This window comes from Equus przewalskii, chromosome 1 (assembly GCF_037783145.1).
Source record: "Equus przewalskii isolate Varuska chromosome 1, EquPr2, whole genome shotgun sequence".
Classification (NCBI taxonomy): domain Eukaryota; kingdom Metazoa; phylum Chordata; class Mammalia; order Perissodactyla; family Equidae; genus Equus; species Equus przewalskii.
The window spans coordinates 144,844,576-145,083,028 of record NC_091831.1 but is presented as its reverse complement, the minus strand read 5'-3'; the positions used below and the strand labels follow the sequence as shown (position 1 = coordinate 145,083,028).

The following is a 238,453-nucleotide window of genomic DNA, read 5'->3' as shown; positions in this document are numbered from 1 at the left end:
TGTGGCATGCCACCTCAGCATGGCCTAATGAGCGGTGCCATGTCCCTGCCCAGGATCTGAACTGGCAAAACCCTCAGCCGCCCAAGCGGAGCACGCAAACTTAATCACTTGGCCACATGGCCAGCCCCTAGTAGCCACATTTAATAGGTGAAATTTTGACATTTAACTAATATACCCAAAATATTACCATTTTAACATGTAATCAATATAGAATACTGAGATATTTTTTATTCTTTTGTACTAAATCTGAAATCTACTGTATATTTTACATTTACAGCATCTCAATTTGGACACTAAATTGCCATTGTAAATATTTGATTGGTACTTAGAGCTGATAAAATTTATACTTGAATAAGTACATTCATACTCATGTTCCAAGCATACCTAAAAGTTTTCCAATAACTGAATCAGGTGTTAATTTTCTTCAATAGACTATTCTTTTTTATTTTTTTAAGATTTTATTGTTTTCCTTTTTCTCCCCAAAGCCCTCTGGTACATGATTGTATATTCTTCGTTGTGGGTCCTTCTAGTTGTGGCATGTGGGACACTGCCTCAGTGTGGCTTGATGAGCAGTGGCATGTCCGTGCCCAGGATTCAAACCAACGAAACACTGGTCCGCCTGCAGCAGAGCACGCGGACTTAACCACTTGGCCACAGGGCCAGCCCCTAGACTATTCTTTTTAGAGCAGTTTTAGGTTAACAGCCAAATTGTGTAGAAAGTACAGAGGGTCCTCACATACCCCATTCCTACACACACACACACACACACACACACACACACACGCTTCACCTACCTTGAACATCCTGCACCAGTGTAGAATTGTTACAATCAATAGACCAACATTGACACATCGTTATTAAGCAAAGTCCTTAGTTTACACTAGAATTCACACTTTATATTGTACATTCTATGGGTTTAGAGAAATGTATAATGACATGTATCCACCATTATAGTATCATGCAGAACAGTTTCATTCCCCTAAGAATCATTTGTGTCCAGAATGTCATATAAATGGAATCATACGGTGTATAGCCTTTTCAGGTTGACTTCTTTCACTTAGTAATATGCATTTAACATTCCCCCATGTCTTCAGGGCTTGATAGTTCATTTCCATTTAGCTGAATAATATTCCATTGTATGGATGTACCACAGTTTATTTATCCATTCAACTACTCAAGGACATCTTGGTTGCTCCACGTTTTGGCAATTATGAATAAAGCTGCTATAAACATTTGTGTGCAGGTTTTTCTGTGGACATAAGTTTTCAACTCCTTTTGGTAAATACCAAGGAGGACTTTTTTTTATTGCAGTAAAATACACAATACACAAAATTTACCATTATACATTTATTTACATTTAAAGTGTACAATTCAGTAGCATTAAGTACATTCACAATGTTGTGCAACCATAGTCACTATCTAGTTCCAGAACTTTTTTTATCACTCTAAATGGAGGACTTGTTAGCAGTCACTTGAATATTAATTTTAAAATTTAAGTTAAAAGTTCCTCAGTCATACTAGTGACATATCAAGTGCTCAGTAGCCACATGTGGCTAGTGGCTATTGAATAACACAGGTCTAGGGGAAGAGAATTAGAGACAGAGGAAACAACAGATACAAAGCCCTTGATGCAGAAATACTTTTTCAAAAAGCAGTTGACCTTGATGACTGGAGGACAAAGAGCAAGAAATAGGGAATGTAGTCAGTGAGGTAGCCAAGAGTCAGCTAATGAAGGGCTTTGCATGTCATAGTAAAGACTTTAGATTTTATTTTAAGGGTGATGAAAAATTTATAAAGAGGTTTAAAATGATCACTCTGGCTTCTGTGTTGGAAAGACTGAAGGAGGTTCAAGAATGAAGCAGGAAGACTTGAGAGGTGGTTGTAGTATTCCTGTTAAGAGACAATGGTTCTTGGGAGGTAGCTGAGAGGATGATAACTGTGGATTCATATATATTTTGAAGGGTTTAGTTTATTGCACTTACAGTGGGTTGGATGTTATGAGAAAGAAAAACTGCATTCCATAAGGTGGATAACACACAGAGAAGCAGGTTTGAGAGAAAATTAAGAGTTTAGTTTTGACCATGTTAAGCTTCAGATGGTCGTTGCCATCAAATGATTGCAATCCTGGAGCAAAATGACAGCTCTATTTCAATATTTATATGAATATTACTTCCTTAGTTGGAATAAGAGTGATAAAAAACACATAACTCATAGAGAGAGAATATTAATGTGGGGCCAGCCCCGTGGCTGAGTGGTTACGTTCGTGTGCTCTGCTTCGGTGGCCCAGGGTTTCACTGGTTCGAATTCTGGGCGTGGGCATGGCACTGCTCATCTGGCCATGCGGAGGCGGTGTCCCATGTACAACTAGAGAGACCCACAACTAAAATATATACAACTGTGTACTGGGGGGCTTTGGGGAGAAAAAAAGGAAAAATAAAATTAAAAAAAAGAATGTTAATGTAAGAATGGGTTGTGAAGTACATATGCCTTATATAGGAAGAAGTAAATATATTCCATATGCTCTGGAATAGGGATCCACTGAAAGACTTTGTTGAAGATGCAAGATACTTCTATTACATTACTTAGTGACCATCTTATTTCATTAATGTTTTCATATAGCAACAGTTTTGAATAGTTTAAAAAGCACGCATACCGCTAGTTCTTGCATTACATTTTTTTCTGTGGCTACTGCTTTGCGTCTAAATGTACCTCATGCTTTTTATGTTCATATTTTTAAATCTTTATTTTATTCTAAAATCTTGGACAGGGTTGTTACTGAAGCTTAATGACATTAACAACCATTAAAGGAGCAAGGAAAACATCTTACAGAGTGTTTTCCATAAATAATCTCATTTGATCTTCACAACAATCCACTTAAATATTGCAGAAAAGAGGCTGGTAGAGACTACTGGATGTAAATGCTAAGGTGAAAACAAAACACAGTTATCCTTTGTGAAAAATGGTTTTAAAAAAGTTACAAAAGCATTTAGGCTTACTACCAGCAACCTTTCTAAACTTAACATCTAACAATAATAACATTGCCATAGGAGATAGTAGGATGTGGTGTAATGAGCAGAAAGAGGGCTTGAGTATTTCTTACTAGGTGATTGCGATTGTCTTTGTATAAGGCATCTGTTTTTCCTTTTTTAGAAAACTCTCCCCCCCCTTTTTTTTTAAATTTCAGTGTCTTCCACTGGAGTGGGGGGGCTAATATCACCTATTTTACCTATCTCACAGGGTTGTTGGGAAACAAACAAATCAAAATGCATATAAAAGCGCTTTGTAAATCGCATATTTTACTTAAATTTTAGGAGAGTGAAGGTTTGAAATAAATACTAGGAACTTTTTTTCAGAAATATTTCCAATTTTTATCTAATTTAAAAATTATTTTAGTAATCAATTAGGGTAATTACTTAGCTTATATTCTATGGTTTTTCATGATACACACTGGATCAGTAATTATTTGTTGATTTCCAATTAGTTTTTTTGGAATCTCTTACTTTGTGGACTATTACCAGTTCTGCATGCTGTATACCACCGGCTCTCAATAAATGTCGCATTCGGAGCATTCTGGTACTAGGAAGATTTAGGTGCAAATAAACTCTGAGCCCTGACAGAATCTGTAGTGTATAAGTCTTTCAGAAGACAACCCACCAGCTCCACACTTTGAAAGAGGAACAGCCAGATTCACAAGGATTCTCTGCTTACCTCTTTCTCTCCCCGCTACCTTCCCTCCTAACTCCTCTGGTGCACAGAACTACTTCCTCACCTGCTCAACGCACTCTGAGGACTTTCCCATCTGTTGTTTTCTTTACTTAGACACTCTTCCTTTGTAACATCAACTCTTCCTTTATGTCTTAGATGTCATCTCATGAAAGGCTTCCCAGATCCCCTCCTAGCACCCCTCATGTCCTCTTATAATGCCTGTCAAGAACTCCTTCTTGTAGTCATTTTATCACATTGTATTTAAATTGTTCTCTGTCTTCTTCAATAGACTGTGAATTCTAGGAAGGCAGGGTCCATGTCTGCCTTGTTCACTTTTGCATCTTTCGCATCTAGTATGGTCCTAACGTATTGTGGTTTTTCAATAAATATTTCATGAATGAATAATGAGAGTGACCCGGAGTTTTAGTAAACAGGTAATGCTCTTTCAACCACTAGACTTGTTTTTATGATTACCACTAGGATTGGACGCTCCGGATTGATACACTTTCACCCTGTGAGGTTGACCATCCTTTCACCCACGCCTGCAGGTAGGAACACATTTGTCTGATTGATCTGACTTCTCAGCAGAACCACCGCCGACAGCGCTCGGAGCTGAAGGGCGTGGGTTTGTATGACAGATCCTCGAGCAACTGCTATGCCCTCTAGGCAGTGAGCTGGAAAGAGGACCTTCACGGGCCACTGGGATCCCAGGAAAGACGAAAGATTCATCTCATCCTGGCCTTGGGCAGCGATCTTCACACACTACCTTCTCCAGCGCGCCAAGCCGTTAGTCCCACCCCGTCCCACTCGGCTCCACCCACCTGGCGCGCCCGGGTTACTAAACCCTAGCCGCCAGGGCGCGCGACGCGCTCCTAAGCCCCGCCTCCGGGGCGAGGGCGCGCTCCCCCTCCCAGTTCTGCCTAAGCAGTTCCGTTAGCAGCGGGAGGAAAAACCGTCCTTCGGATCCCCGCCTCTCCACTCCCAACGCTTTACTCCCTACTCCCCCTGCGACCACTACACAGCCAGCTACGGAGGCCCCTAAAGTACAAATATCCCCCAGGCGCTGGCGTATCTTGATAGGTTTTGTGCTTGTTTCTCCATCCGGTGCTAAGGCCTTGCGTTCAATTTTTGTCAGGAATTCGGGCTCGCGAGTTTCTTCCGGCAGCAGGAACTCCAACGCTCTTCACGGAAGTAAAAGTTGTGTTTTTTTTTTTGCCGCTGTGGCCGTCCGCATTCCTTCCTTCCCACCTCGCGGAATTGTGGCGGGAGGGGGAGGAGGAAGCCAAAGCGCCTGCGCGGAGAGGCCGCTTTCCATCCGGGTCCCTGTCCGTGCGGTGCAGCAGGTCGGTAGGCGGGAAATGGCGACTGGCTGAAGGAGCTGGTTCTGTTGCTGCTGCTGGCTAAGCGGGAAAGACACCACACATTGCGCAGTCGAGACCATCGCCGGAGCCTGAGGACACTTCTCTGTCGTCACAGTTAGGTAATCCCCCTCGTCCAGACGCTGCCGCTGCTCCCAGCCTTAGTCCTCCTCCTCTTCCAGGGCCGTCTGCCGGGATCTCCTCCCCTTCTCAACCGGGTTCTCCAGCGGCTCCGGCGCCTTGGTAGGCATGCACTATTGGCGCCTCGTACGTCCGCTGTGTGGAGCTGCTTTTCTCTGGACTTTCCCCTGGGAACAGAAAAGGGAGCTCACTTCCCGCCAGCTTCGGCTCTCAGGCTGCGGCCTGTGTTGTGATTTCTGGGGTTAGATTTCACTTTGCTACCCACCCCCACCTCGGTCTCACGTTCTTAGTCCCAAACCCTGTGGTCCCTCCGGGTGATTGAGTTAGATCAGCTTTTCTTTTATAATATTCCATTCTACATGGTGTTTTTCTTGGTCCACCTGATGTTTTTGGTATTTCATTCTCTGTAGTAGGGTGCTTTTAGGGGGGCGTTGCTCTATCTCGGTTTTTATAAACACCTTTTGAGGATCTGGAAGAAGAGATTTCACTAAGTTCTGTTTATCTTCTGTACTGTTAAAATGTTGAGTTGACATTGTTACTTTTTCAAATCAAGAGTGGTAGTAAAGAACAGCCCATGTGGAAGGCCTCTGGTTTCTGTAGTGGTCAATTAAGGGTGAATGTTATCGTCTGTAGTATTCTACGTTTTCTTTGGGTATTAAATGCCTCTGTGGATGTTTAGTTTTGCTTTCTTGACTTGAATTCCGTGGTAAATAATTGCATAAGTAAATCGTGTTTATTTACTTATCACCCTAGTGGTGGCTGGATGTGTGAATGATGTTAAGCACTTTATAGTACCTTAGGGAAGCCTAAAGAGATACTGCTCGTAAACTGCCCTTAGATCCTGAAATGAAATGTACTTAGTAAATGTTCCTCCAAGGCAGGGATTTATCTTTCTGATGCTAATGAAGCAGTACGAAGATTGCTACCCAACATGGGTATACAAATTGCTGACTTGAAGTGATAGATTTATCTTCGCAATTTTCAGATTGTAGATTTCTTTATATACCTTCTCCCGATTCTTTGCCAAGTTTTAAATTGTTATTAGTTGTCCAGCTGTTAGCCTTATAAAAGCAAGGAAATGGCTAGTTGAAGCTAGTTTCATGCCTTTTTTTTTTTTTTTACACTGCAGACCAGTTGTCCATAAAGAGAAGTAGTAAGGAGGCTGTTGGTGTTTTTCAGAATTTGTTTTTGGATCTTGTTGAAGTTAGGGCCTTTGTAGTGTTTTTTTTTTTTTTTTTAAACTAATTAAATTAAGTCTTAATGTGGTTTGTAGTACGTATCATTTGATGTTTGTTACTCAAAGGCTTTCACCTCTCCAGAGGTCCAGTTTAGAAGGCATCACTATTGTTAGCATGATATTAGGATTAAATTTCAGTAATAAACAGGAGCACACAAACATCATTATAGTCGTCATTTGGTAGATTTCCCCCAAGGTCATAAAGACAGTCAAGGCAAAGTGTAGCTCTTATGTGAAGCAATCTTTTAGGATTGAGTTGAACTTCATACTTATCTTCTAGGACCAAAAGGATATGGGGTGAGAATTGAAGGTGAGGGCATGTTAGATACTTGCTGAGTCAATTTGTTTTAAAAATAAGACCAAATATGTGACTTAAAAGGGTGTAAAATAAATTATTGGTCTAGTGTAGGCTTTATCTGTATTTTAATGACCTCTTTGGGTAATTTATGAAGCATTAATATTTTTAATTTTCGTTTCCAGTTAGCTGAGTGAGCATTGTATGTAGACTTTGTCTTCAAGAATTCTCCCAAATTGTTTTAATTCTAATTTATTCAGTACCTGTGCTCTTTTAATTCTCCTCAGTGGGGGTTGAAAGGATGTAAAAGCTCTAAATGGTATAGTTCTTAACCTCTGTGGACTTGTAGCTGTATAGAAATTCCAAGTAGGATTGCATAGAAAAAACAAATAGGATTGGTATGTTTTATAATATTCCATTCTACATGGTGTCTCTCAGGCATTTCATTTGAGCTAGTAATTTTATTCTTTTTTCACTCTTAAAAAATTAAGAATTGGGGAAGTTTTATCTTTCCCAAATTCATTTAGTTGATCCCATGTTTGAGATTTCTGGCACAAGATTGTTATATAATAGAGTCCATCCAGTTCTGGTTAAAAAAAACTTGGACTTTTTGTTCAGAAGGGATATACTAGACTATAGGCTCATAACTATAGAATTAGTTGCAGATTGAATAAAATGGTATTAAATTATCTCAGTCCTAGGAGACTATGGTTTGGATTAATGTGATAGAGAAGAAAGTGGTTTGTCAGAATCCAAAATAAACAATATCTAATTATGTTTGTAATTTACCAAGTTGTTGTGAAATTGTAAAGTAGAAGAGACACTTTTAAGTCATAAATACATTAGTTCCCCCCTTGTCCACTGTTTGGCTTTACACGGTTTTAGTCACCACTGTCACCCTCTGTCTGAGAGTAACACTATGGTTGCAATGCCTACTTCATTCACCTCACTTCATCTCATCAGGGAGGCATTATATCATCTCACATCATCACAAGAAGGGTGAGTACAGTACAATGAGATACCTAGAGAGAGACCACATTCACATAACTTTTATTACAGTGTATTGTTATGGTTGTTCTATTTTATTATTAGCTATTGTTGTTAATCTCTTCCTGTGCCTAATTTATAAATTAAACTTTATAAGTATGTATGTATAGGAAAAAACAGTATATATAAGATTTGGTATTACCTGCAGTTTCAGGCATCCACTGGGGGTCTTGGGATGGATTTCCCACAGATGAGGGGGAACTACTGTATCAAAAGTGCTGAGAAGACCTCATGTATGGTGTGCTCTAAATAAGTCTTCTGGGTAGGTTAAAAAGTTCACTGACCAATTTAACTGGATTGGCCATAGAGGGGTCCTTTGCCCCACCTTGAAGATGAGAAGATTTCACAGATACAGGACTTAGATAAAACCAATTTTAGTTTCCACTAAGTTGACATTTGCCGTGAGGCATACATCTAAGACAGACATATATTCTCTACTGGTTGTATGACTACATTCATTTTTAATTTAAACTGTATTAAATTGTACTTGGATCTACAATACAAATAGATAGACTAGGTGGTTGACTATGTGGTATAATTTGAGAATTGCCGATGCCAAACTTTGTCTCTCTTCTGTGTTTTATGAAATTCTTTCTAAAATATTCTGTTTAAAGTCACAAATTCTCTTGAAGAGAAACTTTAAACTCTTGTATTTTATTGACAATGTTAGCGCAGGTTAGTTTATCAAATAAACTCACTGATACCACAAACAGCAGGTGAGGGTTCAGAGGCAGTGGAATATAGAGGAAAGCTTTTATGCGCTGACTGATGAGAAAAGGTTTGACATGTAGGAACATTGTCTAGGGGAGAAAGATATGGTTGGGGTAGAGTCATAGTGAGAAGCTTGGGCCTCTTGGAGTCCTTTGGGAATCTTGTGAATCTGTCAATAATGAGGGGTGAGACTAAGTGTGGTCTCAAGAAGAATCACGGGACCTTAAGGACAAATGTGATTTAATGGTTTGACCAGCCATTTTGTTTGTTTACCTCATCTGCAGGTCCCCCAGTTAGTATGGTATTTTTAGAAAAGAGTGAAAAGAAACACCAAAATACCATTAAAAAAAATAGTGTTATAAAGTATTTGCATAAAAAGTCTTTTAACTTTAATGTAGGGTCACAGTAGGTCAGTTGACTGTATTAGTGAACCCATATTTTATGGTATTTATAGGCTCTCCTGTATTAATTTAGAGAGATTGTAGAAAAGGAAGTATGTCTAGATTAAACGTGGATCATCAGCAGTGCTTTGACTTCAAGTTCTAGCAATCAGGTTTTCATAATAGCTTTAATAATTTAGGACAAGGAAGTATGTTTGCCACTTCGATTAAAGAAACATGAAACTGTCCTATTAGAAGGCACTTGAATTCTTAAGAAATAATTGGGATTTAGTAATAATGGCTTATGTAGTTTGGGAAGAAGTTTTTCTTTTCTTTGGACTGAATACTTCTATATTGAGAAATTGGAAACTAAAAAAGTAGAGATGTTACTAAAAATAAATAAGAAGGGGAGGAGTAAGACCCTGTAAGCAGCATAACCTGACATTTTAAGTTTTTCATGTTGACCAGTTAAGGTAATCTTTAAGTAGGAATTTAAAAGTACATTTTATTAAAAGAAGAGTATGTTATTTGTTAAAGAAAAATATCCAGAACACATAAGCATCTTTTTAGATGAGAAAAAACTATGATTTTAGTAATAATTGCTTTCTTCCTGATATTCCACAAGTATGTATGACTGTCCAGTTGAGTTGAAAATGATTAACCCCTCACTGGCCTTACAAATACCTGCTTTAGTGTATTTTGTTAAATGAGATAATTATACAATACTTTAATTTTCTGATGTGCCAATAAAGAGTATTTGGACAATATTCACAATCACATTTCAAACAATCAAGCATTTTTCCTTCATTGGGAATATACCTTTTTATTTAAATTTTTTTTAGTAGTAGCAAACAAAAGGGCACTTCTGTTAGAGAATTATGATTATACCTTATCTTTGGCAATTCAAATAAAAATTCTTTGTAACCTTGTTTTCAGTTTATCGCAATCATAATGATTAGTTTTTCCTTGGTAGATAGTGACAAGAATAGTGGGAAATTATTTCAGATACTTAATGCAAATTTATTTTGGGCAAAAATCTTGAGGTTTTACTTTGTAATTTTAAAGATTTTTAGTTAATAACTATTTTTCTTCTTTGTCAACATCTCATTGATTGTTTTCTTACTATCAAATTAATGTGTTCTGCGGGTTTCAGATTTCTACTGGCCAGATTTTCTGGAGAGTAAGTTTAATATAAAGTTAATTTTCTTTAAATGAAGTTTTTCTTGAAAGAGTATAAATAAGTAGTTATATCTTTCCTCTTGCCCAGTTTTGGTGAGAACTACTTAAATGAAAAACACTCTTAGGGAAATTCTGCCAAAATTAAGTTCCCTTTTTATCAGATTTTCTTTGTTGATGTATCCAATATGTACATTGTAATTTGTATGTATACAGATGACTCTAGTAAATTTAAAAAATAGTATGTTGGAATATATATATTCCATAGAAAGGACAGTAATATGGAAAATGATAGACTAGAGTGACAAGTTTCCTATGTACTTTTTGAGGGGAACAAAAGCTTCGCATAAGTATTGTGGTACTCAGTTCTTATTAATCATAACCAATATTTTTGCTACAATAACACATTGTGTTTCAAGTTTTATTGATATGAATTTCTTTCATACCGTGTAATAGATTTTTTTTTCAAGATGATTAAAGTTAAACAATCTCCAAATTATTGTTCTATTAAAGCTTAGGTTAAAGAAATACAGGTGTATCCTCAGGAGAAGGACATACAGTCTCATTCTGTTTATAACACATATTGATTTTGCCCTGATGGTATTTCTTCTGAGAACATACAGGATTTTAAGTTGGGGTGCTAATGGTAGTATTTTAAAACATATACCTGAATGACTGTACCTAAATATTTTTGGTGATCAACAAACTGAATAATGCCATCTTTAAAAAATCCTTCATATTTTCATGGAACATTTTAGTCATCAATATCTAATATCAATATCAATATCTAACCCACATATTTTGTTTCTCTAGAGAAAATTAATTGATCATGGTTTTAGAAAAAACAGTCTTCTTTTTTTGGTTGTTATTCATTGAAGAAAACTTTGAGGGGGAAAAACCCCGTAATTTTATCAACCTAACTCAGCAGCTCTTTTATTTTTTGTATATTTCCTATATTTTGACAAATATTTTTGGTTATAAGTTTATTATATTTAGTAGTTTCTGAAGAATCCTATAATATTAGCTAATAAAAAAGAGAATAATCATACGTCAAAGATAATGACCCAAAAAGACCGCCTATCTTTATCACACACTTGGTTGGGAAGAGTTTGCTGAAAAGAATCTCCCTGTTTTAGGGGCTGGCCCCGTGGCCGAGTGGTTAAGTTCGCGCGCTCCGCTGCTGGCGGCCCAGTGTTTCGTTAGTTCGAATCCTGGGCGCGGACATGGCACTGCTCATCAGACCACGCTGAGGCAGCGTCCCACATGCCACAACTAGAAGAACCCACAACGAAGAATACACAACTATGTACCGGGGGGCGTTGGGGAGAAAAAGGAAAAAATAAAATCTTAAAAAAAAAAAAAATCTCCCTGTTTTAGAGTCAATGCTTTATATAATACTTCTCTTTTTACTCCTTCTGCCCTAGTTGACTTTCATTAGGTGATAAGTGGGAGAGACAGAGAAATCTCTTCCTTCTCTGAAGTCATTTAATGAAAACTTAGGGAAGTGATGGAGAATAAAAGTGGACAGTTGCAATACTTGAAGCTGTCAATTTCAGATTAGTCAGGCTGGAAATATAGACAGTGAAAACAGATGGTGACACTTTTGAATATGTCATTTGGTATCAACTAAGGCAGTGATTTTCTGCTTTTTCTTTGACGAATATAAATGTTAATACAAATTTAGTAGTGATACCGTTTGTAATAGAGTATAAATTAACAAACCTGTAGAGATTTAGAGCTAGAGGAGACCGAAGGAGTCATCTAGTCCAGTAACGTCTTTGTTTTATTAATGATGAACCATTCTGAAGACTTTTTAGCATGTAGTAAATGTTTGTCTTAATTAGGATGCTGTTGGATGAGTTGTATGTGATAGAAGGATGAAAACAGCTCAGATTAATTAATGACTCATCTCAAATTTTGGCAGCTCTTTTTTTAGGTAAAATTTACATGTAGTGAAACACACAGATCTGATGTCCAATAACTTTTTTTTGCTGTTGAGGGAATGAAGTGCTAGAATGATTGCATGACTAATCAGTGTCTTATCACTATCATGGCTAAGTAACGATGGATTCAGGACTGGTACCACCTAGCCCAGGGTTGTTCCTCTAGGAGCTCCCTCAGAATCCTACTCTGGAACCTTACATGCATATATTCTTTACATAGCCAACTTATAATTTATATATACCTAAATTTTAGGGAAAACTTAGACTTTGTTGTCTATAAAATTTGATTTGTGATCTGTATACAATTTTTTTTAGTACTTTTTACCCACTTTTGTTTCCCTCTTCTCTCCTTCATTCGGCAAACCTTTGCTTGAAAGAATGAACATTAGGTTAGTCCTAGATAATTTGTTAAGAATCCTTCATATACAGTGTGCTGTTTTGTTGTATTGATAGAAATTTGTGTGCTCAAGACCTCAATAGCAAATTATCAACTATGTTTATACTTGTATCATTATTATAGTCTTGTTATTAACACAAGACAATTTGCAACCATAATTGTTTGCTTCAAATATTACTTGGTATCAGGGATTTTGTGAAGAGGAAGGAAACCTTATGAGGAAGGAACATTTTTAGTTTTATTTATAGGCCCCTTTTTGTGAGCAAGAAGTGATTACTGCAGTAAGGATTGTGTTTCAGTGAATAGTCTTTTCCCCATTCTCTAGTCTCTTTGAGGAAAATGAGAAAAATTATGGTTCAGTTCAGCAAAGATTGAATTATCTCATGTGCCAGGTTACTGGAGTTACAGATAAGATCTCTGCCTTCAAGACTCTTACAGTTTAGTGCAGTTTAAGATATAAGATTATTTCAATATGATTTATTAAGAGCTAAGGTGGAGATAATCACAGGTTTACACAGGCTTGGGGGAGTGGAGGTAGTTACTTATTGGGGTGCATGATGCTTGGGCTGAGCTTTAAATGATGACGATAAGAATTAGTTGAAAGGAAAGAATGTTTGAGGTAAACAGAAAGGCAGAGCAGTGTGGGCAGGAAACTTGTTACTGGAGTGCAAAGAGTGAGGCAGCAAATAGCAATGAAAGAAGACTTGGAGAAGTAGAAGTAGATCTTGTAGGTTTTGCATATAATGCCAGAGTTAGTCTTTATTTTGAAGGGAGTTGATGGAAGGAACAGGCACGTTTGCGGGGTGTGGAGGATAGATTTAAAGGGGACAAGACTTGAGAAATATTTGAGTTAAAATCGTCAGGATTTGGTGATTGACTGTAGGGGGAGCAAGGGAGAGGAAGAGTGACCAGGATGTTTAGGATGGTTTCTGGCTTGGTTGATTAGGTACATGATGGTAGCATTACTTGTGATCAAGAATATGGTAGGAAAAATACAGTAGGAAGAGCAGGTTTGGGTATGGATTGGGATGGGAAAAGTGAATTCACTTTTGGGTAAGTTGAAATTGAAGTGCCCGGTGAAAGTGTTGAGAAGGCTTTGGATGTGAATCTGAAATTTAGAGGTGATAGAGCAACTAGCAGAATTAATACTGCAGTTTATAATGAGCATTTGGAAGACGCTTGCTCCCCCCCACCCCAATTCTTTTAGCTGGGCTGCAGGTAAATAGAAAGCAAACTTCATTGCCCAGTTTTAGATTGCCGAGCAATCACCTATTTCTATTCCGTAAGTGAGATCCGGTTCATATGTTGAAAAAGTGGAAATGTTTTATATTGTATACTTTCCCCCCAGTGTCATTAGTTCTTAGGCTTAAAAATGTTATTGCTCCCCCCTTGCTGTGTTTGTTTTCTGATATAATCTACTTAGATTATATTATTTTCATTCATTAGATTTATTTCCCTAGTGTACTCATTTCCCAATCTTCACTTTTTTTATTCTATTATTACTGGTAAAACAAAAGAACTTATCTAGTAATAGAGCTCTAAAGAACCTAGAGGATGTGTTAAATGCTAACATAAATAGTAGGGTTACCAAGATGAGGCTGTGTATGTATGTTTAAAACTGTTTCCTTTATTTTTTAAGATTAGGTAATAAAATTAGGTTATTGCAGATGTTGTGTAGGCAGTTTCTGACTGGTACTTAGCCCAATTAATTTGTATTGTCTTTGTTTGGTTTTAGTATCAGGATGATGGTGACCTCATAAAATGAGTTGGGACAGGTTCCCTTCTCTTCTATTATCTAGAAGACTTTGTGTAGATTTTTTGTTTGTTTGTTTTGGGTTTTTTTTAGATGTTTGGTAGGATTCTCCAGTGAAGTCATCTGGGCCTGGAGTTTGCTATGTTGGAGGCTTTTCCTACAATTTCAGTTTTAAAAATAGATATAGGACTGGTCAGTTTATTTATTCTTGTGTGAGCTTTGGTGGTTCATATTTTTTGAGGAATTTGACCATTTCATCTAAATTATTGAATGTATGGGCATAAAATTGTAATGTTCCATTATTTTTCTTTTACTGTCTGTAGAATGTCTACTGATGTTCACTTTTCCATTCCCGATATTGGTAATTTGTGTCTTCTCCCTTTTTTTTCAGTCTTACTAGAGATTTATCAGTTTACTGATCTTTTTAAAAAAATCAGTCTTTGGTTTCATTGAATTTTCTGTTTTTAACCTTACTGATTTTTGGTTCTCTTGAATGCTTTGTCTCTTGACAGTGGGTTGTATATTCTTCCTTTTTTGTGTATATTGCAATTTTATTTAATGCTGCATATCATGAACAGAACGATAAAGACTGAGTAAATAGTATTCATACCAGGAAAATTGCATACCCGGACTTTTATTGTGGGGAGTTGGGTTAAGCTGAGTTTCAGTTTTGTTGTTGCAGAGGGTGGACCCTTGACTTCAAATTTCTCTCGTTACTTTGTGCTTAGGCTACAAGTTGAGGTCTGAGAAAGTGTTTCTCAGTTTTCCTGATCGATTCTCAGGTTATGGCTTTTCCTATGCACTTGTGCCTCTATGTGGAATCTAGTGCTTCTGACCTTCTCCCAGTGGTAGATCGCTGTTGTGTTAATTGGTGCTTTTTGACCTGGTGGTGGAGTCACAGAATGTTTTTGTTGTCTTGGTTCAGTTTCAACCTTGGATAGGCCCTGTGTGTCTGTCATTAGGGATGGGGCTCTCTCAGTGATCCTGCTCCTCTATGCCAGAGTAGGTCTTGTATCTTTTCAGATCTTGTTTGGAAGAGAGTTTCCTGAGCCTTCCTCCATGGTAGGAGATGTCTAATGGCGTTGGTATAAGATCTTGGGCCCAAGACTTTTTCCTGCCTCTCCCCTAGTGGTGAGGGATTTTTCTTTCACTCTACTCTCATCCTTAGTTATGTTTTCGCTTGTGCCCCTGGGCTGACTGGACTTGCTGCCCCTCCCTCAGCCTTAAAGTCTTTGTTCCTTAGGGGAGAATGATCTGATTTGGGCTTTGATTTTTCCCATAGTAGAGGATGTTCTCCTCTTCAGCCTTGCACCAAAGAAGACGACTCTTTCCAGTCTCCTGTTCTCATATTGTGAGCACCTGGTGGAGGTCTTTGGCAAAGATCCTGCAAATAAATTTGAAATCCCTTTGTGTCTAAGGCTCCCAAGAGTACTACATGCTTATGCTAGCCCACACTTTGCCTTTAGGAGTTTATTAACAACTTTCATTCAATTCTTTTTACCTCCTTTTATGGTACCACCATCTGTCTTTTCTTGCTGTGCTACAGGTGAGCCCGCACTTCCATCCTGTCTCTTCTAGAAAGGGCTTGTCTTTTCTTGGATCTTTATTTGGTTGCCCTCAGTCCTCAGCTCTCTGATGGGTTCCAGAAAAGTTTAACTTTTTAGTTTATCCAGTTGTTTTATTGTTCTTAGGCTGGTAGGGGCATTTTTTCCAGCTTTCTATTGTGTAGGCAGAACCTAATTAATGTATAAAAATGGATCTTTAGGCAAATTTCCAATTAGTTAGAAGAGCTCTCCTCTCTTTTTTGGAGCTATAGTTTGTAATTCCATGACTTCTTTGGCCTCAGTTTGCTTGGGATAAACTCCCTTACCTTCTTGGTTTAGACCAAAGGAAAGGGTTCAAACTGGTTAGATTGATGGTAAAGAAAGAGAATAATTCCCCAACTGGCCCTAGATTGCTTTTTCCTCTTCTCTAAACACTGTAGTTCCCCCAAAACTATCTTTCGTCAATACCTCCTCTACAATTTTTATCATCTTTTCCTGGAAGCCCTCTTTCTCCCCACCCTGCTTATCCTTCCATTCTATTTCCTGTTATGATAAGCTCAGAAAGATAAAGTATATACTGAACTTTGAAATTTAGAATTTAGATGAAATACTTCTGTAATTTTTATACCTGATCCACCATTTTTTTGTTTTTTGTTTTTTTTTTGGTCTACGGCTTGTTTTATGTCTTTTAAGAAGTAAATATTTAAAAGGCAAAATAGGAGGGCAAATTTTACTTGGTCCTCTTTCCTGTACTTACTTCTGTCTCTGTTCTGTTCTTCTCCTTTTCACTGTAGTTTATTAAAAAAGAGGTTTTGTTATCCCATTCCAGAATCCTTGTCTTTCTCCCTGTTGGGAACCTTTACCTTACTCTGTCATTAGTGGCTTGGAAAAAGGGATTAGATAAAGATATATAGCTTTGTTAAAAAATTGTGGTAAAATATATATGACATAAAATTTACTATTTTCAACCATTTTAAAATGTGCAGTTCAGTGATATTAAATACATTTATCTTGTGCAGCCATTATCACTATCCACCTCCAGAACTTTTTTGTCTTCCCAAACTGAAACTCCGTGTCTGTTAAACAATAGCCCTCTTTCCCCTCCTTTCCCTAGGCCCTGGCAACCACCATTTTTTCTGTCTTTATGAATTTGACTTCTCTAGGTACCTCGTGTAAATGAAATCATCTTAAATATTTCTCTTTTTGTAACTGACTTATTTTGCTTAGCATAAGTTCCTCAAAGTTCATCCATGTTGTAGCATATTGCCGAATTTCCTTCCTTTTTAAGGCTGAATAGTATGCCATTGTATGTATATACCACATTTTGTTTATCCATTCATCCATCGATAGACACTTTTGCCTTTAACTTTTGGCTCTTGTGAATAATGCTACTGTGAATATGGGGGTACCCATATCTATTTGAGTCCCATCTTTCAATTATGTTATTTTATTTTTCTTAAAGATTGGCACCTGAGCTAGAATCTGTTGCCAGTCTTCTCTTTTTTTTTTTCCTTCTTCTCCCCAAAGCCCTCCCAGTACATAGTTGTGTATTCTGGTTGTAGATCCTTCTGGTTGTGCTATGTGGGACGCTGCCTCAACATGGCTTGATGAGTGGTGCCATGTCTGGGCCCAGGATCCGAACCGGTGAAACCAAGGGTGCCAAAGTGGAGCGTGCGAACCCAACCACTCGGCCCCGGGGCTGGCCCTACCTTCTTTCCAGTTCTTTGGAGCATATACCTAGAAGTAGAATTGCTAGATCATATGGTAATTCTGTGTTTAAATATTTTTGAGGAACTACTATAGTATTTTTCACAATGGCTATACCTTTTTGGATTCCTCTCAGCAGTGCACAGGATTCCGATTTCTCCACATCCTCGCTGATACTTATTTTCTGTTTTTTGATAATAGCTCTTCTGGTGGGTGTGAAGTGGTATCTCATTGTGGTTTTGATTTGCATTTCCCTAATGATTAGTGATGTTGAGCATTTTTCATGTACTTACCATTTGTGTATCTTCTTTGGAGAAATGCCTGTTCTTTTGCCCATTTTTGAATTGGGTTATTTGGGGGTTTTTTGTTGAGTTCTAGGGGTTTTTAAAATATATTCTGGATATTAACCCTTCATGCGATATATGATGTGTACATATTTCTCCCATTCCATGGGCTGCCTTTTCACTCTGTTGATAGTGTCCTTAGATGTACAAAAGTTTTTAATTTTGATGTAGTCCAGTTTATCTTTTTTTTTCTTTTGTTGCCTGTGCTTTTGGTGTCATATCCAAGAAATCATTCCCAAATCGAATGTCATGAACTTTTCCCTTATGTTTTCTAATTAGAGTTTTATAGTTGTAGCTCTTAACTTAAGGCCTTGGATCCATTTTGAGTTAATTTTTGTATTTGGTGTAAGTTACTGTCCAACTTCATCTTTTTGCACTTGGATATCCAGTTTTCCCAGCACTAGAGCTCTATAATTTTAACATGGGTACAGATAGGCCTTATGTTGAGATATGGAATATAGTTTTTTATATTGTTTGTATAATGGTTTAGATTCTGTATTTTCTGTTCAGTTATTTTATGGGTAAAAATATCCCATGGGAGCTGCCCTGGAACTCTAACCCCCATTTGTAACAATGTTTCTATGAGAAGTTTGATTTTGAGTTCCTAACTGCCAATTTGTAAACATAGCTGTTTGCAGGTTGACCCTGTTTTAAGGCTTTGCGTAGCCGGGGATTCTGCAGGAAAATAAACCATTGTGAATGACTATTTAGAAAAAGAGCAGAAGTGAAAAAAAGACTTTAAAGGGTGATGGGAAATTGGAATTTTGGTAACTTTTTAGTTTTAAAATTTTTGTTGGTAATAAATATGCTATTTTTACATTACTGGTTATTTTCTTGAAATTATCCAGAAATTGTTACTTAAAACATTTCTCTCATTTTTCTCTCCTTCATTTTCCTCAGTCATAAAATGGAAATAATGGACACTATGTTGTTGAAAATATTAAGTGAAATAATATATTAGAAAGTGCTTAGGACAATGTCCTGCATGTAGGGGTTAATGAAGGACAGCTATTGATTATGTATCGCTGTAGCCTTTCCTGTATTCAGATAAATGTAGTTAAAAGAGGTACTTTTATTTTTGAGAAGAATAGGTCGAGGGTTGGTTTTTCTGAAGTAGACAGGGAACTTATTAGAAAATCATCGCAATGTTTTTTACACAGTGCTTTGGTGCTATACTTGGTTGGATTATGTTTCAGTGTTGAGGTAAGCATGGACATTTAAACCTTTTTTTAGGATTTTAGTAATTTGTAGGAAATCCCAAGAGATTAACAAATATTTATTAAGATCCTCGGAAATACAGATTTCATTGTGTTTTGTTTGTTTGTTTGTTTGCTGAGTAAGATCGGCCCTGAAGCTAACATCTGTTGACAGTCTTCCTCTTTTTGTATGTGAGCCACCACCACAGCATGGCCATTGAGGAGTGGTGTAGGTCTGTGCCCGGGAACCAAACTCGGGCTGCTGAAGCGGAGTGCACCAAATTTAACCACTAGGCCACTGGAACTGGCACTAGGTTATTTTTAAAGTATTAAATATAGTCTAGGGGCCAGCCCTGTGGCCAAGTGGTTAAGTTCGTGTGCTCTGCTTCTGTGGCCTGGGGTTCACAGGTTTGGATCCTGGGCGCGGACCTATGCACTGCTTATGAAGCCATGCTATTTAGAATAGTTTAATTTCCTTTCCGTTATAAAGTCACTCAGTGCAGGTCTAGATCAGGGGGTTTGAAAATTACTGACCACAGGCTGACTACCTGTCTTTCTAAACATAGTTTTAGTGTACAAAACCATGTCTATTCCTTTACATGTTACATATTGTTTTTGACTGCTTTTGCCATGCAGTGCCATGAACAGTATGGAAAACAATGAGCATAGCTGTGGACACTGATATTTGAATTTCATATAATTTTCACACTAGTGTCTGTAAGCCTAAAATATTTACTGTCTGGTTCTGTAAGAAAAAGTTTGCCTACATCTGGCCTAGATGCCCAAAGGATTTTTTTCCTGTTGTCATACAGTTCAGTAATTCTAAGTATGAATTACTTACAATATGTCTTGGTATTTGTTATTCTGGGTTGCTGTTCTCAGGTCTGTGTCTTTCAATACACGTTTCAAGCTTTTTCTATTCTGGAAAGTTTTCTTGTTATACTTTTGAATGTCTGATCTTTGACTATGTTCAATACCACTTTCTCTTGAATCTTCATCTTTTCTAATTTTAGAAATACTGCTTCTTTTGTGTCCATTTACTTCTTTATTTCTTCTTTTTTAGTTTTCATTGCTGAAAAGATTTTTTTCTTTTTAATTTTTTCTGAGTTCTGTCACTTGATTCCCCCCCCCCCCCCAAATTCTGGTTGAATTTGTTCTTGTATTTGCATCTTTAAGCTTGCTTGGAAATAGTATTTATAGTTGTGATTTGGTTTTGGGGGGGAGAGGGGTATACTGTTTTTGTTATTGAATTTGTAATAATTTACATCATTGTGAAATTTCAGTTGTACCTTATTTCTTATCTGTCACCACATAAATGCTCTCCTTTGCTTAGCATAGTACCCTCCAGGTCCATCCATGTTGATACAAATGGGATGATGTTGTCTTCTTTTATGGCTGAGTAGTATTCCATTGTATATATATACACCACATCTTCTTTATCCAATCATCGGTCATTGGGCACTTGGATTGTTCCCATGTCTTGGCTACTGTGAATAGTTCTGCAGTGAACATAGGGGCGCATATGTTACTTTGGATTCCTGATTTCGAGTTGTTTGGGTAGATACTCAGTAGTGGGATAGCTGGGTCATATGGTATTTCTGTTTTTAGTTTTTTATGGAATCTCCATACTGTTTTCCATAGTGGCTGCACCAGTTTGCATTGCCACCAGCAGTATATGAGGGTTCCCTTTTCTCCGTACCTTCTCTAACATTTGTTATTTTTAGTCTTAGTGATTATAACCATTTTAAGGGGTGTTAGGTGGTATCTTAGTGTAGTTTTGATTTGCATTTCCCTATGATTAGTGATGTTGAATGTCTTTTCATGTGTTTCTTGGCTATCTGTATATCTTCTTTGGAAAAATGTCTGTTCATATCCTCTGCCCATTTTTTGATCAGGCTGTTTGTTTTTTTGTTGTTCAGTTGTGTGAGCTCCTTATATATTATAGAGATAACCTCTTATCAGATATATAATTTGCAAATATTTTCTCCGAATTGGTGGGTTGTCTTTTTGTTTTGATCCTAGTTTCTTTTGCCTTGCACAAGCTCTTTAGTTTGATGAAGTCCCACTTGTTTACTTTTTCTTTTGTTTCCCTTGTCTGAGAAGGCATGGTATTTGAAAAGATCCTTTTAACTTCACTGTTAAGGAGTGCACTACCTATATTATCTTGCAAGAGTTTTATGGTTTCAGGACTTATCTTCAAGTCTTTGATCCATTCTGAGTTTACTTTTGTGTATGGCGTGAGATAATGGTCTACTTTCGTTCTTTTGCATGTGGCTGTCCAGTTTTCCCAACACTGTTTATCGAAGAGACTGTCTTTTCTCCATTGTATGTTCTTGGCACCTTTGTCAAAGATTAGCTGTTTGTAGATGTGCAGTTTTATTTCTGGGCTTTCAGTTCTGTTCCATTCATCTGTGTGCCTCTTTTTGTACCAGTACTATGCTGTTTTGATTACTATGGCTTGGTAGTACATTTTGAAGTTTGGGATTGTGATGCCTCCAGGTTTGTTCTTTTTTCTCAGGATTGCTTTAGCAATTGTGTCTTTGGTTGCCCCACTCATATTTTAGGATTCTTTGCTCTATTTCCATGAAGAATGTCATTAGTATTCTGGTTGGCGTTGCATTGAATCTGTAGATTGCTTTGGGTAGTATGGACATTTTAATTATATTTATTCTACTAGTTTATGTGCATGGAATCTCTTTCCGTCTCCTTTATTTCATCATATATTTCTTTCAATAATATCTTATAGTTTTCATTGTATAAGTCCTTCACCTCCTTGGTTAAATTTATTCCTACATATTTTATTCTTTCTGTTGCATTTGTAAATGGAATTGTTCTTGAGTTCTCTTTTTGTAAGTTCGTTACTAGAGTATAGAAATGCAACTGATCTTTGTAAGTTGATTTTGTACCCTGCATCTCTACTGTAGTTGTTAATTATTTCTAAGTTTTCTGATGGATTCTTCAGGGTTTTCCATATATAAGATCATGTTGTCTGCAAACAGCGAGAGTTTCACTTCTTCACCCCCTATTTGGAGTCCTTTTATTCCTTTCTCTTGCCTAATTGCTCTGGCCAAAACCTCCAATACTATGTTGAATAAGAGTGGTGCTAGTGAGCATCCTTGTCTTGTTCCTGTTCTCAGAGGGATGGCGTTCAGTTTTTCCCCATTGAGTATGATGTTGGCTATGGGTTTGTCATATATGGCCTTTATTATGTTGAGGTAATTTCCTTCTATCCCCATTTATTTGAGTTTTTATCATAAATGGCTGTTGGATCTTGTCAAATGCTTCCTCTGCATCTATTGAGATGATCATGTGGTTTTTGTTCCTCATTTTGTTAATGTGGTGTATCACATTGATTTGCAGATGTTGGACCATCCCTTTGTCCCTCTGTCCCTGGTATAAATCTCACTTGGTCAAGATGTATGATCTTTCTGATGTATTGCTGGATTCGGGTTGCCAGTATTTTGTTGAGGACTTTTGTGTGTTTGTTCATCAGCGATTTTGTACTGTAGTTTTCCTTTTTTGTGTTGTCTTTGTCAGTCTTTGGTATCAGAGTGATGTTGGCCCTGTAGAATGTGTTAGGAAGCATTCCATCTTCCCTGAGTTTTTGGAATAGCTTGAGAAGGATGGGTATTAGATCCTCTCTGAAAATTTGGTAGACTTCTCCCAGGAAGCTGTCTGGTCCTGGGAGTTTATTTTTTGGGATGCTTTTGCTTACTGTTTCAATCTCTTGTGATTGCTCTATTCAGATTATCTATTTCTTCTTGATTCAACTTTGGGAGGTTGAAGGAGTATAAGAATTTATCCATTTCCTCTAGATTGTCCATTTTTGTAGTACTCTCTTATAATCCTTTGCATTTCTACAGTATATGTTGAAATTTTTCCTCTTTGATTTCTATTTTATCAGGGCTTTCTCTCCTTTTTTCTTTGTAAGTCTGGCTAGGGGTTCGTCAATTTTGTTTATCTTCTCAAAGAACCAGCTCTTTCTTTCATTGATCCTTTCTTCTGCCTTTTTTGTTTCAATTGCATTTATTTCTGCTCTGATTTTTATTATTTCTTTCCTTCTGCTGACTTTGAGCTTTGTTTGTTCTTTTTCTAGTTCAGTTAGGTGTAGTTCGAGATTGCCTATTTGGGGTTTTTCTTCTTTGTTAAGGTGAGCCTTTATTGCGATGAATTTCCCTTAGAACCACTTTTGCCACATCCCATATGAATTGGTATGGTATGTTTTCATTTTCATTAGTCTCCAGATATTTTTTGATTTCTCATTTAATTTCTTTAGTGGTCCATTGGTTGTTCAATAGCATGTTGTTTGGTCACCACATCTTTGTCCCTTTCTCAGCTTTTTTTCTCATAATTAATTTCTAGCTTGATAGCATTGTGAGCTGAAAAATGCTTGTTATTATGTGAATCTTCTTAAATCTATTGAGGCTTGCCTTGTTTCCCAACGTTTGGTCTGTCTTTGAGAATGTTCCATGTGCACTTGAGAAAAATGTGTATACTGCTGTTTGGATGGAGTGTTCTATATATGTCTATTAAGTCCAACTGGTCCAGCTTTTCATTTAATTCCAGTGTTTCCTTGTTGATTTTCTGTCTGGATGATCTTTTCATTGATGTGAGTGCAGTGTTGAGGTCCCCTACTATTATTGTGTCATTATTACTGTCCTCTTTTAGGTTTGTTAATAGTTGCTTTATGTATTTTGGTGCTCCTGTGTTGGGTGCATAGATATTTATAAGTGTTATAGCTTATTGTTGGAGTGTCCCTTTGATCACTATGTACTGCCCCTCTTTGTCTCTCATTGACTGTCTTATCTTGAAGTCTATTTTAACATAAGTATTGCGACCTCTGCTTCCTTTTGTTTGCCATTAGCTTGGAGTGTCATCTTCCATCCCTTCACACTGAGCCTGTGTTTGTCGTTGGAGCTGAGATGTGTTTCCTGGAGGCAACATTTTGTTGGGTCTTTTTCTTTAATCCATCTCACCACTGTCTTTTCATTGGAGAATTCAAACCGTTTGTGTTTAGGGTGGTTATCGATATATGAAGACTTAATGCTGCCATTTTATCACTCGTTTTCTGGTTCTCCTGCATTTCCTTTGTTTCTTGTCCTGTGTATTTTGGCCTTCCAATTGAGTTATGTAGTTTCTTATGTTGTCTTTCTTTGTTTTCTCTTTATTTATTATTTGTATCTCTGTCTGCTTTTTTGTTTAGTGGTTACCATGAGATTTGTATTAAAAATCTCATAGATAAGATAGTCCATTTTCTGACAGCCTCTTATTTCCTTAGACTAAACTGAGTCAGTCCCTTTCCTCTTCTCCTAAATTTTTTTTCTCACATCTTATTCCATGTTGTGTTGTGAGTTTGTGGTTAAAATGACGAGATTATCTTTGTTTTTGGTGTTTTCTTTCCCTTTATCTTTAATGCTATACTTGAGTATTTCCTAACCTATTCTGATGTATAGCTACAATTTTCTGATTTTGTCTTCCTGTTTATCTCCTCACTCCGTGCTTTGTAACCCTTTCTCCCTTTTGCTGTTTTTTAAGCTATGAGGGGCTTCTTGAGGATTTCTAGTAGAGGGGGTCTCATGGCTATGGACTCCCTTAACTTTTGTTTATCTGGGAAAGTTTTTATTTCTCCATCATATCTGAAGGATGTTTTTGCTGGATAGAGTCTTCTTGTCTTTTGTCCTTCAGAGATTTTGTCCTCCAAAGATTTCAAGTTTTTGCCCTTCAAAGATTTGAATGTGTCATTCCAGTCTCTCCTAGCCTGTAAGGTTTCTGCAGAGAAATCTGCTGAAAGCCTGATAGGGTTTCCTTTGTAGGTTATTTTCTTCTGCCTTGCTGCCCGTAGTTTTTTCCCTATCATTCGCTTTTGCCAGTTTCACTATTATATGCCTTGCAGTAGGTCTTCTTACATTGACATATTTACGAGATGTGGTTGCCTCTTCCCCATGGATTTCCATCATCTTCCCTAGGCTTCGGAAGTTCTTGACTGTTATTTCTTTGAACAAGCTTTCTGCTTCATTCTCCTTCTCTTCTCCCTCTGGAATACCTATAATTCTTATGTTGCATTTCCTAATTGAGTTGGATATTTCTTGGAGACTTTCTTTATTTCTTTTTAGTCTTAGTTCTTTCACCTCCTCTATCTAAAGCATTTCAGTGCTCGATTGTGCTGATTTGATCCTTCATGATGTTCACTTGAGCGTTCAGGGAATCCATATTTTGTTTTTTCTCTTCCATTGTGTCTTTCCTCTCCAATATTTCAGATTGATTCTTCTTTATAATTTCAGTATCTTTTGTGAAGTAGCTCCTGAACTTGTTGAACTCTTTGTGTACATTCTCTTTTAATTCGTTGAGGTTTTCTTTTTTTCTTTTTTTTTAAAGATTTTATTTTTCCTTTTTCTGCCAAAGCCCCCTAGTACATAGTTGTGTATTTTTAGTTGTGGGTCCTTCTGGTTGTGGCATGTGGGACGCCACCTAAGCATGACCTGATGAGCAGTGACACGTCCACGCCCAGGATCCGAACCAGCAAAACCCTGGGCTGCCGAAGTGGAGCGTGCAAATTTAACCACTCAGCCACTGGGCCAGTCCCACGTTGAAGTTTTTGATGATAGCTATTTTGAATTCTCTGTCATTTAGATTATATGTTTCTGTGTCTTCAGGATTGATTTCTGGGTGTTTGTCATTTACTCTCTGGTCTGGAGATTTCATATAGTTTTTGATACTGCTTGAGGGCATTGTTCTGTTTTTGCACATTGTGGTATTATTTGGTTGCAGTTACTGCCTATTGCCACTGAGTGAGGGTCAAGAGCTGCGTATTTTGAGCCCTCTGTGTTCTGAGATTCTAGGCACTGGAGCCCCTGCTGGTCGGGTAGGGGGAGGGGCACTTCCTTCTGCCTCCTCTTGGGGTTTTCTTGCTTTGCTCTCATTGTCTGCTCTCCTGGAGTGTTGGCTTGTTGAGGTTTCCTGCTGTGTTGGCTTTCACCCTGGGAGTGGCTTTCCCCTAGGCTGTAAGCGCCCTCGGGACCTTTGACAGTCTCGTGAATGAATGTCCCTTCTCGACTTCTTCCCTCTTGGAGGCTGCCTGTGGTCCAGGATCACAGTCTTTTGGAGAGGCAGCAAAGTTTTCTCTTACCTTGTCCCACCTCCTTCCAGGGGCCTCCTGGAGGCCTCTCTCCCCTTCGTCATATGGCTGCGTGAGTTTCTCAGACGTCTTTTGTGCTGTGTTTGGATGTCCTCTGTTGGAGTATGAATGTCTTTTTCGTTGTATGGTGGAGGGGAGAGATTCCTGGGAGAACTCAGTCTGCCGTGATGCTGACGTCTGTGATTTGTTTTTATGGGCTTATCTTTTCTAATTTTATTGTGTGTAGGAAGTTAGGGATTTTATTTTGCTTTTTTTGTTTTTTCTTATGATAACTCTATGAGCTCTGATTTAATTTGTTACTTTTTAATGTGAAGTTTGTTTTCCTGAACTTTTAGAAGGATATTTCATTGAAGATAGTTTTTATCTTAAATGAAGTTTTCTGTTTTTTTCTTGTAACATTCAGAAATACGGAGGATTACTGTCAGAGACTGCTTAGTTTATGTTTTTCTTCCCCACTTTTTCTAGACGTTCTCTTTGCTTTTCTCATTTGATCTTGTCCTGCTGTATTTTGACTTTATTCATCTCTTGCTTCTGAGTCTTGAACCCTGTCAGTAGCTCTGGTAGTCAGGGCTTTTGTTTTTGTTATTTATTTATTTTTTTTGGTGAGGAAGATTCGCCCTGAGCTAACATCTGTTGCCATTCTTCCTCTTTTTTTTTTTTTTTAAGATTTTATTTTTTCCTCTTTCTCCCTAAAACCCCTGGTACATAGTTGCATATTCTTTGTCGTGGGTCCTTCTAGTTTTGGCATGTGGGACATCGCCTCAGCATGGTTTGATGATCAGTGCCATGTCTGTACCCAGGATTCGAACCAACGAAACACTGGGCCACCTGCAGCGGAGCACGTGAACTTAACCACTCGGCCACGGGGTCAGCCCCAACCATTCTTCCTCTTTTTGCTTGAAGAAGATTGTCCCTGAGCCAATATCTGTGCCAGTCTTCCTCTATTTTGTATGTGGGACGCCACCACATCGTCGCTGGGTGAGCATGTGTAGCTCTGCACCCAGGATCTGAACCTGTTCACCCCAGGCTGCTGAAGTGGATCATGTGAACCTTAGGCTGCCCAAATGGAGCGTGCAAACTTAACCACTATGCCACTGGGCTGGTCCTGTTGTTGTTATTTTTTAATGGAAAGTATCAAACATATGCAGAAACTAAACAGAATGATATTATGAATCCCCACATAACCATCATTCAGTTACAGTAGTTAGTAACATTTTGTCTTTTTTGTCACATCTGTACCTTCACAGACTCCCAACTTCCTCCTACCTGGTTGGTTAATGTTCATAAGAACTTTTTACAGGTGTTTATTTAGGTAAAATTTATATACTATGAAATACATAGATGTTAGCTGAAAGTTTTAACAAATAGATCCACATCCCTATCACAGCATAGGACATTACCTTTCCCCAAGGCAACTTCTATTGTGATTTTCTTCTCCTTAAGTTATTTTGCCTCTGATACACTTACTTCTAATAATGTCATCAAATATATGGTCTTTTATGTCTGCCATTACTTGGCGTAATGTCTGTGAGATCTTTTCATGTTGATGATATTAGTAATTGTTGCTTTCTGTTTCTGATTATTATTCCACTGTATAAAAACACCACAATATTCACCTTTTTGTTGTTGGGCGTTTTTCTTATATCCAGTTTGGGGCTATTGTAAATAAAGCATTAGGAATACTTTTGTAAAAGTATGTTGTAGACCTGTTTACGTTTCTCTTGGATAAAAACTTAGAAATGAAGTTACCGTATCAAAAGGCTAGGTGTCGTTTATTAGAAATTGCCCTACATTTACCAAAAACCTTATATTCCCACCAGTGGAATATGAGAGTTCTCATTGTTCCACATCTTTGCTACCATTTATTGTTGTCAGTCTTTTTAATTTTTACCGTTCAAGTAGATGTGGATTAGTATACTGTTGTGATTTTAACTTAAACTTTTGATGATGATTAATGTTGAATATCATTTCATATGCCCGTGGCCAATCTAACTTTTATGAAATATCTTCTCTAATCTTTTGCTCATTTTTCTATTGGCTTGTTTGTCTTTTTTTATCGTCTTTTGGGATTTCTTTATACATTGTGCATACAAGTAGTTTGTAAGATATATGTCTTGTGAGTATTCTCCCAGTTTATTGCTTGCCTTTTGATTTTCTTTTTTTTTTTTAAAGATTTTGTTTTTTTCCTTTTTCTCTGAAAGGCCTCCAGTACATAGTTCTGTACTTTTAGTTGTGGGTCCTTGTAGTTGTGGCATGTGGGACGCTGCCTGAGCATGGCTTAATGATTGGTGCCATGTCCACGCCCAGGATCCAAACCTGGTGAAACGCTTGGCCACCGAAGCAGTGCATGCGAACTTAACCACTCGGCCATGGGGCTGGCCCCATCCTTTTGATTTTCTTACTGGCGTCTTTTGGTGAACAGAAAATTTTTAATTTTTATGAGGTTTATTCAACTTTTGCTTTTATTATTATTTTATGGTTATTCTTTATACAAGATTATGTCATCTGTGAGGAAATGGTTTAATTTTTCCTTTCTAACGTGGATTTCTTTTATGTCTTTTTCTTGCCTAATTGCTGGCTAGAACCTCTGGTAAAATGTTGAATAGAAACAGCGAGAGGACACATCCTTCTCTTATTCTTGATCTTAGCAGGAAAGTATTTAGCTTTTCACTATGAAGTATAATGTGAGCTGTGGGTTTTTCATAGGTGCCTTTTATCAGGTTGAAGAAGTTTCCTTCTGTTCCTGGTTTGTTGAGTATTTTTGTTGTGAAAAGGTGTTGGGTTTGTTGAAATGCTTTTTCTGCATCAATTGAGATGATCATGTGGATTTTTTTCCCTTATTCCTTTAATATGGTGTATTATATTGATTGATTTTCATATGTTAAGCCACCCTGGTAGATCCCAGTTGTTCATGGTTTATAATCCTTTTATTAAGCTGCTGGATTCATTTTGCTGTTATTTTGTTGAGGATATTTGCATCTGTGTTCCCAAGGGATATTGGCTTGTAGTTTTCTTGTAGTGTCTTCGTTTGACTTCGGTATCAGGGTAATGCTGGCTTCATAGATTGAGTGGGGAGATGTTCTTCAATTTTTTGGAAGAGTTTCAGAAGGATTGGTATTCTTTAGTCATTTGATAAAATTCACTGGTGAAGCCCCTCTGGTCCTGGACTTTTCTATGGGAAGTTTTGTTTGATTGTTAAGTCAATCTCTTTACTTGTTATGAGTCTTTTAGATTTTCTGTTTTTTTTCCTTGAGTCCATTTTAGTTGTGTCTTTCCAGAAATTCATCCAGTTCATGTAGGTTATCTAATTTGTTGGTGTACAGTTGTTCATAGTATTCTCTTGTAATCCTTCTTATTTCTGTAAGGTTGGTATTAATGTCCCTTCTTTCATTCTTGATTTTAGTAGGTTGAGTCCTCTCTTGTTTTCTTCTTGGCTGGTGTAACTAAAGGCTTGTTAGTTTTGTTTATCTTTTCAAAGATCCAACTTTTGGCTTTGTTGACTCTTCTGTTTTTTGTTTTTTTAATTATCTATTTGATATATTTCTGCTCTATTCTTTATTATTTCCTTCCTTCTGCTTACTTTAGATTTAGTTTATTTTTCTCTTTCTAGTTTCTTAAGGTGGAAGGTTTGTTACTGAATTTAGGTCTTCTTCTTTTAATATAAGCATTTACAGCTATAAATTGCCCTCTGAGCACTGCTTTCAGGGCATCCTGTAAGTTTTGTTATGTTGTGTTTTTGTTCTCATTCATCTCGAATTATTTTCTGATTCCCCTTGTGGTTTCTTCTTTGACACAGTGGTTATTTAGGAGTTCGCTGTTTAATTTCTGCATATTTGTTAATTTCTCAAATTTCCTGCCTGTCATTTCTAATTTCATTCCACTGTGGCTTGAGACCATATACTTGTATGATTTCAATCCTTACAAATTTATTGGGACTTGTTTTGTGTCCTAACATGTAGTCTGTCTTGGAGAATGCTCCACGTGTAAGTTGAGAAGAATATATATTCTGCTCTTGGGTGGAGTGTTCTGTATATGTCTCTCAGGTCTAGAGAATTGTTCAGGTCTTCTATTTCATTGTTGGTCTTTTGCCTAGCTGTTCTATCTGTTATTGAAAGTTGGATATTGAAGTCTCCAACTATTATTGTTGAATTGCCTGGTTTTCACTTTTTACTCGATATATTTTGGGACTCTGTTATTAGGTGCATATGTGTTTATAATTTCCCTCTAAGCACTGCTTATTACATCCCAGAAATTTTGATGTGGCCTGTTTTTATTTTCCAGTTCAAAATATTTTGTATTTCTCTTGTGATTTCTTTTTTTACTCTTGATTTATTTATAAATATGTATTTTAATTTCTAAGTGTTTGGTCCTTTTTAGGGTTTTCTGTTTTTGATTTATAATTGTCAGATTACATACTTTGTAAGATTTTAGTCTTGAAGTTTATTGAGACTTGTTTTATGGCTCGGTGTATCATCTATCCTGGAGAGCATTCCATGTGAGATTGAAAAGTATGTGTTTTCCTCATCTGTTGTATGAGTGGTCAGTTTTGAAGTTTCATAAGTGCTTGACTGCTCCAGCCCTTTTGGACGTATTAAGTACACCTTTTACAACTCACTATTGGAGTGGACAAAAATCCTCTACATTTCAGCTTTGTTCTTTAAATGCTTTTTCTTTCCAGTGAGTACTCACTGGTTGCTTTTGAATTCTGAGGATCTTTCTCCTAAGTTTTTCCAGAACCTTCTTCACTCTCTGCTTGCAACGTGATCTAGCGTTTTGTATATACACTGTGAAAACTATTTATACTTACCTGCTAGACTTTTTGATTCTCATGGGCTGAGATTATTGTTTTCCTCCTTTCATTACCATTATGGTACCAAGTGACCAGTAAGTATTTAAGTTTTAATGAGCTGAACCTCATGAGACTGGATTACCTGTAAGTCTTTAGACTTTTAAGACATACTTTACTTTATGTCACTGTGTTATTTCATAAAATTTTATAATTCCAATTTAATGATTCAAAGTTTAAGATAGGTTCATCCTTAGGTATTTTTGAAAAGACTTAAAAAAAAATTTACAAGGGCTGGCCCCGTGGCCTAGTGGTTAAGTTCGGCGTGCTCTGTTTTGGCAGCCTGGGTTTGGTTCCTGGATGCAGACTACACCACTTGTTGGCAGCCATGCTGTGGCAGCAACCCACGTACAAAATAGAGGACTGTTGGCACAGATGTCAGGTCAGAGCCAATCTTTCTCAAGCAAAAAGAGGAAGATTGGCAATGGATGTTCATTCAGGGTGAATCTTCCTCAGCAAAAAATCCCCAAAACACAATTATAGAAATTGATTAAAAACGACTTTCTTTTTGAAGAATTCTCCCATGTATTTGCTATATGAGAATTTTCGTTTTCTAAGGAGTGCTATGCTGAAGCAAAAGAAATTAAGACAAAACTTATACACTGTTAATAGGATTATTAAGTCAGTAATACAGTCTTGAATGATAAATCCCTTTAGAAGTTAACATTGACTTCAGGAGAAAAGGCAATATTTATTTTATTTGGGGATGGCAAGTTAAAACTGAGCACCATTGGTGGTCGGAAAGAAAATGTTATTTGGAAAGATTTTGGGACTCCTCTGGTGAATCCTTTCAGTTTGGATTTTTGTTGTTCTTTTTTTTTTCTTTAAATATTGGTGCCTCAGCTACATCTGTTGCCAATCTTCCTTTCTTCTTCTTCTTCTGCTCCCCAAAGACCCCCAGTGCATAGTTATATATTCTAGTTGTAAGTCCTTCTGGTTGTGCTGTGTGGGTTGCCACGTCAGCATGGCTTGATGAGTGGTAGTAGGTCTGCACCCAGGATCCGAACAGGCAAAGCCATGGATCGCCGAGGCGGAGTGCACGCACTTAACCACTTGGCCATGGGGCCAGCTCCTGAGTTTGTATTTTTTTGTTGAAGTAGATTATATATATGTATATGTGTGTGTGTGTATATATTTTTTTTTTTTTAAAAAAAGGCTTCTAATGTTTTTTCTGTGACTGTTATGTTGAGTTAGTAAATAACTTCTTAAGCTTCCTAATTGGTCAGTGAAGACCCTATCCTTTGCCAGGAATTTCTGCACCTTTAGGAGTTTAGAGTGCTTAAATGGATTTAGACTTCTCTGTGAATGCATTCAGTGTTGTGAACGGCTATATTGTCCTCTACACTTTATAGGCTCTTCTAACTCCTTTTTCATTTTCAGCTTCAAGATGGTAAGATGAATGTATTCTTTATACAGGTGAAAAAAAACACAGTTAAGTGACTATAGCTTAGCTATTATTGAAGTAGGATTAGAATTCATATCTCTTAATTCTTAGTAGTTTTTGTATTCTGTTTCACAAATTCTAGTTCAGGGTATATGTTCTTAACTACTTCTAAGTCTTGGGACAGTTTTACCAGCCATTAATTTTCTCGTGCATAAAATGAGAGAGTTCAATTAGATTGCTTCATATTTTCTTTCTGATGTGAGCTTAGTTTTTTTTTTCTTTTTGGGCAAGATTAGCCCGCAGCTAACATCTGCTGCCAATCCTCTTTTTGCTGAGGAAGACTGGCCCTGAGCTAACATTCGTGCCCATCTTCCTTTACTTTATATGTGGGACGCCTACCACAGCATGGCTTACCAAGCGGTGCCATGTCTGCACCTGGGATCTGAACCAGTGAATCCTGGGCCGCCGAAGCAGAATGTGCGCACTTAACTGCTGCACCACCGGGCCAGCCCCTGAATTTAGTTTTTAAAGTATCATTATATATAGTAAGATTGATTCCCACAAAATGATCCAACTGCTCTTGTTACACTTGTATGATTGTTGATTATTAAAATCATGCTCATGGAATTAATCCATTCGTTGGCTGAGGGTTTTTTCCACTGTATTGTGAGCTCCAGAGGGCAAAAACCTTCCCTATCTTATATATATTATATCTTGTTTATTGTTTGCTAGGGGCTCACTTAGCCCAGTGCTGGCTCAAATGTGGTCAAATAAATATTTGCTGAATGAATGATTAAGTAAGTGATTAATGTCAGCATGAGTGGAGGCAGCATAGTGCTGTGGAAAGGGAATGAACACTCTTTGGTGTTACTCTTACTTTATTAGATCATAGGATATAGTATTTCAGAAGTTGTTAGGAAGGTTTCTTCGGATAATGTATATAAAGTTCAGAGCACAATGCCTTTCACTTAAAAATGTTAGTTTCCTATTTCAGTCTTGTGGAGACCTGGACTTTTTTTAAACCAAGAGATTTTTACTGTATAAGCTGGGCACGTATGGATACACTGGGCCTAGTTAATAACCCTTGTTATTTTTCTGTTATAGTTTTACATGTGGCACCCATAAAAGATGAGGCTGAGAACACGGAAAGCTTCTCAGCAATCAAATCAAATCCCAACACAACGCACTGCCAGAGCAAAGAGGAAATATTCAGAAGTTGATGATAGCCTGCCTTCAGGAGGGGAAAAACCACCGAAGAATGAAACTGGCCTGTTGTCTTCAATTAAAAAATTCATTAAAGGAAGCACAACCAAGGTAATAGTTTTAGTACCTTGTACTTATGTTATTAAAAGTGAAGTTTAGGTTGTTTTCTTTAAGCATATAAAGATGAGAAGTCTAATATTGTCAGAGCGTATTGAGAATGTCTATATTTTGATGTTATTTTAAGAGAATTAACTTGAAAAATATTTAGTGACCATTCACGAAAACCTTATTTATTCTACTTAATTGATACACACTTAGCCTTTTGTTTTTTCAGCATGGTATTATGGGAAAAAAGAAATTTTTCCTTATTCTTTTACTTGAATTGTTTCTTTTACTTCCTTTTCTTTCGTTTCACAGAAAAGTTAAAGTTTCTTGTCAATAATACATTGTCTAATTAGGGAGGTGATTTATCTGTCTGCATTTAACATTTGTACAGTGAAAATGTATTACTTCATTAAAGAGAAAAGAAAGTTATTAAAGAAATAGTGGATACGGACCAGGAGTTGTATCTTCCAGATTCGTACTCTGGACCAACTTGAGTGACCTTAGGAAAGTTATTTACCCCTCTAAGCCTCAGGAAAACAGTAAAATGGGACTAATACCAACTGCTTTGTCTACCTCAGAGTTGTTTTTAGATCAGATGGCAAACAAGTGGAAAAGCAGTTTGAGAAATTTTAATGCACTCTATACATGGATACTGTTATTCATTGTATGTAGATTTTATCACTTTACTAATCTTGTGTTCTTTCTTGGGATTATTATATATATAATAAAATTTTCATTATATAAGTTTCTTACTTAGATAAGTAGAAAAATAAATCACTGTGGTGACCTGTTGATAGTGGTAGATTTTGTCATCCTAGAACTAACAAAGTCTAGTTAATGGGAACCATTGGCCAAGATTTAGAAGTATTCTGTGTTTGTAGAGTTTTTCTTTTTGTTTGGTGATTTTATTTTGTTTTGTTTTCCTAATAATATAGGTAAAATTTCTTTTGTTAATTCTAAATAATTAGAATTTTTAAAAAGTTTCTTTGAGTTAATTTCTATAAACCTAGTAGTGTTCTAGTGTTACTGTATAGCAAAGATCTAATTCCTTCTAGAAACATGAATTCTTGAATCGTCATCAGCTGCTGTTGATGGGAATATTACAATGTGTTAGTTCATTCTCTGAAAAACTCTAAATATTGTAAAGTTCTTTGTCATCTTAAGGAAAATATATCTACCCTTTGCTTTCTCTCTCTCTCTTTTTTTTTTTTTTGCATATGCAAGTGCAAACCCTTCATTGCTGTGTAGCCTAAATATTTCTTGTTTTCATTATATGACAGTATATCCAGATCAGATATCCAGATCACCATCTTGGTCACCCTTTTCTGTTGTTCACAAAAGGTAACAACCAGAAGTGAAGACAGGTTTTTCCTATGTCCTCTGACTTCTGTTCATATTTACTTCCTTTGATTTGGACATTTTTCTATCAGTGTGGTGGTATATTATATCATCTATCATATTTTTTTTTTTTTTTTATCCTTTAGTAGTTAGATCCATCTTTGTTGGTCAGCAGTCTTTTTCCCATGTCAACTAAAACACTCAGGGTTTTTTATGAAATTGCTGTCAAGTTCCTTTCTTTTGAAAACCAAAATCTAGGATTTTTCATTAATTCTTACTTACTCAAAGATGTTAAATAGGATAGGGCCACTAGAAAGCTGTTTGCAGACTGTCTTATTCATTAATTAATATTTTGGGGCAAAATTTTGCCTGCAGCTACAAATTCATTTAATCATCTTGTTATTCATCCCAGATTTCTTTGTTATATTCTGTAAGATTATGAAAATTAGTATTCATTTGAATGTCTTACTGAAATCAAGGTACACTGTTGCTTTTCCTAGTGTACTAACTCTGTGTTAGGAGTAAATTAAAAGGTTAGTTTGTCATTTATTATTCCTAATGAGCTTATTTCTAATTGTTATTTCTTATCTACATTTGTCATTAAACCACATTCTTGATAATATATTCTAAAATTTTATTAAGTATCTATACAATGCTTGTTTATGTTTAGTATCTTAAATACAACATCATCATCTTTTTCAAAATTTGGGTAGGGGTTGGCACTTAATGTTTTTTAATGTCTGTTAGGTGCTTTATATCCAGTATCTCCTTAGTCATCTCCTTAACTATCTTTTGATATTTTATAGAAGAGAAAAAATGAGGTTTGGTGAATTTAGGTAACTTGTACAATGTCAATAACAGCAAGAATAATTATAAGAAATAGCTTGCCCCATAGAGAACAAGTACAACAATTACTAACAGTTACTGAGCAGTTACAGTGTGCTGTGCAGTGTTCTAGTGCTTTAAGTGTAATAAATCCTTTAAGCCTTACAAACCGTATGAAGTAGGTGCTGTCTTCTCTGTATTACAGATGAGGAAACAGAGGCACAGGGAGGTTAAGTAACTCATGTAGGGTTACTTAGCTTTAAGTAGCAACACTGATATTGGAACCTGGATAGCCTGATTTCAGAGCTTCCACTCCTCTGCACTACTCCATCTCCAATGAGCGACAGTGCTGGGATTTAAACCCAGGTACATTTGACTCTGATCCCTGTGCTTTTTCTCCTGTATCATTTGGTCTCAGAGTAGCTGGATATTGTCTTTATAGTATCATCTATCTTGTGTAAAGATTGAAATTTATTATTTTTTTTCCTCTCCCCAAAGCCCCAGTATGTAGTTATATGTCCTAGTTGTAGGTGATTCTAGTTCTTCTATGTAGGATGCCGCCACAGCATGGCTTGATGAACAGTGTGTGTAGGTCTGCACCCAGGATCTGAACCGGCAAACCCCAGGCTACCACAGTGGAGCATGCGAACTTAACCACTCAGCCATGAGGCCGGCCCTGAAAATTATTCTTGATGAAAGTAAATGAAAGTTGAGTCTTCCTATGCTACCTGCTTTGTCATTTATTTATATTCTATCATCAGCTCAAAGCTTGAAGCTTGTTCTTAACTGTAAGAAACTTTTTCCCCTAGTGTGTTTTACATATATCATTATCCTCTGTCTTGAGTCTTTCTGACTGGATGATAGGATGCTTCTCTTATTTCTACAAGTGTCCTTTTCAAAACCAAGTTAATTAGACAACTCCCTGTGCTGCCACTTTGGTTTCTTTGATACCTTTCCTTTTTCTTTTCTTTTGGACTTTTGAAGCTTTGTGGCTAGAATTGAACTTTTTAGTCTAGCTTTCTTTTTTTTTCTGTTGCCAATCTTCCTTTTTTTTTTTTTCTGCTTTATCTCCCAAAACCCCCCCGTACACAGTTGTATATCTTAGTTGCATGTCCTTCTGGTTGTGGGATGTGGGACACCGCCTCAACGTGGCCTGACGAGCAGTGCCATGTCCACGCCCAGGATCCGAACCCTGGGCCACCGCAGTGGAGCGTGCGAACTTAACCACTTGGCCACGGAGCCGGCCCCTAGCTTTCTTTTTTGAGCTATGGTCCCTTCTAAGGTATCTGACATTGCTTTCATGCCTGTCTCATGAGTCTGGACTTTTGAAACTTGCTCTCCTCATATCAGCCTACTCTTTTGCTCTTCTTTTACTTTTATGGTTTCTAGGACCAATGGCTACTGGTGTTCCTTGCCAGTTTATTATCACTGATCAATTTTTATATTTACTAACAAGTTTTAATCTGTATTCTAGTCCTAACTTTGCATAAATTAGCCATGAGACTGGGTAATCTAAACATAGGTTGTTCATTTATGAATATAAGCGTGTGTATTAGTTTTCTAGGTCTGCCATAACAAAATACCACAGACTGGGTGGCTTAAACAGCAGAAATTTATTTTCTCACAGTTCTGGAAGCTAGAAGTCCAAGATCAAGGTGTTGGCAGGTTGGTTTCTTCAGAGACCTCTCTCCTTGATTTACAGATGATTGCCTTCTTGCTGTGTCCTCACGTGGTTGCCCCTTGGTTTGTGTGTTGTCTGTGTCATAAACTCCTCTTCTTGTAAGGACACTAGTCCCTATTTGGATTAGGGCCCACCCTAATGACCCCATTTTAACTTAATTACCTCTTTAAAGGCCCTATTTCCAAATATAGTTACATTCTGAGGTTCTGGGGGTTAGGGCTTCAAAATATGAATTTTGGGGGACCAATTTTGCCCATACAGGGTGAATTAAGTCTCTAGTTTCTTTCAAATCCAGATTTTATGATTCAAAGACTTATCCCTTCTCTGATTTCAGAATTAGTAAATTTTCAGCAAGAGCACTCAGGAATTGCTCACATGCAGCCTTTCTGCTTTTACCATGGTGAGATTTCTGATGTATATTTGAAGTGAAGCCCTCACAACTAAAATATATTTGCTTTATACTAGGAGTCTCTGTACACCTTTCTAAATAGGTGGTTTCTAGAGTTTTCCCATAACAAAAATGATCTTTTCCTCTGTTCTTACCTAAATACTCTTATTCTTTCATAGTTAAGGGTCATCAATTTTGATATGGTTATAATTCTAATAGTGAAATCCTTTACCTGCTATATTAAATCACTGTTTTTAGATCGTTTAACTCTGAAAGAAGAAGTATAGCTTATACTACATTCATACATATGAAGCAAAACTCACCCTTAGTATATTTGATGTGCTCTGAATTTTTTCTATTCTCTTGTTTCTTATTCTCCTTTTAAAGGTGATCTTAATACTTGAAATTGATTTCGTGATCCACTGAGGGGTTGTGCCCCTTAGTTTGAAAACCTGGTTAGATGAAAACTTTGTTCTAACTCTTTAATCTTTGTATTACCAAGCTTCATAGGTTGTTTTTGGGAGTTTTCTTCCTTTCTACCAGAGTTAATCCCACTTGTTCATGTAAGCAAATCTCTCTAGATGTGTTCTTTAACAACTAGATTAGTGAAGTAATTTACTTTTTATTATGGAATGAAAAAAATTGGAAGCTCACACTGACTGGTTGAATTTAATGGAGGAAAAGATAATTTGTTTTAAGATTCATTCGTATTCATATTCTCTCTCTCTCTTTCTCCTTCCCTCCCTTTATATAAATGCACACACAAACCTACAAATATGCATCTGTTCATATATTTCTGTGCTCTGCTGAACATGGGCACTTAGCAACCAGACTTTCATTTCTAAATACTATCTTCCACTAAAAGGAACTAGGGCTCCTTGAAGAAATGTCTCATTCTAGGGCTTTGGTAGTAAAATTATATCCTCTGGAATGAAATAACTCATGAGACTATAATACACAGATAAATAAATAAATGAATGAAGGAAGGAAGGAGAAGTTTTTCCCTCTCTTCCCCACCCCTCATGGATCCAGTTAGTCAACATTTGTTAAAGAGACTTTACTTTCCACGTTAGATTAATTGGTATCTCGCTTGAAAGTCAGACTATATATGTGTGGATCTGTTTCTGGAATGTACAGGCATACCTCGTTTTATTGCACTTCACTTTTTTGCGCTTCGCAGATTTTGCGTTTTTTGCAAGACCCTCCGGCAACAAAAAGATGATGACTCACTGAAGGCTCAGATGATGCTTAGCATGTTTTAGCAATAAAGTATTTTTTAAGTAAGGTATGTACGTTATTTTTTAGACATAATGCTTTTGCACACTTAGTAGACCTACAGTATAGTGTAAACATGACTTTATGCATTGGGAAACCAAAAAATGTATGTGACTCGCTTTGTTCGATATTCACTTTATTGTGGTTGTCTGGAACCAAACCTGCAATATTTCCAAGGTATGCCTGTATTCTTTTCCATTGATAGGTATATCTATCTTTAGACCTGTACTATACTGTCTTTATTACTGTAACTTTTATAGTGAGTCTTGAGATGAGATAGTATAAGTCCTCCAACTTTGTTCTTTTTCAAGTTTATTATTTTAGATCCTTTATAGTTAGATGTAAATTTTCGGCTTAGCTTCTCTATTTCTCAAAAAAAGTCTACTGGAATTATAATAGAAATTGCAGGGAATATGTGGATCATTTAGTGAGAATGGACATCCTGACAATATTGAGCCTGCCAATTCATGATCATATCTCTCATTTATTTAGGTGTTCTGAATTTCTCCCAGTAATGAAGAGATTTTGCACAACTTTCATTAGTTTTATTCCTAGATAATTGGTGTTTTATGATGTGTTTTAGATGGTATGCATTTAAAAGTTTTACTTTCTAGTTGTTTGTTGCTGATATATGTAAATATAATTTGTTTTTCTATGTTGACCTGGTACTATGTGAAATTGCTAAATTCACTTAATAAATCTGGTCTTTTGTTAAGGTTTCATACAGTTTTACACATATATAATTATATCATATACCGGATAGTGACAGTTTTACTTACTTTCCTGATCTCTAGGCCTTTTATTTCTTTTTCTTCACTTACTGCATTGGTTAGAACCTCTAGTACAATGTTCAGTAGAAGTGGTGAGAGCAAACACCTTGTCTTGTTGCTGATGTTAGTGGAGAAGAGTTTGTTTACCATTAGGTATGAAGTTAGCTAAATGTTTTCCATGATTATCTTTTATCAGTTTGAGGAAGATCTCTTTCACTTCTGGTTTGCTAAAAGTTTTTATCATGTTGTGGAGTTTTGTCAAAGATTCTTGTGCATCTATTGAGATGGTCTTCAGATTTTCCTCTTTTGTTCTTTTAATATGGAGTAGTACATACATTTTTTTGAATGGAAAACAAAACTTGTATTGCTGAATTTAATTTGTTCGTTTGTCTTTGTTTGTTTTGTTTTTGTTTTTTAAGGATTTGTATGTCTATGTTCATGAGAGTTTTGGTCTTTAGTTGTCTTGATTTGTAATACTTTCAGATTTTGGGATCGGGATTATGCTGGTATCATAAAACAAGTCAAGAACTGTTTCCTCTGCTTCTCTTTTCTGAAAGAACTTGTGTTAGCTTAGTATTATTTCATTCTTAAATAATTAGTAGAATTCATTGGTGAATTCTAGAGTGGGATTTCTGGAATGTGACTGGAATTTTCTTTGTGGGGTAGCTTTTATTGTAAATTTGATTTCTTTAATATATTTGGGGTTGTTTAGCTTTCCTATTTCTTGTTTCAGTTTTGGTCATAAGTATTTTCAAGGAGTTTGCACATTCATCTAAGTTTTTGAATTATTTGGTGTGAAGTTTTTGCAATATTTCTGTATTAACTAATAATATTTGTAGGATCTATAATGATGTTCCTCTTTTCATTCCTGATGTGGATAATTTATGATTCATCTTTGTTTTGATCTTTCTTGCTAGAGCTTTATCACTTTCATTACTCTTTCAAAGAACCAACATCTGTCTTTGTTTTTCTCTTTCCTTCCTGTTTTCTATTTAATTGAATTCTACTTGTTATTTTTAATACTTTTTTTCTACTTTCTGTTTGATTTACTTTTCTAGCTTCTAGAAGTGGGAGCTCAGATCAGAGATCAGTAAACTTTTTCTGTAAATATTTCAGATAAGAAATATTTTAGGCTTTGCGAACTGTGTTGTCTCTATGGCAGGTACTATTTAACTCTTTTATTGTAGACAATATATAAGTGAATGAGCATGGCTTTGGACACTTCCGTTTGAATTTCATATAATTTTCACGTGTCATGAAATATTGTCGTTCCTTTGATTCCCCTCCCCCCCAGCCATTTAGAAAATATAAAAACTGTTTTCAGCTTGCTGGTCGTATGAAAACAGTGAGTGTGCTGGATTTGCCTTTTGGACTGTAGTTTGCCAGCCTGTTGCTTAGATCATAGATAATACACTTTGTTTTTTTTCCAATGCAAGTATTTAAGGCTGTGAATTTCAAAGTACTGCTTTCCCACACATTCTGATTATATTTTTATTACTTTATTTTCTTTGTGATTTGTTCTTTGACCCATGAATTATTTAGAAATGCGTTAATTTCCAGCTATTTGGGCATTTCTTAGATATCTTCTAATTGTTGGTTTCTAATTTAATATCATTGTGATCCAGAAATATACTCTGTATGATTTCATTTCTTTGGTGTTTTTTGATACGTTCTAGCATATAGTCTGTCTTGGTGAATGTCCCAAGTGTATTTGAAAAAAAATATGTATTTTGGAATTGTTTACTGCAGTATTCTATAAATATGAAATAGGTCAGGTTGATTGATAATATTCTAATCTTTTATATCCTTTTTTAATTGAGATGATAATAGTTTATAACATTGTGAAATTTCAGTTGTACATTATCTTTTGTTGGTCACCATATATATGTGCCCTTCACCCCTTGTGGCCCACCCACCAATCTGCTTCCCCTCTGGTAACCACTAAACTGTTCTCTTTGTCCATGTGTTAGTTTGTCTCCCACATATGAGTGAAGTCATACAGTGTTTGTCTTTCTCTGCCTGGCTAATTTCACTTAACATAATACCCTCCAGGTCCATCCATGTTGTTGTGAGTGGGACCATTTTCTCATGGCTGAATAGTATCCCATTGTATATATACAGCACATGTTTTTTATCCAAACAGCAGTCGATGGGCGCTTGGGTTGCTTACATATCTTGGCTATAATGAATAATGCTGCAATGAACATAGGGGTGTGTAAGTCTCTTTGAGTTGTTGATTTCAAGTTCTCTGGTTAAATGTGCAGTAGCAGGATAGCTGGGTCATAATGGTATTTCTATTTTTAAGTTTTGAGAAATCTCCATATTGTTTTCCATAGTGGCTGCATTAGTTTGCATTCCCTCCAGCAGTGTATGAGGGTTCCCTTTTCTCCACATCCTCTCCAACATTTGTTGTTTTTTGTCTTGGTGATTGGAGCCATTCTAACAAGTGTAAGGTGATATCTTAGTGTAGTTTTGATTTGCATTGCCCTGATGATTAATGATGTTGCCCATCTTTTCATGTGCGTATTGGCCATCTGTGTATCTTCTTTAGAAAAATGTCTGTTCATATCCTCTGCCCATTTTTCCATCAGGTTGTTTGTTTCTCTGTGGTTGAGTTGTGTGAATTCTTTATATATTTTGCAGATTAATCCCTTGTTGGATATATAATTTTCAAATGTTTTCTCCCAGTTGGTGGGTTGTCTTTTCATTTTGTTCCTGGTTTCCGTTGGCTTGCAGAAGCTCTTTAGTCTGATGAAGTCCCACTTGTTTATGTTTTCTTGTATTTCCCTTGCCTGAGTAGACATGGTACTTGAAAAGATCCTTTTAAGGCCAGCATCAAGGAATGTACTGCCTATGTTTTCTTTTAGGGATTTTATGGTTTCACATCTTACCTTCACGTCTTCAATCCATTTTGAGTTAATTTTTGTATATAGTGAAAGATAATGGTCTACTTTCATTGTCTTGTATGTGGCTGTCCAGTTTTCCCACCACCATTTATTAAAGAGACTTTTCTTTCTCCATTGTATGTTCTTAGCTCCTTTGTTGAAGGTTAGCTGTCTGTAAGTGTGTGGTTTTAGTTTTGGGTTTTCAGTTCTGTGTTGTGTGTATTGTGTGTGTTGAGAGTAAGGTGATATCTTAGTGTAGTTTTGATTTGCATTGCCCTGATGATTAATGATGTTGATGCATTGATTTATGTGCCTGTTTTTGTATCAGTACCATCCTATTTTGATTACTGTAGCTTCCTTGGTTTCCAGGAGGTTGAATATTTTCCCACATTTATTTACTAATTGTGATTTTTCTTTTGTGAATCATCTTTTACTCATTTTGACTATTGAGATTGGTTTTACTTCTAAAATTTAAATTTTTAATGTTCTCAGCTACAAAGCCAGCTTAAGTGGCATGGCCATCAGTGAAGATACTGTTAATAAAGTTACCAAAGGCCCAATATTCGCTATAGCTATCCACCCATCAGAAATTAGAACTTTGGTGACAGCTGGGGCCAAATCTGGGCAAGTTGGACTTTGGGATTTGGTAAGTTGTTATTAATTTTTTGAAGATATTAAAGTTTGACCGAAGCAAATAGCCTGCAAGAGAATACCCTAGAGCCATGTGTTTATAGACGTTACTTGAGATTTATAGTTTTGTGCTTTTGTGATTCCAAATATTAGAAATCTGGAAGAATTTAAATTTGCTTTCTAGAACTTTAACATTTTTAGCTTGAATATCATTAGTCATCTGGGCATAAACTAAGGCTAGGAAACTTTATTACAACTCTAAGTGTATATATGAAAAGGTCACACAAAGATCTTAGTTTCTTAATTATGTTTAAAATACAATTTCCAAGCTGAATCAAAATATCTTCTCAGGGATCTGCTTAAGATGATTCCAGTCATTTTTTCTGCATGTCTTGAGATGATCATGTGATTTTTATTCCTTATTTTGTTAATGTGGTGTATCACATTAATTGATTTGTGGATGTTGAACTATCCCTGCGTCCTTGGTATAAATCCCACTTGATCATGGTGTATGATCTTTTTAATGTATTGCTGTATTCGGTTTGCCATCTTGTTGAGGATTTTTGCATCTGTGTTCATCAGCGATATTGGCCTGTAACTTTCCTTCTTGAGGTTGTCCTTATCTAGCTTGGGGATCAGGGTGATGCTTGCCTTGTAAAATGTGTTGAGAAGTGTTCTGTCTTCTTTAACTTTTTGGAATAATTTCAGAAAGATAGATATTAAATCTTCTTTGAATGTTTGAGAGAATTCTCTAGAGAAGCCGTCTGGTTCTGGACATTTATTTTTTGGGAGGTTTTGGATTACTGTTTCAATCTCTTTGCTTGTGATTTGTCTATTCCATTTCTTTATTTATTCTTGGTTCAGTTTTGGGAGGTAGTATGAGTCTGAGAATTTATCCATTCCTCTAGATTGTCCAATTTGTGGGCATATAGTTTTTCATAGTATTTTCTTATAATCCTTTGCATTGCTGTGGTATCTGTTGAAATTTCTCCTCTTTAATTTTTAATTTTATTTATTCAAGCCTCCTCTCTTTTTTCTTCTTTTTTTAAATTAGTCTTTTTTTTTTTAAAGATTTTATCTTTTTCCTTTTTCTCCCCAAAGCCCCCCAGTACATAGTTGTATATTCTTCGTTGTAGGTCCTTCTAGTTGTGGCATGTGGGACGCTGCGTCAGCGTGGTTTGATGAGCAGTGCCATGTCCATGCCCAGGATTCGAACCAACGAAACACTGGGCTGTCTGCAGCAGAGCGCGTGAACTTAACCACTTGGCCACGGGGCCAGCCCCTATTCTGCTGTTTTTAGATGGAGTGTTCTGTATATGTCTATAAAGTCCATCTAGTCCGGCTTTTCGTTTAATTCCACTATCTGCTTGTTGACTTTCTGTCTGGATGATCTATCCATTGATGTAAGTGGTGTGTTAAGGTCCCCTGCTATTATTGTGTGGTTAGTATCTCCTTTGAGGTCTGTTAATAGTTATTTTATATACTTTGGTGCTCCTTTGTTGGGTACATATATATTTATCAGTGTTATGTCTTCTTGTTGGAATGTGCCTTTTATCACTATATGCTGCCCCTCTTTGTCTCTCACTGCCTGTTTTATCTAGAAGTCTACTTTGTCTGATAGAATTATGGCAACACCTGCTTTCTTTTGTTTTTGCCATTAACTTGGAGTATCATCTTCCATCCCTTCACTCTGAGCCTGTGTTTGTCTTTAGAGCTGACATGTGTTTCCTGGAGGCAGCATATTGTTGCGTCATGTTTTTTAATGTGTCCTGCCACTCTGTGTCTTTTGATTGAAGAATCCAATCCATTTCATTTAGAGTGATTATTGATATATAAGGGCTTACTGCTGCCATTTTATCACCCGTTTTCTGGTTGTTATGTATTTTCTTTGTTTCTCTTCCCATGTATTTCAGACTACCAGTTCAGTTTGGTAGTTCTCTATGATGGTTTTCTCTTTATTTATCATTTGTGTCTTTGTTCTGATTATTTGTTTAGTGGTTACCATGAGGTTTGTGTAAAAAAATCTCATAGATAAGATAGTCCATTTTCTGATAGCCTCTTATTTCCTTGATCTAAACTGACTCCATCCCTCTCCTCTTCCCCTTCTAAGTTATTGTTGTCGCAACTTATTTCATCTTGTTTTGTGATTTTTTGTGGTTAAAATGATGAGATTATATTTATTTCTGATGTTTTCCTTCCATTTATCTTTAATGTTATAGTTGTTTGCTACCCTGTTCTGATAGAGGGCTGCTATTTTCTGATGTTGTCTGTCTGTCTCCTTGCTCAAGGCTTTGTAAAACCTTGCCCTTTCTTTCTGGTATGGAGGTCTTCTTGATCATTTCTTTTAGTGGGGGGTGTGATGGCAATTAACTCACCTTTTGTTTGTCTGGCAGGTTTTTATTTCTGCATCATGTCTGATGTATTCATGGCTGAAAAAATTTTTTTTTAAACTTTTTATTGAGTTAATGATAGGTTACAATCTTGTGAAATTTCAGTTGTACATTATTGTCTGTCAGTTGTGTTGTAGGTGCACCCCTTCACCCTTTGTGCCCACCCCCATCTCCCCTTTCCCCTGGTAGCCACTAATCTGTTCTCTTTGTCCACATGCTTAAATTCCTCATATGAGTGGAGTCATACAGAGATTGTCCTTCTCCATCTGGCTTATTTCACTTAACATAATTCCCTCAAAGTTCCATCCATGTTGTTGCAAATGGGACGATTTTGTTCTTTTTTACGGCTGAGTAGTATTCCATTATATTTTTATACCACATCTTTTTTATCCAATCATCTGTTGATGGGCACTTAAGCTGCTTCTACGTCTTGGCTGTTGTAAATAGTGTTGCAGTAAACATTGGGGTGCATGGGAGTTTTGGAATTGCTGACTTCAAGCTCTTTGGATAGATACCCAGTAGTGGGATAGCTGGATCGTATGGTAGTTCTATTTTTAATTTTTTGAGGACTCTCCATACTGTTTTCCATAGTGGCTGCACCAGTTTGCATTCCCACCAGCAATGTATGAGGGTTCCTTTTTCTCCACAACCTCTCCAACGTTTGTTACTATTTGTTTTAGTTATTTTTTTCATTCTAATGGGTGTAAGGTGATATCTTAGTGTAGTTTTGATTTGAATTTCCCTGATGATTAGCGATGATGAGCATCTTTTCATGTGCCTATTGGCCATCAGTATATCTTCTTTGGAGAAATGTCTGTTCATGTCTCCTGCCCATTTTTTGATTGGGTTGTTTAATTTTTTGTTGTTGAGTTGTGTGAGTTCTTTATATATCATGGATATTAAGCCTTTGTCAGATGTATTACTTGCAAATATTTTTTCCCAGTTAGTGGGTTGTTTTTTTGTTTCAATCCTGTTTTCCCTTGCCTTGAAGAAGCTCTTTAGTCTGATGAAGTCCCATTTGTTTATTCTTTCTATTGTTTCCCTTCTCTGAGAAGACATGGTGTCCAAAAAGATCCTTTTAATACTGATGTCAAAGAGTGTACTGCCTACATTTTCTTCTAGAAGCCTTATGGTTTCAGGTCTCAGCTTTAGGTCTTTGATCCATTTTGAGTTTATTTTGGTGAATGGTGAAAAAGAATGGTCAATTTTCATTCTTTTTTGTTTGTTTGTTTTTTTAAAGATTTTATTTTTTTCCTTTTTCTCCCCAAAGCCCCCCAGTACGTAGTTGTATATTCTTCGTTGTGGGTCCTTCTAGTTGTGGCATGTGGGACGCTGCCTCAGCGTGGTTTGATGAGCAGTGCCATGTCCGCGCCCAGGATTCGAACCAACGAAACACTGGGCCGCCTGCAGCGGAGTGCGCGAACTTAACCGCTCGGCCACGGGGCCAGCCCATCAATTTTCATTCTTTTACATGTGGCTTTCCAGTTTTCCCAGCACCAGTTGTTGAAAAGACTTTCTTTTCTCCATTGTATGCCCTTGGCTCCTTTGTCGAAGATTGGGTGTCCACAGATGTGTGGTTTTATTTCTGGGCTTTCAATTCTGTTCCATTGATCTGTGCACCTGTTTTTGCACCAGTACCATGCTGTTTTGATTACTGTGGCTTTGTAGTATGTTTTGATGTTAGAGATTGTGATGCCTACAGCTGGGTTCTTTTTTCTCAGGTTTGCTTTAGCAATTCGGGGTCTTTTGTTGCTCCATATGAATTTTAGAATTCTTTGTTCTAATTCTGTAAAGAATGTCGTTGGGATTCTGATTGGGATTGCATTGAATCTGTAGATTGCTTTAGGTAGAACAGACATTTTAACTATGTTTATTTTTCTAATCCAAGTACATGGAATGTCTTTACATCTCATTATGTTGTCATCTATTTCTTTCAGAAAAGCCCTGTAATTTTCATTGTATAGATCTTTCACGTCCTTCGTTAAATTCACCCTGAGGTCTTTTATTCTTTTTGTTGCAATTGTGAATGGTATTGGGTTCTTGTGTTCTTTTTCTGTTAGTTCATTATTAGAGTATAGAAATGATATTGCTTTACGTAAATTGATTTTATACCCTGCAACTTTCCTGTAGTTGTTGATTACTTCTAAAAGTTTTCCAATGGATTCTTTGGGGTTTTCTATATATAAGATCATGTTGTCTGCAAACAGTGAGAGTTTCACTTCTTCCCTCCCTATTTGGAGTCCTTTTATTCTTTTTTCTTGCCTGATTGCTCTGGCCAGGACCTCCAGTACTATGTTAAATAAGAGTGGTGATAGAGGGAATCCTTGTCTTGTTCCTCTTCTCAGGGGATGGTGCTCAGTTTTTGCCCATTGAGTATGATGTTGGCTATGGGTTTGTCATATATGGCCTTTATTATGTTGAGGTAGTTCCCTTCTATCCCCATTTTGTTCAGAGTTTTTATCATAAATGGCTGTTGGATCTTGTCCAATGCTTTCTCTGCATCTGTTGAGATGATCATGTGGTTTTTATTCCTCAGTTTGTTTATGTGGTGTATCACGTTGATTGATTTGCAGATGTTGAACCATCCGTGTGTCCCTGGTATGAATCCCACCTGATCATGATGTATGATCCTTTTGATGAATTGCTGTCTTCGGGTTGCCAAAATTTTGTTTAGAATTTTTGCATCTATGTTCATCAGTGATATTGGCCTGTAGTTCTCCTTTTTCGTGCTGTCCTTGTCAGGCTTTGGTATCAGCGTGATGTTGACATCGTAGAATGTGTTATGAAGTGTTCCATCCTCCCTCATTTTTTGGAATAGCTTGAAAAGGATAGGTATTAAATCTTCTGTGAAAGTTTGGTAGAATTCCCCAGGAAGGCCATCTGGTCCTGTGGTGTTATTCTTTGGGATGCTTTTGATTGCTGTTTCAATCTCTTTCCTTGTGGTTGGTCTGTTCAAATTGTCTGCTTCTTCTTGAGTGAGCTTTGGTAGATTGTAGGAGTCCAAGAATTTATCCATTTCCTCTAGGTTATGAATTTTGCTGGCATATAGTTTTTCGTAGTACTCTCTTGTAATCCGTTGTATTTCTGCAGTGTCTGCTGTTGTTACGCCTTTTTCATTTCTGATTTTGTTTATTCGAGCTTTCTCTCTTTTTTTCTTTGTACGTCTGGCTAGGGGTTTGTCAATTTTGTTTATCTTCTCAAAGAACCAGTTCTTTCTTTCATTGATCCTTTCTACTTCCTTTTTTGTTTCAATAGCATTTATTTCTGCTCTGATTTTTATTATTTCTCTCCTTCTGCTTACTTTGAGCTTTGGTGGTTGTTCTTTCTCTAATTCTGTTAGGTGTAGTTTAAGATTGCTGATTTGGGTTTTTTTTTGTTTGTTAAGATGTACCTGAATTGTGATGAATTTTCCTCTTAATACATCTTTTGCTGCATCCCATATGACTTGGTATGGCATGTTATCATTTTCGTTTGTCTCCAGGTATTTTTTGATTTCTTCTTTAATTTCTTCAATGATCCATTGCTTGTTCAATAGCATATTGTTTAGTCTCCACATCCTTCTGCCTTTCTCAGGTTTTTTCTTATAATTAATTTCTAGCTTTATAGCATTATGATTGGAGAAGATGCTCGTTATTATTTCAATTCTTTTAAATTTGTAGGGGCTTGAATGGCTACAGACAGTGGAAGAAAGAGAACTAAGAATTTAAAAAACTGAAGAAAACCTCAGAGAAATAGCTGACTCATTGAGAAAATGCAACTTAAGAATGATCGGAATTCTTGAGGGCGTGGAAAAGGAAAATCGAGCAGAAAGTGTGCTCAATGAAATAGTAGATGAGAACTTTCCAAACCTAGGGTTTGAGAGAGAAATGTGTGTGGAGGAAGCTTTCAGATCTACTAGATTTCTCAATGTAAAAAGACCTACTGCAAGGCGTATAGTTGTAAAAATGGCAAAAATGAATGACAAAGAAAGAATACTCAGGGCAGCAAGGCAGAAGAAAATAACCTACAAAGGAACCACCATCAGACTTTCAGCGATTTCTCTACAGAAACCTTACAGGTTAGGAGAGATTGGAGTGACATATTCAAAACTTTAATGGTTAAAAATCTTCAGCCATGAATACTCTATCCAGCAAAAATATCCTTCAGATATGAGGGAGAAATTAAACTTTTCCCAGACAAACAAAAGCTAAGGGACTTTGTAACCAAAAGTCCTCCACTACAAGAAATCCTTACGAAGTGTCTCATACCTGAAAAAAGAAAAAAAGGGAGTAAGGGGTCACAAAACACGCAGTAGGGAGACAAATAGATGGAATGTTAATAGGATAGCAAATATTCAACTATAGCATTAGGATGAAGGGAAGGAAATCACCAAAGCAAAGACAATCTTATCACTCTAACCACAAACTCACAACACAAGTTGGAATAAGAGATGAAAATGATAATTTAGGAGGGGAGGAGGAAAGGGACTGAATCAGTGTAGGCTAAGAAAGCAAGAGACCACCAGAAAATGGACTATGTTATACATGAGACTCTGAATACAAACTTCAGGGTAGCCACTAAACTGAAAAACAGAACAGAGACATACAACATAAATAAGGAAAAATCTAAGAAACCCAGCATAAGAAATTGCAGAAGTCAGTGTGTACGCTAAAACACACAGGACGAGAAACAAAGGAAACACAGGAAAACGGGAAAAGGAGCAACTGAATGACAGCATTAAGCCCTCATGCATCAGTACTCACCCTCAATGTAAATGGATTGAACACTCCAATAACAAGACACAGAGTGGCAAAATGGGTTAAAGAACAAGATCCAAAAATCTGTTGCCTCCGGGAAACACACCTTAGCTCCAAGGACAAACACAGGGTCAGAGTAAAGGGGTGGAAGACAATACTCCAAGCTAATAGCAAACAAAAGAAAACAGGTATCGCAATACTTTATATTAGACAAAACAGACTTCAAGATAAGGCAGGTAAAGAGAGACATAGAGGTCCAATATTATAATGATCGAAGGGACACTTTATCAAGACAAAATAACGCTTATAAATATTTATGCACCCAACACAGGAGCACCAAAGTTCATAAAGCAACTAGTAACACACCTATAAGAAGATATCAAAAATAACACAATAGTAGGGGACCTCAACACCCCACTCACATCAATGGACTGATCATCCAGACAGAAAATCAACAAAGAAACAGTGGAGCTAAATGAAAAGCTAAAACAGTTGGCCTTAATAGACATATGTAGAACACTCCATCCAGAAACAACAGAATACACAGTCTTTTCAAGTGCGCATGGAACATTCTCAAAGATAGACCATATGAAAATTTTTGTTTTTCAGAATTTTGAATATATCATTCCACTCTCTCCTAGACTGTTAGGTTTCTGCTGAGAAATCCACTGAAAGCCTGATAGGGCTTCCTGTGTAAGTTATTTTCTTCTGCCTTGCTGCTCTTAATATTTTTTCTTTGTCATTGACTTTTGTCAGTTTCACTTCTATAGCCTTGAAGAAAGTCTTTTTACATTGAATAATTAGGAGTTCTGTTAGCTTCTTTTACTTGTATTTCCAGCTCCTTCCTGAGGTTTGGGAATGTCTCAGCTATTATTTATTTAAAACGCTTTCTGCTCCGCTCTCCCTCTCTTCTCTCTCTGGAATACCTGTAATCCTTATGTTGCATTTCCTAAGTGAGTCAGATATTTCTCAGAGAATTTCTTCATTTCTTTTTGGTCTTAGTTCTCTCTCCTCCTCCATCTGAAGCGTTTCTTTATTTCTGTCCTCCAGACTGCTAATTCTGCCCTTGATAATATCAGCTCTCTTATTCTGGGTCTCTAGATCTTTCTTTATCTCATCCATTGTGTTTTTCATCTTCAGCATTTCTGATTGGTTTTTCTTTGTTGTTTCAGTCTCTTTTGTGAAGAATTTCCTCTGTTCATTAATTTTGTTTCAGGCTTCATTGAACTATCTGTATTTTCTTATAACTCTGAGTTTTTTTATGATAGCTATTTTGAATTCTCAGTTATTTAGGTTGTAAATTTCTGTGCCTTCAGGGTTGATTTTTGGGTGCTTCTCACTTTCCTTCGGGTCTGGAGTGTTAATATATTTATTCACACTATACGATGGCATGGATTTTTGCCTTCACATAGTGACAGTATCTGGTTTCAGCTTCCACCTGCTAACACTTGGGGGATCAAGAGCTGTGTATTCTAAGCCCGCCGTGATCCCTGACGTCTGTGCCTGTCCTTAGAATCTGTGCTGACAGGGCCCTTCTGTGATTTCCAGCTAGCTTGCTCACAGCTACTGCTTTTCTGACGTATGCACATGTGCTTTGGCCTGTTGGCTGAGGTGGAGCACTGGGTGGCGGGAGGGGCACTTTTTTGTGTGTGCACAATTCTGGGGGTGTTATTGCTCTGCCCTCACTATCTGCTCTCCTGGGGTAGTGGCTTGATGAAGCTACCCCCTCAATTTCTTAGCTGCCTCTGTGTGGGGCTTTCCCCTGGGCTGTAAGAGAATTTGGAAATGGAAGGTGTTCCTGTGGAGACCTGGCTCTCCTCTTTTCTCAGAGCTGTGAGTGCTCCCACCCTCTGGGTTCCTGCTGCTGGGGTGGGAGAGGATATCCCCTTACCTCTTTCTCCTTCCTGCAGGGTGTCCAGCACCTCCATCTTCAGATGTATAACTACATGGGTTCCTCAGAAGTCTTTTGTGTTGTGTGTATGTCCTTGGGTGGTATGTGAACATCTTTTACTTTGTATCTTAGGGGTGAGAGTCTAAGGGAAGAGCTCACTCCACCATGATGCTGACATCCTTTTATAGCTTAGTTTTAAACTTCTTTTTCAATTACTAAGAGAAGGGTGTTGTGAATTGGTCTACGTTGCGTTTCAGTTCCATCAACTTTTACTTCATGTATTTTGAAGCTCTGTTGTTAGATGCATATATGTTTATGATTGTTGGATATAAATTGTTGTTGTTACCACTGTGAAATTTCTCTTATTATTTCAAGTAGTACTATTTTCCTTGAGGTTTACTTTTCCTAATATTAATGTAGCCACACAGCTTTCTTGCTTAGTATTTGCATGATATACTTTTTTCCGCTCTGTGTATAAATACCCACTGTGTATTTCTATTCAGATTGTCATCTTTGGTCTATATACATTTAATGTCATTATTAATATGATTGAATTTAAATTCTCCCATTTTATTATTTATTCTGTATTTACCCCATTTGTTATTTGTTTCTCTCTTGTTCTAATCCTGCCTTCTTTTTGATGAACTAATTATCTTTCAGAATTCTCTTTTATCTCCTATATTGGCTTTTTAAAAATTACCTTTGTTGATGTATAACTAAGCAGAATAAAACACATCCATGTAAAGTGTATGTTTTCATCTTTTTTAACAGATTTATACACCCATGACCAAAAGTACCCTTACAGTCTTTGCAGACAGTCTCTCTGCATCAGCCTAGACAACCATTGATTTATTCTGTAACACCTCCTTCACCCAGTAGTATTCTATTCTATCAGTACATCACATATCATAATTTGTTTCTCCAGGTGGATTGTTTCCCTTATTTGGCTATCATTAATAAAGTTGCTATGAGTTTTTATATTTGAGACCGTGTGTGAGCATATATTTAATTTAAACTTGGGTGAATAATTAAGATTGATATTGCTGGGTCATGATAGATGTATGGTTATCTTTTTGGTGGTAGATTTATTGAGATATAATTCCAAGTTTTAGTTTTAATGAAGTCAAAGTTTTTTATTTTTTCTTTTGTTGCTTGTATTTTTGGTGTTATATCCAAGAAACCTTTGCCAAATTCAAGGTGATGAAGATTCAGCCTTAGTTTTCTTGTAAGAGTTTTATAGTTTTAGCTCTTACATTTAGCTCTTTCATTTATTTTGAATTAATTTTGTAGATGTAAGGTAAGGGTCCAACTTTATTCTTTTGCATCTTCATATCCAGTGGTCCCAGCACCATTTTTTGAAAGTGTGTTTAACTTTTAAGAAACTGCCCAGCTGCTTTCCAGAGTATTTGTACTATTTCACATTCTATCTAGTAATGTCTGATAGTCCTAGTTGCCCACATCCTCACCAGTATTTGATATTGTCAGTCTTTTTAACTTTAACCTCTCTACAGGGGTGGGGTGGTATCTCATTTTGTTTTTATTTTTCATTTCCGTGATGATTAGTGATGTTGAGTATCTTTGTGTACTTGTAGGTCATGTGTGGATCTCTTGTGAACTGGCACTTCAAATTTTTTCCTATTTGTGGGGGTTACTTTTTAACTTTTCTCTTGTGATTTCAGTAGTAGTTCCTCTCAAGCAAGTGGTTCTTAAACTTTCTGATCTCAGGATTCTTGATCTTCCTACAAATTATTGACAACCGTAAAAAACATTTGCTTATGTAGTTTATATGTATCAGTATATCTTATTAGATATTAAAACTGAGGAGTCTTGAAAATATCTATTCATTTATAATTACAATTATAAACCCACTACATGTTAATACAAATAACATTTTAACTATTTTCTCAAAATGAAAAGGAAATTAGTGGGAGGCATGACATCATTTACAATTTTGCACATCTCTTTAACAGTGGCTTCATAGAAGGTGATTTGAGTTATCATTGAAGCGTATCTAGGAAATCAAACATATATTTAGTAAAGAGAGCAGCATTTTAATATCCCTTTTTAGATAATTGTGGATACTCTGTGGATACTGTACCAAAACTTGACAAATCTTGGTCTAGTTCCTTAGGCTCTTATTCCAAGATTGAATTTGAAAGCACTGCAATGATGTTTTCATTGGTCTGTGTTGCACTTGGAGGATCTTTTACCTGTGTGTGACTTTGTAGCATTGTTTACCTATGTATGACTTTGTAACATCATGCACTGCTTATTTTGAAAGTATTGGTTCACTGAATTATGCAGTTCTTCCACATATGTGTCCACATGGACATATTTTGTCATTCAATATTAAAAAACATCACATTTGTCAGCATCCTCACTGATCTCAGCAGAGTCTTTAAGTATTGGGGAGCTGTCAAGCTCATGTTGCTGGCTCCAGGTTTTCTAATATTCCAATTTTTGCTTGAAAGCTCACAATAAAATTTTATTGTTGGCATCAAAAATTGTCAGTTTTTCTTGAAGTGACAGGCTTGCTTTGTTCACTTTTCAGAAAATATGTACTTGAAGTAAAAATAGTTTTCTTTTGGAAAAAGTAGTCTAATTCAGTCTACAAGTCAAACAATCACTCAAATGCTTTTTCTCAAGACAGTTGTGGAAGCACACAGGTTTGCAGCAGAAGTGCTTTATGAATACTTCCCATCTCATATAGAATGTTAACACATATTTAACGGTTGAGATTTAATTATTTTTACACCTTCAAGAAGGACGTTCTTAAGTAGAGCTTGCATTATCCTCCACCCCGCGTGCAAGTATGTGGCAGTGAAGAATACAGTGACTAATGGGTGTCAGTGCCTTAGTTTGGGCTAAAGTGGCAGTAGTTATATCCTCTATTGCTTTTGCACAGTCATTGCAAATGTCAACACGAAGTATTCCAGGATAAACTGAGATGCTAAAAAATTATTCGCCACTTGTGTTTGTTACCCTGTGTTCATGGGTAAAGAAGCTCTTTGATGATTAGTTGATGCTAGTACCAGATAAATAGAGTCAAACAGAAAGTCTGGCCACATCCGTAAGGGAAGAGTCTAATTTCTGTAGACCAGATATTAACTCATTTTCTGTACCTGCAGATAAGTCTTTATTTCAGTGAGTTTCTTTATCATTGAAAGTAGAAGTACCTGTTTCTCCCCCCTGTCCCAGTAATTTTATTGAGATCATAATGGTTCATAACATTGTGTAATTTTGGGTGTATATTATTATTTATAAATTTCTGAATAGACTTCACCGTGCTCACCACCAGTAGTCTAATTTTTGTCCGTCACTGTACATATGTGCCCCTATACCCCTTTCACCCAACCTCCAACCCCCTTCCCCTCTGGTAACCACTAATCTGTTCTCTTTATCCATGTATTTTGTTATCTTCCACGTAAAAGTAAAATCCTGCAGTATTAGTCTTTCTCTGTTTGGCTCATTTCGCTTAACATCATACCCTCAAGGTTCATCCAAGTTGTTGGAAATGGGATGCTTTTGTCTTTTAGTGACTGAGTAGTAGTCCATTGTGTATATGTATGTATACACCACATCTTCTTTATCCATTCATCTGTAGAAGGGCACTTGGGGTGCTTCCACTTCCTGGCTATTGTAAATAATGCTGCAGTGAACATAGGGGTGTATAAATCTCTTTGGATCATTGATTTCAAGTTCACTGGATAAATACCCAGTAGTGGGATAGCTGGCTTGTATGGTATTTCTTTTTTTTTTTCTTTTTTTTCGTTTTAAGGTTTTATTTTTCCTTTTTCTCCCCAAAGCCGCCTGGTACATAGTTGTATATATTTTTAGTTGTGGGTCCTTCTGTTTGTGGCATGTGGGATGCCACCTCAGTATGGCTTGACCAGCGATGCCATGTCTGCACCCAGGATTCAAACCAGTGAAACCCTGGGCTGCATGGTTCATCAGGAAAGTAAAAAAATTTCAGTTCAGCTGTTATGGGGGCAAAAGCTCTCTCCTATGTCTGCCCCACCCCCTTCCATGAACCTTCCCCCCACCAGTTTTTAAGTAAAAGTCATGACCTCATCTAGGAGGGACTCTTCTGTGGCAGTTTGCATTTTCTTTTGTATCTGTCTTGGCAACCCTGTTGGCTTAAAGCTTCTCTTCTCAGTTCCCATAAGCCCTTGTTTCCGCTTCTCTGTTTTTAATACCTTTTATTAAGCCCTGAGGTAGCGTTTCAGCTGCCCTTAGCTGCCTGACTGGGGCGTCCCAAGGTATCTCTGGAGAGCCCAATCTTTGTTTTTGTTTAGTGCTCTGGTTACAGAGTTACAGGGGTATTGACTAATCTGCACCAACATATCTCTCTCTACCCTCCTGGACCCATTTTTTTCTGTAACCCTTGTTGTTTTTAGTGTTGCAGAATACGAAGTTTTCAGGGATGTATGTATTTATGTTATAGTAGATGCACTAAGAGATTTCTTCAAGAAGATGCCAGAGCTTAGTGTAATTGGCTTTGCGGCATTATTTCTCTTCTTGAAGGACTTTATAAAGAGAACCTCTTTATTTTCTAGTTATGGAAATCCCATGTTTGGGATATGAGACTTCCTGTTCATCATTTTAAAATGCAGGGGAATGATAAACAGTAAAATTTTGAGGAATTTTGTTGTGGGTCACTGAAGCATTATTTTGTGCTATAATGACCTATTGTTTTGATGGAGCTACATAAAATTATAGAAACTGCTGAATAAAAGTAAAGTTCTATATTGAATGATGTTTATAGTATTATCTTTTTTCTATTTTGATCCAAATAGGGAATTGTAATTTTGGCTATTTACAATACCAAGGTTTGTTTCAGAAATAATAAAACAATATTCAACCTTTCGAAAATGCATAGTTGTGTATTATATTATTTGCTGTGGTGTAAAAGCATTGAATACAAAAAATTAGAGCTTATTCCTATTGAATAAGAATGTTGGTTATATGTATAAATTATAATATGGATTTAAAAATCTAATTCTTATCAAAAGATTTCAGGTAATCTCATTAAAGCAGCAAGGAATTATAGGCCAATATCACACTGTGTAAGAAAATCGCTCACGTGGTAGGTGACTCTAGAAAAATTTTACAAATGAGAATAGATGAATAAATGGAGAAAAACAGATCAGGCTATTCTTGGAATATACTACTTTAGTCAGTAATACTGTAGAAATAGTGTAAACTGATCATGTGGATTTACTCCATATAAGGAAATGAATAGAAACCTTTGTTAAGGAGTAGACTCCTGACTGTTAATTTGGGCATTTAAAGAATTGAAGTTGGCATTGGGGATGTGGCAGTGGCAGTCTATTATTTTTGTGTCATTTTTGGTAATATGTCATGTGCTAGCAAATTCCATTGGGGTTCTCTCTGTTACCCTGAATGCTCAAGGAAATGACCTCTGTTCTTTTGGGTAATTCTAAGAATAAGGAAAAATTGCTGAAAATTCAGAATTTCTACAGTATGGAAAAATTTTAATGGACCCTGGGGAAGGGATCCGAATTGTGACGATGCTATAATTACATTTGTATATTGTAATTGCATTAATAAATATTCTTACAACACTGTCAAATTTTCTGTTGAGTATTAATTCTGTTTTATTTCTCCTGGATGTGAAAAAAAGGGGAAATTATATTACACCATATTTTATCTTCTTTTAAAATAGAAGTGTAATTGATATACAGCATTATATTACTTTCAGGTGTACAACATAGTGATTCAATATTTGTATACGTTGTGAAATGAATGCCATAGTAAGTCAACACCTGTCACTATATGTAGTGACAGAATGTTTGTTTTCTTGTGATGAGAACTTTTAAGATTTACTCTGTCAGCAACTTTCAAGTATGCGACACAGTGTTATTAACTGTGGTTGCCATGCTGTACATTACATTCCCATGGTTTACTTAATTTATAATGGAATTTTGTACTTTTTGGCTCCCTTCACCCATTTCACCCACTTTCCACCCCTCTGCCTCTGGCAACCACCAATCTGTTCTCTGTATCTATGAGTTTGGAGATTTGTTTTGTTTTGTTTTTACGATTCCACATGTAAGTGAGATCACATGGTGTTTGTCTTTCTCTGTCTGACTTATTTCACTTAGCATAATGCCCTCAAGGTTCATGCATGTTGTTGCAAATGGCATGATTTCAGTTTTTTTATGGCTAAATAATATTCCATTGTATATATACACCACATTTCATTTGTCCATTCATCCGTTGATACACCACATTTCATTTGTCCATTCATCTGTTGATGAATCCGTTGTTTCCATATCTTGGCTATTGTAAATAATGCTTCAATGAATGGGGGGAGTGCATATCATATTTTATCATTTTAAAAGTGTTACCTATAAGGCAGAGTGACTGTGCTCAATGCATGTTTTTTTTTTCTTATATCTTAAGGAAGAGAGAGAAAATCCTTCGAAACGGAGTAGAATTGAACGTGATATAGATAATAATTTGATTACATCAACACCAAGAGCAGGAGAAAAGCCTAACAAACAGATATCTCGAGTAAGACGGAAAAGTCAAGTAAATGGAGGTTTGTTAATATTTAGATACTGTTTTATTAGGTGTAAGTAGAGATCTCACCTGACATGTTTCTTTTCTGTTTTTTTGAGCAGTTTCTGCCTTATTTTTTAATCTTCTTTGTATTAAATATTAGTAGCACAAATTGAAATAAAAATTTGCCTTCCTAATGTAAATCTACTTTGAATTAAAATGACCAATGAAGGCAGAGCAACTAGCTTTATACTATTTAGCATGAAAATGTATATGGAGCAATATTTTTGACCTCTAATAAACTCATTCCTTAAAGCAATAATAATTTTGACCTACTTTATTTGAGATATATACAAAGAATTTGTTTCTGGATCCAGGAATTTCAGAGTTCAGGGGGGGCTTGGATCACTTAAGGCTAGTGATTCTCAACTAGGGGTAGTTTTGTTCCCAGTGGACAACTGTCAATGTCTGGAGGGCTTTTTGGTTGTCACAACCTGTGGAGGGGTTGCTACCGGCATCTAGCAGGTAGAGGTCAGGAACGCTGCTAAACGTTCTACAATGTACAGGATTGTACACAACAAAGAATTACCCAACCCAGAAGTCAATAGTGCCACTGTTGATAAACCCTGTTCTAGGTCGATACTTTACTGTATCACGGAGAAGCTCCTCAAAGTCAAAAAGGAGAAAACCAAGGACAAGCAGAGAAAGCTATAAAGAACAACAATTTAGAGCATGGAGGGCTGCTTTTTAACTAACGCTCTTTTATGCACAACAGCAATAATAATTCCTTACCTCTTTCCCCTCAATGTAGTATTTCTATTGTTAGAATTGACCTTTAGAGAGAAAAGGGATAAAGAAACAAGTTAAAAGAGCTATATGGCAAAGAAGGAAAGAAATGTGATAGATACCAGGTAAAGCTGTGGAGGGTTGACGATGATAAATCAGAACATTTGTTTGAGTTTTATTTTATGTTTTCTGAAAACCCGTGAAAGTTTTTTATTCATAAGAAACTTAAAAAAAAAACTGGTTATTCTTCCTAACTGCTCTGAATTGGTGCCTCGATATCCGTAAGTAATTTGACACTGCTATATGTAGTCTTCTGCTTCAATAGACTGTGTTGCCTCTAATTACTTAGCTGTTACTCATTAGAAGTAGATTGGAGGAGGGGTTTTATGAAGTAGGCAGCATCTCAAATTGTAAATAAACAAAGACAAAATCTTGCATTTGTGTTTTTGATAGTGTAATTTGTTTACTTAAAAAATTTATTTCATTTTCTGTTATACTGTGTTGAAGTCTTTCATTTTATACAATTCTAGATGTAAATCTGCTTTGAAAAAACTCAGTAAATTTAGCATTTATAATGGATTATAAATAAATTTGTTATAAAGATCATTTGATTTACAAGTGATTTACCTCAGGATTTCTTTAAATAATAATTTTTCCTAACACTAATGTTAATCAGTTTTCGTGAACTATTTTGAAGGAAAAAAGTTATTTTTGTAATGAATGGATTAGAACAAATTTCTGAAAGTCCTGTTACCTGGATTGCAACTTTTTTCTTCTGTTTCTTTCTTAGAAGCTGGTAGTTATGAAATGACAAATCAACATGTAAAACAAAATGGGAAATTAGAAGATAATCCTTCCTCTGGCAGTCCTCCAAGGACTACCTTATTGGGGACCATATTTTCTCCTGTCTTCAACTTTTTTTCACCAGCAAATAAAAATGGTAAGTATAAACCATAACCATAGTTTAGGTTAAAAAAATTAATAGTTTTCCTCGCTTTTTAGAAGATCTGTTTGATTTCACTGGCATGTTTTGTCAGTGTCTTATGTTTGTTTTCAGCCTCATTAAAAATACACAGCTCCTGGGCCGGCCCTTGTGGCCAAGTGGTTTAAGTTCCACATGCTCTGCTTTGGCAGCCTGGGCTCGTGGGTTTGGATCCTGGGCACAGACCTACTCCACTCATCAGCTATCCTGTGGAGGCATCCCACATACAAAAAATAGTGGAGGATTAGCCAAGATGTTAGCTCAGGGCTAATCCTCCTCAAGCAAAAAGTAAAAGATAAAAAAACCCCACAGCTCCTAAAAGGTATTATTTTTAGTGACTGAAATAAATATGTTATGTTTAATTCTATTGAAGTGAATGAACTCTTCTTTTACTCTCTGAAAAGCTAGATGATAAACTTTGTGCTGGAGGGAAAGTTTTATTTTTTCTGTGTTGAGATGAATTCTGTTATCCTTAGTGTGTCCAGGAAAGAATCCAAAAGCATTTTCAATATTCTAGATCATTAAATGGAATTCATTGAATATTTTAAGTGAGCTGAAACTAGGTCATTTTTTGTAATAGTTTATTTGTATTTATTTGTATTATCATTTGCTTGATTTTTTTTCTCCTTAGGGATCTTCAATTTAGACAAATAGTAAAACTACCCTAATTCAAATGAATTGAAGGTTTTCATTATTTAGCGCCTTTGCAAAAGAATCAAATTTACTTCTTTCTTAACATATTTTTAAAAAAGATTTAGCTAGTGCCCTGTCTTTTCTGATGATTAATACTTAATTTCATACATCATAATTTAGTCTCTAGGTTATTTGAGGGCAAGAGATCATGTCTTTATTTTTGTGTCTGTCATGTTTTTTGGTACAGTATTGGGCTCATGGAAAATTGCTATTAAGTGCATGTTGCCAGGTTATTTAAACTCTAATTTAAATTATGTTTCTGAGTGATAATGCAATTTTTAAAAGGCAAAATGGTGCACTGTAAACTCAAAATGCCCTGGGGGCGAAAATAATGCGTATTAACACATTTAAGGACTGTGTCATCCTATAGTAGAAACAAAACAAAAAACTACCTTTAACTTTGTTTAACCTGATATTTCTTAGAGATATTTGACCAAGAACTCTTTTCTGTGGAGCGTCTGTTAACATCTTGTAGAAATGGTACCTCAAATAGAACATTTTTGGAACTGTTGGTGTAGTGGAAAAAGAATGGGCTTGGGAATTAAACTTTTTAAAAATTCCGCTCTGCCGCTGTTTAACCATGTTACCTTGGACCAGTTCTTTAAATTCTTTAGCCTCTTAATTTGTGAGAGAGGATAATTATACTTAAATAGGAGGGATGATCTGAAGATTTTGGTTCATTCAGCAAATACTGAGCATCTGCTGTGTTCCAGCTGTTGTGTTAGTCACTGGAGATTTGAAGATGATTAACACATGGTCCTTGTCCTCAAGGAGCCTGCTTTTTACAAGATGGGGAGATATATGTAAATAACTATAATAAATTTTTATAGGGACATTGATAGAATTATGGGGTAGTAGGGTATTCAGAGAGTGGAGTCGTCCTGTATTCTGGGTGGCAGCTCACAAAAGGCTTCATAGACAAGCTGAATCTTGAAAGGAGGTAAAGGGCATTCCATGTAGAGGGAGCAGCATGAGCAAAGGCATAGTGTATTTGAGAAACTGAAATTAGTTTGTCGTAGATGGAGCATTATATTTGAGGAGTCAGGGATAAGATAGGAGAGCTAGGGCCGGCCCAGTGGTGCAGCAGTTAAGTGCGCACATTCCGCTCGGCGGCCCGGGATTCCCCGGTTTGGGTCCCAGGTGCGGACATGGCACGGCTTGGCAAGCCATGCTGTGGTAGGCGTCCCACATATAAAGTAGAGGAAGATGGGCACAGATGTTAGCTAAGGGCCAGTCGTCCTCAGCAAAAAGAGGAGGATTGGTAGCGGATGTTAGTTCAGGGCTAATCTTCCTCAAAAAACAAAAAGAGCTATACAGAAGTCAGATTATAGAGCTAACATGGTAAGATATTTGAACTTTATCCTTAATCAATGGGAGATGTTTGAAAGGTTTTAAACTGGTGAGTAATATGAACAGATTTGTGTCTTCTAAAGATCTCTTTGGCAGTAGTGTGTAGGCTAGATTCTAAAGAGGCTGGATGCAGGGAGAACAATTAGTAGACTTGTAATGCATGTGAGACTTCATGTGAGCTTCATTGTGGTGGTAGAGAAAAGAAGGATCAGAGATACGGAACGGATAAATTTGGGGCACAGATTGGAGGTGAAAGAGAAGAGAGATTAAGAGACACAAGGTTAGATTTTCAAGAGAGAGAAGTAAGATCCTGGGAGATAGCTAATTGAATTTAATTTGGGCCATGCTGAATTTGAGATGCTATGAAACAACCAAATAAAAATGTCTAGTAGCAATTTGTCATTCTGATGTGGAGCTTAGAAATCTGGGTTTAAACAGTAGACCATGCTAAGATTATCAGTTTACAGGTTTTAATTGAAACCAGTGGAGTAAATGATCTATTTGGTTCAACAAACTAAGACTAGAATCTTGGAAAACCTTTAAGGACTGGACAAAGTAAAAGAAGCCAACAAAGGAAACATGGAGGAAGCTAGAAGGGAAATTGTGTCATAGAAGCCAAAGGAAGAGAGAATATCAAAACCCAGGATCAAATAATTGTAAAGATAGAAGCAAAGGAAATGAGCGTTGAAAAGATACTATTGAACCTTGCAATTAAAAGGTCATTGGTTTCTTTTGCCAGAACAGTTTCAGAGGGATGGTTGGAGTTGGAAGCCTGACATCCTTGGGGAAAAAGAGTAAAATGGAGGTTAAGACAGGAAGCAGCCAGTGTAGATTACTGTAATGGGGAACTTGCATATGAAAGAAATTAGATCACAAGGCCTCAAGGGATGATCTGTATTTTTGTGAGAGACAAGCATGTTTTTAAGCCTCAGGGAAGAGTCTAATAGGAAGAGGTTGAAAATAGAAGAAAAAGGATAACTAATAAAGATTCCATGCTGCCAGGGAACAGGTGGAAGAATTAGAATTGAAACTGGGAGAAGAGACATTTTTCTCCGATGCTGGAGGAAAGAAGCTGGGAAGGTGTGTGCAAAAGTAGTTGTTCGGGCAGAAGAAGTTGAAGTTACAATTTTTTCTTTGAAGGAGGAGATGGTGTCCTGGGGGCAGTGATTGGAGGGGATAGTGAAGGTTTCAAATGTTTGCTGTTGGGGCTGGCCAGGTGGCGCAGAGGTTAGGTTCGCACGTTCCACTTCTCAGTGGCCCAGTGTTCGCTGGTTCAGATCCCGGGTGCGGACATGGCACCGCTTGGCAAAAGCCATGCTATGGTAGGCGTCCCACGTATACAGTAGAGGAAGACGGGTATGGATGTTAGCTCAGGGCCAGTCTTCCTCAGCAAAAAGAGGAGGATTGGCAGTAGTTAGCTCAGGGCTAATCTTCCTCAAAAAAAAAAAAATTAAATTAAAGTATTCTGTTAAAAAAAAAATGTTTGCTGTTGAGTGTAAGTAAAGAAGCTGATTGACCCATGGGCAAGTACTGAACAGCATGCTATAGGCCTAGCTAAGATTAATAAAATCCTCCAGGATTTTATTTGGAGTATGACCACTCTTTATAATTGTTCTCTTCAGTAGCCTGAGAGTAGTGCTTGAGAAGTGTGTTAGATTGATTCAAAAGTAATTTCTATGATAGATGACAGTGTAAAGACAAGGGAACAAGGACACTGAGGTTGCTGGCTTGAAAGTGATTTAAGTGCTACATCATGAAGTCTAACTAGATGAGGAGGGTGGGGAAGAAGCCGTTGAGGGATGTGTTTGGAATAAAAGAGACAGGTCTTTATCAAAGATGAAGACTGCACTTAATAAGAGCATCAGAGAGATAATTAGAAGATTAAGAGGTTGTGTAGAGGACTAATATATTTGAATTTTAGGTTTCAGAGGTGAACAGTTTCTTAGTGTTGATGTCCAGATTACGGCCATGGTAATAATTGCTAAAGAGTATTATGAATGAAAATGGAGCTAAAGAGTGCAAGACCTTTGAGGATTAGTCATTGGATGAATCATTGACATCATCTCTAATAACAACTAGACAGGGGTTTAATGGAGCAGTAAACTGGTAGCTAGGTGTTAAATTCCTCTGTGATTAAGAGAGGATGTTGGCGATAGATGGTAGATGACAGGAGTGGGGGTAAGTGAAGAATTATATAGCCAGGTGACATCAGTCTCCTGGAGCAGGCATTTTTGCACATTAATAGAAAACCAAGAGTGGTAGCGGCAATGGAGATAAGTGAATTCTGATTCAGTTAGTACATTGAGTATGGGAGAATAAAGAGCTTTGAGGGAAGGGTATCAGGAAAAGAGATGTTTTTTGGAAAGAGGTTAAATCTAAAGCAGTGAGGGAGAAGGAATATTCTGTGAGGAAGGTGAGAGTATTGGAGGTTGATTTTGTTGTTGAAAATGACATTTGGAGGGTTCTGTAAAGAAATGGAAAGAGTTGAGGTCATTCCATAGTGGCAGAACGATTGGGCAGCAGAGTCATCTAGGTAATGGCTATGTATAATGAGGAAACTAACCTCAGTCTCTGTTACTGAGATGAATCTTGTTGAGAAATTTTTCTTGTGTCTCTGAGTAAAAAGGGTCTCGAGGTTAGGGTAACAGTTAGCTCATTCATGGATAACTGCCTCTGGTTTAAAAATTACAGCTGCCTACAATGGCTTAGGATGCTTAGTACAGGAAGGATCAGGAGCTGTTAGAGGATAATGGATATGTATAATGCCTACCACATAGTAGGCACATAATAAATGATCTTTGCCTTAATGAAAAGTAGTTCTGTAGTCAACAATACTGTATTATATACTTCAAAGTTGCTTGGAGACTAGATCTTAAATGTTCTCAACACAAAAAAGAAATGATAATTAGGTGGTGGGATATAGGTGTTAGCTAAATGCTGGTTTGGTGATCATATTGCAGTATATAAATGTATTAAATCAACATGTACACAATGTTATCTCAGGTATATCTTAGTAAAATTAAAAAAACTTCTAAATTATGACTTGTTTCACTATAAATGGGTGTTTCCAAACTATTTGAACACTTAAGAAAAACTTTGTTCACAAATACTGCTCAAGCTTATAATATTCTTTAATCCTCGTTGTTTGTACTGTCTAGAAAAGACTTACTAAACAATGGTATCCTCAGATTTGTGTTCATCACATTTAGTTTTTCTAAATATTTGTTTTTATTTTTTAAATTTTAATTTAATTTTTATTGAAATATATTTGACTTATAATGTTTAAAGTGTTGATTTGATTTAGTTATGTATTGTAATGTGGTTGCCATTGTAATGATAATTAGTACCTCTGTCACATTACATAATTATCCTTTTTAGTGGTTCTAATCTCTTAGCAAGTTTGGTGATTATAATACAATATTGTTGTCTGTATTCACTACACTGTGCATTAGATCTCTAGGGCTTATTTACTACTCATTGTAAATTTGTACCCTTAAACAACGGCTCTTCTGTCTGCGCCCCCCACCCCCCAACCTTTGAGTTTTTAAATGATTGTGAGTACACTGACTCATGATTTCAGGAACATCAGGATCCGATTCCCCAGGACAGGCTGTGGAAGCTGAAGAGATAGTAAAACAACTTGATATGGAACAGGTGGATGAGATCTCTACCAGTACTACTACGTCAACTAATGGAGCAGCTTACTCAAATCAAGCAGTTCAAGTGAGGCCATCGATAAATAATGGTTTGGAAGAAGCAGAAGAAACAGTTAATCGTGATATCCCACCCCTTACAGGTGAAGAAAATTCCTTTTATTATGCATCTTCACAAATAGTTTATAAAAATACAGTATTTCATATTTTTTCTTAAGTAGGGAGATTAAATGAGTAAGGTTGTCTCCCTTGAAATTAAGAAAATTAAAATTAGAAATAAAACTTTCTCCCAAAAATCCAGTCATTTTGGGAGACATTTTGAAATTGAATTTTTTTTAAAGGTTGTTTTGACTGAGTATTAGTCATTTTAAAGTTTATTTGTATCAATCTTATTACTCGGAGACGTTTAACACAACTAGAAAAATATATGCTCATATTTATGAACATGCTTATTATAATTGCACCAGTCTTAGACCCTTAGGTCTGAAATCTCTACCTAGAGGCAGTCTCATTCCTTCAGATTTGTTTCATACATAGATGACATTCCCAAAAAAGAAGCTTCTGTTCCTGGATCCTTATGAAAGCCTACCACAATTGTTGGGTCCCTCAACCAGTTGTCATGGAAATGTAGAAATGTGTGAGATCAGAGGGTTGTGGTAGATAAAGACATATAAAGCTAAAAGATGAAATTATGTTCATCATGCTTAAAAGCAGAAATAAAACTGAAGGTGGCCATCTTTTCCCAGAGGGAGATCTTAGACTTTCATTTTAGGTTTGTTTTTTTATTCCTTATGGTGCCAGGTATTTGAGAGAGTTAGTACATGTATATTGGTGAAGAAATATAGTTTGGTATAAGGAAGTAGAATGATGTTCTTCTCTTGAATATAAAGGGGAGACTTTTAAAAAATCATTGAAACAGCAGAAAACATTTAAAGAAAAAATGCATATATTATGAAACATCTATACAGTGCAATCTAATAATATCAATATGAAGAGAAAAGCAACATAATGGAGGAAAGATTTAAGTTCATTACAGATTAATATCTATAATGTTAAACATAATATTTATAATATTAATATCTATAAAGTTAAATTATAATGTTATAACTTAGGAATGATACTGAATTTAACAAGCAAATCAACATGGATTATGCACATAGTTCATCCTTGGATGGATAAGATTTGCAAATGAACCTCTTGACCTATCATTTTATGCTGATTACCCAGTCTTACAGGCTAGTGAATGGTAACATACAGATCAAAGTCCAGGGCTCTTGGCTTCCTGTTTGATGTTTTTTAAATATTTTTGTGCTGCTGTATAAACCTTTTTATTTTTTCTGACAACTATGAAAATAGAGAAGGGATTTCTATAATCTTCGTGGTTTCTAGAGGAGAAAAGAAAAGACAACTCCAGTTGTCTCATTCATTCATTTATTCTGTTATTGAACAACTATTTTTCGTGGGGGGCACTGTTTATAAAGATGAATAAGATATGCTCCTTGACCCTGAAGAGTACGTGATCTAATTGATGAGCCAAGTATTTGCAAAAATTACTGTATAGTGTGGTGAGTGCTATTATAAATAAATGAGCAAAATGATGAGGCAGCACATTGCACTTATTCTGTTTGGGAGGATCATGAGAGGATAGAAGTAGAATTTTTCCTGATCTTAAAAGACGAGTACAAGTGACAAAAGTATTACTTTTCCTTAACTTCCAGAATGTAGCCAAAGAAAACAGGAAGGAAGGAGGCTGGCTCTACCACTTACTTAGCCGTGTGACTTTGGACGACTTATTTAAACTGAGACAGTTTTCTTAGCTTTAAAATGGTATAATAATTCAGGGTTTTGAAGGTTAAATGAGATGAAATATGAAAAATACGTAGCATGAAGGTCATGAAATATTACTTTTACCCTTTCTTTGAAGTTAACAGGAATTTGAAACAGTAAAGTGGTTGGAAGATAGATATTTTCCATTATCACCTTGTGCTGATGAACCATTATTGGCATACAGTTGTTACAAATGAACAAAAATTCTGCTTTACATCTGTTGTCATTCATTGAACGTACACTCTGTATTGGCTCTATCTCAGAAGGTACTAATACATGATAATAGCAAAAAAAAAAGGTTAATTTTTGTCCTGAAACACTGTTATCCACCAATATTCCATTCCTGTAGACAGATTACAGCAATTCTTATTGAGTTCCACTGTCTTAGTCCTTTCTGGCCACTTTAACAAACTACCATACATTTGATGCTATATAAATCTTGGGAAATCTGAGATCAAAGTGCCAGTGGGTTTGGTGTCTGGTGAGGGCCTGCCTTCTGGTTCATAGCCAGCTGTCTTCTTTTTTTTTTTCTTTTCCCCCTTCTCCCCAAAGCCCCCCAGTACATAGCTGTATGTTCTAGTTGTGAGTGCCTCTGGTTGTGCTATATGGGACACCACCTCAGCATGGCCTGATGAGCGGTGCCATGTCCATGCCCGGGATCTGAACCGGCAAAACCCCAGGCCGCTGAAGCAGAGTGTGAGACCTGAACCACTCAGCCACTGGGGTGGTCCGACAGCTGTCTTGCTGTGTTCTCACAGGCAGAAGCTATGTGAGCTCTGTGGAATCTCTTTTATAATGATAGTAATCCCATTCATGAGGGCTCTACCTTTATGACCCAGGGACCTCATGACCTCCCAAAGGCTCCACCTCCAAATACCATCACATCAGAGATTAGGTTTCAACATGAATTTGAGGGAGGGACACAAACATTCAGTCTTCAGTGTCCATCTTAAACTTTTATCTCTGAGACATTACCTGTTTAGCTTGTAAGTTATCTTTGTCCTCTACTTGAATTTAAGTTGTAATTATTGTCTTAGAAAATTCTCAACATAATTTCTAAAGCTCTATCAATTGATACAATTTTAGCTCAAACATAGAATGGACTGTGTGTCATGGAATATAGAATTGCTTCTTGATTATTTTTAAGTTGCTTATAAATTAGAAGTAAAATAATGGGTATTCTAAAGCAGTGATTTCTATAGAAAGCATTTCTTAACTTTTTAAGATCATAGACAGTCTTGAGATTCCTGGGAAAATGTAGATACAACAGTTTTTCATAAGTCTTCAAGAAGTTCATGAACCTCTTAAAGACTGTTATGGACCTCGGATTGAAAAGTACCTTTGGGGCTAGCCTCAGTGGCCTAGTGGTTAAGTTCAGTGTGCTCTACTTTGGTGGCCCGGGTTCCATTCCTGGGTGCAGACCTACATCACTCGTCAGTGGCCATGCTGTAGCAGCGGCTCACATACAAAAAGAGGAAGATTTGCAACAAATTGTTAGCTCAGAGTGAATCTTCTTCAGGGGGAAAAAAAAGTACCTTTGGGTCTATTGTCCACACACATATATTGACTAACTATGTATAGGGCACTTTGTGAAGTATTTCTGCCATAAGAGCACCATGAAATTTTTATGGTTATACATATAAACACCATCCAGGTAGATACTGAATTTTTGTGGAGTGTATTTGTCTAGTAATAAGTAGTAAATTTTCTATTAGCTTTTAGGGATTTTAATTCTGCTGGCCATGATCTAGCTTGACGTTTTGTCTATAATGGTAATGTTTTCCTTTGGCTCTGGAGTTAGATCCGTGTGTTAATAAATCTGCTTTTAAATACCGTTTACAAGTTATTTCTGTCTTATCTTTAACCTCATATACACAGAGCTTCAGGAGGATCTTATATAAAGGCAGTAAAAATGTATACTTCATGGAAGCATTAAGTGGGTAAAAGTAACATTTTGTTTCTCACTTTATTAAATAGCACCAGTAACTCCAGATAGTGGTTATTCATCAGCCCATGCAGAGGCCACCTATGAAGAAGACTGGGAAGTATTTGACCCGTGAGTATTTTTTTCTTTTCCCTCTTGGAGCAGAATGAAAGTACACGTGTGGAAGGGTGGCTGAGTGGTATATTGCAAAGAGCATGTGATCTGTAGGTATTAGTACTTTTATTGAGTTACTGAAATACTAATTTGTATATTTTCAGTTTTATTTACATGTTTTATAAGTTTGGTTTACTAGGTTAAATCAGCATTATTTAATTAAAGATTTAAAGATGAATTTAGTAATATGTTTTATATTAGAAATTTTAAATGTTGAAATTTTCTTAAAATTTGGTTTATAGCTATTATTTTATCAAACACGTTCCACCACTGACAGAAGAACAACTAAATAGGAAACCTGCTCTTCCATTGAAAACAAGAAGCACACCAGAATTCTCCCTAGTTTTAGACCTGGTGAGTATATTATCCGTAGAGGTGGGGAAAATAAAGGCGTTAAATTCCTTTTTTAAAACACTAGCCCAAAATACCTAAAGAATGCAAGTGATGAATAGCCTTACACATTACCTATAAACATCTCTTAGATGTTCTGAAATGTTTTTATTTTAAGCATAGTCTAATGTGAGGGTTCCCAGTTTGCTGGTATCAGGTACCTTTTGAAAATAAATTAGGCTTTTATTTTTTTATATATTTAAGAAATATAAGAATAATTATATATATATAATTTATATGTATATAAGAATAATTATATATATAAGAAATGTATAAATAAAATATATATTTATTTTGTGTATACATTAATTCTTACCCACATACTCCTGAGACCCTTGTGATTACTTTTTTCTTTTTAAATCTTCCAATAAATTCTAATTTTATTTCTTTCCTAGATTTCACCTTTTTTTGGGTCAGGATCATGTTTTCCTAAAGGACCAAATATAATCTGGGTCTCAATGAGTTAACCTTATCCAAGACCATACTCCTTTTCCTATTCTTCTTTTTGCATATTATGTAATAACAATAACTTTTTTCTCCCCTTCTTCTCCCCAAAGCCCCCCAGTATATAGTTGTATATTTTGGTTGTGGGTCCTTCTAGTTGTGGCATGTGGGATGCCACCTCAGCATTAATACCAATAACTTTTTATTAATAGATTCTCAGAAGCAAAATCTCTTAATGCTGACTAATAAAAACCTTTAATATGCTCTCTGGGTGTGATTTAAAAATTTATATTTTAGGGTACCAGAAAAGCTTTGACAACTGAATATCGCGTATCTTTTGCTAACCAAATTTAACATATGTTCACTGTATTTATCATGTGCCTGCAATTTCTTGATATTAGCAAAAAATATATATTATATAATATTGGAAAACATTTTATTTAGCCGTGGTTACTGGTACCCTGTATTGGAGATGTGGTTTGGTTCTCATAAAAAATTTATCTTGAGGAAAAGCATATTATTTAAATCTTAACTAGCATATATAGTTCTGTTTTGAGAGTTCAGCACCTTAGCCTTTGCCCAGCCAAAGAGATGTAACAGAGGTATCCAGAAGTCCTAAGTATTTAAGGTATTTATTACAGGATACGAAGGAAGAGAAAGAAAAATTTTGAAACTGATTATGAGAAGTGTCGATTTGATGTGCAAGTTAGTGGAGAAACTGAAAAAGAGATTTTGCTAGATTTTTATGTTAGGAATTGGTGTGGTCATGATAAGTTTGGCCATATAATTTTCAGTCCAATGTGAAGGTAAATAGAGAAGGAAAGAAGAATTGGCTGAGCATAAATGAGAAATTTTACGGAAGTGGATAAAGAATAATGATTAAAATTTAGGTAGGTGGGGCCTGCCCAGTGGTGCAGCGGTTAAGTGTGCACGTTCCGCTTCGGTGGCCCGGGGTTCGCCGGTTCGGGTCCCGGGTGCGGACATGGCACCGCTCATCAAGCCATGCTGTGGTAGGTGTTCCATGTGTAAAGTAGAGGAAGATGGGCATGGATGTTAGCTCAGGGCCAGTCTTCCTCAGCAAAAAGAGGAGGATTGGCAGATGTTAGCTCAGGGCTAATCTTCCTGGAAAAAAAAAAAAATTAGGTAGGTTGTAGATGAAGAAGTAGTAGAATTATTTATGATTCAATTGTAGGAAAGAGAATACCTTTTGAAGATGCTAAGAGAATACCTTGAAATGTGTAGTCTGATATGTTATTAAAAGAAAATGAGGCATATCTAGAGTATTTTTAGCTCTTTGCCTCCCCACAGTTTAGGTTAAAAGAAACACTCCAGCTAATAAGGTGTGGAATCACAAGGTATGAACATTTGTGTTTCATTTTAATTCATCCTAGACACGTTGAAAAACTTTGGGGGGTAGTTATTAGCAGCTTTATCTTTTTCTTAAAAAAGTGTCACTACAAATGGAAACCTTGTTTTTTTATCATTCAAAATTTGAGAAATATGAATATCTGCACATATGTTACATTAAATGATTCTCACCTTCTTATCCTCTTAATAGAGAGAAAAGGTTTGGTCATCAAAGATAAGTTGTCATGGACTGCTAATTTAGTTAAACAATGTTTATGTCTATGAAACATATTCAACAGATACTAAAACATCCATTTTCTAAGATAAAATTCTTTATAAAAGGTTTATGGATAAGGAGCTATATGAATAGAATATCTGTGTTTTTTAAATAATTAGACTCTAAACTTCCATTGGCTAATTGAAAAAAAAAAAGCAGAGGGGAGTATATCTGTGGTTTACTTAACAGAAAGTTGGCATCTGCAGAACTCAAAGTAGTGGTTTTTAAACTGGAACGTGCATCCAAATCACCTGAAGGGCTTATTTAAAATGTAGATTGCTAAGCTCCACCCCCTGCTGAGTTTCTGAATTATCAGAAGTGGAACTGGAGAATTTGCATTTCTAACTAGTTCCCAGATGGTGCTGATACTGTTTGCTGGTCCACCTGAAAACCAGTCACTTAGAAAATCCCCTCCCAAATTGCTGTGCCACACATGGTGATGTATGATAAATGTAAAATTCCACATATGAATGGGTGCTTTAATAAATGCTTTTGGTGATCATGAATACATAAAATTATCATTAGAAATTTAATATTTTGTTTCATTCAATATGTGCTTTTCATTTTAAGGATGAAACACTAGTACACTGTAGTCTAAATGAGCTAGAAGATGCAGCACTTACTTTTCCAGTCCTTTTCCAAGATGTCATTTATCAGGTAATTTAAAAAAATTTTTAACTTGATTTTTGGCTTGTTAGATAACATTCTGAACCAAGAAATCTTTCGTATGTTTGTGTATATATTTATTTATTTTTTGGTGAAGTTTAATGTTTTTTTTAATGGATTTCATCTATCTTTTAATGATTTATTAATGCAGAGTAGCATCCTGCTAAATATATACTTAAAACAGCATTAATTTGTTACAAAAAAAATGTGAACTTTTTTTACCCGGTGATCTCTGCTAGTTTCATAATCTGTTTGCCAGCAGGTGGAGGCAGGAGCACTGACATCATAGATCCCTAAGAAGAAATTGCCAGGTTAACACCTGGTGATTGTTTCCCCCCCCAAAATCCAATTAATATAAAGAAAACTCATTGCTTGTTGGTCATTTTTATTTCCTTTTGTAGTAATGTGGTCTGTAGATTGCAGTTTGGTAGATCTACTTTTTATTAATCACAGAATTCCAGGATACTCTTCTAGTTATTGCTTTACCTAGAAAAATTGGGTATAAGCATTTCTCCCTCATCTGTGTTGATGGACAGGTAACAGTGCAAAATAAAAATATCATTTACATTTCACTGTGAATTATGTGTGTTAGCCATAGTCTTTATGTTTGAGATTTTTCTGCCATAAAACTTGAATTAATTAATATATGTGAATACACTTTGAAAATTGCATAGTGCTTTTCTGTGGTGGTGGTTGTTATTTAATTAGCATTACCTTCCTACATACCATAGTTGTTGAAGGATTGAGAAAGGTCAAAATATCTGTTGTTTGTCAGGAGGAAGCCAACCCAAGGATTAACTAAATAAAGCCACAGAACATTTACCATGTGGTTGAGGAAAGGTGTTTATGGTTGTTTATGTGCTCTTAACAGGCAGTCAGAATGTGGGTATGGTTTTCTTGGCACACGATAGTTATCTCTTGGGAATCATAAAATTTCAGAGTTAAATAGAAGTTTGTGGTTCAGGGTCTGCTTTACCTTCTTTACCTTGTAGTGAGTTATAAGAGGGTTTATTTTAGCAGTTATTCTGAGTTTTAGTTTAACCTAGATAGGTATTGTAGGTATGGTAATATCTGAATACTGTGTTCATTTCTTTTTTATGTAAACTGACTTTAGTTCTGATATGTGATCAGAGGAGGAGCAAAATATACATGAAAGTAAAGGATTTTAAGATTTTTGTATTCCTTTTTAACTGGATATTATTTGGTTTATGGTAAATCTTTTTCTTTGTAAGACATTTTATGCCAAAGAGGTCGTTCTTGTTTAGTGTACTTCAAGAACAGGAGTCTTGTGGCAAATATAAGTAGTATAGCAATATCTTAGTTCTCTCTCTTTAGCTTGTTGACCTTGTTTTTAGTTCACAATTACGCTTAAAAACAATGGCTTTCAGGCTTTGAATTTGTAAAGGAAAGCTGTTATTTGAAAAATATAGATGAGATGACTTCTTAAGCTTCTAGATTTGACATTTATTTCTTGCAGATGGTTTTGGTCTGTTTATATAATTTTTAATAGCGAAAGAAACTTGGAAAGTAGATGAATTTGATTCTTTCCATTCATGAGCATTTCTTTTCAGTGTGACCGTAAAATTGAATTTTTTCTTACTGCTTTTACCATTTCTACTTTAATTCTCTTCCTTATAAAGTGCTTATTATTTTCATGTGGATCTGGATAGTTGTCTTATTTTGAATAAAAGGCTTCTAGCAGTGCATATGACTAATACTTATTAAAATTTTATATGTACTGCATCTACCTCTGGAATTCAAAGAACTTTTCCTATATATTCTGAATTACACTTTCTGAACCTGAAAAATAAATTATGTAGCCTAAATGAGGAGCAATGAGCAGGAAGTTTGGATCTTACAAGTTATAGAGATGATTGTATTTTAATATTATGATTTAGTTACTACATCGTGTGTAGAGTTTAGTTTCTCTTCAGTAAATTTTTGAGGATGTCCATAGTTAACACTGGGTACAGTCCCTTGGATTTCTTGTTTTGGCATAGCCATTCTGTCTGCTTTTTTAAAAATAACTTTGAAGAAACCTTGGGTTAGGGTTCCCCCAGTTTCAGACCAGCAAGCTCCCTTTAAACAGGGAATGATGTCTTTTAAACTTTCAGTGGTGTTGTCTCCATCTACTGGCAAAGAAGAAATATACACAAAGGTCTGAGATGATCTAAGAGATTTTGGAGAAACCACATTATTAGGTAAGATGTAACTTACATATTTAACCACTACAATATAATGTGGCCCACTTTAAAGGTAGAATCCTGTAAAATACTGTATATACTCTTTTAAACAATAGTTTATTGAGTTGAAACTCACAACATAAAATTAACCATTTTTAAGTGAACAATTCTATGCACTTGTCTATGTACTTTTGAACATGTCCGTTCCATGGCATTTATGTATATACTCTTAAAAATAAAATGGTAATCTTAAGATAGGATCAAATTCTTCATCTGAATCAAAGCCAGATAAAATACCCTCTTGGGACTTTTTTTACTTTTGCTTTCTTTTTGTGATAAGGTTTTTATGGTTGACCTATACCTACTTTTAATTCTACTTGTTATTTATCTTTCTTTCAAAACAATTTAAAGTGTAAATTGTTTTATATCTATATTAATAATCGTCTATATCAGGGGTTGGCAAACTTTTTCCTGTAAAAGGTCAGTTGTTAATATTTTAGGTTTTGCAGTCTCTGTTGCAAACTACTTTTCTGCCATTGTAGCATGAAAGCAGTCATAGTACATAATCGAATAAGTGTGGCTGTCTCTTGATAAAACTTTACTTACAAAAATAAGTGACGGTCTGAATTTGGCCCATAGGCCGTAGTTTGCTGACCCTTGGTCTAGTAATTGTGAGAGTATATACAGTAAATTTACATATTCAGATTCTAAGTGGAAGTAAGTAATCAATTGTTCATCAAAATTCTTGTTAATATATAGAGAAATTTTAAATTAGTCCACTGTAATCTGGTTGTGGGCTTTCTTAGTTTTTTTCAGATGAAAATTTGAGGGAAATTTAAGGTGGCCACCACTCACATTTAAAGATTGCCTGACTTCATGTATATATACTCTTCTTTTGATTGATAAGTAGGACTCAGCTTAGTTAATGCAAGCTTTAGAATTTATGAGCAGGTAGATTATTCAACCTTTAATATGGTACCTTGAGTGTATTTAAATTCCATTTTTCTAGGGGATAAAAAAACCTAAAAGATCCAACTCAAGTTAAAATTTAATGTACGTTACTACTGACACCATATGGAGAAAAAGTCATTTGAAAGAAGAACTGAGTTTTTAAATTGAGAGTATGGCACTCACAAAGGCAAAGTATATAGATTTTTATTTGAATGGGTCTTTTTTTTCCCCTTAAATTGGCAGTTTTTCCATAAATTGTTTTACACTTAGTTATTGGGAAATGCATTTATTCATAGAATGGTACAAATGCATTTGATATCTAGAAAAACAAGTGCATGATAAGTTCCAATGCACATGTTTAATCTTTATATTTAGCTTATATTGACACATTGTCAGGAAATCCATCTCGTGGTGTTACTCAGTTAAGAGGTCTCCACTGTATTTAGTTTCTGTTCCTGCAGATCCACCAATTCAAGACTCTAGGTCATCTCACTCCCTCTTCCATCCAGAAGATGACTGCTATCCACAAGCAGGACTGAATCAAAAGACAGATTTTTCACTTAGCTCTTGAGCTGAACCACCTCCTCAATGACCTTCCTCTATCTCCATCAAGAACTGGAGCTCAGTTTTTTGAAGATGTAATAGCGCTACTCAGCCCAAACGTGGCTAATTGAAGACAAAAAGAAGATGCCTCATATGTTTCACCACAGTGCAGCCAAACGTAACTGTGTTGTCCAACTCCTCATTCTGTAAAGTATGGCAGGGGCATCTGATTTTTGACTCTGTTCACCAATAAGACTTTAGCCAGTCAGTGGCTTTCTGAAGATAAGTAAAATCAACAAACTTTGGGTCAGCTGTCCTGAAATCAGATTGTGGTAAGCACTCAAGGAGAGATAGGATCCTATAGGGAGCTACTTGCTAAAGGATGCTTTTGTTTTATTAGTAAAGGTTGCTCTTACGGGAAAAGTTGGGGGGAGAAGGTGGGTGGGACACCCCATGATTAGCAAAGCTCAGCCTCTTCCCCAATATTATAGTTTGTTTGTTTTCTTGGGAACCTTACAGCCTAGGATAATTTTCATAAGGATTTCAAATATTTTATATCAGAGAACAAGAGAAGCAGAGAGTAAGCGGCTTCTTTCTCCTCTCTACAGTTTTTCCTAGAAAATTCAGCATTATTTTTGCTTCCTGAAGAAAAATATCAATCGTTTAAATGAGGAGTTTTCTAATAAATACCTAATCAAGCTTTTCCTTCTCTCAAGCTCTGACTTAAATTGATAGGAAACAAGAGGCAATTAGTTTTGACCTTCATAAAGCATAATTTTGTTGTACAAAAGTACAGTGTATTTTTGTGCCTTAAATACAACATTTGGGGTTGTGAACACTTAGTATTGAGGATAAAAGTAATATTTTAGCTGGTAGGGAACAATATTTCAATAATTAATTCTAAGTAAATTTTAAAAATAATTTTAAAGTAACTTTCCTATCCTTATTAGTAAGAATAGTCAGTCATTGGTACTGATTTTTTCATCATGATTATCCATTTTTAATTTTAGGTTAAAAAAAAGAAAGATAACTAAAACCTATAGTTGTCTACTTCTCAAAGATAAAATGTATTTCATGGGGAATTCTTTGTAAAAGTATCTTAGCAATTCATTAAGAAAATACATGGAAAGTTCTTGTTCACTAGCTAAAAATGTTCTGCAAATTTAGGAGAGGCAACAGTTAATTACTAAGCATATTAAATTGGAGGCTTCAAAGTTTAGAATTTGTTTTTAAAGGCAGCATTTTTGTTTTACTAAAATGGCCCCTTCTTTTGCTTTTAAAATGACTAAATTTTATTTTAATATAAACGTATCAATAGTTTATATATATACGCAAGTATATGTACATACACGTTTAAATAAAAAATATATATAATGGCCAGTTTTTACTTGAAAATTGTGCTTCATTACTAACTTTTAATATACCATCTGTATGAATGCCTTAAGCTTCCCTTTATCCCACTTGGACTCTCTAAGAAATTCCTTTTCAATTTTTTTTTAATTTAATACAGTATAAGGTTTTGCAGAGTTTTTAGTTTGGAGATTTTTGTTTGTTTTTATTGGTTCTGATGTTTTAGTATTTACCTATTCATCCTCAGATTGATCCACCTACCAGTACTTTATCCCTAGCAGCCATCTACCTCTTATTGGAACTGTGTGAAGCAAAAGATGACTGTAAAATCACCCTATGGGTTATGAAGTTGAGGCCTCCACAGGGCCTACTTGAGCAACCCTCTTTCTATGGAGAAGGTTTGGGTTTTGTCTCTATCCTCCGGTATTGGTGCTAAGAAAATGTTAACTAAGTTAAATAGCTAAGCTATCAACTGATGCAACTCATTATTATCTTCCCTCTTCTAAAAGTGTAGATTGTAGCCTTGGAGCTTTCTCTTTGAGTTGAGGTTGCCTATTTCTGTCCCATAGTCAGACTCGTTCCTGCTATTCTCCCTATGACTGATTACTTTTAAGTAGTAAGGTGGATAGTAATAACTATTGGCAGTCTCAGTGTGCCAGGCACTGTTCTAGGTGCTTTACCTGTATTAACTTGTTTAATCCTCACAACAACCCTATGAGGTAGGTACTGTTATTATACCCATTTTATAGGTGAGAAAACTGAAGTGTATAGAAGGGCTAAAAAAAAATTGGCAGAGCCACTTTGTACACCTGTGGTATCTACTAATGGTAAGATTCTTCAGTTATCTGTAGCATCTCAGTTTTCACATTCCCCAGTATTGTTAGTTTTCTACTGCTTTAAATCTTTACTGCTGACTAAATAAATAGCATTCACCAATCTTTTTATTTAAGGGTGCCAAATTCTTAAGTGGGTGAGTCCCATTGAACTTACTATTTTTTAACCTACAACAATGTAGCAATAAGTTCAAAGGATAGCATGGAAAAACTATTAAAGATGTTTCTTTTTGAATATGTTAGAGTCTTTTATCTGTGCTTAAAACCATTTAGAATAATTTTTCCTAAAAAGATTCACATGTAAGAACTTTTTTTTCTTAATCACTTGCCCACAAATTGAAACTGCTTATCTTTGGATGTTTTCTTTCCTCCTTTTTTTGGGTCATGCTGTTAAAGTTTTCTATATTAGATAAAGGTTTGGTAAACTAATAGAAATTACTCAGTGTATATAACTTGACATTGCATACTTAGACATGAATTTGAATTTAGACCAACCTTATCACAAAATATTTATAATCAATTTATAACTGGATATTTTAAGGACTACTTCTATCAAATCTAGTCCTGTTAAACCATTTATGGCCTATTCGGACTATCTATATACACAATTATAGGACATTCTCATTGTCTTAATACCAAAGAAAGTATAGGCTAACAGGTATTGTTCATATCAAGTAATGTTAATGTACTGTTAATGTAATGTTATTTTTCTGTTATTTATTCATTGCTTTTCTGTATAAAATTTAAATTTTGTTAAAATCCGTCCACAACAGATTATGAAAGATTAGTTCCATTATCACTGTTTTGCAGATATTATTCTAGTAGATTTTATTTTAAAAGTTTTACATAATGTACATATTCATAAATCCCTATCTTGGGGTAAGAATAGTCAATCTTATTTAAGACATGTCTTGGGGCAAGCCCAGTGACCTAGTGGTTAAGTTCACTGCTCCGCTTCAGAGGCCCAGGGTTTCGCCGGTTGGGATCCTGGGCACGGACATGGCACCGCTCATCAGGCCATGTTGAGGCTGAGTCCCACATGCCACAACTGGAAGGACCCACAACTAAAAAAAATACACAATTATATACTGGGGGGATTTGGGGAGAAAAAGCAGAAAAAAAAAAAGATTGGCAACAGTTGTTAGCTCAAGTGCCAAGCTTAAAAAAGAAAAAAGAGACATATCTTTGGGTATGATATTTTTATATAATAATTGTTTCTTATTACAACCTTATGCATTATTTTTCAGTTTTTTAATTTTTTCAAAATATATTTAGGTTAGTGATAGAAGATTAAAACTATTTGTAGCATAGATAGAAGAATTGCTATATATTCGGAGGAGTGTACGTATACCAGACTGAAATGAAAATTACATTTGTAAGACTACATGGTTTTGAAGAGTTGCATGTTTGCAGAAGGATGGTTGGTGAAATATTAAGTAGAGAAAGAATGCAGAAAATAGGAAGGAGGCAGCTCAGTACAAGAATCTTTATTATGAGAAAGAAGAAAAATGGAGTTAAGGGCATCTGTGGAATAGATTTGGAAGCATGCTTATGTGTGCATCTGTATGTTTGTGTATCTCTGTGACCTAACACAGTAAGTGATTATACTCTCAGTATATTAAGCATACAGTTGTTCTTTATTTGTTTCCTACTGGACAATACTTGGTGCTTCTTGACTTCTATATATTTTTGCTTTAATATATCCATCCAAATGACTTAGACCCTGCTGGCCTTATAGTTCTATTTTTGTTTCTGAGATTTTTCCTTTGCAGCACATGGCAGTCCCCTATGTGGTCGTAACCCCATCCCTGCTCACTGTTACTTTGTACCTTTCTACATTCTTTTTTTCACTAACCACCTCAGTTTCTGCCTGTGTCTCTTAATTTTGAAACACCTTCTTGTTCTAATGGTGAATCTGTTCTGAGGATAGGAACTTTTACAGTCAACATTTATTCTGTTCTGATGGTAAGGAAACACTCCAGCAATACATTCTCCCATCTTCAGTGCCACTTTTCATCCTCAGTAAACAAGTATATTTTGAAAGTAATGTCAGATTTTAAGATGTAAAAATTTAAATTTAGTCAAACTTGTAGACTGCATAATGAAGTTATAGTTTTGACATGATATGGCAGTCACTCTCTAAGAAGTTGGAAAATGTCACCTTTGTACAGTGTTCCACTTATTATACTTGGATAATATTGTTGAAATAGAAGTATTCCTCTACAATGGAAGTGTGTTGTGTTCAGAGGAAACAAATGCCAAATAACAGAGGTCCTGCTTATCTTAATTTACAATATGGAGCAAGAGGTAACAGGGATATTGAAAACAAATGAAAATATACATATGCAAAAGAGAAACAGTTTTAGTTATTAAAAGCATGTAAGTGATAAACCTTCTTAGCAACAAACAAAAGGCTCCTATTCATAGTTTATCATCCTCCTTAAGATGAGATAATTGAAAAAAAAGTATTGGCAGAATTGGTTGTTTTTTTCTTAACCATCACAAATCTATTTTGAAAAGACCCATAGTTAATAAAAAATGATTTTGCCAGTTAACATAGTAATATATCTAAAATCTATCAGTTACTTGGATTACTAAACAAATAAAGTGTGTGTGGTTTTTCAGCCAAGGCCACAAACTATACCAAATGTTTTAGAATGAAGATGTTAAAATTAATTAGAAGAGCAACTCTAGTTAAAACTTCTGTACCTCATCCTAAATGATAGTGATTGGATACTGAGGATTTGATTATTTTTATTTGCTAGGGGTAGGTAGGAGTATGTGGCTTACTTTATTTTTGATTAGTCAAGAAATCGAGATAAAATGCCTGACTAATAGGATTAAAAACAAGTTAAACTTTTATCATTCTAGCCTGGAGGTGGGGATAGAGTGATATTATTAGCATATTAATAGTTGTTCAAAATTTGTCTTCCACAAGTGATCACTTAAGGCAATTCAGTAGTTGCCCTTGTGTAGTCATGTAGGCTTGCCTTTCTTTATTTTGTCCATATTGCTTAACTTCAGGCAATTCTATTTCATTTACTCAACAGGTTTTTTTATCAAGTACATACTATCTATTTGGCACTGTCTTATGCCCTTTGGGCTTTGGAAATTATAGGTTGGTAATACATAGTCCCTACCTCCTAGAATCCTTTGCCTGATTTCCTTGTTCTACCATAAAACATTCCCAGAACAAAATTTTTATCATGAGGGCATTTTTGTGTAGATGTGTGTTGACGACAGAATTAAACTCCATGAAGCCTTGATTTTGAATTTGTTTTCACAAGTTTTTTAAAAAAATCTGAATCCAGTGGAATCTAGTACATAGGTGTTGTGTAAATATTTGTTTGAGGTTAATAATCACTTTTGAATTCATTCATTCACAAAATGAGTACAATTTAAAGGAGTCAAAATATTTTGTAAATGGGTGTTAGTAGCTGCTCATGGCTTATATTTCTGTGCTTTTTGAATATTGGAATATATTACAAGAGCCATATTAAAAGTAGGCAAGAAGCAGACACGGAAATAGGAAAATAATGTATATAAGGCAGTTCTTTGCGTATTGTAGTCTTTCCTGATATTGCCAGTAAGTTTTGATAACTGATATGTTTGACTATTATATTTTCAATCTCAAGTAGCCCAGTAGTGCTAATTTAGATGCCACATCTGAATCAGTAAATATAGAACAAGATTGATTTTTGAAAAATTCCACTTATTTAAACCCACCAATCCAGACATCTATTTCTTGAACACTATTTAATAGAAATTTAAAATAAAGGTATTCTTAGCAGGTGATTGTTGAGAAGAAATTCTAGTAATTATTGAGGAAGGTCATTGAGACAGGTCAGCTAGAGGTGGACACAGAGCCTGCCTAATAATTGGATGGATGCTGCCTGGCTGGAAGATGGAGCTGATTGGTGGATCAAAATCTCAGAGGGAAACCTTCCATTTTTAGTTTAAATGTTTACTAAAATTATATTCTACAAAGTACTGTTACATTGTATGCTTGCTATTTAACTATTAAAAAGTGAAATGATCACCAATGATTATTATTACCCTACTAGAAAATTGTTTTAAGTGATTTTTGGTATGTGAAATACATTTGGTTGAGTGGTACTTATTAGTAAACTTTTGTATTACTTTAAAATATGAACTTTTTAATTATAATATTTCCAAAGTTAGAACATAGTATAGCTTATAAATAAGTTGTCTCTATTTTATATTTTTATTTGCTGAGGGCTGTCTTTGTATTTCTTCAGGTTTATGTGAGATTAAGACCATTCTTCAGGGAATTCCTGGAACGAATGTCTCAGATGTATGAGGTAAACATGCTTAAACTACTTACATAAGTATTTTTATTTTATTCAATATAGTACCCATATTTAGATCATGTATAATGATTACTTCTTTTCCCCTGAATTTGTAGATCATTCTTTTTACTGCTTCTAAGAAGGTGTATGCAGACAAGTTACTGAACATACTAGACCCTAAAAAGCAACTGGTCAGGTAAATTTAATTAAGAAATAGTGAAAATGTCTGTCACACTGATCTATGAAATTACTATGATTCTATTTAATTTTGAGGGCCATTTTCAGTTGGCTGCATATATAGAGATTTGTTGTGTTGAATGGTGAAAATAAATGAATTTTTTAAGCCCCAGAACTCTTTAAGAGTTCCTAATGATATACCTCCAGACAGACGTTCTTTAAAGGATACAAGGATCAAATGTATTTATTCACTGTTACAGCTGTATCCTTACTTCTTTTGGGATTGGGGGGAGATTGGGGGGTATGTGGAATTTTTCACTGTGCATGATGTTTTCCTTATGTTTCTGAATTAATGCATGTTATGTCACCTTTTTAATGGCATAGAGAAATGAAAGTTTTAACAGAAAAGATCAAATTAAACTCTTTTGCTTTTTTCAAGAGCAAATTTATATTCCATGGAAAGAAAATATTACATGAATCTAATTGGAAATTGCAGTTTGTTTAGTCACTCAGGTTATCCTGATCTGGACTCAGTTCCTTGTGTGTGTCCTCAGCCAGCAGATGCAGTGTGTTCTTAGTTAGGTGGAAGTGCCTTGGGTAATTTTAAAACAGTTTGAAAATTAGTTCCATTATTTCTGTCAGTGGAAGTGAGATATTAAGACTGCAGTATCTTGCTGCATCCTCTAAGATCTGGGATTTAATCTTTGAGTCTTTGAACAAGAGCTAAGAGAGATGCCACAAAAGGCTCATACAAGCTTTAACAGCTGAATATTCATTTTCTTGAGTGCTTTCTCCCATATAATCTTAGTGAAAATCCTAAACTTAATTTCTACTATTAATAGTACTGTTATTATTGAGTGGTTGCAACTGTGCTGAAAGGCTTTTCCTAATGTCCATGTTTGGGAAATTTTTTTCCTTCTAAATTGAACTGTGATTTTTTGTTTTTTAATCTAAAGAATCAAAATTTCTCCTTTTAGTCAGCTTCCATTTTATCTTTCATATAAGCAAGCTTCAGATACACAAATGAAATGTTTTCTATTCTTAAAAGTATATTATAATTTATGCTCATTTTACCTAACTTTAACAAAAGTATACAAATTATTTTGCTTTTATAACTTCATTCATTCTGAAGATTTCTATTCAGCACCTCCAATATTCCAGGGAACAGTGGTGAGCAACATAACCCATTCCCTCTTGGAGTATAGTCATGTAATTATAATGTTACAAATTAACATCCCTTTTTTAAACTAGATTTATAAAATCTGCACATTTGGGAGTTCAAATTTGTTTTATCTAGTTGTGTTTTGAGAAACTTAAAGAAAACTTTTTGAACAGTATATTGAATTCATTATAGTGCTATAAGGAATTATCTGTTTTGGTGACAAAGTAGACTTAGAAATTCCTATGATTTCTGAATCTCATGAATCCAAATGCAAACATGACGACTGGCAAAAGTAGTTTCTTCCTGAAACTGCATATGCATGCGGTTGACCCTCAGATTCCTAAATAACTGGAAGGGGTTTAGTATAATTTAATTAAAGTAACCATTAGTATCCACATACATAATTCACTTATCTCCTGTCCTGGGTGAGTTTGCTGCTATTAGGGAAGAGGCAGCAATATGACTTGCATATACATGCTGTACCTGCCGCTCCAATTTCCTCATATCTAAATATTTATCCAAATAAAATATGGAATCTTATTTAGGACCAACCAGGTCTTAAATTCTTTTGTCCAGTCTTATTATTTCAAAGTAGGACTGTCTTTAAACCTTTCAGAGGTAGATGATCATTTAATTAAAATGTTCTTTATAATGAGCGGGGAAAGAACTGTTTCTACCACATTTTGTCTGGTTGTAAAATTCTTCCTCTTTGCCATCACCACTGGCACTGATAAGTTTAGGTGTTGTTGTTGTTAGAGCTATGACAGATTTTTTGGGTAGAAAATGCCCCTTTCTTGAAATTGCATAATTAGAAATGCAGGTATTAGTAGGCCCTAGCTCCTAAAAAATTGTTTAGTGGGATTAAGACACAAGGAAGCCAAACTACCAAATTATTCATGTATACAAATGGAGTATTTCAAGGTGGTCTGTACAATTATTAGTAATATTCAGAGACTAATAGTTTGAGTGCTAAATGGAGATTATATAATATTTATAGTATATAAGTATTATTATAAAACTTTTAATAGCTTTTTAAAATAATATAGCATTTTTCAATTTAGTATCATTGGTGAAACATCAGTTTACATTGGTAATATTTCAGTCTAAATTCATCATTTCATTCAATCCTTGTTTTTTCAAATGATCATATACACACTCACACTAAATTAAAAGAAAGATGGGTGTTTGAGAAATGTTGAAATGATGGAATGTTTTGGCCTTTGCACCTTTTCTCAAAAACTATGAGAAACTAAAAACATTTTTTAAAATGCCAACACGGAAACATTCCTTCTTACATTTTTTATTCTGGCATGTACAGGGATAGGGAGGCTGTGTGGTCTTCTGGTTAGAGCAAAGGACTGGGAGCCAGGAGGATCCTGGGTTCCATTGCGGGGCTAACCACTGACTTACTGTGTGACCTTGGGCAAGTCACTTGACCTCCTTGTGCCTCAGTCAACCATCTGGAAAATTGGTTAAAAAGCAGGACCTCGCTGACAACCAGATGCTGCATCTGAACTGAGCTTTCCTGGGTAAATAAATTATAAAAACAATTTACAGAGTTTTTAATCCCTCTTTATAATTTACTATAACGTTTTGGGATAAACCTAAGTTCTTTAAGGCATGGTAATATTTGGTTGTAAGATTTCAATAATGGCTAAGAACTTTTATAGTAAAACGATAGCCCCAAACTTAGGCCCACATTTATATTTGAATTTCCTCTGTGAGAGAAAATAAGGCTTAATGTGTGAAGCCTGTGGTGTGTGTATGTGAATATGTTTCAGTATGTGTTGTACTTTTTAGAGATTTTTATTTTTTTTAGTTAATTTGTTTTTATTTTTATGTTTAGGCACCGGCTTTTCCGTGAACATTGTGTTTGTGTACAAGGAAACTATATAAAGGACTTAAATATCCTTGGAAGAGATCTTTCAAAAACTATAATAATTGACAACTCACCACAAGCCTTTGCATATCAGGTAGGAAAATGGTTGCTAAAAAAACTCAGATTAGGAAAAAAAAATACAATGAGGACAAATGCTGCCAAACAGAATATGAGGGAGAACAGAATTTTCATTGATGGAATTCCCGTTTAGTGTCATCTTTTAGAATTAGAAATGCCAAGTTGGTATATTTGTGGAAAACTTCTCTTTTAAATGAAGTACAACATAAAGAAAAATCTGAGTAGTAAATCTGAATAAGAAAGGACGAAGATATACATCATTTAGTAGCATTCTTACCATTAAATAAATAATTGTAAATATGTTTGAAAATTATATATAGCTAAACCATGTTCTTCTGTTCTGTTTGACATTCTGAAATATTTTCTTAGACTATTTTGTCAATATGTATGTACCTTTTGTCGATGATTGTTTGAAACATAACTTCAACTAGAGATGAGCCATCCTTGCAAGATATATTTTACATTATGAATATGTTCATGTGCTATGATTTTTCTTCACAATAAATCAGTGCCGAATGGGGATGCTGGAAAGTGAGCTGGGTGTAGATGAAACAAGATTTGCCCTTCTGTGTTTCAAAATATCCATAATAAAAAGTTACAAAAAAAGAAAAGAGAAAAAACTGCATAAAGTGTTGAAGTATGTTCAAGTTAGGTCGCTACGTTTATTTGTTTGCATTTTGAGATAGGTTTTTAAGAATTTCTTCTTGGGCCCATATAAAATCATTTCAATTATTCACCGTCTCAAACATAGTGCTCTGTGCAAATGTTAGGATAAAGATATTTTATCCGAGAGATTATTTACTATAGAACAAATATGGTTTGCATTCTCGATTTTAGACTCCTCCTTCAATGGAATACCATTGAGTCAATTTGTTATGTTCCTATGTTTCAGGTTATCCTAATAGTTGTTGGGAATAAAACAATGAATGGCACATGGGCTCTGTGTAGAAGTATATGCTTTCTGATAGTTTTCTCTGTTTAGACTGGCAATACCCCTTCATTCACAATGCCTAGCATTGACTAATAGTAACTGTTTCTTGACTGAGTAAAGGAATGTTTTTAGTTATGTTAAGCAAAACTTCTTTTAATGGATCTTTCTTGTTGTTTAGTTTTATATAAACTAAGAAGAAATTATGCTGAAAAACCAATTAGTCTTCAATTTATTCCTTAACATCTCTCTCTTCCAATATTGAGTTGTCAAAGAATATATGACAAGCATAGATTCTGATGACATTCCTTTTCAAAAGAACTTATAGATCAATGTTTAGTTAAAAGTTACTTCTTTTTTAAGCTTTTCCAAAGTAGACAAATGTAAATAAAAAGAGGGTTTAGGGGCTGGCTGGTGGCTAAGTGGTTAAGTTCGCACACTCCGCTAGGGCGGCCCATTGTTTCACCGGTTCGAATCCTGGGCGTGGACATGGCACTGCTCATCAAGCCATGCTGAGGTGGTGTCCCACATGCCACAGCTAGAAGGACCCACAACTAAGAATATACAACTATGTACCGGGGGGCTTTGGGGAGAAAAAGGAAAAAAGTAAAATCATTAAAAAAAAAAAAGGTTTAATTACTTATTTATCCTTTTAGCTATCTAATGGAATCCCTATAGAAAGCTGGTTTATGGATAAAAATGACAATGAACTCCTAAAATTGATTCCATTTCTGGAGAAGCTTGTAGAACTGGTAAGTATATCTTATCATTTATCTTTTTGTGTTATGTTTTTGTTGCCCCAACTCTACTGAAGTAAATCTTTTAAATTGCTCAACTTAATGTGTACTGACTTTCTAAGTCAATGTGGTGGGAGATTAGGGCAGGTTGAAAAGGATTACAAGCATTTTCAAACCTTATACATTATATTAAAATTATGCTTATCAGTATTTAAAAATTTATAGGTTGAATGTTTTTTTTAATTGGGCTTCCTTTTACAAGTCACTAACTAGTTGTGTTAAATTGATTTCATTTTCTTTTCATAGTTGAGGTCTAGAATTAATGCTTGTGCTACTGAAACTTTATTCTGGGAGTTCTTTTTCCTATATCCATGGATTAATTTTAAAACTAATGTATAAATTAGAATTCGGGGCTTAACACTTTTACCTAACTTTTGGCTTGGCTTTCTATTGCATAATTGTTCTTAGAAAATTAAAACTTTAATGATAGTGCTTTTTAAAAATCTAAATTTAATTCTAAGTTAACTGCTTCTGTGTAGTATCTTTATATATAAGCAAACAAAATAATGTAAGTTGTAAAATAAGTAGTGATATATTTTCTCTGCAAAGTAAGAATGTTCATAATGTTATGAGGATCATATCTTTGAAATTATGTGGCTTTTAAAATGTCTTTTTTTTTTTTCACACAGAATGAAGATGTTCGACCTCACATCAGAGACAGATTTCGCTTGCATGATTTGCTGCCCCCAGATTAAGTACAAAGACTTGTCAAATCACTGAAGGGGGAGAGAATGCAGGACCCTTTTGGACTAAGACAAAAACATTGCCATTACTGTTGAAATTTTGCATTTTTGTACCCCGTCTTGCTTTTCTTATCTTTGGTGCCCAATAATAATCAAGGGTTACAGAAAGAGACTTTATCGCAGATTGAATACATACAGTAGGTAGGCTAAAACAGAAGAGTCTTTAGAACTAGTGCAACTCCAGTGAAATTTTTTTATGTACAGGACATCTGCAGTTTATAAAGAATTCTGTTTCTGCCACCAGCAGTTTGACCTGTAGTCACACAGGATTTTATGATAATAACAGAGATGAAAATGGACTTTTATTTTCTCTCTGTTTGGTGCTCTAAGTGGGTTTGTAGCCACTTTTCTGTTACTTTAAGATTCTCATTTCAACAGGAATGGCCAGTAAAAGTTGTTTTATTTTTCCTGTTAAGGTTTATAACCTTTTTACATTTTTGACCTGTATTAGATTAGAATTTCATTATGCATTCCTTTTAGTTGAGGCGCTTCATAGTTTTCTGGAAATAGTCAATTTTTAGTTTTTTATTATACATTTGAATGGCCGTTTTCCTGCTTTGTCTGCCTGCATATTGTATATTTGTTTAAAAATATTCTCTACTTTTAGTCCATGTAAGTTTCATTTAGAAAGACATGCATTTATATTTTGTTTCTGTAATATTCTACTGTAGGTGAAATCTTTTCAAAAATCAAGAGACTGGTTAGATAAGAATATATGAATGACTAATATTCAAAAGATTTAAACCATTGTGATGGCATGTGTTCCCAAATGGTAATATCTTGCAATGGCACACAGATTTAATGGATAAAGGTATACCTCAGACTTCACTGTGCTCACCAATCTTTGAGGAGAATGAGTTTGGTCACCTGCTGGGCTTGATTTGGTTACTGCTGCCTTTGGTTTTCTCCAGGAATGAAGTATTCAGCACAGTGACTCAGTATTTTTAGTTATTTTGCATGGGCTGGTAGTACCTCTGTTATGCTCTCGGTTACAATCAATTTAAAACTCTGTGTAACAGTCTTGGTACCTTACAGTAGCTATGCATAATCCTGTGGCACAGTAAACTCCCAAGCCACCAATGCAGTCAATATGCTCTCATAGTGGTTTTCTATGCTATATGAAAATAGTCTTCAAGCCTTGGTTCTCTAATGCAGCTACCACAAGAGGTTGATATTTTTATAGTGGCGTGTAATCTCCTTTTCCGGAGGCTTTTTATGGAAGGTAGAATTTGTAAAAGTTAGTATGCTTTGCCTCTCAACTGCATTAACATGCCACAGGCTCAGACTGTTTTTGTGTAAAGGATGTCAAAGAACGGCACTTTTTCTAAAGAGAAGTTTGATATTTTGTATGCTTGTTAAGAAAGTACAGTATTGGAAATTAAAGGTGGACAACTGATAATTGAGGAGTATGTCACTTAATTTTTTATGTATATTACCTGTTTACTTGTACAACTTATTGTACAAATTACATGCAGCTTCATTTTCAAATGAATCCTTAAAATAAGGAAATCTTTTTAGGAAAACATTTAATTTTTGTATTTTTGATTTTAAAGGCATGAGTTATGTCAATTTTCAGTGTATTAATGAAGATTTTAACTTTTCATCAGGTTGAGTGTTTTCTTACTATATTATCTGTTGTGTATGTAGTTAGCATATTGTGTCACTGAACTGTTTAAAAATCTAGCATGTAGAGCAAGCCTGTTTTGTGGAAGATCCTTATTCATTAAAAAATAATCATGGCAGATTTTCTGCAAAAAAAAGCAAAAGCATTTGCAATTCAGAATACTGGGGTTTTTTTGTTTGTTTTTGTTTTAATTTAAAGAAAGGTATTTTGCTTGCAGGAAAAAATACTACAGATTCATTTTAGTGAGAATCTTTGAAATGTATTTATCTTTAGGGCATCTGGGCATCTTTATGCTGTTTGTCTTCTGTCTTTCTTGAAATAAAATGTACATACGTTACCTTTACATATGCTCTTGCTCAAAATTGTGAACCTAGTTACATTTCTCCTTGTTCCCTTTTTATGCTCAAACAGCAAAACCCAAAACCTATACGAGATTTAAACTTTCAGCGTACATGATAATTGCTGAAAGCTTTTCTGATTAAGTAAATACAGTCTCAAAGGGCTTTCCCGTAACTTATAGGGAAATGTAAGCACCTATACTATTGTGCCTGTGGGCACTTTAAATAAACATCAACTTTTAATCATCTTTTATTAATGGTAAAGCTGTTTTCAGTCCCATGCTAGGAGAGTTATTTTAAGTTGACTGACAAATGAATCAAGCGTAACAAGATTTTGAAAAGAAAGAAACTAAGGGAAATTTAATATGACCTGGGAAAATTTCTTGAGGCCAATTTAATTTGTTGTTAATGTAGAATTTAAAATAATTTATAAAGAGACAATTATCCAGCTTCCTTCCACCTTAGTATGTTTTATCTCCTCATTATCCCTTCTTTTCTTTATCTGTTGGTAGATGTCATCTTAAACACTTCCATTTAGTAAAGCGGAAGTGTCTGTTTTATGAATTGAGATGTGCCCAGTCCCTTCAGTTCACACAGGAAACATGAACTCTTAAGAACTGAGTGTAGTAAATGCAGGAAGGAGGATACCTAAGACACAGCAAAAGGGACCTATATACACATTATAACTCTAAAGTACATATTACAATTGTGATTTTCCATAAATGTCTGACTTTTAAGACATTCTTTTAAATATTTGTATTATTGTTAGGATGTTTTAATCAGTTATGTTTTTTAATTCCATGTAATATATGTAGCCCTAATCAGATTTATATCACCATATTTCTCCTTGGGTCTTAAAAAGAGAGTGGATAACAATTTGAAAGCATAAATTGTTTTATATTAGCTAGTATGTATATTTATTTACCTGATGGCTTTATCTCATTTCCCAAAATTTTGGGGGGGTTTGTTGAAAGCATTGTAACTTCTATAAATTGCTATTTTCTTGTAATTGTCAGTGAAAATGGATGTGTACATTGTTTTTTTATACTACTCTGGTTTTTCTGGTTTGCTTTTGGGTTTTTTTTTTTTAGGGTTAATCATAGAATGGTTAAAAAAAAGTTACCTTTGGCCAATGACTTCTTCAGCTAGATATTACTTTCATTCGACCTTCTAAAGAAGTTTGTTTTTCATTGTTTTGTTCAACTTGCCTGAAAAACAGAGACTTCATCTCATCATTGAAGAAAGCATTTTATTATTCCTACAAATCTTTACAGCGAGCACAGAATTCTTCATAAGGACCAGATCTCTTCCACGTCTTGTGTCAATCACATAAAGCTGAAATGTAAAGGACACTGAAGCCTTCATTTAATTGTACTAACATGATGGTGTTATATACTACATCATTAGCTAGTTAAGGTTTTCTGACTTGACTTCTCTTTGTCTTCCTAGGTATTTATTTGTTATCTCTTATAATCTTGTGTATCTAAATTAACTTAGTTAATAGTTACCAACTGAATAACTATGCCAAGCAACTAGGAAAGAATGTTTATTTTATTTCCCCTTATAGGGGAAGAGTGGACTGGGAACAAAAATGTATGGGCCAAAAGGCCTTAGGTTGTCATTCATTCACTTTCTTATTCCTCTCATGAGCTATATTTGAGTATAGTATTTTTTCAGTGCTGATGTGCTTGATTATGTCATTACTTTTCATGTCTTCCCCTGAGTTGAGAGCCTGCTAGGAACCTGTATAAAATACATTTTAAATTTCAGAATAAGAACCACAAAACTCAGTATCTTATATTTAAATGCTACTTAAATTATTATTGGAATCCAAGTCTCACTCACTAGGATACATTTTTATAAAATGTTTCTGTGTATCTTGAATTGAAATTACTTGCCCAGAGGCAAGAGTTCTGGGGATATAATGTGTTTTGAGAAATTTTTAAAAGGGGAATAAAAGAACAAGTTTATACTTAGTTACTTTATGGTTTTGATATTAGTTAGTATTTTAAAATACATCAGGGGTTCCCAAACCTGACTGTTCATTAGAATTACTCTGAGGAGCTTTTGAAATACAGATTCCCGAGGCTTAGCCCCTGCAAAATTCTCTCACTGTGTCTGGAGTGGGGCCTGAGAGTTCTGTGTCTTTTAAAAGCTCTCCAAGTGATTCTAATAGCCAGGTTTGGGAAATCACTGTTTTAAATGATGTGACAGCGGTTTGAGAGTAGGCAACAAAATAAAAGTTTACCAGACATCTCTTTGTGGTAGAGTTTTCTTTTTCTTTTTTTAAACTGGGACCAGATTTCACAGAACTTATTCAAGATACATGGAGGAATAATAAAGAAGATTGAGGCTACTGCTCATTATCATTCTTAACTTTCATACTTTTTAAGAGATTGCATTTCTAGCACTTGGAATAGCTGATCATATACACAGCTGAAGGACATATCCCTGAATGAGACCATTATATATATTAACTGTAAAATATTTCACTATTTTTTTATTTTATAAATCTTTGTAGAAATAAGCAATGAAATACTACGTTCGTCTTTTGAAATGGGATTTTTCAAGGCAGTGTCCTTTTTGCATTAAGGTAGGGGGGAGTTAATATTCTCTCTGCCTTTTTCCACATGAATCAATATAAAGTCCTGGACATTTAAAAATCTCAATTTAGTTTCTACTTATTTACTATGCAGTATAGCCGTGAACAAGTAATGTAGATTTAGTTTTCTCATCTTCAAATGCCCTGATCACCCTACCTCACAGGGTTGTTGTGGGGATAAATAAAACTTTTATGGAAGAACTTTTCTTTGATGATATTTTATCAGCCATTAGAAACAATATAATATCAATAAGATTTTTATAGTGCTTTTTTTGTTTACAAGTATGTAGTTTTTTCACATTACTTTCCCTTTTGATGATCTTCAGGACATCTGTAAGGAACATCGAGTATATTACAGATAAGGAAACTGAGGCTCGGAGAGGGCTGTAGCCCAAGACCTCACAGCTCTTCTGGGAGACTTGAGTTCAGGTATCACTACAACATGCTATTTCCCAAGGCCTTGGCATTCTTGTCTAGTCATGTTTGCATGTAAATACAAAGCTTTCTCAAGTTTATAAATCAACTTAGCCAACAAAATTTTCTTAAAAAGGAATATAGAAACTTGATTCAAAAATTTGTGGTACATATTAGGCTCTAGAGTTCTTTTTTTTTTTAATTGAGTTAACGATAGGTTACAATCTTGTGAAATTTCAGTTGTACATTATTGTCTGTCAGTCGTGTTGTAGGTGCAACCCTTCACCCTTTGTGTCCACCCCGCATCCCTTTCCCCTGGTAGCCACTAATCTGTTCTCTTTGTCCACATGTTTAAATTCCTCATATGAGTGGAGTCATACAGAGATTGTCCTTCTGTATCTGGCTTATTCACTTAACATAATTCCCTGAAGGTCCATCCATGTTGTTGCAAGTGAGGTCCTAGAGTTTTAACGATCCAATTTTAAACTGGAAGAAAATACCAAATTCTAAGTGTACCCCTTTATTTTACAGATAAGGAAATGTATCTAGAAAAGTGTCTTCCCAAGATCACAGAGCTAGGATTAGAATCTAGGTCTCTTAATTACAATTACTGAATGACTTTAGGAGGAATAATAGTCTTAATTTCTGGAATTACTGTGTGCAGAAGTGAAATAAAACATTTGAATGATACCAGAAAAAAGGAGGGGTTAGTTTTGAAAAGTAGAGATAAAATAGCAAGAAAGAACCAGATTATGGTGAGCTAAATGAGGCATTTATACTTGATGTAACAGGCTAATAATAACTTGAACCAGTATAACTACAAAATAGCACTCTGGTCCCACCCAATCTCCGTGATGAGACTTTTTTCTCAAGCTTTATTGAGTCAAATTGATGTATAACATTGTGTAAGTTTAAGGTGTATGATGTGATATGATGTATATATTATGAAATGTTTAGCACAATAAGGTTAGTTAACACATCCTTCATCTCACATTCATTACCATTTTTGTTACAGTGAAAACATTTAAGATCTCATAACTTTCAAGTATAGGATACAGTATTCTTAATTATAATCACCATGCTGTACGTTAGATCCCTGGAACATTAGATCCTCATACAACTGGAAGTCTGTACCCTTTGAGTAACATCTCTTCATTCTCCCCCAGCCCCAGCCCCTGGCTGTGATGAAACTTTTGATTACTATTTTCCCTAAGTTCCAAAGGAGTTTAATGCCCAGACAGGTTTGAGAATCACTGCAGTAGGCCTTTAGAGAGAAATGACTGGATTTCAGGTGAACAGTTGACTTGGGAGAATGGTTAATGAAAGGAGCATAAAGTTCAGAGGCAAAAGACTGGAATTCAAGTCCTTGATAACTCATTCACTTACTAGACAAAGCAGTTCTCTGGGCCTCAGTTTGTTCATCTGTAAAATGAACCAAAGCTTTACCTTCCAGAATTATAAAGATGAAACATGTCAAAGCATGTTATAAACTATATACAGTACAAATAACTACAGGATGGAAATGTTCAAGCAGCTAATAGTTCTCTTGAGGGTATGTTGAGAGAGAGGGTTTGGGGAGAAGTCTGAAGCTAGAGGGCAGGAATTGACAGTAGAATCAGGGTATTGTAATATCACAGATGTCAGGGAGAGTCTTTAAGAAAGATGAGCAGTAAGGTGTATTCAAATGAAGACTGGAAAAGTGATAATGGAGAGATTACCTTTGACTAAGAACATATTTGATGAAAATATGCTGAGTGTTAAGGAAGAAATGGGTGATGAAGAGTGAGTGTTGAATAGCTTGAGATGTCTGGTAAGAAATTGGGGTAGCAGGCTCATATAAAGGATTTGCCAAGTAGAAGTCTTAGTATTGGATGAACCAAATAAGTGGAGCTGTTGGCTGCCATACGATGAGCTTTAATGTTGTTTGATATATAGCAATATTTGTTGAAGGTAGCTAAAAGTAGCCCTCTTGATGACATTGCCTTACTATGTGTTAGTATGTCACGCTCTGCAAATGGCAGAAGAAAGCAAAGCTGACACTGCCCTCAAGCTTACAGTCTAGTGGTAGAGACTGACGTTAATTACTCTTGGGAAAAGTGTCACAATGGAGAAGAATGGCTTTGAGCATGCAAATAACACAGTCTACTCTGGAAGTCAGACTTGAGTTGGCTGAAGAATTAAGTTGAGATCTGTAGAATATTTATGGAAAGAATATAAAGCCAGGCTCAGGTGAGGGGGTGGGGGGGGATGGTAAAAATCTAGCAAAGGAGTAAATGATTAAATTTATCTTAAAAAGATCACTTTGGATGCTGCATTGGGCATAGAGTTGGGGCAGCGGGAGACCAGTAAGAGAGTTATATGGAAGTTGACCTAATTCTCCACACATTGTATTCCCTTTCTCCAAGACAACAAACAGCTAATGCATTGAGCACTAGCATCATAATGGACAATCCGAGGTCAAGAGACTGGTAAAGTCCGAGGGAGTATAGCTTGTCCAGTCTACTGACAGGTGTAGAAAGGCACCTCAGGATTTTATGGCACCGTACAAAAGTAAGTATGGAAAAATGTATAGGAGTTGAGTGGAGACATGCCATTTCACATCTCGTAAGATTCTTGGGTAAGCTTTTTTTGGGGAGAGGGAGGTTAAAATGGGAAAAGTCGTTCAATTAGTTGTTTCTATATCAAATCATATAAATTAACTTTTTATATATGTAATGAATCAGTGATTTTGGTACTGTAAGTGAGGGTTTTTCTTTTTGTTTTTTTGGTGTGTGTGGTGAGGGAGATTGGCCCTGAGCTAATGTCTGTTGCCAATCTTCCCTTTTTGTTGCTTGAGGAAGATTGTTGCTGAGCTAAGATCTGTGCCAATCTTCCTCTGTTTTTGTATGTGGGTCTACCCACAGCATGGCTTGATGAGCAGTGTTAGGTCTAGGCCCAGGATCCAAACCCCCGGCCACCAAAGCAGAGCATGCAAACTTAACCACTATGCCACTGGGCCATACTGGTGTGGAAAGAGCATTGTAGACAGAAAGTACAGCAAGTACAAAGTCCAAAAATAGGAAAAGGCTTAGTAGGCCCTGTACAAGAGGGCTGGTAGCAGTGAAGTTAATGAAAGAGAATGGCATAAGGGGGTTGGTGGGAGGAGGCAGGAGTCAGACTATAGGGTCTTGTAGGCCATAGTAAGGAGTTGGATTTTACCCTAAAAATAACAAGCCGCTAAAGGGATTTCACCTGAGAGGAAGGGTGTCACGATCTGATTTACATTTTTAAATTAAAAAACTGCCTAGTGTGTAGTGAATGGATTGTGGAGAGGGAAGGGTGGAAGCAGGAAAACAAATTGGGAGGTAATAGTAGAAAAGTCTAGAGAAAACTTGGATTGAGGTGGTAGCAAGAGACATGACGTAATTAAATGAATTCAAGATTAATATTGGTAGTAAATCACAGAACTTGCTGAAGGATTGAATTTAGAGGGTGAGAGAGAGGAAGAAAGCAAGGAGAGCTCCCAGCTTTTTGACTTGAGCACCTATAGACGGCTGTCACCACCAGTCAATCTCCAAAGGCATTATCTTCTAGGTACTTCTCCCTTCCCTTCCTCCTCCATATCCAGTCAGTCACTGTAGTAGTCAGGATTATCCGGAGAAAAAGAACCAACAGGATGTGTATAGAGAGAAAGAGACTTATTTTAAGGATTTGGTTTGCAGGATTGTGGGATCTGGCAAGTCCAAAAGCTGCAGGGCAGGCCAGCAGGCTGGAGACCCAGGGAAGAGCTGATGCTGCAGAGTCCAAAGGCAGTCTGGAGGTAGAATTCCTTTTTCCTCAGTATGTTTTCTCAAGGCCTTCAACTGATTGGGTGAGACCCATCCACATTAGGGAGGGTAATCTGCTTCACTCAAAGTCTACTATTTAACTGTTAATTGCATACAACAAATACATTTGCAGCAACAACTAGACTAGTATTTGACCAAAAACTGGGTACCATGGCCTAGCCAAGTTGACACACAAAATTAACCAGCACAGTCACTAAATTCTGTAGATTTTGACCCTTAAATATTTCTCAGATTGGTTCATTCCTTTCTGTGGCCATTGCCTTACTTTTAGGCTTGTGTTCTTGTCATTTAATTAATTCATAAAATATTTACTTATGTATTAGATACTGTGCCAAATAGTGGAGATACAACTGTGAATAAAAGATAGATTGTGTGGGGCCAGCCCGGTGGTGCAGCAGTTAAGTTTGCATGTTCTGCTTCGGCGGCCTGGGGTTCGCTGGTTTGGATCCTGGGTGTGGACATGGCACCGCTTGGCAAGCCATGCTGCGGCAGGCGTCCCACATATAAAGTAGAGGAAGATGGGCACAGATGTTAGCTCAGAGCCAGTCTTCCTCAGCAAAAAGAGGAGGATTGGCAGCAGATATTAGCTGACGGCTAATCTTCCTCAAAAAAAAAAAAAAAAAAAGATTGTGACTGTGTCCTAAGGACCTTACATTCCAGTCTTTCCCTGCCCTCTGTCTTGCCTCGTTCCAATCCATCATTATAAATGGATGCCTGTATATCATTGCCTCTCACACTTTAATATGCAAAGTTTCATCTGAGGATCTTGTTAAAAGGCAGATTCTGATTCAGTAGGTCTGGGACGTGGCCTGAGATTCTGTATTTCTAACAAGCTCCCAAGGTGTTGCTGCTGATGGAGAACAAACTGAGTAACTGGGCTGTAGTCTCTCTCTTTTTTTTTTTTTTTGGTGAGGAAGATTGTCCCTGAGCTAACATATGTTGCCAATCTTCCTCTATTTTGTATGCGGGACTCTGCCACAGCATGGCTTGAGGAGTGGTGTGCGGGTGCGGGCCTGGATCAGAACCCCAAAGTGGGCCGCTGAAGCCGACGGCAGAACTTAACCACTATGCCATCAGCCCACCCCTAGAATATCTCTTGAAAGACCATCTTGATGAAATGTGTATTTGTAGACTCTCTGAAAAGATACACAAGAAATGGGGAACAATGGTTGCTGCTAGAAAGAACAGAATGGCTGATAATCGTCTATACCCTTTTATAACTTGAATGTTGTGCCGAGTACATATTCGTAAGTAAATTAAAATATCTGAAACTGCTCTCTTAAAACCCTGCAGCGCAGCCCAGTGGCCCAAAGGGCAGAGTGCAGCTTAGCCCATCGTAAGCCCTACATTATGGTCAGTTTACCTGCTCCGTTTATCTGGATTGGGCCACTCTCAGGTGAGGGACCATATGCGTTCTTTTCATGGGAAATGCACTAATTTCACTTGGTCATTCAAACTCCAATTTCTGCAGCGCTTACCTCAAGAAGCTTTTCATGCATCCTCCCGCTCCTCCCGCCGTTAATATTATCTTTTTACATTTAACCTCATAATGTTTCTTTTTGTTGCAGTCATCACACTGTGTCGAAACTTGTTTACACGTCTATCTTTGTTACCTGATTATGCGCTCCTTGAGGACAAGGCTAGAGTTTATGCCTAGAGCAGACTGAGTTTCGAAATTATTCTGCTAAATAATGAATCATGTCCTGGCCTCATGGGGCTCACAGCACAGGAAAATCCTCGAGCACTGGGGTTCTCTTCGATCCCTTCGTGACTAACTCGAGGCAAACGTGCCAGAAGCCGACTCCAAGCACCCTGGCTGGGAAGACTGCCGGGAAGGCGGCCCTCTCCGCTCGCTCCTTCCCGGGCGCCCCGCGCACGCCGGCTTCCCCAGGCATCTCTCCTCCCCCAGCGCGTGACTGCGCCCTCCGGGGGTCGGGGAGGCCGGTCCACCGCCCCCACAGACGGGCGTGGCGCTCAAAGCCAGCTTCTGAGCGTGGCGTGGAGAGCCTGGGGGTCTCCTTGGTATCCACAAGCGGCCACGGGCGGCGATCAAAGTGATCAGAGGAAGGGCGCACCCGAGCAGGCGGGGCTGGGGTTGGCAGGCGAGGGGTGGCGAGAACGGGCGAGGCCCAAGCGCTAGGCAAGGGACTGCGCGGCTAACTTCCCCGCACTCACGTTTCCTCCCCGGGGACCCAGGCTGGGGTGGCGATCTCCTGGCCGCTTCATCTCTCCCCGCCCCACCATCCTCCGGAACCGCTCCGCGCCGTGGGGTACTGGACGCTCGGGGTCGCCCCCCGCCCTCCCCACGCTCCGCTGGCCGTGTTCCACGCCCCCTTCCCGCCCGCGCGCGCGTCGCCGCCGCCACCCGAGGGGGCGGGGCTTGGGTCCCGGCGTAGTCAGCCACGGTCCCAGCCTGCCCCGCGCCGGCCAACGAGAGCAAATCCAGTGACTCACCTCCGCCGCGCTAACTCCGCTCGCGCTCCCCTCACACACGCTCACGCCCGGCTCGAGATGGCGGCGGCGGCGGCAGCGGCGGGGGACTCGGACTCCTGGGGTGAGGAGAAGTTCCGGGGGCAGGGCCCGGGCCGGCGCTGGCCTCACGCCGAGGCAGGCACTAACGCGGCTCGCTCTCTTCCGTAGACGCGGACACGTTCTCCGTGGAAGACCCGGTGCGGAAGGTGGGGGGCGGCGGCACCGCCGGCGGGGATCGCTGGGAAGGCGAGGACGAGGACGAGGACGTCAAGGTGGGTGCGGGCCGGGGCTCCGGGCAGCGCGGGAGCGGGCTGGCGCCGTCGCGGGCGGGATTCCCCGCCGACGGGCGGACGGGCGGACTCTGGGCCCAGCGGCGCCGCCCGGGCCTGCGGGCCGTGGGTCCAGGCGCCAGCGTAGGGCCCGGCGGTGCCCTCTTCCCCTCCGCTCGCCGGCCGTATAGGCCGGGGACGGGCAGCGTGGCCTCGGTCTTCCTTGGCGAGCGCGGCGGCCCGGGCCCTAGCCCTTCTTGGAGGGTCCGCGTCCCGGGCTGCATTCCACCCACCAGCTGGCGACAGGAGGTGACAGCAGCGGCCGGGCCGGTCCACGTGCAAACTTCGCTGTCCGGAGTCGCTCGCCGGGATGAGACGGGGAAGTTGGGGATTGAACCGCATGGCTCGTCCCATATGGAAAGTCTTGCAACCCACCTGCTTTTTCGAGCTGAGGTCTCCCCAGGGCCGGTAACTAATTTATGTCCCCGAAGGCCCAGTTGTAGTATTTGTTCGAGCAGTTAGGTGAGTGAAATGTTGTTTAATTTCAACCTGTTTTTCACATAAGACAAATAAAAACAGCAAAGCGACATAACTTTTAGCCTTCCTTCCCCGACCCTGGGGTAAAAGGATAAACTGAGTCCTGAGATAGCCAGGGGTCAGAAACCTGAAAAATGGGGAGTTGACAGGAGTGAGTTATTCATCTAAACACGAACGATGTCCAAGAAAATATGGAAGATTTGGTGGTTGGAGTAGACGAGGGAGGCCAGTGTTTATTTTTTCCTATGCCTTGTAGGTCTGAACCAGATACGCCTTAGTCGTTTGGTTTTGAGAACTCTTGGGGGCTCATCATATGGCTTCAGATGACATCAGGACTACTGCATTCCTCGTGGGGTTTTTTTTCTTCTTTTAAGTAGCTACGAAAGTCTCAAGCCCAGAATGTTAAGACCCTTACTAACAAAATTCTCAAAATCTTTTTATGCTATATTTGTGCAGATAAAGTTTTGTATGGATTGGAAATGGTTTTTTTGTGGTTTTGATTCATTTAGTGAATGTTTTACTCTCCTAACGTCTCCCTTTCAGCATATACTGAGAACCCTACAATTTTTCTGCTTGGGTTGAAAAAATTTCTGCTAGCTAATCACTATGGACTTAATACTGCTTTTGTTTGGATTTTACCCTTTTCTTCTGAGTCTGATGAGGTGGATGTTCAGTTTATCAAACAGCCAGGTTCAAGAATGAAGGGAGCTTTGCACACATTGGGTTTAATAAAAAGAGCAGTACTGTTGTGAAGATACTCAGATGGTTCATTAACGTGTTGTGTAGATGTGGGAATGGATTGTGTTGTCAGCCTCATTGCAAGATATTAGTTATCTTCCCATGTTGTAGCGAACTTTCTGTTTTGAGCCTTTAGTTCACATTGGTCCCTTCACTTTTTCTATGCATACTGGATGCAGCAGTTAAGACATCTGTTATGAAAGTTGGGAATAAGTTAGCAAATGAGAAGAAAAGATTAGAGAAATCAGGAAAGAAGTACCAGAAAATGAAGTTTGAATGGAGTAGTCGGGACTGATTGTGAAGTAGCCTGCCTGAGATTATTGAATCTAAATGGTATCAATCTTGATAAATATAATTCTGACCACTTGGAACTAGTTTTGGAGATTTACAAGTTGTAAGGGACCAGAAAGATCATCTTGTCCAGTCACTCTTTCAGTGCAGAGTCTCTTTCTTTTATACAAATAACTTATTTCTTTTATATAGCCTTTGATGTTGATCTTGGAGAAGAAAGCTGAACTTATCCATTTTATTTCCAAGTTGAAATGTTGGTTTATTTCTGTTGAGGTTCTCCAAGATTCCCAAGGTATGGTATCTATGGAGTAGTTTGATTCCTGGGCTTTGGAATTGGGCCGACCTGGGATTTTATTGTTGCCTTGACATTTCTATATTTGTAGTCATAAATAAGTTTTTTAATCTTTCTTTCTTAGTTTCTCAATCTGTAAATTGTCATTATAGGAGCTACCTAGGGGTTGTTTTGTATTTTAAGTGAGATACTAAGTCAAGCATTCAGCAGAGTTGCCTGGTACTTGGTAGGCACTCAGTAAGTGTTAATTCTCTCTCACTTCAAGATGTAGTCTTAATTTTTCTGGCTAATGGAAAATATGCTTAAGTTGTTTAGATCTAGTATCTGGGGCTTATTTTGTGCCACGTTTCGTGATTTCCTAAGCTCAGAAGGGGTAAGTTCTCTCCACAGTGGCTATTTACTGTGAATTTTGTGTTTTGAATGGAGTGACCATGATTCTCAAGCAAGTTTTTGCTTGCTCAGGGTTACCAATCTAGAGTTGAATTTTGTCAGCTTGGATGGTAGTGGATAATACCAAATTTCTGAATTCTAATGTTTTAGTACTTAATCCTTTTGTAAGGAAAAGCAAACAAGGCTTAGTTTCCGTAAGATTGAATAATCATAGTCCTTAAATATATGTGAATTTTTAAAAAGTCTTCAAACGTAAGATATGTAGAAACAGTAAGTCTTCAGTTTATGTCAGCATCTAGTGTTTAACTTTTAAGAATATACATTTAATGTTATTTGTAATGTCCTGAGAAATGAAAGAGAAAGTGAGGTCTTTGTTACAGTAATTTACTCCCGTAGTTTACTGTCTTTCGGTAGATATTATAGCATTTTGCTGCCCTTGACTTTTCAAAGAGCTTTCTGGCAGTGGCAGCAGTTGATTTAGGTGAAACTGTAGAATTGTTAATATTCATGGGAGGGAGCCTGTGCTGCTTCCCAGTTAAAAGGGTGAGAACTAGAGCATGCTTTCCTGTTGCACTGGCTTTCTTTTACCTTTCGTACTATCCTGATGTTTTGCGGAGGCAGTGGGAGGGAATTGTTCGCTTGACTTGTATCACTGGACGACTCCTCCACTGCTGGAATGATGTGTAGGCTGTGTTGACTAAGAAGGCAGTGAGTACCTACCCACTGCCAGCAGGGACAGTACAACTTTCACTCCATTTTACTCGGCTCCCAGCATTTTGGTAGAACAAATTAGAAGCTATATTTATTCAAAGGGTGTAGAGTTGTTTTGAGTTTAAAACTTCTCCTGGCTGTGTTCAAGCATCTCAGGCATTTGCTTCTATAATGTTGTTATAAAATTTGTTAAAAAGATCTTAGATAACTGACTTAGTGGAGAACTGCCTGCCTCATCTTAACCCATTCAGCCGTCTCCTAGGATCCTATCCTGGTTAATAGCTTAAATCTACCAAAGTAAAGACATTTTTCCAGCAGAAACAGCATCTATAAAGAAAGGGATCTATATTTCAGAAAAATGGGAGAGTATTGGGAAATAGTCAGAAGGTGGGCATTTTGCCAGAAAATGGGTATCTTGAAGTGTGTGTGTAATTTCTGTGAAAAATCCCAAACATACACAGAGGTGGAAAGAAAAGTTTAATAAACCTATAACCAATTTTGTTTCTTCTACATCTCCACTATTGCTTTCCTCCCTCGACCAGATTATTTTGAAGAAAATCCCAATTATATCATTTCAATACCCTGACACTTTTTAAACTCTGTTTTTAGTTAGGAAGCATGTTTGTTACTGAACAGTGTTTACCTAACATATTTGTCATGCTGGACCATTGAAAATAAGCCATTTATTTAGTGTTTAGTGTCTTGATCTTGATCTTGTTTAGCCAGGAATTTAAAGTAGAATTGATTGATAACAGTTCTGAATATGAGACAAGTAGGCGTTGAGATAGAATTCAACTGAGTGCTGAGCCATACTTGGTAGGGTGTTAAAAACTTAATGAATTGAATTAAATGAAATAGAATTTATTGAGGAAGGTACCTTGGCTTCCAGAGACTAGCGTAGTTCTGAGATGATGGAAGAACATTTAAAAGAACATCTTTTAAAAACTGAACTTTGCTGGGAAGTCCAGCCTTGCCAGGAGCTCCTTACAGAGTTCTGAGGCTTTCAGAGCAGATCAGTACAGCTTACTTTTATACCAGTAGAAGACTCTTTTCCTATAAGAGGTTATGCTTTATCTAAACCAAACTACTTAAAGAAAAAAGAGGAAGGAGCATGTGTCAGTTAATGGGCTATTGCTATGGGGCAGAAGAACTTTACTGCTCTTTTGAAGCTACTTCTATTTGATGATCTATAAATATATCTTGCTTAAGTTGGAAAGCATTTTCAGCCCTAAATGTGTTCTCTGATTGCACGTGACATTCTGCAGTTGTACGTTATAAAAATGACAGACCAGCCAACTACTGGCTACATTATTAGAAATAAAAAGAAAGCATGGCTTAAAATTTTTCTGTTTTGTTTTCAATTCTTAGTCATGTTTGATTGGGGAGCATTGTTTAAACTTGAAAGGCATCCATCTCTTTCAGAAAAATGGCTCAAATTATGTTGGATATGTATGTGTACAACAAGAATATAGATGAGCAAGTAGTTTATAAACAGCGTCTGTTCTTAGGAAGTTGGCTGTTTTAGGAGAGCGGTGTGGATGATTCTTTTGGAGATAAGTTGGATATTATAGTTGGAGGATTTATTGGCTATCAAAAATAATTGGGTAAGGAATTTAATTAGATATTGAAAGTCTCTTGAACAAAATAAGCATTTAAGGCTTACTAAATTACAGACCTACTTCCTATTTTAAGTGTTAATTTTATGTGTTTCTCTATGAACTCTTTGTGCGTTTTATCTGAATTTATTGTCAGCGTTTACAAAGCCCTAGTGTTTACAGAAAATTGAGCAGATTTGGACATTCTACCTTACATTTACTTTTTGAGCATCTGCAAATTTGTAACTAAGGAAACAAAAACTCTTTAAGTTCCTGGGGAAAGCTACCTGGTTGTTTGCTTTGGGGATTGCATTTGAAAGTATGACCATCTTTTTTTTGCTGACGTCACATGCTCCCTTCTTTAGGGACTTGTCCCTAGTATGGTAGTAACTTCAGGGCAGATTTGTTTCACGTACTGACGTGTAAGGGTTACAGGCAAGGCTTGCCTTTCATGGTCCTTTGATGAACTGAGGAGCAGATATCATGGCTGTTCTAGGACTTGTTGACAGGAACCACTGCTTTTGCTACTAAAATCCATTCTGTGGTGGAATTCTGTGGTAGCCTCATTATGTCTGCATTGATAGGACAGTTTAACCTGACTGTCTGGCATGAGGTTTATGCTTTGATGGGGAAAGCAGGACTGGGATAGGGGTCGGACAGAGAGTTGGTGTGAATGAGATCCTGAGGGAGCAGTGATATGGGAGGGGTCGGGGTGAGGTTTTACTGGGAGAGGGAACTGAGAGACATCAGCACTGAAAACAAATGCTCCTCTGTTGTGTCTTTTTCTCTATGTTGGATTTATTGAGATGGAGCTGCTTGTTTTCATCCATACCTCTCCCCTTTTGGTCTCCTAGTGCCAAAGACGGCTAGACTAGTTTCTTAAAGTTAGTAGAAAACCATCACAGGCAATTTGAGATGGGTAGCTGATAGGATAGCTGGGCATATCTTCTTAGTATGTGCCATAACCCTTCTCTTTGATGAGATTCCCTGTGATTCCAAGGGAGCTCATTCCAGAGCTAATTGAAAGAATGGCTTTTGGTGGGGAGGGACCTGGTTTCCAGATAATTATGTTATACTTCAGGACTCAGGTAAGAAGTCATGTTTACTATGACACTTTAAAGGAATTTTAGTCTGTTCAGAACAGGTTCCTTCGTTATTTTTCCCTGAGATTGTGGGATAGTTATCTCTGGACCTTAGTGTCCTTATCTGTAAAATGGAGATAAATTACGTTACTTAACAGGACTTTTTTTTTTTTTAAAGATTTTATTTTTTTTCCTTTTTCTCCCCAAAGCCCCCCAGTACATAGTTGTACATTCTTCGTTGTGGGTCCTTCTAGTTGTGCCATGTGGGACACTGCCTCAGCGTGGTTTGATGAGCAGTGCCATGTCCGCGCCCAGGATTCAAACCAACGAAACACTGGGCCGCCTGCAGCGGAGCGCGTGGACTTAACCACTTGGCCATGGGGCCAGCCCCTTAACAGGACTTTTTTGAGGGTTAACTGTGTTATTACATGGAATGCCCTTTGCACAGTACCTGGTACAAAGTAAGCACTCAGTAAATGCTATCTATTGTTACTATTAACATTACTATTATTAGTAGAGAGTTATAAATATGCACCCCCTGGAAGTAAGCAAATGGTCATTTAAGAGAGGCTATCTGAAGCACCACCTAAGCAGCATATCACTCACAGACTCAGCTTTCCTATGTTCTGTGAAGATTGAAACAACAGAAAACTCCTGCTAGTTAACTTTTATTTTTAGCGCTCTGGTTCCTTTTGTACTATGGTGTTTTGATACAAACACGTAAGCAAACCAGGTAATACAAACATTTGTTCTCTAATTTCTAACTCTGTGTCTTAGATGTCCAAACAATGATTTGCTTTCAATCAGTTAACTGTGAACTATGAGTTAAATTGCCAAGGTAAGGTGATTATAAAAATATTTTTACTTTTCTACAAAGTTCTTCCCACTCTGCTTGCATACCCCAGGATAGCCTTAATCAGGACATTTGATTTCTTTGGTGGACTTACAGATGTTTATTAAGAATCAAGGTTTGGTTGGTTTATATACCTGGAGTGATTCAGATTTATGATCTGTCTCCTTATAAAACCAGAAGCTTCGTGTCATAGTTAGGGTACATTAGTCAGCCTCTGCATCTTCCAGTAGCGTCAGAGCCTCCTGCTTTGCATCTGCCATCCTGTGGCTCAGCTTCAAATGCCGTGTCATAGTGTGCCTGGTGGTTGCTGAGACAACGGCCAGGCTACCTATAGATTAAAGCCCTACTTAAATACAGGGCTGTGTCTATCTCTGTTAAGCTTAAACCTTCTAAATTCTGTGGACCCTTTAGAAAATTGCTTAATACTTTGTTTCTTGACTCCTCTTAAATACTGGGCTTAAATATTCTGTAGGTTTAATTCATTAACCAAGGTTATGTTGTATGGAATATCACTTGAAATATCGATTCATTGCCTAGAATGTTGGATGCTTTTCCATATGGGTAAGTCAGAAGTATAAAGTTTTCTCAATTTTTTATTTAAAAAAAATTGTGCATTACTTTAAGAAAGGCTATTAGTTTTGGTTTGGTTGTCTTGTGTTTTGTTAATGGAGAAGCTTTCTTAGAGAATTAGACAAGTTGATATAAAAGTTCATGTGGAAAGACAAACGTGCAAGAATGGCCAGGAAAACACTAAAAATCCCTCAAAACCTACATGAGGGAACCAGCCCTAACCTATAGAAAAACATACCATAAAGCCGCTGTAATTAAAGCAGTATGGTACTGGTGCATGAAGAGAGAATAGACTAGTGGGATAGGCTAGAAAGCAGAAATAAACCAAATGTCCATGAGAATTTAGTATATGGTAAATTAAGGGCAAAGGTGGACTTTTTAATAAATAATGCTCTAACAACTGCATAACCATTTGGAAAAAATTAAAATTAGATTCATACTTAACACCATAAAAAGAAAAAACTCCAAATGGATCAGCAATGTAAATGATAAAACAATGAAAGCATACATGTTCTAGAAGAAAATTCATTACTGTAAGAAAAAACTATCTAACTGACTCAAAAATACACAGGGAATAAAAAAAAAGATTGGTAAATGTTACTGCGTAAATGTGGGGTGCATAGCCCTTCATGGGGAAATACAAGAGGCATTTCCATTAAGAGAAGAACAAGGCAATGATGCCTATTATCTCTGCCACTCTTCACATTATACTAGAAGTTTAGCCAGTGGTATAATTAGATAAGAGAAATTAATGGTGGAGATGTAAGAATTGGTAAAGAAGTAAAGTTATCTCATTTGTGGATGATGTGATAGTATACCCGGAAAACCCTAGAGAATCCATGATAAAACTAATTTGAGTGATAAATGAATTCTATAAAGTGTGTTGTTAGTGCTCTCAAGTTGATTCTGACTCCTAGCAACCCTGTGTACAGCAGAGTGGAACACTCTCCTCTCTTTATGCCATCCTCTCATCATCCGGAGCTATATCAGACAGTTCTCTGCTGCTATTCATAGGGTTTTCATGGCTACTTTTTTCGGAAGTGGGTGGCCAGGTCCTTCTTCCTAGACTGTCTTAGTTTGGAAGCTCCACTGAAACCTGTCCACCATGGGTGACCCTGCTGGTATTTGAAATACTGGTGGCATAGCTTTCAGCATCACAGCAACATGCAGCCTCCACAGTATGACAACCGACAGATGGGTGGTGTGGTTCCCTGACTGGAAAATGAATGTGGGCTGCAGGGGTGAGAGCACCGAATCTTAACTACTAGACCACCAGGGCACCATACAAAATTTAACGTACAAAAACAATAGCTTTTGTATACACAAATAATAACTGGTTAAAGGACATAAAAGGAAAAAAACTCAGTTTACAGTAGCAACAGAGAAGATGAAATACTTAGGAATAAACCTAAAGAGAAATGCGCAGACCTCTAAGAGAGAAACTCAGAAGTGGACTTGAACAAATGGGAAGATAGCCCTTTTTCTTGGCTAGGGCAGCTCAACGTTATAAAGACGTCTGTTCTCCCAACATTGATTTATAAATTTAATGCAATACCGAAAAAATATCAGCAGGTTTGTTTCTATGGAGTTAGACAACTTGATAATAAAGTTCACTTGGAAAATTAAACATGCAAAAATTATTAATGGTGGTCCTTTTCTTTAGGATAACTGGGATGATGATGATGACGAAAAAAAAGAGGAAGCAGAAGTAAAACCAGGTGAGCCACAGGAGTTCCTCCGTTTTTGGTTTTGTGTCTTCGTGAGCCTCTGGTGCTTATGTTAAGACAAATGACAGAATGCTCACAAAATTGAAAATTTTGTTACTTGGAAACCAAACATCTTTCCATTCTCACTTTATTCTCTTCTCCCTGCATTTCTTCTCTCCCCTCAAAATGTGATTGGATTAGATATCTGCCGTTTTTCTGTTTGAATGATATTGTTAGGAGAGAGTAGAGGGTGTGGCATCATAGTTGAGTGATCTAAGTCCTGCCTAAAGGACTGTGGGGAAATATCAAGGGAGATGTTTGGGTCTTAGGGGTCAGGTTGGAAAGGACAAAGGAAGACTCCCAGAACCTTCCCATTCTTGTTTGCCAGGAAATCACCATATGAAATTGGAGCTGGGAGAGGTTTGGTTTCGTGAAGTATACAAGTATCATGTCTGCCTCATCCGTAAACTGGAAAATATTCAACATAACTGTGATTAAAACATCTGTTTACTTCCAGAAGTAAAAATTTCAGAAAAGAAAAAAATAGCAGAGAAGATAAAAGAGAAAGAACGACAACAGAAGAAAAGGCAAGAAGAAATTAAAAAGAGGGTAGGTACTGTTCATTTTCTAAAATATAAAATTCTCACATCAGCAGTAGTACAGCGTCTTAACAGGCAGCAAGTATTATTACCTAGCTATTTGAAGGGCTTCGTAAAGACTGTAAATAGACAGTATCAGATAAGTGAGTCTCCAAACTGAATTTGTGGTTTTTGCAAAAACTAACCCTGGAAGCTTTATGTATTAGATTGCCTTCTAAGTTTTCACAAGCATTCGGGAACAGCGATGATTCTGTAGTGACCACAGTCAGTGATTTTTGCGAGTGCCTGCAGTTCTTTCTAGTTGTGATCAGTCTTTATTTGCAGTGTTCATATCGAGTGAAATAAAAATATTGTTTCTCTGCCATCTAAGTGTTTTATATAAGTGTTTTTGTTCTTGATTATTTGGAGCAAGATCAGGAATATTAATTGATTTGTTTTTTGAATAGGAAACACATTTACATGATTCAAAAATCAAAACAATATTAAGAAACACTCCCAACCCTTGACTCATTTATTCTTTTTCTCTCCCTTTATCTCTTAAGTAAATATTGATTTCTTACAGCTCCAAGTTGTCTTTATGTATTTGGATACAATTATATATTCTTACTCCTCTTTTAAGTTTGCACCTTATTTAATGTATCATGGAGATCTTTCCATATCAGATCATAGAGAACTTTCTTGTTTTTTTCTTGACTCTCTTCATTAAGAAAAATTTCAAACAAAAAAGTAGAGAAAATAATGTAGTGAATAATCATACACATCACCTAAATTTAATAGTTGTTAATATTTTGCCATATTTGCTTCATTGATTCTTTTTTTGCTAAAATATAATCAAGTAAATAACAGTGTGCATTTTACCTTTAAATACTTCAGTATGCATCTCTGAAAAAACAAGAATATTTCTCACATGATTATATACCTAATATAATGAATGATAATTTTTTTTTAACATTCCAGTAGTAACATTTAATGAGTACTCATTCTGTGCCAGGTGCTGTTCTAAGCCTTAGACATGTATTATCTCATTTAACATTCCCAATGATTCAGCAAGGTAGGGGTATTATTATCCCACTTTACAGATGAGGCACAGGGAGGTAAAGTAACTTACCTAAAGTCACACGCTAGAAAGTGACAGAGGCAGGCTTCAAACCCAGGCAGCCTGATTGTACTCTCATGGGTACCAGAAGCTCCTACATTTTGTAGACCTATAGTAAACTTTTTTGTTGATGATGAGAGTGATTGCATTATTTAGGAGTCCTTTGGTTACAGGGGACATAAAGCACATCAAGATGGCTCCAATAATGAATGATAATTTTTAACATCATCTCATATTCAGCTGATAGGTATTTTTCTAATTGTCCCAAAATGTCTCTTACATATCGTTTGTTCAGATGAAGACCTTGCATTGCACTTGGTTGTTAATATATCCTAAGTCTCCTAGATTGACTGTCTCTCTCTTTCTCTTTAAAATGACATTGACTTATTGAAGAGAGTGGCCAGTTGTCTTATGGAACATCCTACCTTCTAGATTTGTCTGATTGCTTCATTATAGTTGCAATTTCCTGTAACTTGGCAGTTAAGTCTAAAAGTTTGATTGGATTCAGAGTAAGCATTTTTTATTGGAATACTTTAGAAGTAATGCTGTGTGCTTCATACTGCATCACGTCACATCAGGAGTCATATAATGTCTGTCCTATTATTAGTGATGCTAAAATTGATCACTGGGTTACTGTGGTGACAGCCTGATTATAAAATTCTATGTTACAATGTTAACTCAGGGCCAGTCTTCCTCAGCAAAAAGAAGAGGATTGGAAGCAGATGTTAGCACAGGGCTAATCTTCCTCAAAAAAAAATAAAAATAAAAATAAAATTCTATGTTACAGGATTCTATTATAAAATTACATGTTTCTTCTTGCAAGTAATCCAGTTTTATGTCCAGTTCTCACCCAGTAGTTTTAGTATCATTCATGATCATTGACTAATTATTTCATTAGGGATTGCAAAATGGTGATTTTTCTTACTCTGTGACTTCTCTTCCATTTTTTATTGGCTGGCTTTTTTTTCTCAAACATCCATTCCTATCCTCTCCTCTCTATTCCCTATCACCTCCATAGGAAACCATTTTCATTGATTTCTGGTTTATTCTTCCTCATTCTTTTTTTTTTTTTTTTTACCTTTTTTTGTAGCTAGGTGATATTCCATTGCCTAGAGGTACCATAATTTATTCCATCAGTGTTCTATTGATGGACAGTTAGATTTTTTTTTCCCAGTCCTTTCCTTAATAAACAGCGCTTCTGGGAATAATCATATATGTGTGTCATTTCTAATTGGTGTAACCATATTTGTAGGATAAATTCCCAAATGTGAGATTGCCAGGTCGAAGGGCAAATCACATTTGTAGTCTTGATAAATGTTCCCAAATTGCCTTCCATATGGGGTTGCACCAGTTTACCAACAATGTGAGAGTGCCTTTTTCCCCCAGTCAGGAACATTTTAGATGTTTTTAAATAATTTGTATATCTAAAAATATCTACATATGTATTTCTGTGATCAGAACAAGCAATGGAATCTTTAAGTCGGATAAATTGTATTGATGCGTCTTTCTTAGTCATTAAAGTTAGAATTATACTTATTTTGTTGTATCTTGATATTAGTCTCCAACATAAAGAAAGCTTAGTTTGAGTGTACTCAGTTTATCTTAGGCCAAGTATTGAGTTAAGATATATTCAGTTTTGATGCAGGAAATACTTAATGATGTCCACGTCTGCTAAGACAGTTAAGTAGAGATATGTCCCTTTTTCATTCTAGAAAGTGTTCTGAGATTTCCTAACATGGCATAATGACCTTTCTCATTTCATCTGCTCCATGAGAAGTAAATTGTGATCTATTTCAGAAGTGGACTTCTGAATCAAAATCTTCAAACTACACAGGCATGGATAACCATGAATGGCACAAATTCCCTTCAGTTTTTTCCCACTTTAAAAAAGATAGTAAAAGTAATACGTATTTGTTGTAGAAAATTATCTCACAGTATGTAGAAATGATATATGCTAAACTGTTAACTGTCATCTCAGAGGAGTGGGATTAGGAAATAATGACAGCTCCTATTGTATGTTTTTGTTACAATGATAATGTGTTACTTTTATAGTAATACAATATAAGATAAAAAAATACAGGGAAAATGTTTTTCTGAGCCTTTGAAAAAAACATGTTTTTTAATGTCTACAAGTATTGTCATATGGATGTGCCATACTTTATTTAACCATTCTGTTGTTGAACATTTTAGGTTGTCTCTGAATTTATTTGAAATAATAAATAATGCTCCATTGGACATCCTTGTGGTTAAATATTTGTATGCATCTTTGGTTTCTTAAGATAAATACCTAGAAGTGGAATCATTTGATTAAAGTGTATAAAAATATGTTATGATTTGGTACATATTACCAAGTTTCCCTAGAAAGGTTATTTCACTATATAGTCTTAGCAGCAGTATACGAGAATGCCATTTTCACCTTGTCTCTAATCTCAATTTCTTATTTTTAAAGGGCCATAGAAATAAGCTCAGTTTTCTGGATTCAAATCTCAGCTCTGTCACATTACCAGCCACGTCAGCCTTCTGTTACCATAGGCAGGTTGCTTCAAACCTTTCTGTGCCTCAGGTTTTTTCCTGTAAAGTTAGGATAAGAATATCTAAAGTGTTTAGAAGAATGTGTGAAATACAGTAAGCACTTAGTGTTTATTGTTATTTATAATTGTATGTGCTTATAAAAAAAAATCATACAATACGGAAATGTACTGAGTCCAGCATAATCCCAGCCCTTTAAAATTTAATTTCTGTCTCATTTTAGTTAGAAGAACCTGAAGAACCTAAAGTGTTAACACCAGAAGAACAATTAGCAGATAAACTCCGGCTAAAGAAATTACAGGAAGAGTCAGACCTCGAATTAGCAAAAGAAACTTTTGGTAAGTGGGGGTGTGATTGCAGTGCAATATTGAAGTTCGAAGTGAATACTGTGGAAGTCTTACTAGTTATGAAAGTTCAGAAAATGCCTCCTTTTTGAAGAAACATGATACTGGCTCATTTAGCAGTTTTTTAATCTGTTTATATTTGAGATTTCATTACTTAGAGTGAGATACGTGTTCAGATTTTTGAATAATTATGTTTTGAGTATCAAATACAAGATTATTAAGATAAAAAGTCATTGGACCCAAGTAGGATATAATGCTGCTTTAAATGTATTTATCAGCTGGATGAAATGTGAGGTCTGTAGCTTTGGGATTTAACTATTGAACTGACTTGTAGGGCTGTGCTGTTGTCTTAAGTCTGGGTATGACTTAGACAGTAGCATGCTGGTCCTGATGGGGCATTCAGCTTCTGCTGTGCCTTCTTGTGCTAAGAGTCATTTCTTTTTGCAGCCGTTCTTGGCCCTCACCATGCCCTATCTGTAGAGGGCTTCCATTTTTGTGAGCCATGCCTGCACTGTCGTTAGTGCATGAGGTAACAAACATGTTCAGGATCCTGTAAAGAGAAAAGTTCGGAGTGTTTATGTGGCACAGAGGGTAGGGTAAGAAACATGACCAGAGAAATAGTTAGTATTTAAGAGCTCTCACTTCATTTAACCAAGTTTGTTGTTGTCATTACCCATTGAGTACTTTTCAGAGTAGAAGACTGTGTTGAAAAAGTTAAATAACTTTGAAATTGAGACTTAGAGCCAAGAATGATCTAGTTATCTTGATTTCCCCCCACCCTTCCTCTTCTTTAAGATGGATCAAGCAGGCTGACTGTAGTGATCATTCTCCTTTCCACGGAAGTGTGACCTTCTCTCTCAGTGGGTCTCTAGCAACCTGAAGAGTTGCTGTGCTGTGTGTTTGGCATGTTTGAGCTGTACTCATCTCATTACAGAGGGCACTCGGCCATTATCCTGTGTCTTCATTGGATAGTAAAAGCTTCTATGTGTTTATTACAGAGAAGGGTTTATGCAGTACCCGTAAATCCTAATATGGGACACCAGTTACAGATTAAAAGGCAAACACGTGCATTCATATAGTCATCGTTTGGATTTTAATGTTGTGTTTCTTATGCTAAAATACTGAATCAGTGATTTTGTCTCTTAGCCTAGAATCCTTTTCAGCCAGATTAATTGTTCTGTTGGAATTTAACATATGGTTTACCCCTGCTTAGCTTCTGGAGGTAGTTAGCTGGATATTTTCACAGGAACCATTTTGTTTTATTTGCTTTTTTCCTTTTCTCCCCACTTTACCCGTGGGCTGTTCTTGGACAAACACTTTAAGAGCATCCCTTTTATGCTGGAGATTCCTTTGGCAGTCAGCTGAAGTCTCTGGGCCTCTTAATATGTTTTTAAATGCATAAAATAAAAAACACAGGATTTTACTTATAAAGGAAATCTGTTATATTGAAATAAGTATCAAAATATTAAAATACTTCTGTGATACAGTGATTATGTGTTTCTTTATTAATGCATTAAGATTTATTGGCAGGTCTAATAAATAATGTAATTTGAAGATAATGATGACTGTGAATAATATTTCAAGATATCTGCAACAACTGTAAGGTGGTATGAAAATATCTGATCTCTATTGGTAATAGTCAAGGATTGCTGATACCACTGTGATTTGTTGCCTGTAATCAAAATGAAAGGAAATGCTAAATTAGAGGTTAGTAAAAATAAAGCTATTATTTTTATTTCTCGTCCAAATTTGCAGACCCCCTGAATTCTGTGCAAGGATTCCAGTGGACCCAGGTTAAGAATTTCTGCTTTAGAATGAAATAGCAGGGTTATCCAGATAGCTAATTGATTTATAAACTTTTAAAAATCTTTCTGATATTTTCAGTGCTCCCTTTCTCCTACAGGTGTTAATAATACAGTTTATGGAATAGATGCTATGAACCCATCTTCAAGAGATGACTTCACAGAGTTTGGAAAGTTGTTAAAAGATAAAATTACACAATATGAAAAGTCACTATATTATGCCAGTTTTTTGGAAGCCTTAGTTCGAGATGTGTGTATTTCATGTAAGTAATTCTAATCTCGAGCCCCTGTGGGCTGATTTTAGTTAATAGGGGCACATCATACTCAGGAAGATGGAGGTTAACTTTTCTTTGGATGCTATAATTTAGATTTCAGATTTGCTTTTTAGCAGTTACCTTGGGAATGTTGTTCTCAAATAACTAGTTGGGGTAGTTTTGTTTTTGCTTTTTGATGCTGCCTTCTTGATGTTTTTACAGTGGCTTCCCAAAGAAACACCTGGGCTTTGTTAATACAGCAGCTAATAAAACACTGGCTTATTTTGTTATCTAATTATATCTTGAAAGGGGCTACGAAGTTTCTTTTGGGGAAAATGGTCTCTGGGCATACAGGATTTTAGAGCTGAGTGAGACCACAGGGAGTTATCTGTTCATTTTCCAAATGTGGAAGCCTATGACCAGGTGCAAGTTGCTCAACAGATCTGGCACCCATTCTCTGGGTCCATGGGTGTGGTGCCATGACCTGAGAGGAGTCATACATTTCAGGGGCAGGGTGTGGGACCAACAGCCAGGGGTGGTGTAGCTCTAATGTAGAAGGGACTGGTTTTGCTAGTATTTTCTGTTTTTAAGATTGAGAAAAAGGAATTCTACACAATGAATTCTAAATTGGGTTTTCTTTGAGAAATTATGACTAAGCTGGGGTTCTGAATTTGACCAGTGAGTGATATATACCCATAGTTGGTATTTTATTCTGCATGTACAGTCATATGCCGCATGATGATGTTTTGGTCATATACAGTGCTGCATACACAGCAGTGGTCCCATAAGAGTACCGTATAGCCTATGTATGTAGTAGGCTATACCATCTAGGTTTGTGTATGTACACTCCGTGAATGTTCACACAATGGTGAAATCGCCTGATGCATTTCTCAGAATGTCTCTGTCATTAAGTGACATATGATTGTACTATTTTTCCTGTTTTTTTTTTTTTTTTTTTTTTTGAGGAAGATTAGCCCTGAGCTAACATCTGCTGCCAATCCTCCTCTTTTTGCTGAGGAAGACTGGCCCTGAGCTCACATCCATGCTCATCTTCCTCCAGTTTATATGTGGAACGCCCACCACATCATGGCTTGCCAAGCAGTGCCATGTTTGCACCTGGGATCCGAACCGGCGAACCCTGGGCTGCCGAAGCGGAACGTGTGAACTTAACCGCTGTGCCACTGGGCTGGCCCCTATTTTTTCTGTTTTTGAAAGTGCTCTCTAACCAAAACTGAACACTTTTTTGGTAGCTAAAAACTCGTGTCTGTTTCTAGCTTTATATTTTTATAACAATGGATGAATGTATTGTCCACTAAACAGGCTTGTCTCCTGGTAGGACGCTTGAGATTTGAGATATCTACTATTTTCATTTTAGTTCCTCTGCTAGAAAATGGAGACCCCAAGGGGTGGGGAGTTGTCATCTGTAGCTTTCAGAATTGTTCCATGTTCATTCAGCTTCTCCTCACTGAGCGTCAAGGATACGTTATGGAAGGACGTGGGTTGGGTTATCCTCTGTGTGTTGGAGACTGGGTAAGGAAGGATGGTAGGGAGCACTTGTGAGCTTTAATGATACTTCCAGTTTGTCTTTGATCAATGGTGTCGTGTTGATTACAGGTCATTATAAATTTTTGTTGTTGAGTTTCCCATTTTAAATAGTTCTAATTTGTAAGCCTAGTCATAGACTGAATGATTCTTTACCATGTTTTGTTAAACAGGGAGAAATTCCTGGCCTTTTCAAAGTTACTGAAGTTAATGATGGACAAATTAGATTTCTCATAACACTTGTGAAAGAGTGTATATTTTGCTTTTTCATATTCCTCAAAATGCTTAAAAATTAGTGGTATGCCTTTTCTTTTAGTGGAAATTGATGACTTGAAAAAGATTACCAATTCATTGACTGTGCTTTGCAGTGAAAAACAGAAGCAAGAAAAGGTAAGGAGCAAGGTGTATGGGGAGATATGTATCACATTAGGATGGGAGTGTAGGCATAATATTCTCAAGTGTAGTAGGAGCCTGACCTAATAAACTTAAAAGTCAGGCAATTCACCAGTACCATTTAAATTGGAATAGAACAGGAGTGTGAGTGCCATGACCATCCTTTTGTTTACAGACATGTTCACAGTCGTCTTTTTTGAATTAATAGAAATTTCCCTGGGTTAGGTCTGGGATCTCCCTTAAGAGAGGTAAAGTTTTTCTGGGACCAGAGGCTTTGGGTCTCTATGAGGGTTGCTATTACCAGATAAGATGCCCATAATAGATAAAATCTCATGAATTAACTCTCTCTTATCTTTAGCAAAGCAAAGCCAAAAAGAAGAAGAAAGGTGTGGTTCCTGGAGGGGGATTAAAGGCCACCATGAAAGATGATCTGGCAGATTATGGTGGTTATGATGGAGGATATGTACAAGACTATGAAGACTTCATGTGACATTTTATCTTCTCCTGGTGTCTTCTTTCTGTTGCCCACAATCCCTTCAACATGTAGCACAACTTCCTTTCCTTTCAGTTCTGCCAAATGCTACAATCAGAAGTGCAGTATCTTTTGTGCTGGTAATTTAACCCCTTGACAACTTAGGTGCTAATGTGCAAAAGAGGGAACTTGGATCTTGCTGCCAAGGGGTGAAAATTGGGAACCTCAGTTGCTACTAAATCATAGTTTAAAAAAACAAACCTAATAATGTTGTCATTGTTGCTATCTGATTCCATAGCAGCAGTCACTAAATTGGAAACAAAGGTTGCAGCACGACAAAAAATTGTGTAGTATTTACCAGCACCCTTCAGTAATACAGCCTTAACCATACCTCCTTGAACTACTTCATAACTTGTCAAGAAAAGCAGTTTGCAGCAAGGGCATGTGGTATGCACCTAGTATTATAATTGCTTTGTCTTAAAATTGAGCGTGAGGATATTAAAAATACATTGTGAAGAAGACTGCTTATCTCAGAGTGAAGATACAGCGGCTGAAAAGCACTAGTTTGATACTTAAAAATTAAATGACCAAAACCCTCCAACTTTGAAGCTGAAGAACGTAAACCTCTCCAATATTGCATTACAAGTTGTGGAATCTCTTGAATGCATAGACTGTCCAGTTTATATTTATCAGACTCTTCTACTGATGGAGTGCTTCACATGGGGGAGGGAAACTCTTTACCTGTTTTATTTGCCTGATTTAAGTGTCTGAGAAACAAATATCCTTTGTTTTCCTAGGCTGCGATGGAATAACTTTAACAGGGTTTTGGCATTTCCTTTCCTTTATAAAACATGCTCAGCAAACTGCACCAGTTAACTACAGTTTGGTAAATTGTTATGTTAACAATTATGACATCTGCAATGTTTTATAAAGCAACTAATTTAATAAAATCACTATTGTGAGGACTTAAATTTTGTGTTATCTCCCAAGAGAGATTTTTGGAAAGAATAGAACACAGCTCTTGGGACCAGAGTTCTATATATACTTAATAAAGCTTAATAAGTGCTTGACGAGTAGTTTTAGCTGTAAACAAAAATGATTTGCCAGGCCCTTAATAGTGTCACCCTAGAGCAACAAAGGTATAGGGCTGCCTTATTATTATTTATTGGGGAAATTATTTGGTTGTTTAGATCCTAAGGCCTAAGTATCTAGAAGAACTATTTATTTGGGGTAGTTGAGCTTATAACTCAGGTTATAGCTGTAAGCATAGATTAGCTGATCTTTATTATATATTTTCTTTTAAGCAATTTAACCAAATTTGTGGTTGGGGTCTTTTTGAAACTGTCACAGAATCAAAAGTAGGGACAGAACAAAAAACGTTTTTAACTTGTCTTACATAGGAAATAGCCTCCGTCAAGGCTCTGTAGATCACCAAGTGGAAGATGGCACCATCTACTGATCTGAGGAATTAACAGAAAGCAGCGACTACACAGCAATAATCACAGCAAATAAAGATTGTTTTAAGGCAGAGAAGGGCTAAGATTTCCTTAGCAGTAATAATGACATAACACTGAATTTAAATATATTTTATTACAGAGATCAGTTTCTAACAAATGGAAATGTATCATCTGTTCCTTAACTGTGTAAATAATATTAAATTCCTTTGAAACTGGAATCTGCAGGCATAGATATTCTTTAATCGATATTGTATCATCTCCTAAAGTAGAAGCCATCCTGAGGAAGATGGAGCTTTTGATTTTAATACGAACATCTATATAAAATGGTATAGATGAAAATTAGTCTTACATAGGAATTTCCTTGTGAAAATTCTCTTATTCTTTACCCACTATTCACAAAGGACTTGTATGATCGGTCCTGGGGTTTTGCAACTTGGACAACAAAGATCCCCAATGCATCACTCTGCTCTGATCACAGACAGCTGTCGATACCTCATTTCAGTACAGGAAAACAGGCACCCATGAAATCTTGGCAGTAGCCACCCTTGTGTCATCTGAGTCCATCTAACCTGCTAGCATGTCCTTTAAACAGCACCCTATCTGAGGGTCCTTCAGAAGCACATTTACAATATCACAAAATTTGTGTTCATAAGCTAGTTTGTAATACAAGTAGACATCTTCACAATACGTGAGTAACTTCTTCAGGTTTTTCACAACTGTGTCGGTAGGCTGATGTTGTTTATATCTAGATAAAGAAACATCAGAATGTACAGGTTAAGATACTGTATCTTGATTGAGGGCTGTCAGCTCTGACTCTTATCACTAGAGAGGAGAGGGTGCTGGAGTATGGGGAATTATCTAAGGCTAATATTAGCGGGTGCTTGATAAACATTGAAATTATTTCATTAAAAATGAGTATTTAATGCTCACTTTTATTAGAATAAGTTCAGTACTCTAAAGGGGACCTCTGATGTTAGAGATTTCGGCACCTGAGGCAGGCTGAGTAGCCATCCTCCCTTTTTATGTACAGAGCACCATAAGAAAAGTGTTTTCATTCATCTCTTTGCATAAATGTGTTAAAAGATCTCTTCCTTCTGGGGATTCTTGAGATCTCTGCCATCTCTAGCAGAGGGGTAGCTATATGCACTGTTAGACTTAGCCATGAAATTCTTACTCATGCCTTATCTCAAAGCAGAGGCATTTTAATACTTACTTTTTTGAAATCTCTTCAAATATATTGGATTTTAATAACCTTTGCTGCTTAAACTCTTCCAAGTAATTAAAGTCTCCTTTAAGAATCACTCGTTGGTATAGAATTTCAGCCCAATCAGGAACAAAGTCATAGGCCTCCGCCACAATAGAAGCCTTAAAAGGATGGAGGGGAAAAAGGACACCATTAGAGCCTACTTGACGTTAAATTGAAGGCAAATAGTTTTAGAAAACAGCTTAATACTGTATACTCATACAGTGAATGTGATCATTACCAATTATGTTAAAAGGCTGTATGTATCAGGGTTGGTGAAAAGTTTGGTGTTTGACACTTCTACTCCCTTAAACCCCCAAATACCTTCCTTCAGTCTTTTTAATCTTCCTCACCATGAATTAATAAAACTGCTGAGAAAGAATGTTTTTCCCCCTACTTCAACTGTATAAGGAACGGTGAAAGGGCTGATTCCTTGATTACCACCCCTCATTAAAGGGCTAGAACCAGCCTGCCAGAAGCCCAGACTCCCTATGTTGCCCCAGGTACACCTGCAGGGATGTTCCTCTGAACCTCAGCCGTCTAAGGGGCAAAGGTGTCTGCCTCTCTGCTGGCCTAACAGGGTGGGGGAAGGAGACGTTACTGTCTAACTATCCTCTAAGCTCTGCTCAAACAACATGCTAGCAAGAAATACTACCATGGAAAGGCAGTTTAATCTATCAGGTAGCTAAGTCAGGAGAATTGAACTGTCCTGATTCTGTCACTAGCTCTGAGACCTTAGGCAAGTAAGTCAACTTCTGGGTCCTTGAGAGGGACAGCAGGAGAGGATGCTGTCAGTGCTGGCCAGATTTTTCTTTCCTTGCTCACCTGGTAGAACCGAGGTAGGGTCATGATACAGTCCATCAGCCTGTGGCGGCTCAGGTTGATGAGCATTGTGTTCTGGCCAGTGTTCAGAAAGTGAATCTGCAGTGTTATCAACTTGGTGAGCCGATGACAGTGCAGGGCCTGTCGCACGCAAGAGTCCTGAGGGACAAGGGTGGAGGGAGGCACCGGTAGAGAAAGACTTGTCTTCATCTCTCCTGTTGAACCCTCCAGCAGCTGAATTCTCCCCTTCTACGTACCCCTAGTTGGCCCATGACTCCCTCCCCCTTCACTTGGAAGAGCCCAGGGACAAAATAATTCCTGCTGCAGACACCAAGCCCCAAAGGCAGTCTGGAATAAGACCTTCCATGGTTACCTTGGCATAACTCTCTGCTGCATCCAGCATCAGAGTCAGGGCCTTCAGCAGCAGCTGCTTCAGTTGGTGCCCATCTTTGAGGCTGTCCTCTGCAGGGGAGTAAAGGAAACTTGTTGAGTGTGTCTCACTCCCAAGGCTGGCTACTCTTACCCTACTCAGTGTTGGTGGGCTGGACTAGAAACATTCCAGCTCATATTCCCAGGGAGGCAGGTATGTCTTACTCAGGTAAAGGCCAGAAATGCACTCACTCTGGAGTAGGAGTCAGTGACCCATTTAGTTCATTTCTTTCTGAAACATCAAGGCATGCTTACACAGCATCTGTTCCTGATGGGTGACACAGGCTACACGAGGGGCAAATGCCTTCCAAGTCTCCTTCCATCTACTTTCTGCCCAGCTGGGGTCCCACTGAGTAGCTGTTAGAACCTGAGGGGGAGCAGTCAATCTCATGGGCTCTTGCCTTTCTTAGTCCTAAGAACCTCCCCTGGCTGGCAGCACTGTCCCCAGGGGTGCTGCTGTGACCTCTTCTCACCCCAGGGCTGAGACTCGATCAATTTCAGCTGGATGCAGGCAGCTGCCTCATGGTTCTCCCCAATCTCACGGCACATGCTGAAGCACAAGGCAATCATGTTGTGCTTCTCACTGTCCCCAGGGCGGCAGCGTTTGATGTAGTCGAGTAGGGCTGTCTTCAGGGTACCACTCTGCCCAGATAAAAAAGGAAATACCAAGGTCTCAACAGCTACTGCACGGTAGGCAGAATTGGCTAGGTCTCTTGGTTCTGAAAGTTCCTTAAAAACTCCCAAGAAAAAGGAAAAGATAGGCAAAAATAATTCCAAAGGTTATGCTATCCTGAGTATAAGAAAAGAGGCACCTCTCTGCTGGTGGGAGTGTGAACAGTAAAACCTGACAGAAGGGAGAAGCCTTAAAAATGTGCATACATGTTATTCTAACAATTCCACTTCTAGAAATCTATCTGTAAAGAAATAAGCATAGGAAAGTGCTAAGATGGATGTACCAAGGATATTTAATAGCAAACAATTAGAAATCATCTACATGTCCAAAATAAGGGCTAAGAAGATACCATGTAGCCATTAAAACTGACGTTGATTTGAGAAATATTCATGATATGCTATTGTTAAGTGAGAAAAGCAGGCTATTTCATATCTGCACAGCATGATACAAGTTTTGTTAAAAATATGTAAATATGTATGTATATATGTTTGTGGGTACATGTGCAAAGAAAAGGCCTCTATCAAATTGTTAGCAGTGGCTGTCTCCAGATGGTAGATAGGCACAGAGGGCTTTTTCCTGTGTTGTGTTTTCCGAGTGTCTTAACATTGAATATGCATTACTTTTGTAAACAGAAAAAGTTATTAAGAGAGTATTTAAATGTAGAAACAAAAATGCCTCAAAAACAATTTAAAAACCCTCCGGGGGATCAGAAAGGTCATCTACGTCCAGGACTTGCTCCTCTCTGGACTGGTCTGTCCTGAAACTAGCCCAGCATTGAGGAGAGCTTTTCTGCTTTGTCTCTTAATTCTGCTTGGCTGGGCCCACGTTCCCAGAAGCCAAAAGTGCGCCTCATTTTTTAAATCTTCAGGGGTGAAATGGGCTGAAACAATGAATCAGCCAAATGAATGACTTGGAAACAGGCTCTGTGAGTGACATGCCTGATGTCACATTGCATGCTGAGGCAGCCAAGCACTCAGAGCCCAAAGGCCTTGGTACATCAGGCCTTTGCTTCCAAGCCTCCTTCCTGTGCTGTGAGTCATCATAAATAGCTCCACAGCTTTCCAGGCCCAGGCCTTGGCATTCACTTTCTAATAGCTCTTAGTAACACACTTTTTCATGGTCCCCTGAAAACTCTCCACTCTAAAAGCCCCCAGATACAGCCTTCCAAGTGGGTCAGTCCATTTCCGCTCTCAGGAAGGGTGTTTGCCCCTGCCAGAGCAGGCATTCAGAAGCAGAGGCAGGTGACAGAGGCTGAGGTGGAGGTGCACAAACTCATTTTCTTCATTGCTTAGCATCTGTCAGGATAATGGCTATCTGATCTGAACTCTGTAACCTTAAGCTACCGGTTACAGTATATGTCCTAGGGCAGTCCTTAATTCCCTCCCTCCATATCCCAGGGGTCCACCCTAATTGGGATTATTCCTGAGGCAGTCTGAGACTCCTGAATATCAGTAGTACATGTCATCCTGGAGCCCACAATACACTTACCGGATCTAATTTCTTCCTCATCAGCACTTCAAAGTAGTGCTTTTTATGCAGCAAATCAAATATGTATGTCATCTCATTGTACCTTCCAATGCCAGTGAGGAGACGCACCTAAAAAGAGAGAATGCAGCTTGCATCAGCATCACTTGTTCTCTGAGCCAGACCACTACCCTCATCAGTTTGGTTCCTTTCAGATGCCGACTCCAGGGGAGAGAAGGGCTAATGCAGGTTGCCATGCTTAGCTCCCTCCCTTCCTCCCTGTCTCCCTCCCTGCCTTCCCTTTACCCCAGAGGAAGATTCAGAAAGCTAGTCATTGGGACACCACTGGCTGCTCTCTCCTCTGTTGTCCCTAAACATGACTATCAAGTGCTGACGTGCCATCCTCCTGGGCAGGCACTCTTCTCTTCCCGTCACTCCTTAGTTCAGTGCGCAATGGCTGGCGCAGCCACGTGGGTCAGTTTCAAGCCTAGAGAATTTGGCGAGGCACAGGAGGCTTGAGTGTTCAGCTCACTTCAATTCAGAGATAAGAGGTCTGAACCTTGTTTTGGGGGGGAAATACAGTTGTTTTAGCCCTCTAGAAAAGCTAACTGCCCCGGCAAAGGGGTATAACAGCCCTGAGCATGGTAGGGATCCTCTCAATTTCTGTGCCTTTGCTGATTCTGATAGAAATCATAACCTGGCGCAGAGGTTGAGCCGTCCAGCCAGCTACCAAGCATGCAGTGGGATCCAGATGGGCAAATTCCCTAAAACCACATCAGATCTGAACTGGTCCCCAGCCTCTCTGCTCTCTCAAAGGTCTCCTCAGGGTGAAAGGCGGCAGATGAGGGGATTACTTACCACCAGCCCGTACTCTTCATTGGGGGCCAAGTGGTTGTCTGTGAGCAGCCGGGCGGCCTGCAGGACTCGGATGATGCCCTCCATGTGGCATGTCAGCGTGAAGCAGTGATGGGCCAGGATCAGCAGCTCTGTGGCTGTGCAGGTGGGCACTGGTAAGACAGGATTATGAAGCCTGGCCACCCACTGTCTAGCTCTGTATCTGGCAGGAGGGTGAAGGGCCTGGTACACACGGGGCCTGTCTGGAGAAGGCTTTCCCACCAGTGCTCTTAGATCCCTGACCTCACCAGCTCTAGCTCTGAGATGGCCCCCTGACGATGTCTAAATTCTTCTCTCAGTCATAGTCCAGGGATTAACTCTCTCCTCAAAGACAGTCATGTAGTGACCGTATTTCTAAAATGCCCAACAAATGAGAATAAGGAACCCCTGCTTTCTGAAGATGGATAAACGTTCTGCGGAGTACCTGCCAACATGAATCCAAGGTAACTCTCTATCTCAGTGGAGAGTCTTAGGGCCTAATCAAGTGCCACTTGATGCTCTGCACTTGTACTATCTTTCCGGATTACTGAAAGATTTGACTTCATACAAATTTAAAACTATTGCACACAATCACTGTATGCACAATTAGAAGACAAATTGGGAAAAATATTTGCAATGTTGAAGACAGAGTTCCCAGCCTTAATCCATGCTGTGCCCTCTGGGCCTGTGTACCTGTGGGGCCCTCCCTAAATGTACTCACTACTGAGCGACCTTGACTACTAACCCTTCAGGCCTTGCTTCAGACATTTCTTCCAAAAACCTTTCTTGACCCCATCAGTCTGGCTCTTACTGTGAATTACACCCCAGCCTGTGAGCTCCAGGGACCAATGCTTCCCTTGTTCCCCACATCCCTGGTTTTTAGAGTACCTAGCACACAGCTGGTACTCAGTAAATATTGTTGAACTGGACTAAGAAGAGAGACAGAAGGCTATTTTTAAAAGAAAACTGTTCAACCTTTTAAAATCTCCCATTTGTTCACTAAACATCAGTAAAATGCCGTTTTTGGGTCTATCAAATTTGCAAAGTGGAATGGGTTCCAGGAAATGATACTCTCACACTCACACTCTGCATAAGTGGGAGTAAAAAGTGAATTTTTTTTTTTTCTGGTGTAAAAGTTGGCTATGTATATATAAAAAGCTTTAAAAATGGGCATACTCTTCAATCAGGAATTTATCATAGGGAAATAATCATGGATATGCACGTAGATTTGCCTATAAGGATATCTGTTGACAGTTTAAAAACGGCAGAAAATTGGAAGCAATCTAAAGGTCCCAAAATAGGGTATAAAATTTTTAATTACATGTAAGAGAAATACTGTGTAACCATTAAAAATGATATAGAAGAATATTCAATGTCATGGAAAGAGGTTAATGGAAGCATATCCATAAAGTAATTATAAACAGTAAGCACAATATAATGCCATTTTTGAAAAATAAAAACCTGTAGACTTGCATAGAAACAGATCAGAGGGACACGTACCACTGGACACTTGCACTGAGCTAGACATTGTGGAAGCGAGCAGCTTTGAAACCCCACAGACTGGGCTCACATAGCAGCTCTGCCACTTAACACTTAGAAATTAATCAACTTCTCTAAGCTTCGGTTTTCCTCCTTCTAAAATGGGGACAATAATAGCCACTTTGCAGGGTAATGTAAGAGTAAAATAAGATAAATATGCCAAATGTTAAAAGGTTACCTGTGTGATTTTTAAAATTTTAGGCTGCTTTTCCATATATATTTTCTAAATTTTCTTCAGTGAACTTATGGCTTTTACCAAGAATTTATAAACCATGCAGGAGAGGTGGGATCCAGAGCAGGGGCAAGGATCCAAATTGAGTTTTGGAAAGACTAACTCCAGAAGACTTCCTGAATCTCTGCTTGGGCCCAAAACATATAAGAAAATGGCCAAGAACTTACTGCAAGACAACTCCCCATGGGGAACGGAGGAAATCTTATCCAACAACTTCATGCCTACCAATGTGCGGTCTGGACACAAAGTGGTCAGTGGAAGAAAAGTCTGGCTTTCCTCTGCTGGGGTGAACATCTGCTTCTGTCCTGTACAGACAGAAGTGGAGAAAGGTGCTGGTGTGACCTCAAGAGAACTGTGAGAAGGATAAGAGCCAGGAGGCCCACTCTGCCGGGCCCGGGCACCAGGAGGTAATGCTACAGGAGCTCCCAGCGCAGCTCTCCTCTTGCCGAGCTCTAATACCTTGGCCTAGTGGTCATCTTACAGGACAGCAGTTCATGAGCTCAGAGAAAGGCACAGCTACTCTAAATAACAATCACAAAACAATAAGCAAACAAAAATCAACAACAACAAAATAAATGCAATGTGTTCTCCTCTTACAAGTGCAACCTGGCAACTTAAAAGGGCAGCATGCAGGATGCGTATGAGCATAACATCCAAATCCTTAATGCTGGGAACGTGCGAATGTGGTCTGAAAGGCTGGCGAGGCTGGAGGGCAGGGTACCTGCTCTTTCTGATGGGGTCAGCAGCTCTCTGGTCACCTCCTCGGCCACAAGTTCAGCCACCGTGTCTGGCTCGAGGCCCTGGGTGCTGATGAAGGCTTGGGCTCGCTTGCACCGGTCAGGCTGCTGAGAGGCCAAGATTGTCCGGAGCATGGCCTCACCATCCTGGGCAGCCACATCTGTGTAAGAACAACCCAACTCCTGAGAGGAGGGCAAAGCAGTCAAAGCTATGGTTAGGAGCCAGGAAAAAGCTAGCAAAAGACAGCCCTTTCTGAAATCTGATGTGGACAGACTCCATCATTTTCTGAGCTTAAAGATCCCTCACCCTGAGCAGGAACTTTAGAAGAAGGAAGCACTGTTTTCTAGCCCTTTCTATCGCTTTGCCAATGGGCTGAATCCAAGCAAGAGAAAGGCTTGTCTTCAGAACGCGTCAGGTGACTTATCTCTTGTTGAACACTGGGCTTTTCAAATGTTATGAAACATAAGAAAGTTGAATAAAAGGCAAGAGCCTCTTCTTTATCATTCCCACAGCAGCAGCAAAACCCTCAACTTCCAAAGAAGCCTCTGCGCCTTACCCAAGGCAAAGGGCTTTCCTGCTCGGCTCTGTTTCTCTCATGCTCACCCACTTCACCTAGAGTCTACTGCTTTTTGCCTTCAATCAGCACAAAGCTACAAACAATTCCTGGCTGTTCTGACTCCTGTCTTTATAATCATCATATTCCATTTTGTCTTATTTTAAAACTTATTTTGGGCTCTCCACCCCCCCATAGAAAGCTCCAAACAATCCTGAAGCAAAACCTAAGATTTAGGGCCAGAAGGGACCCTTGTGGTCAAATCATTTATAGATCAAGAACCAGGAGCCCAGAGAAGGGAAATCTCTTGCCCTAACTTCTGGCTGGCGGAGCTGCAGCCAAGACTCAAATGGCCCTGGCCCCTGGCATGGCGTCCTCCCCACTGCTCCCCAGGAATGGATTTATAGGCCAACATCCTGACAAGAGCTCTACTCCCAGGTCATGATTATCATCTGAAGGGCTGACTTGGCAATATCCAAAATCTACCTCCAACTTCCTGCTTCCCTTCCTCTCAGAGGGAGCTTCCCATGGAGGGCCCGCCCTTGGGCACATACCTTGGCAAGTTCATACAGACAGAGGACCTGCCGGCAGTAGTTTTTCCCATGGAGGCATTTGCCAGTCAGAGTTTTCAGATTAGTCACCACTTCATCACTTGAGGGCAGCATCACAAACGACTGACTATCCAAACTTGAAGCTGGGAGCAAAGACAGGTCTGAGGGGGGCTTTAAGTTGACAAGGTAAGGCCTGTCTCCAGCCCCCTATGACTCTACCTCTCTGCTCACAGCTTCCGGCATTGCACCCCCATGACTCCCTTTGGGTCTGGGACCACTTCTGACTGGGCTCACACCCACTTAAACTTCCTTCACTGCCTGCTTCCAGGAAATCCTAGCCCAGGATACCTGAAAGGCCTCACAGGCTAGAAAAGACTCAAAACCACCTAATGAACGCTAGAGATCATCACCAAAGATGCCTGCTAGACTCCCCTCCACACATACCCCTCTCAGTTTCCCCTCATATCAAACAAGTCGTCAGGTCTGGACTGATGCATCTCCAAAACACTTCTCCAATCACTGCCTTAGTTCCAGCCTTCACCACCCTGCATCGAAGAGGTGATTACCGTCTCCCGCTGCCAGCCTCTCATCTTCCCCAAGTCAATCTTTCACATAATCAGGTGTTATTCTGGGGAATTTGGTGGGGATGGTGTTGAATGGGCAAATGACTTTCACTTTCCTTTATGTACTTCTGTATTGTGTGATTTGTTACACTAAGCATGTAATACTTTTACATTTAAGATATTATGCATTAAAAAATATATTTTAAAGACAAAAAAGTAAAAAGCAATTCAGACCAGTTATTACCCTGCTTAAGATCCTCTGGGGTTCTAGTTCTAGGTCAGGTGGAGTCAGCTCACTTGACCCTGTCTCTTCTACTGAACTCAATATAAAACCCGGACACAGTGCATGCAGCACTCTGTGAGGACGCAAAAGTAAACAGTAGCAGGGGGGCTGAAGATGACCAGAATTACCATTTTTCCCCCTAGTAACCTCCAGCCTGAATGGAATGCTTCCTGAAACCCAGAACCAGGGACTAAGGTTCACAGAGAGAGAGTGCTCCAGATGAAGCCTTCCAGGACGGACTCAAGGAGGAAAGGAAACTCCTAATGCCCCTCCCTCTCTCATCCCAGCTCCTCCGCACCCCCTCGGCTGTGCTGGAAGACTGGCAAGAGCCAACACTCAGAGGGGAACATTCTTTTCAGATCAGAGGTGCTCTGGTCCCAAGAAGGTAAAGTGAACCTGTCCATTTTTGCATTATCCTCCTACCAGTTGGCCCTGGATGCCAGCATAGTCAGGGAAATGTGTGACAGAACGGGGTGACTAAACCTCCACCTTTTGGCCACAAGACTGAAAAGCGAAACCTCAGGGAACCAGAAAGTATTTGAGAGAGAGATTCAGGAAAGCAAGACAAAGTTGTTTACAAACACTAGGGCTCACCCCTGGCTTTGCATGTATGGATCTGATCCTAACCAGCACATCAAAGACTCTGAGAACTGAATTAACAGAGAGGCCACTACCCAGGTTGCAGACTGACCACAGGATGGCACACACAGGATAGATCTGCAGAGTACCACAAAGGATTTGAAAACTGATCTGATGTTAGAGCCAGAACCCCCAGAAAGTGGGCTGGAACTTGGAGCCTGAATCTAACCAGGTCAACTGCCTGCTAAAAACAATACTGACGTTCTTCACAGGATTTAAACAAGACCCAGAGTCTCATAACATATTTTTCAAAATGTTTAGGATGCAACCCAAAATTATTCAGCATACAAAAAATGCAGGAAAATCTCAACTCATATGAGAAAAGACAACAGATGACATCCAGCACTAAAATGACACAAATGTTGGAATTATCTGATAGACTTTAAAGCTATTATACAAATGTTCCAAGAAACAATTATGGATGTTCTTAAGATAAACAGAAAAACAGAAATTCTCAGCAAATAGAAGGTATAAAGAAGAAAAAAAAGAAAATTTTAGAACTGAAAAATAACTGAAATTTTGAAATCACAGAAATGAAAAAAACTCTCTAGCAGAATGGAAATGCCAGAGAAAAGAGTCAGTGAAATTGAAGATAGATTAACAGAAATTGTCCAATCTGAACAACAAAGAGAAAATATTAGGGAAAAAAATGAACAAAGTCTCAGGGACTTGTGAGACAATAACAATCTTCTAAAATTCATGTCATTGGAGTCCCAGAAGGAGAAGACTAAGTGTATGGTGCGGAAAAAATAATGTCTGACAACTACCTAAATTTGGTGAAACACATAAACTGACATGTTCAAGAAGCTTAGTGAACACCAAATACGGAAAACCCAAAGAAATACATGCCCAGTCACATTATAATCAAACTACTGAAGAATGAAGACAGAAAAAAACCTTGAAAGCAACCAGAGAAAAATGCATTATCCATAGAATAATGATTCAAATGACTGCAGATTATTCATCAGATACCATGGAGGTCAAAGGGCAGTGGTACAACATTTTTAAGTGGGGAAAGAAAATATAGGCGTACCACGTTCACAGCACTTTGCTTTGTGGCAACTCTAAGTTGAGCGAGTCTACTGGGTGACATTTTTCCAACAGCATTTGCTCACTTCATGTCTCTGTGTCACATTTTGGTAACCCTCACAATATTTCAAAGTTTTTCATTATTATTATATTTGTGATCAGTGATCTTTGAGGTCACTATTGTGATTGTTTTGGGGTGCCACAGACTATGCTATGTAAGGTGGTGAACTTAACTGAAAAATGTTGTGTGTGTTCTGACTGCTCTACAGACCAGCAGTTCCCCCGTCTCCCTCTCCTCAGGCCTCCCTATTCCCTGAGACACAACAAGACTGAAATTAAGCCAGTTAATAATTCTACAATGACCTCTAAGTGTTCAAGTGAAAGAAAGAGTCGCACATTTCTCACTTTACAAAGCTAGAGGGCCAGCCCCATGGCGGAGTGGTTAAGTTTGCATGCTCTGCTTTGGCGGCCTGGGGTTCACCAGTTTGGATCCTGGGTGTAGACCTACACCCTGTTCATCAAGCCATGCTGTGGCAGCATCCCACGTAGAATAACTAGAATGACTTACAACTAGGATATACAACTGTGTGCTGGGGCCTTGGGGAGAGGGGAAAAAAAAAAAAGAGGAAGATTGGCAACAGGTGTTAGCTTAGGGCCTATCTTCTTCACTAAAAAAAAAAGCATAAAAAATAGAGATTACTTTGGGGGTAAAAAAGCTAGAAAGCATGTCAAATGCTGAGACAGGCCAAAAGCTAAGCCTCTTGCACCAAACAATTAGCCAAGTTATGAATGCAAAGGAAAAGTTCTTGAAGGAAATTAAAAGTGCTACTCCCGTGAACACACAAATGATAAGAAAGTGAAGTAGTCTTATTGCTGATATGGAGAAAGTTAATTTAGTGGTCTGGATGGAAGATCAAACCAGCCACAACACTCCCTTAAGCAAAAATCTAGTCCAGAGCAAGGCCCTAATAACTCTCTTCAATTCTCTGAAGGCTGAGAGAGGTGAGTAAGCTGAAGAAGAAAAGTCTGAAGCTCGCAGAGGTTGGTTCATGAGGTTTAAGGAAAGAAGCCATCTCCATAACATAAAAGAGCAAGGTGAAGCAGCAAGTGCTGATAGAAGCTGCAGCAAGTTGTCCAGAAGATCTAGCTGAGATCATTAATGAGGGCAGCTACACTAAACAACAAATTTTCAACGAAGACAAAACAGCCTTATATTGGAATAAGATGCCATATAGGACTTTTATAGCCAGAGAGAAGTCAGTGCCTGGCTTCAAAGCTCCAAAGGACAGGCTGACTTGTTAGGGGCTAATGCAGCTGGTGACTTTAAGTTGAAGCCAATGCTCATTTACTGTTCTGAAAATCCTAGAGCCCTTAAGAATTATGCTAAATCTACTCTATCTGTGCTCTATAAATGGAGCAGCAAAGCCTGGGTGAGAGCATATCTGTTGACAACATAGTTTACTAAATATTTTAAGCCTACTGCTGAGATCTACTGCTCAGAAAAAAAGATTCCTTTCAAAATATTACTGCTCATGGACAATGCACCTGGTCACCCAAGAGCTCTGATAGCGATGCACAACTGGACTAATCTCGTTTTCATGCCTGCTAACATGTCATCCATTCTGTAGCTCATGGATCAAGGATTAATTTCAGGGGCTGGCCCCATGGCAGAGTAGTTAAGTTTGCGTGCTCCGCTTCGGCAGCCTGGGCTTTGCTGGTTTGGATCCTGGGCACAGACCTAGTACCGCTCATCAAGCTATGCTGAGGCGGCTTCCCACATAGCACAACCAGAAGAACCTACAACTAGAATATACAACTATGTACTGGGGGCTTTGGGGAGGGAAAAAAAGAGGAAGATTGGCAACAGATGTTAGCTCACAGCCAATCTTCAAAAAAAAAGAAATACTTTCGACTTTCAAGTCTTATTTAAGAAATATACGTCAGGGGCTGGCCCCGTGGCTGAGTGGTTAAGTTTGCACGCTCTGCTTCGGTGGCCCAGGGTTTCACCGGTTTGGATCCTGGGCACAGACATGGCACCACTTGTCAGGCCATGCTGAGGTGGCATCCCACATGCCACAAATAGAAGGACCCACAACCAAAAATACACAACTATGTACCAAGGGGGTTTGGGGAGAAAAAGGAAAAATAAAATCTTAAAAAAAATCCAGAATGATTATGCATGCTTTAAAACAAAAAAAGAAATATACTTCATAAGGCTGTACCTGCCATAGATAGTGATTCCTCTGATGGATCTGAGCAAAGTAAACTGAAAACCTTCTGGAAAGAATTTGCCATTCTAGATGCCATTAAGAACACTCGTGATTCACGAGAAGAGGTCAAAAATATCAACATTAACAGGAGTTTGGAAGAAGTTGATTCCAACCATCATGGATGACTTCGAGAGAGTCAAGACTTCAGTGGAGGAAGTAACTGCAGATGTGGTGGATATAGCAAGAGAACTAGAATTAGAAGTGGAGTCTGAAGATGGGACTGAATTGCTGCAATCTCATGACAAAACTTTAACAGACAAGGAGTTGCTTCTTGTGGATGAGAAAACAAAGTGGTTTCTTGAGCTGCAATCTACTCCTAGTGAAGATACTGTGAAGAGTGTTGACAAGAAAGGATTCAGAATATTACATAACCTTAGTTGATAAAGCAGCAGGAGGGTTTGAAAGGACTGACTCCAATTCTGAAACAAGTTCTACTGTGGGTAAAAGGCTAACAGACAGCACTGCATGCTACTGAGAAATCATTCATGAAAGGAGGAGGCAACTGATGCAGTGAATCCATTGTTATCTTATTTTAAGAAATTGCTGAAAGCATCACCTAAAAGTCAGCAGTCATTAATATTGAGGCAAGACCCCACACCAGCAAAAACATTATAATTCGGTGAAGGCTCAGATGATGGTTAGCATTTTTTAGCAATAAAGTATTTTTTAATTGAGATATGTACATTGTTTTTTAGACATAATGCTATTGCACACTTAACAGACTACAGTATAGTGTAAACATAACTTTTATATGCATTGAGAAACCAAAAAATTCGTGTAACTGGCTTTATTGCAGCCATCTGGAACTGAACCTGCAATATCGCTGAGGTATGCTTGTATCAAATTTTCTATATCCAGGAAAAATCATCCTTCAAAAATGAAGGTGAAATAGACACATTCTCACATGAAGAAAAACTAAGAGACTCTGTTGCTAGCAGATAACTCCAGAAGAATTACTAAAGTCCGTCCTTTAGTCAGAAGGCAAAATAACTAGAAGGAAACTTGGAACATCAGGAATGAAGAGAAACAAAAATTGTGAATATCTGAGTAAATACAACAAATTATTCTGCAGTTTTTAAAAATATATTTTTCGGTTGAAAGCAAAAATTATAACCTTGTTTGAGGTGGTAAAATGTTGATTCTAAGTAGACTGTGAAAGTTAAGAACATACAACGTAATCTAAAGCAACCAATTAAAACACTATGCAAAGCTATATAGTCAAAGTCACAACAAATTAAAATAGAAGACTAAAAAATGTTCACATAACCTAAGAGGCAGGAAAAAAAGTTTCCTCAAAAACCATAAGCTAGCAAAATTCAGCCAAGATGAAAAAGATAACCTGATTAGTCATAAAACTATGAAAGAAATTAAATTCTGTGTTAAAAATATTCCAGAACAGGGTATAAAATTAACGTGCATAAATCAGTAGCATTTCTATACACTAACAATGAACTAACAGAAAAAGAACTCAAGAACTCAATCCCATTCACAATCGCAACGAAAAGAATAAAATACCTTGGGATAAACTTAACCAAGGAAGTGAAGGATCTATACAATGAAAACTACAAGACTTTCTTGAAAGAAATTGACGATGACATAAAGAGATGGAAAGACATTCCTTGCACATGGATTGGAAGAATAAACATAGTTAAAATGTCCATACTACCTAAAAAGCAATATACAGATTCAATGCTATCCCAATCAGAATCCCAAGAACATTCTTCACAGAAATTGAACAAACAATCCTAAAATTCATATGGGGCAACAAAAGACCGCGAATTGCTAAAGCAATCCTGAGCAAAAACAAAGCCGGCGGAATCACAATCCCCGATTTCAAAACATACTACAAAGCTACAGTGATCAAAACAGCATGGTACTGGTACAAAAACAGGTCCACAGATCAATGGAACAGAATTGAAAGCCCAGAGATAAAACCACACATCTATGGACAGCTAATCTTCGACAAAGGAGCAGAGGGCCTACAATGGAGAAAAGAAAGTCTCTTCAACAAATGGTGCTGGGAAAACTGGACAGCCACATGCAAAAGATTGAAAATTGACCAGTCTTTTTCACCACACACCAAAATAAACTCAAAATGGATCAAAGACCTAAAGATTAGGCCTGAGACAATAAGTCTTTTGGAAGAGAATATAGGCAGTACACTCTTTGACATCAGTTTCAAAAGAATCTTTTCGGACACTGTATCTCCTCAGTTGAGGGAAACAATAGAAAGAATAAACAAATGGGACTTCATCAGACTAAAGAGCTTCTTCAAGGCAAGGGAAAACAGGATTGAAACAAAAAAACAGCTCACTAATTGGGAAAAAATATTTACAAGCCACTTATCCGACAAAGGGTTAATCTCCATAATATACAAAGAACTCACACGGCTTAACAACAAAAAAACAAACAACCCGATCAAAAAATGGGCAGAGGACATGAACAGACATTTCTCAAAAGAAGATATGAATATGGCCAATAGACACATGAAAAGATGTTCATCATTGCTAATCATCAGGGAAATGCAAATCAAAACTACACTAAGATATCACCTTACACCCGTTAGATTGGCAAAAACATCCAAAACCAAGAGTGACAAATGTTGGAGAGGTTGTGGAGAAAAAGGAACCCTCATACACTGTTGGTGGGAATGCAAACTGGTACAGCCACTATGGAAAACAGTATGGAGATTTCTCAAAAAGTTAAAAATAGAAATACCCTATGACCCAGCCATCCCATTACTGGGTATCTATCCTAAGAACCTGATCTCAGAAATCTCAAGAGTCCGTTGCACCCCTATGTTCATCGCAGCATTATTTACAATAGCCAAGACGTGGAACCAGCCTACATGCCCAGAAACTGATGATTGGATAAAGAAGATGTGGTATATATACACAATGGAATACTACTCAGCCATAAAAAAAGACAAAATTGGCCCATTCACAACAACGTGGATGGACCTCGAGGGTATTATGTTAAGCGAAATAAGCCAGTCAGAGAAAGACGAACTCTATATGACTCCACTCATAGGTGGAAGTTAGTATATTGATAAGGAGATCTGATCGGTGGTTACCAGGGAAAAGGGGGGGTGGGGGGAGAGCACAGAGGGGGAAGTGGTGTACCCACAACATGACTAACAAAAATGTACAACTGAAATCTCACAAGGTTGTAATCTATCATAACATTAATAAAAAAAAAAAAAAATATTCCAGAACAGAAATCTCCAGGTTCAGAGAGTTTCACTGGTAAATTTTACTGAATATTTAAAGAAGAAATAACACCAATTCCACACAACATTTTCCAGAAGACGGAAGAAGGAGTACTTTCCACCCATGAAACCAGCATTACCCTGATACAAAAACCAGAGAAAGACGATACAAAAAAGAAAAAATACAGAACAATTCCTCGTGAACATAAATCTAAAAATTCTCAAAATAGTAAATCGATTCCAGTGATATATCAAAAAGAATAATGCACCATGACCAAGTGGAGTTTATCCTGGGAATGCAAAACTGATTCGACATTTAAAAAAATCAATTAATGTAATCCACTATGTTAATAGTCTAAACAAGAGAAAAAACGCATGATCATATCAATGGACAGAGAAAAACATGACAAAATTCAACATCAATTCACCATAAAACTTTCAACAAACTAGGAATAGAAGGGAACTTCCTCAATGTGACAAAGTGTATCTTCAAATAAACCTACAGCAAATACCATACTTAATGACAAAAGACTGAATTCTTTTTCCCTAAGATGAGTAAAAAGGCAAGGATGTCCATTTTCACCACTCCTATCCAACATTGCACTGGAAGTCCCAGCCAATACAATAAAGCAAGAAAAAGAAAGAAAAGGCATACAGATTAGAAAGGAAGAAATAAACTGTCTCTGTTCACAGACATGATGTCTCTGTAGAAAAGTCCCAAGGAATCTACAAGAAAACTTCTAGGATAAGTGAGTTCAGCAAGGTCACAGGATACAAGGTTAACACAAAAATCAACCATATTTGTATTTACTATCAATGTACAACTGGACACATGATTATTCGTATAGAATAAATTTCAATGAACCAGTTATAAGTCAGATGGATTCCCTCTAACTTTGATAATAGCTAATTAAAAGACATAGGAATTTCTACCTCAGTGACTATTAATTACCTAGTTTATGGATTACCTGGAAAAGAGGTGCTATCCCTTTAACTTAGTGTAACTAGTATGCCAAAAGGGACCTTTTTCTTCCTGGAGAGACTGCCAACAGCACCACTAAGGACCCAGGGCATTCTGCTCTCCTTCACTTACTGCTTTGGGCTTTCCTTAGAGGAATGCCAGGTTCTTCTTCTCCCTCAGGCAGCGCAGCACTTTGTAGGAGAGCATGGATCTCTGGATGCAGGTCATCCACACTAGCTTCCCCTGAAGCCAGTGCTCTACAGTGCAATACCAAGACAACATCTTGGTTGTAGAAATGAAAATACCGGCACACTCTACTTGCTTCATGCACACAGCCATCATCCAAGAGGCGCCCAATCAAAAAGTGTAGTGACGCCTGCTCCTTCCAATCCAGTCTGTTCTCACAAGTCTCTTTGGATGGAAGGCCATTAAGTTCTAAGTATTTTGATGTGTTCAGAGCAGCCAACTTGGAGAATGAAAACTCACTGGCTAAGCTATCAAAAGAAAGTTCCCCACTAGTTGAGATCTGTTGAGAAAATCTGGGCTCTGTTTCCCCCTGGCTTCCTCTGAGGGTGTGCTGGGTGATGCGGCACAGCCAGATCTGCTTCTCCAGCTCCTCCAGCTGGTTGACAGGCACCGGGTCCTCCTGAGCAAGCCAGTGCCCTGCCAGGGTGAGCAGCAGATGGCGCTCCTCAACGCTGCTCTGCCCCTCCTCAGTCGGGTACGCACATGCCACAAGGGCCTGGGCTGAGAAAAAGGAAGAAGCTGCTTTGCTTGAAATGGAATTTTTCTTAAAATTCTCATGGCATTTTTTCCAGAAGTCAATTTTTGCTTGTTTCAGAGACCACTGGTCAATGTGTTTTAAGGTCTGCATTTCCTGTGTTATCTGTGAAATTTAACAAAGCGAATTTTAGCCTTTCCTGGATAAAGAAGTACCATAAACGCTAAGGCTAAGTATACCATACTTGTCAAAACGAAATCAAGTCAGAGAATATGGGGTTGGCTACAGATGATCCTGGGTATTTTAACTGGAAAGTTAAGGAATGAAAAACAATTCTAAATTTATCTAATTGAATGGGGTTCAAGAAGCTACCTTATATTTAATTCTATTCAAACGAAAATAACTGTAGCATATCCTGTAAGCTAACCTTACATTTAAAGCATACATTCTTCAATAATGGGCATCTTAGGCTTCTCCATTTCTGAAAGTAATGTGTGTGTCAAAAGTAAAAAAGCCTCATCTCCTATAAATTACATATCTCATTTGATTCTCTGTTTAATGCTGGTTCAAAAAGCTAAGATTTTAAATAACTTAAAAGACTAATGATACCTCTTCAATAACCAAGTTGTCCACAGGTAACTCAGCTAATTCTGCTACTCTCCTGGCCAAAGCAAACTGTCCATCTGTCTCCAGTTTTTCCAAGATAGATCTACATTCATGCTGAAAAGTCTCAAGGCTGTAGCTGGTAATAATTACATGATTAATGGCTATGGACGTATCTTTCAAAATCTGGCTGAGGACACACAGCTTCTTCACATCTGGACCTGTGCCAAAGAGAAGAGGATATAAACATTTAATCAATGAAATGCCACTATGGCATCTCAAGAGTAACTAAATATCAGAGGAAACTGTCTGTTTAACATAATAATGTGGCTAAAGGAAAAACAGAAACCTATTTTTCTATTCTGGTTAACTAGCAGAGGAAGCCATAAGGCAGCTCCCACATACTAAGAACTATCAGAGATTAGCCCACGGACTCAGTCTACACATCTGGCTCTACATACAGGGCAGAGGCTGGTGGCCTACTATGTAGTAGGAACTCTGTCAACCTTGGGAAGATTTGGCCATTCATTCAGGTTAGTTCCACTTCTTTCTGGATTTTTCTCCTACCTTGATTGTTCTCTCGTTCATTCAATGTAGGCATCATATGGATCAAGACACAGAACTTGCAGGACAGTTAAAACTGCAGCCAGCCAAAAGCCAAAGCTCTAGCATGGCACATTGTATTCAGAATGGAGCATCAACTGCTCCTCTGGACATCTATCTACTTAACCCAGGGAGACCCAGCTGAGCTCTTCCTGATGTCCTCGCAAAATTCTTATTATTGGTAATATTAGGCATACTCTGCCAATAACTTATGTGGCTGGGTCTGCTCTCACTCCCAGTCTGTGTAGAGCCTATGTGTGCCCTACCATAAAGGAGGGGCATGAGAAACATTTTTCAGAGCCTCCTCCCAATGCCACCTGCTGGGCTGTGTTCTGGTTTACGCATTTCCAGGGACAGTGAGACACCCTACACAATAACCACTAGGACGAGCATGCTGGGTTTCTTTGCTGGCTTCATATAAAATACAGGGTTTTTTTGTTTTTCTTGGAAAGACTGGCACCTGGGCTAACATCTGTTGCCAATCTTCGTTTTTTCATTCTTCTTCTCCCAAAAGCCCCCCAGTACACAGTTGTATATTCTAATTGTAGGTCCTTCTGGTTGTGGTATGTGGGATGCCACCTCAACATGGCTTGATGAGTGGTGCCATGGCTGCGCCCAGGATTCGAACCAGCGAAACCCTAGGCCGCTGAAGCAGAGTGTGTGAACTTAACCACTCGGCCACAGGGCCGGCCCCTAAAATACAGTTTTTTTAAAAAAATACTTCTTTTCTCTAAGCACATACATGTTACACACACACACACACACACAAATATTCTATAAAAATAGAGACAATTTAATTATATGAATAAAATCATTATGGTAATGGTTAACAATGTAGACAATTCTTGTAATTTTTGAAGAATAGAGTAACTCTAGCAAGAAAACGGGAAATTCATTTCTGAAAAAAATTAAAATTACTATAGATCAATGAAAACATCTATATGTTAAAAGGACCTGCTGTTTGGTTTACATAGTAACTGACAAGTACTATCTTAAATACCCTACATTTTGGAAACACCTCTCTTTCCTTCCAGTCACCAGCCCCACAGCCTACAACGCTGGCACTGAGCCCAGCAGTCTGTCCATATTCTGTGCAAATCTGAGCTCTCCAGCTGAACATCTGTAAGTTTAAATGTGATAAAATAACCCTAGTAGTGAAAATGTCAGAATCTAGTGTAAAAGAATAACATTATCATTCAACAAACATTTGAAATTATCAAACAAGTAGAAAAGAGGGTAAAGCAATATTGGTTTCATTCAATCAGCAACAAGCTTAGCAACTGCCAATGTCTGGATGAATCTGCAAAAAATAAGCACAACTCGTCTCTGAAAACTTCAAAACAAATTAGGCATTCCTGAAACTAGTTTGTGACCCTGAGCAACGATGGCATGTTAAGGTTACTTGTCAGAGAATGATAGTGACAGGGTAATGCAGAGGCTAGCTGGGGGGAAATGTGGCTATGTGACAACTGCTTAGCATGAGCAGATAACTGGATTGTTTATGTTACATCTTGTTGTGCTATGTTTTGAATGCTTTAACCATGACTGAAGTCTCCTGGAACCTCTTCTTCACACTCCCTTAAGGACTATAAATGTAACGTTATATATTAGAGGCATTTCAATTTCCTGAATGCCCTTTTAAAATATTTTCAAGATTAAGAAAGCTAATTTCTTAACAGTAACTTAATTGTAAGGATTGTCTTACCATCAGGGAAGAGATGCTCTACTCCAACAAACAGCTGTAAAAGCTTCCCCAGCTCATACTGGGTCCTACACTGCTGCAGCATAAGCTTCAAAAGAAAGCACACCTGCTCCTTCAGCCATGGGGCAGGGATGACAGTGTGGACCTTTGTGGCTGCTGTTTCAAGCTATGAAAAACAAAAGAGGGTCAGGGAAGGTGGTTTCACAGGAACAGCAAATCAAAACCTCCAAATGTGGGAATGTCTGAGAAAGCCACAGTACCATCAAAAGTCATCTTCTATCACAAAGGGGGACGCTTATTCAGGTCCTTTCCACACGGAATCAGTGGCGTGGCTCAGAGAACTGGCAGAAACAAGCCCTCCTCTGTGGCTTTGTAGTTTGTCTCTTTGTGGGATGTCCTGGTGTAGAGAGCTGCGTGTGTGAATGTCAAAGATGGGAAAAAGACCTAAAGACTGAACACTAACGATGGAGTGATCTGATGCAAATGCCCCTAGTTAGTGACTGTCAAACTAATAGCCCTGTGAGTGGCTATGAAATTAACCAGACATGTTTTACTTAGGAGCTTCTTTCAAGAGGGATCTAGGTCGGCCCTTGTGTCCAGAGGATCTGAAATCACATATGAAGGCCTCTTAGAAAGACTTGCTTAACATTACTCAACTGGTTCTAATAGTTTGCTTGTAGTTTATACTATCGTTAGAGTAGGATCTCAATTAAGAAGCCTGGATTTATGTCATTTTAATCAAATGCTAAAAATATTAATAGGAAAATGACTCCAAGTAGCAGGCCTCATTAGCTTGAATTAGAACATTGGCTCCTAGCCTTTATTTACTTGTTTACCTACCTCTGTTGCTCTAAGAAGAGGGACTACAGCAGGCAGATGATAGAACTGATTGAAGGAAAAAATATATGGAAGTAAAGGGCTGAGTCAAGGATAGAGCAGCTGCACTGCCTGTCTATAGGGGGCTGGGGCAGAGGTGGTCAGGTAAGAAGAAGAAGACACCTGGGAGGACCTGAATATGAAACGCAGAGCTATAAACTCCTAGAAGGTAACATAGGAGAAAACTCAGATGACCTTGGGTATGGTGGCGCCTTTTTAGATAGAACAACAAAGACACAATCCAGAATAGAGATAATTACTAGGCTGGACTTCATTAAAATCAAAAACTTCTGCCAACAAAAGACAATGTCAAGAGAATGGGAAGACAAGCCACAGGCTGGGAGAAAATACACAAGAGACACATCTGATAAATGACTGTTATCCAAAATATAGAAAGAACTCTTTAAACAATAAGAAAACAAACAACCCTTTTAAAAAATAGGCCAAAGACCTTAACAGACACCTCACCAAAGAAGATATATGGATGGCAAATAAGCATATGAAAAGAAGCTCTACATCATATGTCATCAGAAAAACGCAAATTAAAACAACAACAACATATCACAGCATACCTATTAGAATGGGCAAATGGGAACACTGACAACACCAAAGGCTGGCAAAGATATGGAGCCACAGGAACTCTCATACATTGCTGGCGGGAGTGCAAAATGGTACGGCCATTTTGGAAGACAGTTTGGCAGCTTCTTATAAAACTAAACATACTCTTACCATACAATCCAGCAATCCTGCTCCTTGGCATTTACCCAAAGGAGTTGAAAATTTATGTCACAAAACACAAAAACTGGCACACACAAAAACCAGCACATGGATGCTTAGACCAGCTTTATTCAAAATTGCCAAAACTTGGAAGGAACCAAGATGTCCTTCAGTGACATGGATAAACAGACTTGGTATATATCCAGAAAATGTAATATTATTCAGCCTTAAAAAGAAATGAGGTATCAACCCAGGGGACTTGGAGGAAACTTAAATGCATATTACTAAGTGAAAGAAATCTGAAAAGTCTACAATTCTGTATGATTCCAATTTACCACATTCTGGAAAAGTCAAAACTATGGAAGCAGCAAAAACGATCAGTGGTTGCTAGGGGTTGGGGGCAGGGAGGGATGAACAGGCAGGCAGAGGATTTTCAGGGCAGTGAAAATACTCTGTATATTATAATGATGGACATATGTCATTATACATTTGTCCAAATGTACACCCAAAGAACATATAACACCAAGAGTGAAGGCTAAGGTAAACTATGGACTTTGGATGATTATGATGTGTCAATGCATGTTCATCCTTGGTAACATATGGACCATTTTGATGAGTGATACTGATAATGGGGGAGGCTATGCATGTGTGGGGGTAGGAGGTATACGGGAAATCTCTGTACCTTCCTCTCAATTTTATTGTAAACTAAAGTTGCTCTGAAAAATAAATTCCTTAAAAAAAGGGGAGAGGGGCAGGGGGAGATGGCAGAGTAGGAAGCACCAGGAATCTGTCTTCCCACCTAGACAACAAGTGCACTGGCAGAATCTCTCTGTAACTATTTTGGAACTCTGGAGTCTGTTGAAGGCTTGCAACTTCCAGAGGAAGACTTGGAAGGTAAACTGCAGTAATTTTGGCCAATTTCAGGCCTTAGTGCAGTAGCAGCTACCCAACCCACAACCCTAGTCACAGTGGTAGGCAGCCGTGCACACGTTCCTGAAGCAGCTTGTACACACCTTACAGGACTCAGAGGTGGTTGGGGGACAATGGATGACACACAATGCACCTGTCTTCCAAATATCAGAGATCTGCTCTGATCGCTGACAGCTGCTTTTGAGCAATGAGGCAGGCAGCCATTGTTGTTTCACCTCTCCCATTGTTGCACTCCCCTCCTCCTCCAGCTTAAGTACTTTCAGGGGATTTAAAGGGCCAGCACCCTTTTTCTTCCCCCCTTCATTCTTTGCTTTTTCCTCTTTTGAGAGCCAGACATTAAAGACTCACTGGGAGTCCCAAAAGAGAGAAAGAAAGGAGTAGAGAAAAATATTTGAAGTAATAATGGCTGAAAACTTCCCAAATCTGATGAAAAACATGCATATGAACATCAAAGAAGCTCAAAGAACTTCAATTAAGATGAACTCAAAGAGACTCACACTGAGACATACTACAATCAAACTTTCAAAAGACAAAGAGAATCTTGAAGGCAGGAAGAGAGAAGTGACTGATCACGTACAAGGGATCCTTAATAAGATTATCAGCAGATTTCTCATCAGAAACTTTAGAGGTCAGAAGACAGTGGGCCAATATATTTAAAGTGCTCAAAGAAAAAACCTGTCAACCAAGAACCCTATCTCTGGCAAAACTGTCCTTCAAAAGTGAAGCAGAAATGAAGACATTCCCAGGTAAACAAAAGCTGAGTCAAGAGTCCTGCAAGGTAAGATGAAAGGATGCTAGACAGTACCACAAAGACGTATGCAGAAATAAAGAGCTCAATAAAGGTAAATACACAAACAATTATAAAAGCTAGTCTTATTGTAGCATAGTTTTTTTGTTTTCTATATGATTTAAGAGACTAATACATTTAAAGAAAAAAAGAAAAATTGTCAGTGTAAAATGTAGTGTTACTGTAAGTTTGGTTTGTAACTCCAAATCTTGTCTTTTTCATAATTTAAGAGACTCATGCATTGAAAAGAATTACTAGTTTATGTTTTGGGGCACACAATGTATAAAGTTGTAATTTTATGACATCAATAACCAAAAGTGGTGGGGACAGAGCTGTAAAGGAGTGGTTTTTGTATGTTACTGAAGTTAAGTTGGTATAAATTCAAATTACAGTTTTATAACTTTTGGATGTGAAGTGTAATCCCCATGGTAACTATAAAAAAATAGCTATAGAATAGACAGAAAATGAAATGAGAAAGGAATTTAAACATTCCACTACAAAAAATCAACTAAATACAAAAGAAGAGAGTAATGCAGGAAATGAATTTTAAAATTTTGTGCATCAAAAGACAGTATCAACAGAGTAAAAAGGCCACCCACAGAATGGGAGAAAAATATTTGCAAATAATATATCTAATATGGGATTAATATACAGAATATACAGAGAATACCTAGAACTCAACAACAACAAAAAATCAACCTGATTCAAAAATGGGCAAAGGACTTGAAGAGACATCGAAAGAGGATATACAAACAGCCAATAAGCACATGAAAAGACGCTCAGCGTCACTAATCATTAGGGAAATGCAAATCAAAACTACAGTGAGATACTACCTCAAAACCATTAGGATGACTACTATCAAAAAACCCCAAAAAACAAGTTTTGGTGAGAATGTGGAAAAATTAGAGCTCTTGTGCACCATTGTTGGGAATGTAAAATGGTACAGCTATTCTGGAAAAACAGTATGGAGATTCCTCAAAATATTAAAAATAGAATTACCATATCATCCAACAATTCCACTTCTGGGCAGATACCCAAAAAGAATTGAAAGCAGGGTCTTGAAGAGATATTTGTACACCATGTTCATAGCAGCATTATTTATAACAGCTAAAATGTGGAAGCAACCAAAGTGTCCATCAACAGATGAATGGATGAACAAAATGTGGTGTATACATACAATGGGATATTATTCAGCATTAAAAAGGAAGGGAATTTTGACACATTCTACAACACGGATGAACTCTGAGGACATTATGCCAAGTGAAATAAGCCAGTCACAAAAAGACAAATACTGTACTGTTCCACTTACATAAGATACTCAGAGTAGTCGAATTCATAAAGACAGAAAGCTGAACGGTGATCGTCAGAGGCTGGGGGCAGGGGAGAAGGGGGAGTTATCCTTTAATGAGTACAGAGTTTCAGTTTTACAAGATGAAAAGAGTTACGGCGATGGATGGTGGTGATGGTCGCACAACAACTTAATACCACTGGACTGTACACTTAAAGGTTAAGACGGTAAATGTTAGGTGTATTTCACCACAATAAAAATAACATATATACAAAAAAGGAAGAAGATACCCGGTAATGCCCCAGCCACAGAGAATAAATGTCCCTATTTTCTGTGATTTAGGAGCCTCAGGCATATGGGAATAACTGATTCAACATTTTCAAATAATTTAACTTTTAAATCTTCATTGCAGTTAACACCAACGTGATTGAGAACAAAAGTCCATGATGAGGTTCCACTGTGATATATTTGTCAGGTAGAATCAGTATACAGTTTTGTCTCATTTATCACAGAGCTCTTTTGGGGTAGAGAAGACAAAAGTGCTGAAACCCCAAGCAAGACAAAGGCATATTTCTTTTCCTTTCGTGTAACTTCCTCTTTTTTCCCATAAGGTTAATTAGCACCACATATAATAGGCCTGAAACAAGCATCTGAATAGGTAAAGCCTGAAATTGACCACAAGGCTCAGCATCATGTGGACAGGGACCACGAGGAGTGAGGATGAAAAACGCCATTATCTTCTGTCACAGTGAATAAAGCAGAATTAAACACCCTTCACACTCAACGGCTGCTGGAGCTGTCTTGAATTGGCAATTGTGGCCCATGTACTACCACACTCCTCTCTAGCATCCAAAGCAGATACCATTAATCTCTTTCCCACTGAGCTTGGCTACAGCATCAAGAGACTGATCAGAGTTACCACATTAGATGAAATCTCTCTGCCATTCCTGGCAACTAAGGTGCTGTAAGCAGGGCCCCCACAACTCCTGCCCTGACCCCTCATCTCTGCAACAGTACAGACAACTGACTTACGCTACATGACAGCTGTTCACCTGCTGCCACATCCTGGCTACTAGCAGACAATTTCAGATCAGCAAGAGAGAGCACTAAAATTCTAACTTACAGTTTCAAGATTCTTCTGGAACTCCAATAGTTTTGCTTTGGCTTCCTTATAATTCTTGAAGAACATACACAGTTCATACATTTCCATCATCAATAGCAACGGGGAATCCTTTGAGGAAGAGTGAATGAAATTACAAAATCCTCAACTTAATACTATTTTCTCAATGAATAATGCCAATATAAGAGGTTAAATACACAAATACTATTAATAACAGCTTCATAGAATTAAATCATATATTTTAAAAAGAAAGGGAGCTAAATTTCTATTTCTTTTTCCTTTTGGAAAAAAAGATACTCAGGCCAGGTACATCTACTCAACAGTCCATTTTCTGTCTATTCTATACTTGGTCCCCCGCACGTGAGTAGGAAATATTCCACTAGGCGGTGCTAGAACACCTCTACATACACTCCTAGATAACGGGTTCCACTGACCCGCCAACCTACTGCTGTCTGCACTCCATACATTTCCATCACTTCAGTGGCAGCTTTTCAGGCAGAAGACAGGAGTTCGGGAATTAGAAAGTATGGATTTGAACCATAAGTACACCACTTATTAAAGTACTTTGAGAACCCTGGGCATGTTAGTTAAGTTAGTTCTGTGAGCCTTGGTTTATTACTCTGTAAAATGAGGATAATACAACTTCCTAATATTCTCATACAATATTATCTTTGCATATGATTATTGTGAGAACCAACTAAAATAATGTATATAAAGCACTTTGCTAAATAAATGGCAGTTTTATTACCATTATTTTTTGTTGGCTAAGAAAAACATCCAGGAATAGGAATAACTGAAAAAGCCAACGAGGGATATTCTGAAGTAACCCTTTTAAACTCAGGAAAGAAATGAAGTGACTATTACTACCTTAAAGAAAAGTTGGAAACCTCTGATGAGAGTTTTGCTCTTCTGTCTCGTTAATAATGTCCTCCAGATGACTGAGAGGTCCTCAAGGTCCCAAGTGTGGCCCTCCGTTGAACCCTGAATTTGTCCCATTGCTTCAGCTGCAACACTGTCCTCCACAGAAGTGATGATCCAAACACAGAGACAAGGAATAGCACTGGAATCCTGCCATTGGATAAGAACTTTTCAAAATAAAATACCACTGAGCCTGGATGACCTGACAGAGGAAGTTTCCCGCAGTGCTACAACTACAAATGGATATTTCCTATTTAGAACAAGTCATCTCACTAAATTAGTTAAAATGGCTTAAAAAGCCTTCAGACATGAAAAAACTCTAATGAACAATCAAGGAAGTATTATAAACTGTCCTGCAGAGTGTGGCAGTTCAAAAGGCCAAGAGACTGAGTGGATACATGTGGAAGTCAGGGAAGTACTAAGTATAAGAAAACAGGGCCGCCCTTCACAGAAGTGCTGATCAGAGGGTTGCCTAGGGCATCCCTCGTCCCTGCTCAAGAGACACTGGGGGGTCAGTGGACTGAAGCATTCTTCTCTGTAATGGCCAACCAGGAACTAAGGCCCTGACCACTTAAGTTACTGATCGTCAGGGCACAAGATGGCCTGGAGTCTAAGCTAGAGAACCACAAAGTTCCAGCACCCTTGGAAACACATGGGGGAGCCTCACTGTAATCATCACCCCACTTCCTCTCTGATTATTAGCTTTCCCTGTCTCCTGCCCCCCGCCTTTTTATATTCTCTGGGTTCTTAATTTAGGCTTCTCACGATCCTCACCTGGAGACACGAGGCCAGGACACTGAGGATAGGGGCCTGTTGTTTCACTGCTTCAGCTAGGAGCCAACACCAGGAGTTTGGCTCCTCTGAGCACTGCAGCAGAATTTTAAAGAAATCAGTCGTCTCTTCTTTGTTTCTCTGGAGTTCCTGGGGGGACCTGTTGCAGACTTGATCATTGTCCATTCTGGAGTTGGACACTGAGGGCAAGTTCTCAAAAGCCAGCTGTAAGTGGTCTTGAAGGACAGGGCTGAAATATTGGAGAAGAGATTTCACCTAGAAAACATATTAGATGATTAAAACAGACAACCAACTTTCAATTTTAAAGGGAGCTGAAAATGTTAGAGAAAAGCATAGGCTAAAGTGTTCTTTCTCACCCTGAACTGTGTCAGAGGTGACCTTATAATTTTACAAAGTTGTTTGTTGCTTTTGAGTGAATTTCCATTTTCAATCTGGAGTCACAAAAACTCTTCCTTCACCTCTTTAGTACTAATGACTAGTCCTTTGTCTAAAGTCAAGCCGCTGAAATCTTACTAAAACTAATAGTGTCATATCAAACGAAAGCCTATGTGTACACAACAGGAAGAACACTATTTTTCTTCCAATAAGTATTCCAACTTCCTCTTCTTGAATGACTGGCAACAACTGGTGGCTTACCTCCTCTGGGTGGTAATTATGGAGCTGGCTATGAATAATGAACTGTAACCAGTCATTTGCTTTGGCACACTCTATAAGGTAAGACGTGCTCAGTTTCACATTGTGGAGCCTGCAGAATTGTACCACTAATGCCCATTGGCTGCTGGATTCACTGGATAATCTGTAATTGGGGGTGGGGTTGGTAGAGAAAAAACTTGTTAAAATATAGCTCTAGTTTTAAACTGGAAAATTAGTAAAAATTAAATAAATTTAACTATAGTATATCTCTAAAAAGCCTTTCAACAAATACCAAAAATTAGACTGCTTTGAAAAAAAAAAGGATTCTTTTACCCATAACACACAATGCATTTCTTAGCATACTGGCACAATTCACAATTCATCCCTTTAATCGACCAAGTATCTATCAAAATAGCTATGTACCATCTTTAGGAGAATTGATAAAATAGTCACTCCAGAAATTTTCTCAGTGCTTAATTCTCTTGTATGATTCACTTTAGATTATCAGAGCCCCGACAGGGGCCTGGGATTCCTCACTAAGGGGACGGGACCTGTTCCTGCTGAAAGCAGGAACCTGTCGAGCACAGAGTCAGTGATAGGAGGTACAGAGGAATGGTGGGCTTCCCGGGTCAGGGGTGGCTGGGTCAGCCCCAGTGCGCCAGCACAGAGGAAAGATGGCATGAAAGTGTAAGAAGAGGGGCTTTTGTAGATAGATGGTCACCACAACTTCCATTATCAACGGATATACATCAGCAAGAAAAACTAAAGACATCACTTAGAGTAAAATTTTGTGAGATTCGTCTCACATCTTCTGAAATGATTTCAACATGTAACACGAAAGAGACTTCTCTGACCAGCAGGCCAGTGGAGGAGATAAAGCTCTCTCCATTTCTTGGGAACTCAATGTCTAAAGAGGGGATCATTATCTTTGCCCTCCTATTACTGATGGCAAGATGCAATTAAAACCCATTATCCATTTACTGAGTATCAGCTATATACTGAATGGGTAGAAGGTAAGGTCTAGGTGGATTGGTGAAAACATATGAGGTGTTGGAAGAACGACTAGGCAAACACACAGTGGAACAATAAAACTTGCTGGAAAAGAGGTTGGGACTGCAACTCACAAACCTCTTTGTTTCCTGCTGCTGAATGCTGTTCCATATACCCTCTTCTAAGAGAATAAGCAATTCTTCTGTGGTTGCCTTTTCACCCGCAGCCAGTTTAGATAGTTTTTCAGCTGTTAAGGAATATAAACAAAATATGGTGAAGAGAAAAGGTCAGGAACTGGCATTTTGTTTGAAGAGTGTGGCCTGGGGCCATTTCAGAACCCAATTAGAGGACACAAGAAAGTGAGATAAAGAACAAACACTGCAGGCAAAGGATGAAACAGGAAGATAACTATTTCCTGCCCAGTCACTCACAATTCAATGTCTTAAACCTACTCATTCCTTGTCCTCTAAACAAACCAAACCACATAAAGAAAAGGTGCTGTACCTAGAGACTCCCTGATAAAGCTGTACTGAGCATCTTCATTTCCACACTTGTAGCTCAAAATTATATTGGCCACTTTCATATCAACTCTGAGCTTGAGGCTGTCGAGGCCAAGCAATTCCAAGAAACAAACACAGGCAGCTCCTATTGAAGGTACATGGAAGGAGGAGAGGCCTAAAACATAGGCTTCATTGCCTACTTGCTGGATCCTGAAAAAGAAAGGGATCAAAATCACATCAGCGCGTGAAAATTGTCTCTCACCAGGAAAAGCAAATGGAATCACGTCAGTGGTACATGGAGTGTCGGACAAGTGATTTTTGGCTTCCTCCTCCTTCCCTTTTTGAGCCCGTTGCACACAACCATTTAGTTTCTTAGCAGCTTTTAGTCGTCCTCTGGCTCCATAGCCCTCCATTTTCTTATATTTCACCTTTTCCTAAAACACCTACGTATAGTCCAAATTTTTCTTGCTTCCAACTTCATCCAGGGAACATGGTGTAGAATTTCCAAGACTGTCAACCTGTGATCTTATCAATTATGAGTATGTATACAACTTACCAAGAAAATTAATTCCACCTAAAGTTTGACATCATAAAGCACATACATTCTAAAGGACTCACATATGTACTTTCATATGCAAAGAGAAATTTCAAGGAAAGACGACAAGAAATTAACCATGTTTATTTATTATGGAGAATGAGGACAGCAGACTGAGGGACTTTTACCATTCATTTTTTACCCTTCTGAATGACTTGAATATTTTACCATAAAAATGTATTATTCTCTTAATTATAAAACAGACCAATCAAGTAAATCTATATTTAACTTCTCATTATATCAAATACTCCTCCAAATTCTGTGCTTTTTATAAAAGTGAATTATAAAAGACAAAGACCTTAAATACAGAATTCACATCTCATTATATTATTCTCTCTTTAGAGTAACTCTTAACGTTTGGCAAGCTAGATCATTTTTTTTTTAAAGATTTTATTTTTTTCCTTTTTAGCCCCAAAGCCCCCTAGTACATAGCTGTATATTCTTCATTGTGGGTCCTTCTAGTTGTGGCATGTGGGATGCTGCCTCAGCATGGTTTGATGAGCAATGCCATGTCCGCGCCCAGGATTCGAACCAACGAAACACCAGGCCGCCTGTAGCGGAGCGAGCGAACCCAACCACTCGGCCACGGGGACAGCCTCATAGATCATTTTTTAAAAATATGGTTTAAAAATATATTTATTATCTTTTAAAATATATTTATCTTTTTTTCCTATTAACAAAAGTAACACCTGCTAAATCTCAAAAACTTGGGATACGCAGAAAAGCACAAATGAAAAAAAATCACCATCCAAATATAATCACTGTTAACTGTGGTACATGTTTCCAGTATGTTTTTTTAAATGCATGTGTAAAATTCACAAATATGCATTTTATTAAGAGTACAAATTATGTTTTAAATACTCACAGCTGCTTGGGAGTCTTGCTCTTGGTTAATTCCTGGACCAGAAAAGTACCAAATGCAAATGATGGCCGTCCATGATGTAAATAATAAGCAAAATTCAGACGTTCCACGATAGCATACTTATTAACCAGGTCTGGGCTAGAGAAATGGGGGAGGTGACTCGATGCATCTGGGGGGGAGTGAAGCAATATTAATTCTCTACGCCTCACCATGATTAACTTCAGATTTGCACGTGGAAAACTTCACGATGGTAAAAGAAAACTTGTTGCTATAATCATTTTGTACCATGTGTACCACTTTGAACCACCAAATTTAATAGTTTTATTTTAATGTGGCGAAGCCCTCATTTTACACAAAAACGTGTACTTGATAGGCTGCATAAAAATTTATAAATTACACTTTTCCCCCATTGAACTTGTAATTTTAGATGCTTTAATTCCATATGTGATGATCCTTTAACTTCACAACAGCAATAACCCTTTAACTACAAAATCTCAGCTAACGGTCTGCAAAAGGAGCTTTTTAATCCATTCATGCAGCTCGTTACACAATGAAATCCCTACTTAACATATTTAAGAGTCCTCTATTCACCAAGGCCAACTCACTGTACTTTTCTCCAATAAATACTCTGGGAAAAACATTTTTTCTCTATATTAATATCCTCCTATCCTCTTCTTTTGTTATCACTAGCTGTGTTTCCTGATGTTATATTCATAGAGCACCTTATTATCTACACAATGGTACCATATTTATAAGACCAGCAGCGTAGTTCCAAGTTCCTCTGTGCCCATGAAAACAGCAGAAAAAATATTTTTTCTCTTTTCAGAGAAATTTAAACTCAGAAGATATTTGGATGTGAGAAGTTAGTACTAAATAAGCACTCTTGTCAACTCCTAATCTTTAATTGCCTTTTAACCACTTACTACCTACAAAAAAATAAAAAGATAAAATAATGTTTTTAACTGTTATGGAACCAATTCTGGAAAACAGTGCATATGCTCTTATTTGCAAAGTTCAAAGCTTATTTCTGAAATAAAGTTTTATCCTCCACAGAATTCCAAGGATTTCTTTATATTGTGATTTGGCTTCTTTAAAAAATAACGAAGATCCTTAAAGATGTCTGTCATCTTTACAAAATTATTACTTAAAATTACACCCCAGTTTGAGATTAAAAAATTTTCACATCCCATATCTGTATTCTTTGTAAGATCAAAGTGACTTTGGTAACTTATAATTCCATACACTCATCCATTAAATATTTGCTGAGTACATGTAAAGTATATAGCACTTCCAGGTGCCAAATGAGCAAACTTGAGTTTATCACTCAAACAAGACCCTGATTTTTCAGCAGTTGAGGCCTAGAGTGGAGGTTGTTTTTAAGAGAAAATGCTACCCAAAGGGAAGTTTTCCTCTGGTCTGCCACAGAAGCCAAGTCATCATGCAGTTGCCTTACATCCCCTTTCAGTGGTAAAACCACATGAAAAAAGAAGTGACCTAATTAAATACAACTCTCCAACTTTATAAATCTGTAATATGTTTTCACAATAACTGTTTCATTTGCTTTGTGCTTTATTGCATAAAATATGTTTTAACCTTCTAAAAACCAGGCAGAAAACATGCCTTTAACTTCCTCTCTGTTTCCCCAGTACCTATCAAAGTGCTCCACCTCCAAGAGGGTCAGGACTCGTTAAGTGAGGAGGTGGGGGTATCAGAACAGCACAAGGAATTCTGTCTCCTCTCTAGTAACTTCACTGAGATTAGAAAGTGTGTTTTCATTTGAAAATGCAATAAGCACCACTTTATTCAACACTTAATAAATATTTATTGAACATCTCTTACAAGCCTGGCACTGCAATGGGCTCTGGATACTAGGCAAATTCAGTATTTTGAAATTTAAACTTATAAAACTGAGACATTAGAAAATTCATTTTTATGTATGTCAATAAATATTTATGGGATATCTATTATGTGCGAAGGATTAATTTGAAGCCTTCTTTAGAGTAATATAGCAGAGGCACCACAGGTAACATGATATTAAAGGCTAACTCTAAATGCAAAAGTTAAAAAAAATAAAAAAGCACAGTTTAAGAACGGCACAAAAAAAAAATCAGAGAAATTCCTATGGTCTGGAAGAGAGGACGGCAGTGTGTGCATCTGGGCCGACCACGTGCCGGGAACTGTGAGAGCTTTCTAAAGGCCTCGTCTCCTTTCATTCTCCTGTAACATGTGAGGTGGGCAGTGTTATTAAACCTACTTTCTGGGTAACTGAAGAGGTTAAATCACTTGTCCAAGATCACGCAGCTACTACCTGGTAAAACCAGGACTTGTCTAATGCCAACACCTATGCTCTTCACCTTATAACGCCAGACTGTTAACAAAGGGATTTCTGGCACGGGAGAAATTTCAGCAGATATGTACACGTCACATTTCCCAGCAAGCACAACACTAGTGACCTAATCCAATGATTTAAACTCACAATATGTTTTCAATTCAGTCTCCTACAAAATGTTGTCCACTGGAATGTGCCTTTATTTTTAAAAAGAGAAAGCAGTGAAAAAACCCAGATTGGTTCTACATGAACTAACTCCTACTGTCAACACTGCTGAAATATTTCTAACGCAAGAGATACCTGCAATGACTTACCTCCTATAGCTAGTGTGTTGGCAGACTGCCAGCCAAACAATCTGCTGGGATCAAAGGGCAATAACGACTGGGAAAGGGGAAAAGCAAAATCAGAGTTAAAAGTTAATTGATTCTAAAATAAGTAAATAAAATGATATAAAAGGACTTCACAGGCAGTCTGCTTCCCTCCTCCGCAATTAAAAACCTTATCTTTCTGGGCATAAATTCTTTGAACACAGCTAAAACAAAAAAGAATGTATAAGACACTTTTCTATTTTAATAAAAACAGAACTGGAGGCTGGCCCTATAGCCTAGTGGTTAAGCTCCACCTGCTTGGCTTCCGTGGCCTGGGGTGGACCTACAGCACTCATTAGCAGCCACGTTGTGATGGTGACCCACCTACAAAATAGAGGAAGATTAGGAAGGGATGTTAGCTCAGGGCTAATCTTCCTCAGGCAAAAAAGAGGAAAATTGGTGATAGACATTAGTTCAGGGCGAATCTTCCTCAGCAAAAAAAAAAAAAAGAAGAAGAAGAACTGGCTGTGTTTCTTTTAAAGACTCCTCTTATTTCAATCTACACCTGCAAAGTGTACTCTCTTTTGGTAGAAGCAGCATCAATTATAATGTAAAATGGGCTTTAGAAATGCTTTTGGAATCAAAAGGTAAGAGCACTAAGTGGCTAGAAAATATAAACATGACAAGGTGAATAAGGCAGGTCAGGAAATGAAAGAGTTAAAGGAATGTGCCAAACAAATCACCAACAACAACAAATAAAAGCGGACTAGGGTCAAGTCAGTCAGAAAGGGTTTGAGAGCAGGCAGCACTAGCTGTTTGGCCAAAAGTTTAGCAAAGCCTGTAAACAGATGGTACAAGTGATAAACGAGAAAAGAGAGCTATTAAATCCAGATTTGGATGGCTACAGAAGGTGCAGCTTCAATTTAAAATTAAAGGAGAGTTTGTGGTCTACTAAGCAAGAAATACTTTTCTTAAAATTACAGGACTAAAAAATTGTATCAGTCAACTTGAAAACAGAACAAACAACAACTTGAAACCACTTATGTTTTAGGCTGATTGAATCCACTGTAGGTAGTGAAACTATGTTTTTATACAATCCACTTACATATAGTTTAAAGCAGTGCAACTCAAAGTGCTGGTCTGCAATGAGATAAGAAGCTTTTGGTAAACACACATCCAGCTTACTGCTTCCGTCTTCAAGAAAGTCTTGCTACATTTATAAAAAAAAAAAAAAAAGCTTGCTGAACTAAACAGTGTGCTCAGTGACAGATTTATGTTCTGGTGCAAGATCCTAATCCCATCGCACACCAGCAACAAGCAGCGTGTGGCCTGGCACCCATCTGGGGACCATTTTTTTGAGTAGTGCCAGTCTATACCCTAAAAATTCTTCACATTAGAGTAAGAGAGATTTGGTACCTTTATAGGATTATAGAGCTTATTTTGAATTGAAGACACTATGGGAATATGTGTATGCAGAAAAAAAATAGCTAAAGTCTTGAAATGAGAAATGAGCAAAAGAGGGTGCCCTTAACTGAGCATCCCTGAAAAGGTTTTAGGGAATCTGTGAATTCCTTTGAAATATAAGCAAAATCATATGCATATGTGTGATTTTTCTGGGTATAGAGGTCTTTGTCCAGAAAAACATTAAGAAGCACTGATTTAAATAAACAAACAGCTGTATTCATTAAGAAGAGACAGTTAGAAGCTATCAGTGGTAGAACAGAAGGGTTTTGATGAGAGCAGCAGACAAGTATGCTGGTCACTCACTATCTGTCTGCTCTCAGATCCACTTCCACCTTTTCCGAGGCTCCAGGCTCTGTCCTGTATAGCAGAGAACTCTATTTCCCAAGCTCACTTGCCCTCTGGCTACCAGATAGGCTTAGCCATGGGAGACAACACGGGAGATTAAAGGTGGGAAGATGTTAGAAACCAAGAGATTTTTCCCCTTCCTTGTTTTCTGGGGTATCTCTTCCAAGGTTCCAGCCCCACTCTCTATGTTCCCAGCACCCACTAGGCAGCCTGGTTGTGCATTTAGCTCTCAGAGATGGCTCTAGCTTCTGGGTTCTGATAACACCATTTTCTTTCCTTTTTTTTTTTTTTTTTTGGTGAGCAAGATTGGCCCTGAGCCTAACATCTGTTTCCAATCCTCCTCTTTTTTGCTTGAGGAAGACTGGCCCTGAGCTAACATCTATGCCAATCTTCCTCTATTTTTTGTATGTAGGACACCACCCGAGCATGGCTTGATGAGTGGTGTGTAGGTCCATGCCTGGGATCCAAACCCTGGGCCACTGAAGTGGCGCGAACTCAACCACTACACCATTGGGCCGGTCCCGATAACACCATATTATTGCACTGTTCTTACAGCCTTAGGGGTGTTGATGGCTTCCTTCTTTATCAATTTTTGTTCTCTCACCATCACATGTTTGGTTTCTCCATTCTGCTATCACTCTGTGTAAATAATTCCCTATGGTAAATGTCCTCCATTTTAAAGACCTAGAATGGTTTCTGTTTTCCTGGCTGAAATCCTGACTGATAATCCTAAATACTGGCCACCAAAATACTGTACCTGAAGAAGGTGGTAGAGTGTAATGTCGGGTGGCAGGACACTAGGGGCAGTGTACTGTGGGAAGAGAGCAGTTTTAAGCTTGGGGTAAGGAGTTAATGCCATCTTCAGTAGCTGGGGGTCTACTTTCTTCAAACAGTTCTCATTTTCTTCATTCTGAACAACCTAAATAAAAAGACAGATAACACAGTGTAATGTTTTTCTCTTCTCCAAATTCAAGGCCTTTTTTCACAAGAACCCTGCGAAACAAGATTAGCTTGGGAGAGTATATGGTAGTGGAAATAGCATTAGAGAAGGACTCAGAAGCCAATAATTCCAGTTCTGGTTCTACAACAAACTAGCTGTGTTTACCTTAGGATAGATTTTAAGATCAGGCCTCAGTTTTCTCATCCACAAAATCAGGAAGTTTAGCTAGATCAGTGGTTTTCAGACTATGTGGAAAAGTTGTTTGAAAAAAAGGCTCTGGTACTACAATATTTAAAATATTAAAATAGTAACTATTTGATTAGATATTAAATAAATATTTTAAAGGAAGAAAATTACTAGACTAGATGACTCCTAGGTCCTTCCCCCTCAGCTATAAAATTATTCTATGACTAATTTCTGACAGGTGATTAAAAACAGAGGAATAAATAGCCATATCAGTTAAGATATATTGCAACAATCTAAAACAGGTGGTATTAAATTAAGTTAGCATCAGTAAGAAACTTTTGAAGATTAGATGTTTAACGGCATTCTTAAGTTCTAACCAGGCACGTTATACTTGCAAAAAAGCAGACACAGCCAAATTTCTACTGGTTCCCTCAAAAAAAGCTTATGAGTAGCTAAAAATTATGAATTCCTTTTTATCCCTCTAAGAGGACAAATAGTAAGTCTAGTTTCCAAGTCACATATCTAAAGTATATTTACTCCCAGGAGCAATCAGATCCTGATTCTATCCTGAAAACAAACCTGGAGTATTACAAAACAAAGGGAAAAAAACCTCCATACAATATATTAGTTCCCTTTCAATTTAAGAGGATATAAAATTTAAAAATTCACCCTTGTTTTATGCTCTTTAACGAAAATCTTGCAAATTATATTGTAATATCAACTGAGATCTAGAAAATACATAGATATTTCTGCTAATTTTAAAATCAGTCCTATCTCCCCATAATAGGTAAAAGTGTTGTCCGTACCTGGCTGACACCCCCAGGAGCATACATTGTGGTAGCAAGGGCCAGGAGGGTATGTCCTTCCAATAGCATACTGCTCACACTGGCCTGGTTGCTGGGAATCAGAATCTGAGCATTTGCAAGGCTAGCCTGGAAGATTAATTTGGGATCTAGAAAATAAAAGAGTATATTTTTCTCCTCAAGAGAGAGAAATACTAAATTAAGAATTATATAATTCTGAGAAAGAACGTTAATTTTTAACTCTATCCAGAGTAAGAAGGACTTTCATTTTTTTTCTTTTCTCCCCAAAGCCCCAGTATATAGTTGTGTATCCTCGTTGTAAATCCTTATAGCTCTTCTATGTGGGACACCACCACAGCATGGCTTGATGAGTGGTGTGTAGGTCTGCGTCTGGGATATGAACCTGCGAACACCGGGCTGCTAAGTGAAGCACGCGAGCTTAACCACTCAGCCACAGGGCTAGCCCCGGGACTTTCTAAGTTTAAAAGCAATGGGAAAATATCTCAAAGGGAAAAAGTGAAAGATTTGTCTACATAAAAATAAAAACTTCTATTCAAACAAAGAAAATGGAAAGGTAGTAACGAACTAGGGGGAAAAATTAACAACAGATGACAACATAAGGATTAACATCTTCAACAAAGAGTGCATACAAATCAATGCCCAAAATACTGACTCTAAATAGATAAATAGACAAAAGAAATAACCATTTTACAAAGGAGGACATATAAATGTCTGACTCATAAAAAATATTAATTCACTAGCAATAAATAAATGTAAATTAAAATAATAATAAGATACTATATATCACCTATCAAATCAGCAATGATTTAAAAAAATAATCATCCTCAAGCATAGAGCTGGTCAGGGTATACAGAAGCTGGGACTAATGGATAAAATGGTACAATCCGCCCTTGAAAGCAATCTGGCTTATAGCAAGAACCTTCAAAATGCATACAACCTTTAACCCAGTAATTTTATATCCAGGAACCTATCTGTACTAAGGAAATAATCTGAAAGAATGACAAAAATTTCATGTTCAAATATATTCAAGACTATTATTTATAATAGAAAAAAAGTGAAAACAGCCTCAATGTCAAAACTGAGAGAACAGTAAATTACAGTACATTCATACAATGAAATATTATGTAGACACAAACTAGTCCTTGTCTCTAAGAACACAGGAAAATTCTTATAATTACTATATGAAAAAAATAGTATACAAACACATAGATGGTTGTAGCCCTGGCACTTAGAGACTGTCACAAGGTAGGAGATCAATAAATTTTGTTGGATGAAATACTATATAAACTAGGTAAAAAAAAAAATAGTATAGAGAAAATAACCAGAACAAAATACATTACAATATATCAAGAGTTACCTATGATAGTTATCTTCCTACCTACCTAGGCTATCCACCTATGGAGGTGTTACCTTCTTGATTAGTTGTCTGTGGCTTCCAATTGTTTTTACAATGAACTTATATTACTTTATAATCAGCAACAAAAAAACAAACAAAACAAAACAAAACACCCAACCCATATTATGAAAAATTCTTCATTTGGAAAGAAACTGGGCATTACATAAAAGTGAAAGACTGGCTGTTGACCTTCCTTGCCTGTGTAGTAGCTTGGCCTGTCCCCTTTTCCAAAACTCTGGAATAACACCAGCTCGGTCCTCAGGGGTCACAGGGCTTTTCTATCTGATTATAACCAGAGCAAAGCTCTCTGTCAGTGGCTCTGCTACAGAAGACATGACTATCCTACACATACTGTGGATTTCTTTTCACTCCATCTGGAGCCCCTTACTAAAAGATTCGGGGCGAGCACCTGGAAGACAAACCACTTCTTCCTGGGAAAAGAGTGTTAATCCACCAGAGAGAAGAAATTCAGCTTGTGACAAACTGGTTTGATGAGACAAATCCAAACAGAAGAGAGCACAAGGCTGAGGGGGAATGGAAACATAACACACGCTGTCTGCTCCAAGTTTGGCTTTTCTTGGCTTGCAAGAGACTAACGTTTTTGGTCTTCTGCTTCTTAAATAAAGCTTGAGCCTAGATTACGCTCAGATATTTGTCCACAGCAAAATGATCTATTTAAAGAGTTTACAAGGTGAATGCTATTCAACAGACAATTATTTACCGAAGGAAAATTTATGTATTTAATACAGTATACCCATACCTGTTAAATTACTGGAAACTTGTCGACACTGAACTAAAAATTCAAACCACGGGTGAGCTTCATGTAATTCTTTTCTTTCCAAAAAAGGACAATTAGGAGGACTAAGTCTATATATAGTAAATTAAAAAAAAACCAAAACTCTGATTAACATACAGGGTAAGACAGTTACAACCACATTTGCTCAAGCAATAGCTAGCATAAAAAAAAAGAACCTTGGAATTAAAAGGTAAATATAACATAATATACTCTCATTGTTGTGTGTTACATATTCCTTATGACCAGGAAGTAGAGAAAATTTTAGGGAAAGAGACAATATTCTTTAAAACGTGTTTACTACCATGTTTAAATTTTACAAACTCTGTATAACAGATACGTTGCACTTTAAGATACTTTGTATTTTATCAGTTTTTACAATAAAAACTCTTTAGTGTTTTCAAACATAAGAGGTTTTTAAAAATCTTTACACAACTACAGAGAAGGTAGGACTGAGGAGTTAAGGCTCAGAATAGGTCCTCTGAAAATGTGGCTTTTAAATCTTTTCTTGCCAGCAGCTCTGGCGAAGATATTTCTGTGTCTAAGTAAGCCTCAGTGATATGAACCAGAAATACACCCTCTGCTTGAATTCCTAGTCTTTACTACACAAAATAAAATAAAGATGTTCTCATTAGTACATGAATATGGGCTCTAGAATCAAACAACAGTAGAATTAAATCCAACTCTGCCATTTCCCAGCTGTGTGCCTTAAGTAAGGCACTCGGTGTCTCTTGAAGCTTCAGCTTCCTCATCTGTGAAATGGAGAAGGGAGTAACCACCTCATAGGGTTTTTGTGAAGATTAAATGAGAGGATGCATGTAAAGCACTCAGCCTAGTGCCAAGAACATTCTAAGCACTCATACATGAGAGACTACTACTGCTATTGTTGTTACTACTGACCCAATAGCAATTAACACTAGCCACAGATATGATTCTGCAGGTTGATCTTAGGTAGGTATATATTGATAGCAGTCTGTCTGTCTGTCTGTCTGTCTGTCTATCTATCTATCTAAATACAAGTTTTAGAGCATATCTAACAACACTTGCAGTAGCCATGAATTCAAAGTTGTTCAGCACTTGCCTGATAATGAAAGTATCAAAGAACTCCAAGTGAACCTTTAGAATCTTCCTCTCTTTTAAACTTTTAAAGCATTTCTTTCATTTTATTCTAATCTCCAATTATTTAAAAAGGTTAAGAGAGATGTTACAGAATTAACATCACCAAAAAATACATGATAAGCATTCAGTTGAATGAAGCATTGAATTAAAAGATTGTGCCAAGTATTGGAGTGGGGGAACTACTTCAAAAAGAAAAGGGTTTTTTTTCATTTTTTCATATTCATTTTTCATTTTTTAATATTTCTCATGTCAACGCTTAATATATTCCTAAAAGTCGAGTTCATAAGTAGTATGGAAAGAGGAAACCTGAAGACCTGCTCAAGGACAAATCAATTCTCAGTACTCACTTGTAACAGTCTAGATAGACATAAAGAAGATACTGCAGACTGCGTTCCAAACAATAGAGAATGAAGTGAGAATGGAAGTCCCAACCTTCTTTGGACCTGTAGTTTTGAACAGGGAGGGTATCTTGCATCACACCCCCAATACGGTTCAGTCTTAAGAGGAAGAGTTCAAAGTCTTCTAGTTCAGATCTAAGAAAAATCCCATTCCTATCAGGCAGGATTAAGAGATGGCAAGTTAAAAAGGTGCTAGATTAAGAGCAGACCAAATCACTTCCATTGTTTAAGTCTCAACTACTTAAAAATAAGTATTGACAAATTAAGACTGCTGATTCTTACTCTATAAATATGTTCTGAGACACAAATTTTGCTAGCTTCCAATAAAAGTTTCTGCACCACTGTAGTACTTAAAGGTAGTCATGACAGTCTCAAGTTATCTTAAATTTTTCAGAAACCTTAAGTAAGCTATCTCCATTTTTTTGTTTTTGATTGGAACTATACAACCCAGTGTGGCAACAGTGGTTAGCTCTTGAAGCTAGATGCTCTAAGCACTGAGAAATTCACCAATACAGCCAAACAAAATCATTAAGAAAGTAAAGCAGAATAATTTAAATAGACCAACTACTAAACAATAGAAATTTGCATTTAAATATTACTTTTTACAAATTTACTCAAATACATCATACATACCATACAAAGGAGTATAAAAAATATATTATGCGGAGTTTAAGGAAACACATGTAACCATCACCCAGATTATACAAGATTACACCTGGAAGCCCTTGGTGTACTCCCCTCCCATTGCAGGTCCTTCGCTACCCACAGAGGTAACTACTATCCTGACTTTTACTATTACCATTCCTTTACTTTTATTCATAGTTTTACCACCCATATATGTAACCTCAAATAATATATGGTTTGGTTTTGCCTATTTTAAACTTTATGCATAAATGGAACATTCTGGATTTACTGTTTTGTCCTGTTTCTTCTACCCAACATTGTGCAATTTATCCATGTTGGTACCTGTGGCTACTGTTTATTAATTTTCATTGTTATATAGTATTCCATTATATGATTATACTATATTTTATTTTTCCACCCTACCTTTGCAGTTGTTCCTAGATTTTTTTTTGGTAAGGTAATTTTACCAAAATGTAAAATAAATTTACATTTCCATGACTACAAATGAGGAAGAGCATCTTTTCATATGTTTATAGGCTTCTCCTTTTGTGAGATGCCTGTGTGTGCTGGTATCTTTCCCCTCCAGATCGAAGCTCTACTCTTCTCCGACTCTGTCCCTGGAGGCTCACCTGTACAGGGTTGGGGCAGAAGACTCCAGTGCCCTCAGGCTTCTGTTTTGGTCTGTCCAATGGGAGATCCCCATCAGGAGATCAGAGCCAGGAAAAAGGGAGTTACCCTGGCTCTCTCTGTCCTGGGTGACTGCAGGTTGGCTGACATTCTCCACTAAGGGACATAACTCCTGCCAGACGGCTCTCTCACTCTCAGCAACTGTTCTCTTACTTTGCCTCTTCAGGCCTTTTAGAAAGCATACTCTGGGGTTATGAGGATATTCTTCTTTATCTTCTAAAAGCTTTACAGTTTTACATTTGACATTTAGGTTTTAAAATCCACCCAGAGTTGATTTTATGCATGATATAAGGCAGAGGGTCCAAATTTAATTTTCCCCAATATAGCTATCCTGTTATCTCAGCCCCATTTCTCAAAAAGACTGCTCTTTCCCCATTGTTCTGCAGTGCCACCTTTGTCATATATAAAGTGAGCATATGTATAAGTCTGTTTCTATGCTCACTATTTTGTTCTATTGGTCTTTGTCTATTCCTGCACCAATACTCCCACTGTCTTAATTGCTATAGCTTTCAAATAAGTTTTGATATCTAGTAGGGCAAGTTCCTCTTTTTCAGGGCTATTCTTGACCCTCTGCATTTCCATATAAATATTTATAATCAGCTTGTCAAAATACACAAGAAAAGCTGCTGGAATTTTTATTGAGATTGCAATATATCTAAAGATAAATTTGGGAAGAATTGATAGCAGGCTTGTCTTGTTCCAAATCTAAAGAGAATGCTTGTGATTAAGTATAACATTAGCTAGAAGATTTTTTTTAGACACCCCTTTAAAGTTAAGGGAGTTTTCATCTATTCTTAGTTTGCTAATAGTTTTTATTATAAATAGATGTTGAATTTTATCAGATGTTGAATTTTATCAAATGCTTTTCTATATCTATAAGGCTGGTATAATTTTTTCCCTTTACTCTGTCAATGTAGATCTCATTAATGTCATAATCATGTTAAATCATACATATATTAGCTTTTTAAATAATCAAACATTAATCAAAATATTTGATAAGCATACAAGTTATACAAAATTTTACTTTTAGCAAAAAAGAAGAAGAGGATTCAGTGCAATGGGAAAAACAGTGACTAGAAAGTCAGGGGTAAAAGGATTGGAGTCGGTAAGTAATCGATGGGGTCGGGCAAAGCTCTTAACTTCTCTGAATCTCACTCTCTACATCTTTAAGTTGAGTCGGACAATACAGCTATACTGCCCCAATAAGTATAAATATAAAATAAAATAATACATAGGAAATAAGTTTAAGAAACTTAATTAACATACAAGTTATTAATTCTCCTTATATTATTTTGATAGCTTAGAAAGATTAATGATTAGGTTGAGCCGTATGAAATTGCCAATATTCACCCATATTTGACCCACAGAAATGGCAAATTCATGGTCTGATCTAACAGAATTATTTTTAGGAATGAATTAAAAGTTTAAAATCTTCACTTATCACTTCAAGAGCCACTTCCCCTCACTAATTTCTTAACTGAGCAGTCCTCTTTAGTTCAAGACCATACACAGCATATGGGTGCAGAGCTAGTACTGAGAAGAGTGGGAGACACTACAGGATACTAAGGTATCCTCATTTCAGCTCTTGCCACTTGGCCCTTGCAGCCCCACTGACAGCTTACCATTTCTACACCAAAGCACACATAACGTTTCGGGAGGAACCTACATCTAGAATTTGAGAGCCTATTCACTACCATACGATGTTGAGTGCATATGATTTTAAAACCTCAATATAAGATAATGTCCTTTCAGTTTTAAAATACTATGAAACAACATTGCATTGGATTTACTGCATTTTAAAGGAAAAATCACACCATTATTTTTTATTGCTCTTCCTTTAATTCATCCCCACAGTTACAATACCTGGCCAACTTATCTAAAATTTCATTCCTCATGTAGTTGCTGCAGCAAGTGTTGTGGTCAATAACATCAACAGTCAGAGGGGGCCACTTGTGCTGCTGAAGTGAAGAATCACTACTCTGGGTCTGAAATTCTCCAATCCACGTGACAATGTTTAACCAATCATGGCGAGCTGTGAGGTACCTCCAGAGGGCTTCAGGAGAACATGATTTGTATTCTATATTAAGAACAAATACATTTTAACAGCAATGAATTATGATTATTGACACAAAACTTAACACTAATTAGCTAAGTGAATAAGATAAATATTTATATACTATATGAATTATTCAGGGCCTCCGCTTCTTTTACTATTTTCCTCTTTTGTGTTGTTCATTTTACAATCAACGCTTCATCTGGAGGATGAGATTCTCATTACTACAGTGATTAAATAAAACTTGGGAATTAGCTGGGTGTTTCATTTATCTTTCAGCTCTCTTTTTCTCTTTTCCTTAATATAAATAAAACCTTTGGTTGTAATAGTAAACATGAATTTGACACCCTGTTAATTACCACTGTCTACCGTTGTTAGGTACTCCCCAGAGCCCTGATGTGATACAGGCCCTCAGTTAACCAAGAGGAAACTCAAAGACTGTTTGGATAAACAAAGAATGTCACTTTGAGGCTGGGATGAGAACTCTCAGTCTTGAAATCTCAATTCATTGAACCATGACTTCTCTCTTTCACTATCATATTATAAATCACTTACAAAAACCTTGAGATAAGAAAGGGGTCTTAATTCAACGACCTGCATTTTAAAGCGACTAACTATTTTTCCCCCAAAAGGAATGCTAAAATGGAGACACTCCAAAATATTCAAATACCAATACTTAATTTAATCCTCACTCAATATGCTGAGATTTCAGGCTCTCACACTTGCCTTCTGGACTTATCCTGGGGAGAAGGATGGATTCTTGTGTTATTCGATTCCACCACTGGGCCCAATTTAACACAATTCTATGATCCTGTCTGTTAAATTTATCTTTATGATCATGTTTCAGGAATGAGTCCAAAACAGATTTGTGCTTGAAAAAATCTTCTTCCTTTATCCAATATCTGAAACAGTGACATAAATTTTTTTTTCTAATTTTGGAGGAAAAAAGCATCATTTCTTTTTATCAGCTCAAGAACTTCTATTCTTTTGGAAAACATACAATTCAATATTCTCAATTTTGTATTTCTTATCTTAAAAATATATATCTGATCATGCAAATATTGAAATGACAGAAAATGGACGAGTCCCTTCTGGATGACGTAAGTTTTATTTTATAGGGAATGTAAGCTCAGTTCCATATGAGAACTCCATGCTCACTAACAGTTATAGACTAAACACTGTCCACAATGTTCTTCCCATATTATCAAAAGGGGGCTAATGAGACTACCTGGGAAAGGACTGGATCTGCACATTTTCTTGGAAATGTCCTGAATAAAACTTCTCAACTCGATGCACAAAGTCTATAGTTGTTTTTTCTTTTTCAGAAAAATAATTTTTTTCTTTTAAAATTTCAACCTTGAATAAAAAGTAATTAAATTAAAGCAGTGACCTCACAAAAATCAAGTACATCTGCAAAACAAATGTCATGAGATTAAATGCCATTTAAATATCGTATTTTGAATTTTTGAGGTAATATATATAGTCACACAAATTTTCCTTCATTATAAATGCAAAACGAGCCATTTAAAAAGACAAAAGAGTTGTACTTTTACTTACTGGATATTAGGAGAATAATAAAATAATTTACCTTCAAGTTTCACCAAGGTTTATCAGAAAATATAAACTACAGTCTCAGCTTTACCTACCAAAAAGTCCCGTATATTTTTATCAGTCGTATAGAAGCATATCTTGAGCAGCTGGTCTTTTACATCAAAGCCCTATAATAACACACAAAATTTTTTTAAACTTACATTTTGTGATGGACCTATTTTGAACATAAATATATGTTGGATACAGAGGCATTCTCTTATAGACATACATCCTATTAGAATCCCACAGCTTTTTTGTTCTTGTGAACATTCATTTTCTACATTTATCATACATATTTACTGCCTATCCCTAAAATCCCTAAACATTTTGCCAAAACAAAAGGCAGCACACAGAACAATTTAAGATAATGCCAGGCTACCATAGGACCAAAACTATACGAATGTGCTATGATGATTCACTTGAAAACAAAAGTTGATGCAAATAACAACCCTTGCATACTTTCACTCCTCTGCAGTTCCCGAAAGTCACCATGGGCAAGACCCCAATCTTGCAGATTAGGGCCAGCTCTCAGCTTAGTCCAGAAGCCCTGCCTCTAGGATATCCCCTTCTCAAACGAAATAAAACCACAGAGCATGAAGCAAAAGTATAATCCATTAGAAAGTTCAAATGGAGATGTAAGTGCTTGCATGAAAAATACAGAATTTCCCCCAACAAATAATGAGCTCCCGTGCATGCTGTGACATGTGTGAAGACTTCTGTGCAAAACACTGTCTCCTTCTAACCAAAGTGCCAAATCTAACAGACAGCAAATAATGGAAACTCTAATCAAGAATCTCTTCAAGAAAGTACTCAGTGCCAAAGAACATTTCTCATGTTGTCATTATTTCCTAATAAAAGCTACACAAATTTCTTAGTTTGTGACACAACTATGAATACAAATAAATTTTTATATCGACCAGAAATTACATTAAATACATAGAGATCTTCTGGTACCTTAGGGACTTTAAGATCAGACAATGGATTATGCCACTCACCATATTCTTCAAAAGTTCGGAGGCTTCCTTTATATTATTCTTTTTCAAACTGTCAAAGACCAAATCTAGGCCTATTCTAATCAGCTCCTCAAGTCTTTGAGCAGAATGACTGTTAATCCTAAAGAAAGTTTGTGCCTCTGGTATTTTGTTGTTTAAAACGGCATTGGTGATAACTTCCTAGGAAAAGTAAGAAAAACATTTGCTTTTTAAGCTCCTTTTTATTTCCTTTTATGATTATCAACATGGAACTTATACATTTATTGAGCACCTCCTAAGGGACTTTCACTGAAAATTTACTACTAGATTTGGGGCTTTTCACAGGGGATACGAAGTATGCAACACAGACCCCACTCTCCAGGAGCTTTTAGACGAGTAGAAGACACAGAAATAAAGAACTCATTATAGCACTCTATGATAAGGGTGATGAGAGAGGTAAGCCAGGATGCTAGAGAGGAGAGTCCAGAAGAGAAGCATCTAAGTAAGATGGATGACAAAAAGAAAAGGTTTCCTAGTGGAGATAACTGACGAGGCAAAAAGTTTTAAAGACAAGTAAGTGTTACATACATATATTGAGAAAAGAGGACAAGTGTTCCAACAAGACAGAACATTATGTGCAGAGGCATAATGGCAAGAAATGGCATCAAGTCTTCAGGGAACTCCAAATTACTCAGTGTAACTGAAGATAATCTGGAGAGAGTAGCAGATGAGACTTGAAAGAAAAACAGAGGTTCCATCATGAAGGGCATTGTGTGTGTGAGATAGATTTTACCCTGATACTTAGGCGGATCCACTGAAGGGTCTTAAATGCAAGAGGTGACATAATCAGATATCTATTCTAGGGAGAATATTCAGGAAGCAATGTGGAGAAGGGACTGAAAGGGATTCAAGTTCAAGATAGTGAGGCATTAGAAACTTACTGCAATAATCCAAGTAAGAAGAAATAAAGACCTAAACTCGAGCGAGAACAGAAAGGAGGCATTCTTAACCTGGGGCTTTAGAGGGATCTGTAAACCCCATTAATTCACGTGCAAAATTGTGTGTATGTGCACACGCACACATTCACAAGCATGTTTTTGGAGAGAGAATCCACAGCTTTCATCAAAGTGGACTGTAACCTCCTAAAAAATCAAAAATCAGTGATTTTGAGCAAAAAGAGCAGAGGCCATGAATAGAGACTTGGAGCACATTAAAGGGGGGAAACAGGAAGTGAAACCTGCGAAGGAGACTGGAAAAGGGAAGCCAAAAAAAGTAGAAGGAAAATCAAGAGACTTTTGGTTAGAGAATGAATAAGAAATACAAAAAAATGCAGTCATATCAGGTACTTCCCTAACCCTCTACCCCAAGAACAGCAGTACTATGAGCCTGGCAGCATCTCCACCATATTACTTTCATTCTCTATTGATTCTGATCATCTGGGTTAAGCTATTCTGGCCTTTGTCTTTCAGATGCCAATACTCTCCACATGGGTGGAGGGATTCTTCCAGTCCCTAGTCATAAAGAGGGTGGCACAGTTTGGTTGTATTAACTTCTACTATAACAAGAAAGGCAAGCAGATGAGCACAGAAAATGTAACTGGCAAAATATCGTAACTGGAATCTGAGATAGGACTCAAATCGAACATAGTTCCAAGCAATAATGTCATAAAATAAAAGTCTCCTAAGATTGAATCACCAGCAGCAATTCAATTTATTCAAAGGTCAGGCAGAATGCATAAGTACAAAGTGCCAGGCCCTAGCCATTGAGGGGGTATTGCCAAGGGAGTGCCACTTCATACAGTTTGAGGTTGGATGCTTGTCACTGGATCCAAGTGGGCAGATCTGGCATTAAGAGGGAGCCTATCTGTGTTCTGAATTAAATAAGCAAAGCTTGCAGACATAAATTTGAAGTCATGCTGAGAGGTCCCCAAACCTACAAAACCTAAAATCCTTGCCAAAGATTCTGAATCACAAGCGTATAGATTCTAAATTCTGTTTTTCCTATTGTTTTGTCAGCTCTCCCGAATTTAGCAAAGAAAAGAAGTGAAAATTACTCATATTTACCTCAACGCTGAGTTTCTCCCACATATGGCTCTCCTTTACTTTGGGGACATTTTCATTTGCATCATATTCATCTATGGCATCTGTTAGCTTCCAAGGAAACTTTATCATGAAGGTTCGAAGTTCATTAATGTAGCTGGTCAAAATGTTCACTCCCTTCTGTAGATGTTCATCTAGCTCTATGGAAAACACCAACGTGCCAATTTCATATATATACACACACATATATAAAAATATATGTGTGTGTATGTAGAGAAAGAATGAGTTGTTACAATCATAAAGAATTCTAGAAAATGCCAAAATTCAAATTCAGCATTTTCAAAATCTCAAACAAAAAATCTTAGCTTTTTCCTATTTACAAATAGCTCTGTGTTTTAATACAACTCTTTTTACAATGATTAGTCCTTTCTGCCAACTTTCCCAGTATTAGAACCCATTTCACCCACTCAATTGCACACTGACTTTACCTAACTTTAGCAAATGACACTCCAACAGCTTATGCTCTCTCATTAAATAGGACCACTTATATCTCTGTCCTGACACAGGAATGGGACAAATGCATCCCTCTTTGCTGTTATTCTTACCTTCATTGTGAATAAAAAGCTCCTTTATTTGTTTGTTAAGGAAAGACAGTGTAAGATTAAGCAACTGTTCTGAGAAGTGTTTGCTCTGGGTTTCAGAATCACTTTCTCTAATTGCTGAGCAAAGTAAATCCAATGCTGGTGTCAGCTCTTCCACATCTGAGAAAGAATCAAAGAAATTAACATAAAGAACACCAGGATACTCCCAATAAAATGAACATATAAAAAAATACCATGTTGCAATATTCTTAAACATAAAACAAGGACCAATATCTTATTTTCAAAAAGTTCACAAACTTTTATGAAGTCTTAATACTTGCAAACTTGAGTGATTCTACTTACTAGTAGTCATTACTTACTGGTATTTCTAGTAACTACCACTTTGCTGATCACCTACTATATCTTAAGTATTGTACTTGGTGTTTTACAAGTGCTGTCTAATTTATTCCTTTCAACAACCCGAGAGGTAGGTGGTATAGCACCCTTTCCATAGAGGAGAAAACTGAGGTTCAGAGGATAAACAACTTGTCTGAATTAATTTGGAAAGTAAGCGGCAGAGCCAAAATTTGAACTTAAGCCTGTATAATTTCAAAACCATTCTCTTAAACATGCAGGTAAAGGAAAGAGTGTGGGCCCGTGAATCCTCCATTTCCCAGCTGCAGGCCCTAATGAAGTGACTCCTGTTTATCTCACTATTGGCCCCAACTCCAGGACTGCATCTGTGACTGAGGATGACGGAAAACATGGGTTGTCCCCTGAAAGCGTAGGTAAAGGTATTCGTATGCTTCTTATTTCCAGACCCATCCCCTCCCTTTAGGGCAAAGCAGTAGAGTGAGGAGAGATCACTGACCACCAAACAGCAGAAGTGAACATTGACCATACAATCATTGATGGAGCCCCACTCAACACCACAAACCAGGCCTTTTCCTATAAATTCAAGCAGATTAAAAAAAATTGAAGGACTGACACCAGTAGCACAGTGGAATGAGCTCTTCCCTTAGACTCTCCCCTAAGATACAACGAAAGGGACACACATAAATCAACAGAGGACATTCACACAACACAACAGATGTCAAAGAGATCCACGCAACCATACGTCTGAAGGTGGAGGTGCTGGACCCCCTGGGAGGCAGTGCAAAGAGGTAAGGGGATCTCTTCTCCCTCCCACAATGGGAGCCATCTAGGTCACGGGACCATGTGCAGCTCTGAAAGGAGAGGAGTGAAAGGGCAGCCCTCCACAGGAATGCCTTCTCTCGGAGTTGCCTCCCAGCCCATGGGAAAGCTTCACGCTGAAGAGGCTAAGCAATTGCAAAGGCATCTTCACCAAGTCGAGCAGTCCAGGAGGGCAGACAGCGATTGTGGAGCTAGAGTACCCCTGGGATCGTGCACATGAAACAAAGAACCCCTCCCCCTGCCTGGTGCACCAGCTCAGCTGGTCAGCCAGAGCAAGGGACCCCCACCAGAGCATCTGTGCATACATATGTAAAGCAGTAGTAGTCAGCAGGCAAACACAGACGGGCCCTGTCAGCATAGCTTCCAAAGGACAGGCACAGCTGCCAGGGATCGTGGCAGGCTGACAATACACAACTCCTGCCCGACCCCAGAGGCAGCAGGTGGAATCTGCAACCAGATACTCCCCCTATGCAAAGACACAAATCCACCCTATCAAATAGTATGAAGAGGTATATTAACATTCCAGACCAGAAGGAAAATGACAAGCACCCAGAAATCAACCCTGAAGGCACAGAAATTTACAATCTAAATGACAGAAAATTCAAAATAGCTATCATAAAAAAACTCAATGAGCTACAAGAAAATAAAGATACACTGTTCAACGAAATCAGGAACAAGGGGCTGGCCTTGTGGCTGAGTGGTTAAGTTCATGTGCTCCGCTGCAGGTGGCCCAGTGTTTCATTGGTTCGAATCCTGGGTGCAGACATGGCACTGCTCATCAAACCACACTGAGGCAGTGTCCTACATGCCACAACTAGAAGGACCCACACAAAGAATATACAACTATGTACTGGGGGGCTTTGGGGAGAAAAAGGAAACAAAAAAGAAATCGGGAACAAAATTAATGAACAGAGGGAATTCTTCACAAAAGAGATTGAAACGATAAAGAAAAACCAATCAGAAATGTTGGAGACGAAAAACACAATGGATGAGATGAAGAAAAATCTGGAGTCCTTAAATAACAGAGCTGATATTATGGAGGACAGAATTAGCAATTTAGACAACAGAAATACAGAAATGACTCAGATGGAGGAGGAGAGAGAACTAAGACTAAAAAGAAATGAAGAAATTCTCCAAGAAATATCCAACTCAATTAGGAAATGCAACATAAGGATTATAGGTATTCCAGAGGGAGAAGAGTGGGAGAAAGGAGCAGAGAGTTTGTTCAAAGAAATAATAGTTGAAAACTTCCCAAACCTGGGGAAGAAGCTGGAATTATAAGTAAATGAAGCCAATGGAAATCCTAGTTACATCAATGTAAAAAGACCTTTTCTCCAAGGCATATATTAGTAAAATTGGCAAAAATCAATGACAAAGAAAAAATATTAAGGGCAGCAAGGCAGAAGAAAATAACCTACAAAGGAACCCCTATCAGGCTTTCAGCAGATTTCTCAGCAGAATCCTAACAGACTAGGAGAGAAGGGAATGATATATTCAAAATTCTGAAAGACAAAAACTTTCAGCCAACAGTACTGTATCCAGCAAAAATATCTTTCAGATATGATGGAGAAATAAAAACTTTCCCAAATAAACAAAAGCTGAGGCAGTTCATTGCCACAAGACCCTCCCCTATGAGAAATGCTGGAGAAGGCCCTCATACCTGAAAAAAAAAAAGGGTTTACATAGCCTTGAGCAAGGAGATAAACAGGCAAACAAAATCAGGAAATTGCAGCTGTCTATCAGAACAAGTTAGCTAACAATTATAACATCAAAAACAACTATAATCACTTCATTTTAACCACAAACTCACAACACAAAACAGAATAAGTTGTGACAACAATAAGTTAGATGGGGAAGAGGATAGGACTGGAACTTGCTTAGACTAAGGAAATAAGAGGCTATCAGAAAATGGACTATCTCATTTACGAGATCTTTTATACAAATCTGATGGTAACCGTTAAACAAAAAATTAGAACAGAGACACAAATGATAAATAAAGAGAAAACTGAGAAAACCATCATAGAGAAACACCAAACTGAACTGGAAGTTGGAAATACACAGATGAGAAACAAGGAAAATACAGAACAACCAGAAAAAAAGTGATAAAATGGCAGTATTAAGCTCTCATATATCAATAATCACTCTAAATGTAAATGGATAGAATTCACCAATCAAAAGACACAGAGTGGCGGGATGGATTAAAAAACAAGACCCAACAATATGCTGCCTCCAGGAAACACATCTTAGCTTTAAAGAGAAACACAGGCTCTGAGTGAAGGGATGGAAGACAATACTCCAAGCTAATGACACACAAAAGAAAGCAGGTGTTGGGGCTAGCCCTGTGGCATAGCAGTTAAGTTTGATGCACTCCACTTCAGCGGCTCAAGTTCACAGGTTCAGATCCTGGATGTGGACCTAAACCACTCGTCAGCCATGCTGTGGCAGCAACCCACATATAAAGTAGAGGAAGACTGGCACAGATGTTAGCTCAGGGCTAATCTTCCACAGGCAAAAAACAACAACAACAACAACAACAGACAAAAAGCAGGTGTTGCTATACTTATATCAGACAAAGCAGACTTCAAGATAAAAAAGGCAATGAGACTTAAAGAGAGGCAGTATATAATGATAAAAGGGACACTCCACCAAGAGGACACAACACTTATAAATATATATATGCACCCAAAACAGGAGCACCAAAGTACATAAAGCAACTAATAACAGACCTAAAAAGAGATAGTAACAGCAACACGGTAATAGTAGTGGACCTTAACACCCCTCTTACATCAAGGGATAAATCATCCAGAGAGAAAGCTAACAAGGAAACAATGGAATTAAGTGAAAAACTAGACCAGATGGACTTAATAGTTACATACATCCAAAAACAGCAGAATACATATTCTTCTCAAGTACTCATGGAACATTCTCAAAGACAGACCATATGTTGGGAAACAAGGCAAGTCTCAACAAATTTAAGAAGACTGAAATCATATCAAGCATCTGTTCTGACCATAATGCTATGAAACTAGAAATCAACTACAAGAAAAAAGCTGGGAAAGTCACAAATATGTGGAGACTAAACAACATGCTACTGAACAACCAATGGATCATTGAAGAAATTAAAGGAGAAATAAAAAAAATACCTGGAGAGAAATGAAAATGAAAATACACCATACCAACTCATATGGGATGCAGCAAAAGCAGTCCTAAATGGGAAATTCACAGCAATACAGGCCCACCTTAACAAACAAGAAAAATCTCAAATAAGCAATCTTATACTACACCTACCAGAACAAGAAAAAGAACAACAAAAAAAGCCCAGAGTCAGCAGAAGGATAAAATCAGTCAGCTCTGATAAAAATCAGAGTAGAAATAAATGAAAGAGAAACCAAGAAAACACTAAGAAAAAAAGAGACAAGGCTCAAAATAATAAAATTAGAAATGAAAGAGGAGAAATTACAATGGATACCACAGTAATTCAAAGGATTATAAGAAAATACTATGAAAAACTATATGCCCACAAATTGGACAATCTACAAGAAATGGATAAATTCTCAGACTCATACAACCTCCCAAAACTGAATCAAGAAGAAATAAAGAATCTGAATAGACCAATCACGTAAAGAGACTGAAACAGTAATCAAAAACCTTCCCAAAAATAAAAGTCCAGAACCAGATGGCTTCTCTGGAGAATTCTACCAAACATTCAAAGAAGATTTAATACCCATCCTTCTCAAACTATTCCCCCAAATTGAGGAAGATGTAACAGTTCCTAACACATTCTATAAGGCCAGCATCACCCTGATCCCAAAGCCAAACAAGGACAACACAAAGAAGAAAAATTACAGGCCAATATTGCTGATGAAAATAGAGGTAAAATTCCTCAACGAAATATTGGCAAATTGAATACAGCAATACATTAAAAGGATCATACGCCATGATCAAGTGGGATTTATACCAGGGACACAGGGATGGTTCAATATCTGCAAATCAATCAATGTAATACACCACATTAACAAAATGAGGAATAAAAACCACGTGATCATCTCAATAGACGCAGAGGAAGTATTTGACAAGATCCAACATCCATTTATGTTAAAAATTCTCAATAAAATGGGTATAAAAGGAAAGTATCTCAACATAATAAAGGCCACATATGACAAACCAACAGCCAACGTCATACTCAACAGGGAAAAACTGAAAGCCATCCCTCCGAGAACAAGATAAGGGTGCCCACTCTCAGCACTCTTATTCAACATAGTACTGGAGGTTTTGGTAAGAGCAATTAGACAAGAAAAAGAAATAAAAGGTATCCAAATTGGCACTGAACTCTTATGTTTGCAGACAACATGATTTTATATATAGAAAATCCTAAAGAATCCATCAGAAAACTACAGTAAAGGTGCAGGGTACAAAATCAACTTACAAAAATCAGTGCATTTCTATACTCTAATGATGAACTAACAGAGAAAACCCAAGAATACAATCCCACTTACAACTGCAACAAAAAGAATAAAATATTTAGGAATAAATTTAACCAAGGAGGTAAAAGACCTATACAATGAAAACTATAAGACATTATTGAAAGAAATCGATGATGACATAAAGAAATGGAAAGATATTCCATACACATGGATTGGAAGAATAAACATAGTTAAAACATCCATACTACCTAAAGCAATCTACAGAATCAATGCAATCCTCAATCAGAATCCCAATGACATTCTTCACAGAAATAGAAAAAAGAATCCTAGAATTCATATGGGGAAACAAAAGATCCCAAACAGCTACAGTAATCCTGAGAAAAAACAACAAAGCTGGAGGCATCACAATTCCTGACTTCAAAATATACTACAAAGCTATAGTGATCAAAACAGCACAGTACTGGTACAAAAATAGACAAACAGATCAATGGAACAGAATTGAAAGCCCAGAAATAAAACCACACATCTATGGACAGCTAATTTTTGACAAAGGAGCTAAGAACACACAATGGAGAAAGGAAAGTCTCTTCAATAAATTGTGCTGGGAAAACTGAACAGCCACATGCAAGAATCTTTCGCCATACACAAAAATTAACTCAAAATGGATTAAGTAACTCAAAATGGATTAAACACCTGAAGGTAAGACGTGAAACCATAAAACTCCTAGAAGAATATTTAGGCAGTCCTTTGACATTGGTCTTAGAAGGATCTTTTTGAATACCATGTCTACTCAGGCAAGACAAACAAAAGAAAAAATAAACAAGTGGGACTTCATCAGACTAAACAGCTTCTGTAAGGCAATGGAAACTATGAACAAAACAAAAAGACAACTCACCAATTGGGAGGAAATATTTGCAAATCATATATCTGACAAGGAGTTAATCTCCAAAATATATAAAGAACTCATATAACTCAACAACAAAAACACAACCCAAACAAAAAATGGGGAGAGGATATGAACAGACATTTCCCCAAAGAAGATATACAGATGGGCCAAGAGACACATGAAAAGACATCCAAACCACTAATCACTGGGGAAATGGAAATCAAAACTACAATGAGATAACACCTTACACCTGTTGGAATGGCTATAGTTGGAGAGGATGTGGAGAAAAGGAAGCCCTCATATGCTGCTGGTGGGAATGTAAACTGGTGCACCCACTATGGAAAACAGTGTGGAGATTTCTCAAAAACTTAAAAATAGAAATAACCAAATGGCCCAGCTATACCTCTACTGGGTATTTATCCAAAGAACTTGAAATCAAGAATTCAAAGGGACTTACACACTTCTATGTTCATTGCAGCATTATTTACAACAGCCAAAACATGGAAGCAACCGAAGTGCCCATCTACAGATGACTGGATAAAGAAGATGTACACACACACACACACACACACACACACACAAATGGAATACTACTCAGCCATAAAAAAAGACAAAATCATCCTCTTTGCAACAACATGGATGGACCTTGAAGGTATTATGTTAAGTGAAATAAGCCAGACAGAGAAAGACAAACACCACATGATTTCACTCATATGTGGAACATAAACACAGGGACAAAGAGAACAGATAAGTGGTTACCAGAGGGGAAGGGGGCTGGTAGTTGGGCATAAAGGGTAAAGGGGCACATATATATGGTGACTTATAAGTAATAATGTACAACCAAAATTTCACAATGTTATAACTATTATGACCTCAATAAAAAAATGGAGCATAAAAAGAGTTAGCAATTCAATAGAGAGGAGAGCAAACTGTGCATTCAACACCAAAGAGAACGTTTTTAAAAAGCAAATTTCTAATCCACATTCTTGATACCTAATCCCTTAATCTCAAATTCCTGTGCCAGAAGCACAATAAGCCAATCACAGAGACATCAGCACTTGGAGATGGAGAAAGGTTTATTTGAATTGGCCAAAATGAGAAGGCAGGAGAACAGGTTCTCTTGAACCTATTGGGCACATGAACTTGAGATTAAGAGGTTTGGTATCAATTTTGGTGAGCCACCCAAGAGTCTCGTGCCCATGGCTGGACGGCCTCAGTGAGAGTTTCAGTGGTCAGTGGTCCCCAGCAGCTGCCCAGGCATCTTTGCCCTGCAGACTTCCCCTGCCACTCCCCGCTTCCCACTGGCGTCAGCTGCCATCAGTGCAATGCTCACCTGGAGTGGAGAAGTGCACTAGACCTCAGTCTACTTTCAGTTTTGCATTTGCCAGGTGAGTCACCATGACACACACGGTCATGAATCCTCTGTCTCTCCACTTGTATTTTGTGTGATTGAAAAAGGAGGACCCTCATTTGGGAGAGATCTAGGGGATTCTTGGACTTCATCATCTGTTTTCGTCCTGCAGGAGATGGATTTTGTCTTTGTGTGGGTATGTTCATCTTGTGTGTGAGTCAACTACAGGGAACGCTAATTTGATCCCTGAATGAAGCTCCCTCGGATGCATACTCCAAAACTGGATTGCTTTAGTTATGAGCATATGAAATGTAAAAAGATGATTTTCCTTTGTAATGTTGCCTGGCCACAACACGCCTTAGGTTCTGGAGAAAAGTGGCCTGTTAATGGATCTGTAAGTCATGTTACCATCTTGCAACTGGAGTCATTCTGTAACAGAGAAGGGAAATGGGAGGAAATCCCACATGTGCAGGCTTTTATGTCATTGCACCAAAATGAGCTGACACAAAGGAGGTGTAATTTGATGGTTCAAAGGGCTGAGAAGCCCCAACCAGTTCTGCTGGACTCCAAGGGCATGATGGAGGGTAATGAAATTTTGATCACTGCTTTAAATCCTCCCACAGCATCCCCAGCTCCCCTGCCAGCCCCTGCGCCACCTCCTTTTCAGCTGGCACCCCCTCCACCAGTTTCCACTCCACAACTGGTGAACCCCTCGCCCATGACAACCTCCAACCCACCCCCCATATGGGGAGCAGGGCACAGGAGCCAAACAATCCCCAGTAGTTGAGGGAAGCCAGGATATGGTCTGTCTTTCCTATCCCTGGTAAGGTATGCAATTTGGCCAGGGAGCAAGGGCTCCACCAGCACAGCAGTTTCCATTCTGTCAGTTCTCAATCAGGGGATGAAAGCTGATGGCCAACTGGCAGGCATGATATGGGTGCAGTCCTCTTTTTCTACTTTGGTTTTTTTTAACTGGAAGAATAATAATTCATCCTATAGGGAGGACCCCAATTGTATGACTGAGTTATTTTCCTCCATCTTTCAACATACCATCCCACTTGGGCTGACATCCAAGCCTCAATGAGTATTTTACTCATGGCCAAGGAACATGGTATGGTTACTGAAAAGGCACTGGAGGAAGCCCACTGGCTCTATCTCCAGGATAGGAACAATCGGCCTGATTCTACCAGGGCCATCCCCATAGTTGAACCAAACTGGCATACAAATGAGGGGGGAATGCCTCACCTAGGACACTACAGGGATTGTATTCTGGAAGGATTAAGAAAAGAAGAATGCCCACCCCTGGGGAAAGATCAGTGCGCATCCTGCAAGAAAGAAGAACACTGGAAGAAGGATTATCCCAAGTTGCAGAAGATGGCAAAAGAAGGTAAGACTCCCTCAACCCAGATGGTGGAAATAGAGTGGGGAGATAGAGATGGAGAATGAAGAGGTCCAGGGGCTCTGCTTAAACTGGAGCAACCTATCGTTATATCCCCACAGAAGCTCCAAATTCAAATGACAGTGGGGAACAAGTTAAGTAACTTTCTCATGGATACGGGGGCTACCTACTCTGTTGTTAACACACGTTTATCCCCCAACTCAAAGGAAACTGTAGTTGTCACCAGGGTGTCAGGAGAGGCAATGACCTGCCCCCTCCCTCTTTTTTTTTCCTACAACCCTTGGACTGTCACCTTGGAAACACAAACCTGAGACACAGCTTCCTATACATGCCTGAATGCCCTGTTTCTCTTCTGGGTTGAGATTTGCTTGCCAGGCTAAAGGCTCAAGTCATTTTTCCCCCGGACGCTTAGAAGTAGAGGTGCCACCAGAGCATGCCTGTACCTTTCAGATGCTACTGTTGCAGCCCAATGATGGATCTCAATCTGACATGCCTGAGAAGTCCTGGATAGGGACGGGCTGAAGCTTTCCCTTGCAGAACTGGGAGGGCTGCCAAAACCAAGGCTTTGCTAAAGGAGATCATTCCCAGGTGCAGACTCTCACTGTCAATCCAGAGTGACAACAGAACCACATTCATCTCCCAGATAACCCAGAAGGTATCAAGAGCCTTGGGGATCACTTGGAAACTCCATGCCTTATGGCAGCCCCAGCTGACGGGAAAGACTGAAAAGATGTGCCACACTTTAAGGAGGACAGTTGTCAAAATTTGTTGGGAAACTAATTTAACCTGAGCAAGATGCCCTCTGCCCTACTGAGGATCCATGTAGCCCCAGTAAGTAGGCTTCAATTGAGTTCCTTTGAAATGATGTACGGGAGACCATTCTCGGCTTCATCAACAGGGGGAGATTGTGTACAACAGAGGGAAACAGCAATCAGGCAGCATTTGAAATTTTTTAATGAAATTCTGACTTCCGTTCACGAGTTTGCCTCTCATAGGCCCCCATTCCTGTGACTTTTCCACTCTACCACAACAAGGCAGGTGACTAGGTTCTCCTTAAGTCTTGGAAGGAGCATTGACCAGAGGACCAACTAGTCCCCAAGTGAACTGGTCCTTATGAAGTCCTCCTAAGCGCCCATTCATCAGTCAAACTGGCTGGAATCAAGCAGTGGATACATCACACACGAGTGAAGCTCACTGCCCCACAACCAGAGCACTCAGAAGCTGAAAAGGGAAAAACTGGTCTTGTGAGCCACTGAAAGACCTTATGCTGCTGTTCTGGGGTAAGACAGCCAACACCAATCAGTCAGATAGTAAAATGAATTGGGTTCTTCACTAGTGCGAACTTCAGGAATTCTAACTAATGAAACTGCTTTTGCTATCGCAGCCCAACAAAGGGCTTTAGATCTTCTGGCTAGAGTGGTTTTGCATAATCATATGGCCCTTGACTACTTGCTGGCAAACAAGACAGGGTATGCGTGGTTGTTAATTCTCTGCACTGCGGTTACATCAACACCTTGGGAGAAGTAGAAAAACACTTAGATAAAATCCCAGAATAAGCCCCCTGGTTACAAGTCCAGGCTGATAGGCCAGAGATAAGTGATTGGAGTTTCAATGATTGGCTTATTGCACACCAGGCACATGAATTTGAGATTAAGAGGTTCGGTATCATTCTCAGTGAGAACTAACACTACATCGATGGAAAAGCAGGTTGTCATTTTCTCCACAAAACTAGAGTACAAATTGGCAAAACCTTTCTGAAGGAGAATTTATCAAAGCATTTGAGAATATAAATTGTGTATCTCTTTGATGTGGAAATTCCACATCTAAAAGTTTATCTCAAGTAAATAATTGTACATATGTGAAATTATACACACACATACACACACACAGCATTTATAGCACACTGCCGGTAACAGCAAAATGGGAATCAGTCTACATGTCTAATAGAAGTTTTGTTGATAATAAATAAATTATGCTACAGTCCATATAATGAAAGTCTATGCCATCATAAATAATAAGTATATCTATTATTAACAGGAAAGATGTCTATATTATCAAGTGAAAAAAAATTATAAAACTGTATGTACAGGGAAAAAACTTTATTACCCTACCCCTTTGAGGAGAGGATTTGTATGGCTACCTGGTCCAAAAATAAAAGCTAGGTTCCCTGTTTATTAAAAAGGAAAGCCAAAATCTTGAAAAGTGTTGGTAATGTAGCAAAAAAGCAGAAGAGTCAGGCTGAAAATTCTTATACCAAGTCTCAATCCATAACTCAGCCAGCCACATTGTCAGTACAAGTCTCAAGGGTGGGCAATTTTGAATGAAAATCATTCTCTTTTATTCTCTTTTGAATAAAAATCTCTTAAATTTGAAAGATCATCTCCTCCTTGCATATAAAAATACAAAGCACAGTACAGGATATGAACAATAAACACCACACTTAGAATGAGAACATTTATAGGCTCTCACAACTCTCTCAAGTTTCCACAAAATATATAAAATCTCATGACTGACTGAGTTTTGGCAAGTAAATAAGTCATCAGAAAACACAACAATAATTTGAAAGTGATTAAAAAGATAAAAATCATAAATACAACAATACATACATCATAAATACACAAACATTTTTATTCTACTTACTTCTTAAATACAAATGGGATGGAAAGTGGTCAAGCTGATCAGCTACAGAAGATTTTGAGGATGGATTCAAAAGATTTTCCTTGCTCTTCAAAAAGAAATCTACTGTGTCCAGCTGACGATTTTCTATGCCAGCCTGAAATGGGAGAAAATCAAGGAAAAAATTACAATAGGAAAAAAATCAGGATACAGATTTAAAAACAAAAAACTTTAGAACTTAACGTGCGAGACTGAAGGAGACACAAGGCTGTCTTTATCTTGCAGGAGGACCTGGGTGGTAGGGAGTATTCTGACAATGACTAATCATGCGATCTGGGGCAAGTCTCTGCAACCCTTCTGAACACCAGTCTCTGCTTCAGTAGAAAACAGGAGGTTAGCATGGAAAACTTGCAGCTCTACTGCTTTGTAATTCTAGAACTATACAAAGCTAGGAACTTGGGAATGACCCTTACAGTGAAGTTATAGTTCATGTGAATTATAAGGTTAAAGCAATGTGATATAAAGTTAACTGAAAAGCAGGCTAAAAGCACAAGTGACAAGGAAAAAAAAAAAAGGTAAATTGACTTCATCAAAATTAAAGACTTTTGTGTTTCAAAGGACACCACTGAGAAGGTGAAATGAGAACCCACAGAATAAGAGAAAATATTTAAAAATCATATATCTCATGAGGGTCTAGTATCCAGAATACATACTTAGAACTCAACAGTAAAGACAAATAACTCAATTTAAAAATGGACAAAGGATTTAAATAGACATTTCTCGGGGCCGGCTCGGTGGCATAGCAGTTAAGTTTGTGTGCTCCACTTTGGTGGCCTGGGTTTCACCAGTTTGGATCCCTGGTGTGGACCTACGCATCGCTCATCAAGCCATGCTGTGGCAGTTGTCCCACATATAAAATAGAGGAAGATTGGCACAGATGTTAGCTCAGGGCCAATCTTCCTCACCAAAAATAAATAAATAAATAAAGAGACATTTCTCCAAAGAGATATACAAATAGCCTATAATAAAAAAGGTGGACAATAGCAAGTCGGTAGGATGTGGAGCTATTGGGACCTTCATACATTGCTGGTGGGAATATAAAACAGTGTAGCTGCTGTGGAAAACAGCTTGGTGGTTCTTCAAAAAGTCAAATGATCCAGTAATTCCATGGCTAGGTATATACCCAAGAGAAATGAAAACATATGGTGACATGAAAACTTGCACATCACTGCTTATAGCAGAATTATTCATAACAGTCAAAAAGTGGAAACAACCAGGGCTGGCCCCATGGCCGAGTGGTTAAGTTTGTGCACTCTGCTGCAGGCAGCCCAGTGTTTTGTTGGTTCAAATCCTGGGCACGGACATGGCACTGTTCATCAAGCCACGCTGATGCAGCGTCCCACATGCCACAACTAGAAGGACCCACAACGAAGAATATACAACTATGTACCGGGGGGCTTTGGGGAGAAAAAGGATAAAATAAAATCTTTAAAAAAAAAAAGTGGAAACAACCCAAATATCCATCAACTGACGAGTAGAGAAAACAAAATGTGGTATATCTGTACAATGGAATATTATTCAGCCATAAAAAGGAATGAAGTACTGATACATGCTACAACAAGGATGAGCATTGAAAACATGCTAAGTGAAAGAAGCCAGTCACAAAAGGCCACATATTTTACAATTCTATTTATATGAAATATCCAGAATAAGCAAATCCAGAGACAGAAAGCAGATTAGTTTTGGGGACTTAAGGGCCGAGAAGAATAGGAAGGGACTACTAATGGGTACAGAGTTTCTTTCTGGAGTGATAAAAACATTCTAGAATTAGACAGTGATGATGGTTGTACAACTCCGAATATAGTAACTAAAACCCATTGAATTGTACACTTTAGATGGGTGAATTTTACGGTACGTGAACTATATCTCAGTAAAGCTATCATTAAAAAAACAAACTGGCACATGACATTAACTTCCAGTTTTTGACCTTTCCGGGGCTGTGTGGTATAGTAGAAAGTGCTCTCACTTTGATGCTAGCTCCTTTCTCCAACCATTTCGAGCCTAAGGTTTTTCACCTACAAAATGAAATGAATAAAAACTACCTAATTCATCTCATGTGGTTATTTTAGGATGAAATCAGATAATGCATACAAAGGAGTGTTTGTGAACTTCATATAAAATGCCATATAAATTCAGGTTATGTTGCTTCTATAGCTGGATTATGAGGCAGTAATAAAAGACCCTTCCTAGTCAAGCTTTCCATAGCTTGCTTTCACTTTATTTAGTCTCATCAGCTTATTGTGGCCTCCATTTCTTGTAATTCTCTTTCTTAAAGTGTTTATTATAATCTTGTATCTTTTAAAGCCAAAAAGGGTAAACTGCTAAGCAGAGTTAGGATAATGAACTGGCCAGAACTAAGCAACTGGATGGGTAAAGACTATAGTTCTTTTTGCTGTTAGGTTAAATGAATTCTCCCAAATCTTCAGTCAAATAAGAGCACATGAGAGAAACAAGCAAAGCTCTAAAAGCTCTACAGGCATTTAGTTCTGTTACCTCTAGTGCATGTATGGGGATTGAGCACCTCCCCCAACCATTGAGATGGCAGAGAGAGTCCACAGTGCTGGCACTTCCATGGATCATTAGTCTATTTAAAAACTCCTCTTGAGTCAAACCAAACAAAATCAGGGAAAGTCCACTTTCTATAGGAAAAATAAAAGTTGGCTTTAATAAATTATCAGGACTTACGTTTTAAGACGACAGGAATTAATTTCTAATTACTCAATACTTCAGCTCTATAATTGCAAATATAGTTGTTGGACACCAGGTACTATTATGAACTTAATTCATCATGATTTTTCAATGTTTTTAAAGGAGAGTTTTATTTTTAAACACTGACCACAAGGCAAATCCTTGTAAGAAGAATGCATCCTACGAAATAGCACTACATCTTTTCTACTTTGTATTATCTTGCACAATCAATATCTGGAACCTTCAACTATTTACAGAGAAGTCACACTTCTGGTTTACCAAAATAAAACAATAACAGGCTCTTGACATACAGAAATACATGATTATCAAAATTGGGGTACTGAAGAAGAAATACATGGTTAGTTCAATCACGACACTCAATAGCTTTGTAGAGGTTATGGCATAAATGCTGTATGCATGTGTGTCTGAAATATCAAACTCAAATGCCTACAGGGACCAAGCAGGTGGCGAGACAAGTGCAAGAAAAGCCTAACTAGAAAGAAAATGACCCATCTAAGAGAACAAATTCAGCTCCAACCCATAAATTACTACATAGGAATGCAGGTCCAGTGTTGCCAGATCTCGTAATTCCAGTAATAGCTGGAAATTCAGATTTTGTGTGAAATCCTTTAATTTTACATGTTTATAATAAATAAAATATTTTTCAAAAGCCTAGCTAGTGCAAGCCAAACAAAATAAATCTGCAGTTCATACACAGCCCACAAGCAGCCAGCTTGCAACCTTTGCTTATACAGACTGAGGTCAAGTGAAGACTCGCCAGGTTAAAATCAATCTTTATGACTCTTCAACTTTCTCTTAGTATCTTAGCATTTAGCTGAGCATAAACAACCTTAACTAAAAATCAAACATATGAGACAACGTTACCAAGACTAACACCAAATTTCCTCCATGAAAGATTACCACTTAGGAGAGAGTAGCACTACCACCACCAGGACAGCAGAAGCAAAGGACATTAAGAAAGCACACCTCTCAGCAGTGGATTTCAATCTGATACAAGACATTCTCACCTGTCAAAACAAGGCACAGCTGCTGGTCTCCACTGCTGTCTACAGGAATACATTTTTTGCCAAGAGGACAACACTGCATGCCCTGGGTCTCCAAATCCCAAAGGACAATGGTGCAGCCCATCCTCTCTGCTTCCCAAGTAAACAGTGCAGTGAATCCTGTCACAGACACACATTTAAGCTTGATGGGTTCCTCTTGTTCATTGATGTGCACTACTTTCCAGGATCTTCCTGGATCATTGGTCTTGGTGTGATCTTTCTGTGGAAAATTATACTGGCGGCCCATTATGTCCTGTGGAATGAAGGCCCAGCCTGGCACACTGGTACCGTGGTTACCAGATTCAGAAGGCTCCACGTGTAAAATATCCTGGAACCATGGAGCACAATGGGAAACCTCCAGCTTGGAGCTCTTTATTGTTTCATTCAATGATGATAGCTGGGCTTTCCAAGACCTAGAAGATAGGGCAAAATTCACACCTGTTACAGCAAAAGGCACTAAGTAAAACACTAAACTAGGAAAAAGATGTACGTAAAAAAAAAAGTGTCTACCTCTGTAAAGACATTTAGTGAAAAGGTACAGAGCAAGCATGATAAAAAAAGGAAATAATAATGGAGTAAATTCAAAAGTGAGGCTTCTGTACCTATCAACTTGGAAGGAAAACTTGGTCAGTTTCATGTTGTAGTCAGAATTAGCAGGATCATCTTCATCTATCTCCTTAGGGCCTTCAATAGGACTGTCTTCTAGAGTTCTTTCGCATAGTAGGTGTCCTGGGTGTTGCCTACATTTTAAAATGGCAGCCATGGTAAAAAAAAAAAAAAAAAAAAAAGATCAAATACAAATCTGTTGTACTACTGCTCCTATTAAAATTGGGGGTGGAGGTGGGGAGGGGAGGGAAGTGTGTCAGAGAAAGCAACAGTATAAACAATAAGTCTCCCTGAAGGGACTCCTCCTTATCTCCACTGCTTATGGCAGAGTGATAAAGTCAACCTTAAGAATCTGACCCATTTGTAACTATGTGTGGTGATGGATGTTAACTAGATTTATTGTGGCGATCATTTCACAATATATACATTGAATCATTACATTATACATCTTAAACTAATATAATGTTCTAGGTAAATTATATATCAACAACAAATAAAGAATTTGACCCTTAACGGCAGTTAGCCTTATGAAGAGATAAGAGCATTTATCATCTACTATATTGCAGATGTTATGCTAAAAACTTTATATAATTACCTTATTTAAGCCTTTCAAAGACCCTATGAGGTAAACATACCCCCATTTTATAAATACAGAAACCAAGGCTCAGAGAAACAGTGGAGTTGAATTTGAACCATGTCAACATGATCATAAAGCCCAGGTTTTTAAATCACTCACTATACCACTACCACCAAGTAAGACTTAGGCTGAGACCATGGGAATGCATGAAAACTAGGAAGGCAAAGTATGAACGCAGGTGTAGGTAGGAGAGTATATGCGGAAAGAGGGCTGTCACATCTCAGAAACACAAAGAAGGCTGGGGGGCTAAAGCATAGTGAATGAGAAGCAAGGTGGTGTGACATGAGGCTGGAGAGTTTGGCAGGAGATAGATGGTGCAGGGCTTTATGGGCTAACAAGGATTTTTAGCTTTACTTTGAGGGGAGGGGAAGGAAGCTAAATAACGGTTTTAAAGCAGAAAAGTGATACGACCAGATGCAGAAGAGAAGCTCGGGGGAGAAAGGGAGGCATTTAAACCTCCTGAGCACTTCGTTAAATTATTAACTATTAACCCTTTGAACAATCTGAAGGTAATATGTTGACATCCATTTGTCAAGGAGATGATGAAAAGAGGTTAAAAAAGGCAGAGTGACAGTGAGAAAATATGATGCATGGAGAAGGTAGTTCCACCACCAACAAAAGGTAGATACTCTGTCCCCAGATGTTCATACTTGGCTATACCTCTGATAAGACAAGCATTTCAACATTACTCTGGCTACTCTACAGAGGATGGATTTGACAGGGTAACAACAGCCATGGGGAGACCAATCTCAGGATGGTTTAGCTAGTTCAGGTAAGCGATAATAGTAGCATGGATCAGAGTGATGACAGAGGAGTTAAGAAAAGTGGACAGATTCAAGAAACATTTAGAAGGTTGAATGGCTAGGACCTCGTGATTAACTAGATGTGGATCTAATGCTTAAAAGAGGTGGGAGACATAGAAAAAAGAGGAAATGGAAAAAGGGCCCTGAGAAGGAAGAAATGGGATCCAGAGCACACACAGAGGAACGGGCCTTCGTAGGAGGGGAATCCCTCCACTATAATAGGAGGGAAGATGGAGAAGATGGGTATAGGAAAGTGGGTTTGTAATTTAATGTCAGAAACTGAGGGAGCTCCCATGAGGTGGGTCCTACTTCCTTCACAAAGTAGGAGGCAAAGTCACTCAAAAGGATTTGGGGATAAAGAGATGAATAGTGGTTTGAGGAAACTGGAAGTTTAAAAACATTGTTGTAAAGAATGGGCTCATGAAAAATCACTGTAAAATTTCCCAGCAATATTCAGAGACCAGCTGAAGGTAGTGAACGTGAACTTATAGTGGTATCAATTTTCCATTGTCATTTTCTCACAAGTGCTCAGTCACTTGCGTGCAGGAACAGAAAAAGCAGAGTGGAAAAAAAAAAAGATTTTGTCAGACCAAGCATCATCACAGGGCAGGAGCAAGAGTTTAGAGTGCATGCAAGAAAATGACTGACATGATAGATCACATTTATGCTGGAAAGGGAGGGAACTGAACACAGGAGGGGGCTGGAGAGTGGAAGGTCAATGAATTGGAAATTTCAATGTGGTCAGATGACGAGTGAAGTGGGAGTACTTGAGTAAGCAAGCATGAAAGTTTGGGAAGTTGTGGTCGGAGACTGAGACACGTAGAAGAGTGACTGGGGGAGGAGCAGTTTCAAATAATGACAAAGCCCAGGGTATGACTCTGGGAGTGGACAACTAAGGTAAATTGGAAGAAAAATTCAATTACAATGAATTGAAGGAACAAACCGTGAGTTTGGGTTCTCAATGCGCTTCTAAACTCTACAGGAAACATGAAAAAATTAGGGAAATAATACAAGACTACACAATTAAGTGCTAAACTATAGTTCAAAGCAGATGTGCTACAGGAGTTTGAAGAGGAGAAAAATTGTAAAATGAGGTAAAATTACAAATGGAAGGGGTTTTAGCAAGGAAAGGCTTCATGAAAGAGGTAGATTTCAAAGGGTGAACAAGACTTGATAAAATAAAAAGGAGGGACTGACATTCTGAATCAAGGGGAAAAAAGAGCTAGGGCCAGGAGGCAGGAAGGATAAAAACACTTTTAGATTTCAGAGCACACTCAGAAAATAAAACATGGCAGTCAACTCCAGAAGAATTATACTAATTAAATAAAATTCATGTAAAAAGTTAGTAAATAGAGATCACTCATTTAGTCGGACAGGACAGATCCCTAAATTTACCGCAGGGAACAGAGCAGCAGCTCTTCTTCGGCTGATGTTACAGTAACTGAGTTCAATGAAATTTGTTCAAAGGAAGGTGCCTGGTGCCCTCGTCGGAGTTCTCTCGGAACGTTGCCCGAACACCAGAGGAAGAGAACCCTACACTCAAGGGTTGGAGCAGCTGAGTAAGCTTTCCTCCCTCCTCACCTGTCAGACTATTTTCCAAAACAGATGATTAGGAGGTAACTCTACACATACAGGATATGTTTTAATCAGTACCAATGGCGTACTGGTAAGCAAGCACACAATCTGAGAATGTGCTAGTCATCCTTGCTCAAAGATTACCAAAAAAAAAAAAGCATTAAAAGGCCATTTAAACAAATGAAAAAATCACAGTGGTAAGAAGTTCTGGTAGGTGTGTGAAGACGAATTTACTCTTTCTTATGATCCCAACAACAAGCAATAAAATCCAGCAAAGTGCATTCCCAATTATCCAAGGATTTGTTTACCTCATTCACATTAAGTTAGGACCAAAAACCCTTATGGTTTTGAACAGCCCTAAATACTGAAAGTCATAAATGCGGATTGGCTTACTTCTAGATAAGCAAGTTGCAATGAACAGGCTGCTCTGTGCGTGTGTGCACACTCACATACACACATACTCCTCTCAAATGTTATAAAAATCAGAAGCAACTAGAATATCTAAATCAAAAAGCAACACAAATAAGCACTCAATTTTCAGTAATATATGTAGACAGCCACAAGTTTCCCTCTACAAGGGAAACACTGAGGAAACTCTCAGCTAGAGAAAGCTAGCTTAAGACATCCTGTCAAAGTGCTTTAAGAGAAAACTGAGCCCCAAGCCACATAAGAAGCAATTCTAACATAGGGTCAATCTCATTTCTCTTCTACTCCAATGTGGGACAAGAGGAGAGTATATAACATATAATGGCCAAGGGCTTTTAAAATTGCGCTTGATTACTTTTTTTACTTATACAATGTGATGATATAAGCCACATAATAACATATATAAATCAAAATCAAAACTTTGATGTACATCCAGAAATAAAAAGGTAGCCAGTGGTTATTTGCACACATCATTATATACTAACAACCTCACTATGTAGTAGCTAGAACATGATCTAACTGAATAGAGAAAGAAAACTGGTAAAACCAACAAAAAATTAACAAGTACATTTTTAACCTCTTATGACTCTAATTATCCACCCCAAATTAGAGACTGTAGTAATCCACATACCTGAAATACAAATTTAAGTTAAGAGCAATTGCAGAGTTGGAGGAGCTGACAATCACTACAACATCTAGGTCTTGAGACACTTTCAGTGAAGTAAAAGAAGAAATCTTGGCTGGCTCCTGTTGTTGCTCATTACACATATCTTCTTGGTGAAGTGCTAAATCCACATGAGCTACATGTGTACCGTCCACAATGTCAAAAATATCTTTGAGTTGGAGTTAAAGAAAATGGCAGTCTTAACTGTGCCTAACCATTTAAAACACAGGATGGGAGAGAGCTATTGAGCTCATTGCTCCAACCTTGCAGGTACAGTAACAGCAGGAAGACTAGACACTGAGGCAGCCCCCATCACAGCAACTCATGGCTATGAAGTTGGTGGTCCAATAAACAGCCTGATGAAGTTCACTCAACAATACTTGCCAAATACCCACTATGTGCCAGGCCCTGAGACACTGCTAATATTTTCCACTCATATTCGACAACAATGCTGTCCAAGAGAAATATAATACGAGCCACATTTATCATTGTAAATTTTCTAGTAGGCTTATCAAAAAAGTAAGAAACTACTGAACCAAATTCTAATAATATTATTTTACTTAACCCAATATATCCAAAATATTACCTCAACATGTAATCAACATTAAAAAATTGAGATATTTCATATCCTTTTTTTCACACAATTGTTCAAAATCTGGTATTTTATAGTTATAGCGCATCTCAATTTGGACACTAAATTTTCATTGGAAATACCTGATCTGTATTTAGACTTCATAAAATTTACATTTGAGAACTTGGAACAAACAAAGTTATTCCAAATAGACTTATAAGTTCTCCAATAACTGAATCAATTATCAGCTTTTAAATTTAAAGCATTAAATAAAATTAAGAATTCAGTTCTTCAGTCATGCCAGCCAATCTCAAGTGCTCAATAGCCATATATACCTAGTGCCTATCGTGTTAGACAGCACAGTTCTATAAACTGGCAACAATGAAGTTACTCCAATATTTTACATTTTTGCAAAAGAAATTTTAATACAGGTTATGATGTATCTAAAATAGAAAAACCATTCCTTTAACTTAGAAAAGAAAGTTCCAAAATCATATAAGGGGTGATTTTTCAAGTCTTCAAAATAATTTTGCTGATGATCTGTCAAAAAAACTGTAATATTTCCCAAAAACAAATTAGAAGTAGTTAAGCAAACCATATGATTCACTAATATGAATCATCATTAGAGATAAGAGATGGACTATATCCATACATGAAAATATATGTATCACATAACCCATCATCTAAATCCTTGCTGGAACAAGCATATGGTAGGTATTTAATATTTTGAGTAAATGGATAATGAAGAGCATATACAATTTAAAAAGAATGCAAATTGGCTAAGATGATTTTGAACATGGAAAAATATATACGTATATACTGGAAAGCATTTGAATGGAATATAAAGCAATATAGTTGAGTATTTTAAGTTCATTAAGATCTTTTTTCCCTGAAAAGTTTTACTGAAAAATGAATCATTCTACCTATACCCCAGTCCCTAATGCTAAGAGTCTAAAAAGGCTCATCTTTCTAGGTATTCTCTGCCCTTGCATGTCACATCTTTACTGCGAAGGATACAGATCCAGCCTAAACTACTCAAAACAAAGAGAATTCCTCTGCAGAGCTGCGTGTCAATAATCCTGTCCACTGCCTGTGTAGGCAGAGGTAATGTAAAACAGTTGAGTACTCTAATCTCAGTATCTCTTTCAAGAAATACAACCTGCAGGATGATACACTTGTTGATGAACAATAATGATGTGTTATTGTGAAATGACAGAATTCTCAAAGATAATAAGGAAATACCTATGAAAGAAAAGGATATTATTTCAAATACATTGGTCACAACTTCATAAGTGGTAAATTTGATTCTGTAAACATAACACAAACAGGTAAAACAAAAAAGAAACAGCACTTGACTTAGTCCAACAGTAGGTAGTTATTGTTCATACCCACCTAAGCAAGTGGTCATTGGAAGGTAGGTAAGAAGATGAACAAAGATGGCCTACAATGTCTTTGTTCCTTCTGTTTATGGCCCAAGTCTGATAGCACACCAGAAGGCCTCACAAGGACAATGAGACTTTTTTTTTTAAAAAAAAAAAAAGAAGGAAACTTAAAATCAAGTGTGGCAAGTATGCTACTGCGCTAAAAACAGAAGACTGACTGCTTTGATTTCTGCTCCCTGTAGCCCTCGAGGACACAGTAAATAGCTGTGTACCCAGTCTATATCAGCACTATCTAACAAAAATGCGTCAACCACAAATGCGAGCCACATACGTAATTTTAAATTTTCTAGCAGCTACATTGGAAAAAAAAAGAAACAGGTGAAAGTAATTTTAATATACATTATTTACCCCATATCTAAAATATCATTTCAACATGCAATTAATATAAAAAACCATTAATGAGATATTTTACTTTTTCAATACTAAATCTTCAAAATCTGGTATGCATTTGACATTTAAATTTCATCTTAATTCATGTTAACCACATTTCAAGTGGTCAACAGCCCTATGTGGCTAGTGGCTACTGTCCTGCACAAGGCAGATGTCCCTCCAGGATTTCACCTCTATAAGAATTTTTCCTGAAATATATAAAATTACCTAGTAATGTCACGGATTTAAACATGCTGAAAGACTACCTGTAAATACTTACTGATATTTAGATCTTCAACGAGCTTTTGCAATCTCTCCTCACTATAGCTATACAAAATGGTTGCATCACATCTTCCATCTTTCAAATTAAATTCATAGATGAGCAGTTCATAATTGTCAGTAAGAGCGAGCAGTCTGGGCTTGTCTGTTGGTGCGCTGCTGTTATGAGAATCCTCCCACACAAAACTGAGGAAAAAGTTTAGATTATTTATTATATTCTATATCCACGATATTTACCCACAGTAGTGAGGGCAGAAGGGCAGAATGAGTAGAGAACAGTAGAGAGCATTAATTCTACAGTTAACTTAGGAAAATATAACCCGCTCTAGGACATCCCATCTCTTCCCCCTTCCCGTTCCTCACATCTTCCCCCTCGGCCCCCTTCATGCCAATACAAGAATATAGGAGTGGGTGGTGAAAAGGGGGCATGCAGCAAGAAATGGTGGCTCCTTTTATTCCTTCATCCTTAATCCTGACTGATTTGTTTAAAGGAACTGTCATGATCAAGGATAAGTTTCAAAAACCAAATATTTTATTTGTATTAAATAATGTTATGTATTATGTATTTTATTTATATGAGATGAGGCTCACAATTAACAAAATAGGTTTTGCTAAATTAAATGCTTTCAGTGACGTAAAAAGAAAGCGATTATTTTTATTTAGACTTTGAAGACTCATACAGTACACTATAGAATAGCTCTGTCCAACAGAACTTTCTATATGATAGAAATGTTCTACCTAACTGCATTGTCCAACACAGTAGCCAACAGCCACATGTGGCTACTGAGCACTTGAAATATGTGTGAATAGTGCAACTGAGGAAATGAATTTTAAATTTTAAGTCACGTGTGGCTAACGGCTACCATGCTGGACAACGCAGTTGCAGAATTTTTAAAGCAGTGTAATGTCAACAAACCAACACTGGTTAACAAGGATGGAAAGAGACTAATGATGCTACAGCTTCAAATTAAATAATAAACTTAAATTACATTTTAAAAATAAATGGGCCCCAATTCTGAAAAAAGTGCAATAGAATAAGATGAGGCTACCATGCTGATAAAATTTCATCTTTTCAAAAAAGCCTTTTTTCTACAGAAGTAGTAAGTTTTGGGGCCAGCCCCGTGGCCAAGTAGTTAAGTTCGTGCACTCTGCTTCAGTGGCCCAGGGTCTCACTGGTTCTGATCCTGGGCATGGACCTAGCACCGCTCGTCAAGCCATGCTGAGGTGGTGTCCCACATAGCACAAACAGAAGGACCTGCAACTAGAAAACACAACTATGTACTGGAGGGGCTTTGGGGAGAAGGGAAAAAAAAAAAAAGAAGATTGGTGACAGATGTTACCTCAGGTGCCAATCTTTAAAAAAATAAAAAAGTAGTAGTAAGTTTTATAACTAAAAAAATTGAACTTGGTGCTCTTACATCCTTATTACAGAAGAAGACTGACAACGGTTTATATTTCCATCTTTATACCTAGACTGATGATTTTTCATGAATATCCAATTCCTGACTGTTTACACTGAAAATCTGGAAAACAATCTAAATATCGAATACAGAAAAGGTTAAACAAATTAAGATATTTAAAAGGCAGAATACTGTGACACCATTAACATCATTAGCACATGGATTATACTGCCACATGGAAAGGTAGGAAATTTTCAATGAAAATAAAATACAGAATGTACAGTAATTTCAACAACATAAAAAGGACTATATAGATCTTGAGAAAAGTGGGAAGTAAACCCTGAATACTATAAACTCCTTCTTATTTTTACCCTGTGAAGTATTCTAATCGAATTAAAATTCAAGTCAAATAAAAAAATAAAAAAGAAGCTCTTGTTGATCTTCCTCTCATTTCATGCAGTAGCTTATGAATGCCCCCATCACTTCTTATCTTCTGTTAGGTTCTCAAGCACCTGAAGAGTTCTGCTTCTTGTCTCTGTTTCATTCCTTTCTCTACAGGGCTGTCTTCATAGATAATACTGCTGAATAAACTTGTTGCTAGGAAGAGGAATCTCTCCTTAGGGGAAGTCAGAGACCAGGAATAAAGAAGCCAAACACAGAACAGGTTAAAGCATTCACTGTGATTTACCAAACGAATCTCTACTGTCAGGCACTGTTACAGCACCTGGAGATTTCCACGTAAGACACCTCTTGCTATTCAGTCTTAACGAGATAGTTTCCAAAATGCTTTCTATTATTAAAAAGAGCCCAATCAAAGACTCAGAGGGCACTCACAAACTTAAGGATGTAAACTCTAAGTCCTGGACCGAGAATTACAGAAGTGGACAGTAATACATGATTGTAATTTTTCTCTATCTTCCCAAATCACGCAAGTCTCACACGTAAGAATTGTGTCTTATTCGATTTTTTTTTTTTACATTCCTGCTAGGTAACAGTGAGAGCGTATAACTTATTTGTTGAGTGAATAAATGAATAAACGAATGGACAAATTAGACTGTACTTGAAGGGGGGAAAAAGGCCCATATGTGAAGAAAATCGCTATTTGTTTTAGGGGTAAGAAGAAGATATTAGGATGACTCAAACTAGAGATGATCCCCACCTGGCACCTTTAACGAATTTAACTGAAAGATAATGGGCATGGCACACAGCACACTGACAATTAACCAACTATGTGTTGATTAATTAATCAAGTATGTGCTGAATGAATAAAAGAATCAGCGTCTAAGCATGCCGGGCCCGCCGCTGCCAGCAGAGGAATCGGGAAGCAAGGGTGCGGGATGCAACAAAAGCGAGGAAAACGTTCGCTTCTGAGGCATTTCCCGCGGCTGTCATTCCTCTCCCGCCACCTCCACGCCAGGAGGGGGACACTGGGGCCAGCCGAGCGAAGGCTCCGGACTCCCCCGCCACTGCCCAGTCCTCCCGCAGCACTTACTGCCGAAAGGGGCCATCCAGGCGGCAGCCGCCCCCGCCCCGGCCTCCGGGCGCCAAGGAGAGCACTTGAAGGCAGCCCGAGGCCGTCAGGCTCCCCAGAACCTCCTGCTCTCTGTGCAGCTGCGCCCGGGCCCCCAGCCGCCCCGTTGTCTCGGCGGGGACTGGCACCAACAACATAGGCAGAACCCGCTCCATGGCTGCAGCGTTGCAGCTACCGCCGGCAGCGGCACTTCCGGCCGCCTGCTCTGCGGCCATCATGGCTCGGCGGTTTCTTCCGGTCACCCGCGCCGGACCCCGCCTGCATCCTGGGCATGCGCAGTGTAGCAGACCCGCTCGCAGACCCGTGCCTCCCGGGGAAAGCTGCTGAACTGCGTCTGCGCAGTTACGTTCCCAGCTGTGGGGGACATACGCAACCGCTCCAGCAAAGCCGCTTCTGCCTTTGCCTCAAGCCGGCTGTCTATTCTGAAACAGCTGAGGGCCTAATTTAGCGGCCTAAGGCAGGCTGTAGCAGCTGTTCTCACACGTGGCATTACCCTTTGCTGCTTTAATCTGGCTGCCTCCTATCTATTGGAACACTGTTTCTGTCTCTCTCCTTGGCTTTTCTTATTGTGCTTTTGTTTGTTTACAGGCCCTGGGGTGGTGCAATGTCCTTGGTAGTGTGGACGGATCCATCGTGAAGGAGTTGGCCTAAATGCTGAAGTCAAATAGTATCCATTGTTACAGGCTGGGAAACAGGGTGGGCAAGGGCTGGAGGTGGTAGCGTTCCTGTTTCATTACTCCTTTATTCTCAGGGAAGTGTGATCTAAGATCGTCAGCAAAGAGGGAGAGGAGCAGAGGAGATGGAGAGAGAAGAGGTGGGGAGTAGGCATTTTGGAAAGGTCTCCTAATAGACAGCAGTACCTTTCCTATCAACACATTCTTTTCCACAATCAGATGGGGTCACATGGCTATTCACGGCCAACTCCTCCGTGTGTGCTGTAATTCCCATCCCCTGTTGTTCTAGGATTTTGTGTCTGTAAAGTTGTTTATCTTCTGTATTGGTTTTCTCCCCTCTTGTTGGAGTGCTTTCACACATGCTGTTGTGTCATTCTTTAAAAAAAAAAAAAACAATCGTCCCTTAGGGGCCAGCCTGTGCCTGAGTGGATAAGTTCGGCATTCTGCTTAGGTGGCCCAGGGTTTCGCTGGTTCATATCCCAGGTGAGGACAGGGCACCGCTTGTCAGGCCATGCTGAGGCAGTGTCCCACATGCCACAGCTAGATAGACACACAACTAAAATATACAACTATGTATTGGGGGGATTTGGGGAGGAAAAAGCAGGGGGAAAAAAAGTTTGGCAACAGTTGTTAGCTCAGGTACCAATCTTTAAAAAAAGAAAAAAATCATCCCTTAGCATACATCGACCACTGCCTACTGTCAAATTTCTGCTTCCCTTTTAGAGAATTCCAAGTTGACTCTGGTAGTCAGTCCCTCCCTCCTCATCTCAACCCCTGTCCACCTCAAGGTCCTCAATGATCTTCATATTGCAGCAACCAGCCATGTCGCTCTATCCTCCTCCCTCACGCCTTTCTTAAAGTACTTTCTTTTCTACTTTCCTACCACCACTTCCATAGTTTTTCACCTATTTCACTGATAACTCCTCTTCAGTCTCCTACGTTACTTTCCTGTTTAAAATTCTGACTTCCCATCACAGTTAAAAAAATCTGTTTTTTTTTTTTTTAAATCATGGCTTACAGATCTATACCCTGCCTACTCTTCTCCAACCTCATCACTCCACCTCACCCCCATCTGTGTACTACAGCCACTTCCATTTTTTCCTGAAACACACCAAGTTCATTTTCACTTTGGGGCTTTGTGCTCACTAGTGTCTCTACATGGAATACCTGTCACTCGTTTCAGCTTAAATGTAACCTCTGTTGACAGGCCTTCCTGGACCATTCCACTCCAGTCACTCAATTTTGTTTTCACCATGGTATTTCTCACTAGATGTTTTGTGTCAGTCCCTGTCCAACCAGAATGTAAGCTTCAAAAGAGCAGGGACTTTGTGTTGCTCAGCAGTGTTACCCTACCACCTAAAACAGGGCCTGATTCATAAAAGGCACTCCACTGTTTGTTGATGAATGCATGACCTTGTTTGTCAAGTTAAACCAAACATTTCATATCCCAAAGATATTTATATCCAACCCTCTTAGCTCAGGTAGGGCTCCTTTCTCCTTATCAAAAATGGCAACCCTGAAACATGATCATTTCCAAAGTCATACTTTTGTTAGACATAAGGCCTTATTCCTTATGTTAAGGACAATCTTGAAGCATTTACACATAAGAAAATAACTTGTTTGTAAATTAGGTATAATGAAAGCTAACACATTTTTCTATTATCTCTTTAATTATACCTTATTATGCCATGCCTTTTTAGGCATATCATTCAGGTTTTTAAAGAAAGGATAAGAAAATGTTTTTGGGCAGGGTCTTCCAATATATCAAGGCATAATAAATGTCTTCAGACTGTCTGGATCCCTGTAGACATAGCCCATACAGCTAGGATCTGATTAAACTTTTCCCACATGTACATATTCTAGAACAATGATCAGTAGATCCAGGCAAGCCTACAAAGAAAACAGATGTTAGCTGCAAACACAAATCCATTTTGTAAAGTATTTGTGTGATTTGACTAGTATCTGACTCTTTATAGCAGATGGTAAATTCTGAGAACAGAGATGACCTCCATGTTCACGCTTATATTTTGGAATAGTTGTCCCTATTTCTTGAATGAACAATTCAGCTTCTCTAATTCTTCCTTCAAATAGCTTAGCATGATAAATGACCAAAGCACCTGGGAATAAATTAAAAGTTTTGGCTGAAGAAACAGGCCACAGGGTCCTAACTTGGAATGGACTACTTACTCAGTAAATGCCACAGTGTCTAGAAGTTCTAAAAGCATGGTATCCTCCATACTCATAGTTTAAAAGAAGTAGAGAGGTAAGTGACAGAACCTAGACTGGGCTTGAACAAAGGGCTATGACCTCATTTCTGCCATCACTTACTCCATCCTAGCCTCCAACTGCTGTACCAATTGTTTATCCACGTGGTGACAGAACAGGGGAAGAAGGTTGCTGGGAAAGGTTAGGGGTTCTGCCAGAGAGGCTGTAGGCATTTGGGCTATCTCCCAGGCAATCAGAACCACCATGTCTGTCCTGGAGGCAGAGAAGAAGAAATACATTGTAGTCTTTGTATTTCTGCAGGAGACAGACTCAAGGCCAAGGGTCCTTATCCTCTGCTACCACTATCACTGTCTGTGCACATAGCAATTAAGAGATAACATTTGCATGTTTGGTATGTGCCACGCAAGGCTTAGTGCCTTACGAATCTTCCTCTTATTTAATCTTGAGCACTCTAAGTGGTTAGTACCATCATCCCTTGATCCCTTTTTATAGATGAGGAAACAGACTAAGAAGTGAATTGACATGCCCCAAAGTTACAGTGCTAGTAAGTGATAGAGGCAGAATTCAAACCTAGGTCTATTTGACTCTAAAGCTTGTCCCCTTAATTACTATGTTACACTGCCTCCCATGGGAAACCAACAGTCCAGGGCACTAGAGAGGGAGAGAAAAAAAAAAAGAAGAATAGCTACAACTCTGCGGGTTATCCCTTCTCTGTCCAACCTCCTCCTCAATGATTCCATAGACCACTCAGGAAATACCTCATCTGGCTCAGCCCACACGTCCCAGGGGTACTGAGGCCTTTATGATCTTACCAGGTGGTATAGTCACTGTTGGATTTCTCTAGAGAAGAATCCAGGGATACCAGCTGCTCCCCATGACTTAGCAGGGCATAGAGCAAAGATATTCCAAACTGCAAGTGATCAAGCGTTCAGGGTAAAATGAGTTCACCATAGACATTCAGTGTTTCCCTGGCTCTATCTTCCCAACTGAAAGGGCAAGTTCACAGGTACAAATGGAGCCCAACACCCATGAAACTGTCAGGTTACATTGGCTGGCCAAAGAACTCAGACCTTTCCAAGGAAATCACTTCTCTGAACTTTCCCCAAAGATTCTTTTGGGGAGCTGATTTAAATGCACACTCATGGACTCCACCCTTGGGGTCAGCGTCTGTAGATCAGGAGTAGACCCAGGATTCTGATACAGGTAGTTTGTGGACCCCACTCTAAGAAGCATGGCTTAAGCAGAGATCTTCAGAGTGGGGTTCACAAGATAATCCACTGGGTTATTGGAAGAAGACGCCAGAACTTTCACATCTGGAGTCTCATCTTTTAAAACTTTCTATCTTGTATTTATTATGTACCTAATATTAGCATAGTGTTACATGTATATGACTTATGAACAAACACATGGGTGATACTGTTCAGAATTGTTTTACTAAAAGGGATACACAATCTAAAGAGTTTGATGACCTCTGCTCTAGAGATCCACAACAGCACATCATCAGAGAGCTTGTTAGAAAAGCTAAGGCATGGGTCCCACCCCAGGTCTACTGAATGAGGCTCTCTAGGGCTGGGACCACGTGTTCAATAAGCTCTCCAGGTGACCCAAGTGCTCTCTAGAAGTTGAGAAGCACTACAGAGGATAAGATGGAGAAATGAGAACATTCTCCCACTCATCCTTTTGCCAGTGATACCACCTGGAAGACATCCCTGGAAAGAGAAAAGCCTCCCAGGTGTGTTACCTGATTCTGAAGCACCACAGTGACTGGCCGCTCTGAGGAGCCAGGTGCTAGCAGCGTTAGTCCCTGGAGTCCTTGGAGGAGTTCATGGAAGGTCAAGTGACTGATACATCTGCCCAGAGGTTTGAACAACATTTGTAGGGCCTGCAAGAAGGTCAGTAAGCACCTCTCTCAGATTCTGCTACAATTTCACCTCCTCCTACCTCACCTCAACCCCCTTTTCTTGCTGACCTGCCTTTGGCACCTTCCTGGTCAGGTTTTACCAGGCCTATAACCACTCACGTCTCTCCATCCCTAGGCACAGGTCCTTCAATACCTACTTGTTCTAGGATGCCTTCCCTAAGAAAAGTAGATATGGGGCTCAACACTTGTCTCAAACTTCCACAGCACACTCACACCTGTGCAACCATATGCCCATGTGTTTTTCATTCTTTGTACCTGAAGATGATCAGCTGTTCCCATAGTAGTTTTAACTCCCTTACCTGAGGGTGGCAGGGTCAGCGCCCCTCACTGCCCAGCACTTTCTCTGCCATCTCTGGGAGTGCGGAATGGAAGAGGAGGAAAGATCCCTAACCTGACCACAAACCATCCTCTTCTCTACTCAATGCCACAGTACCTGATCAGCCACATCCCTCCTGACCAGGAGGGGCAGATGGTGGGTGATAGCCAGAAGAAGGCTAACAGCTTGATTCTGGGGCAGGAAGGGGAGCATCCGGGCCACTAGGGCTTTCCCCTTCCTCACAGAGAGCACCTGCAGGAAGCCATCTGCTGCCTCCCTACAGGTGAGATAGGAGAGCATTTTCAGGGCTCTGCATGGAGGAGAGGACTACCTGTTAGAAAGGAGGAACAGAAGCAAAGCCAATGTCTTTGCTGATCTTTCCCTTCCTGGGCTGAGGTGTGACCCTCCCATACTCACTCCAGATTATTCTGCTCCTGGGTCTTTAAGGCCAGGAAGAGCTTCTCCACCTGTTTGCTCTGCTGCTCAGAGTAGCAGGGTTGTGGAGGCCCGTCCTTCTGGCCCTCCTCTATCTCTAGTAACTGAAGGAACATCTGGGAATTCGAGGGTGGGAAAAGTGGAAGAGGTAAACTTGAGCAATATCCCATTCTCGTGGGTAAGTTAGGAACTCATCCCCAAGGAGCTGATAGCTCACCTTCTCAATGTGGTGCAACACCCGAAGCCTCTGACTGCTTGCAGCTCCTGCCTCCTAGGAGAAAGGGTCCCTGGCCATCAGCCTCACCTACAAAGCAGCAGCTCAGGCCTCTGGAGAGCTAAAAATAGAGCTGGAAAGGCTAGGCACAAAGTCTGATCACACTTCCTCATTCTTAGGTCACAGTCTGAACATAAGCATGACTGTTCTCCAGAACTTTCTTCAAAACAGGGGAAGAGAAAAAAAGGTTCTGGGAAGATAACACTCCTACCTGCTCTTGAGTTCCATGGGGTACAGCATCAATAGCTCGGCGAGGGCTGAAACACGTTGATACAGCTACCTGGCCCAGGGAACCCTCAATTCGAACCACTGCACAAAAGGAGTTAGGAGAGGCATATTCTCCTCCCCTTTCCACCCTCTGTCCTCTTAGATGTCCAGCCCATCCCAGCAAGTCAGCCCTGGTCCTACCTGACTCGTAAGCCTCTGCCTTCTGAATGTAAGGCGTTACCAGCTTGAGGGACTCAACCTTGTTCTTTCGCCCAAGTAGCTCGTCATCTGCCTGCTTCTTCTCTAGTTTCTGATAATACTTCTGCAAGTCCATGGAATAGAAAAATGTATGCTCATCTTCTGAACTTAGAATTAAGGGTCTCAAGTGCAACCTCTTAATACACCCTTTCCTACAGTATTCATTCCAGAAATGATCCTAGCACCTTAGGCCCTTCTAGCAATTGTCCTAAAGCATCTTACACACCCTGGGTCTCACGCCACATACCTTAGAATCCCCATACTAAGGACTTTAAGAGTTAGACACCATCGCCAGATCTGGTGGAAAGGCAGAGAGCAAAGTGGAAAGCCAGGAAGCAAACCTGTCCCAGCATCTGCAACCTTCCCGCATTCCTTACTCCCAAGTTATGCGCTGCACACCACATATCCTCCCCCTCCCCATTTTAATTTTGTGATCCTACCTGTGCTTTCCAAAATCAGAGTTATCTGATGGCATGTAGACCATCAGCAGCTTGAAGTACCGAGAACACTATTGCCAATTGGCCTGTAGGCCAGTTTTATACTTCTCAGGATTTGCTCAGCAGCTCTAATATCTTCTTAAAGAAGTCTGTAAAATCCCAAGCTAAAATAAAGCCACTGAGAGTCAAACAAGAATTTGAATAAAGCTCCTTCCTTTAGGAGCAGTGCCAAAAAGGCAAGAGTATAAAACTATTTCACTTTCAATGATCCTGGCACAAAGAGGAGAGTTTTTCAAGTGTAACGGAAAGAAAGAAACTAATGTAAACAGGAAGGAGATCAAGCTGGAACTGTGATGGGGGTTCATGGAGGTTGAGGAGAAAGTGAGACACAGCCTCAACAACCCAAAAACCCATAGACAAAGACTTGCCCCATAAATAAAGGGGAGATAGGAAGCAGGGGGAAATGAGTCAAAATGTCTGCCAGCATTTGTTCAATTCAACAGATTGAATCCCACTATTTATAAGATCCCTGTTTTAGATCTAAAAAAGTGAAAAGTAGATGAATGTTTATAACAAGACATTTCTAAGATCCACATAAGTGTGCAAAGGTGGAAAAGTCCGTATTTCCATGCCGAATAGGGGGAATTCTTGGCAAAGGATGGAGACAAAACCTGAGTGTGTTTGGGGAATTGTAAATAATCCCATTTGGCTGAAGTGTAGGAGAATAGAGGGGAATGAGCTTGGAATGTCAACTTTAGAAATATGGCCCCTATCCTGTAGTGATTGCCTCACCCACCTGAACGGACATGGCCTCTAAGAGCTGAAGAGAGGATCCGAGAGGGACCAGGGAGTTCAGGCCCCAAGGTCAGAGGCTAGGAAGAACACCTGGGGCTCACCTGGTAGTAATAATCATCCAGGCGGGGGTTCTCACTCTGCAGCTGAACCATCTGCACTTTTATCACCCAGTCCTTCTCTTTTCGGGTCATGAGGTTAGCATAGGGGTCTGGTTGCTGAGACCAAGGCTTCTTGGCTGGGGGACTTCAAGCCAGGAGGAGCATCCCTTTAGATTCACCCACCCAGCCACAATGAACTTCCCAAGGAGTGGTGAGCTTGGAGTGGTGCTGTCAGGGAAGGATGGGAACGAGTGCAGAGGTAGGCAACACCGTGAGAGTCTTAATTGTACAGGGTCTTTGGGAATCACAAGGGAATACCCAGCATGCAGACGAGTATCAGCCCTGCTGCTTGTCTAGACTTTACCTTTGCATTCGACTATGCTGCTGCAGCTGCAGGAGCCGTTGGTGCTGAGGGTGAAGCTGGGTCAGATGACTGGGAAGACTTAGAAAGAAATTTGGACTGGGTGAAAACAAGCTCTCAGCTCCCTACCCCTTCAATTCATTTAGCCTCATCCTAACCTCAGCAGGACATCGAAGGGAATCCTATCTGTTTATGTGCCTCCCCAAAGTAAGCCACATGAAACATCACAATCCTAGCTCAGCAGGGCTCACATTCTCCTCCAAGATAGATTTTTTTGCAGTTTGGCTGCGGGAAATCTTGACACAGTAGAAAATCATTTACCCTGTTTGTCAGGAGTTCTGAGTCCTAATCTCAGTTCTCCATGCCAGCTAACCACAAGTAAGTTCTTTTTAGTCTTCGTGGCCTTCCATTTCCTCATCTGTAAGGGAGAAGGGACTGGACTCTTCCTGAGAATTCTCTTTTTAAGTTTCTATAAGTAAGTTTCTGTGGCAGCTGGTAGAGTGGCCCCTACTCCTCATCAGCCCCTACCTTCTGAGACTTCTAGAGAAGAGCTCAGCCTGTCGTGGATGCTGGGGTACCCGGCGCCCTGATCCAGTACCTGAACTTAGGGGGCCATGAGGTCGGCAGGCTGCAGAATAGAGATGGGTCTGGCAAGAGCAGTTGATGTCCAAAATGGCATGCTGGAGAGTTGGCGCTGGGAAACTTAGGCCGGAAAAGAACTGGCGACAGGTAGTCCAGGGTCTGGGAGAAGAAGTAAGAGGTCTCGGACCAGGGCATCTCCATCAACAGAATGCTGCTCTTGTTGCTAAGTGCTTTTCCTACCTCTATATTCTCACCTGTCTTTTTCCTTAAGAACCTCACCCAACATTTTGCCATCTTGGGGGCCCTCAAGCCAGCTGTGAGGGCACCAGACTGTGGATCCTGCTCGTTTCTAACAGGGTTTGTCACCTCCTAGGGCGCACCTCTTCAGTCCCCGACACTGTGGGGCATGTGCTTTTCCTACTGTCTGGAAAGTCAACACCTCTCCCTCTCCTCTCTGTAAGTCTTGTCTCGGGCTCTTGTGTCAGCTACTGGGGTGACACTTATGTGTCTCTTTTCTGATTCATCCGAGGTCCTCCCCAGAGCTGCAATTTGCTTCTCATTCTCCCTGCAGATTTCCTGCAATTCTTCTACCCCAGACCATGTTCCCATTATGCAGTTAAGTGAAGGGCAGGTGCTCTTTCTAGCCCTAAGCTCAATGCTGCTCATCTGCTGAAATATTTTGTAAGGTGGAAGTAGGGTCCTAGGTTCTTTTTTTCATCTGAATGGCCAGCTGTCCCAGAACCACCTCTGTCATTTACCAAGCTTACCTACATTATGGACATCTCCCACCTCCCATACCCACACTTCACTTTGGGTGCTTCATCTCCAGAGCAAGGTCAAGAGCACTGAACATAATGGAAATAAGGGACACTTGGCACGCTCCTTCTCAGCACCCAGTTACTTTCTCATAGGATGGAGACTAGAGAGACTCACCTGCCACAGAAAGTGCAAGGAGGTAGGTGACATCCCCAGCACATCAGGGATCTTGATTCCAGGGGAACTGAGACCACCTCTCTGGAATGGGAGGAAGGAAAGCCCAGGCTTGAATGAGCCCCTGTGGTGTTTTCTACGTTCATCTGTGTCCATGAGGGGTGGCAGCAAGGCCAACAATTTCCACCACCCAGGAGAACGGCAGCCTGGCCTTCCCTCATAATCAAAGTCAACTGGGCCAGGACCCCTCTCCTTCCTCTGAAAGGATGCAAGACTGGTATCTCAGGAGTAGGTTGAAGGAGGGTCTAAGTCACTTCTTTCTACATGTGATTCCTTGTCTTTCTCCACTGGTTTCGGGAATCCAAGGGAATAAATACCAGTTATGGACCATTGAGACACAGGGGCCCAGCGTCGAAGATGACTCACCTGCAGCACCAGGAGCAGGACCAGCACCTATGGACAATGCACAGCCCTGCTAGGACCTGATTTTTAAGGTGAAGCCAGCAGCACAAACTAAGTTGGAGATAGGAGGAAAGGAGGAAGGAAAGAGAGAGTCCCTACTGGGGTTCAAGCCTGAAATAGAAAGTGTTAACCCAGAACCTATCTTAGAAAGGGATAGAGAAGAGGAGAGGGATGTTTAGCAACAGTCCATGAGCTGCAGACAGTTCAGGACAACCGTGCCCCCACCCACTCCTGCCATGGTACCTGGGTGTTATGGACAGCACTGAGCACAGCTGGATCCCCGAGATCTTTCTCATCCTCCTCCTCCTCCTCTTCTTCCGGGCCTGGGGCTAAATCTGGATCTGGATCCAGATCCTCCTCCCCCTCCTCATTTTCTTCCTCTTCCTCCAGATGGGAGGCAGACACCAGCTCCTTCTCTGGAGCCAAGGAACCACAGGACTTGGCTGGGCCTTGGTTTAAGTGGGGGCCTGAGGAAGAAGTAGACAGGGGTGCAGGTGTGAGGAGTCTCATCTCGAGAGGCTACTTCTCAAGAGTGCTTCTGTTCATAAGCCATCTCCAGCACCACCTTCAAACAACGCCTCTTGTTCTAAGGGTTCAACTCAGCCTCACTACCTCAGGGGGCCCCTAACCGTCCCCCATGGAGCAAATGGAACCGGCAGGTAGCAAACACCTTCACTTTCCACACGTCCTCTTCAATTGCCTCATTAGATACCACCAGTCTTCACCTGCTCTCCCCCACCTGACAGCCCTTTCTGTGCCTCTTTAATCAACGGAGTTCCAGCTGCCCGGACTCACTGCAATTTAACCCTTTCTGTGCCAGATACTTTACATGTACAGTATATATTCATTTGACTCTCGCAACAACTATATAAGGCTGTTATTGATAATTTCACTGTGAAGGTGAGGAAAGTATGGCTCGCAAAAGTGATCTCAGTCACCCAGCGTGATGTAGCAAGTAAGGAGAAGAGTTTGGAATCACTCTCAGCGATTCTGGACACCCAAGCCCACGTCCACGCGCCGAACCAGACCAGCAAGTCTCCGCACCCCTGGGCCTTTTTATCCAGATAGCACGGACAAGTTGGTGATACCTTCAAGGCATTTCATCTTTGCAGGCTGGCCAACTCCCTCCATGGCCGTTTCCTCTGGCGAGAGAGCTGTGTCAGCCTCTAGAAGGTAAACCTGGGACAGAGAAGAGACCCAGAGGCACCCTCCTGCTCAGTAAAGATAGCACAGCACCCTAAAACCTCCGTGGTCTCCTCCCAGCAAGGTTGTCAGAGGAGTATTGGCCCAGGGTCTCAAGGAGCAGGACTGCTCTAAACCCCCACCCTCTCTCTGACCTCACTAGCCCAGCTCTAGGGAGTTGTCCTGCAAAGGGACAGAAATGAGGGACAGGTCTAGTTGAAGGAGAAGCACTCCCATGCAGACATCACCAGGCTCCGTCTGCGCACGGTGAAGTGGCCTCACAGCTGCCTTGTTGCTGACACGCACCGCCTGACAGTTGCCGTCCTTCTTGCTTAGTTTAGCTGTGGCAGCCTGGGCCAGGGCTGGCTTACTGCCCCTGACTTTAAGAGTCCTAGCCCCTCCCCGGCTCTCCTGTTAAAGGGCCAACCACTGCCTCTTGGGAGAAATATGAGAACATAATATTACGATAAAGAAAGCTCTTGAAAGAGCAAGGAAAATAAACTGCATTTTTAACCATCCAAGGTTGTAAGTGCAGCTTATTGGAATCAATATTTGGGAGCAGATGTTTAAAAAGAGGATCCCTGTTTTCCACAGCCATCATAGGAACTTTGTGAGGTTATCTTCCCCTCAATCCCTAGGTTTTGCTCCATCAAAACTAGATAGGAAAGCCCAGGGTGGATCTGAGATTACCTAGCAACCAAGTTCTCAGTGCTTCAGGGCAGCATCTGGTAACGCTTGTCCTTCACTGGGTCCCATAAGCTTAAGTCTGCTGCCCGGCTCAAACCGACTACGGACCTCTCTGAATTTAGAAGGTAGATCTTCAAGGTGAAACACTTTTGCATAAGTTACACAGACAATCTTTTACCTTCTTGGCTGCTGTAATGGAAAACTGGTCCAGAAGCTGAGGAGTAAAAAGAAAACATAACAACAATAAAAACAAGTGTGTTAGTACCACTGGTTGGCAAACCCTAAGACCCACCTGAGCCTCATCTAGCCCCTGAGTGATCCTGGGTCATGTGCCCACATCCTGTGTTCAGCTGAACTTCACACGACTTTGTAGAACTTCTCAATAAAAATAAAAACGAAGCTAATTTCTCTACATCAAAAATGCAAGTTAGGGCCCTGTCTTCCTGGTTTTAGGACCATGATTCTTGGCGCCTCTAAAGAAAAACATTTGTTTCAAAAATTTGGCTATTGGTCAGAACTATATGGTTGGGGGAAAAAAATTAAGTAGCTTGAAAGTTACCAAAAAACTTTTCAGATGTCTAAATTGGGTTCAGGCCTTTTTGGTCATGTTATTCAGCTGTTTTTCTCAAGAACTTCCTAATAACTCACGTTGGTATTATTAACAAACGGGCCCAATGGTGAATTTCAGTGTTCTGGAAGTAATTTATTAGGTTGCTCTAGAGACCAGGTCTTAAGGAGAGCTGCTTGCTGCCTGCGGATTTTCATTCTGAAAGCGGTCCCTGTACCAACTAGCATCAGAGCAGGTGGACTGGAGCTCATTCTTTTAAGATCATAGCCCTGTCTTGGCTGTTCAAAGTTTCACCTGGGACCTAGTGACTTTTGGGAAAGTCCCCTTTCCTTGCCCGAAGTCTTGTATATCTATGAACCCCTTAGATTTTCTAGCTTTCTGCCATAGTTTAACTGTGCTAAGTTTAACTAAGCCAAGCCTGTGCTAGGGTTGGGGTACAACGGTGAACAAGGCAGATGCCGCCCACGGCCTCTTAGAGCGTCCCAGAAAATAAGAAGTACAGACAGGTAAACGAGACTGTTGGATCAGATAAAAGATCCATTAGACATGTTTACATTTACTGAATGCAACGCGTAAGGACTGTAGGGGGAGATTTTAAATCCATTGTTTCGGTTTCTGTAATGGCTGTATATCTATGCCAGTTTTCAGTTTCTTCTTGAGTTGGTGTTGCAAAATTATATAATCTTCTAGGAGTGTGTCCATTTAAGTTTTCAAATTTACTGGCATAAAGTTGTTCACGGTATAAGAGTATCTTTTAAATCCATACTATGTTTGTACTTTGTCTCCCTTTTTATTCCTAACGTTATTTATGTATTAGCCTCTCTTTTTTTCTTCTTTCCAAAGTTTTTCTATTTTTATTAGTCTTTTCAAAAACACCATACATAAGTCAGAATTTCTGCAGGAAATAGTACACTCAAATTGGATATTCTGAGTAGACTTTTAATAAAGGGATATTTGTAAAGGTATAGAAAGAGTACAGTACAGCTGGAAGGACGAGCACGGTACCCTGAGACTGGGAATAGTTGGTTGTTACCACTTGAGGGCAAAGGCAGGAAGATGGAATGGTTACCAGCAGCTGGAGACAGAGAAGGCTTCCTAACCGGCAGATAATTTCAACATCCGTGCATATGGCCTCCAGTGTGGCTGCACTCTCCTAAACTATATCCATTCTTTCTGAGATCTGCTCTCTGCTCCCTCCTCTTGCCTCTTGAGGCGTAGGTGTGGTAAAGTCTCCCCACTCTTGCTGCCCTCAGCGTACTTCACTGTCCTTTATGAATTTCCTTTAACCCTGCTCACACCTTGGTTACTATGTCCTTCCCCAAACTCTCCTCAGTTACCCTGCTTGAATGTGCTATTTGTTTCCTGTCGGGACTCTGCCTTACACCATCTGCAGCCTGCTGAGCCATTCTTTTCTTTTGTCCTTGTTCAGCTTCCTCTCCCATCCCTCAGTCATCTGCGATTCTAAAACATAACCCTTGCCCTTAAGTCCCCTACACAATTCCTCTCTCTTTACTCTCAGCAGACAACTTCACCTCTTATGTTATTGAGAAAATAGAGGCCTCTGGGCTGGTCTACTTAAATTTATACTTGGAGGAAATTTATATGCACCACAGGCTGCCCACCTCATTCTTCCGGGGGGGGGGGTGGCCCTCCTCTTCAAGTCCAGCCTCTCTGCCTGGATCCTATGCCCTCCGACCACTTCAGTCAGGCTTCTCACCCCTGTCTTCAGCCTCTCTATTTTTTCTTCTTTCTTCTTCTTATAGCATAGCATAGAAATATTGGGACGTGTTCATTCTTGGAAGCAAAATCCCTTTCTTGTTTTTGTTTCTTATTTTAACTGCCCCGTATCTCTCTCCTACCCGATGAACTGAACTTCTCCATTTCCTCAACTCACATCATTCCTTCAACCATTGCTCTCTGGCTTTTGACTCCATCACACTGAGAGCACCAGGGGACAGATGGACATAATCCCACAAGCCCCTCAACCTTTGCTATGTACAACTGACAATTTTTCAACCTTCACGACAAATTCCCTACCCTCACTTTTAGCCTGATGCCACCCCTAAACACTTCTTGGATTATAAAAAAAATCTGGAGCTAGCACTACTCATTCACTCCTCAGCAACTATTCTCAATGACCAGCGATTTCTTAACTGGAAGTGCAAAAGGCATGTTTCAGTCCTTATCATAGACGAAGTCCCTACAGCATTTGACACTCTTGATCATGCCCTCCTTACATCTCTTGTTCTCCCACAGCTTTGTGATGCTTCAGTCTCCTGATCCTTGTTGTACCTCTCTGGTCATCTTTCTTTGGCCTCTTTCCTGCTCTTCTCATCCTCTTCCCATCCTTCAAATGTCCTCTTCTTCATGCCTCTTCTCTTTCCCCTTTACATAGAATATTCTTAATCTGAGGGTCCCCTAAAATTGTGTATATGTTTGTATGATTTTTAACATGTCCTTTTTTTTCCTGGAGAGACAGTTTAATAAATAAATAAAAGCATAGGATATATTGGAGTATATGAGGAAGCCATTTGGTTTAAAACTAATTCGACCTGACCTTGTCTTTTTTCCAAAAGGGACTGATGTTGCCTATTGAGTATGATGGTACATCTGCTTTAAACATTTACAATGTCCCAAACACAAGAATGATGCCCTTAAAGACAGAGATGTAGCTTCCCCCGATATTAGCATTTCTTTAAGGATAAGCATCTCTTCCTAGAAACTAAGGATTAATTAATAACCTGCTGTGCTGACCTTGTAACCACTGACCTGCTGTGCTAGCAAAGCAATCTTGTGACTGTTGTAAAAGGGATACTCCCATTGTATGTGATGTATGCTCTTTATTCCAAGATGAAATATAACTCCTCTTTGGTGTGCTTCCTTCCTTGGGGATGGAAACCCCCCCAGGCTAGAGTCCTTGGTCTTGGCTCATGATAAGGTCTCCCCAAATTTTGATTTATAGATTGATTATAGATTATTTGCATCGGCACAGTCCAGAACTTTCATCACATTCTCAAATGGATCAAGAATCTCCCCAAAAGCTTAAGTCCTCTGCAACTTGGTATCCCTGGGCAATCTCATCCACTCGTGTTTTCCTCCCTCCTACAGGCCGATGATTTCCAACTCCTTTTGTCAGATCTGACACTTCCCAACATAAAGCACCTCAGTGGTTTTCATCTTCTGTCCTTTACGTACGGCATAAGGCCCTCTAAGATCCGACCTTGACTGCCTCTCCAGCTTCCTGTCTTCAAGCTCCCTGCCTTCTGGTTTGGGTTTCAGAAATAGTGAACTGCTTTTAGCTGTGTGGGGAGAGTGGGATTCTGAGGGAGCCCTCTCTCTAATTACTCTGCACCAGGAAGTTTCTCCTGGCCCTAAGGACCTCTTACCCTTGGTCTGGGAGTTAGATCCCACTGTTGATTAAAGAGCCTTCCTGGCCCAATTCTTTCTGTATTTCTTTTCAGTGACACTAAACATGTATATCTTTGCAGGTAAGGTATACTGTTGCTGTTGTGTCCCACAGGCAACATAAATTTGCAAAGGAAGAGTTATTTTAATTGGAAGGTGATTTCAGATGCTTTAATAAAGTATCTTATTCTGATATTCTAAATATTCAAATGGGGAAAAAAATTCAGCTCAGGCTTTACCTCCTCCAGGAAGGTTTCTCAGCACCCTCCTCCCTTCCAGGCTAGATGAGGTGCACTCATTGGCCCTTACATCTTTTTCTCGTTGTACCTACCACACTGAGTTGTAATTCTGTTTCTGTATTTGTCACCCCTACTTGAGAACAGAGATGTGTCGTCTTCATCTTTGTGCCTCCAGCACTTAACACAGTATCTGAAACAGAGAAGGTTCTCAATGAGTGTTAATTGAGCTGAACTGAAATGAAAAATGATGGTCCTTCCCCTCACAGACTTCTTCGGATGGGGTTTCTTGCCTGACACCTGGGTGTATCCTAACTCAAGCCCACTGTCCACATTGCTCCCAATCAGTGTCATTCTTAGAAAACAAACCTCATGACGCCTAAGCCAGAATCATAAAAGACACATAGATTAGACTAAAAAAGTAAAATTTCTATACTGAAGACATATTTATGACAAAATAAATTCTTATGGAGCAAAGATTTAAATGTTAAAAAAAAATTAAATCTCAAAAATAATCAAAGAAAATAAGTCAATTTTTTAAAATGTGAGTAAGTAGAGAAGGCCCTTCTAACCATGACCCCAAGTCAATAAGCCGTGAAGGATGACTGATAAATTTGCCTAGATAAACATGCAAGGCATCAAATGGCAAAGACTATTGTAGGGGCCAGCCCGGTGGCATAGTGCTTAAGTTCGTGCGTTCCGCTTCAGAGGCCCGGGGTCTGCCAGTTCGGCTCATCAAGCCATGCTGTGGCAGCATCCCACATAGAAGAACTAGAAGGACTTACAACTAGGATATACAACTATGTGCTGGGGTTTTGGGGAGAAAAAAAAGAGGAAGATTGGCAACAGCTGTTAGCTCAGGGCCAATCTTCCTCACCAAAAAGCATACCTTAAAAAAAAAATCGTAAACAAAGTCAAAAGAACTTTATTTTGATTTGGTAATCTTAAATCTACCTTTAAAAACTATTTAAAAGAACTTTTAGGTGAAGATTCTTTTTATTGTTTCTGAAGATTTTGAGGACTCAGTAAAGGAACTATTTATGTTAAGGCCACATCCTTTTAGTAATATTTCCTTCACAACTGCTGGTAATCAATATTATCCAATCAGCAATCAAGTCAAAATTAATATAACACTGTTGATGGATAATACAAAGATAAGATTGCTATTTTCTCTCATGTTTACTTTTAAAATCCTATACTTTAGTTAAGTGCTGAATGCCCGTTACATAGAATATCTGCGTCCTTATGAAGACAGAAATCTTTGACCACATTCTTCAAAAAGAAAATTTGTTCTAATTTAAATAAGTAAAGCATGACTTTGTATTTTTAATTAATTATCAAAACGTGAGTGTCTTAATCCATTTGGGCTGCTGTAACAAAATACCAGAGACTGAGTAGCTTATAAACAACAGAAATTTATTTTTCACAGTTCTGGAGGCTAGAAGTCCAAGATGAAGGTGCCAGCAGATTCCATGTCTGGGGACAGCCCACTTTCTGGTTATCAGATGGTGGGGTGGCTTCTCACTGGTCCTCACAGTGTAGAAGGGAGGGGGCAAGGGAGCACTCAGGGATCTCTTTGATAATTGCACTAATCCCATTCAAGGGGGTTCCGCCCTCATGACCTAATCACCTCTCAAAGGCCCCTCTCCTCCTTATACAATCACCCTCGGGGACAGGATTGCAACATATGAATTTTAGGAGAATGCAAATATTCAGTCTATAGCCATGACCTTTGGAGAATATAGGCTAAATATATAAAACTACTATTTCTTTTTTACCAATATTTTACATTGAAATGTAATATTTGGTTATAAAAATCTCAAAAATGTTATTGTTTGTCAAAACCATGCTTCTATTTTCATTATAGGAGAGGTGCATGTATAGATAGAGAAAAGTTGAGACTTTGTCTTCCAAATCCTTAATCAGGTAATTCAACTTTTGGTGACTAATCTGTAATTGCCACATTTACAAAGAAACTGTTGGGTAAACAGATTGTTTGGTGTTGCACTTAGGCTCAGTGTTCATTTACATAAATTACATATGACATTTGGAAAATTTTTTCAAACTTAGGAAAATGCAGTTCTTAATAGGGCTTCATTGAAGTATACCTAAACTCTGCAAAATATTTCTGTTATACACATAAGTACAATTGCATAAATAAGATTACTTAGACAAAAGTAAAGACTTGCCTTTCGCATTCAAATTATATTTGCTTCACACAGAAACCTGCCTGAAAACAATTTAGAAGAGACTATTAATGCTCTTGACTATGGCAGTTTATTGCATTTTTCAGCCCTTTTTAAAATATTAAATAGTTGGAGTTTTAAGTCCTGCTTGTCTTCAAATAGATGTTTAGCATAAAACTTGAATGGCTGACACCACCACCATGACCACTAAATTGTTTGTGGACCAGAATCGATTTTATCAAAGTTGCTTCCCTTATGTATTTCGATCATGAGCTTCAAATGCTCTAAGCAGAATTTAGGTTTGACTACATTTACTTAACCCTGATATGATGCTGATGATGGTTCCAGGATGTCTTCTGCTTTCGTATCCAACACATCTGTGCCTGTAATATATTTCCTCCTATTCTTGCTCCTGTTCCTGCATATTATCCAGAATTAATTCAAAGAAAGTCACCTTTCAGAAATGGTGCTGAATATACAATCACCAACGTCAGTCTCTACTGTGTGTACTCCACCTAATTTCCTTGTTCAAAAGCTGAGGTTTTACTTCCTGGAGAGGCAAGAAGAAAATCAATGTCCTTTCTTGCTTTATCTGAAACTTGGTAGTCGATCTCCAGCGAGGCCATCAGGGATTTAGTCTTGTGCATGTTGCCATCAAGGAAGGCTGAGGCTGGCCCAGGAGCCGGCTGGCTCTTGTCAACCATCCTGTTAGACTGGAAGAAGCTGATCCATCCAAGTTGGCTGAGAATCTCTAGAGGGTGGTGGCAAGTGTCCTCAGGGCTGGGAGCATAGTCCAAGAAAGGGAGGGCTCTGGGACAGTCACTTTCTGAACCCTTCTCGGCCTCTGCCCCTTCAGGACCCCCTTCCTCCTAACGTTTTATTTTGAAAATTTTTCAATCCTGCAAAACAGTTGAGAGAAAGATAAAATTAACCTCTATGTAGCCTTCACCCTCTGGTAACCACCAATCCAATCTCTGTCTCTATGTGATTGTTTTTGTTTTTATCTTCTACATATGAGTGAGATCATACAGTACTTGACTTTCTCCCTCTGACTTACTTCACTTAGCATAATGCCCTCAAGGTCCATCCAGGTTGTCACAACCTAACTGCCTTTTAAAAATACAAAGTAAAACAAGGAGATACAATTTTTCAATGATAATGACCAGCTTGGGGAAGAGTGTGGGAAGATGAGCATCCCCTCTTAGTCTGTGGTGGAGTGTAACCTGTAACCAGTCTCTGGAGGGCAGTTTCACGGTGTGTAGGATGAGTTATATAGGAAAAAACTGGAAATGTCCCCAGTACAGGATGGGGTAAAAAAGTATGGTATATTTATATAATGAAATACTATGAAAGCATGAAAAAATGATATAGCTCTCTATTATTACAGAAATATATTCATATTAATATATTTATTATTTATAATAACATCTAATAAATAATAATTAATATATAATATATTGTGTTAATATATTATAATTTAATATAAATAATATCAGTGTTTAAACATTAAAAACTAAATTTATTTTATAATTGAATTAATATAAATATATTAAAGTATACGACATAATACAAAATTAGCTCTACATAGATATTAACATATATATTATAATGACATATATAATATATAGTCATATATATTAACATATATAATACATATAATTATAGAAATATATTGTCAAAAATATTATTGATTATTGATATCAATATACTGATATATCTATCAGTTCATTAGCAGTGGTTATCTTTGGGTGGTAGGATAACAGGTGATTTTTATTTTCATCTTTATTCTTACCTATATTGTCTGAACTTTTCATAATGGATATGAATTTTATAACTAGAAAAAAACTATGTGGAAAAGCTTTTTAAAATAAACAAAAATGCCCAAAAGACAAACAACAAGGGAAAAAACCCAGTTCTGTTGGCACCTGCATCATGGTCTAAGGGCCAAAGTCCACACTCATTTCCGTGGCACCAAAGCCCTTTGCAGGACCTTTAACCCTTCCAGGTGGAGTTAGTTGCTTTCCCGGAATCATAATCTATTCATACGTCTATAAACCAGAGTCTATGAACTCCTTGAGGAAAGAATTTTCCCCAGTGCCAGCCCAGTGCCCAGCACCTAGCAAGGTGCTCAGTAAAGGTTTGTTGAATGACTGAATGATTGTGGTAAACCCTGAGACCAGATGGATAGGTTGGGGCCAGCCTAAGAAGAAGGAAGCTAAAACTCTAAGGCACCTTTGTCCTGGGGACTAGAGGGCTCCTCTTGTTACTCTCATTCCCTGTGTGACACTGGCAACAGCAGGTAGAGCAGGAGTGGTTTGGCCCACTTGGTGTGTGGTGTCTGTGAAACAGTCCAGAAATGGCAGTGCCAGCTGGGGCTGACCCAGCTCAGTGGGGGCAGTGATAGGAAGGGAGGACCAAGGCTCCTGACCAAGCCAGGTTTCAGGAAAACTCCTTCCCCCTCAGCTGTTCAGCTGATGATAGCCCTGCCTCAAACATGAGTCTACCCAAAATACTCTGTGTGGCCAGAGTCTGGTTAACCAACAGGTAACTCTCCTTTGAAAAAGCAAATATTTATACTGAACAAGGCTCCTGGCAATGAAGGCCCAAAAGTGCATGTTTCTGGAAAAGGGGGATGAATTGGTTTTTTTCTTGCTGCCTCAACAAATTCCCACAAACTCATTGGCTTAAAACAACACAATTTATCATCTTGCAGTTCTGCAGTCAGAAGTCTAAAACAAGTCTCATGGGGTTAAAATGAAGGCAGGGCTGCTTTCCTTTCTGGAGACTAAAGGAAAATCCCTGTCCTTACCTTTTCCAGCTTCTGGAGTCAGCCACATTCCTTGACTTATGGCCTCTTCTTGCATCTTTAAAGCCAGCATGTTGCATCTCTCTGACCGTTCTTCTGTGGCCACGTCTCCCTTGGACCACCGTCAGGAAAAGTCCTCCTCTTTTAACACCCCATGTGGTTATACTGGGCCTACCCAAATAATCCTTGACGATCCCCTCGTCTCAAGGTCCTTAACCTTAACCACACCTGTAAGGACCTTCATGCCACGTATGGTAATACACTCCCAGGATCCAGGAATTGGGACATGAAGATCTTTGTGGGGGGTGGGCATTATTCTTCCTACTACAGGGCATGATATGGAGAAAAGTCTAAAATTCTTCATAATAAGGAGCTAGTTCTGTATACAATGACATGGAAAATATCCACAATATATTTTTAAATGAAAATAAGCAAGTTCAGTAAATATGTATGGAATGATCCCAATTTTGTGGAACCTCCCCTTCCGCTCACTAAACTCTGAGTGTATGCTCACTGAGCCACCTCCCACCTGTCATGGCCTGGCTTCGGGGGTAGATGGTGGAGCCCACGTCACTCACTCACACCCTCAGGGCACTGGGTAGACAGAGGGGGCAGTCCCACCTCAGGTTTTGCTGTCAGTGGTCATTAGATAAATAGATTTTTGGCTAACAATAAATACAAATAGTATTTTAGCAAACTCATTTGTGGCAAGTTGATCTACAGTAATAATAACAATGATGATAATAAATAACGAAATAAAAAAAAATGTATCACTAACTTACCAACCTTCTATTTACTGGCTACCTCTTTTGTAACTTGACTGCTCCTCCTGTATGTGTATGGGTGGCTCTTATGTATACATCCCTCACGTTTCTGGGCTGTTTATTTTTTTTTAAATGTCTGACTCTTAACTAAACAATTCTTTGAAGTCCTCTTTTAGGAGAAGAGTTTAGAAAGGTTCAAGACATCAGAGCAGAGAGCATAGGCTCTGATACCTGTCCAAATAGCAGAGGGATAGCCAGAGAGGACCACACACACTAAATGGCCAGAGGCAAGTAAGCAAGCTGGAAAGTGGGAAGCGGGGCTTACAGCAAGAGTCTTGTAGTTATAATTTTAAACTTCTTCACCTTCCAAACTACATACAAAATATATCCGTGGATATTAGGAAGCAAACCTTAACCATGGTTTCAGAGGGGAGGAGACACAGGGGGAACTTTCACTTTCACTCAGTAGACCTCTGTTTGCATTTTTACAAGGGGAATACATACACGTGTTGGGCTTGTAAAATAAAAACTACTTTAAACACTGAGGTTACTTCTGGGAAGAGGATGTGAGAGAAGTTAGGATTTTATAGTTTTGTACTGCTTGACGTTTTTTACACCACGTTCGTATGATTTTCCCAATAAAAACATTGGCAACTGATACACACAAGCCTGGGAGGCAGCTTCCCCACCAACCAGATAATTCAACTCTCTCAACTGTACTCTTCTCATGTACTCTCTCTCACATAGCGATAATAACACCTACCTTATATGCATCTTCTGAGCATTTTTTTTCCTCCCATGTATAGTGTCTGACTTAGTAACTATTAATAAAAAAAACAACTCCCTCTCTCTGTTCCATTTCCTTTGGGCCTGCTGCCTTTTAGGTAATGGCTCTCAAATTTGACAAGTCAATCAGCTTGAGCACTGTAGGTAGTTGCTAATACATGAATTATTAAGCTGATTTTAATTCCAGACTGGACTCTCCTGGTGGGCAGGGCCTGGCATCTTCTTCCTCTTCATTGTTCCAGTACTTACATTTGCCACAAAGCCTGAACTCAACCATTTGCTGAATTTAATGAAATTTAACACAAAAGACTGAGGATTTCCAGCCCCTAAGCAGGCCAAACCAGGATGTACTTTTGAGCAGGCAACAATCTTCAAACTCCTTAAATTAAACCATTTAACAATGGTCATCTCTGGGTTGTAGGATTACGGGTGGTTTTAGTTTTCTTCTTTATAGTTATTGGTATGTTCCAATTTTCTATCATATGCATATATTACTTTTATGAGCAGAAAAAAAATAAAAGTCAATTGAAAAAATAATACTACATATCGTGGTGCTGGTTCCTGCTTATCTACTCCCCTCACCTTCTCATATGCTTCTAATCCTTGCCCTGATTGCCAAGCCATCCAATGAACCCCTTCCCATGAAAGTGCCCGAAGTGATTTTTAGTGAAAATTATGAGGCCTTTAGAATCAGATGGCCCAGTATTTGAATCCGAGCTCAGTGTGAATGTGAGCAAGTTTCTTACTTCTCTGAGTCTGTATTCTTATCTGTAAATGAAAGTAAAACCTACCTTCTAGATCATTGTGTAGTTTGAGTCAGGAGTTTCCCAAACTTTAACATGTATATGAAACATCTGGAATGTTGTTAAATGCAGGCTCTGATTTAGTATGTCTGGAATGGGCCCAAGAGTCTACATTTCTAAGAGCCCCTAGGTGTTGCTGATGCTAGTGATGAAAGGCCCACACTTTGAATTACACACTTGAAAGAGCCCTGGCACAAATGTCCTACCTAAGCTTGTTCCTCTCCTCTCAAGTGGACCTGGCTTTCTGGCTGTTTGGATGAGATCATCTCAGAAAACTGCTGGCTGAGATGCATCAGGTGTAACTCAATTCATTTGAGCTTTAACCTCTTTCTATTTTTCTCCCCACTTTAATATCTTTTTTTTTCTTTGCTAAGGAAGATTTGCCCTGAGCTAACATCATGCCAATCTTTCTCTATTTTTTAGTATGTGGGCTGCCAGCACAGCATAGCCACTAACAGAGCAGTGTAGGTCTGCGCCTAGGAACTGAACCCAGGCTGCCAAAGTGGGAGCACTGAACTTAACCACTACGCCACTGGGGCTGGCCCAATATCCTTCTTTCTCTTTCTGTTCAAGTACTTCATTCTTCTTTTGCCTAAAAACAATACAGGTATCCGTGCTTTTAGGGTTTCTTTTTTTTAAAACAGCTTTATTGAGGTATAATTAATACACAATAAATTACACTTAAAGTGTACAATTTAATAAGTTCTAATATATGTATACAGCTGTGAAACCATCATCAAAGTCAAGATAAAGAACATATCCATCACCTCTGAAGTTCCCTCCTGCTCCTGATGCTCCCCCCGCCCCCTGGAAATCACTCATCTGCTTCCTGTTACATAGGTTAGTTTTATCTTTTCTAGAGTTTTATATAAACAGAATCACACAGTATATGTTATTCTTTGTTTGGCTTCTTTCATTCAGCATAATTATTTCACCCATCTTGTGTGTACAAATAGTTTATTCCTTGCTTATTGCTGATAGTATTCCATTGTATGGATATCCACTATGACTTATCCATTCCACATTCTGGAAAATATTTACTATTTTGAATAAATGTTCATTTAAAAATTTTTTTAGGAGAGTCATATAGGCAAAAAAAAAAAAAAAAATCCATCTGTTAATCCCACTACTGGGAGATGACACTATTAAATTGCCATGTTTGTAGACTTCCAGAAGTTTGCCCTACTAGGCAAACAGTCCTCTCACTTTTAGAAAAACAGATTTATATCTGATTTTCACCCTCACTATTCAAAACATGTCATAAATGGAAATCCAACAACAATATAGGAGTTCCCCAAACATAGGAAACTGAAAGATATACTTTTCTGTCTTCACTGTTTTTTAGTGCTTTTAAAATTGGTTTTCTAAGTGAATAGGTCAGAATCTGTCTTTAATGAGTTTTAAGTATAGTATTTCTCTGTGATGTGGTAAACAAGGAAGTCAGAGGTGAAAAATAGCCCTGTCTCTTCCTATACTCCCAGGGCACTAGAAAACAATTCAACACTAAATGTCAGGACTTAAGAACCTTAAGTGAGTTAAACAAACAAAGAAAAAACAAACAAACAAATGAGAAGGACAGGAGTGTCTTTACGCATAACTTTACATATGACAATTATTCTTTTTTTTCTTTTAAAGATTTTATTTTTCCTTTTTCTCCCAAAGCTCCCTAGTACATAGTTGTGTATTTTTTAGTTGTGGGTCCTTCTAGTTGTGGCATATGGGATGTCGCCTCAGCATGGCCTGATGAGTGGTGCCATGTCCATGCCCAGGATTCAAACTGGCAAAACCCTGGGCTGCCAAAGCGGAGCGTGGAACTTAACCACTTGGCCAGGGGGCCGGCCCCGACAATTATTCTTATATTTCAAGAGAGTTATAGACAGAGCTAGGAGAAAAACCATGTAAATGATATTAATAAGTACACTTGTTAAATATTAGAACATTTATAATAGAATATAATGTTTGTAATAATAATAAACATAATGTGTACACTTGTAAACATTTTAGAAACTCACTGTGTGCTAGGAACTGTGCGAGGCTCTCTCTGTGTGTGCATTGTCTCCTTTCCTTAGGTCTCTGGGGAGTATTCTCCTTCCTCCAGTTTAGACATGGCATCCATAACGGGGACTACTGAAAGGTCTAAAAATCCGTACAAGAAATCCAGAAGATATTTGTTGTGCTCCTTGGGGAAACACAACTCAACTCCCTTCAACTGAAAACCACGGTGATTTCCAAGATCTCTGCCCCTCCCGCCCCCCGATTCATTTCCTCTTCTCACAGTTTCACTCAGAAAAGACCCACGGCGTCAGCCACCATATGATGGCAGCATCTTTCTTTATAGTATCCCCGAAGTGTAGGTTTTCTTAATGAGTCTGTATAACATTGTCACGCTTTTATAGTCAGTAGGTTTAACTTTGGGCCCAGGGCAGTTGCAAGCCAAATTCTCACAACTGTGGAGTCCTTCATCTTGCAAGTATGTGAAGCATGAATGCCAGTGCCATCAGGCCTGAGTTTGGATCCTGGTCTCTTAGCCTTTGTTTTCTCTATACATAAAAATTAATGGGCTAAGTCCTGCCTCCTAGAGTTTATTCACATATTCGCTCATTCGTTCGTTCACTCACTCATTCAGTGTACGGAATACCTACTATTTGCCAAGCACCGTTCTAGTGTGGGAATTTGCGGGAAATGAGGTACCTAAAGGAGCCTGTACGAGCCTGTAAACTCTCAGACTCTAAGGAAACAGTTACTGCTTTTACTATCAGTGGTTGTTTTCCTCACAAATCAACAAAACACAGAAAATTACCTAAACAACAGCGGGATGATACAGAAAAGAATTTCTTGGCACAGAGCTTTCCAAAAGGAAATTTTTCCCTGAAGGGATTCAGCAAGGGAGAAGATCCTTATTCACTCTGGACCCTTGTCTGAGCCATCCTCAGGAGGCCTCGAAGTTCCTGGATATTTTTTTGCCTCAAGAATCCAGAAACCCTACAGCGTATTCCCGGGCTGTAATTATTAACCGAAGTTCTTATATCTGTCCTGCACCAACCATCCTCTATCTATGCTCTTAATTTTTTCTGGGCTTCAGTTTTCTAGAATGAAAATCGCAGGTTCTAGGCTCCTAACTGGCTGGAGCATGGTAGGCAAGTCACTTAGCATCTCTGGGGCTGCTTCGCAAAGCGAGGGCGCTGGACCAAGATGCCTCCAGACTGAAGTTCTAGGATGGGCGGCCTGCACCCCAAGTTCTGGCGCGCACCCCAGATCGAAGGGCGACGATTTACAGACAGCACCCTCACCAGGTCCAACCCATGACTCCCTAAGCATCACGAGGCTTTATAAGAAAATGAAACCGAAAAGGGTAAAGTCCCTCTTTCTAACCTGACCGGGCGTCGCGCGCTAGGAGACAAGTGACGGCCACCGCGGGCAGGGTTCTGATTGGCGGCACGCGAGGGGAATATAAGCGCGAGCGCGGGGCCGGGAGCTCACTGCTGCGTCCCCTGCTGCTGTGGTAGCTATGGCTCGCGTCGTGGCGCTCGTCCTGCTCGGGCTACTCTCCCTGACTGGCCTGGAGGCCGTCCCGCGTGAGTGTCCCCTGCTGCCCTTCCCTCCTCCCTTAGCCCTTCCTTTCCCGCCCCCCACCCTCTTTGGCAGTCCCGACATTCTCTAACACACCAGTTCCCAAGTTCTCCTTCCCGGCCGGGGACCAGCCCGGGGCTAGGTCTCGGGATGGGGAAGCGGTGGGGTGGCCGTGGAGGGGGGACGGATTTCAGCTCAGGACACAAGCTTTTTTTTCTTCCTTCTCCGGGAGCGGGGTCGGGGGAGACCTCTGGCACGCTCCGGCCGGGTGGGTCGGGGCTAAGTTTCGGGGTGTTGATAAGCTTCCGAGCGACCGAGGTGGGGGAGGGTTTCTCTTCCGCCTTTCGCGGCACCTCTCGCTCCCCGGGCACAGCTGGAAGAGAGGGCGGGTAGGTGGGTCCCAAAGGCGTGGACTTGGGGGCTGTGCATGGGTGCAGACAATTGTCTTTGCGGGAGGCACCGCCTGGGTAAGTCAGTCCGAGGCAACGCTGCTCGGCTCGGACTGGGAGGGCTTCGGGCTTCCTCCCTGCGCCCGCTAGGTTCGCATGCCCCTCCGCACTTCCTCACGAATATGGAACCAAACCATGGTGAGGAATCATTAATTCACTTGTTCCCGTTACATGTCGCTTTTCATAATAATCATAAGAGCTACCTGTTAGTGACAGCCGGGGACATTAAGTGCTTTATCTCATTTAGTTCTAAAATGTGCCTATGAAGTAAATACGTTATCATCAGCATCTCACAGATGAAGACACTGAGGCACCAAGAGTTTAAGTGACTTAATCACACAGGGGATAAATGGCAGACAGTCGAGCCTGACCAGAGCATTCTGCGAGTTGTGCGCCTTTTGGCTGTAATCCTTTCGTTTTTCAGAACCGCCTCCCCACCTCCCTGTGTCAGGTTCTACAGAGCTAGCTGGCCGGCCATGAGCCCCTGTTGCCTTTTCTTCCCAGAAGGCTTCCGTCTTCTCTGGCTCCTTGCCTGGTTCTTTCCAAGATGAACTGAGCCTCTACTTTCAGTTTTGAAAATCAAACATTTATCAGTCAGGGAGGTCATAAAACCAGTGACGGGGTAATCAACATGGTTACTCAGATTGTCTCTGTAGGACACTGTAGATCTTGAGCACGTTCTAAATACCCGGCAACACACCAGAACCTCTCATTTTTTCCCCTCACAAAGGGCTCTGTGAAGCAGGGTTTTTTAGTCATGAAAAAAGGTATTTAATTTATAATTTATTTACAGAATACAACATAATGTCTATATCATCACTCTTATTGATATTTGCTACCGACTGTAGAAATCTTTTGAAAAATAACAAGATGACATTAAAAAAATCTTAATTTGAAAATTTCCAAAGTAATACATGCCTTGCAGAGACCATTTCTGGAAGATACACGAGAAATGAGTAATGGCAGTTGTCTCTGGGGGTCTATCTTCTGCTCTGTCCCACATTATGTATAGGTTTTGTTTGTTTCACTATGGGCATAAATTATTTTTCAGTTACACTTCAGAAGCTCAAATATCTCTCCCAAGTCAAAAAGCCAATAAGTGGCTGAGCCTAGATTTAAAGTTAGGCTTGTCTGATACTCATCCTCCTCTTAGAAGAGATTATTGTGGTGTTCTTGCAAAACCCTGCCTGACTCTCTCACAGAGAGAATTCTAGGCTGGATGAACCTGTGCTCTGATTCCTTTGGTGCTTATGTTCTAATTATTAGAAGCTGAAATGCAAAGAGCTTTCTGATTTGTCTTCATTTTTAATTTTATGGAAAAAAAAATCAGGGCTTTATTGGAATCCCCAGTCCAGCTCTTGATGGTACTGGTGACCTTTCCTTTGGTGATAGGTGTTTCTCGACAGATACATCTGGTTACAGTAGCCTTGTATTCCTCTCTTCACCACTTCCTGGACATGGAGGAGGAGCTTCCCTCTAGTAATCATGTACCCTGAATGTATGTGTATTTAAAAGTGAATCATACACATGTATAGTGTCAATCTGTATATTTAGTAGCAGTAACACTTCTCTTCATTTTGGATGAAAAATATAGAGTGTGTAATATTTTTTCCACATCTGCATGGATGGTCTAGTTGTGCATCTCATTTTGGAAACCACTGTTCTGTAGCATTATGCAATGTATTCCCAACCTGGCTAGTTATGGCAATCACTTGAGGGTGCTAATTAAAAATGCAAATCCCACTCTGATAGGCATTACTCCACTTGGTCATAATGGAGAGTATGTTCTCTCTCATTGGCCATAGTCCTTACTCTTCTCTACTGTTCTTAAGCCCAACTCATTCATTTAAGGTATTTGCCCACTTCTGTAGGCATTTAAGTTTTGTTTCTTTGTTGTCTAGCTCATGAAATCAGGTACAAAATCAGATAGGGGTTTGGTGTATAACTCTGGGCAGGATGAAAAGGTTGTGTTTTGTAGGTACATACTTTGGGCTGACTATCTTAGGAATCTGAGCAAGGAGATAATAATAATAACATCTGCCACTTACAGAGCAATCGAAATTGCTGTTTTTGCCAGGCACTGTATTAGACACTTAATACATTTTGAGAAGTCAGATAGCTGTGGATCTAGTCAGGACCAGGAACCAAAAACAAAAGAAGTAAACATAAGAAAAAACATTGACGGGGCTACAACAAGGAACAATAACATGGTTTTTTTTTCCTTTTTTTGGTGAGGAAGATTCACCCTGAGCTAACATCCATTGCCAATTTTCATTCTTTCTTTTTTTTTTTTGCTTGAGAAAGAGTAGCCCTGAGCTAACATCTGTGCCAGTCTTCTTCTACTTTGTATGTGGGATGCCTCCACAGCATGGCTGATGAGAGGAGTAGGTCCACGCCAGCGATCCGAACCCCTGAACCCTGGCTGTCAAAGCAGAGCGCACAGAACTTTAACCACTTGGCCACAGGGCCGGCCACCCAACATGAGTTTTTTGATGTGGCTGCTATCGAGGGTGTATGAAGTTTGAAAAGTAGTTTGGGGCAAAATCATGTAGACTCTTGATTGATGTGTTAAGGAATTCTGTGGGTGCTGAGAAGTCATCAAAAGTTCTTGAGAGCCTCCATAGAAAGGTTCTTAAAGATTTGTCACGATCTCTGGTGACAGACAGAGCTTCACAGAAGCTCATTTGGCCAGAGTGGAAATGGAATTGGGAGAAATGGATGATCAAATTTAAACACTTTGTACTTAATCTAGCTTTAGATCAAGGTGGTCCCAAGTGAAATACTCTCCAATTTTCATTTGTCTTTCCCTGATGTTCTCCAGGTGTTCCGAAGGTTCAGGTTTACTCACGTCACCCAGCAGAGAATGGAAAGCCAAATTTCCTGAACTGCTATGTCTCTGGGTTCCATCCGCCTGAGATTGAAATTGATTTGCTAAAGAATGGAGAGAAGATGAAAGTCGACCGGTCAGACCTGTCTTTCAGCAAGGACTGGTCTTTCTATCTTCTGGTCCATACTGACTTTACTCCCAATGGTGTGGATGAGTATAGTTGCCGTGTACAGCACTCTACTCTCAAAGATCCCCTGATAGTTAAGTGGGGTAAGTTTTCAAATTCTTTCCTTAGCTGCTGACGGTTGTATCTGAGTCTAGCCACAGCATAAAGCTGTTTTGGTATATATAAGTATATATACACACAAATCTGCATACTGGGATAGTCAGGGAATGTTATTAAAGCTCTGATTAGTGGCAGCTTCTGTGAGACCTCTGCACAGTGTGGTCTCCGAAACAGTAGTTTCCCTGAAGCGAGCAGCAGCAGCGCTTGCACAAATGCCCATGCACCCCCAATGTTTCTCACTTACTGGCTTCCTTGGGCTTTCCGGACAGCCTCACAGATACTTAGGACCAATGAGAGAGAGCCTCAGGGAGGCACAGGCCTTTGTCTGTAAGCCCTGCTATCCTAGCGCCCTACCATCCTGGACTCCTCCAGTAACCTCTGGCAGGGCTGGGATCTGAGGCTAGTAGGCAGGAGGGACCTACTGGGTAGTTCTAAACAAGGTATTCCTGGGTGGGACAGCAGGCTCTTCTGCCAGCCTCATTTATAGAAGTTTTACGCATTGTTAATATATAGTATTTTAAAAGTAAAACTTACTGTTTTTCTTTTTCTTTCTCCGTTTTCTTTTTCATAGATCGAGACCTCTAACCAGCATCATGAAGGTAGGTTTCTAACCTTAAGAAAATGCTTTTTTGTTCCACTATCCTGGAGACTATTTACAGACAGTTCTAATATGACACCCTCACTATATGGAGGACATTAGTAAAGCTAGCATTTCAGCAGGCAAAGAAGAATCCTATGGGGTCACATTCCCTTCTCCTGTGGAGTGACATGAGGAACGTGTGTGGCTCCAGGGGTGACTCTGCCAGCATCACTGACCCTCTAAAAGGAGGACAGAGGACCTGTTGGTGTGGTGACGGGATAGAGGCAGCTAGTTACCCACACCACCTGCAAGCATTTGATCCTTCTTCTGCCATTTCTACATTGGGCATCTGAGCCTTCAAAAATGAACCACTCTCTTCCTTTGCATGGCAGTTACTTTATTATCTGGCCAGAAGAGAGGAGTGACATGGTTCTGCAGATGCCCCGTTCTTTCAATCTCTTGTTCAGCCTTAGTGTGATTGCCTTCTAGAGGCTCCCAGTCCAGTAGAGGAGAGAAATGGAAACAGATTGTTATAGATGTAATAGATGTATCTACAAGGGGCTCTAGCAGTGTGAAAGAGGGAGGAATTGGACTTCTCTGCATCTTTGGTTGTAGTCTAGAGGTAAAAATTCCAGCCTTTCAATGAAAGTCTATTCTACAGAGTACCTTGATGCTGAAAACCTATTCATATCTCCTGTTATATTCTAGGACAGGGAAATTAATTTGAGAGAGCATTAGGGAGGTTGGGTGTCCTGCCCAGAGTCACACAGTTACTAAAATGGTAGAACCAGGGTCTGAACTCTAATAACAGCATTCTTTCCTTTAAGGTTATGGGAGAACCAATGGAATATGCTCTTTGTAATGGGTCTGGAAAACTGTCTGCAGCTACTTCTTTTACAAACAGTGATCTACACAGCAGAAGTTAATCAAGTTTGATGGTGCGATGTGTAATCCAAATAAAATAAATGCATTTGCTAATAAGCCTTTTTTCTTTTTTTCAGGCTTGAAGATTCCTCATTTGGATTTGACTAGTTCCAAATTGTGCTTACTCTTTAATACTTACATACTTTCATGCTTTATGCACATAAATCAGGAAGCTGTACTGATCTTAATACAAATATTAGCTTCTTTATAACTCTACTTTGGCCGCTATGTCTCCTTGTTTGACCTGTGTGGGCAGGTAGCTAGAGGGAGATCCTGGCAGCTTAGAAGTGGGTGGGAAAGAATTCACATGTTAAACATGAACATTTTGGTCAGATATGAACTCTTCAGTTTCTTGTGCACACAAAACTGGATAACACGATAGTTATGTAGGTTTAGAGTTAATCTTCAGTTTGAATACTTTGCTTAGAATTTGAGAAAAATTTTTTGAAGGATAATTTTCAGAAGTATTGGAAATTTGTTATCATGGATGATTTTTTTTGGCGAAATTCATATTTACCTCTTACACCTGTTTAAAAAAAAAGACATGGTGGAGCACATTTTGATTTTTCTGTTTCACTAATTAAAACAATGGTAAAACTTGATGTGTTCAGTTTCTTCTATATCACTCCCCCTCTGACCCCTTTGTTTTCAAACAGGAAAACGGTCTTCAAGTGTCACTTGGAGAAGAGTGTAAACCCCTGGGATATAGGGTTTGGCTCACAGTGGAAGGGGCCTCAGCAGTTTGCATTTTACAGATGAGGAACAGCACCCCAGAGAAGTTAAATGACTGAGTCAGGGTGGTACTGCTGTCTGCTGGGAGACCAACTTTTAGCCAAAGTTCTGTTCCTTGGGCCAAGACAGGAGGAGTATGCAGACTCTAAGAGGGTGCAAAAGCATCTGGAGGATTTCATATTTAACAGTAATAGATAGACTTTGGGTGAAAAATACTAGATTTTTAAATTCAAAGCATAGTTTATACATGATAACTAGCTTTGTGCATTTGTTTATTTGACCAAGAATTTGAGTTAGGTAGTGCTAGGTACTGACAAGATGAATAAAACACAACATGGCTCTCAAATTGCTCAGTTTAGGAGAGGGGCAGACGTGCACTCTATCAATGAAAATACATCCTGATAAAGAGTGTGGCACAGGTATGCCCAAAGAACTAGGTGATAGGAAAATGTGTTCAAGGGATGACAAAAAACTTTAGGTAGGTGTTCGGGAAGCCATTTGCTTGAGCTGAGACTTGGTGGGTAGTAGTTCTCCTAATTGGTGAGTGGGGCCTGAGCTTTCCAGGCAGGGGGGCAAATTGTGAGAAGTACAGAGGTATGCCAAGTGTGGGTAATTCCAAACAGTAAAGCAAGAGTACCTAGGGGAAGACTTGTAGGCACTCAGCTGAGCAGATTGAGGGGCGACTGACTTAGAGCAGTAACTCTCCACTCTGGATGCACATTAGAATCACCTGTGGAACTTACTGAAAAATACCAGTTCTAAAAAATAGTCTATTTAAAAAACCCCCGCTTCCCAGGCTCCAATGCAGACCAACTAAATCACAATCTCTAAGTATGGAGCCCTGATATCAGTATTATTATTATTATTATTAATTATTATTAAGACTTTATGTTTTTAGAGCAGTTTTAGGTTCACAGCAAAACTGAAGGGAAGGTACAGAGATTTCCCATATAGCCCCTGCCCCGCCATGCATAGTCTCCCCCGTTATCAACACCCCCATCCAGAGTGGTACGTTTCTTAGAACTGACAAACCTGCATTGATACACCATAATCACCAAAGCCCATAGTTTACATTATAGTTCACTCTTGGTGGTGAATGTTCTATGGTTTTAATAAATGTATAATGATATGTATCCATCATGGTATCAGAGTATTTCACTGCCCTAAAAATCCCCTGTATTCTGCCTATTCATTCTCCCCAACCCTGCCCCAACCCCTGGCAACCATTGATCTTTTTACTGTCTCCATAGTTTTGCCTTATCCAGAATGTCATATAGTTGGAATCATACCATATACAGCCTTTTCCTATTGGCTTCTTTCACTTAATAATATGCATTTAAGTTTTTTCCATGTCTTTTCATGACTTGATAGCTCATTTCTTTTTAGCGTTGAATAATATCCCATGGTCTGGATACACCACAGTGTATTATCCATTCACCTACTCAGGACATCTTGGGTGGTTCCAAATTTTAGCAATTATGAATAAAGCTGCTATAAATATTGTGAGCATGTTTTTTGTGTGGACATAAGTTTTCACAGTATTGTTTTTAAAAATCTCTAGCTAGTTCTAATGTGCAGCCACTGTTGAGACCACCCATTGAGTTAAATCAAAAAAGACTTTCTATTCCATGTCATACAATGGAACTATTTTGTGAAAAGCTGCTTTGCTGGCTGATGCACCAATGTAATGCTCCTTTGGAGCATGCCTTTGTCCTCCATTTCAGAAGAAGAGAATGATTAAAGAGGAGGAATATCTGAGTTTAATTAAGCTTACTAAATATAACTGTGCAATGCAAGTTAAACAGAAAAGTCTCAATGTCAGTAATAAAGAATTAGATCTTAGGGGCTGGCCCAGTGGTGCAGTGGTTAAGTTCGCACGTTCTGCAGTGTTGGCCTGGGGTTCGCTGGTTCGGATCCTGGGTGCGGACATGGCACTGCTTGTCAAGCCATGCTGTGGCAGGCATCCCACATATAAAGTAGAGGAAGATGGGCACGGATGTTAGCTCAGGGCCAGTCTTCCTTGGCAAAAAAAAAAGAGGATTAAAAAAAAAAAGAGGGGGGCTGGCCCCGTGGCCGAGTGGTTAAGTTCGCGCGCTCCGCTGCAGGCTGCCCAGTGTCTCGTTGGTTTGAATCCTGGGCGCGGACATGGCACTGCTCATCAAACCACGCTGAGGCAGCGTCCCACATGCCACAACTACGAGGGACCCACAACGAAGAATATACAATTATGTACCGGGGGGGCTTTGGAGAGAAAAAGGAAAAAATAAAATCTTAAAAAAAAAAAAAGAGGATTGGCGGTAGATGTTAGCTCAGGGCTAATCTTCCTCCAAAAAAAAAAAAAAAAAAGAAAAGAATTAGCTCTGATATACTGACATGGAAGAATATCCATGCTATATTGCTGAAGCAAAAAAGTAGCTTCCAGAAAATATACATTGTAAGCCATTAAATCCAAACTATACATAGGCACACACATTATATATTTGTATCACGCACAAAAGTAGGTCTGGAAGGTGACGCCCTGAACTGTTGTCAGTGGTTGCTCAAGGAAAGGGAGAGGGGTAAATAAAGAGAAGGAAGCTGACTAGTCTGCTGGAAAGTCAATTTGCTAGCAGGCATTTTCCTGAATATCGGTTGGCATTTTTCTGAAACCTTATATGTGTCTGTGAGGGGAGGGATTTTGGGGTGGGATGGGAGTGGAAGAGGAGAAGGGGATACAGGGCAGGCTGAGACCCTAAGCAGTGGTGTTTCCTTCCTGCTGCTCACCTGGGCCAACAGAGGGCCTGTGTCCCGCCCTTCTAAACGCTGGGGAATGTGGCAGCTGAGCTAACCACCACCTCCCATGGCCTGGCCGAATGGAAGGAGGGTGGAACCCACATGGCTCTCCCACTCTCCAAGGTAGAGGACTGGTCTCACCCCAGACTATGTTGGTGAAAGGGCGCAAGGAAGCTGTCTCTCAGCCTGGGGCAAATATACCATTTGAAACATTGTTTGGCTAATGGATACATAAAAATTTTCTTTTAGAAAATTGATTTTAGGATTGTTCCAAAATTCTCTTCCTCCTCATCAAATAATGAATGTAAAAAAATTCATAAACCCCTGCAATCTCCTATGACAGAGGTTACCCCCTTTTGGAACCCACTGGATTCTCTCAGTGTGTACCTATTACTCTCCATTTTATATTATGGCTACTTTTAAAATTTAATCTTTACTAAATAGTTCTCCTTGCATTTCCTCATGATTTCCCTTTTAGAAGAATTCAGGAATGTCCGAGAAACCAGAGAAAGACAGCATATGATTTGATGCATGTTCTAGAACTACAGCGACAGCCTGAGAGGACCCCATGTCTTAACAGATCAAAAGGAGTGATAGTGAGAAAAAGCTGCAAGGTAGGAGCTATTGCTTCAGATAATTCACCAAGGTGAAGGGGAAAAAAACGCATCTGGAAGAGAGAGTCCAAAGAAATACAGAAATGCAAGTTAGAATTCAGCAATTTTAACCTAGAATTGCTCTGTTGATCCAAGGACCTACAAGGAAACATCAAGATGAGACTGTGACTGTAGCTTAGTAGCGTGTGTGTAATAGTCCTCAAGAATGGTGCTCCGATCTTTGCAGCCATGGCAGTCATCCTGCTCATCCCCCCTTTCAGAGCCTCAGCATTTCCCTGTCTCAGGCACTCCATGCTGAGGTGCTACCATTTTCAGACACTTTTAAACAAACTATATTAGCCTTTTTACTTTTTTTTTTCTCTCACTCTCTCTAAGCAGATACGCCCACAGGAAAAAGTCCCAGATATATACACAACAACCTCTTAACAATGTTTACCCTGGGGAAGGGGCTAAGATGGCAGGATAAAGATGAAGGCAGACTTTTTAAATATTATTCTACATACTTCTTTATGATGTGAATTTTTATGACTTTTATTATTTGAGTATAGCTCATTATTTTAAAAATAGAAAGTTTATATAGGCAGAAAGGAAAAAAAACCTTGTTAATTCCACCACCCAGACATAACCACTTATCAGCGTTCATTTTGGTGTGGTTAGCTTTTCTGGAGATTTTTATTTTTTATTCTGTCTTTTAAAAAATGGTCATTATTATTATTATGTTTATTTAAAAAGCTTTTAAAATAATTTTTATGTCTCACTTTTTTTCACTATCCCTAATGAAAACATGGTATAAATGGAAACAATACAGAGAACTGGCAAATGTTTTTTCTAATTTTTGTCAACAACCACTATCCCAATATCTTTGGGCTGTTGCTTTTTACTTGTATTTCTTATATTGTAAACCCTTGAGGCAAAATTCAAGGTCTTTCTTTAATAAAATAAACATTTTGTCTGTGATGCCATTAAGGTTTTAGGGGCAAAAATTAGCCTTATGTCTCATTGGACTCTAGGCTTTTAGAAAAAAAATTGAACACTAACATTTGGGTCCTAGATATCTTACAAGAAATGAATTATCTGTGAGTACCTTGATTAGGAACTTCACACATTAAAAACTATTCTGATACTTTGGAGAGTTATAGAAAGGGCTGATCAAAAAAAAATCCCTAGTAAATATAATTTAAAATAATAGTTTGATCATGTATTAAGCACTTACTATGTGTTAAGTCTCCGAAACTAGGGAGATATTTATATTTCTATAGCACACACACCCAACTGAAAACCACAGTGATGTGCAGGCTTCCCCTCCCCCATAGGCCACTTCCTCTTTTTACTGTTTACACTTAGGAAAAGCAGAGAGCACTTTTGCTGCCACACAATGCTAGAGTGTTATTTGAAGTAGTTTTCTAGGTATCCTTAGCTGCTTGCAAGTGTACATGCCATTTTCATCATCTGAAGAGTCAGTGAGTGTCTTAGCTCGAGTTCTTGCAGAAGCAGGCTCTGAGCCAAGGATTTCCAAGTGACTTATTAAGAAAGAGTGGGGGATGAAGGATAGAGAATGGGAAGAAACCAAGTGGGTGTGTGATTTCCCATGTCCCGCACTCTGCCTATTCCCATGGGAGCTCTAGAACAAAGGAACATGCCTCACAGTCGGTCCTGCCTCGTAGCAAAGGAGCTGGGCTTTGGTACTCCACATCAGCCAGTCTTTGGCTACAGACTGCCCAGGAGTGTAAAGTGGGGTGAAACATTAAACTCCAAGGTATGTCCAGCTCTCTCCAGTGCCTGAGAGTAATCTCCAGGTCTAGGAGTAATATGCAGGTGGTAGCTGTTTAGAAGCAAAATATGAAAAAGCTGGGGATGGGCTTGTAAAGTCTGGGTGGGGCGTGAGTCTGCTACTGCGAGTTTCCTGTTAACTTCCTCTGCTGGGTCCACAACATATGCTATCTCAAACTTCCGTTAAAGGTTCAAAGTTTCTCAGGGGCTAGCATTAAAGGGTGAATGCCACTGCACTCAGATCTGAATTTGAATCCTAATTCCACAAAAGAAACTGGAAAAGTCATATTACTGGCTTGACTCACCATATCCATAAAATGGGATAATTATTCCTACATCATAAGGTTATTTCATTTACTCGCTCAATCATTCGTTCAATAAATATGGAGTGTCTCCTCTGCACCAGGCACTGTTCGAGGGTCGTTCTGAGGAGGCGATGGTGACAAGAACAGCTCTGTAAAACGTAAAGCTCCAGGCGACTGCTTTTACTTCCAGTGGTTATTTATTTTCACAGATCACAAGAACAAATAAAACTACTTACAACCACAGCAAGGAGATACAAGGGAAAACTTCTTGGTACTGAGCTGGTGAAAAAAAGAAACTATGGAAGAATTCCTTTTCCTAAAGGGCTGTGGGTCAAAGACAGTTCTCATTCACTCTGGATAGTTCCTCCAAAGGTGAGCCTGCAAGCAGAGCTCTCTCCTGACAGTCTCAGGATTTCCTCAGAGAATTCACAGTCTAATTGCATTTTCAGGAGCTTCTAGTCCCACAGGTTATCATCTTTCAAATCTCTTAAGCTTTCCCAGCGTCAGTTTCCTTACCTGTAAAATGAAGAGTTCTCAGCCACCAACTAGTGATGGCACAGTAAGCAGGTCGCTTGTGTACTGAAGCTGTGTCTGCTAGATTTGCAGGATAGGGAGTCAGTATTCAAGCTCAGGCTTGGTAGATTGAGGTGGGCACGGTGCCCAGGACCCCAGTGTGGATTAGAGGTTTCAACTCCAAACAGATCCAACACCTCCCCAGCGCCTTTTTTCCCCAACACCTCATTATAACAACTTCTACTTTTGGTGCCCCTTTACTAATTTGATCATGAAAGCTAAGCAATTTAGTATGTGAATGCTCTAGCCTGCCTGTACTGGTTGGGGTAAAGAAGTGCCACATGCTTGCAGCTGACCTAGGATCTTCGGGAACCATGACATTGAAGATTGAGAGCTGTGCTCTATTGATGGTTCAGATTCAGATATGGTATTGCCGGCTGTGGTGTGATTCTCTTAAACGGTGAAAATCTCTAGGTAAAATTCCAAAAACAAACAAAAAACAAACCAAAAATACAACTTCCTTTGAGTCACCTGGTAGTTGCATTCCTGGAAAATTCAGTGTATCTGGGCCTGTTATAGTAAATGGCCAATAAGCATTCAAGGAATAAATTAATTGAAAAATAGAACACGTTTTTACATGTGATTGTAAAGCCCAGATAATAAGCAGGTTTTTCATACATGGGGGGAGGTGGGGGGAGAGAGAGAGGCAGGCAGAGAGAGAGAGAGACAGAGAGAGTCTCTGTGTGTAGGCAGGGGACCCTGGCCCTCAGCTCCTAAATACCTGTAGTGACTCCATCATTGGAACAACCAAAAATAGCCCTATTAATTTCCAAAATTTCTAGAGGCATATTGCCTTCTTTGAGAACCACTTTTTTAGAGAGTGAGGAGTTGCTGATCTAATGACCAGGGGAGGAAAAAAAAAAACCCAGAATCCACAACTGGCCCTTCCCCTTTCTCGGAAAACATGAGACTGGAGAAAAACGAAACTTAGGACGGGAAATCCCCTTTTCTAACCTGGAACAGCGCTTTCTGCCCAGAGACTAGTGACCTGCCACCACGGGCTCGCGTTTTGATTGGGCAGTTGAGAAACTAAAATAGCGGGTTAAAAGGAGGGGAAAACCCCAGGGCTCTCCACCGTGGGGTCGGTGGGAAGACGCGCCGCGACTCCCGCTTGGTGACCTTGGCTCTGTTCTTCGCTGGGCGCCGCCGCCAACCTGGGCGTGTTCACGGTTGAGTACCCTCTCCCGCGCCGCCCCCTCCTTCTGCTTCTCCCTGTCTATCCACAGGCTCTCCCTGGCCCTGCAGCTCCTGGTTCCTCCTGCCCGGCCCAGTGTAGCCAGGCATTCGGGTTCGGCTCGCTTAGACTCCGTCCAGACCGGACGGCAGAGGAGAGGCCGGAAAGTGGCGCGCCGCTGGAACGCACGCTTCCTGGTCTCTTCTCGCTGGATAGCTACCCCGGCAGGACTAAGCTCGAGGGGACAAAATATCTAGGTCATTGATGAGTTGGGGTCGGGGGTGGTGGGCACTGCTTTCTGGGGCTGCCCTGTTGCCTCCCCAGGGTTCTCTTTCCCTAGCCGCAGAGCGAAGGAGGGGCAGGCCCGTCACGAAAGGCAAATACTTGCGGGGAGTAATCCAGTGAGAGGCAGGTGTGTCTGTGGGGTCCAAGACAAGCATTACTTCGGCAAGTAGGTCTGAGCATCTGGCGGAGCGCTGAGCACCACGCCCTTCCATGATTCCTCCCATTTCCCTCTAGGGTTCCACCTTTCCCCACCAGGTTCTAGGGCTGTGTCTAAATCTAGATGGTCTCATACTGCTTTGTGTAACATTTCTATGGCAGCTTATGCATTTGTTTTTGTGAATGCTTTATTGAAATATAACTTATAAACCATACAATTCATCTGTTTAAAGTATACAATTCAGTAGATTTTAGTGTATTCACAGAGTTGTGCAACCATCACTTCAATTTTCGAACATTTTCATCACCCCTAAAAGAAGCCCTGCACCCAGTAGCAGTCACTCCTCATTTCTCCCCATCCTCCAGCCCTAAAGAACCACTAATCTTTCTGTCTCTATGGATTTGCCTATTCTTGATATTTCATATAAATGGAACCATACAGTATGTGGTGTTTTGTGATTGGCTTCTGTCACTTAAAATGATGTTTTCAAAGATCATCCAAATTATAGCA

The 238,453-nt window shown here is 38.7% G+C and overlaps 5 protein-coding genes and 3 long non-coding RNA genes across 24 annotated transcripts; 4 read left to right on the top strand and 4 right to left on the bottom strand.

The window, feature by feature from the left end:
- The first annotated feature begins 4,571 nt into the window (after positions 1-4,571).
- CTDSPL2 (CTD small phosphatase like 2) lies at positions 4,572-94,153 on the top strand. Of its 3 annotated transcripts, none has more exons than XM_008531242.2 (13): positions 4,572-5,185; positions 33,404-33,613; positions 58,843-58,981; positions 60,518-60,667; positions 66,333-66,548; positions 70,210-70,288; positions 70,573-70,684; positions 73,359-73,445; positions 83,574-83,636; positions 83,741-83,820; positions 86,810-86,936; positions 88,505-88,600; positions 89,275-94,153. In XM_008531242.2, the coding sequence occupies exons 2-13, from the start codon at positions 33,428-33,430 to the stop codon at positions 89,338-89,340; spliced, it is 1,401 nt and encodes a 466-aa protein (XP_008529464.1). In that variant the 5' UTR covers positions 4,572-5,185; positions 33,404-33,427; the 3' UTR covers positions 89,341-94,153. The 3 variants fall into 3 exon arrangements, with proteins under 3 accessions (XP_008529464.1, XP_008529465.1, XP_070437920.1); XM_008531243.2 differs by having other exon boundaries at positions 4,618-5,180; XM_070581819.1 differs by having other exon boundaries at positions 4,618-5,306.
- On the bottom strand, positions 71,777-92,559 carry LOC139076909 (uncharacterized). Its single transcript, XR_011528940.1, has 2 exons — positions 92,474-92,559; positions 71,777-72,286 (listed from the first exon to the last, which is right to left on the bottom strand). It is a non-coding gene; the product is annotated as an uncharacterized lncRNA (long non-coding RNA).
- A 125-nt stretch (positions 94,154-94,278) lies between the features above and the next one.
- Positions 94,279-99,589, top strand: LOC139076910 (uncharacterized). Of its 2 annotated transcripts, none has more exons than XR_011528941.1 (4): positions 94,279-94,381; positions 96,772-96,916; positions 98,068-98,165; positions 99,487-99,589. It is a non-coding gene; the product is annotated as an uncharacterized lncRNA (long non-coding RNA). The 2 variants fall into 2 exon arrangements; XR_011528942.1 differs by lacking the exon at positions 94,279-94,381 and adding an exon at positions 96,516-96,595.
- Positions 99,590-99,868: 279 nt separating this feature from the next.
- On the top strand, positions 99,869-120,405 carry EIF3J (eukaryotic translation initiation factor 3 subunit J). The gene is made up of 8 exons (XM_070581875.1): positions 99,869-100,747; positions 100,834-100,937; positions 109,657-109,711; positions 110,217-110,308; positions 114,147-114,261; positions 116,171-116,332; positions 118,182-118,255; positions 118,617-120,405. Exons 1-8 carry the CDS (start codon positions 100,705-100,707, stop codon positions 118,746-118,748), a joined length of 777 nt encoding a protein of 258 aa, XP_070437976.1. The 5' UTR covers positions 99,869-100,704; the 3' UTR covers positions 118,749-120,405.
- On the bottom strand, positions 120,302-197,950 carry SPG11 (SPG11 vesicle trafficking associated, spatacsin). Of its 7 annotated transcripts, none has more exons than XR_011528851.1 (40): positions 197,488-197,801; positions 194,597-194,781; positions 193,523-193,747; positions 191,902-192,103; positions 187,826-187,963; positions 187,188-187,636; positions 185,965-186,110; positions 183,436-183,568; positions 171,566-171,721; positions 170,985-171,160; positions 168,946-169,122; positions 168,007-168,078; positions 167,589-167,716; positions 167,087-167,262; positions 166,171-166,384; positions 162,946-163,149; positions 161,447-161,553; positions 159,273-159,418; positions 158,098-158,259; positions 155,538-155,604; positions 152,898-153,063; positions 151,442-151,647; positions 151,076-151,184; positions 149,951-150,110; positions 149,297-149,569; positions 148,472-148,672; positions 147,608-147,715; positions 141,890-142,052; positions 139,588-139,802; positions 138,390-139,143; positions 129,308-129,447; positions 128,184-128,360; positions 127,630-127,767; positions 125,677-125,810; positions 124,843-124,950; positions 123,155-123,323; positions 122,626-122,714; positions 122,256-122,411; positions 121,401-121,552; positions 120,302-120,932 (listed from the first exon to the last, which is right to left on the bottom strand). XR_011528851.1 is itself a non-coding variant. In XM_070581695.1 (40 exons), exons 1-40 carry the CDS (start codon positions 197,742-197,744, stop codon positions 120,752-120,754), a joined length of 7,341 nt encoding a protein of 2,446 aa, XP_070437796.1. In that variant the 5' UTR covers positions 197,745-197,950; the 3' UTR covers positions 120,302-120,751. The 7 variants fall into 7 exon arrangements, 4 of the variants coding, with proteins under 4 accessions (XP_070437796.1, XP_070437799.1, XP_070437800.1 ...); XM_070581695.1 differs by having other exon boundaries at positions 128,184-128,382; positions 197,488-197,950; XR_011528853.1 differs by lacking the exon at positions 127,630-127,767.
- A 1,901-nt stretch (positions 197,951-199,851) lies between these two features.
- Positions 199,852-223,163, bottom strand: PATL2 (PAT1 homolog 2). 7 transcript variants are annotated; one of them, XM_008531245.2, is made up of 18 exons: positions 222,938-223,163; positions 213,676-213,773; positions 209,550-209,585; positions 208,591-208,681; positions 207,746-207,969; positions 207,044-207,124; positions 206,127-206,269; positions 205,532-205,609; positions 205,171-205,312; positions 203,781-203,901; positions 203,584-203,681; positions 203,316-203,369; positions 203,081-203,214; positions 202,781-202,940; positions 202,168-202,308; positions 201,239-201,336; positions 200,529-200,678; positions 199,852-200,090 (listed from the first exon to the last, which is right to left on the bottom strand). In XM_008531245.2, exons 1-18 carry the CDS (start codon positions 223,035-223,037, stop codon positions 200,072-200,074), a joined length of 1,968 nt encoding a protein of 655 aa, XP_008529467.2. In that variant the 5' UTR covers positions 223,038-223,163; the 3' UTR covers positions 199,852-200,071. The 7 variants fall into 7 exon arrangements, with proteins under 7 accessions (XP_008529467.2, XP_070437834.1, XP_070437838.1 ...); XM_070581733.1 differs by lacking the exon at positions 222,938-223,163 and adding an exon at positions 216,221-216,352; XM_070581737.1 differs by lacking the exon at positions 222,938-223,163 and adding an exon at positions 216,087-216,209.
- Positions 214,976-221,517, bottom strand: LOC103558319 (uncharacterized). The gene is made up of 2 exons (XR_546681.2): positions 218,576-221,517; positions 214,976-216,665 (listed from the first exon to the last, which is right to left on the bottom strand). It is a non-coding gene; the product is annotated as an uncharacterized lncRNA (long non-coding RNA).
- Positions 223,164-224,093: 930 nt separating the features above from the next.
- Positions 224,094-230,163, top strand: B2M (beta-2-microglobulin). Of its 2 annotated transcripts, none has more exons than XM_008531246.2 (4): positions 224,094-224,500; positions 227,766-228,041; positions 228,629-228,656; positions 229,639-230,163. In XM_008531246.2, the coding sequence occupies exons 1-3, from the start codon at positions 224,434-224,436 to the stop codon at positions 228,640-228,642; spliced, it is 357 nt and encodes a 118-aa protein (XP_008529468.1). In that variant the 5' UTR covers positions 224,094-224,433; the 3' UTR covers positions 228,643-228,656; positions 229,639-230,163. The 2 variants fall into 2 exon arrangements, with proteins under 2 accessions (XP_008529468.1, XP_008529469.1); XM_008531247.2 differs by having other exon boundaries at positions 224,345-224,500; positions 229,465-230,163.
- Positions 230,164-238,453: the final 8,290 nt, after the last annotated feature.

Coding starts and splice junctions, on each gene's coding strand:
- CTDSPL2 (XM_008531242.2), top strand. CDS start 33,428: ATGAGGCTGAGAACACGGAAAGCTTCTCAGCAATCAAATCAAATCCCA. Junction 33,614..58,842: donor TTAAAGGAAGCACAACCAAG/GTAATAGTTTTA, acceptor TTATATCTTAAG/GAAGAGAGAGAAAATCCTTC. Junction 86,937..88,504: donor CACAAGCCTTTGCATATCAG/GTAGGAAAATGG, acceptor TTATCCTTTTAG/CTATCTAATGGAATCCCTAT.
- EIF3J (XM_070581875.1), top strand. CDS start 100,705: ATGGCGGCGGCGGCGGCAGCGGCGGGGGACTCGGACTCCTGGG. Junction 100,748..100,833: donor GGGGGACTCGGACTCCTGGG/GTGAGGAGAAGT, acceptor TCTCTTCCGTAG/ACGCGGACACGTTCTCCGTG. Junction 110,309..114,146: donor AAGAAGAAATTAAAAAGAGG/GTAGGTACTGTT, acceptor GTCTCATTTTAG/TTAGAAGAACCTGAAGAACC.
- SPG11 (XM_070581695.1), bottom strand. CDS start 197,744: ATGATGGCCGCAGAGCAGGCGGCCGGAAGTGCCGCTGCCGGCGGTAGC. Junction 187,964..191,901: donor AACTTAAATTTGTATTTCAG/GTATGTGGATTA, acceptor TTTAAAATGTAG/GCAACACCCAGGACACCTAC. Junction 148,673..149,296: donor TCCTGGCCTCGTGTCTCCAG/GTGAGGATCGTG, acceptor ATCCAATGGCAG/GATTCCAGTGCTATTCCTTG.
- PATL2 (XM_008531245.2), bottom strand. CDS start 223,037: ATGCCATGTCTAAACTGGAGGAAGGAGAATACTCCCCAGAGACCTAAG. Junction 203,682..203,780: donor GGCAGAGGCTTACGAGTCAG/GTAGGACCAGGG, acceptor CCTTTTGTGCAG/TGGTTCGAATTGAGGGTTCC. Junction 200,679..201,238: donor AACAGTGACTATACCACCTG/GTAAGATCATAA, acceptor CTCTGCCTCCAG/GACAGACATGGTGGTTCTGA.
- B2M (XM_008531246.2), top strand. CDS start 224,434: ATGGCTCGCGTCGTGGCGCTCGTCCTGCTCGGGCTACTCTCCCTGACT. Junction 224,501..227,765: donor TGGCCTGGAGGCCGTCCCGC/GTGAGTGTCCCC, acceptor GATGTTCTCCAG/GTGTTCCGAAGGTTCAGGTT.